We start from the raw sequence: 257,337 nt of genomic DNA on the forward strand, positions 1-257,337 counted from the left end.
TTCTTACCCAGATGACATTTCTATTCATTCCCATTTATAAAATTCCAAGTTTTTTTTCTCTTTTAGTTTGTTTCTAATTTCATTTTTATGCATGTGAGAAATGGATATTTTTAAGACATTTCAACAAAAAGCAATTTAGAAATATATTACTGACTTCAATTCATTATTTGGTATTTTTTTCACAAAATCAAATGTAAGAGAGTTCTTTTCCATACATAGTTTGACTTGCATGGATGGAAATGGCAATCAAACACTCTGCAAAAACATTAAGTCTAAAATTGACATTACAAAATATATTATTCAATATAGAAAATAAAATTTGTCCTTTATTTATAAAATTTGATTAAAACAACAACATAATATACAAAATATTTGGAGATCCTCTTTCTATCATGATTATATTAAACACATACCATTCAAATACTTAATTAATAATTCAGTGTAATGATTCTGGTAATATGTAAGATAAATAAGATTAGGAAATTAAATAACAAAAAAAAATATTAAAAAGGCTTCATTTTTGTGAAAGAATTCACTAAAAAATACATCCTTTTTATTGATCAAAGCAACATGTTTTGTTATTACTTAAAAATATATAGAATTTAATTATATATTTCAAACAAAAAAGTAAATTTAATAGAAGTTCAATGTCATAACATTGAAAATACTTTAACTTTTCTGCATCAAAAAGCAGAATATCAATATTCATTGCAGAAGGAAAAACAGTATCTCAGAGATCAAAAGTATTTTTGCAAATGTTACTCTCAATTTGTTTTCTCAAATTCACAAGCATATAAAGCTTTACAGTAAATACTCAGAATAAAACAGAATTGGTGTTTGTATTAGTGCAGTAGGATGTCAATACATTGAAGCAAAAATTAGAGAAACATAAATATTTTTTTTTCTCACTCTATTACTTTATATGCATTCAGGTTTGCTAACAAAGTTTTGTACTTATTTACCATTTATTTAATAAACAATCTATCTAGAGAATTAACTGCAAGGTTTAACAAAAACTTAATAATTTGATAATTGTAGTATTGCAAGTATTAAAATAAATTAAGTAAAAGCTCAAGATAAAACTGATATGAAAACTTTTAAAAGGCATTCTGAATTAAAATAAATGTAATACTAATAATTATGTTCCAAAGGGAACAAAATAACATCTGGTCTATTATTGTACTTACATTGTTTTTTACTTTATTTTTGGAACACCAGGCAGGGTAGAAAATGCTCCTGGGACCTTTCTATCTTGATTCTCTGTCAGGCCTTCCCAAGATTCACTTCTTTTGCTCTCTATATACTATTATATATAGAACAACTTTGTATACACTTACTCTTATATCAACAGTGGGTGAGGGGAATCAAACTATCAAATTAATTTTGGGGGAAAAATGAAACTGCATTAATTAACCTATCTTTCATTTTTTGTACTATATAAAACTAAAATATATGAAAAAATTTAGAACACATAATTGTGTACTATATATTTAGTTTGCTTAATTTTAGTATCTTTTCTTTAACCTTTAATGATTCTAAATTAAACAACAAATATTATTAACAATAAAATCTTTTATTTAAATTCTCTGAGCATACTTTCTAGTTCATTAAATATTTAGTTGGATAATTCAAAGTCATAGTTGAATCTTGCGCTGAAGGGAATATGTATAAAATTCTCACACAATAGGAAAATGAATTAGGATAGCAGACCAATACATTCTATGTTAGCCTTATTCAACAATACTATACAAGATTCTTATATCTTAAATCTTACAGTGCAGTGGAATAAACATTGAATTTTAAAAAGATTAAAAAAAGTTCAAATTGAATTTTTAACAAATGCATCAAGAATTTGAAATAATACTATTTTTTTTTTAAATTGTAACTATAGAAAAATTATAAAAGTATATAGATAGAACAGTATAATGACAGTCAGAATATGATATTTTCCTTTATTTTTAGTAAATTGACAGAATAATTGTTAGTTACTTGATGTTAGTATTTCAAACAAATTTCTGAAAGTTAACAATTTAAATATTTTCTCAAAACTGTACCAACTTTACTCAGTGTCTATCCCCAACTTTGCTTAATTTTAGTACCCCTGTGTGCATGTATGTTAAGGGTAGCCACCACTGTCTACAAAAATTTACTCTACAAGATATTTGAATAAAGTGAATTGAGTCTCTATTTGTATGTATTTCAATAAGAGGTAAGAATTTAGAGATTGTAAACTCATTATTTGCATAATGAAGTCATTGGAACTTAATTTAAATGTGACTAACATCATGCTTATTGATAAGAGAATAAGATATATGGAAAAAATTTACTAAATTTCAAAATTTTACATGCAAAAAAGTATCTTAAATGTCTTTGCTGTTCTAAGTTTCACACAAAGTAGAGAGAAATTTCGAAGATGATTAAAGTCCCTTAACAGATTATGATGTCATACAATTAGCCAATGAGAGGCCAGTATACACTGTAATTGACAAATGGTAAAATTTATGCTGGCCTCTCATTGGTTATTTTATCTTGCTTCAGGAAATCATTAAAAAAGCCTGTAAATTTTTTATTGATTCGTCCTACAGTGCAATATTTTATGTGAGATTTTATTAACTGATTCTCTAGCATATTTCTAATCTCTATTGTATTTCCCCTCATGTATGAATCTTAAATATTCTGTTCTGGTCTTTCCTTGAAATTTAAATATAAATATTGGGTACCAGCACAGTAATGGCCCTTAATTATCTATTTTTACTTTTTAAAATATTCGTAAAACAAAATAGTGAATTTTAATTGTTTGGTTTCTTTTAGCTTAGATTATCTTATACAATGATATAGTTAGACGTTTTTGTCTGCTGCTTAAGATATCGATAATTGATGAACCAATTGAGTTCTTCTTTTAGTTAGGGAAGCTTTACATAGGTCCAGGGATGGTTTTACACATTTACTGCTTGCCAGTTTTGTCTTTGTTTATTCATAAAAACTTAGTTATTTATCACAAGCGCAGCTACTCTATATATAATTAGGAGCCATTGTTCGACCGTATGACGTTAAATAATGACTTACATAATTGTTTATCTACCTATCTTTCCTCTCTCTCTATTTATCTATCCATCCTCCTCTAATTAAATATTTGAGAGAATCCTGGCTTGAAATTCATCAAACTTAGTAGTTCATGTAGCTAGGCGCGTGCACAGATTTTGCCATAGGAGTGTGCAATGTGCGACATAATGTTTATCATCAATATAATCATAAATCTTTTTTTCCCTGGGGGTGTATGCAAGTTTTTTTTTATAAAAATCAGGGCAAGTTTTCTCAAGTTTTCGTTTGTTTGTTTATTAATTTATGTCAGGTCAGATTATTGGGTTTTAGGTTTCCCAGCTGTGTTAGTGCACCGCAGGGTTTTGGCTCCCTTCAAGGATTAGGCATACGAGAAAAAACTACCCGACACTCTAATATCTAATAGACTTTAATCAGTACTCGAAAGGCACTTTGTGGGAAAGCTTCCAAGTTGGAAATTTTAGGGTTGTCTAGGGGTAAAGACAACAGACAACCACCTTATTTTTATCAATTAATGTCACCATTTCCATCTCGCACGCCCCTGAAGTCATGTCTTCACTGGAATTTGAAATTTTACTTTCCAATACTTTCAATTCCTTTCATTGTTTTTTTTCTTTATTAGAGTTTAATTCGCTCTTTGAATATTAATCAAGCACCATGTTTGTTTCAATAGTAGTCTGATTTTCAGAATTCTTCCTGAAGTACATTAAAAACATTTCAAAATTTCATCGATCTTCCGATCTTCGAACTGCCCGTTTGTCCGTTTGTCGATCTGTTAGAAATGGTTTGGTGGAAACTTGAATTTCTTTGCTGTAGAAATGTTTTGGTCAATTGGTATATCAAATATTTTATAAGAATAAATTCTTGATTTGACACCTATGCACGTCTTTTCTTTACATCACTTTAACGTCCAATTTTTTAAATATTAAAGATTCATAGTATTATTTGAGTTGTTTCTCAACTAAAAAAATAATTTACTAACAAAAACAAAGTATATAGTGGTTATTTGTAAAATAATCAAAGTATATAGAAATGTAGACCAGCCTTGTGTTTGTAGATTCTAGGATAACCAAATCAATTCTTGGAGAGTAACAAGAAATAAAATATCCAAAACAAATATTGGGTAACATGTCAATAACATTTTTAAAAAATAATTAAAGAATAGATAAAAGACAGTTTGATCTTAAAGTAGCATTAGATGATAATTTTAATTTTATTCTATTATTTAATTAATTAACGTAAAAGAAAGTAATGACGTTTTCCCGTCGAAATATACATTAATTAACCGCTTATGAAATTATTTACAGTGTTGCTTGAGGCGAGAGTATGCAAAATATACAATATATAATATATATAACAGTAGTTAAAAACAATAAAAGCCGTATCATGTTCAAAAATATAAGATATAGGCTGACGGTCCAAGTAAATTATACTGACTGATCGGTATCTGCATACAATATATTAGCAATATATCTTAGATTCCCGCTTTTCGCAAAGTCAGTGACGTACTAACGGACTGCCAGACAGACACAATGAATTATTAAGTAGCACTGCTACTAAAAAGAATGAGAAGATATTTCCGTAAACTCTTAAAAAATTTTCGCGAGTAAAGTTTTTGGAAAAGTTTGGTTTGAGGCTGAAACAATAGATCTAATGAATCATGGTAGTGGGTTCAACACTGCAAACTATAATAGCAATTAAAAACAAATTATTATGCCTAAAATGGAAAAGATTTTTACAGAACACAACAATCTCCATATAAATATTTTTAATCAAATCTAATGGGGTGAAGTTTTCTTGTGTTTGTACTTGTCAAAGTATGTTAGGTTATATTGGTATCTAATTACCCTCTTATTTTCAATCTTTTTGAAACATAAGCAGGGGAATGGATTTTTTTGTGCTCGCTATATACTTTAAGGGAAGTCGCCAATTATTAAAATTGAAACTGGACGTATAACTAAACCTTTTGACTAGAGTGTAATGTATCACATCTACTATGAATAATAGATTTAAAATTTCGACCCAGACAACATTACAAATAAAACTTTAAATTGAACTTGAAGATTTGCTCTATCAATTTTAATAAAAAAAAATAACCCAGTAATAGTGTCTGACTGATTAAGACGTAAAAAAAAATAGCCAATGAGAGGCCATTATTGACCAATTGTAAAATTTATAGTGGCCTCTCATTGGCTAATTATTTGTTTTTACGTCACAATCAGTCCGACACTTTTACTGGGTTAAAAAAAATCTTTTTTGTTGTGATATTCTCCTACCTAATGAACACATTTGCAAGGATACACTTCCTTGTCATAAACTTTTTACAATCCTGTGTAAAAATGTAAATTCATCATATAACCATCTCCACAGCTATTTTCCTTCTCATTTCAGCAAAAGCTAATTTACTTTCAAGGTAGATTGTTCTTAAACATATAAACCATTTAATGCATCTTTTTGAAAGGAAGACAAAATTATCCATAAAGATGTTATTTTTCCTTTTGAATTCACTTTAAATGAATAAAAAAAGATTTGTTAGTTGTAGACAAAAATCTTTAAACTGTCTAGAATCTGATAGGCAAATTTGAATGCCAAAATGCATTGCACTTATATTTTGCATAAAAACATGTCTAAAAATAGATGCAAAATGTAACAATTGATTTGTGCATTTATTTATTCTGACTGACCAACTGTGAGATTCAAAGATAAAAAAATTAAAGTTTTATAATTACAGCTAATTTAATAGAATTTTACCTGATTTTTATTATACACAAAAAATTAAGCAATTTCTTTTTTTTGCTTATAGAAAAACACCAAATTGAATAACATAAGTTGCTAATACAATCAAATTAAAATAAAGTATGCAATATTTTTAGATTATGTCAAATAAAAACATTGATGAAATCCTTCAAAATCATTTTTTTTACTGTGAAATAAACTTTTAAGTGAATATATCTTGGTGGAATCCTTATGAACCATGCTTGTACATCCTGCCAGATACAATTGAATTTTCATATTTTGTTGTATGCACTCTACATACATAATAACTCTATGTACATTTACATAGAAAGTAGTGATAGTGTCAAGATATTGTAGCAAATATTGCAACTCTAGCTTTATTCAATACTAGCGGCTACGTCCCTAGGGGCCTCTAAGGGCACTTGAAGAGGGAGGAGTTGACTCCCAAAAGCGAGATCCTTTGGTACAAACAAACATACATACTTTTACTTTATTACAAGGATGTGAAATTACTTCTTCTTATTCATCCTTGTAAAAGCTAGAAATTAAGTTAGATAGTTAAGTATTGAAGTGCCATTTCCAAAAATTAAAAGTTTGTTTTAATAATAATAATAAGAACTTTTATTCAATAACTCTTCAATCCTGTTATGAGTAAATCACATAGACAATTAATTATTATATTGAGATTACATGTTAATATTTCATAATATAACGATAATAATTATATGTTTTTATTGTTACTGGTAAACATAATTGCGGAATTTGATAAACTAGGTGATTTCTCTTGGCGGGCCAGGTGCAGCTGAGCCTACTTCGGGCTGGACTGTGGTTGGTGTCGGTACCACTTTCGCCGGCCGGTGACCGCCATATAAATGCGGATCAGAAAGTTATCCGCTCGTGGTTCCACCGCTTTTAACATCTACGAGCTCGCCTTCACATCAGCTTTGCCTGCAACCCCTTCTCCATAACTTCCATATGTCAACCTGTACAGCAATGTTAGTACGTGACCGGTCAACGAGTTGACCGGCTAGCGATTAGACAGATAGATGGATCCTGTGCCCAACATGTAAATATGAACCAACCTAATCATGACATATAGACATTTCGTGTGACCAAAAGAAAATTTAAGAAAATTTAGAATGAAAAAACTATAAGATTACGAGAAAAAAAAAGGATTTCTGATTAAAAATAGGAATTTGTTTAGAAATTAATAAAAATTTAATAAATTTTAATAAATTTTGTGAGAATCTCAACAGGTTTCTAGATGCGCTCCCCCGTAAAAGTAAGTTGAAAAGAAAGAAAAAATTGTAAAGTTAAACTTAAATATTGATATAAAGAATCATGTTGAAAAAATGTTGAAAAGAAAATATTGGAAAGGAATTGCTAAAAAATTTGATAAAAAACTGTAATGTAGAAATTGTTGAATGAATTTAATTTAATTGCAGGGGTTAACATCTAGTAAGAACTCTATTTTGAACGACAACTCGACGACGGGGATGTAGGTATTTAGGTCGGACTCGAAGGACACAATGTACGCCTTCCAGGAGCTCCTGGTTGTACAGACCGGGACAAGGTAGTCTAAAATAAATTAGATAATTAATTGAAAAAAAATAAAATTGAAAAATAAAATTAAGTTGAAAAATGAATCGAAATTAAATTTTGAATTTGAAAAGTTAAGATTAAAGAAGAATTTCTATGTGTATTAAGTCCTAGGTAGTTAATTTGTATTTAACGTTTCCCGGCCGTTTACAAAAAACTCCGACGTTCTTGAATTAAGTTTCAACCCTTGTTGAATTTCCATTAAATCCCTTAGTCCCTGAGACGACCATGCACAACCTCAATGAATGAAAAGAGGGAAAGAGAAAAAACATTGCTTGAAGGCATCAAAAATTTGGTTGAAATTTAGGACAGAATGATCCGACGCTATAATTAAGTATGTCAAACCGATGCGTGAAATATTTGAGAAATGTACAAAAAAAAACCCTTTAATCGTATACTCATTTTAAATATGATAGGGATAAAGATTCTAAAAAATCTAAAAATCAAAAAAGAAGAATACTTGAATCCAACTTAAATTGCTCTGGTGATTATGAGTATGAGTATGATGTTATGATATATTGTTGCCTGCATAAAGTGTAAAAATAAACTATTGATAAGTTAAATAAGGATAAAAATGCAAGAAGACTAAGACTGAAAAATAAAGAATGAGAATAAAGAATGAAACCATTATATTGAATTTAATACAAAGTAAAAAGCTTTCCGTTTGAACTCCAGGAATGTAGGTATTGTTTTTAAATTTTCAGGTAATGTGTTCCAAAGTCTTGGGAAAAAATGTAATGGTGAATTGAATATAAAATTTCTATTGGCTTGATCTACTATGAAATTATTTCTAAATCTGGTTTCATAATCATGAATTGTATCACGTGTGTTCCAGACACCATCAAAAACTCTTGGCTGCATATTGTTTTTATATTTGTACATAAATAAAAACACTTCGTATTCCATTTGCTTCCTAATTGGTAAAATTTCCAATTGTTTAAATAAAATATTTGATGGAAAACGGCGTGGTTTTTTTGCTATTAAGCGGCAGCACTCCTTTTGGAGCTTTAAGATTGGCTCCAATAAGGTGTTTGGAACAGCAGTGAATACAATTAAACAATAGTTGAGAACAGACTTTATGTAGGCAAAATAGAGCAATTTAAGATGTTGCGAGTCAAGTATATGACGCATTTGACGTAATGAGTATACGATTTTTAGAATTCTTTTGTGCATTAAATTAAAATGGACTTTGAAAGACAATTTTTCATCGATTTGAATACCCAGGTGCCTTGCGGCTTGTTCTCCAGGGTTACTATTCGAAAAAGTTATATGATCTAGTTTCTGGATTTTTTCTGGAAGGTTCTCTCCTTCATGGTTAGAATTGATAAAAACTGGAAACTGTTTTATAAGATTTTTTTCCTCTTCCGTGAAATTTTGTCTTGGCGATTGAAACAAAATAACCTTGGTTTTTTTGCTGTTTATAATAAGTTTATTACTGTTGTACCATTCAGTAATTTGAGGAAGAGTATTTTCAATCTTAATAAACAGATCCCTAATGTTGTCAGCTGTTAAAAGACAAAATGTGTCATCTGCAAAAAGAGACAGCAGTGCGTCTCTAGTGGCAGAGTCTAGATCATTAACTACGATAAGAAAGAGAAGTACACCGAGTGTACTTCCCTGGAGAACACCGATAAGGATAGATAGTACATCAGAAAACTCTCCCCCAAACGCAACCTGTTGTGACCGTCCTTCAAAGTAGCTTTCGAACCACCTCAGGACCACTCCACGGCAACCATAATGCTCGAGTTTTTTCAACAAGATGTTTCGATCCACAAGATCGAAACACTTCTTGATATCAATTAATATCCTGGCGCACACTTTCTTTTCGGAAAGTGCTGCCGTGATACGATTGACAAGATCAAGAACATTATGTGCCGTGGAGAGGCCCGGACGGAATCCGAACTGTCGTGTGGAGAAAAAGGATCTTTCATCTAAAAATTCATATAGTGATTTGTACATGATCCTCTCGAGTGGCTTCGAGAATGTGTTGATGATAGAAACGCCCCTCCAGCTATCTAAGCTGGTCAACGGCCCTGATTTATAAACGACTACATTCTTGCTCACTTTCATCCCTGAGGGAAAAATTTCAATAAATTTATAATATAAAGTAGTAAGATTTTTTTGTCTGAAGCTTAAGATCTCAAAAATTGGTGGTTCAAGAGGGTTGTACTGTTCAAGAAAGCTTTATAAATATCTTTGGATGGTTTTAGGCTACTTTTCAGACTGTCCCCGCTCTCCCCTAGAGGCTAGGGGCGAAGCAACTAGTTGAATATAAAGAGGTTCATAGTTTTTGTTTTGTTTATTACTTTAGGTCAGCTCAGGTTAGGTTCTGTTGGGATCTAATTAGCCCTACAGTGTTAGGCCCTTTAAAGGATGAGGAGTAAGAAAAAAGATTACCCCACCTTGTAATTAATCTAAACAAAATTCGTATAAGCTACACTATCCTTGCTCATAGTAAACTTTATGATAATATTTAGAAAAAAAACAAAAAAGTATTTTTTAATAAAGATTGTTTTTTAAAAAATATTAAAATAAAATTTAGCTGTAAAAATTTCACACTAAGTTTCATGGTCCATTCCGGAATACAGAATAAAATGTTCCTACAACACACTTAGTGACCAAAATTGATTTATACATATTTATTATTTTCTCACATTCATTCATACAACTTTAATTCTTGCTTTAACCAACATGTTTGGATTGCTATGTTTGGTTAAAAAACTTGCATGTCAAAGGTAAATTTTTCGCGATTCGTCGTATTTTTAAAATGGCTTTTTATAGGTTATTTTAGGTTAGGTTAGGTTATATTGTGTTAGGTGATTGCCTCACAGGGTTAGGTAATTGGCCCCGCAGGGTTGGAGCCCCCCGCAGGGGCTAGAAATAGGAGAAAAGCTACTGTGAAAAATACGAAGAATCGCCCCATAAGGTGCAATGTTACAAAAGGGAATATACCCAATTTTTCAAATAATGATTTTTATATTAATAAACTTTTTTTTCTTTTTTAACTTCCTACTTCTTTCAAGATGAAAGTTAAATTTAAACCCTATTCAATTTTATTTGCTAAATTAAGAGTTTTTTTTTTAAATCGATTATCTTATTTAACATCTTTATTTTTAGCAAATCTAAAACAAAAATCCTTAGAATGGCATAATAATATTGATTATATCATTAATAATAAAAAGCAAAAATAAAAATATTCTATTTATTATGGATTGATTTAACATTTTGAAGATTTCTCAGTGATATTGAAATTAAAAATATATACTTTTTAAAAATCAACTACTGTATTATAATTTTTTCTCCATAGGTCAGAGTAGGGCTCTGCAACAGTTTGCTGAAGGAAATCTTTTACCCAACTTAATTATCAACTTATTTTTATAATATTAGATGTCTAGTTATATGTACATAGTTCCCACATGGGTTTACCTATGTAAACCTAAAATAGATCGGCATTGTAAAATAACTAAATGAAACAGCAGAAATATATGAAAATCATGTCTTGCGCTATTTCTGATTTGGAATGATGTTATGATTTGAATGTATTGTTGTCTTAACTATTCCCTAGGGAGAGAAAGAACAGAGATAGGAGACAAGAAAATCATTTTAAAGGTACACTCCACAATCTAGTTATTCCGTTTTATTCATGTAGCCAAAGTCAGAATTGTTACCTAATAAGATAACATTATAATATTGATATAAATCAAAGTGGGATAACTTAGTCAGAAAATGGGAAAAATATGTTTGACTGTGTAGACAAATATTTTCTAATAGCTCAGCTGCGGAATATTGAGTTTGAAAATGCGATTTTTAAAAAAATAAAATAAATCATATGCAGCTTTGCTACCTGGGTTACGTGAGTTTGCAGTTTCGGCGGAGGCTGTTCTTAGCCACAACAAGCTGGTTTTTTCTACATAATAGTGCTGTTGAGCTGTGGCTAACATTCTATATAAATTGTCCAAAAAATAATAGATAGTTATATAAAAGTTAGCTTTTAATACTAAAGATTCATTCAAGATTTATATGATCCTAAAAGTATTTAAAAAAACTACACATCTTAATACAAGAGTGTCCTTTCATTTATAAAAGGGGAAATGGGCAAGATCAAAGCATTTTCATAATCATATTAAAAGACAATGTGTGCTTCTTTCAAATTTATTTTCAATTATTTTGTCAAATGTGATCAATTTTAAGTGTAGGGATATTGTATAACTAGGGTTTGTCAGCGAATGTGCGTTTTTTAATCACTGTTACACTAGCCCCGAACATACATGGTCTCTGTATCGAAGGGGACGGAAAATAGCCTAAAACTAACCTTTGACTTAAACCTAAAAATGAAATAACCATCTTGGGCCAAATGTAATAGTTATGTAAATCATAAGCTACGGCCAATCAAACCTTACTACTTTATATAAAAACCAATTTTTCTTAGAACATAACCTTGCAAGGCTACAATAAAGTTAGTGTAACCTATCCGAATCCAAAGTTAAAAAAAACCCGAAAAAATACCTCCCCCTCCCCCACACACTATATATTTAATCTATTTCAAATATACATATATGTTCTGTTTTAAGGGTATCTTGAGGGAAACCGCCGAACTACTTGTAAAACCAGCTTGTGAGTGCTGAGAATATGGGCTGCATTCTAAACATTCTAAACACCATAATATCTATATCCTAACAAAGCCGAATGGTTGGTCCATGGCTAGCTGTATACAATGGCGGGGGACAATAATCATACAATTAAATTGTGCTACGCAGACACACAAATATAACAAGGGTGTCAACATCCAAAAATAGCAATGCTCGACAAATCTGACAATAGGTCAAACAAACGTTAACAATTACAGAACAATAAAGTAGTTGAATATCAATATACGCTTAAAATACAAAAAAAAACTTTATTACGTTACTATCTAGAGACTATTCACAAAAAAAACTTTACATCTTATTATCTCAAAAATCACTATTTGATAAGGTTATCAATTAGATATGCTCATCATGTGATAATGTGGAGAAAAATAGTTTCCTTAGGTATTTACATTTTCCTACTAATTACAGAGTGAATAAGAACACTTTTAGAATAGACTGTATTATCAAAATTATATATTTGAAATCAGTAGTATGATTTGAACAAATCTACATTTAATTTTAAATTCAATGTAAAACGGACAAACGCCAAATATAGGAGAGCTTGGCTTCAAACCAGCTAACAATATTTCCCCTCTTGTTCTCATGAATTTCTTTCTCTCACATTTAATGCTTTTTTCATCCCTTTTATTTTATTTTATTTTCTTCAAACAAAACACACAATAAAATTAAAACAATTTAAGAAACAAATGTAGAAAATATTATGCGGTAATTAAAACAGTTTGTTTTAGTATAAAAACATTTTTTATTAGCAAAATTTATATAGTATTGGTTAGTTTGACTTTAGAACTGCGTTTACTAATGCTTCTCATTTCTACGTCTTAGATGAGGTTGACAAGACCACACCCAACACCTTCATTTTTAGCTTTTAAATGAAACAAACAAGAACAAAATTTGGGTGTTTTACAGAGTTTTTTCTACAGTTAAAAACTTGCTTGAGCCCTATATTAAATTACACTGTTAAGGCTAACCATTTCGGCTCAGCAGTTAGCAAGATCCTGTTGTTTTTATATAAGGATGAGTAAGTAGGCCACTGCAGCTTGAGCCAGAGGGCTAAAATCTGCCTCACTTTAAATTCTGAAGCAACCCCATAAGTGTCTTATTATGACACACTTCGCTTATAACACTATACCTTGTTGTAATAGGAATCAGTATTAAAAAATCAGATGAATAGGATAATTTTAAAATTCAAAAATTTGTTGCCAAAAAAAGTAAAAAATCACCTTGTTTTAAATGGACGTACGGTCTTTCTGGTAACGATTATAGAGTTGTTGCGCTTTCTAAGTCGTACCTTATCCAAAGTTTGAAATCGATGGGACAATTATAACCTGTTTAAACTAACGAAAAGTGCTAGCTGTAACCGACGGATGTACAGACGGGCGGACCTACCCTAATTATAGAAAAGCTTCGCTTTTAATAGCCACTTTAAGCCTCATGCACCCTCAAAATCACCCTTAAAATGAGTCTTAGCCTGTAAAAATGTTCATTTGCAATAGTCATAATTATTCGATTGTCTAGAATGCATACAAGAAGATGTAGGTCATATTACTAATTAAATGCAATGAAAGGCTTATATACATTGCCATTAGTTATATCAGTTAAATTTTAATTTACTCCAACCATTGCAATAGACTGTTATAAGACTCGAAGATATGTCTTTCTGTCTCTCTCTGTCTCTTTCTTTCTTTCTCTATCTCTTTTTTTTCTCTCTGTTTTTGCTATTTTTTTAAAATTCTTTCTCTTCGCTACTATTGAACCTTAATCGCTCTTGTTTTTTTTTAGAATAATCTATCCTTATCAAACGTAATTTATAATTTTGGTAATCAATGCTCTTCCTAAATATAACATACTGATTTTTCATGGCTGTGCATGTGATTTTTATTTCTCGCATACTTTTTGTTACTCTTTTTATAAATTTACTTCCTGTTGTATCAAAGGCAATAAAGAAGACAATACCCATTTTGTTCTTCAAATAATTCCCAGTTACAAAGTTCATTTGGAAAGTGGATAGAAAATAACGTAATTTAGGAGACCAGAGCGTTTTTTCTGATTCCATTCTTCTATTTAATTGCTAATAGATGGAGTGTATAACAAATCTAAGGATGATATTATATTCTTAAATTTATTGGTGGTTCAACTGTGCTAGGGCTCCGTAGATTTATGACCCGCAGAAAAGAAAAAATCTGCGCATTACCTCTTTAAAACTTTTTTAAAATTAGGAAGGGGTTTCTTTGCTCGCTAGCACTTTGAAGAAAACATCGAAAAATCGAGAAACCCATTTTACACAATTTTTCTTCAGCTCTCCAACTATACAGGACAGGCGGAAGGAGGGGAAATAAACATTGAGAAAACTGGGAAATAACTACGTTAATAAAATGCCCTGGGTCCGATACACAAAATTTCTTCTATTTCAACTTACACTTTAACGACAGTTCCAACAGCCAAGGATTACTAAGGAGAGCCAAATCTCTTCTTTTCTGTCCAAACACAAAAGGTATTAGGTTAAATAACACCTAACAGATAACCAACTCTTTGATTGCATGACCTTTGTCTGGAAGTCATAACTCTATAAGGTAATGATATGCGCCTATTTTTTTGGTAAATGCTTTGACGCGGTGTTGAGCCGAGATTCGAACACATAACCTCACCGACGACGAGCGAATGCACTACGTGTTAAAAGGACTCTCCACAGAAAAATCAACTTTAGATTTTTGAAAATCTAACCTGAAATTATTATTCTCTGTTCAATTTTAATTTGTGCTGCTTTAGTGATTTTTAGCTTCTATTTTTGCCGCCGTTGCCGCATTCATCGCCCTTCTCCGCCGCTACTCCGCTGTACGTCGCTTTTTAATACATGCTCCCCTCTCCCTTGTTCAGAAATTAAATGGAGGCTGGGGGTGTTGTGTATAGCTACGTACGCAATGTTTAGCGGAGTAGCGGCGGAGAAGGGCGATGAATGCGGCAACTGCGGCAAAAGATGGTTATATTTGGCGGAGGCGAACACAAAATGGAGGCGGCAGGATTGTCCAGTCAAGGAAGAGGATAAATCGTAGAGCGGCTGGTTGCAATGGAGCAAATGTTCTTTAGCGGCAAACATATATTGAGTGGAGGAAAGTGTAGTATATATTGTTATAGCGACAGTACAAATAGGCGGCGGACAAAATTTTCAAAGGGCTTCGATCGCGATGCCACAAAAACAAAAAATGCCTATAATTGAACAGAGAATAATAGTTTCAGGTTAGATTTTCAAAAATCCAAAGTTGATTTTTCTGTGGAGAGTCCTTTTAAGCCACTTTTAGTCCTTTATATTTTAGGTTACACTATTCTAAGGTTATACAAAATCTTAATTGTTGGGATAGGAATTTAAGTATTAGTCTTTTGTACATGATGTGCTTTTAAATCTTCAAATAAATTGGCTTCTTGATAGAATTAACCCAATAAGTTCACTATCATTGTTCGTTTTACACTTTATGTATATGTGTGTGTGTGTGTGTGTGTTTGTACTCAAAGAGCTCGCTAACTGCTATCTCAAAAATTATCTCCTTTACATAGTATCTTCTTATAGAAACTAGAAAGAATTTTATCTATTTTGAGAGAGGATACCAAATTTTACCCAAAAAAATCTTTCCTTTTAAAGAAATTAAATAAGGTGAGCTAAATACTTTATAAAAAACTTTGCATTGCAGACAAACTGAAGTAAACCGACAGACAAACAAAGGTTGGTGTATAATAGAATGGCAACTCTTTTATTAATATTTTGTGCAACTTTGGAGAGACATTCTTATTTAGAGTGTGTGTAAAAATGGGCAATAACAAGTGGTACAGCAATGCTATTAGTTTTTATAACCTGGCTATCTTCTTTTCTGGCATTTTTAGATGAGACAAAAAATATAATATCTAAAATGTTTTTGCCTAATTTTTAAAAATTATGCACTAAAAATCTTTTGTGTTTTTTTTCGCCTTTTTAGTAGCGAAGCTACTCTATAATTTGAAATGTCCGTCTGTCCGTCTGTCCGTCTTAGTTTGGGGGAAACGTGATTTTCTCGGCTCCTATAAAAGATAAAAGGCTGAATTTTTTTGACAACATTCCCATTATTAAGGAGCACAATTAACCATAAAACATCAATGGCGGTAGGACCGCTTTCTAGCAGGTTTTAGGCTATTTTTGTATTTTTCACATTTTTCTCCATATCTTTGGTGTTTATGGTCCGATTTCTAAAATTTTTTCATACTAGTATCAAAATTAAATTTTCTGTCGTTTCAAGAAAACAATTATGAAGGTCAGACTGCCTTTAAGCAGGTTTTAGGCTATTTTTGTGTTTTTCACATTTTTCTCCATACCTTTGGTGTTTTTGGTCCGATTTCCAAAGTTTTTCAGTTATAGATATCAAAATTAAATTTCCTGTCGTTTCAAGAAAACATCATTAGCAGTCAGACTGCCTTTTTGCGGGTTTTTGGCTATTTTTGTATTAAAAATAAAGTTGAAAAGGTTTCGTGATTTTTTCTTAATATATGTACATGCTTTTGACAACTAATATCTAAATTCTTATACATATTTTTTATGCTTCGCTACTTATGGATGTTGTCATCCTTGTTTATCTCTTCATTAGCAAAATTTATAAATTTTTTCATTTAGTTTTGAACTAAAGATTACCAATAATGCTTCTAAAGTTTTATTTTAAATTTAATGTGTTTCCCCTTATACACATTATATATCAAGTAGTAGTTTTATAATTTAAAAACTAATATATACCTAAAAAATATATAAAAACTTAGCAAATTCATTATGAACTGAAAGTTAAAGAAATATAAATCAAGCAAATGACAAATTATGATGAACTCTGACACCTCGCTCTCTCTCACTCTTTTTATCAAGGAAATATGACAAAGAGAGATCACATTTATGTAGCAATCTCGTAATCTAAATCATTTTTAAATCATTCAAAAAGAACGGATTATTGAAAGAAAAAGGAGTAGCGGCTGGCTTCGTATTTTCAAAGTAGCTTTACTCTTATTTCTAACCCTGCTGAGAAATAATTAACATTTATCTAACATAACCTAAATTATCCTATAAAAAGCTACTGTGAAAATATGACGAAACTTCTACTTCATTTCTTTCCATGATCTAAAAGTACTATACTAACAAGAACAAAATATGTTTTTTAGGGTAAAAACTTTTCTGGGGTTAATTTCTTTTAGGAGGTTGGTGGTAATCAGTTGGCTTACGAAAATGCTTGATATTTTATTTATTTGTTTTCTAAAAAAATAGATAGATAATCAAAAACTTTCTCTCAATTCATAAACTAGTGGAGAAGCATAAGAAGTCAAAATAAAAAAGCCCGTTTTATTAGAGCATTTTATCCCCAATGCCATCTTATAGAATAATCGATATATATAATTACTTAGATGTTCTAACAGATTTTCATGTACTGTAATAAAATGATACTCTTAGCTGGCTAAAATGATGATACGCCCATTTACACACCTTTTACTGAATACAGATTGACCAATAAATAGGATCCAAATTAGCAATCTAAATTGACGACAAATTTTCTCCTGTCAATATCCATTTATAGAATGAGGTAAAAAGGGGTTGGGATTTCTTCTTAATTGTTCCTTAAACCCCTTTTTACTAATTCTCCGCATGTATCAAATTCCAATATTTCAATTAACTCAAGTGAAACACTGAAGAATTTGTAAAAGTATACCCCCCACCCTTCAATAATCCAATTGTTCTTGTTTTTACTGAAACTCTGACAAACTTTGAAACTTGATCCGTCATAGACATGGAACAATAAATGTAGAATAAAAATAATAGATTAAATCATTTCAATACAAGAATAGAAGGTGTACGAGCTTTTTGTAACTCTGCCCACGGGGTGGATGCCCTGTGCCGACTTTCAATTTGGTCTTTGAATATCAGCCAACAGCGTCAGAAATATAAACACAGCCAAGTCGCTAAACAAGGAGCAGAAAACAATTTGCTAGCAGTCAAAATGTCCCTCACCACTTGGCCAGCCAAGAAGGCTAGCCAAGAAGTTTGGGTATCTAAAGCCAAATTAGCAAAAACACATTACTTTGGTTTCAACTTTCTTATAATATTTTATCCTAGCCTCTTTTTACCTTATCGTTTAAAAAATCGTTCTTAATAAAACAATTCATAAATTTAAAAAAAATACTTAAATGAAGTAATAACATGTTTTTCATATGGTTAAATAGCTAATAAATAAAAGATGCACCTGATAATTATTCTACAGACTTATTAATCTATGTTTCTTTACCAATTCTGTGATGACATTCTTGGGTTTCTGCAAAATTCCAAGCTACTAGAGGCAATAGTCACATACTTAAAAAATATTTGAAAACAAAATTTATAAAGAAGAAAGAAAATAAATGAAATTTTTTATCATACTTAAAGCAGTAACATAAATTTGTCAAATTATTTAGTAATCCTTATACTAAAGTAACAGGATGTTTGTTTGTCTGTGTCTCTGTGTATCTGTGTGTCTGTACCGAAGGATCTCGCTAACCGCTGAACCGATCGGTTTCTCCTTAACAGGGTAGATTCTCATATGTCCCGGGAAGGTTTTTAACTATTTTGGGGAGGGTACAACCACCCTCCCAAGAGAAATCGAATTTTTTTTACGTTCTCGATTTTATAAAGAGATTTCAACGCAAACATAAACGTCAAACGTTATAAATTATATTTAAAATATAAAAAAAAACATTTAAAGTGCCACTAGAGGCCTTTAGGGGCGTAGACGCTAGTCATTAATAAAGTAGCAATAGATAAAGGTTTTTGTTACAATCAGTAAATATAATGCTTAAATGCTAATTAGGGGTGGACTTTATTTCACCCATTCTTAATCAAAACAAGAATGACAACATCCATAAAAGCGACTTGTTTAGTGTCAGAACTGAAAAATCAGATTATAAATGTCGAAGCAAAATTGTAAGTAAATTTGTAGAAAAAACTGCTTAATACAGGATAATGTTTATTGACATACTTACATTTTTAGGATTCGATTAATATTTTAAAGTTGTTTCGCTTATAATATTGTACTTTGTTGTCTCAGGAATCAATGTACCAAAAATCAGATCAATCGGATATTTAGATCACATAAAAATTTGTTGTTAAAAAAGTAGAAAAATCAACATGTGTGAAAATGGACGTACGAACATTCTGGTAATGATTATAGAGCTACTACGCTTTCTAAATTGTGCCTAAACTACTACAGGAATCACCATGCAGAGTTTGAAATCGATAGGACAATTCTAACATGCCAAAATTAACTAAAAAAGCTAACGGTCTCGGACGGACGGACCGACCCTAATTATAGAAAAGCTTCGCTTTTATAAAGTAAAATATTTTATCTCTGTGGAATAGAAATTTAGAATAGCAGCGATACTTTAATAAAAAGAAAATATGGTAATACAATCTAAAGTTAGTTACCGACCGATGCGCGGATAACATTAAAGGTATATTTTCTCAAGGAACCCACAAAGTTATTCGAACTTAAGTGTGTGGTTATTTATTAAAATAAAAAGAATGAATTTGCTTGACACAGATTTGAAATTCTGTTAGAACAGTAAAAGTTTTGGGTTTGATCTCTTAGTACACAAGTGGATCACTTTGACCGCCCCCCCCCAGGACGTCCAATTTAGTTTTAAAAAAAATGTGGAGGGTGCATACTCCAACTTGAGTATCCCTGAGTATCCTTGAGTATTTATCGTACTTTACCTAATATTTTTTTTTGAAAAAATAAGAAAAGAAGGCTGTTGGGCTAGGGTGGGGGGTTGTTAATGGCAAATAAAAGGATTTTTCCAAGTTTTGATTTATTCTGAACTCAGTAAGTCTGCCAGTTCTAATTAGATTTGGGATGTGTGTGTGTGTGTGTAAAGCAAAACTTTTTACATATTAAGTTTGTATGTCTGTTGTTGATGTCATGTTCTAATTGTCTCACTGAATTAAAAGTAAGGTATAAAAGTAAGCAGATATTAAATGCCTTCCAATGTACTTAAATTATGTAGTAGATAACTAACAGGAAACTTCTAATACTAGCAAAAATCAACTGAAATTTTATATATATCATCATATTTGGATGACAAAGCTTATATTATCTTGTTTTAACGTCATAAATTTCGGGAAAGGGATAGGCAAAGGGAAAGGAGAACCTTATTTCTACCACCTCCTTTTAAGAGATTTTCTTCCCCTCTTCTCTTCTCATATCCCGAAATTTATAACGTCACAACAGGACAACATGGGCTTAGTCATTTGGATTATTTAATCAATTTCTTTATAACTATTTCTCAGGGTCCTACGACAAACACAGGAGTCCCAAACTTCGGAGTAGACATTTAATCTAACCTAACCTATTTAAGACCATCCAATAGGTTTTTTAAATGTCTAACCCCTGCAGGGGGCTTATTTGTTCATTCATATCTTAACATAACCTAATCTGTATAGACATACTTAATAAGATTAATATTTTAACACTCCTGCGTTTGTCCACTCCGAGGTTTGGGACTCCTGTGTTTGTCCTGGAACCTTTCTCAGTATAACAAGACAATTTTTTCCATATACACATATAAAAGCTTCATTTGCACAGATGTTGTCATCCTTGTTATAAGATTTGTTTGTGGTGACATGTGTTTGTTTTATCAAATTTTAAACAAATTCAAATTCAAATTAACAATTTTTAATAAAGTGTACTGTTGTTTAAAACTTAAATACTAACTAAGATTATTAAAATGGGGTGGAATTCAGTCAAATGGCTGTAAAAGGCACTGATTTTTAGAGACTGAACCTTTTTTTGTGACCTTGCACCTAGACTTTAAATTTTACTTATACTTTACAAATATACATCCCAAATAATGATAATAAAAATACCCCTTTAAATATTGAAAGTAGTTTAGAACCAACCAATCAAAGTACCTAAAGAATTTCAGCCAACAAATAAGATAACGCGGTTATAAAACTTTGGGTATTTATGTAATTTCCAGTCCAATGTCCTCTCCCTCCCTGAAACACTACACTAGATCTAAATTGTATTTGAGAAAGTGAGAAGAAGAAATAATGTTGAATGCTTTCAATTCATCAAAACTAAGTCAAGTAAACTTATACACACACACACACACTTGCAACAAAGTATATTAATCCAAGTATAGGTCATATATTTGGTTCCAGGACAAACGCAGGAGTTGACACTTAACCTTACCTAACCTATTTAAACCATATATTAGTTTTTTTTAAATGTCTAACCCCTGCGGGGGGCTTATTTGTATATTCATATCATAACCTAACCTAACATAAATTGATATTTTAACACTCCTGCGTTTGTCCACTCCAACGTTTTGGAGTCCTATGTTTGTCCTAGCACCGTATATTTGTCTTATAACCAGAGGTGTTAATAAGTGGGTGTATCCACCTCCCTGGCAAAATTTAAGAGATCGAACGACACTGTTTTTTACTGTACAGTAACTGGATAGGACGCCCTAAAATACACCCCTCTTGTTTGGGTGGCAAAATCCTCAGCACGCAAATACAACTCGTTCAGATTATTAATGAGTTTATAAAATTTTAGTTGGGTATTTGGGCCTAATCCTCAAAAATTACTTATGCTAGCCTAAAAGTTAGGGTTTTTTAAGTCTTGCTTATGTCATTTTATCGGATTTAATCTAATGTTAAATAAAGATCCTTTTAAAAATCTATAAAAAAATATAACTTTTCTTTTTTATAACTTTTTTAGTTTACGGTTGAAGTGAAAATTACAATTCAAAGACATTGAAAGACTTTCAATTTATTACATAATATAAATTCAATTTTCTTTGATGGTTGAAATTATAAAATTTATATTCTACAATCATCTCGACCAAATGTGCTCTTGTCATGAACAATTATTATCATTGGAAATCTTTAAAGAAAAAAACGGATCATATAAAGGAAATGAAGTCATTCCTAAAAAGGACAGAAATTTCCTAAATTTGTAAGATAGTAGACAGAAATCACCTTCCTTACTGAGAATTTGTAAGAAAAAGGAAATGATATAGCCTTCCTATACCCAAGGAAGGCATTTTCTGTTCTTTTTAGGAATGACTTCATTTCATTCATATGATCCAAAAAACACCTATAAAAAGCAAGTATTTGTGATATAATTTCAAAAATAATAATTTTAGCTTATTGCAATAGTGTAAAAATAAATTTAAATGAAAACGTTATCAAATATATTAACTTATGAGAAGCACATCTATAAGTCGCAACATTTGCCTTAATCACTGTCTAAAATGACTAATCTACAATCTTTACTCTTGTTCACGAGTTTCCTGAATTTTAGTCTTTTAGATATGCTATTTATCTGTTAAGTAATATCTGGTATTTTGATATTTGTAGAAATGGACATTATTGGATGCATATTGTTTTTAAAATGTTCTGTAAAAATATTATTATTCTTTTTGAAAATTTAGTCAAAGTAGAGTCTTATTTTATATTAAAGATTGTGTATATTTTACACTTACATAAACCCGTTTGTTTCTACATGTTTAAATATTTTGATATTACATATTAATATCCATATCGATCGATTAAATCACAAATGAAATTTGTTAGCAAATAATAAGTATTCTAAAAAGCACCTAATCACCTTAGTAAATAGCTTCAATACATTCAGTTTGATGTTGGAATTAATTTTAACTAGGTGAAACAAATTTTTAGCTAAAAAACCTTTTTATCTGTAGCATCCTATGTAATTCAGGGATGGATTGTACATTGGCCTATAAATTACAATGGTACCCAAAGTTTTATAACAATAATCATACTTTGGGTACTTTTATTGAGTTTTGATTGATTGATTCTTAACTATAATTGTCCAAACCTTTCAACAAACAATTTCCATACACAAGAGGGGAAATTTTATAAACATCATTGGAGTATTTATTATCCAATGTCTTATCCCTTGATATCCCTGATGAAAATATAGACTTAGTCCATGGGCAGCAATGCAGAAATTCCACTTGAAAGAGAATTAATTGTGACATGTGAAACCAAAGAGAAATTATACTGCTTCAAACAAAATAAAATACACAAATATCCACAAGTTTTAACTTTCTTAAAGCAAAACTTTTACTATGTTTATTTTGCAGCGAAGATACTCAATAAGTATGTTTGAAAGTATAATTTTTAATTAATGAAATGTTATGTTTATTAAATGATGCACTGCAATTTTAAAAATAGAAAAAAAGGAATTTCTTATTTGTCAGGTTTTAGGTAAGGTTAGGTTAGGTTATGCTAGTTTATAGATAGCCTAACAGGGTTAGGGCAACGCAAGTATGGCCACTTGAAGGTTATGGCCCATTGCACTATAATTCAAAATAGGGGGCGTTTTTTGAGATGGGTATTTTTTTAAGTATAGCAGTGCCAGCTTCTTTAAAATTAATTTAATAATTGCTATGTCTTTTTTCCTAAAATCATACTATATAGATAAGAAGATTATAACTATTCATGGGGGCGGGGGGGGGGGGGGTGCGTCCCGCAGAGGGTTTAAAGAAGTGTGTTCTAGGAGTCTCAAAACCCTTCTCTGAAATCTAAAGTTTCACTTCTTCTGATTTGATTTTCTTTACAATGGTTAAATTTTTTACCTCCTAAAAATACTTAGTCCTGCCATTTTAAAGATTTCACGCAACATATAGAATTAAACAAAAAATATGAAAATATATACCAGATCTACAACATATTAAATAACGATATAAATAAACAAATATTTTCAGCCAGAAATACTCGAGAACTCTTTACTTTTATATTTTATTTATTTTACTGTTTGTTTGATTCCCTTGGGTATACTTAATCCTAGAAATACTATTTTCTAAGACATCCTAATTTTTAGCTTTACAACTAAATATATTGTGTAATATCAAACAAATAAAAGTATATTTTACATTAAATATTTAGTTTTGTTATTTTTTTATTTTTAAGTTCAAAATTTAATGTTGAAATTTCAATTTCACATTTCACAACAAGAGTACCTAAAGGCATATAACTACGTTATCTTATTAGCTGTCTAAAAACAATTGGTAATCTCATCACATGTAAATGAACACGTGACGTAATGTAGAAAATTTTCAAACAATAATTTTGATCTACAGAAGGTGTATTTTGTTTATAATCATTTGGATTTACGTTTATTTATCATCCATTGTTTTATTCATTGAGGTTTCTCCAAGTATATGAAACGCATAATAATCTATACTTATTTAATTTCTGTAAGCTTTCAAATTTGGAGACAACGTTGCAAAATAGCTTTAAAATTGTATTACAAAATAAAAAAGATTATCTATATAATTTCAACTTCTTTATAGATATTAAAAGGTTTCGAAGATTACTTTTATCATAGGGGTCGACAGCAGATCTTTCAGTCGCACGGTTAAAACTGTAGCTGGGGCAGAGTAAATTTTTAGAATGACAGGGACAGAAAAGTTGTAACTGAAGCTTTTTGGCTTTTTGTTTATGTCCTGCAGTTTTTTTTTTATCTGTGCATGCAGCTTATTGCTGCTTCGGCTTCAGTTTTATCTGAGATGAATGCGGCTCTAGCTTCTAACAAACTTTGTTACTGATTGTAGGCTTATTTGGTGGGTTAATAAGCCACGTGCTGACATCTATGCTTTTTGGGTGGTATAATAAGCCGCGGCGCGGCTGACAAGCTACGGTAGCTGTTTGGATAGCTCTTAAAACGATGCGGAAAATTCTAAAAGGGCAGTTTTCGAAACTTTATTTTATGTCATTTCCTATACAGAGAAAAAATTTGAAATCTTAAAGATACGTTGGAAAAAAGCCTTGAAATGCAATCAAAGTTTGGCTGAGTGATTCAAATGCAAAATGGAGCATACACCTTACCAAGAGTGATGCTACGAATTCACCTGTCAGATAAAAAAGAGCTAAGTCAGCAGTAGAAAATCAAACAAAAGATTACTTTGAGCATATTATTAAAAGTAGTAAGATTTTTTTTTGTATGTAGCGATTACAAAAACTGATTTTCGGATCATGCAATTTTTCTTGTCTTCAGATTCATAGCCCATATAGTTTTGGACTGCAACCACTTGTATATCAAAAATATAACTATCCATTTTCATAACAGTCTTCAAAGATTGACTGGCAATAATATATAATTAATTTTTTTTAAATAAGATAAAAAAATATTTTTTAAAACTATTTTATTAAATTACAATAAAAAATAGGTTATTTTGTATGAACCATACTTTCAACATATGTATATATACATATGTGCACATACAAAGTTCTAATTCCTCCCAAGAAAATGTTCATTTTCAATGAATACTTGGAAAGGTTTTGATTCAGTTGGGTCCACTAAACCAACTTTAATGTTGTAGGAATATAACACCAAGTTATAGCTAAAGAAAGGCGTTATAAATGGTTTCTACTGCTGATATTTAAGGTGGTCAACATAAATAGTTACATTAGTGGGAAACAAAACAGGAGAAACTCATTACCATGCACTGTTAGAATTTCCAGCAAAGGTTGTGTTATCAAAGGGTTGTATAAAGCAAGATTTGTTCAGTGATAAACCAAAAATATGGTGTATCCTATCCTCTGTAGGCTATCCAGTATTAAAGGTAGTTTCTCGGCCCCAAACATGTAATGAACAGTAAAACTTTATTAACAATTTTGGATGTTGAACAAGACAGACAGACAGACAGACGTTTGTGTTTAGGAAACAATCTTGATTTCAGATGAAATAAGAATGACAAAATTACCAGAAGAACTGCCTTTCTATTTTTAGATATCCCTTGGAATCGTCTTGCTAGATTTACAAGCCTATTTATGATCAGAACTATTATTGAAAACAATCCTATTATATAAAGCTGTTTTTGTTTGAAGTTTTAGATTTCAATAACTAATAAACCGATTGCGTTCCTCATTTTAGAAAGCTTTACATAGGTCAAACGAAGGTTTTAAGCTATTTTTCAAACTCCTTCAATACAGAGCCCTTAATTGACCGGGGCGAAGCCTCTAGTTTTAAAATTTGATTCAGGGAAAGTTAATATTATCGTATGCAATGGTCTAATTTTTTTAAAACAACGAATATATACAAATCCATAAAAAATCTGTTATTTATTTTAAACCTAATTTTATTACAGTACATATTATTTACAAAATATTTACAAATTGGTACAATAGTAAATTTATAAACACACTTAAGAATCTGTTTAACTAAAGTGTATAAAAACCATTAATGCCGTCAGCCATATTGACAAAATAATGCCTGAAAAAAAATAAGAATTTATATAATATAGTTTATTTTAAATTTTCAAATATTTTAAAAATCACGAAACCTTTAAAAATTAAGTCTACAGACAGACGGACAAAAGATTATATGAATAGACTAAATGCGAATATACAATTGTAAATTAAGCTGGAAATAGTTTTATCATGCAGTGTCTTATCCCTTTAGATCCCTAGAGAATTTTGAATTAAAAAAATAATGTATACCTTGTGAAGAATTTGGTGCTTTGTCGCATAAATCATCAATATCCTTTTCAAACCATCCAACCTAAAACAAGTATAAACTTTTTTTTGTTGCCGATTAAAATTATTCAACATGTATTTTTGTTGCTATTTCTTCATATTAGAGTTCAAAATACAGGGGACATTGAACTGTAAATTACACTGGTACCCAAAGTTTATAACCCCGTATTTTTATTCATTGGCTCTAATATTTTGAGTAATTTTTAAAAATTTCTAATTACCAAAAGAGGTAATTGTACATTAATTGATAGTTCATTGTCTTATCTATTAGAACCATAAGTAATTTTGATACCACAGTAACTTTTTTTTTTTTTTGTTTTCAGAAAATAAAAATTATTTCTTTCTTTTTTATATATACCTTTGCTCTGTTGTCTCTGTTAATTCGTTGTAGCCACTTCTGTAAAGGTCTAAAATTTAAACATTAATTAAAACAAGTTTTGTTTTTAATACGTGAATCAAGTGTATCAGTAAGACTATCAAAAAAATATTAATTTTGAAACAGTCTAATTTTTTTATCTAAATAATTATTTTTAAATAAAGGTTATGGTATTATTATAGGAATATTTGATGAAAGTTTAAATAAGAATGTAAAATCAGCCATGACCATTCCATAAAGCAATATAAATTTGAATGTTGGACTGGGGACGTAAAACAATACTTAACCCTGCTAAATAGTAGCTGCGCTATTAAATTAAACTATAGTAACCTGAAATATTCTAGAAAAGGTTGAACACTCATATTCCTAGATCCGGTCATAATTTCTAGAACTTCTTGCCAAGGCCTGCAAATGTCGTCTTTTAGTGATTCATTTTCAGAAAAAAAAAGATTATATATCTCAATTTAGTAGTTGTAGAACTGTAGTTATATCTGGTTGTTTATAATAAGAAACAAAAATATTTTTTTCTAGAATTTTTCCCTGTCATAATATCAACGTATATTCTACATCGATTACCTAAAGACAAATTGTCGAATTATTTACTTACCTGGAAGCACCAAGTTGCAGCATTTGTTTAAATTTATCGCCTGCGTCCATGGATGAGTAGATATTACATCTGTGCAGTGGCTTCGCGGGGTTTCCTGGAGCGTATTGTCCTAAACATTATTAGTATGATGAATGTATAAGTATAGATGTATAAATCAAACATCTACCTGGGTCCAGTGGTGGTGGGGACCATTAAAATGTTTAATTTATCACATCAAATCAACTGTTATTTCTTTACAGAACCTGCTTCAATTATAATTTTTAAAAAAATCCAGAGAGGATTTATTTGTTTTTGACATAATTGTCCTTGTTTGCCTTTAAAAGAAACTCTTAACGTTAGAATATTTATTTTAATGACAGTTTGACTCTGACGTGGCGTTTGATAGATGTTTGCTTGTTCTTCTTAAAAATTTACAAATACTAGGACTAGTAGCCAAGGATGTCCAAGCTTTTTATTTTGAAGTGGGTCATCTAATGTATTTTATCCCTGCCTTGGACATCTATGTAAGTAGCTAGGTTATTGTTTATCTTTTTTTTCAAAAGTGAACTAAAACCAAATTATTAAAGACTAAGTTCTAATTGTCAACCTTGTAAGAACACTATGAGTGTGGAAGTTACAGACCATAATCAAAGAAAATCTTTGTTGTTTCAAAAATGTGTCTGGAATAGTTTAAAATATAAAAATTATTGTCTAAAACACTTGATGTCATATGCAACGATATTGTAATACTTAAACAATATTGGAATGCGAAGATCTACTACTTCACAACTTTTGTCTCCAAATTCTTGATTTATTTTATAAATTTTTGTTTATAATTATCTATATAAATGCAAAGAGTTGGCTTAATTTTATTGATTCATATACTGTTTTCTGTAAATTAAAGTGTTTATAGTTCTATAAAATATGTTCATAAAATTATGCAAAATTAGAGGCGTAAAATCTATATTGGGGGATGGAGGGGGGGGGGGGAAGGTATAAAACTAGGGGTATTAGGGTATTGAGAGGGATAATCTAATGTATTTTTTTGAAATTATAGGGGATAACATGAGGGGTTTCAAAGTTTGAGGGGGTAAACACCCTTAGAGGTTTATGCTTTGCATTCATGGATGTCGCTATTACTGCTTGATAGAATATAAATTAAACTTTACCTGCCACTGCACACAAAGATTGGAATATTTGGAACTCATAGATAAAGGCTGTAAAGTACCGAATATAACCAACATCGTTGGCTATATGAAACTGAAAAAAAAGATAAATAAAAATGAAATAAACACAATAACATCTTCATATAATTGCATGAATAGTACAATTAAATATCAGTTTATAATTTAAATACTAAATGCATTTGTTAAGATTGTTTAAAAGCAAATTGTAGCGTATAAATTCTAAAAGCTTGTATTTGTATCTACTTAAATAGGTCTGAGTGCTTAAAAACTCACTATAAATGATTAAAGTATATCAATTAACAGTCAAAAAGAACTTTATTTTGTAGCTACGCTTATTATTTGTACAGTAAAAAATCACCTTTGATCCTGCATCAAAATGTTTGTAGCTTCTTTTGTTTGGTGGAGTAATACCTTCAATTTCTTGTCTAAGTACAAAGAACGATTTATATGCAAGAGTAGCGAAGATTTTAATAATCATTCAGTTTGATAGGACAACGGATAAACCAATAAATATCTTCTCTGTTTAAAATTGGTTTCTTGTAATAGTTTGTGGGAATGAAATATATAGATCAACTGATGGGTTATGGTGGTTTGCCTATTTTAATTATTTATAAAAAGTTAAATGTTAATTTTATATCTCAAATAGGCTTAAAGTTTTTACAAGTCAACTACCAAATGATTTAAGCGCTGCTAAAAGAATATTTTGGATGTGTAGAAAGGTTTTGTTTTATATGTTTAATTAAAATAATTATTTACCTTAATTTCCACCAATGACAGTTCATATTTTCCAGAGTTGTTTTATTAGAAAATACATCCCATCTAAATTAATATTAAAGTTGTTGTTGTTATTTTGAAAAATTTGTCTAAATAACGCCCAACATGTGCAAAGCTTTTGAAATAATGAAAAATGGGGATTGGAAAACAGGGAAGTCTGAGTGAAGCTAAGATAATTGAAGAATTTATATCGAATTTTATGCACTTCTAGCTATTGTTACCGACAGACATGCAGAAGGACAGACAGATATATACAAACACCGGATCAATTGCAGTTCACGGTAACATATTCCTGGTAACGAATATTTACAAAAAATCTATGAATTTGAAAGGCTGCTAACTGCCAAACGGCTGAACGTACAGATCATACCCGCACACTGTTTTAAGCGGCATAAGAAAGCCTACAAATAATCTGTAATAGCCATAAATAAATAATGCATAATTATCTCGCAGTGCAGAGAAATTCGCGACAAAGACCTATTTACGCGTTTTTTCTTCAGTGAAGCAAAAAGTAACAATTAAAATTTTTTGTCTATAAGTAGCGTTTCTATATAGATTCACATAACTAAAGGCAAATCATAGACTAGCCACACCTTTTAAGAATAATAAAACTTTACCTAAATCTATCAACCAAATAGCTGTACGGTAGAGTAGATAACTTCTGTAAGGCCATTCCAAATAGAAAATTTATGTTTGTTTCTTCATCCTAAAAAGATTAGTTAATCAGCCTTTAGTAAAAACTTAAACATGGACAATAAAATATTAATAAATAATAGTAAATTTGTTTTTAGTTACCTGTATATCAACGTTTTCTGGCAACAAACCTTAAATAGATTAAATTTTATAATTATTTAATATTAGTTTTTTAGATTGATTTTAATAGAAGGGGGGTAATTTCTTATAAAAAGTGCTTGAAACGAACACAGTAATAGTGTCTGACTGATTATGACGTAACAAAAAAAATTAGCCAATGAGAGGCCACCATAAATTTTACCATTGGTCAATAACGACCTCTCATTGGCTAATTTTTTTTTGTTACGTCATAATCAGTCAGACACTATTACTGTGTTCCTTGAAACTATAAAAATAGTTTAAACCATGGTATAACATAAATGAGGAATTGTCTAAAAGCTTGGTACATTATTAATGTTTTAAATGTAATGTAATTTTTTTTTATAAATAAATTGTCGATATAGGACATATGGGGTATCATTTTCAAACATGATTGTTGGAAATGGGAGGGTTCTATAATTAAGAAATAATTGTTGAATATACTTAACATTCTTTTCTATTTAAATGTTTACCTATTCTTTTAAAATATTCTCCAGAGCCCATAGCCAGTGAAGCTATATCAGCCACAGCCTCGTGAAATCCAGGGTTAGCTCCGTCTCTATAATTAGGGTATTAAAGTAACAAAGACGAGAGAGTAAATATAATTATAATACCTTAAAGTAAGTCATTTTTAAAAAGAAAATGATGCTATTTGATCTCTTTATACTTGGATGTTGCACCAGATTTTTATCAACTCTAATTAAAGTGATACTTGCAGCTGGCTAAAATAACGAAATCCTTTTAACCCTTTACAGTCGGGCCCCTTGCCGCACCTTAATCAGTCGGGGGGGGGGGGGGGCGTTCAACGCCCCCCCTTATTATCTCAGTTCCTATTAGAGCTAGAGGGCTAAATTTTTTTGTGCAAGTCCCCTGTTTGATAATGAATTTCCGACCTTTTATAAGTCTAAGTAAATTTTCGCTTCCTTCACCCTTTTATTTAACAACCTTTGTTTTCAGGTCTTTTTTTACTTAAAAATTTCAAACGGCTGTAATTTTCTTATTTTTGAAGCTAGAAGAAAATTTTTTTTCCAGAAAATGTTTATTTTTATGTAAATTTTACATTAGAAATATCAAAATATAAATTTCAGCGGCCGCAGCTGTACTTGGCAGCTGCCAGCCGCCGCAGTCGGCGGTCGGCGGGAAAACGGCGGCGGATCTTCATGAAATTTTAATACGTTATGTAGACATGTAAGAATGCTTAAGTTTAAAATTTGAAGTCTCTAAGTCAAAAATTGCGGCCACAGGAGCCTTTTAAAGATTTCTGGAGACCTGGAGGATCAGGACCTGCAGGATCATACCTGGAACCTGAAAGTGACTTGAACACCTGTATTTCATATAAGGATGTACTACTAGAGGATTTTTTAGTATTTTGGTATGATAAAATGCTTTGTTTTAGTCAAAAAAATATTTTTGCTCTTTACCTGGATGACCCTGCCAGGTTTGCTGGCATCCTGTGCCCGCCAGGATGGAGATATTCAAAAAATTTCAACTCTCAGTTATGTGTCATACCCATACTTAAAAAGTCAAGCAGTTTGGGCTCTTTATCTTTCACACACAGAAAATGAGATAGAAAAAACCGGATGGGGGGCGTTCAACGCCCCCCCCCCCCCCCCGACCGTTAAGGGTTAATAAATTGTAAAACAACTTTAACTGCCCTTTGGTGTACAGACATATAAACCCCATAGACCGTCTGGATATTATTTTCTATTGCTTTAAAAAAAAATGACCAAGCTAGGCAAAATTTAACAAGGATGACACCATCCATAAGTAGCGAAGCTCAAAAATTATGAATGTATATCGGAAAAAATTACTATAAAGCAGTTTCATACAATAAACAATAATCTTGATAAAATAGGGAAATAAGGAAACCTTAAAAATCACGCAACCTTAAAAATCACGAAAATTTGAAAATCAAGGAATCGATCTATCATCGCAATTTATAGATAAATCTTAATGAAACTTGATAAAAATAAGTAGAATATGATCATATTCAATTACTGATAATTTCAGCCGTAAACCATGAATAGGAATCGAAAAAAAAACATAAAAAACATAAAAATCTAGGAATCGATCTAGCACCCCAACTAATAGAAAAACCGTAATAAAACTTAAGGAAAATATGTAGAATGTAAATTTAAGCAATCCTGAAAATTTCAGCCCATTATCTTAAAAAAGAGTTGAGAAAATCACAAAAACATGAAAATCTAGGAATCGATCTAGCACCCCAAACAACAGACAGATGGACAAAATAATGTATAGATTAAATGGGCATATGTTATAAGAATCTTCACTAAAAGTTTCAGCTGTCTATCTTGAATAGGAGCCGAGAAAATCAAGTTTCCCCCACTTTGTCTCAGACGGACAGACGGACGGACATTTTAAATTATAAAGTAGCTTTGCTACTAAAAAGAATTACAGACATTCACACATACATGTACTTTCAAAGTTACTTACATCCATTTACTACATGTAGTATTTAAAAATGTGCAACACAGTACTGGAGTGCAGACCATAGTTTTTATGGTCCTTGGGGCTATAAATCTGACAATATTTAATAAACTTAATTGGTGGAAAAGATAAAACTATGTGCATTTTTTAAAGAAATCAATAAACTAATGTTGATTGGAAATCATATGAAAAATTGGTATAAGCATAGGTTTATTAATCTATTTTAGAGGTATATCAACTTTTAGAAAGAAAGGTCTTAGTAAGTGATTTTTTTATAATTTACCTAAATAAGTATGGCTGATCTTGATACTGTAGGTAGTACTGAACATGTCCCATCTCATGTGATACTGACAGAAAATCTTCTTGGCTGATTTGTGCGCAAGTCTTTATCCTAAACATATATTTAGTCATTTTAGATAATATTGTACATTTTCTATTTTTAATGTCTCTTTAATTTTTGTAATTTAAAGACTTAATAATAGAGATGCCCAGATTATAACATTATACTAGGGTTGGGCCGGATATCCGGTGTGGCCGGATATCCGGCAATTTTCAATATCCGGCCGGATACCGGATATTGAAACTATCCGGCCGGATATCCGGCTCTATAATTTTTTATACTTTACACCAAAAATCTCTGCTTTTTAAAATCTTTAATGGCTATAATTTTCTTATTATTGAAGCTAGAAGAACATTTTTTCTGAATAAGTTTAACTTTATGTAAATTTATATAAGATTTCTGAAGAAATTTTTTTTTTACTACTTTAATATCTGGTAATTTGGCCGGTTATCCGGCCGGATATCCGGCTGATTTATAATGCCGGATATCCGGTTCCGGCCGGATATCTGGATAACGTTCGATATCCAGCAATTTACCGGATATCCGGCCGGATAACGGGATATCCGGCGTCAAAAATCAGCCGGATATCATGAAACCGGATAGTTTTAATATCTGGTATCCGGCCGGTTATTGAAAATGGCCGGATATCCAGCCGGATAACCGGCCAGACCGGATATCCGGCCCAACCCTAATCAAAACCAAGAAAATCAATGATTATATCATATGAATTGAAAACGCCAAAATTAACATGTTTAAAATGAACCCACGAACGGACAAACTTACATACTGACCCTAATTATAGAATAGCATCGCTTCAAATTTCTTCTTTTGTACCTGACATCGTCTTTGGTATAGAAATCATAGGCGCTTGGATGGCACAAAACCTCGCGATCACCTTCAATAATTTAGGTTTAATTATTGGACTGTAACTTAATAATCACGTTATCTTATCGTTGGCTGAAAAATTTTAGTGAACTTTGATTGATTAGTTCTAAACTTATAGCAGCAATCAAACTTTTTAACTAATAATTTTAATCTACAGAAGAATCACTATCATTGGAAATATGCACCAAACTATCTAATTCCTGGATTTAATAAAGTAATAGAGTAAATCATTAAGTTTTTTTTTTAAAGAAACAGTGTTTAGGTTCTTGACAAGTTTTTTTATTTATTTGACAGGTTTTATTGAACAATGTAAATTATTACGCATTCAAAGCATGAAAATGTCATAACACTGAAATCTGTATATTTTATCTTCCTATATTATTTAGTAAAGCTGTTCTTTAACAATCTTGTATTTTTTTGCTTGTATAATTGAGAAAAAAATAATATTATTAGTAGCAATAATTCTATATAAAGTAGGGTTGGGCCGGATATCCGATTTGGCAATTTTGATTATCCGGCCGGATACCGGATATTAAAACTTTTATATCATACTACAAAAATCCCTACTTTTTATATTTTAAATTGCTGTAATTTTCTTATTTTTGAAGCTATTTGAAAATTTCTTTCAGATTTTTTTTTAATTTAAAATTTTATATTAGAAATCATAAAACATAATTTTTGGTGGCGGCAGCCGATTTTTTTCTACTTCAATATTTATACCGGATATCCGGCATTTTAAATCAGTCGAATATCTGGTATCTGGCCAAAAAAATTATCCGACCAAACCCTAATATAAATGTTGACTGTAGATTGTACATCCATAAACAGAAAGGATCATAACATACATATTTCTTGTTAATTTTAAAGACAAAGACTAATTTGTGTCAAAAATGATCCATGTGACGTTATAAAAAAAGGAAGATGAGAGTAGAAGCGGGAAAGAAAACCTCTAAAAAAGAGATGATAATCCCTTATTTTATGACGTCACAAGGATAATTTTTGACACAATTTGGTCTATGTCATTTTAAACAGTCCTTAGCAGCCTCAGCTGCTGCCAATTTAAACCTTACTTAGTATAAGCTTATTTCAGAAATGCGCTGCTGCAGATGTTATGTTGTCAGCTTATTATTGCTTTGCTTCTTATGAACAAATCTCCTTGTTATAAATCTATTTTTGCTTGTTTAAAAGTTTGTGGAATGTCTGTGTAAAAAGATAAGAGATGGATATTATTAATAATATCCTTTCCTATGCACCATCTCAAGCTGTTACATGCCAGAAATATAAAGGGATAAGACAATATACAATCAATTTATGCACATTCTCAAATATGAAACACAAAATTATTTCTTCTGTAGATTACAATTGGTGGTTGAAACGTTTGGACACTTAATGAATTAAACAATCAAATTTCAAAGAAAGTCTGCAAAGTTGTTAAGTTAACGAATTAAAAATCATTATCATAAAACGTTGGGGAGTGGTGTAATAAACAGCCCATTAATATCTTTCTTCCTGGTTACATAAAGAATTGACCTGGCATTTTTACCACCGAAATGTTTATCAAAAGTGCATACACTAAAGGTTCATATAAAAGTGTTATAAGTGCTCTTTACAAATTACGATAATTTTCCTTTAAAGTCTTTTATTTGAACCTTACAATGTCAATTATGTTTATCTTTGTCAAAATTCTTCAGGTGATTTTAAAAAATGTATTTAGGAAGTTTTGCTTATAGAAATATTATTTTCCCAACGTTTTTGCAGCAAAAGATGCATATTTTGATTTGTATAAAAAAATTCTCATACCTGGCTTTTGCATTACGCTGTTTTCCCAGAACCTAAAACAAGAAATGAGATAAAACAAGGAATTTCATATTTGTAATAACTTAATTTTAGGAAAATATTAACCACTGTATTTCATAAATGACGAGGCTTCGAACGCAGAGATCTAAAGGGATAAGACAATGGACGCCAAATTGATGTACAACCCCTATGATGATACACAAAATTACCCATCCTGTAGATGACTATAAATGGTTGAAATGTTTGGACACTCAACTTAATAAACCAACCACATAAAAATTAATTAAAGTCCCCAAACTTGTTAAGCCAAAGAATAAAAAACGTAATTATAAAACTATGGTGACTATTGTAATAAATAGCCCTTTGTCCCCTCTCTCTCTGCTTCGAACGGCACACTCTTCTTTAAGACATGGCTACGGTTATAGGATGGTCTTACAATGATGGATTATATAAGCTATGCGGCTAAAGCCGGATTTAGTTTATTTTGCCGAACATTAAAATAATGGTGCACTGGTGGAAGACCAATAGACCAACACACAACAAAAACTTTCAGATAACAAATAATAAATTAGAGTAGCTATGCACTTCTAAATCTAAAAATTCCTAGAAAAGATTTTCAATGAATTGGTGGATTAGAATCTTATCTTTATGGAAAGGATTTTAATCCTATCATTTTTAGAACGTAAATCGTGGTATATAAAGCTTAGCTCAACTTACTCAGAACCTATTTATTTAACAGGGGGATAAAATAAGGGGTTTTAGAGGTTTGAGGGGGTTAATCTAATGTATTTTGGGGGGAATAAAATAAGGAATACCAAGTTTGCCACTTCATATGATACTCTTTTAAACTTTTCAACCATCCAATTTAACCTATTTAGCATCTTTTTTTTATTATACCAAGCATACATTTTCTTTTTTAATCATTATATTTTGTTTACTTTAATATTTTATCTTCTTTAACCATCCCGGGACTTATGTGAAGCTTCTTTATAATGGAGAACTTAATAAAAGTTCCAAAGGTTATTGGAATATTAAAACTCAGATAAAAAACTTATTACTTTTTATAATAACTAGCGGATACGCCCCTAGAGGCCTGTAGGAACACATTAAGTTGTTTCTTTTAAATCTATGTTTACCAAAAATATTTTTTTTTCTCGCTAGATGGTGTTAGTTATGTTTTTAGATTATTGCCAAAAATATCTGCATGGCTGCGATTTATTTAGTATTTCTGGCGATATCTCTAGGGATGGGATGGTACCCTCCTGCAAATTAGCTATTAACCTTCCTAGGACCTATGGAAAGCTATACTGTAAAGTAGCACTATATCGGTTCAACGGTTAGCGAGATCACTCGGTACAGAAAGGCAGACAAATAGACATCCTGTTATTATAAGGATACAATTTTTTTGTTGTTGAATAAAGTCGAATATTACTTAGGTCGTAGCAAAACACCATTAAAAACAGAAGAATGTGTTTGATAGAGCAATTAATATATGTTATTTTTGATAATTAAAAACAGGCAACTAAACCCTTTTATGCACTAATACATGGTTTAATTTGTCACCTTCTTTAGTACTAAAGTTTAGCTTTATGATCATTTTGTAAATCGTTTAGTAAATGAGAGTAGCTTTTTATTGACAAATTTTGAAAATTAAAAAAAAATCTTCTTCTCTTTTTAATCGATCTGTTTTTTTTTATGTTTTTGTTGCGCTGCTTATGGACAAAATTATCTGTTTGTGCTCTATCTGTATTTAAGCTTATTATATAATAACATAAAAAATCTACTTACTTCCTTGGAACTGGTTTGAGGCCCATTGACTGGAAAAAATCATCCGCCTTTTCAAACATTGTTCTAGCAGTCCAACTTTGCCTATGGTAAAATGATAAAAAAAATATTTCACTTCCATCTCCTCTGTTAGCCAAATAATTCCTATTGACACAGAAACTTTTTTTTCTGTGTTTAATTTTATAAATGCAATCCTATAATATAAAGTAGTAACGGTTTTGTCAGTATTGAAAGATCTCTGTAATTAATAATTTGAATGGTTTATACGTTTTAGGGATGCTTTATAAATGTTTTAGCAATACATTACGTGGATTTCAAACAGTCGTAGAGTAGATTTAATATTAGTAGAATGTTTTTTGTGGGTTTAAAGAAACAAATATTCAAGTTATATTTCATTTTTTGTAATAATTAGATATTGCTTTTTTAAGTAAGCTCTTTGGTAAATTTATTAATAAATTTCCATCCGCTAAATGCTTAGAGATAGAAATTCTCTATCCAAAGAAAATGCGTATATCCGTTTTGCAGAAAATAGAAATACTTATTTGACTTAAAAAAACACTTGATAGCAAAAAAAGAGAAAAGTTTTAACAAAAAAATTAAAAATTTTAAAGGAACTATTTCCCTTGAAAGATTTACGAGATTTTTTTTTGTTACAGAAAAACAGACAAACAAGATATACTCTTACTCCTATGTACCTATTGTTTATTATTACCTTAGCATTTCACTCGTCACATTGATTCGTGGTTTACTTAACAAAAAACAAAATTTTTTTAACTTTAACACAAATTCAAAAAATTACAATATATGCTTTAAAGTAAAAAAGGGGCGTGTTGCGCTTTTTACGCCGCCCTTCCCTCCCTGTTCAATTAAATAAAGCACTCATTCAATCAAACAAGTTAATATTTATTTTTATTTTGATGTGAGAAAAAAATATTACCTAGGGTAGGGAGTGAGAATACTGCCAAGATTTGTCCAAGTGTGTCCCCACATATTTCCTGAAATATTTGTTCTGTATTTATAAACCGGCTATTTGAATAAGATTTTTATTAAATTTACTGCTATATCTCTGGACGTATTCATCCTTGTATAAAAGTATCTATTATATTTATATGTGTAGCAAACTGCTGAACTAATATGGTTATCTTTTACAATGAAACTTCATATCGATCCAGGTAAGGTTTATACCTATTTTGGGGAAGTGATTTCTGTGGGACTTAGTCACTAGCTTGAAACAAAGAAGGCTGATGAACACTAAACATCTGCTCAGATAATCAAGGATTTTGACATTTTTTCTATGGTCAGTTTTAAAGAGCTAGGGAGGAAAAGTTGAAGATTTTTTTCTTTCAAATTTCATTCCATTTAAGTTTACAATAGTATATTAAGATTACCTAATAAATGAGCAGGAATTGAAGCTGTTTCATTGATGATAGATCGTCCATAAACCTCTGATAATTTAAACCTAAACATAGAAATACCTTTTACAATTTAGTATTTTATGCTAAACCATGGTTTAATTGTGCTTCGCTGTATATTGTCATCCTTGTTTATTATATATTCGTCCTTGGTCAAACATAGAAAAAATACAAAAGCATGACGTAATCTAAGGCAATGTGTCAATATCTCATTATTTGTGATATATGTATCTTGACAGACATTGACAAGACAACTAGGGAACTACAGGGATAAGACAATGGCCGAAAAAAATATTTACATCTCCAATGGTTACACTAAAGTATCCCTTCTGCAGATTACAATTAGTAGTTGAGATGTTTGGACACTCAAAGTTTCTAGGCCAACGAATAAATTTTTTTTTTACAAAACTTTGGGGACTATGTAATAAACAACCCAGTGTCCCCTCCCTTCCTGCAAGAAAACCCTTATTCATTAACACGGACAGTCATGTTAACAATCAAGAAAAAAGAAAGAATAATAACAAAAGAATAAAAGGATGACAATATCAAACAGCAGCGAAGTACCAAATTATATGAATTCGAAGGTATAAAACATCTCATTATATAAAGTATTAAGATTTTTTGTTTTGTTTGAAGCTAGATATTTAATGAATCAATTGATTTCTTTATATTATTTTTATTTTTATTGTAGTTTTAGTCTTAGGCTAATTTTAAGCTATTTTTTAGCCCATTCTTGACCCTTTGAAATTAAAGCTCTTAGATGTTAGGTGCGTAGCCGCTAGCAAATAATAAAACAAAAAGCAATTTCAAAATGGAATTGCCATTCCCATATAAACAACCCCTTAAATAGTGGATGTAAATATTCATTTATTTCCCTGGTATCTCATTTATATCCCTGGTATGATTTTAGAAGATTTTTAATTTTTTTTGGAAGATTTTAGAATTTTTATTAATTACTAAAAGAAAGAAAAATTATACCAGGGAAATAAATGAAATTTAAAAACCAAAATTAAACCACATTTTACTAGCATAAAAATGAGTTTTTGTTTAAATGAGAATGATATTCCTGTCCAGTTTTTTGTTTAGGAATGAATATTTCTTACCCCATTTTGTTTTTTAGATACAAAAATATTTTATTATTATATTTATTATCAAAAAACATAATTCCTAGAAATTTAAATCATGTTTAAAATATGACAACTTAATACCTTAAAATCCCTTATCTAGGAACGTGTATCCAACCTTTTCTAAATTTAGCAGCTATACCACTCTTTAATTAATTATGTCTGTTTGTTTGCACATATGTATATGTATAACGCAAAGTTATTTTTTACTGTTTTGTCCGTTCCTCCCTTTATCTCTCTCCTTTTCTATGGTCTTATGTAAAAATAAAGCTTTTTGCCACTATTGGAACATTAGAGTAAACCACTAGAGGGATATAGAATTAAGTAACTGTATCTGCCCATGGCAACCGCCTTGTGCAACCTTTTTATCGGGTGGTTGAAAATGAACCAATTGTACGCTTATATTAACAAAGCCAAGTAGCAGAAAATAATTTAGAACCATACGAAAGAGGTCTCTAAAAAGTTGTCTGTATATACATCTATACTATAGATCTGTTATTGGACTTATATATTTATGATTGTATTATCATAATTTTGATTGAAGAAAAAAATTATACCTGACATAAGCATGTAGTTCCTTGTATAATGGCTCCAAACCTGTCCATAACTGCTCGATATCCTAAACATTAATATTTCGATTAACAAATCTGCATAAAAATAAATAAATAAATATTGCATGTGATGAATTCAACAGCAGGAGAGCTAAGTTTCTTAATTTCCTAAGAAAGGTTAAATTTAGATAAGCTATTTTTTATTCCATAACTTTTGTCTACTACAAGTTCTATGTGAAAACCAATCTTAATGTCTTCACTCATGAGCTGTTTGGGCAAGCCAATCATATTTTTGATGTGTATTGAGTTATACAGTCCTAGCTCTTATACATTATTAATGTTATCGTTCTTGTTTCTTTAATATAATTTACCTGTTTAAAAGAAGGGCTTTCATATCTGATCAGCTTAAGTTGTGAGGCATCCTAAAACATATCATTATAACATTGTATTATTTACATCACTGGAAAGTTACAATCATCAGGTAGTTTCACAAAGAAGAACAACATACAAGAGCTCGGCAGCCGCGACTGTGCCTCAAATTTGATTTTTTTAAAAAGAGGGATTGTCAGTTATAGGTCAGGTTTAGACTTCCAGCTGAACTTAGATTTGTAAATGGTTGATTTCCCTGAGGCTGACGCGCGGCTGTCGAGCCCTGAAACATACTTTAGTCAATATTTGTTGAATAAGGGGTCAGCTCTTGTCAAAAAAGCGGGTCTTATTTCTGACCGTGGAAAAAAGCAGACGAAAGTAATATCAATATCATTACTTTTATTTCCTTCCTTAAGTTATATCTCAACTCGTTACATTGGAGCAGTATTAAACCGAAACATGGCAAGAGGAAGAATATGTTTTTACCTGTAGATCACTCATATTAGCAGCCATGTTGTAAACAATTGCATACTCTTTAAAACTATCCTAAAATAAATATTTTCAAGGTTTTTTAAAAGTTAGACCTTTTCTCAACCTATTTTTAATAAAATTCACAAAGACATGGAGATTATAGCAATTATTTTCCAATCATTTTGTCTCTAGAAGAAGTGAATCAAGCAATATTAGCTAAGTCATTTTAGAGGCCTTGTCTATTTGATGAATAAAAATCCCACTAAAAAGTGACTCAGGACATATTGGCAAAAAAAAGATCACAATTGTAGGGCAGGGATATACATTTTCCAAGGCAATAAAGGTAAAAGTTTAATTTTAACATTTATCTATGTAGACAGACAGACATTGTTCCACTACATTATATTTTACTAGCGACTATGTTTCTAGCCCCTAGAGGATATGGGTCTTTAGTAGCAATCGGTTCAGTAGTTATTGAAATCCTAAGCTTCAGACAAAAAGCTACTTTATGTAATAGGGTGTATATAAAAACATCCCATTTTATATAAAATTTAAGTTTCTACACTAGCATATGCTTTCTCTCATATTCGACAACTCAAAAAATGTTACCAGAAGGTTTTTGCCAGTGACTTCTCTCCATTGTGTCCAATAGTATTCTAATTCAGCTGGGTCACGTGACTATAAATTTAAACAATCTTTTACTGGTTAGAGTTACATATCTCCATTGTGTCCAATATAATGTTTAATTCAGTTGGGTCATGTGACTTTATATTAAGTGTGGCTTTACAAAGTGTCAAAATAAATGAGCCATAAAAAAGAGGAATTATCCTTCTCTTTTGTAGGGGTTTCCTTTCCCACTTCTCCTCTCACCCCTCACTTATATGACGTCACTTTGTAAAGATACGTTTTAGGACATTTTTTTATATTCTGGTTTCAAGTTTAAAATTTGAACTTATAGGGGATAACAGATGTTCTTTTTGAATCTTTTATTCTTTTACCAATGTAGAATGGCAAAGTGCAATATAATTGTAAAAGGCAGTAAAAATAAATTGAAAATAGTTTTATCACATTTAATGTTAGAATGTTGCTATTATCATATTCAAAATAAATGCTGTAATAAGCTTTAAAATATTTAAACACTAGTCTCTCATTGGACACAAAATGACGTCCAATAAGAAAAAGGAATAGAAATATTGGAAAGAAAATTATTTTATTTCAAAATTAATTCTTGGCATTTTGGAATAAAAAATATAGGGGAAAGAAAATTATTTATTTCAAATTTATTTCTGGTCTTGAAATAATATTCATTATTTTATTTTAATTCGAGTGTCAACCAATAAGAAATAGGCATGCTGTTTTAAAAGTTTGGTATAAAAATTATTATTTTTTGTCAATTCCTTTTTTCAGAGTATAAAATGAGAATAAATTTTCCAACATCATTATTGATTTCTAATTTAACATTTCATACAGTGGGTAATATTTATTTCAACATTTTTTGTCATTCAAAATCAAGTGTCACAAAAATAATAATATTTAACATAAAAAGAAATTTTTTAAATAATTTTGTTTTCTTTATTTGTTGAAGATTTAAGCCCAAGCTTTTTCTGAGGGGGGAGACCCCCCTCAACCCCCCCTCTCCTGAGGGGGGAAACCCCCCTCGACCCCCCCCCCTGACGCTCTCTTCTTTAAAACTTTCATTATTTTTGTAATTTATTCTAACTATCTTATAAATTTCAAAACATGAGATAAAAAGGAAATAATTTGCTGTACATTATTAAAAAATAAAAAAATTGTAAAAAAAATTCCAACATGATTTTTAATTTTAAATACAAGAATATTTTTTCCTATATGATATGTTAAATTTAAATACAGGAAGAATTTTGTACTGTAGAATTGAAGAAATAAATGCTGTACATTAGAGTGGCTTGATTTTCAATGATTTTCTAATTTTAAATGTGCTACATACACTTTCTGTCTGAACATCATATAAGAGACCAAAAAATGAAAAGAAAATATTTTGAATAATGGGGAGGCTCGCTGATGCATGTAAACTTTTAGAAAGACACTTGTGGGGAGAATTTTTTTTTTTTTTTTTTTGGGGGGGGGGCAATTATTTTTCTTTCAAAGTATAGCTTTATGCACCTTCCCAATTTTGTCTTGAAGAGTAGAATAAGAATAAAAAATCTGTTTTTAAAACTATTGATCCTAGCAAGAAAAATCCATAAATAAATTTAAAAACCAAGAGATTTTACATTTAATTTAAGATTGTTCATGCTTGGATGAATATTTTTTAAAACCAATTTGATATTCTTATATTAATCAACAAGACAAATTCAAAAAGATGCATAAAGCAACACTTTGAAAGAAAAAAAGTTGCACCTCCAGAATAAACTTCTAAAATTTTTAATGCATGGAAACACCTTCCCCCCATTTCCCCTCAAGGACAAAATCAATTTTTTATATTTAGGTTTCTTATATGATCTTTAAACTGTAGATGTTGATTACAAATTCAATGTCCAAAATTGATCCACTCTACTGTACATTGTTATAATTTAATATTTGATGTGGGTATAAACATTAGACATAGATGGTCAATCTGACCCCGTTTTTTTCTTAAAAAGAAACCTTTGTTCACTTTTTGTTATATATGAAATACAGCCCTGTAGGCAACATTATTTGCAACTAAATTTTGCAATGATATAATTTTTAGAAAGATAACTTTATTATAAGAAATTAAATTATTTATAACTAACTTATTATATGTTGTGTCATACGCTTCACATTATATGATGGAAGAAATATTTTCTTCAAATATTTCACCCAAGGAAAGTTTTGACCTAAGATATTCAACAATTTATAGCTGATACATAATGTAAACAAAATTCCCTTGTGCTGGCTCTAGGTTATCTCTATTGTATAAATGAACGTACAAAAGAGGAGGAGAGAGAGAAGGAAATAGACAGAAAAGTGAGGGAGGGGGGAGGGGGAAGAAATATAGAGAAAAATAGACAGAGATATTTATTGTTCACCCTTAGATGATGTAAATTTTTTGATAGACTTTTTTGAATTTAAGAAAAAGATAGAGAATGAGACAAAACCAAGTATCATATTTTATTAATATTGCTTATACAAGAAAGGTCATTCAAAATTATTTCACCAATATTAAGGTCAAGTGACAAAAATTTAAATTTCCACCTACTTCGCCCCCAGAGGGGGCAATAGTAGAAGGAAAATTCAAATTTTGATCACATGACCAAAATTGTTGAAATAATTTTAATATCCTTTCTAGCATTCACAATATTACGAAAATATGATAAATAACTATTATATCATATGGAGATTTCAAGGAGCGTTGATGCTCTATAGCTAAATATGTTGTCCAAGTATATTTGTAAATTTAATTTGAGCCTTATTCATGCAAGTGATAGTGCCTAATTCATTAACACACACACAAGGAAAAATGTGATACAAGACATGACTGTAAAAAAAATCAATTACTATCAATTATTAAAAATTAAATGTTAAAAAGTTAACTAAAAATAAAAAAATACTGGTTCCTTTAATGTACAATATTGTAATTTTGTCATTACTCTGCTACTATGTACTAATTGACATGATTGTTCTTGTTTATATTATACAGAGATTTTCTGAAGATAGACAGGGGATAAAGAATTTAGTTGAAAATATTGTAAGATATCGAGATGGATATATTTATTATACGCTGTCGTTTCTTGTTTTTTTAATAAAATAACAATTATTTCTTGTATTTGACCGTTGTTTGTCTTGACTAGTTGGGCACAGAGATTAATTGAAATTAAGGGGAGGGGGTACTTCTTCAAAGCTTCTTTATATCTTATTCCAAATAAGAAAGGGGGGATTCTATTCTTGCTAAGTACTTTAAGGGAAGCACCAATACGTTTATACCTGCGCCATGATTTGAACTATGTCAGGGGTTAAGCTCAGTTCAGTACTTCCAGAGTTGTAGCTGTACACCTTAAAAGTACCATAATAAAACACAATAAAAATTATACCTGTCATTAAATTAAGTTATTCAAACAATGGAAAAGTGGAGGTCGGTTTGAAGGTTATAGAATATTTACAGAAAGGAACACAGTAATAGTGTCTGACTCATTATGACGTAACAAAAAAAATTAGCCAATGAGAGGCCACTATAAATTTTACCATTGGTCAATAACGGCCTCTCATTAGCTAATTTTTTTTGATTCGTCATAATCAGTCAGACACTATTACTGTGTTCTACAGAAAGGGGTTGTTAGAGCGAAGAAATTAAAAAAAAATTTATCTGGGTTATATAAAAATACATTAAAAGTTAATTTTGTAGAAGAAAAAAAGAATTTAAATGGACAGACTCTAAAAATCGTCTAAATTGTTTTTCTTCTTCAAAATAAGCAACAATGTCAAGAATTACCAATCAATGTAACAGTTTTTGGCCATTACTTGTAGTTTTGTTTTGCGTAACAGTATAATGCATGTCTTTTCAACCCTTACTTTTATGTTACTCAGTTGTAGTTTTCGTTTTTAAAAACCACAAAAAGTTTTGTTACCTTTGCTAATGAAAAAGTTTGTCCCATATTTGCCAATAATGTGTGGAATTTTCTAAAACAAAAGTAAATAGATTCATTACACTAACTTATTTTAAAAAAATAACTGCCATTTCAGTAAACGAATTTGTACACTTTTAAACAAATTATGCGGTCAGATTATTCCTCCACCCTTATCCAGATAAGTTATTACCTTAAAATATCAGGTCTTAAAACTGCAGTTCCAATATTGGATAGAAACTGAAGTTTTCTTTTAACCGCCGGATCTTCAACCTGAAAAAAAGAAGACTGAAGGCCAAATCCTCTAACTAGGGCCATGTATCCCGCCATACGACAGAGGTTTATATGCATTGTATAGTCCTATATTAATATCTATGACGTATGGACTTATTTTAAGGGATTTGGCCTATTATCTAATTGATACTTTCTGAAAGAATTGCTCCAAAAAATAACCTAATGAAAAGATTATATTTTTTCACATTTTTATAATATATTTTTCAAAATCAAAATTTACCTCATTTATGTCGTATCTTCTGGCTCTCTTACCTATCATAAAAAAAAACAAGATTATTATCCTTTTTTTTAAACTATAGGGATGTCCATCTCTCTGAACCTATATGATAAAAATCACCTTTTATGGGTCCAGGCAAGGACGTAAAGGGGTGATTACCCCCCCTTAAAAAAATTTTACCTTCCCCCCAAATAAAAATGGTTGAACACCCCTTGGTCCAGGGAAAGTTTTTTAACTATTTTGGAAAGGGTACCAACCACCTTTCAAGAGAAATTGTCCCTAGAAATAATGACCTCCCTAGAACTTGTTTCATTTTTAAGATTAAAATCATATGTAGGGTGGCTGCCCCGCTTTCCCTCAGTGCCCCTTAAGAAAATTTATCAAATGACTTTACAATCTCCGAGAGGTACAACCCTTTTGTACGATAAAGTAAAAAAATTTCATTTCACATGAAACTTTTTAGCCTCATAAATATGTCGCAACATTTGTTTATTAAGAACGTGCTCTTATGATAATATGTAATTGTAATAGGGTATGGCAATAGAACGACTGAAATGACATTTTAGAGGATTTTTTTCCGAGAAAAAAATTTAAACATTGAAACACCTTATTGTTTTAACTAAGAGCAAGATAATTGAAACGATATTTTGTTCCTGATTTTACTCCATTTTGCTTTCTATAAATTGTGGTTATAAAACTATGTATCTTTAAAATCATATTAGAAAAATATATTGTAATTCTCAACAGCAACTAAGCACATTGAAAATAGAGGGTTAGATTAATTTATCTTCTACAGTGCTATCCCTGAATGCATAGCTTACCTATTCTTGCAAAGATTCTATCCGCGTAGCTCTAAGTTTAGTCAAAAATAAAATATTACAAACAATAAAGTTAGAGTTCTGGTGTGCAATAACTTCTGCATTTAAAAATGTTAAATGTAGTCGCCGAAACTTAAAAAGCAAGGCATCTATAAGAATCAGAACCTACAAAATTGTGCACAACAATAATCAATAAAAGCTTCTTTAGAAAATTGACGCCAATTTTAATCTGCGCAGTTGATAAAAAGGTAAAAAGGTGAAATTTATGATTCACCTTTTCATGTCATATAAAAAATATGACACATACAATTTTACTGTTATTGCTTGTTTGCAATATCACTTATACTGCATAAGCATTTTTTTTGTGAAACTCACTTACTTAGACATACAGCCGATTTCACCAAAGCATGTGTCCTAACTTGTGTGATTTTAACCCATTCGTGACGAGCAAACAAAGTTCAAAGTTTTGATTCGCCGGGCTTCAACAAAATAGATTTTTTCAATAATTACTTAACACAATTCAAAAAGTAAGTTGTCAAATTAAAGATCTTACTATTTTTGTTCATAATAGCAATTTTCTTCTTTTTTTTGTTGCGTTTTAGTACCTTAAAAACAACTTAATTTTAAATTTTTTTAAAGTACTTAAAAAAATATGTTTACAAATACTGATTGCAAATATAAATTCTATGGATTATTTCACTTACACCTACCAGATACTAAAAACAGAGACTAGCTATTTCTTTTGGAAAAAATCACAAAAGTTAGGACACGTTCTTTAGTTATTTTTGATATAATTCTATATTTTCATTTCTATTTTTGACTTTCCTGTTCATTTAATTTCGCGGCAAAGGTTTCCTCTAAAAAAAATAAAAATATAGATTAAATAAATGTCTTCAGAAGTGCAGCAAAAATTTGATAATAGTTTTTTGTATTCGAGGATCATTTCATCAGGAAGAGAAAGAACATTGGATGGTATCAAAGTTTTATATACACGTTCTCTCATTTGTTGGCTTCAAACTGTGGATACTTTTATTTTTTTTTCTTTATTAAATAAGATTGCTTTTATTTATCAGTGTCTAAAACTCTTTTCAACCTAATTTCTTAATCTACAGGTTTTAAAGGGTATTTTTGTTTTTGCGTTTTTTAAGAAATAAAAGAAAAAGATTTAAAATTACCTGTTACATTGGTATCAAAATTCCAGGAGGCTTGCATAGTTTTCTGTGCCAATTTCTAAACAACAATATAATTAAAAAGCTTTTTGCTGTCCATATTCTGTACGCCTGGCTCTCCGTTTGACCTACACTGAAAAATCTAATTTATGATTTAGGGAAGAGTTGCAAAAAACAAATGCTCTTATCAGCAAAAAATATTATATAAACCATTCAGGTCCTTACTTGTTTTCTTCTAAATTTTACATTTACTTAATATATCACAAAATCTACTGAATAATGAATTACTGTTCTTTGTAAGATTGCGGATATTGTTTTGTATAGGTATATATAAAGTTTTTTAAGTTAAATTAATTAATTAGTGACAAGATTTTGTAGAAATCCATATATAATTTTTTTATTTATTATCAGTTAATTTTTAACTATTTGCAGGGTTCAGTAGCCGCTCATTCAGCCACAGCCACCAGCAAAGAAATAATAAGCCACTCAAAGCCCAAATCAATCTCAGTTATCCTGAGCCGCAGTTGCCTTTTTTAGCAGCTGTAGCCGCTACAATACTCAATCAAATAACTGAAGAAGACAACACTGAAGCAGCAGCAGCACATATCCGTACGGATTTGGGATAGCTGGCTGGTTTGGAGGAAGAATCAGCCGCCGTCAGAAGGTGCCATCCTTATCCAATTTCAGCCATTGCAAACCTTAGCCGCAGCAAACCCCAATCATCCTCAGCTGCAGCCACATTCATCTGAAGCTGCAAAATTGCATTCAGCCACAGACATTCTCAGCCTCAGCCGCGCGGCTGCCTACCCATGATAATTTATTAAGATTATACAATCTATTGATAGTTTAGTAATCGGAACATAATAGACAAAAATTTAATTTGAAATATTTGTGATTTTCTTTTCTGTATAGAGTTAAATAAGTGTTGATTACAGACAGATTATGAGTTTCTTAAGTTATACAATTTTCTATTCTGTCTAAAACATTTTATAAGAAATTACAATAGAGATTTAATGATTGGTTTTAAAAAATTTTTGGGAAGGAAGCTGCTATGTAAGTTAATCATGTCTGTCTGTTGGTCCGTCTAACTGTCTGAAATACTACTTTATTTTTTGATGATAGGATTTGTCAAATTAATAGTAATCTATCAAATAGCTTATCAAAAAATATTGTACCTTGGCGTTAAAGGGTTAATTCTAGTAATGAAATTAGACAATGCTCAAGAATACAATTATATAAATACAGACATACACATAGAGTAAGGGAAGTTGTTCAACATGCTTTGCAAATCAAAAATACAAATATTTAGAAACTTTGCCTGGAAAATAGCCTCAACATCTGTATGTTTTAACAAGATTAATCCTGATTAATTTTCAGAACTCTTTTGCTCACTACACAAAGCCATAATTTGCACACTTGTCAAGGATGTGTGGATTAGTCAATGAACATAAACTTTAGCCCACATTATGTACTAACTATAGACTTTGAGTGTGCCGGTTTTTTGCCAATAATTGCTAGAACGACAATTAAACTGCTTCGTGGCTACTTTACAGTATACAGAAGTAATATAACTTTATTTACCATTGCTGTGCTAATCATTTTTCTTATAAAATTAAATTTTAGCTCCTTTCTTTATCCGCGTAACATATAAACTTGCTCATGTAAAATTATTGCAAACTTTGGTTGCGGAAGTCAAAACTAATGTATAGAATTTGTGGTTATAGAAAATAAAAATAATCATATTCTAATTTTATCCCTATTGTATAAATTATGCTAATTATTTTTTTTTTTTACTTATAATAATCTAGAAATTAAATATGTCATTAAGTTAATGTTACAATGTTATTATTGCTACACGCTAGTTTTAGAGTAGCAGTGGAACTAATTATTTCAATAAGATGTATACAACTTACAGAAACTTGGGTAAACAATTAAGACCAATTGTTAAGCGTTAAGCAGACCAATGAACCCTTCCTCCATTTACTATTTTACCAAAGTAACGGAAAGACTATAGTTTTAAAATAGCAGGGCAACTAAGTATCATTTAGAATTAGAGAATTATCCAACTATAGAGTTGCTTCCCATTCAAAATGAAAATACGGGTAGAACTAGAACTCCCCCCCCCCCCCTTCCCCCTTACACTAATTTTTAATTTTTAATAATCAAGGCCTGAGGGTCGCTCCTAACCTCTACTTATACTAACCTAACCTTAATAAGCATCGGTATTAATTTTTCTATTTGTTTTTTTTGTGGTCTTTTTTTAGATAAAAGGGAAATTGGCAAAACTTGAATTTGATAGATGCATCTTAATAAAAGCTAAGCTGTCATAGTTTGAACCACTAATATTAATCTGATAAGCTAAGCTTAATTAAAATGGTCTAGCACTTTAGCATAGCTTTTATACAGATATATGTAACGTTACATTTCCATGTATTATTGGCTTTAAAAAATTTACTAGTACACTAAAACCCTTTTTTATCAGTCGAATTTTCCAGGATGGAATGCACAACGAAAACAAAAACAACAATTATCTCTATAAATGTATTATGTTCTTGAATATTTATAAATCATGTTTCTATCTGTGGATGATGTAAACATTTTTTTTTTATTTAAACTATATGAAAATAGAAAATGGTTAAAATTTTGCATTAAGATGTACTTAAGTTTAAGAAAAAATTTAACTTTTATTGTTTTAATTGACTGGCTTTCTAATGATAATTATAGAGTGCCTACGCTTTCAGGATCATAACCTGTTTGATGAATCATACTTTCATCTTGTAAGATAAAGAATCCTTTGCTTAAAGAATGTATAATCAAAAAAGTTAAAAACCATGAATTTAATTGTGTTTATTTGCACTAATTAATTGCGTTTCTGTTGTCATGAAAAAAAAACAAGCTTTGAAATTTATGAAAAAAATAACAAACTAAAAATGATTTTATCATATTTTGATAAAATTCTGAAAGTTGAAAGTTTGTATACTAAAAAGAATAGAGGCGCTCGACCCCTAACATAATTGTAAAAAATATAAACCAAGGGGGGAATTGGTATACAAATTTTCAAATTGAAAAAAATTACTTTGAGGATAACGCCAAAGGGTCTCCGCCACTTGGGCCAGGTATTTAACTGGATTATACATTTATTGTTTATGTAAAAAGTATAAACTTACCAAAAGATCTTCTTCAGATTTATCCACAAACTTTTTGACATCATCTTGGGAGGTAAATAAAAATCCATAGCTTAGATCAATAATCACTGAATGAGCATGTAACAATAGTTTTTTCAATTTTAATTAGGCGCGTGTTTATGATTATTTATTGAGGGATGTGGTTGCACCCTGTCCTTACCATTAATAAATTTTACACATCTAAGTAATTACGTCAAATTTATAAAAAAGTTTAAATTTTTCTTTAAAAAGAATTATGTGCGCGAAGCACGCTAAAAATATTGTGTTACATCCCTAGAAGTAAAATTGGAAGAACAGTTTTCATTTTCAGTCTAAAATTCTGTAAGGGAAGAAAACAATAATATTATTTCTCGTATTCATTCGAATCCGGTGGATAGGAACCGGTTCTCATCCATACGAAAAAACTATGTCTAGCATCGTATTATATCCAGTTTTCTACGAATATAGAAATGTACAATCATAAGATTAAAACCAGTTTTTTTAGCCGGTGCCTCCGGCACCTCGGGGCTAAAAAAACTAGTTTTAATCTTATAATTGTACATTCTATATCCGCGGAAAGCCGTTTATAATACGATACGAGAAATAACTATTATCATGTGTACATCAATACATAGTAATTTATTTTTGTGTATATTTAGCTAGACCGTCCATAAATTTTGCTATCTTCAATGTATTTCTGCCTGTTTTTAAACCAAATCATTTCCTGTCAACCTAATGTGGTAAGCCGAACGTTTCAGCTCACGGGTTGCGAGTTTGAGTCCAACGAGCCTTAGCCTTGAATTATTCTACCAAAAAAACAAACTAGCAGGATTTAGTCATACAGAAATTATATATTTAACTGAATAATATTTACAATGAATGTTTACTATATATATACAACAGATTATAACAATGGTTAGGTTTGAAGGGGGTGTGGGACACAAGGGCTTAGCCCACGGCGGTAGACAGGCTGCGGGGGCAGCTGTGGTAAAAGGGGAGGCAGCGCCTCCCGGTTGTATAATTGCGTGAGGGGCGCGTGATAGCTGCGTGTTCGTGCCCCTCCCCATATTTAGGCAGGCCAGTTTGACCGCTGGATAGCGGGGTCACCGTCGGTCATGAGGTAAATGGTGATATAATGGGATTAGTGCAGAGGGCTTGTTATGATAAGTCACTGCGTAGCAATTCTGTAAACTGCCCGTCCGTCTGGTTGCCGTATTACCACAACCTCCCCTTCAAGGGTTGCGGGGCTCCCGAGCCACCAGGCCTTGAACCTGGGGATACGGCAACCTATGTCTGCGCAGGACAGCCTCTTCCTGGGGCACAGCTCGGTGGAGGACAGCTCTGGCTATACAGGCTCCGCGGGACACTCGCTGCTCTGTCTGGCTGTGGTTGGATATCAGCATTGTCAACTCCCGGTTGGCTTCCAGCCGTGGGTTAGTGACGGCCAAGCCCCGTCGTTGGAAATTTTGCCTCGTCTGCAGAACTAACTCTGTCTCGGCGGGTAGCTGGACACGGAGGCCTAGGCTAACTCTGGAGGCTCCCAAGGGGGGAATAACGATGGATGAAGGCGCATAAAATTCCATGGGGGCGCCTGCCTGGTCCAGGTTACTTGGCCTCCTAGCTCCCACTCGGATGGGGACGGCTGTCATCAACAGGGGACACATTGCTTCAGCTTCGTCCTCTGGGGCCGCCTCTTCCATCGCAGTGGCCGCCTCTCCTCCTACAGGCTCGCTGCTGGCCGGCAGGTTCTCCATGTCAGTATCAGGGTTCCAGATGGCATCTCTAGGTGGCTCTGGAGCTGGCGGCGGCGGCGGTGGTTCGTTGGGTTGATGCTGCAGGTTCTCTTCTACCGGGTCACGATCCTGGCCGCTAGGCTGTGGGGTGGCGGCGGCTGGCTGGTACACTGGGAACTGTCCTGGGTCACTAGCTGGCGGCGTCGCAGCTCCGGCAGGCAGCTCGGTGGCATCCTCGTCGCCATCCAGGTCGCCTTGAATGTCTGTTGGAATCTGATGGGCAGTTACATCTCCAGTGTATTTGCGCAGTCGGCCTACATGCGCGGTGACTTCCGAGATCCTGGCTGTTGGAGAGGCAGGTTTGATGACATAATGGACGTCTGTGGCTTGTCGCACTATTTTCCAAGGGCCAGTCCATCTCTTGGTAATCTTGGCTGCCTTCCCTGGCACCAGGCGGGGGGCCAGATACCAGACCAGGTCTCCAACCTCGTACTTGGCCGTGCCTTCGTAGGCGGCCGCGCTCCTCCGGATGGTTCCCTCCTCTCGCTGCTGGATGGCGTCGTACACGGCATGGTAGCGTTGCAGGAGAGCTTGGACGTTGGCTGGGACCGAGGCATACTCTGTGTCTGGCAGCCGGAGCACCATGTCCACCGGAAGTTTGGCCTCTCTCCCAAAGTAGGCCAGGAACGGGGTCACGCCCGTGGATCTGCAGGCCTTGGTGTTGTAGGCGAAGGCAATGGAAGGCAAGTGTGGCTCCCAGTTGTTGTCGTCTCTGTCTAGGAACAGACGCATGCCTGTGTTGAGCGTCCGATGGAACCTCTCCACTCGGTTGGACTGCGGGTTGTAGGGTGGTGGATGTGTCAGGCCAATCTCAAGCTTGGAGGCCAGCTCCTTGAATACCTGGCCGGTAAACTCCATCCCATTGTCGGAGTGGATCTTCAGGGGACATCCGAACGTGGCCAGGTGGCGGTGCAGAAGGGCTTCAGCCACTGTGAGGGTGCGCTTGTTGGGGATGGCGTAGAGGCTGACAAACCGGCTGAACCCATCCTGACAGGTGAGGATATAGCGGTTTCCTGCTGGGGTCTCTGGCAGCGGCCCCACCAGGTCAATAAACAGGACTTGTTGTGGATACCCCTGGCGGGAGGGCACATGTATCCCTAACTTCAACCTTTCCTTGGTAACCTTCTGGACACACTCAGGGCAAGTCTGAACCATCAGGCGGACGTCACGGGACAGGTTGGGCCACCAGAAGTGCATGGCGACGCGGGCAATAGTAGCGTCCATACCAAAGTGCCCGGCCATGGGGGTCCCATGGGCTAAAAAGAACGCGTCCTGCTGGAGGGCCGAAGGCAGCAGGTATCTTGTTCTTTCTCCTGTCAGGGTCTGATCAGTGGTGGTGAGGCAGCCATGCTCGTCAAGTCCCAGGGCTGCGAAGCGGCTGGCGTACTGCTGCTCGTCTCGTTCCTTGCCGCGCAGCTCAGCCTTAGTTGGGGCTTTGCCATCGGCCACCCACTGGCGGACACGGAGCAGGAGAGGGTCCTGTGTCTGTGCTTCTAACACTCTAGCCGGGTCCAGTCGTGCGGCAGGGGGCCGGCCAGCTGCGGACTCCCCTAGCTGGCAGAGGGTGTGGATGTACTCAGCTTGCTCTGCTAATTCTTCAGCGGTAGCTGTCGGCATGTTGTCGTCCTCCCGGCGGCTGAGGGCGTCGGCGTTGGTGTTCTGGGTGCCAGGACGGTGGCAGACAGTGAAATCTAGGGCCGCTAGCTCCTCCTGCCAGCGAGCCACCATCCCTGTGGATGTGTTCAGCGACTTCATCTGTAGCAAGGCTGAGGAATCAGTGTTGATCTGGAAGCTGCGGTAGGACAAGATGCCGTGAAATTTCCGAATTCCATACATAATGGCGGCCATCTCTCCCTTCCAGGACGGGTAGCGAGTCTCGGGGTCGGTTGTCTTGCGCCCCACGGCGGCAATCAGCCTCTCCTTGCCGTCCTGGTATTGACTAAGGATGGCAGAGATGGCGCGGCTGCTGAAGTCTGTGGTGAGCTGGAACACCGCCGGCAAGTCAAACCTGGGCGGCGCTCGGATGGGGGCTTGGCAGAACTTGTCCTTGAGCTGTAGCAGCTGGGCTTCCATCTCAGGCGTCCAGGTCAGTGTCTTGGCCGTTTTCTGCCGATTCATCTCGTAGGTGAGGTCGGCATACTCTGGGATGAACAGGCGGTAGTATCCAAAGAACCCCAGGAGTGCCAGCAAATCCTTGGGGGTGCTGGGGGCCGGCCAGTCCAGGATACGGTCAATATAATCCTCTTGCATGGCTATCCCCTCACGGCTGAGGGTGTGGCCCAGATAATCCACCTTGGTTCAAAACAACTTGGTCTTGGCTGGCTTGAGGCGGATCCCTCCCCTGCGTTGGGCTTCCAAGACTTCCCGGAGCCTAGCCAGGTGGGCCCAGGTATCCTGGTGGAAGGTCAGGACGTCATCAAGATATGACTGGAGGTTGGCCGTGCCTAATGGGTTTAGGACCCCTGCAATAAATCTGGAGTAGACAGATGGTGCCGTAGCAAGGCCAAAGGGCATCCTTTTCCATTGGTACAAGCCCCTGGGGGTGGTGAAGGCGGTGCAAGGCCGGCTGTCCTCGGACACGCGGATGGTGTAGTACGCGGCCACCGCGTCTAAGGCACTGTAGACGCGGTGTCCTCCCGCTCGTTCTACCAGCTGCTGGATCCTGGGCAAAGGGTAGCTATCCAGTTCCAGGCACTTGTTGAGGGCTCTGTAGTCGACAGCCCAGCGGGTGCTCCCGTCCTTCTTCTTGATGGGCACCAGGGGGCTACTCCAGGCGGAGTCTGAAGGCTCTATGACTCCCTCCTGTAGCCAGGTGTCCAGTTGCTTCTCCAGCTCAGCCTCCTGCCGCGGGTTCAGATCCCTAAATCTCTGGCGGATCGGCTGGGTCCCTGGTTTGAGGCGCAGCTGCAACTCTACTACGTCAGTGCAGCCGGGGGTAGAGTTGGAGAAGACGTCCCTGTACTCTGATAACATGGTCCAGACCTCCTTCTTGAGCAGGGGGTCCTTGCGCAGGAACTCATTCTCCTCCATCTCAAGGGCCTCCCACAGCTCCTGCATATCTGGGGGCTCAACAGGCTCTTGGAACGAATGGATACGAGGGGGAGGCTTATCAGAAACCTCCAAAATGTCAGGTTTGACCAGCTCCCCAGCCACGGGGAGGCCAGCGTCCAGCAGGAGGGGCGTCTCCCCTTCATTTACCACCAGCACTGGAAACACGCTGGCGGAGCCAGGCCTGTGGTCATACAGGCCTTCTGGGATGACAAGATCCTCCCCAAACCTCTGTTCTGGGGAAGCTAGTTGGATGGCATCCTTAGTACGGTGCCCCACTAATTCAACAGGGACAGCCATGACGCCGCGGCCAGGCAAGACCACCCGCTTGGCCGTACGGAGTTGGGGTGGTTGGCCATCAGTTGGAGTGACAGCGCTTAGCCTGTACGTGGCTGGCGCGGGGTCAGCTTCGGCTCCGGGACCCACCGGCCGCGACTTGACGGGCTCGGCCTCGGGAGGGGCTGACGTGTTGGAGCCAGGCGTGGCTCCGAGGGCGTCCGGCCACGATTTGACGGGCTTGGCGCTGGGAGAGGCCGGGGAGCTGGGACCAGCCTGGGCTCCGTGGGCGTCCGGCCGCGACTTGACGGGCTCGGCACTAGGAGAGGCTGAGGCAGCGGAGCCATGCGTGGCTCCGGAGGCGGCCGGCCACGACTTGACGGGCACGGCGCCGGGAGAGGCTGATTCCTGGGAGTTGAGCGTGGCTCCGGGTGCATCAGACCGCGACTTGACGGGTCTGGACTCGGACTCGGCCGGCTGAATGGCTGGGGGTCCCAGGTAGAGGGGGCCAGGTGGACATGGCTGGCCGTTGATGAAGGTGTCGGCGGAGAAGATCGGCTCTGGAGGGCTGGCAATCTCAGGAAACGTCGTTGGCAGGTTCTCCAGCGGCACCTTGGGCACTGGGGGCAACCCCATGGCTAGCAGGTTGGTCCCCCTATGGGCGTTTAGCGCAGTATCCACCCAGTGCGTGCCTTTCTCAACCACACGCGGCTGCTCTGGCAGTGGGCCTGGCAGAGGCCCCTCGTAACTCAACTCTCTCTCGGCTGTCTCCCGGTCGATGGGGACACCACGGAGTCGGATGAACTCCCCACGCACCCACAAGCAGGGGGGTTGCATGTCGAAACAGAGCCTAGTTCCGAACTCCTTGAGAAAATACCCTCCTAGGTTCAGAGGGTGTGAGAGATTCCGTACCACAGTCATGTGGTACAGATGGAGTATAAGGGTGTGTGAAACTGCCATATATAATTCTTTTAACTTTCCTATTACCTGGAGGGGCTGGCCTTCCTCGTTAGCAGTCAGGATTTGGGTGTTGTCTGGAATCAACATGCGTTGCACGCCCATTGCGTGCATGAGGTGTTCAGAAATTACAGCAGACCCTGGTACACGGTTGCCAGAATCGACCATGGCATCAACCTGTACGTGCTGGGCAGGGTCAGGAGTGGGAAACCTCACCCTGATATGGCAGGGGAAGTGGAGGTCCTGCCCTTGAGACAAGGGGGCCTCCCGTTCGGCTGGGGTTGGCAGAAACTTCGGTGGTGGCCGAACCGCAGCTATGGTAGTATCGCTTACCATGGTGGCTTAAACTGTAGCTTCGAATCACTAGAGCTTATCAATTATCACTGGGTCAACAATTTTTTTATATTTCTTTTTATCACTTGGTTGACATTTATACACACTTATGTGTTGTTATCACTAGGAGCTCTAGGTGTGATTCTGGAAGCACTGGCAGCAGGGAATGTCCGTCCTGCAAGGTTCAGAGGGATGGCGGCGGCAGGGAATGTCCCGTCCGGCAGCGCCGCTGGTTCGAATCCCGAAAGATGGCGGCAGGGAATGGCCCGTCCTGCAGCGCCTCGGGTTCGAATCCTGGGAGACAGCGGCAGGGAATGTCCCGTCCTGCCATGCCTGTGGCTCAAATTCTGCTATCCGTCGCAGTGGTAGGCCTTACTTGTGTGCTGAAGCTTCGCAGCCACACATTGCCTTCTCAGGGAGACCAGCACCTAGCTGTCCGTCTCGTAGGTTTGGCCTGGGTGTGGTAAGCCGAACGTTTCAGCTCACGGGTTGCGAGTTCGAGTCCAACGAGCCTTAGCCTTGAATTATTCTACCAAAAAAACAAACTAGCAGGATTTAGTCATACAGAAATTATATATTTAACTGAATAATATTTACAATGAATGTTTACTATATATATACAACAGATTATAACAATGGTTAGGTTTGAAGGGGGTGTGGGACACAAGGGCTTAGCCCACGGCGGTAGACAGGCTGCGGGGGCAGCTGTGGTAAAAGGGGAGGCAGCGCCTCCCGGTTGTATAATTGCGTGAGGGGCGCGTGATAGCTGCGTGTTCGTGCCCCTCCCCATATTTAGGCAGGCCAGTTTGACCGCTGGATAGCGGGGTCACCGTCGGTCATGAGGTAAATGGTGATATAATGGGATTAGTGCAGAGGGCTTGTTATGATAAGTCACTGCGTAGCAATTCTGTAAACTGCCCGTCCGTCTGGTTGCCGTATTACCACACTAACACTAGAAATTCATTTCACTTTTTTTATTTTTTAAAATAATAAGATAAGTTTAAAATAGTTTTTTTTCGTAGTATCGTATTATAAACAGCTTTCCGCGGATACTAAAATGAAAAATTATAAGATTTAATCTAGTTTTGTTAGCCCCTAATGGCCAAAGGCCCGGTCTATCAAAATTGGTATTAATTTTAGGATTTGATACGATGCTCCACATGATTTTTCAGTGTATTAGCTAAGAACCGGTTCTTATCCACCGGATATTAATCAGTTTCGAAGCCATACTAAAAAATTCTTTATATAAAAATTTTGTTTCCCTTTATTCATGCATAAACGGTGATAATTCCTTGAAAGGGTTTAATACATACATTTATAATAATATTCAGGAAATATAATATGTTTAAGCAACACATATATCAGCTTACAAAAAGGTAAATGCGGGAGAGGGAGGGGGTAGTGGGGGTTGGATATTCATTGCATATGCAAAAAAAAGTTTAAGGCTTCCTAATGTCCCAATTATAAGGAGTGAAGCTCCTCCATAGTGACAGCAAAGATGTTTAAGCTGTTATTTCAGGGAGGGCGGGGTTTGAATGTTCCCTCCCCCATCCTTTTACGTTCTTGGTATCCTAATAAAAAAATAATTTTAAAAAAAACTAATTAATTGTTTCTGTTATTTTATAATTCCAAAACCTCTCATGGTTAATGGAACAGATCTATAGTATAGATGTATGTACAAACAACTACCCCCCTTTCTTTTTCATAGACCTCTTTCGTCAGCTTCAAAATTTGTTTTGCTACTTGGCTGTGTTGATATAAGCGACACCATTGGTTGATTTTCAATGAGCCAAAAGAATGGTTGCACAAGGTGGTTGCGATGGTTATTATTGAACCCTTTCTCCCTCTAGTGTTTTACTCTAATGTTAATTGCTAATGCAGAAATTAAAAGTGGCCATAGCTGACATTTCATCGCCAAAACGATACACTAATGTTATTATGGCTTGTGCATACCAAGTTTAGTAATAAATAAGCAATTTTTAACATTTTTAATGAAAAGTTTAGAAAATTTTAGTTATTTTATTTTGCATATTTAGATTTTAAATTTTTAGATACAATCAAAGGACAACACCCAATTAATATAAAAAAATCACAGGGTAGAATTGTGTAACCTGAGTTGGATTCTTAAAAAAATCCTCCAAAATCGCATAAAAGTCTAAAAAAATTATATTAAATAAAATCATATAAGTGTTCATTTTTTGTAGATTTTGTGTGATTTAAAGGATTTTTCAAACAAAAACAATTTTGCCTCACCAGCAAGCAGCGACCCTAATTTTTTTAAAGAATCCCACTTTGAATTGTTTATAACATGAGACCAAGTAACGTTGTCAAATATAGAGCTTTAGTGCTTTTCTTATTAAAATACAAGGAAGAAAACATTCATAACAGATAACAAATAAAGCGTACATGATTTATGGTAATACCTATAGATTTGCTTTCACTTTCATAATTTGCCTATTTGGTAAGGAAATTAACTAAGCTTTTCCTAAAAAACTAATAAGTTTAGAAAATAAGATTGGTTGTTTGAAATAAAAGGTGCATGATAAGGGGGAACTTACATTTTAAGAAGTAATTGTTTCTATGTTAATCTAACATGTAGCATTGCTCCTAATCTTGAAAGTAATCAGTATTTCAATAATTTGCTAACATGACAATTACATCATTACACTAATTGGTATAAAAAAGCGAATAAAATACTTCTTTAATGGCGAAGAAAAAACTTTCTGGAAAAGAGTTACTACCCTTTTTTTTATTATACTTAATAGTTACAGAATTCTTCATTAATTTTGTTAAAATTTAAACTAAACAAAACAAAATGCCCCAAGCTACCCAACCATTAAGCGGGAAAATTGCCAGAAATATTTAGTTGTTTATCAAGTTTCGCCAGTTTTGGTCACCAAATATGAAATATTAAAGATGTTGGGAAGGAACATTGTATTGGAAATTAATTTTCCTTCCAAAACTTTGTAATTGAGGAGAGGGAGGGGGAGGATGAATTGTAAATTAATAAAACTGCAAGTGTGCCATCCTCCCTTCCAAATATGAACTTATAAAATCTTTAATTTAAGGTCTTGGATATATTGCCTATGGAAAATTTGTCGTCAATTTAGCTAACTAATATAAACCTTATTTATTGGCCAGTTCGTTCATCCAGTAGTGGGAAACATGATGAGGTAAGTAGTTGGATGGTAGGTATCGTACTTTAGCCAGCTACGAGTATTATTTTATCAAAGTACATGAAAATATGGTGCAACATCTAAATAAATAGCAACATATAGATTTAGACAGTATATTGATGGGAAAAACAGCACAATATATTGATAATATATTGACAATATATTGATAAACAGGGATAATAAAGGATAAGACAATATAGAAGATAAATTTATAACCAACCTTAATGATGATAAACTAAATTACCATAGTAGATTATACAGTGTTTTTTTTATGAGAACTTTTTTGAAAGCCTTTTTACCCCACTTATAGTTATCAGAATTTAATGATTAATGGCTTATTTTCTTCGTTTTTTAATGCAATTAATAGAACAACAAAAATATTTCAGTTTTTATTTTTAAAAAAACAGTAAAATCTAAAATTCAAAACTTAGGTGTCAACATCTAAAAATAGTTTTAGCGCATTTTTCTCATGCTCAAATATTCAACCTTTTGCATGAATGGCTGCAAAACACTTCAAAGTTTAGATATAGAGCTAAAAATGTATACAGATACTATTAGAAACATTTACTAGAACATATCAAAGTTTAAAGGACATATCTCAACCAGGGAGGGAGTACAGGCCCCCCAAAGTCAACTACAGAAAATCTAATTATTTTCTTAGAAGATTTAGGCATAAGAAAAATGCGCTAAAACCATTTTTAGATGTTGATACCTAAGTTTTAAATTTTAGATTTTTTAATGAAAACTGATATATTTATTTGGTGTTCTATTAATTGCATTAAAAAACTAAGAAAATAAGCCATTAATCATTAAATTCTGTTGACTATAAGTGGGGTAAAATTGCTTTCAAAAAAGTTCTCATAAAAAAACACACTGTAGTTATTTAATAAAAAGTTTGGACACTATAAGTTTGGAACCAACCAATCAAAATTAATTAAAAGTATACAAATTAAGAAGATAACGCGTAAAAAAACCTTTGGGTACAAGTTAAATTTACTGACCAATAATCTCCTCTTTTTTGCTAATCTCAGCTTTGGTTATCGAAACTTGCATACACAATGAATCAGCCATCCTTGGATACAGATTCATGATAGACAGACAAACAACATGCTACTTGTAAATGTAAAATTTCACTATCTTTTGAAATTATAAATTTCTTTGCAAAGAAATTAAATTTAAAAAGTTTCCCAATGGTTTATATCGGATCAAATACGAGAGATGGTATTTTTCGACAGAATTATTGAGCTGCTATCGGCCAAACGACTGTCTAATGCTAAGCCACCTTTAAAAACTCCTCTATATAGTATGAAATAGAAAAGATTCAGGAACGCACAGCTCGTGTAATTGCGCGAAATTAGATATTTTGCGCAACTAACTCCAATTGCGGGCTCCCTATGCAAATGTAAACTGCCGTTTGGCCGCTAGCTTCTTATATAAGTTGTCGAAAAAAATACCATATTATGATATTTGTATTTCCTTCCCAGTTGAATGTTGCTGATTTAAGCGACACAGGTTGACTAAAAGAAATGAAATTAGATATTACAAATCTTTCAAAATCCTCTCTTAGAGTCTTCCCATTATACAGACACCCACACACGCACGCACACACAAACACGCACAAAACGCACACACGATAAAAACTGACGCACAAAAACCCACAAACATTAAAACTATAGATTTACAGAAATTTTTGAAATAATTAAAAATATATACAGAGCTGGATCTTTAAATCATTTTAGTGGTGAGCCAGATCGATGTGAGCCAACTTTCCACCAATGGATGCACAGCATTTTATGAAATGCCGCGCTGTGATTGGCTGAAATTCGGCGCACCCCGATCTGGCTCACCACTAAATGATTTAAAGATCCAGCTCAGGATTTATATTTATTATAATCCTTCTATAAAACTAACAAAATGTCTCTGGGTCTATCTGTCTGTCTGTTTGTACCAAAGGATCTCGATAACCACTGATTTGGTTCTCCTTTCTCATTCTCGTCCTGGGGAGATTTATGACTATTTAGGGGGAGGGTACCAACCAAATTCTTTTTAGAGAAGGGATTTTTGTTTAGAGATTACTTTACCTTTAGATAGTTATAAAGCTTGTAGAAACAAGTTGATCCAGCTCTTAACAAGATCTTAACATTAAGCCAAAAACTAACTATTTCAAAATAGATTCATTACATAAAAATTTACTTTTTAAAATCCAGAGTTCAAACTGCACCAAAAAGATTCACAATTTTAAGTTAAAGAGAATGGATGTATATAAGGACAGGAAGGGAGGGGACATTGGACTGTAAAATACTCTGGTACCATTACTTTGTAAAGTACTGATACATTTATCATGGTTCCCAGAGGTTTATTAAATATTGATTGGGTTGTTCAAAACTTCAGTAACCAAGCTTTTTCGCCAATAATTTTAATACTAATAAGGGGTATTTTGTTTATTGTAATTAAAGGTTTACATAAATTTATCGTCCATTGTCTTTTCCCTCAAGTTCCTGATGTAAGGATGAAAATAAGGCTTTAGGACCAACTCAAATAATGAGGTGGGACATTTTTTGAGTACGAAAAAATTTGGAGCTTTTTTCATACGTTTTATGGGGGTTTTAAACACAACAAAAACTTAATAGCAAAACTTTAATTATTTGAAATAATTAGGTTTTAATGCGGGTTCATTTATTAAAAACAAACACGCATCGACTGTATGATTTAAGTCTGTTTTTAAATTGTTTAAATAATAGCAATAAGTACTTGAATTAGTTAGGTAATCTTATATTTTGTGTGCTTTAAATGAACATGTTGAAAGGACTTATATGAAAAATCATATTTTATTTTAAGAAATAAAAAAATATCTATAAAATAATTGTTTATAAAAGTAACACGATGTTTATAGGTCTGTCTACTAATCTAAAATTGAACATTAGGGGGGAGCAACTTTTAATCTCCCCCTCCCCATTTCAAGTGCCCCTAGAGGCCTCTTGTGGATTAATATTCTTTAACAAGTAATTAATGTAGTTTTGAACCAATAAGTTACTTTTTCTTAATTTGCTACTACAATTCTTGCAGTTTTTAAGCCATGCCAATTTTTGTGGAAACTATTTACTTCAATAGTTGGTTTTCTTTTATTGCCCCCTTATATAATTTAGGACGTACCAATAAATTAGATAATCTGATAATCCCCACTACCGCAATTTGACCAAGGCACTACCCCGGCCCTGTATGGCTATTCTAACGTTATATTGATATTTTGTCAGCTATGGTCACTTTTATTCGGTATCGCATAGAAATTTTTTAACAATGTTGACGAACAAAATTACCCCTTCTGTAGATTAAAGTGTTGGTTGAAAAGTTTGAACATTACTAATTCTGATCCAACCAATAAAATCAAAAGATTTGGTTAGTTTTTGAGCCAATGTGGTTTTAAGACTTTTGGTCACTGCTGTGTAATTTACTGTCCAATGCCCACTCCCTCTAAATTTTCTTTACTTTAGAGTCAAGTTAATGAGAAACAAAGGGTGGGGGGGATTTTACTGGTTCACGCGCCAAATAAGAGTTTCTACCTATATAATCTTAAATTCTGATTTTTGAGTAGATAACAACAAAGCTACTCAATAATATAGCATTTATACATGCTACATTACACAAATGACATTATTTTAGACTCAAGTATATTAATTATTAATTATTATTTAATATTGTATGCTTTCACTACAGTAAAAACTATCTCCTAAAATCTATTGTAGCCCTCTCCCGAAATATTTATGGAAAAAAAAACACTTGTTTCTAGCTGTCTTAACCTCTTTTCGAGGAAGCTTTGTGTTTATCAAGTGCAAAATTAATTCCTTATCATTAATCCTAAAACTAAGCGCAAATGTCGTCTTTTTTGACTTTCCTTCAGTATTAGACGCGGCATGGAATGTTTATATGCGCCCACGTTTTTCACTTTTGAATGAGACATGAGGGTGTGAAGATTTCGGAGAACAAAATTGGGCCTATCATTGGTCTCATAGTGTGTGAACGACCCTAGTATACCAGGGATTTGAAACCATAAGAGCTTCAGGTAGAATTTGTTAATTTTATAAGGAAGTATGGTGTATAGGACGATTATATGTAGTTTTAAAAAGGCTTTAGCCAGCTAAGCATGAAACTTAATTATGTTTAATATATGTTTTAGTAATTTTTATGTGCCTTTATTTTGCATTTAACAATGATTTATTAAACCAAATAATTTTCCTTTAAAGCCAAAGTTTCCAAAGATTTTTACCGTAGAGAAAAATGATTTTTAAAAAGCAAATAAGATTACGTGGTTATAAATAACTGGAATTATGAACTAATTGATATTGTAATTTCAGGTCTTTGAAATAATTTCATCAATAAATCTATATTCAAACCTGCTGTTGAAACTTGATGGTTCCTGGTATTGGGGGTTTGTATGTTCGCCAACTGATCTCGTGAACTTCCCGCTAATTCGGAAGTCAAGCTCAACCAAAGTGTCATGGTTGAGACACTAGCTTTGGAGGTTTCTAACGTGGTGGGATCTCATTCCTACTGGAGACTGTCCCTGCGGGGCTCTTTGAACCTTTACCTAATCTGTAATAAATATAAAAGCAAGTTCAGAAAGTTTGTTTGTGGTACAATTGCGATGTGCTGGAAACCTCTAATATTTTCTGCACTATTTACTGTTTTTGCTTTTGACTATATACAGTGTCCTAGTTTTATAAACCCGCGACCGTGGCTCAACACGCAGCGCATCCGTACATAGTCTAAAAGGTGATAGGTTCGAATATCGGCTTAAAACCGCATCAAAACTAAAGGCGTTAAAACTACTGCTAGTTTAGGTGCGCTACCTAAATAATTAGAATAAGGGGAATGCTTGACCCAAAACGGGTAGCTTATTACCATCCACAGTTGGGACTTGCAATCAAAGAGTTGGTTGTCTATAGGACGATTAAAGCGACACCAAGACCCCCCCACAGTGATCAACTCTAGTTTTGTAGACATGTTATGTAATAATTAATTGGTTGGGCACATGTTTGGTACATCTACGTCTTTGTTTTATTGTTTTGACCCCTTTATCACAACCCTAATTAACGGATTTTTAAAGCGAAGCTTTTTTATGAAAGAATCTTCACTGTTTATTGACACGTTGGAGATATTTGGTGTAATAGAACATTGCTTTTAAACATATCCTAATTTAAAAAGTAGTAGGTGTTTGTTGTCTGAAGATTAATATCTCAATAAATACTAAACGGATTGGGTTTGATATTTTAGATAAGATTCATATAGATCCTGAGATAATTAGGCTATTTAAAGTCTTGGGATGGTTTTTAGCTATTTTTCTAGCTACTATCTGCCCTTCGAATACATAGACGCTAGAATAATATAAACAAGAATGGCAACACCAATAAAAGCGAAACTCGAGAAATCATAATTTTATGAAATTATTGTAATAAATTGATGCGAAAAAAAATTGTATAGTAAAATCTAGAGTAGCTTAAAATGAAAAAAATACCAAAGTGTTGCACTTTACATCGGTGTGTGTCATCTTCTGCTTATTTATCACAATAGATATTCAATTCGTTGATATTTTTTACAGGGGAATTTTGTTGTCAATGTAGGTTGTTAATATATTCTTCAAATTTTGGGTCAATACGTTCCTCCATGGTCAGGGAAGAGAGTATTGGGTTTTGGGAAAGTATCTTTATATTAGCCAGCTGGGAGAAAAATTTAATAGGATATGCAAGAATCTATATATCCGTTTGTACATTTGTCACATAATCAATTCATCTCATCCAAACATTGTCGCAATAATAACTATCCTTTCGTCCTTTCGATATCCTCATCATTAAACAGAGCCTATACTTCAATATAAAGTAGTAAGTTTTTTTTATCTAAATCTAAAGATCTCAAATTGGTATAACTAGATAACAAGGGATGGTTTTAAGCTATTTCTATCTCCATTGTCCTTCCCCTACAGGGTAGGGGCCAAGCAACAAGTAATATTTATTGTATCTATTTGCAAATATGAAAATGTTTTGACATGCGGAAGTGATTGCCCACACTTTACTCCAATGCTTTCAATATCCTGCATAAAAATGGCTGTAAAATGTTTCAATATATTTTGCAAGCTTCAATCCTGATATGTCTTTCTAAAGTCAACATTTCTAACATTTTCTTAGGATGAATTATTTTTCTTCAAATTTTCCTTTTGAGTATTTACTATCATTGTTATCTTACATCAGATTTTCATGTTATCTGATAGAGTTAAACTGGTAGCGAATTAGAATAACGATACCTCCGCCCCCCCCCCCCCCCCCACCGTTCCACTCCAACCTCTACCCTTCTACTAGAGCAAAGAACTGACCAATTAATCATAATGACAGGGGAAATAGCAAGTTAAATTGACGAAAATGTTATCCCCTGTCGTCATAATATCCAAGTATAGTTTCCATCCATTTTTATTTAACTCACATTATCTCCCTGTTTATCGTTCAGCCTTTCCTTAGTGTGTTTATGTATGTCTTTATTCTGCTGATACGTTAGATAGATGACCATTTTTTGTAAAGTTTCCTTTGAAAAATAACAAGCAATATAAAATTCACTTGGTTCTATTATTTGTCAGTAATGCTCATGGGACAACAAAAAAAAGTTACGAAAAGTGGATGTACGACCTTCTTGGTTACAACTAGAGACCAAATTATGATAAATCACATAATAAAAACATATACCAAATTTCTGAGATACTACACAATCCGTTTATTGAATAGGGGTAAGATACCCCATCCCCCAAACAAGTTCTCCATTGTAGGGAAGCTTCATATAATGTTCCATAATGATTTTAGGCTATTTATTTTTTATCAAGTCATAGGCTGGTTTTTGGCTCTTAGCCCCTTAGCAATCAAAGTATATAAAGGAATAATACATGGTTGGTATTAATTGAAGTACATATCCAAGGACGATGCACAAAATTTTTGGTTGAAACGTTTGGACACTTAATGAACTTAATGTACCAAATAATAAAAATTCACAAATTCCCTAAATTTGTTAAGCCATTAGTAAATAATAGTAAAACATTATCATACTATTTTGAGAACTAGTGTAATAAACAGCCCATTATCCCCCTCCTCTATGAGCGTAATATATAATGATCATAAAAAAGCTAGGCTTTAAAAAGTGTACATACTATTCATTTAATACTTGTGAGGTCACTATTTACATAGACTATTACGTGATAATAATGATGGTCATAATATTCTATTTTTCATCATAAACAAACAATTTCTACTCAATAAAACATTATGCGGGCACAGACCATTAAGATAGTAGGGGTTGCTCAGATACAAACCATCAACACTTTGCTTATATAGTTATGGTCATAGATTTGGGATTGTTTTGGTTTATTTCTGAATATATTAAGGATGACAGTATCCACAAAAGGAGAGCTCTAAAATTAGGCAGTAGGATAAACGAACATTAACACTTGTATATAGAATGTCAGTACTTAAAAATCAGAATACCCTATTATATAAAGTACTAAAGTTTTTTGTCTGAAGCTTAAGAATTTAAAAACCTGCTAAACTAATTGAGTTCTCCGGTAATATCCTCTTAGAAATATTTCTTTCAATTTTAAAAATTTTTATACCAAAATAATAAAATTGGATGATTTTTATATTTATTATATTAATTTGATTATGAAATATTCATTAAAATAAGATTGGCACATTTTATTTGATTTAAGGAAAGCCACAATACAAGTCTACATCTTTACAATACAGTGACATTTTTTTTATAAAAAAAAAACGAATATTTACTTATAGGATGTCCCAAAATTTACTGAAAAAAAGTAAATATATGAGACAGTCTATTATGTGTTAACATACATTTTATGATAGAGAGGCAGAGAGAGGAAATTTTAATTCCTTTTTGTTGATACTAGGTGACCAAAAATAGAACTTTCAAATTCCAAATTTATACTTTGATATCTTTAATCTTTGAAAATGTTTAAAAGTAAAATTATTACTAACAAAACTTTTCATAATAAAGTAATTTAAAAAAAAATATTTGTAGGAAAGTTACTTTTTGATAGGTCACCCTGTATGAAATAGTGTTGGTTTCTTTTTGGGTTTTCTTTGGATCTGATTTACTTGATTTATGAGCTCTTAATATTACTTCTTCCTCTCACAAGATTAAACTAAAAGTAAAAAATATAGATTAGCACATGGAAGTAAATTATTAAGGTAATTTCATTCTAATTTAAAAGATCTTATCTACTTTTTGCAATTTATAGAACTTTTAGCAGATATAATTCACTTGCTTAAAACCAGGAATAAGGTATAACCAACAAGCAAATTAAATCTAAAATAGTATTTGGGGGGCAAATGGAGAGGTCGTCAATTTTACGATGTGTTGCTCCCCAACGACAGCTGAAAAACATGCATAGGTTTCGTGATTTTCTTTATATATAATTACTCACGAACAGATGAATGGACCACCTATAACCCCCGCCCCCCCCCCCTTTTTGTATTTAATATTTTGAGAACGTATTCATAGCAAACTTGTAAAACTCTTCTAGCTTATTTTTGAGATTATGATGCTTTTTAGGTTAGGTTTATAAGTAATCTCCCCCCCCCTTCCCCATCTCAAAATCTAAAATAAAGGGGATAGAAGAGGTTTCAAAGCTACGTAGTAGGTATGAGTGAAAGCACCTGAATAGACATTAATTAAAAGTTCTTATCTTAACGTTTTTGTTTTTGTTTTGAGCCAGCTCATACCAATAACGAAATTAATTCGGATTTTTATCTTATGTACTTGATGTTAACCAATAAATGTCTGATTAGCCATTACAAGACTTTTTTGCTAAACATCTTTTTAAATATACGTGGGAAACTTTTTTTGAAACATTGTACCTTAACATACAAACAATAAATTAAAGTTTTATCATAACAAGGACGAGTTCGAATATGTCTATAAAAACGAAACCTTTGGACTTGTCTTTAATCTAGATATAGAAAATACGTACTTGTCTATCGTTAATATACCTATATTCTCACACGTCTTCATTGGGGGAATGTATTTGCCCATAAACAGACACTTATAATGCACAATAATAACCTCCAGATATAGAATATACGTGGATGATATAACAGTAGAATAATTGTCGTCAATTTAGGTTGCTAACATGGATATCATTTATTGGTAAGTTCCTTTATCCAGTAGGATAGGATGAGATGGGGTAAGGAGGTTGTAGAGGGGGGGGGAGGGTCGTTATTTTAGCCAGCTAGCTACAAGATCACTTTATTAGAGTAAATAATAATCCGTCGTAACATCCAAGTATTACTAAATCCATTCTCCAAATAAAGCTAGTACAACCCAAAAAGTTAATTGTTAATTTAACTGCCGGTACTTCTACCGAAGGCGCTATAATCATCAATTAGAATATCAGACTAATCAACCAACTTAAATGCCCTATAGAGAAGCTTTGCTACTATCAGAAAAAAAGCTTACCTTCTTATGGGGATTAGAAGAGTTATTTGTGAGTTTGTATTCAGTAATTCCTCCTGAAATATTATTTTCTATTCTTATTTTTAATTGGATGATGCCAAATTTGAACATCCTGTATTCAAAAATATTTTGATTACATCCCTTCCCTTTATTTAAAAGTCTTTTATTAAAATTGATTAATAAATCATAGTAGTTCAAGTCACAAACAACAAAAAAGGTTTGGTAAGAATTTTATCAAAATAGCAAGGGTGACAATAAATCGAGGCTAAAAAATTAGTCGGATAAACGAAGATTAATAAACATAGAGCGATTGCAATGATTAGATTAAAGTAACTAAAAATTAACGCTAAGAGTTATTCGTTATAAATGCATGGACCGACCCTAATAATAGAAAAGCGTCGCTTTTAAAACTAAAATAGTATGTTTTTAACACAATAATAATTTAAAGCAAAGTACATATTGAAAACAAAAGCAAATGTATCTTGTCAATTAAACGTAATTACTCTTTTTTTGTCAATTCTATCAGATAAGAAGGGGCAAATGTATGATATGTAAACGTGAGTAAAACATGTGATAAAGTGAGCAAAAAGCAGGGAGGTAGGGGATAATGGATTTGAAATATTCTTGTACCCAAGGTTTTATTAAGAAGTTTGCTATCCTACACGTTTGCTTCTATTTGTAGGGTAATTCTTTCTTCTCGTGGTTGTTTAGGTTAAATAATGGGGATTAACAATGATAAAATTTTATTAAATAGAAATAGCAATTTTCTTTATCATCGTTATGGATTACATAAATTTTTCGACCATTTCTTAAGACCTCTGACTTTAAAGTTAAACCTTTTTTTCTAATCTCAGCTAGAAAATTTAGTATCATTTCCTCCTTTCCATTCGAAATTTACTTGTAAACATCATTAATTCTTTAAGAATAAGAAAGGTTATGGAATTCTGCAATTTTTTTTATACAAATTTAAAAGGTTTATGTCGACTATGTATCATTAAACAAAAATACATACTTTTATTTAAAGATCATAATTGGCATTAATATCATCTGTGTTATGACTTCCCTTATGTTTATGATGCAAAAACAAATTTTTGAAATGGATTATTTTTAAATGTCTGACAAAGAAGCAGTAACAACAACAACAATCATAACAATCTTTTAAGTCAATACTCGAACCTAATACCCTCTTAAAGAGATAAAAAATGATTAAAAATTCAAACAAATTACATAATTATATTCTGTCCGTGTTTTCAAAATAAGCAACAACTCATTCAATAGTAAAATGTTGTCTTATAAAACCAACAAAAATTATTGAAATGTTTTTAAAAGCGAAGCTTTTCTATGATTAGGGTCGGTCCGTTTATCAGTCCGAAAGTCCGTTTATATTTCCATCCGTTAAGGATAGCTTTTTCCGTTAAATTAGGCATGTTAGAATTGACCTATCGATTTCAAACTTTGCATGGTGATTCCTGAAGTAATTAGGTACAATTTATAAAACGTAGCAACTCTATAATCACTACAAGAATGTCCGTACGTCCATTTTAAACATGTTGATATTTTTACTTTTTTTAACAACAAATTTGTATGTGATCTAATTATCCGATTGATGTGATTTTTGGTATACTGATTCCTGAGACAACAAAGTACAATATTATAAGCAAAGCAACTCTGTAATCAAGTCCTAAAAAGTAAGTATGTCCATAAACATTATCCTGTATCAAGCTATTTTAACAAATTTACTTACAATTTTGCTTCGACTCTTATACATTTATATTATGTTTATTCAGTTCTGACACTATATAAGTGTTAATGTCCGTTAGTCATACAGTTTCAGTGCTTCGCTTTTATGGATGTTGTCATCCTTGTTTTTTTTTATTCAAATTGTATGTATTTACTGATTACTAGGGAATATAAAGAAGATAAAATTTCTAATGGAGAATGGGGTAAAAGGCGGTGTTTTTTGGGTTTCAAATAGTTTGAGGAGCTCATGTATTTCCCCTTCAAATTGGGAAATATTTTTTGGAACATTTTAAAATATTTTTTGGAATCCAAAGCTTTTAATATATGATATCATAATTACGGTTAAACTTTATAAGTTCATATATATTTTTGTTTTGTTTTGTATACTGCAATGTAGGACCACTTATAACAACCATTACACATATTAATTTTAGCGCATAACCAACACACACTGGGCAAAGAAGGACTAAAAATTGAAATATATTTTAAATTACAAATTTCAAATTACATCTTGACGTAATGTATTAAGAAATAATATATCAAAAAAGTACTAAGTTTTGATAACTTTACATATCTCTTTTTAACTCTAACATTGAGGGGGAGGGGAGGGATGGGGTGGAAGGTGTCAAAAGTTTAAAAAATTATAAAACAACTAAATCTTTTTTATCCTTATTTACCACATTGTGAATTGTAAATCATACAAGAGCTTTTTTATGAAGGGGTGTGCATACTTAAAACTAATTACATAATGTTTAGATTGACAAGGTATAAAACCACGGCAAAAAAAATTACCCCTTCCGTAGATTAAAACTTTAATGGAAAAGTTTTGACACTTCTGGTCAAGATTTGATAAAAAGTCCTCAAAATAAGAGTACATGTTTAAACTTTGGTAAACAGTATTAGTTATTTCTCGCATCGTATTATAAACGGCTTTCCGCGGATATAGAATGTACAATTATAAAATTAAAACTTGTTTTTTTTGCCCCGAGGTGCCCCGAGGTGATCTTATGATTGTACATTTTTATATTTGTAGAAAGCTGGATATAATACGATGCTAGACATAGTTTTTTCGTATGGATGAGAACCGGTTCCTATCCACCGGATTCGAATGAATACGAGAAAATACATTTTCCCTGTCTTACTGGACAGACTTAAATTTAGGTAAACGAGCGTTGTTGTTGGGAATAGATAAAATTGGATGAACGAATAAAATAACGTTTACTTATTGTATAATGTATATTTAGTATATTCCTTTTCTGATTTAAAACTGCACATCCCTCTTTTTGGACATTTAAACATTTAAGGGCATAAATGTACACTGAAATATCCTTTATTCAACATAAAAATAAATCCGTCGGACCATTCGGATATCATAAAGGTTGAGCCATCAATTCTACATGAAAAAATGTTTCGTATTTTCGCAAAAATAATAAAGAATAAAAATTATTATAATTAACAAACTTTAAATAAAAAATAAGAACGAACAGTGTTAGAAAAGAAAAATTATAAATTATTATAAATAAAAATGGTTTATTTGAATTCATATTTTTTATACATTTGAATGGTTGATACATTTATATTTTAATAAAAAAAACAAGGATGACAACATCCATAAAAGAAGCTCAACAAAATCACAAATGGGCAATGACAGATACAAACATACTTTATTATAGAGATGTTTTGCTTTTATAAAGAAATAACTATTTATAAAAAAAAACTGAAAATAGGGCAACTAAATGATATTAAACATTTGTTTAATCATATTTTTTATCGTTTTGAAATACAATTATACTTTTGTTAATAATGAAACAGTTGTTACTCTTGCAAATTTTACCTAATAATGCCAAGGAATCAATATTCAGGCTTGAATTCTAACAAGCCTAAACTAACTATCAGTTATGGTCGGACGAACCGACCCTAATTATAAAAATGCTGCGATTTTGAAAAAGCTTGTATTAGCTACAAGTACGTCTAAGCTTTTTTAAAAGGAAGGGGGTGGATGAAAATTCTTAATAGAGAGGATATATAAAGTTTGGAATAGGTTTTTTGACTACTTGAAAAGAACAACATTCTCATATACTTTTTAGAATTGATCAGCCAATCGGATTTTTGTTTGCACTGTTGACAACTTTTTATACGGAAATGATGGAACAGTAATGTTAAGTAGTGGGTAATATTTCAGCCATTTCTAGATTTTGACATATTTCAATTAGTCTTAACGATGGTTATAACACTAATTGTCCCCCTTCTTATCTTAGTAATGATACAATGTCGCCTTTAGTGCGTAGATTTTCTTCAATTTGTGTAAAGTATATTGGTTTTGTATCGAATGTTATAGGCATTAAAAAAACAGATAAGAAAGAGAATAGGGCTTCAAAAGTAATTGTAATTCCTATTAAATAAGAGTAGTGGGGGATCTAAAAAAGCTTTAATGGTCCAGCAGTTAGCAAGATACTTAGCAACATACAGACATGTAGACAACCTGTTACTTTATAATGGGATAATATTTAGATTTTAGGTTTATAAACTTCCGTTTAAGTCATTGAGGATATCTAAAATTAAAAGCGGAGGCAAACATAAAAGTTATTTCTTTTATATCTGCTACCATTTCATTGACTGCGAGGTCCTTGTTAAAGTTTTAGTTTTATGTTTAAGGTCAATCTTTTTATGTAGATAAAGTAAGATTATATGCATCTTTAAAAATCCATTAATTTTTTTAATTTGTAAAAAAATCTAAATAATCATTATATTCTTTTTTTATTTAAATAGGTTTATTATATATTTTGCTATTTATTATACTAGTCCTGAAAGTTTTATAATAACATTTTCTTATTCGTTGGCTTAACACCTTTATGGATATTGGGAAATTTGATTGGTTGAGTTTCATTAACTAAATTTATTCTATAGAAGAGGATATGTTGTATATCATCATTGGGGATGTACATCAATTTACGGGCAATTGTCTTATCCATTGAGATCCCTGTAAGTTTTTGAGCCAATGAACGATATACCTTTATCAATCTTGTAATCAAAAAGTAATTCACAGACCCTCCCTACCTACACTTTCTCGGTGCAGGTAAGTTGGTAGCAGCCTACCTTGTACACTAATATGTCTCACCTGTACTGGTACATAACAGCTCGTGGGTCACCCTTCATTCCACGCTAAAATTAAAAAATAATTTTCAATTTATTTGGCAATATGGGTGCTTTTCTGGGATTGGCATTCAGCCGCAGCTGTGGCTGCGACTAAATAAAAGGTTGCAGCAGACTATTGTTGCCTTCGGCCCAAGTTGGATAAATCAAAATGTGTAGGCTGAGTCGGGGAGTGGCTGTAACTGTTTATTCATGAAGTAAGCCAACCTTCTAATCTTATTTTTAATTTTAAAAGCGAAGCTTTTCTATAATTAGGGTCGGTCCGTCCGTACGTCCGTCCGTCCGTCACGGATAGCTTTTTTCGTTGATTTAGACATGTTAGAATTGTCCTATCGATTTCAAATTTTGCATGGTGATTCCTTTAGTAGTTAGTTACGATTTAGAAAGCGTAGCAACTCTATAATCATTACCAAAATGTCCGTACGTCCATTTTAAACATGTTGATTTTTTTTCTTTTTTAAATAGCTTTTTTCGTTAATTTAGGCATGTTAGAATTGTCCTATCGATTTCAAATTTTGCATGGTGATTCCTGTAATAGTTAGGTACGAGTTAGAAAGCGTAGCAACTCTATAATCATTACCAGAATGTCCGTACGTCCATTTTAAACATGTTGATTTTTTTGCATTTTTAACAACAAATTTGTATGTGACCTAATTATCCGATTGGTCTGATTTTTGGTATACTGATTCCTGGGACAACAAAGTACAATATTAAAAGCGAAGCAACTCTATAATCAATTCCTAAAAATGTAAGTATGTCCATAAACATTATCCTGTATCAAGCAGTTTTTCAACAAATTTACTTACAATTTTGCTTTGACTCTTATACATTCGCATTCTGATTATTCAGTTCTGACATTATACAAGTGTCCGTTTGTCCTACCGTTTCAGAGCTTCGCTTTTATGGATGTTGTCATCCTTGTTTTTTTATGAGAAAAGACAAAAAAAATTGGGGGTCTGGAATTTTTATATGTGTTTTCTCTAGGGAGGGTTAAGCTGCGCTACCTCTAAAAGGCATCCTATTACTTTAATATAAGGATAAACTGCATAATAAATAAATGTACATTTCTCAGAGTATGATATTTATTAAAATACAATTTTATACCAGATTAAAATAACTAATTTACCACAAAGCATAAGTTTTAAAGATGATAAAACATGCTTTTACAAAACAAATATGCAAAAAAAACTTACATTATTATAAGATGCTTTAAAAGCACAAAAATAATGTCTTGGTTCTTTTTTGTAATTCTTTAAAAATTAAACTAAATGTTAAGATATCTCCTTTTCAAATATTTAGTCTTCTGTGTAGAATGTATAAGAAGGGAAAAAGTTAGGGGGGCAAATTGATTAATTTGGAAACTAAGCTTGGGATAAAGTTAGTTATGTATTATTCTATAATATTATTATTTAACAAGGATGACAACATCCATAAAATCGAAGCTTAACAAACGAGAGCGAAGAGGATAAAATATTTAAGAATTTAGTCATTTTAAAAGTTTAGGCAAACAATTCAATGTCAATATGTCTTAAAATTGTTTTAATTGCTTTACGTTGGTTATATGGACTTGATGCTTTATTTGTTACTAGCAGCTACGCCCCTAGAGGACACTTGCTGAGAAGTCGATCCCACATTCAATTTTGGTTTTAAAAGAAAAAGTTGGGAAAATATTTTTTTTGGGGAGGGGGTAATTTTTTAGGGGCAATTTCTCTTGGTACCCTCCCCTAAATAGTTAAAAACCTTTCCTGGATTTATAAGAGGATTTATTGTAAAGGAAAACAATATCGATTAGACAAAAAATTCGTATTACTTAATATAATAAGATATAATGAACATACATTCCTTTTCTCAAATCGATAGTAGAGTTGCTACGTTCAAGGTTTTGGGTGTAAGGTTAAATGGACAAGCATTTCTTAACTATGGATTAACTGCGCTACATTTAATCTGAGTATTAGCAAAATAGTTATAACTTATGTACATAAATTATGAAAGTTTTAATTGAATAATTACCTTATACTTTCTTGCAAGATCATACAGATAATTCAGAATTCCTAGAAAAATATTATGATTATTCTATGTAAAGCTACTCTATATATAACCGTGTCAATCAGTCCACCGTCTTTCATTTTGCTTTTTATTGATAAATAAAAAACTGTTAAATCGGCATCCGAATTCACATTTTATCTGCGTTCTCTCATTCGTTGGCTTAATAAATACTTTTTCTTACTTTTATTACATCTTAAAGGGTTAATTCTAACTAAAAGTGTCCAAACTATTTAACATACAGGTTGATTTTGTCTCTTAGTGTCCTATCCCTAAAAGAAAAGACAATAAATGATAGATTGATTTGCATTTCCAATGCATGTAGATAAAGTTTCAAGTTTCAAGTTTGAACACTACTAAATTTGATACAACCAATCAAAATTCAATTAAGATCCCCATGGTTGTTAAGCCAACAACTAAGATAACGTACCTATAAAACTTTGGGTACCTGTGTAATTTCAAATGCCTATCCGTTATCCTTTATTCTTACCAACTTTGGGTCCTCCCGGAGCCCTTTTGTTAACACTGAGTTCTCCATTCTTCATGTTCTTCATCAAAGCAGACAGTTGGTCTAAACAAATATGTATAAGAATCTGTAATACAAAGAAGAATGGATGTCTGTCCGTCCGCTCGTCTGAAGCGATCTCGGTAACCGCTGAACCGATTGGATTCTACTCTTTAGGGAATATATTTACTGGTCCTGTGTTGGTTTTAAGCTATATTCTTGGGGGGGTGGGACACCCCCAACACCCCTAAAAAGACCTCCCCCCAATTTTTTAAAAATTATTTGAAATTATTGGTGGCAGCTCCAGGCGTACTTTTTTTAAAAATTACCTCTTGAGGCAAAGCCCCTAGAGGCTAAGGGTGAAACCGCCAGTAGATATGTAATCAGCCAGCCATCTGGCCTAAGTGGTGGATACACTTTTTGTCTGCTAGCATTGTTTTTTATTCTTTTGTGGGGACTCGGCTGTGTTGAAATTTCTAACACTATTATTTGATTTCAAATTCTTAATACAATTTAGGGTATCAATTGAAAATTGAAGAGGGATACGTTTTTTTATATTAGGTACAGTGAATACGACACTGGATTTTCAGTATGACTCAAAATTAGTTTTAATCCACGGACATTAATCGGATACAAAGTTATAATTAAAAAGAACTTACCAACTAGTGAGCGACGTCCACCTCTCTTGTCAAATGCATCCTTCCAATTAAATTGCAATCATTAAGAAGTTTTTTAAAAAGGAAAATAATAATACAATCACAATAAATTGTTTATTAGATTATTTAGATTAATTAACAGTGATTTAGATAAACAACGCATTCAAGGTCAACCTATCTACAAAATTTCGGTAACTGGAAAAAGTGTCTCAAAAATCAGCCATGAGACGTCATAAAAATTAGGGATTATCCATCTCTTTTTTAGGTGTTTTCTTTCCCATTTTTCCTCTCATCTGCCTCATTTTTATGACGTCACATGGCTGATTTTTAACCCCTTACAGTCGGGCCCCTTGCCGCACCTTAATCAGTCGGGGGGAGGGGGGGCGTTCAACGCCCCCCCTATTATCTCAGTTCCTATTAGAGCTAGAGGGCTAAAAAATTTTGTGCCCTGTGTTATGATGAATTTCCGACCTTAAGTAAGTCAAGGTCAATTTTCGCTTCCTTCACCCTTTTATTTAACAGTCGGGCCCCTTGCCGCACCTTAATCAGTCGGCGGGGAGGGGGGCGTTCAACGCCCCCCCTATTATCTCAGTTCCTATTAGAGCTAGAGGGCTAAAAAATTTTGTGCCCTGTGTTATGATGAATTTCCGACCTTAAGTAAGTCAAGGTCAATTTTCGCTTCCTTCACCCTTTTATTTAACAACTTTTGTTTTTAGGTCCTTTTTTACTTAAAAATTTCAAACGGCTGTAATTTTTTTATTTTTAAAGCTAGAATAAAATTTTTTTGCAGAAAATGTTTATCTTTATGTAAATTTTATATTTGAAATATCAAAATATAAATTTCAGCGGTCGCAGCTGTAATTGGCAGTTGCCAGCCGCCGCAGTCGGCGGTCGGCGGGAAAACGGCGGCGGATCTTTATGAAATTTTAATACATTATGTAGACATTTAATAAAAGCTTAAGTTTGAAATTTGAAGTCAAAGATTGCGGCCACAGGAGCATTTTAATTTCAACTCTCAGTTATGTCTCATACCCACACTTAAAAAGTCAAGCAGTTTGGGCTCTTTATCTTTCACACACAAAAAATGAGATAGAAAAAACCGGATGGGGGGGCGTTCAACGCCCCCCCCCCCCCCCCCGACCGTTAAGGGTTAAGACACTTTTTCCAGTTACAAATTCCGTGCAAAATACATCCCAAATTTACTTGAATAAAAAAAATAAAAAAATTTGAAAGGTCTCTTTCACTAAAAACGAATTTTCTTGGGTGATTGGAGGTATCCTCCCCAATATAGCTAGAAACCTTCCATGGAACTATAAGAAGCTTCACCATGAAAGAAAAATTGTTAAGCGATATTATTTATTTGAAATGATTGCAATGCCTGATAGTCATGGTAGTCAGCCAAATAATCCTCAAAATCCTCCAAGGCTTGGTTATGAGACTCAGACTCTAAATAAAAATTCGTTAAAAGAATATACATAATAGATTACAGAATAGTTAATTTATCGCATTTTATTTTAGACAGTAATCCGCGGACATTAATATGAAATTTTGTTTGCCCCCAGAGGCCGAAGGCCCGGACTAAGAAAACTGGTATTAATCTTATAATATTTATTTTAATATTCTTACTTTATTGTATGTAATACGATGTAATACATAAATTTTCAGTATAGCTGAGAACCGGTTCTAATTAAGTGGATATTGATCGGTTTTAAGGCCATACATGAAAGTAAAATCCATCTAATTTAAAGCTGAGTAAAACTAACACAGACTGACGGATTACAAATTGAAAAATAGTAGTTTGTAAACTTATACAGAAGTTTTGCTTAAAACAAATGTAGCAGCAGAGTACAAAATAATGAAAGACATAATATAATTGTGGTTTTTCTTATTATATGTACAGTTTGCAGCTACGCCCCTAGAGACCCCTAGAGCCACTTGGGTAAAGAAGGGGGAAAAGGTAGTCAACCCGTTACTTTTAGTTTTACTTTTTAAAAAAAGGAAAGAAAAACTTTTTTTTGGAGGGGTGGTCATTTTTGTCTAGGGTTTTTGCACAGACATATTATTATTTTCAATGAATGATGTATTGTATTATTTTTGTGTCACATTGTGTATTTCTATGAAAAATCCATGTCAATCAGCCTACTTTTGTTTATTTTTTATTTCCATAATTTGATTAGAGTACGTCTACTGTTTGTTTGTTTCTTTTGTATTAAACAGTTAGGGAGTTGAATCCATTTTTATAGAAGCAGAAATATAATCTATGATTATGGTTTGGACCCTCTAAAACTGTAATCTACCCTTCCACTTTCCCCTCTCTTGGTGAAGATATCTTCAACGCCGATACGATTTTTGAAATATAAGATTCCACTTTTGTCTCTCTTGTTGAAGATATCTTCACCAAGAGAGACAAAAGTGGAATCTTAAATTTCAAAAATTATATCGGCGTTGAAGATATCTTCACCAAGAAAGGGGAAAGTGGAATCTTAAATTTCAAAAATTATATCGGCGTTGAAGATATCTTCACCAAGAGAGGGGAAAGTGGAAAGGTAGATTACAGTTTTAGAGGGTCCAAACCATAATCATAGATTATATTTCTGCTTCTATAAAAATGGATTCAACTCCCTAACTGTTAAAGCTACTCTATAATTGACTTTGTCTGGATGATATCCCATAACAAAGTGTATCAAAAGAAATAGCCCATAGGAATACAATTGTCCACTTCCTAAATTTTAAAATTGCTTTTCTTTTTAAATATTGAAAATGGAGGGGGTGTCGACTTCCCCTCTCACATCAAGTGCCCCTTTATGTCTCCTCCATCTCTGCCTTTTCAAAGTAAGTTTTAAGTTGCAAATTAAAAGAAAATTATTTTAAACATTAAAATTGCTTTGGAGGCTTGGAGCGAAATCGTTAGTGATTTCATGTAGGGGTTTAACAAAAATGCCCCAAAATAAAGAGATAACACATAATCTTCAAGTTAGTGACGTAAGCAGTTATAGCAGGAGCCGTTGTAATACATGTACTTCAAACCTTACTAAATTGAATCAACCATCCTCCCCAATTAAGTTTAATTCTATGACATTTATGTCCTATATTTTACAACTTTATGGCTCTTTAACAAGATATTTAGTCTTTTATACAAGAAAAGTAAGTCTATTGCTAACTTAATATTTGTAGCAAAGATAATCTTTATAGCTAGAGGACTACACCACTATACACCTACTTTTTTAACACTTTTTTACTTCTGGACTTTTTCATGATTTTTAAAGCAGAGCAAAGCTTTCTTTAATTGCTGTTGTGTCTGCATGTACCATACAATTGGTCATATTAGAATAGCCCTATAAATTTAAAACTTAAAAGCAACTTAGATATAAAGAATCTTCAATCTTAAAAGGATGGAATTTCTCTTGACAATTTTATGTGTCTGAATAACATTGAGATAGAAGAATGCTATGTAAATTAAACTATTACCAGGAACTATAAATTAAATAAAACAAGGAAATTGAAATTAAATGCCTCACCTTAAGAATAAAATTGTATTTGTAAAATATCTTTATCTTTTGTTAACCTAATGCAATATTGTATGTTTTGTACCAAGGCAATCCCCTGATTCTAACAATTAATGTCGCGTAACTGACAAAAATGCAGCAGAAATTTTTTTAATGTTTTCAATTTTTATGCATAGTTAGGCCGAGGTTTGAACCATCAACTTCGCAATAATGCTCTTCTTCGCTATTTGTTTGACCACACTTAATCATTTAAAGTCTTTGATACTTTTGGATGTTGATGCTGTGAGTATTGGTGCAAAAAATATGACGTAACAAAAAAATTAGCCAATGAGAGGCCACTATAAATTTTACCATTGGTCAATAACGGCCTCTCATTGGCTATTTTTTTTGTTACGTCATATTTTTTGCACCAATACTCACAGCATCTTGGATGTTGTCATCCTTGATATGATTAAAATTAACCTGTTCCCCCAAGGGATGCTGAGTATGCTGCCTTCACAGAGAAAATGCAGAGTACAACCAACACACTTCTCAACAACATACTGCAATGCTACTTTATTTACTTCCTAAAATATAAAATTACTGTTGATCCTATATTAAACTGGTATGTTATATTTTACCACAAAACGCTTTAATCTTTAATACAAAGTAGAACGATGTCTGTTTTCTGAAGCTTAAGACCACAAAACTAATTGGGCTCTACTCTTCAGGGAATATACATACTAGTCCTGTGATGGTTTTAAGCTATTTCCTTGGGGGATGGAACACCCTAAACCCCTCCCCAGAAAATTAAAAATACCCCCAAAAAAAACTTTTTTTTACTTTTTCTTTTTAAATATAAAATACGAAAATTTAGGTTGATTAAACCTCTAGGTGCAAAGCCCCTAGAGGCAAGGACTAAACCGCTAGTATCACTTAAAGTATTTATTTTGGTACCAAGTAATTACTTTATAAAAATGAGTTTTTAATATAATTTCAAGATTCAATTTAGTTCATTACACGTCAATGTCATTTATCACAACTTTTTAAATTTCAATGAAATCCTTTTTGGACGACCTAATATGTTTTTTTACGCTATTTTTTTATCAAGTTTTACTCAAAGCCCAGAAAATATAAAATTTAATTAAATACCCTTATTTTTTAAACGAAAATATTGCCATTCCTTAATGTATGCCCTTTCCACAGAAAAATGTTTTACAGATTTATTGGCACTGAATAAAAATTTCTTCATATTTCTGTTAAATGAGTAGTTAATCCAAATATAGTCTTATATATATAATGTTTGTTTATCCTATTTTCTTATTTGTACATTCTTGTTTTAATAAATGTTTTCATCCTTGTTATTATTACTACTGACAATTTTGATGTGGTGCAATTACCATTTTAAGCTTTCAATTTTAAACATTTAAGTATGAACAAGTTTGGGCTTTATGTGCCTTTTTATTAAACTCTTTTAAAGTTTTGATAAAGTGTAAAGAAGTTTTTTTTCTCGCTATGATTTATTGCCTAGTTTTATATTTTACCAGAAAATAAAAAAAGAGCAATAATAAAAGTATGAAAAAGTCTTCAAAGCAGATGGTTTGAAAGATATATGTTTTTTTTTTTATCTAAAGAGATTACAGTTAACAGTTTAACCGCAGAGTTCAATTAGGCCTGCTTCCATTTATAAGTATTCTAATAATCATTTTCATGCGGTTTCCTAGTTATTTTGTGTAAAGACACATTTTCCTTTAAAATTTAAGCTGAACAATATTGTGCAGCAATAGAAAAAAAATGAGAAAAGAAATGGATGCAATTTTTTAGATCAAAAAATCCTTTTAAATCAGCAGATCTAATCTTGCACTTCTCATATGTTGAATTCTATTCAGGGATAAGGGATAGGAAACCTGGCCATAAATTAGGTCTCGGCCTGGTTTTGAAAGGGATCATGCAACTTTTACCATTTGCCTAATTTAATGACCTTACTGGCGGACGGCTCATATTGGCTACCGCTCTAAACCAATAGTGTTCTGTGATTTGGGCTTATTTTGTATCAACCAATCACCAATTGGCGGAGCCAATTGGTGATTGGTTGATACAAAACAAGCCCAAATCACAGATGGCGGAAATTTTAGAAGCAGACAATTCTGGAAAAAATAATGATTTCGTCTGCTACGAAAAAATAAATATAAATGGTGTTAGATCACATTAGTTTAATTATTAAATCTGCTTAGAGTTAAACATTAAAAAAGGGCCACATAGAAAAAACAAAAATAACAAGATTATTTTTTTGGAAAGAAGGTAGCTACGAATTTTCATTTGGTAGTTTATAAATTAGATGTTGTATTTTGAATTTTAAAAATTTAGTACGGAGTTGATTCAACACCTTCACCCTAATTTTTGTACAATACAACACAGTACAGATATATCATTACATTATATCCAGTATAGTATCCAAAGAACTTGATAGAATGTTATCCAAGTGCATATTTATTTATTTATTTTGAATTTTAATTAGCAATGAAATTTTCAAATAAAATTTTTACTCATTAATAAAAATGCAAATAATACAAACTAAAATCTGTCTGAGGGAAACCCAACGATAGCTTTCTGACAGTTCAAATTACCAAAGAAAAAGATAAAAAATTTTGGGAGAGAAAAAACTTCTTTTTAACAAAAGCCATTAATATATAGGTTTATAAAAAGTTATGTTTTTTACTTTAAACTAGCTACCTGAATTTGATTCTATACTTTATCTACACACACACACACACACAGCTTTTTCATTAGCATTTTATACGAACCACTGCGCTATCCCAAAACTGGTTTATTAGGCTAGAAATAGGCCTAGGCTTGAAATAGGCCTGAAATAATATTTTCCTACGTTTCCCATCCCTTATCCCTGATTCTATTAGTTTAAGGATATTCTACGCTTTGGGTTTGTCATTACATACGTCAGTTCCGGAGATCCTAAAGTATAAGACAATGTATAATCCATCCCCAATGAGGATAAACAAAATTAGCCTTTCTATAGAATAATTTTTTGGTTAAAAATTAGGACACTTCAAGATTGGAACAAAGTTTTGAGCCAAATGATAAGATAATGTTGTTTTATCACTTTGGGTACTCGTATAATTTACAGTCCCATGTCACCTTTGTCATTCCTTTGCAGTCTCATTGTGCTACAATCTAAGATGCGTAGCAACTCTATATACTATATAGTTGTCTAAGGAATGTTAAAATCTTTCAAATTAACTAATATTTTGCCCGATTCAAAAGTTAGGTCTGCTGTCTCCGAACCATTTTAGAAGTAAAACAGAAGGGAACAATACATTTGATAATAATTTTCTAATTCGTTTATTTTGGGCTACACTTACATAGGTGTCATTATCCCTAATTTGGATAAGGCTTAAATATTATATTTGAAAGCTAAATCTAAAGCAATGCACTTGGTTATTGTATAAACCACTGCGCCAAATTCAGGGATAATAAAGGATAAGACAATGGACGATAAATTAATATACGTCTCCAATAATGATACATTTGGTATATTAGAGTTATTGGTTGAGAAGTTACGACACTACAAGTTTGGAACCAACAAATCGAAATTATCTAATTTTCTTTGTTAATACCAGTGTAATTTACAGTCAAATGACAGATATAATTTACAAAGTACATTTTATATTAAACACACACTGTCTTAAAATTATCCTTTGTGAATTCAAATATAGTGTTTTACTATACATTATAAGTTGTTTATCAATTCATTATCCATCATTTCATTATTAGGATCCCTGAATAAAGTAAAAGACAAGGATCTTGGACAAAGTAGCTTTGGACAAAGTAGCTTCAGACAAAGTAGCTTCGGACAAAGTAGCTTCAGGACAAAGTAGCTTCAGGACAATGTAGCTTCAGGACAAAGTAGCTCGAGGACAAAGTAGCTTCAGGACAAAGTAGCCTCCTAAGGAAAGTAGCCTTTACTTTTAATAAAGGTCATGGCCGCAGCGCTCGGCCCCCTGGCCTGCCTATCTGAAAGCGCTCGGCCCCCTAGCCAATAACCTAACCTAACCTAACCAAAAAATTGTAAAAACATTATTAAAACTTGTAAAAACAATATTAAAAATTGTAAAAATCTATTAACCACATTTTGCAAAATCCACGATATTAAAAACCACCTATGTATTATCAGTTGAAGATATTTTTCTTAAATAAATGTTCTGAGGCTAACGTAGGTTAGGTTAGGTTAGCGGCCATATTTGAGACTATTTTTTTAGGAAGCTAATTTTCTTAAGTAAATGCCCCGAAGCTACTTTGTCCTGAAGCTACTTTGTCCTGAAGCTATGGAGATGCGATCCTCAATTTTCAAATTCTTTGAACGTACATATGAGACTTTTACAGAAATGCTTCGCATCCACAACTATCTATCTATGCTTGATATAAAATCAACACTATATAGATCATATTATGAACCTTTGATTGACACGTGCCCTGCAATTAACTAGTAGCACTCAGGGGCAAGACACAATTACTTTAGCTAGGCCCAAGGCATTATTTGTATCAATTTATGCATTCATAGGCCTGTTTCTACCTATATGACACCATATATGGGTAACGAAAGCCTATTCATGGTAATCTGTATGTGATTTGCTAATAGTATATGTTTATTAAAGATATTATGTTTATAGTTAATGTAATCATATAAACAACCAGTACATATATGTATGCCTACAACTATGCCTGATTTACGTCACATATTAACACACAGATATTTAATTGCACAGACAAACACTAAAATCCTGGTCCAGAGCTAATGTTATAGCATGTACCTCTTGAATTTATTCAGTTATTTACTAACTCTCCTACCATCAACTTCTCTTTCTGGCTTTAAAAAGGTAATGACTTAGTTGTTTGGCATGCATTGTAGTTTAAATTTAGGCCCCTTGGTACTTAGCATGAATTGAGCTCAGGCCTTATGTTAGAACTCTAACACTTAGCACAATTCACTGCTTGGGACTTAGGGCACATTTCTGTCCTACTCTACTTATAATTTTAACACTTATCCTGTAAATATTTCCATACTTAACTTATGCACTTGTGATATAAATACACTTTATAAAAACATTTTCTTTCCTTAATACTTAATATACTTATATGATTCTAATCGAATATCAAAACCAACCATTTATTCTTAGGTTAAAGCAACATAATACTTCGCGTGGGTCTTTTGTTGAGCTTCCACCAGCTCAACCAAATTCGTATTATACTTGTGGGAATAGAGGGTTAAGCATTCTAAATAAACGAACCGACGATGAGAATGTCTATGTGTATTGCATTAAAATTAGGTTTTAGTAGTACTCATAGAAGAGCGGTCTCCATACCTAAATATGGACAAACGCCCCATTCGCACACACAATGGTGCAACTTACCGGTTGTATCTTAGAAAAATTTTACTTCATAAATTTTTTTTCTTCTTTTTTTTCCTTACCGTACCCGAACCGCCTAAGGCAGGTATTTTTACCAAAATCGAATAATTGTAGCTATGGCAAAATCGGATTTACCAAAACCTGTGATACTATTTGAGAGCAAGGTTAGGACTATGAGGCGTTTGAAGAGATAGGGACTGAAAGGCACGACACAAATGCAATTGAGAGCCTCGTGTACGAGCAGTTGCACTAGCCGACACTCTAGAGGCCCTAGAGAATGCTAGCATATTTGTGGCCATTGGTCGCCGCCCTATAAGGACACTCGCACTGGTTGACACTCTAGAGGCCCTAGAGAATACCAGCACACCGGCACCTCCATGTCCGCCTCTCTTTAGTAAAACGCTTGGGTTGGAATAATCTATGATTGAGCTATGTGCAAAATTTTGATTTCTGGACTTAGTCAGAGTTTTGAAATTTAGGAGTTGTGCTAGGTGGCGGAGTATATATATAAATCTTCGGACTTAGTATGATTTTTACTTATTCGAAAATTCTCTAAGTGTTGAAATACTTGAATCTTTGATACTTAAACCAGAACTTATTAAGAATCAAGCATGGAGTAACTTTTCATTTATAAGCTATCAAAATACTATTTGTAAAGGACCATTTTGAACTGTCTTATTAAATGAAAACTTAGGAGCAAATCCTATAGAACACGGGAAACGCTGTTAGTTGGGATACATATTGTCTTTGGAGCCATGTTTCTGAAACAATATGCCGAAAGCAGTTAGTACTCTTGAGTCGTAGTAAAGGGCCAAAAGATTATTACAAACTTGTAGCATTTATACTCAAGTTAAAACTGTACTAATACTTTGGTGCCGTTAGAACCGATTTTCTGAGATTTGCACTTACTTATACATGCCTAGGACTTATATTCTTAATGCAATTCTGATTTATACGCGGATGTATCAAAATAAAACTATTGCCCCTAAAATTTTGAGTTAAACAAAATATTTCAAAGTCTCAAAGATATTCTCAACATCGATCGGTTGGAATGATATAAGTGTAGACAAATTGCTGTATGTAATCAGAGAAATAATTCCTGAGACTCTGAACAAAATATTCCACTTTTGGACTTAGCACCGTTTCTATTTCTTTTGTTACAGAGAGAATCTCGAATTTCTGGACTTATAGTAATTTTTATGAAATTGTGAACTTGGTTGGAAATTTACCAAAATTTCGGACTTGTAATAATTACGATTTTTCCAACTAGATTAACAAATTTCATTTTCCACACTTAAAAGAAAATTTTGTCTTAGAGTATTTTTGTCTTAGCCAAAATATTCCAATTATGGACTTAGAGAGATTCTACTTCTTTTGGTGAAGGATAATTCTAACACTCTAATACTTTATAATTTTAAAATCCTTAACTTAGCGAGATTTGCATTTAGTCAAAATATTCCAATAGTGGACTTAGAGTGATTCTACTTCTTTTGACTTATAGGCAATCTCTAAAGTAGCTTTGTGTATGAACTGTTAGGAAATTTCATCTCGGACAAAATATTCCACGTCTGGACTTAGAGTAATTCTATTTCTTTTGTCTCAAGAAAATTCCACTATTTTTGTACTTAGCATAATTTCATTGAAAGATTTTTGGACTTGGTCAAAATTCACAAATTCTGTACTTGGTATAATTTCAAAAAAAAAAAAATCTTTTTGACTTAGTCAAAATTTGCTAACTTTTTGTACTTAAGATAATTTTTGATTTTTTTTTCAGCCGAAATTTGTTGATTTTGTACTTAGAATAATTTCATTAAAGACTTTTTGGACTTAGTCAAAATTTTCCAACTTTGGACTTAGAATGATTCTATTTTATTTTGACTTAGAAAGTTTTTAATTCAATCTTAACTTAGAAAATTTTTTTTGTTTGTATATTCCTTACAAACACATACATAAATATAATAAGCAGTTCACTCAACAATAAGTAGGACATGAAAACTAAATTTTTACTCACTTTGCTAAGGCTAACATTTCTATTTCATGTACCACCAGGATTCAGCAGTGAAAGTGAAGACAAGTTAATTACTAGTGATAGTGACCATTAGTGATATAAAAGTATAGTCAACAATATAGGCCCTATATGTACTGAATAGCACACTTTAAGAGACAAAGTTCTATACACCAAACGCAGCAGGAGGTTGCAGCAGCCTACCTTGGGAGAGTAGGACGTCTCTAAAAGAAGTAGCAGAAGTACTACGGAAAAGTACCCTACTGTCTTTAAATATCCGGAATCATAAAATTTTATATCGAGAAACGTATGTTTACTTAGGCTTACTAGCACATAGACTATAACCAAGTAACATAAAAGTGTGTCTACATATAGCCCAGAATTTTTATAACCTAACAAATTACTTTTAGATAAGTTAGAAAAAAAAAGTGCACTAAAATCAGTCAGATTAGTTTTCAGAAAAAAAAAAGAGAATAAGTATTGCTTAATTTAAAGTTGATAGGCTCCTTTGAAGTTTGATTGACAACCTCCACATTCTAGGTTGGCCACCTAGTGTAGGATCTCACACTTCCTCAGAGTAAACTTGCACTTGAATATTGTAATACTACTAATTATAATTAGATTACATCCGGTCAGATAATTTTGAAAACAATCTTTACATATATAAATATAGGAATATCTAAATTGTATATCCCACTACAGTTATAAGAATTGAAGTCATAAGTGAAGCCCCAATTTTGCGCAAATTACGTTATAGGATTGGAAGGAAACCCCTAATACAACTATAAGTAAGAGGTGGCGAGATCTTTGACATTCAGGCAAAATTGTTGCAATATTATTAGAATATAGACGATCCTTTGGGAGTGAACCTTAGTAAGTTATATTCATAATAGCCTTACAGGAATAAGTAGATCGTAAGCTATAAACACATATCCTTGGAGTGAAGTAAGAGTTCAACAAGGATTATAAATTGCTGTTTTTTTTTTTTTTCTCGACAACCATAATTTGCTGGGAAAGTCGACTCCTGAGCAAACTAAAAGTTAATTTGTGATAGTATATAAGCATACCCAAATTAACTCCGCTGCAAACATTACTTAACTTAATAACCAATTTGAATAGCTAACTAGCTCAAATTGACTCCATAAATAAAACTGTATAAAAGTTAAGTAGGAGTGTTTCTACAGTTGAGCCAAATTAAGGATAAGGGTGCATTAGCGCACATCTTTAGAATATCAATCAAAAGCTCACACGTACATATATACGACGTAGAAACAACTATAGGTGAAGCATATATCATACCCATCTATAGCTAAACACAATTTAAAGCAAAGAATTGTTAGCTTAAACAAATTCTTGATTGTTTTAAACTATAACCATTATTTGTACTCCTCTCGAACTTCCGCTATTTTTATCATAAAAATAGTACAACATTCCACTAGCATCTAAAAGAACTTATAATTAGTTCTAAGACTTTACAACTATTATCATGTCATCTGCCCGCAAGCAAGGCCAGCAGGATGATGAAGCTGGTAAGGAAACCACTCCTTGTCGGGGACGCTCGACAACACCTGGTATGAACACCCCTTCAGCTAATACAGACATTAGAGACTCCGATGCTTATGAGGAAATACAAATATCCAACTTAGAAGAGTCAGAACAAATTGACAAAAGGAATATGAGCCCTGAGGTGAATGTGATACCTCTGGCCTCACTAGCAACAAAAGCTAACTTATCAGACTCATGGAAAACTGTTTCCCACAGGCGAACAAAAGTAGCAGAACCAGCAGAAGAACTTCTACTCTCGCAGAAACTGAACACAATACAACTTGGAAGACCTAATACGAGTGGTTCACTTGAAGTTGGAAGGCATCTCTGCACAAACTGTACAACGAGTATAGAACACAAGAGAATCCACACCACCAACACTTCGAAATCTAAAGAGAGAAGAGCTAACTATAGAGACAGACAAATTGCCAAAATAGAGGCCATCTCAAATTATCATAGAAGAAAATCCACCGTTAAAGAAATGGCTACAAAGTCACCCAATCCCAAACCTCATCACAGGGATAACAGGGACAGGCATTCTCAAAGGAATACCAAACGGGATTATCAGGCTTCTTATAGGTTATCACCTGGACGCTACTGTGTAGCATGTGGACAATATTCTCATGACATATCTGATGGATGTAGATTACTATGTGATGATACAGGGCGATTATACCCAACTGTAATGACATCAGCTTTCTGTACAAACTGTTATAAGACATATGGTAAAGAGTTATACCATTCTCGACACTTATGTCCTGGAAGGCCAGCCATGATGGAATTATACCATAGTGGTAAGGTGAGACCTAGTGGTGTCTTCAGGCAAACATATGAAGACTGGGCTAAAGCCAATGCTGAGGAATCATCTAGAGATTGTAACCTCGGTGGAATCACAGCTGACACAGCAGACATAGATCTCAATGAACCTAAAGATCAAGTAGGAGATAATACTACACCAGCAAAAGAGGAAGAAAGAAAATTGTACCTCCATTGCTCTGGCTGTATGCCAGAAGAAATAGATTGTAAATATGATTATGATGTACGCATGACAGCTTTACTTGACTCAGCAACAGATAAAAACATCATATCAGCCAGGTACTATAGCAAGTTGTTCGGTATAGTAATGAACGATGATGAAAATCAGCTGGAAGAAAGTCTTGATCTACCAGTTACACATGTAGATCACAAGATCCCCGAACCCAGAGAAGTAACCCTCATGATTCGCCCCACATCATTCTCGAGCCGTCACTACCCAATTCCCTTCTCAATTGTAGCTGAAAACCATGAGGATGTCGCACCTATGATAATTGGACTAAATGGTATTAGAAGCCTACAGCTAACATGGACGCCTGTCACAGACAAATACCGGTTAGCACCGTGTTTGTATTCCATTCTTCACCCTGAAGGACCGCTGAGCAGTATCTTCTGTTCTGAACTTGAGCTCCAGCTCTGTACAGGAGTAGTTAAAAAGATCAAAGCTAAAGAAACCCAAGTGATAGTAATGAATATCAACCACTTTTTCAACCTAGCACCTGGAACACAAGTAATCCTCAGCGACGATCATATTTCAAACGAAAATGCAGGCATCAAAATCTTACCTGGACAAACACAACTCATTATCAATGATGATGGACAACTCAGTGGCAGAGCTTTAATAATCAACAACTCCGATCACACTATCACCAACACAGTTATCACTGGTTACATAGAGTCCAGCGACCAATCTATTGTCAGAGAGGTAGTCGTTGATTTTGACTTCTCAGGATCATTCATATATGGACTACCTATGCTACCAGAAGTAGACGAATCTGATGACGAATTGGATCAACTTGCCATAGCACGAAACACGCCAGCTATTAATTAGATTACTCTAGTTACTAGTAGCCAACCCAATGACACTCTTATACCAATCTGAAACACAAAATCAATTATTACATTGATTAACTTATTAAGCTGATATATACACTTTAATTCATACAGCTGTCAAACAGGGCACTCACATATCATGAGTGATCTTAATCTGATTATCATCTTAATGCTAAATAAAACTCCAGTCTCATCTACTCCTGAATACAGTAAATTCATTTCATTGAACATATAGATGATGATGTAGAAATTAGGTTAAGGTGTATGGCCAAGATTGAAAATTTCACACAATACTTTTAAAAAAAAAGAGAGAGAGAAACTTGAATAATAATATAGCTGATATTTTATGGCATAATTCTAAAATCTTCATACATTCACGTGTAGACAAAAGAAAAGATCCTGAACAATCAACAGTGCCAAAATACCACTGGGACTTTGTCTAAAAGACTATTATTGCTTGTGAAGCAAACTTTACACTAAAACTCACCCTAAGACAGACAAGACAAAATTGTATAACAAAAACATATATTAAGGACATGACCTAGACAGTACACTCCACCCCAGGAGCCCAGTATACTTAGGGAGTATCATTAAATTGATTGAACTATTTTAAAAACGAAGTCAGAATTACTGAACGTATATTTTGAATATTCTGAAGAAAGTTGTGGAGAATACGCACATAAAAGAAAATTTAGTTTGAGAAAATTTCACTTACCTTGAAAAGCTGTAACTTTTCCTTGGTTCTAGATTTACATGTCTATTGCAGTATAAATTGAAAACAAGCATAGCAGTTTTCAAAAGATATATGGACTTACAGTTTTACAAAAAAAAAAAAAACTCTTTACGCGCATATTCACAACAATAGGCATAAATGAACCAATAGCACATTCGAGCTCACTTATACCTTCGGGTTGGATGAACTTTTGTCTCAATCCCAGCACAACGGTGAAACTTAGAGGACACTATGAAAGTTTGGCAATTGGACCAATTTTGGTAGAATTAACTAGCACATTGACATGTAAAATAACCCTATCAAATAAAGTTAGTACCACTTCTAGCTTTTATGTAATAGTCTTATTATATACTGCATTATTAGAACTCACAAACCACTTTTACCACCTGATCTAATCTTTATATAAGCATACAATACTATATCACCCCTGGTGATAAGATACCAAACTTATCATTGCATTTGCAAGCAAGGAAAAACCGTATTGAATCGCTTGAACTTTGATTATCTTGAAACCCTATGAATTATAATTCCCCAGTAACCTTGCAGTTAACATTAAGTCTAAGAAATACATCTCAGATACTTAACCCATCAGCCTTTAATAATGCCTGAAACATGTACCCAAAACTATACTGTGGCAAAAGTGCATCTAATTTGTATATAATAGTGATAAAGACAAAATTGACTAAGGTCTGTACGAACAAAACTATACTTTTCATACTTTTATTATGAAAGCACAATAACAGTATATATTGTGATATGCCACAATTTCACCCATCAATGATTTTATTTAAAGATCTAGTAATTAAGCAAAAACCATTGCCTACCCTTAAAGGAAATTTCAGTCAAAACAAAATTAAGTTTTTCTTGCATATTGTACTCAGACTTCTTTAAAACTTTAAAACTTAAAGAAAAAAAAATCCTTCAGAACTATAATAAACCAATGCATTTTGTCAACAAATGAATAACAGGTATTTTACAATTCTAACCAAAGTAGATTTGAGCTGTTATAACAACAACACAACTAATAATAATGCCATAAAATATTTAAGTTATAAACCATATGAACCAATTATAGCTCATACTATAAGAAGGGAACACTTTTGCTCTTCTTTCCATACGCAATATTATATGCTGTACGCAATTTTTGATAAAACAGGGATATTTAAAAGTTTAAATAATAAAACTCCCCTATATCTATTTTAAACGAAGCCAAAACATGTTTTAATTGCTAAATTAAAGATAAAATTACAACTAAAAATCACATAAAAAAAAAATATATATATATAAAGGTAAACTTACAGAAAATTCATGGAATTAACTAAATACCTTCCACGTGAGACCAATCCTATTATCACACATACCCTCTCACATATTAACAAATTGCAAGTGTTCAAAATAAACATGGTTGAAAGGAGATCTGATATAAATACAGACAAGTTAAATACCCTTTCAAAATTAAAGAGTTTCAAACCAATTGGCTAATATTTTGACACTTTCATAGAGAATACAAAAGAGTAATTATAAAATCTTACAATAAAGTCATGGACTAAAAGATAACTAACTAAGCGAGACGCTTCCGCTTACAAGTTTAGCCAAAGCAAAATCTGCAACAAAAAAAATAAAAATATGTGCACAAGTCATTCCTTTATGCACAAATAAGTTACATAATGACTATCATCATAACAAAACGCAAACTTAATTAATACAAAGCCTATAATTCTGCACACGTACAGAATTCATATCTATATAACATTAAACATAAATTATAATATCAAATTTCAAGACATATAAATCAAAACCAATAACAATCACTTGCATTTCCGTTTACCCTGTAAACTCGGGAACAATATAATAGCATGTTATTCTAATCTGATAACAGAGATATCATAATTTATGTAGAATTTTCCCACTCAAGGTTATATATCCAGTGGTAAAATTTACGTCTTCTCTCTTGACAGGGGGAGACCAACCATATACAATACATGTCGACTAAATAAGTCGATCCCTTCAAAAATATTTATACACAAAAATATATAATAAAAGGAAAATTGTATATGTATAAGTTTTGAATCTGTATAATCTAAACAGAGTCAAACGAGTAATACAAACTGTACAATTATACGCATGTCACTGCGTAACCCAATATATACAAAATTGAGTTAAAAGTTAAAATATCTAATACTTTTGTGTAAATCACGCAAGCATAAAAACATTATTAGACAACCTATATATAAATGCCTTGAATTGAGATGAACTTGATTAGTTATTAAGCTTATAACCAATCTACATACAAAAAAAATTATGTCAAAAACTTTAATTATAGTTAGAAACCGGAAACGCCCACTCAGGATCTAGCAGTAGCGAAAGTGGGATAATAAATAGATTTTGGAAAAATAAGTCAGTTTATCATAGAACTCCAAGCAGTGAAGACCTTAACTATTAGTGTAAGTGTACCAGTCAGAAAAATAGCTTTTGATTGTGGATATAAGCATCTAGTAAATAAACTTAACTGTTTAACAATGTACTCTAAGATAATATTAATAATACTAAGTATGTACTACTATAGTACAACAGCAGACACAATAACAGATTTGATACCCACTCATTATCAAAGTGGAGAATATATAGGCTACACAGCTGTAGCAATTCGATCCATTCAAGTTGATATATCTGTAGACAATACAGCGCCTGAAATAGCAATCTATGATGGCCTGAAGAATCAAGTAGACATTAGCTACGATGGACGCACATTCACTTCAGCACAAACTAAACTTATAGGCAAGTTATATACCAAAAAGATTAAGGACTTGCTTAATGACGTAATAAAACTTATTCGCGACATCAAGGAAGCTATTGAAACAATAACTCCTTTAATAAGTTCTAACCGCATTGAAGTGACTAATAACGTAAATAAGCTTTCTTATAAGCTAGATCATGATAAGTTTGACTTTACACAGTTATTGCTTGCGGAGATAGTACCACAAATTGTAAGTGGTATAATCCTTCATGCCAAAGCAGCTAACTTTGTGCAAACAGCAGAATACTCTTATGTTGATAGCTTGAGCAACTTAGCCATCACGAACTTAGAAGATCTTAAAGCAGACTTGAACTTCAGACTTACTCTAATTCAAGATCTTGCAAAGACAGACATCACAGACTCTATTAAAACTTTTGTAAGGCAAGAACTTAACTTGGACTATACTCATAATCTTGGATTAGAAGTCCAAAGTCGTTTAAGTGGTGGCACCACATCATTCACCACTATCCTATCCATGGAATTAAGTTCTGAGCCAATAAAAATCTACAGATACGCACCAATTCCTTTTGATGAGTGCTATATCGACTCCATTTATTACTTGGATAAAACCAAAAGAGTTTACAGACAATCTTATTATAACGCTTATCTACCGATTGAAGCTGACCAGTGCCTTAAAGGACTACTTAGCGTTAATGAAACATTGATAACCAAGCACTGCCCTTTGGCAAAACAGACTTATCCCTACACTCATGTGCAAGATGGAATTGTCTTTACTAGCTTGAGCGAAAATACTAATCGCAGTTTAGAGAATGCATCAATAACTATTACATCCACTCCTTTTATTATAACAGGAGGATCATATAATCTCACATTAGGAGATACAATAGCACAATTCGCATTAGGATATGACCGACAGACCACGGCACGAACTTTACCATTTGCGTCAGAAGCACTGTGCCCACCAAAACCTAAAGAACCATTGACCATTAGAACTATCTTCGCTCATATAGAAGAAATAGCTATATACGTATCAATAACAATTATCATGGTTATAATATTAGACAGGATCACTACATTCCTAGTCAGACTCTTGAAAAGAATATTAAGAGCATTTCAGAGGAGTTTGCGTATACGCGGTAGAACGCTTATCCCTCAACGACCAGACGCACATCATCATAACTTAACGGTAATCTACGGCCGGAGAGGTCACCCCGCCGCGCATACCGCTAGTTATCGACCTAGAAACTCAAACAGAATTGTTAGATAAATATACAAGTTAACATGTTTCCTATGATTTAACTTCTAAGGCATTCAGATGGAAAGACTAACGGACATTCCCAATGATATAAAAGACCTTGCCAAACGGAAAATATAATACTCTCGTAGTTACCTATACAATATTGTACTTGTATTCTTGTATGTTTCTCATAAAATTTCCACGTTATTATTATATGAGTTATCTAAAAGGGTAATGATAGAAATGGTAAGAAAATAAACCACATATATAGTAACTATGACACCAAAAGAACATAGTAGGTAATATTATTACTCATTTTAATTGTTATAAAATAAGCAAGCTTTAAAACTAGGCTAAACGCTTCCTAAAGGTAACAATTTAATTTAATTATTATCACTATTAACGTGACAAACAAACAAGTAACGCTTATAGAGTAAGCTACGTAATTTTATACAACATATATTAAACCAGTAATTAACAAGTTATGTATGTTACTTAAAAATCTCTATATTTATTTTAACAAAAGTAGATAATCTTTAGAAAAGGTATAAAATTTGACAAATATTTCTCTTTGGTGAAAATTATAAAGTTAAGACAATTTCGAAAACAGAATATAAACTTTCATTTAACAAAAATCGTTGGCAAACAAAATTGTGATAATAAGAAAGATTTCTGACAAGTTTTAACAAATTTAGTTAATATTTTTTTTTGGACTTAAGCTGTATATTGGCACATAAGAAAAATTCCGAGATCACTAAAAACAATTGAGCAATAAATGCAAAGACTTATATGTATAAATATAGGGACACATCTTAGCAACGACTCTACTTGAATCAGGAAATTCTATTTGGTGGAAATAAAAGTTTAGATTTAACTTTAATGACAGGCCTAAGAAAATTTTACCCCAAAACCTAAGTTTCACGGTTATTGTAGCAAGAATTAAAGGGATGTAAAGATCTATAGTTTTGAAGAGGAATGATATATATTCTAAATCTTAATAAGTTAAATAATCCTCCTTAATGAAATTACTCGATCCATGAAACTACTTTAATTGCTCAAATATTAAAATTTACAAACAGTCTTTACATATCTCTCTTATAAGTACTTGAATAAGCATATTTAAATAGCTTTGGCTAATGTCAGTCCTTCAGTCTACTTAGATATTGGTTACAAAAATATATGCTATTTACAGGTCCTCTATATATATCACAGCACAATTAAAATTCACGATTAATGCACAGGGATGGATATAAATGAAAAGATCAGAGAAAAGGTACTGAGGCGCAAGTTCGATTAAATATCTATATACATAACCCTTAAAGCTAACAAAAATGAATAAATTGTGATATAAGGCTGAAATTAAAATTGTAAGTATAATATTGAGGAAAGAAATTTAGCTCAACTAGGATGAAAGTAATTGAGATTACACGAAGTTTTAAATTAGGGGAAAGAAAATACAACCTTATACCAATATTTCCTTACATACTAGGTTCCTTACAAGCTAACACGTAATGATATAACAAAATAACAATGGTGTAAATTATTTGGTCTTGTACAGTATGAAAGTCATAACGTTTAATATTTTACTGAATAGTAATCACTATTTTGACTAGTTACATAGATTAAGAATTTTGTCACAAGTGTCTGAGCAGTCTTTGTCTAATAAAATTTACAATGTCTATGACCAAGCTAACATTCGCCACTTCAGCGCGTACGCTTAGGGCCGGCAGAACCCCGTCGCCGAGGGACACCTTCAGCATCGGACTCCTCTCTGCTGTTATCCGACGAACGCACAATTGAAGTCAGGCTAGCAGTCTCTGAGGCAGTCTCTGGTGGAAGAGATGGGGTGGGAGTCTCGACTGTAAGACGCAGCCGCTCTAAACCTCCAACCACTCTCTCTGGCAATGGGAACCGAATATCACTACCCATGGAACCGAACTGGCTGGACGGTATATCGATCTCGAACACGTTCACCAGAGGAAGGGTATTCTCCGCTTCCTAAAATAGGGAAGTAAATATTAGTGAAAATAGAAAATCTTAACAAAATAATCAGGGAGAAATATAATAATGTCTACCCATATAGATAATTGAACAGTCTTGATACTTTTAGAAAATTTTTATTAACTCTGCTAAAGTCATGATGCTAACCAATGGAACGAAAATAGCACCATGATTAAAATAACTTATTGTAAATATGCATAGCTAAAGTCACCAACTTCTTTACCTCATGTCACGTAGCTTTGGCGACTAATAATATTAAACGAATGTAGCAAACTTACCGCTGAAAGGTCCGCTGCAGATGGGGAATCAATTCGACTCAAGCATAGGGATGAACTATAGCTGGATCCTTCTGCAGACCCTCCAGAATTGGGTGGGCTAAATCTTAGCATGTTTGTATAGTGTTCCTCCAGATTAACTGAGTTGGTCGCCTAAAATATAATAAATCTTATTAGTTTAATCGCAATATTAACAATGAGTCTAGGAAAATCAGGAAATGAGAATGCCTAAAATCCTGTAAAGCTATATGATTAGGTAGCAATTCAACCCACTTTATACTAGAATTAAAATCTTAGATCGGTTCAAAAATGCTTATGCAACCATACATTTTAAGATTAATATTCTACCAATAAAAGAATTTTAGTTGCAAATACCTCTAGATACGTGTACAAATATACAGCCTCTTTCTGAAAATTAATAGAAAACTAAAGTATGGACACTTACATGTAAACGCTCTGTTTGATCCACAATCAACGGACGGAAGCCAGGACTTCCCGTCGAGGTTTCCAAGCCCACAGGCACACTTCTTCCAGTAATCCGATCCTCAGGGGCAGACAAACAGTGTACGGCAAACAGGCCAATTCTGGACCTCACTTCTGCTGGAGTCGATGGACTAGCAGAGGGAGCCTAAAACAAAAGGAAAACATTAAAGTCTTGATCTAACATTTAAACCCCAATGAGAAACGTACGGCACGAGCAAACTCTTAACTTTCCCAGAGGGAAATAATATTAGGTTGCTACTTAAGATTTTAGTAAATGTTAACTGGTATCTCAACTTAATTGCGGTAACCGAGCAGATTTCTCTGGCGACATAAAACGATGACAAACGGTGAGCGATATATATGGAAGAGCCGAAAGTCAACGTTGAGGAAGTGAGAATAGGACAGAACAACCATACACCAACATGATGCTTAATTATACAAATCGGGTGGCGAGAAAAAAAAAAAAAATTATACAAAACACAAAAAAAAGAAATATACAACAGAAGAAAACTCACCTGTGTATCCGACAGAATATCATCAATCTCAGAGGACGCGGCTTCATACATGGTGTCCGACGGCTCCGCAGTTGGCGACATAGCCCCAGCTCTAGTCCTGTTGGTCCTGTTACTGCAGTGGAGAAGCTCAATGGTCCTGACGCCTATGTTTCGGAGGCGCGTACATACATCTCTTATCCAGCGAGCCAGCGACCTGTCTGAGGTGTCGTCAATACGTGTGAGAGTCTCAAGCCCTACAGCGCCGAAGAAGACCACTATAAGAGCACATGAAAACAAGGCTAAACCCAACAACATGTTAATTAAGCCATCCATGTTGAAGGTGTCCAGACTCGTCTTCTGGTCTCTCCCCAACTCGGCAGACCCAGAATCACCTCCGGCAACATCGTCACCAATGTCACCGCAGGAGTTCTGCATCACCGAGTTGAGGAGAGACCAGATGATTTGTATCGTTCTACTAAGCATCAGTGAGAGATGCTCGTTGCCGAACATCTCCCCTTGATCCCTTTCGGACTCTACAGTACTTGTGCCCCCATAGTCATCGACATCAGCAAGGCTTGGCATCCCAGACTGATCGCTGTACACTGAACTCGAGTCGTCTAAGGAATTTTCAAGAAACGAGGAATTGGCGAGAGTGGCCGCAGCCGCCCTCATTGATTCCTCGAATCTTTCCTTAATATTCTGATGCGCGTCCAGGCTGTCAGGCACATACATTATGAGCGAATGTAAATTTAAAATAAGAGGACTAGTGATTCTGAAAGGCAATATAGTAAAGTTAATTTTATGAAAAAGACTGTACACACGAATAATTCTTTTGTATTTTAAGCAACTATGGTTGAACCTCCTAACCATTAAAACTTTGATTTATCATCTAAAAGTAAAATTCTTTAAATTAAAGAATATGTAATTAATTTTACATGATTCAATGCTTGAAAATAGCTATCGTTAAGCTATTCAAACATTAAAAACTTTATTTTATTAGATTCAATTAAGTTAAAGAATATGTAATTAATCTTACATGATTCAACGCTTAAAAATAGCTATCGTTAAGCTATTTAAACATTAAAACTTTGTTTTATTAGACTCAATTAAGTTAAAGAATATGTAATTAGTTTTACATGATTCAACGCTTAAAAATAGCTATCGCTGAGCTATCAAAAACATATTCATTATGATGTATCAAGCAGTTAAAACTTATGTACTAGCTAAATCTGAATATCTTCAATGATGTTTTAAAAACACTTTAGATAAAGCTAGCTAAATATAATTTTTGTAAGCAACCATTTTTTATATAATATGGTTGAGTTATTCGTAACGTAAATAATCTATCAATTAACGTCATTATAATTGAATTACGTAAAAAGAAAATCTTATTTTTAAAACCTATAGTAAAATTGTTTTAGAAGATTTGAATCAGGACTCAAATAAGTTTTGATTATACAAAGGGAACCCTATAATCAAAAGTTAAAACGAGTAGAATGATGGAATATATCTGTGTCATTATAAGTTTTGTTTACGATGAACGAATTTAACTTTTGCAGACGGAAAACGTAAACAAAACAAGGTACGTCAATTTACTTGCTGACTCAGATATGTCCTATCAAAACTACAAATATTATATAGAACAAAATTGTCATATATTGAAGATGTACCCATACTGCTTCAAACCCACTTTCGTTTAAAATACAGTGATAAAGGTCTTATCGACGAAGAAAAATAAGATTCTTAGGTCTTAAATAATGGCTAACGAATGCAATAATGGGCACATCAACAATCTATAACATAAAAACATTCATATAAAACAAACGGGTTACTATATTTTATCACTTTTATATAAATTCTCTTGGAATTTAGCGGTAAAATTAAACACTCGAACGCAAGCTCCGCTCGCAAGGACAATTATTATATAAATGAGCATAATTACTGGGCCGCCAGCTTTTTATAACCTCGCTCAAAGCCAACCCCTATCACTTTTGACCGCCCAAACATAAACAAAGGGTTGACAACTTATTGTTACGTAAAATTTAATTACGGACGTCGAACGATATATTTTATAGATATTAAGTTTAAAAGGTACACTTGATAGCGACGTAATGTAAGATATTAGTCTTTAAAATGATTAAAATTTATTCATGTTAAAAATAACATAAATACAGCTAATACCAACAATGGTATAAACCATATGTACATATACAAAATATACAAACAAAGGGTTACCAACTTTTGTTAGTAAAATCTTATATTTTTACATATATACGAGTAATGTAACCAAAGAAAATAATACGATATGTAAATACTAATTGTACTTATACATTTTTATATATAATATTGTTTATATTCAGGAAACAGTTATATTTAACAGAAATAGAGATAACTAACCAATCCATTATAGGTCTATCTGTAACGAAAGAATTTCTAGAATATCCCAGGGATAAAAGGATTAATAAAAGATTATTAAAACTTCTTTTGTTTAGATTACCATAGCCAGGATACCCCAAGGAACCGGTTGGAGCACGCGCACTAACTCTTTTTAGGATCTACCATGGACCAGCCTGGAGATAACCTAGATGATCATGGAGTATTGGAGCCCTACCACCACCCTACCTTGGACGGATTGCGGTTGTGTTCCTGTCAACACCTTGACACAATAGACGAGAACAACAACATCATCACCACACCTGAGTACGATGGATTCTCAGAGAACCTGTCCATCACCATCAGGAATTTCTTGTTAAATACAGCCCTGACTACCAGAGAAGATAGTAGAGTGGAGACCGATAGTAACACCAGCTCCAGCAGCACACTGTCCCTCTCTACCGATGACCTCAACCAACTCTACTATGACCTGGAAAATCACTCAATCACCTTGGACGAGAATGGAAACGAGGTAGCACAAGTGGACGCCCTTGGTTACATATCTACCTCACCCCCAACCTCAACCTACACTTCGAACGAGAGCACTTCACCACCTAGTTCATCATCAGAAGAAGCTGAACTATCCAGAACTACCAACGCAAAAACATTTATTGATGTGACAAAGTTAGATAAAACTAAACCCCTCAAGAAAAGAATGTATTCTATTTGGGAGGTTTATCATCTTGTATACCCAGCTATGAAGATACGCAAATCATACTTTCTTAATGGAAAGCGTATTTAACCTAGCTTGGAATACATTTATAGTTTATTATATATGCCTATATACTGGGACTACTAAATTTTTTCTTTTTCTCTTTTTTCTTTTTTAACAACTTACCCCCATTGGAGATGCGATCCTCAATTTTCAAATTCTTTGAACGTACATATGAGACTTTTACAGAAATGCTTCGCATCCACAACTATCTATCTATGCTTGATATAAAATCAACACTATATAGATCATATTATGAACCTTTGATTGACACGTGCCCTGCAATTAACTAGTAGCACTCAGGGGCAAGACACAATTACTTTAGCTAGGCCCAAGGCATTATTTGTATCAATTTATGCATTCATAGGCCTGTTTCTACCTATATGACACCATATATGGGTAACGAAAGCCTATTCATGGTAATCTGTATGTGATTTGCTAATAGTATATGTTTATTAAAGATATTATGTTTATAGTTAATGTAATCATATAAACAACCAGTACATATATGTATGCCTACAACTATGCCTGATTTACGTCACATATTAACACACAGATATTTAATTGCACAGACAAACACTAAAATCCTGGTCCAGAGCTAATGTTATAGCATGTACCTCTTGAATTTATTCAGTTATTTACTAACTCTCCTACCATCAACTTCTCTTTCTGGCTTTAAAAAGGTAATGACTTAGTTGTTTGGCATGCATTGTAGTTTAAATTTAGGCCCCTTGGTACTTAGCATGAATTGAGCTCAGGCCTTATGTTAGAACTCTAACACTTAGCACAATTCACTGCTTGGGACTTAGGGCACATTTCTGTCCTACTCTACTTATAATTTTAACACTTATCCTGTAAATATTTCCATACTTAACTTATGCACTTGTGATATAAATACACTTTATAAAAACATTTTCTTTCCTTAATACTTAATATACTTATATGATTCTAATCGAATATCAAAACCAACCATTTATTCTTAGGTTAAAGCAACATAATACTTCGCGTGGGTCTTTTGTTGAGCTTCCACCAGCTCAACCAAATTCGTATTATACTTGTGGGAATAGAGGGTTAAGCATTCTAAATAAACGAACCGACGATGAGAATGTCTATGTGTATTGCATTAAAATTAGGTTTTAGTAGTACTCATAGAAGAGCGGTCTCCATACCTAAATATGGACAAACGCCCCATTCGCACACACAGCTACTTTGTCCTGAACCTACTTTGTCCGAAGCTACTTTGTCTAAAACTACTTTGTCCAAGATACAAAGACAGAAATATGACATCTAGGAAGAGATATGCAGAACAAAAAAAGTTTTATGTTATTAGCTTCCCCACTAAAACAAACCTAAGACCAGTGAAAATAAAAGAAACTTATTTTGAATTTGAAAAAAAATTTAAAAAAATCATTATGGATGAAAGAAATATATGATGCATACTATTTTTCCAAGTACAAAATATGAATAATCGAATAATATCAGAAATTGCAGTTGTGTGAAATAGTGTGTAAAATTGAATTTTATATTTTAATAACATGCAAAGTTAAGTGATTTAAGAAAATAAAGTTTTTTGGTTAAACTTTATTGATAAAAATGAACCATTTTATCAAACGTAAAACAAATTTTGAAAATAACGTAATTATTTTTCTGCCCATTTTCAAAATAAACTCGGTGTAACTCTGAACCAAATTTTGCTTAATGATGGCCAAACGATCTTAATACATCCAATTCTTTGATTACACGACGTTTGTTTAGAGGTCCTAAGTTTGTATGGTAATTAGTTGTGCCTATTTTGGCATTCGTCCTACTTCGATAATATTGTGGTCCTGACATAACAGTAGTAGGAACCTTTGAGCTAAGGGTCTAGTGTCTTGCGAAGAATAAGTCAGAACGTTTTAATCATTCCGCTATTTTTTTAAAATTGAATTTATGTCGGAACAAATCATAAGTGTACTAATCAAAAACACTCTATATTCATCAAATTAACAAAATTAATTATTGTTTTTTAATAGGAATCTTGTATAAAATTGATAGCTGACAAATTTACAGTAACTTTACTAATTATAAAATCTTACTGTTAATTACTGTGTTGCTTGTATGGTTACTTGGTAACTGTAATGGTGCACTCTACGGGTCCAACAATTTATATATTACAGGCCAGTTCTCTTACAATTAGCATCAACCCACACTCCGACCAGGAGAAAGATGCTAAGAGCAAGATTTTACCGGAATAGGCCTCCGAGAGAAATTGGGTGATTCTCTGGGTAATGTTCCTCTTAGAGCACGGCGGCGGAAAGAGGAAAGAAATGGCGCATTTTTTATCGTCTAAATGTATGCTGGGATATTAAATTGTTGGGCTTCATAGAATATTATAGTTAGAATGTAAAATTATGTACATTAATATAAGTAAATAATATAGGGGGGCATATCTAACTCTCCTCACAGAGCGGGGACCCTGTGCATATTTTGTATTGAGTCCTTGAAATCAGTAATATCGTCGGAATTATAAACACAGTCGAGTCTCTACATATGAACAGAATGCAATTTGCTAACAGACGAATAAGGTCTCCACCACCAGTTAGTTGTCTTGATTGTTCATCTAACTTATACATTTATTTTGTATACTTCTTTGCGGCAATGGATTTTTTTCTGGAGTTTTAACCGGTAATAGAAATAGTTGAATAGACAATGACTTTTAAATATGACCTTTTTTTTATCTAAAATAGCAAGCTTTGTTATTACCGCGACACTTATTTACAGAATTTACATCTTTTTTGACTACATTAATACAGTTCTAACAATATTATTCTATGTCCCAAACAAAATCTAAGGCAGTGTGTGAGGCAATTGAATGACGTCATAGTTTCATATTATTTATAGCCATGCACGAAAAAACGTTCTTTATGGAAAATATTCTTTAGGTGTCTTAAGTTTTAATTTAATTAAAAAAACAAGGATGATAATATGTATCTCCTTGAATACTTAGAACAAATAAAAACAAAAAATAGAAGAATGGTGGATAATCACGAAACCTTTATAAAAATAATGTATTAGTCTGTTGTTGCTTGACCGACAGATAAAGAATTTTGTATACTGTATGTTCTTTGAAAAGGGATATCCACACAAAGAAATTCACTTTTATTCTTACATGCAAAAAGGTTGATGATAAACAAAATTGCCACTTTTGTAGATAAAACTTATTATTTCAAAAGTTTGAACAGTACAAGTTTGGAACCATCCAATCAAAATTCAATTAAAAGGAATCAAAAGAATTTTAACAAAACTTCGGGCACTAGTGTAATTTACAGTTCAATGTCCTCTCCCTTCCTTGCCATTGTATTCATATACAGATTCTGACATACTCTGCACTAAAAGTTCCTTTATTCTCAAAGTTATGAACGTAAGGACCTACCTTAGCTATAGAAAATCTTTGGTATTAAAAAACAAAATAGATGAATATGATATATTTCACCGGTTTTAGTAAAATTACACCAATACAAAACGATTAACAATCATAAAATTAATATTAATAACAAACATATTGGTAAGGCACAAACTTAAAAGACAATATGAATTCTTTGTATATTGATTTTACAAAAAATACAAAAATTAACAAATTACAAATGATTAGTTTTTGTGATTATTATTGGAAATTTAGTGGAAATATTCTTGCTGCCCAAGTTGTAAACAATCATTTATTCAAGGATAATCAAGGAAATATGATTAATAACAATTTCTTTACAATAAACTCATGGTTAAGGTACGGTAATGAACTAAAAAATCTTACCTTAAGTAATTTTATTTCAAACTTTGGCAATGTTTTAAATTATGATGAATTTTGTAGGAAATCTTCTTGTTATGTAACCCCAAATGAATTTTTAAGAATGAAACATAATCTAAGAGTATTTTTAAATAAGTGTAAAACGAAATTCTCTCAAAAATCTGCTTCAATATTGGTCTTTATTTCAAAACCCAATTTGAGAGCAAAAGATTTTAGATACTTCTTAGATATATCCAAATCTATGATAACAAATTGTCAACCCGTTAAAACTAGAAATACATGGCTCAGTAATGAAATAGATATAAATAGAGAATCAAGGTTTATGTGCATGTGGAGATCATCCTATCTTCCCATGAACATAAGAGACTTTGCTTTTAAATTATCTAACAATCTTCTTCATTTTAATGCAAATTTATCAAAATTTAGTGACACTAGTCCAGCATGTACACAATGTACAATTGCTTTAAATCTTCCCGCCCCTAGAGAAACTTCTTGTCATTTTTATCTTTATTGTTCATCAAATACAGAATTACTTTTAGAATATTTTAACAATTTTCTTTACCAATCTAATATGACATGGGTTGCAAATTTTGTTTTCTTGGGAGCACCGTCTAATATACCATTCTATAAAGCTATAATTATCAATACAGAAATTATTATTTCAGCTTGGTTTCTTTTTGAATGTAGAAATAAGAAAATTAAACCTGTATTGTCAATGTTAAAAGAGTTTTTAAAGAATTACAGATCAATTTTTATGCGTTTTCCTAAATATCAGAATGCATATAATAAGTGGATAAGTGGATAAGAGGATAAAAGAGTTGGTGTTATTACAGGGCCATTAAGAAAAACTGTTTGTTATTTTAGTATTTCTTTCTTAATATCTGTCAATATTTCTTTTAACTATGTATTTTTTCTAACTTAAACTTTCATTCTTTTTTTTTCAGTTCTAAGCTGACGGCTCAGTGTTAACAGAGAATCCGGATAATCATAGTTTTCATTCCTTTTAGTTTCAAACCTACTCTATAATTGATTGTACCTTATTTTATCCTGTCTCTAACCGCTTTGCATATTATAGACATAATTAACATATGTTTTGAGTATTTTTGCATTGATTTATGGTTGCAAGAGTTGCTTTTTCCTAAACTTTACAGTCAGTCAAAGTCATTTATGGAGATTTGATACATATTTTAAACTGTAATTGTTTTTATTAAGTTTAATTAGTGATAATGTTACTCTCCTACAATCTTAGAAAAAAGTACTTCTTATTCTATATAAAAAAGCAGTTAATTTAATTACTAATACTAGAGTCATTTTAGAGAGTGTTTAAATATTCAGTTAACAAATAAATCTTTTTAAAATTGTTCAAAAGTATTTAAGCCTTCAAAATATTTAACAAAAACTTCCAGAGTTTTGGTATTTAAACTTTATGCGTAAAAGCTTTAAATTTATTTGACTGAATATTTTTGGTACACCCTATTTGTAAGCATGGTGTATTTTTTCAGGATAAAAAACATAAGATTATAATACAATTGTTCTTTACTAGTTGATTTATATAATCTAACGTTTTGTTGATGTCAAAGTGTTTATTTTTGAGTTTTTCTTTATTAGAAATAAACATAAATAAAAATTTAAGTTGTAGATCATATAAATTCCAGAATATGGTTATTTTCAATATTTAATTTGATTTTTTGGTAATAACTTTTAATGGACACAATATCGACGTAACAATCATGAAACAAGATCTTATAACGGGAAAAAAGTTTAGGAATCATCTTTTTCATCTTTAATTTCTTCTCCAATGTAGGTGATATCAAGATGCTGATTGTTTATGTCACATTTCTCAACATCATCCTTAATATAAGAAACTTAATAAGAGCAAGGATGACCAGATCCTTGACTAGCGAAGTACAAACAATCATGGATGGACAGACGGACAAAGTGAGTTATAGAGCAAGTGTTTAGTGATTAATGTAATAAAAATAAGGATAAGCTACCAGGAAAATCAAGAACGTTTATTCAATGAATATGTTATGTTTTTTGTAGCATGACCGATAGACCAAGTAAGTTGTATACTGATTGCTCTTTGAATCTATCTAGAGTAGCCAACGAGAAAATCATATGTTATATATAGACTTTAGGACGGATGGACAGACAAAACATCATTTAAACAAGGAATAAAACATAAATGAAATTAAAGCTTAAGGGAAATTAGAAAGTCAGACTAATGTGCATTGATAATTAACATCTAACATACCTATTCTTGTCTAATTTGAACTACACAAGTTCTTGGAAAAATTATTCAGGCTAATTAGGTATAATACAACAGACCCAATGTAAAAAGGTATCAATATTTTTCCAATAACCAATTTATTTCTTACAATTATATAAAAATACTTCTTACAGGGTAAAATTATTTTAAAAAGTCCTTTTTTTCAGACAAAATGAAGAATAGAATAAGTCACATAAAAAAAATTTGAAAGGTTCGGTTTTAAAGAAAAAATAAAGCTGTTAAATATAAAGCTTACCGAAATGGCAGACTGTTGTTTTGTAAAAGGATGCTCGTCACATTCAAAGTGTGGATGTGGATTAACTCGCTTACTCAGCACAACCAGAAAATCCGCGAAAAATCGTCTAAAACAATAGGAGAATGAAATAAGTTATGTGACACCCATATGAATATTTTGTTATTTTTTATAATAGGGATGTCTTTGGGTATGTCGGTATGATAGATTTCTGTTTATTTACTGTATTTCTTTAACCATTGGGCATGTTTCAATCTATTTTTTGGGTTATGGGATAAATATTTTCATTCCAGGGAGAACTTAGTAAAAAATATTTTAAAAGCGCTTCGTGTGCAATTTTATCATTAAGAGCAAACATAACCCTGATAATAGGAGGGAAGGAATAAAAAATAATTTAAGGATAAGTGCTTATATTTAAATTTATATAATTCCAACATTTACCTGTTCATATTCCTTGACATTTGATACAGAACAAACCAATCTCCTAAACTAAAATATAAAATAGAATAATATAAATATATATGTATATTCTTATTTTCTATGTAGTATGCTAAATCTTATGAAAACAAGATAGAATGTTTGTGTGTCTGTCTGTACTAAACAGATTAGGCTCCAGTTTATGGTAAGGTTTTAATTTCGATTAAGGGCTGGTAAGCTCCCTATATAAACAAGTTTGAAGTCGACAGAACAATTCTAACATATCTTAAATAATGATAAGAGCTATCATTTATAAACTTTTGAAAGGTCTAAGAATTAAAATCTCTGAAAAATACTTGGATTGGTATGTGTGCGTAACAAAGAGAGATTTTATCATAATAAATTTGTCAATCTAGTCCATCAATTATTTAGAGGATAATAAGATTGATTAATTATTGCAAGGATGTATAGATACTTAAAATGATATAATATAAGTCATTTGTCACTTCGTGTCATAGACAGCTTTCCGCAGATATTAAAATGATAAATTAAAAGATGAAAACTAGCCCTGTTAGACCCCAGGGGCTGAAAGCATTGTCCGACAAAACTTATGATTTTTGTTTTAATATTAGTTATATATTGTCTATAATACAATACTATCTTTAGAATGTCTGAGTACTGGTTCTTTTCCAGCGGATATTAATCAGTTTCAAAGCCAAACTGAAAATGTTTCAGTATTCTAATTCCTACTTAATAAAATTTTATTTTTCTTTATTAATTAAAGAATAACAAGCCATATATTTATTTTAAAAAAAATGCTTTTGTAGATATCATAATTCTTTTTTTTTTGCAAATGGTTTATCAAAAGAAATTATTAATTTACATCTAAATAGAAAAAAGTCCATATATTCGTGATTACTGATTAATTATGTCATGTTGAGTAATGGGTAAATAGATTATTACTCTTAACAATAAACAATGTATACTGTAAAAAGGATTCATAATTACATAAAAAGCCTTTACCCTGATTGGGGATAAAATAATTAACTCTCAGTTACACTGGTGCCCAAAGTTGTATAAACTTGATCTCTCATTCGTTGCATTGAAAATTTAGGTGTGATTAAAAGTGTAATTGACTGGTGTAGTGGACAAATTGTAGCTTGTCTGTCTGAAGCTTAAAATTTCTTAACCACTGAACCTATATAGATCTACTCTACATGGAACATACCTACCGATCCTGTTGTGGTTTAAAGTTATTTTCTTGGAGAGTGGTACATTCAAACCCTCCCAAAAAAAGAGGAAAAATCTTTTTTTTTAATTTTAAATTATGAAATATTTCTAAAAGAAATAATGTGGTTAGGTAACCCAAACCGAACCCTACAACGAAGCCCCTGTAAAAAAAATATCCCTACCCCCAATTTTTTTTTTAAATTGTTGCAATTTTATATGAAAGGCTGTAGTTTTTTTTTACCTGCAATGATAGATATAATGTTTGACATGCTTCAGATTTGTGTCACTCTTGAAATATCTGTGCATTTTAGCTCTCATCATCACATATCTATAAAATAATATCTATAAAATCTTATCAATAAAAAATGGTACAGTATGATAATTATATTTTTAACTCAAGTGATAAACATAAAACCAGCACAAAGAAGTAAATTTTGAATTTTGATGGACATGGGGAAAATTGGAATGTAAAAGAATTCAAATAGACAAATGAATCAACTTAACTTTGTTTCTATTAATCTTACCTAACCCGCGAAGAGGAGACCTGGCAACCTCTGTAGAACAGTCTAATACAGCCAAGCACAGTCAGAACAATATACCAATACCATAGCACAAGAAATATCTAAAACAAGAAACAATACTTTACACAGTGTTTCTTTAATAATATCCTATGTTCACTAAGAGATATAAGTTTTCCGGAATTGTAATGTAGGGAGTAGATTTGAAATCTGCATCAAATTTTAAGGATTTTTTATAAAATTCGTTTTTTGTATAATTCTTTATCTAAAAGCGGAAATACAAATTAAGTTAATTAATTTTGGCATCTGTGATTGGTGGATTTAAAAAATCTGCGCTCTGATTGGATGTCGTACATCATTCAACCAATTAGAGCGCAGGTAGTTTAAAATCCACTTATCCTATTGGTCAAAATTAATTAACTTAAAATGTATTTTCGCTTTTAGATAAAGAATTTTACAAAAAACGAATTTTATAAAAAATCCTTAAAATTTGATGCAGATTTCAAATCTACTCCCTACATTAAAATTCCGGAAAACTTATATCTCTTAATGTTCACTCCCTTTATAACCTTATCTACTTTGACATAACCTAAAACCGACTAAAGCCTACAAAACAAAATATAGGACTGTTTAAATGTAATATAAATCATGGAAATAGAAATAAAATAATAAGGGGAACTTTACCTTATTGATTAAATTTGATATCATTAAAAATTTATTCATTCTTTATGACATATACAAACCAAAAATATAGAGTTTTTTTGTTCACAGAGACTGTTCATCAAAACAGAGAGTAAGTTGTAAATTTAACCAAATAATTGAAGTAAAGTTTCAATCACTGAAAGGCCAGGTAAGGTTAGTTTCAGGTGTGTACTCGATATCCCCGCAGTGTTAGAGCACAGCAGGTATATACTCTCAGATTTAGGGCTCTAAGTAAACACACTAATTTCAATATTTCAATTTAAAAAAAAATGGAGTTTATTTTTAGTAGTCGACCAACCGCTATGTACATTTTGATTTTTTTTAGAAAAATGTAGATTCATGTATATAATAGAATTATGCATATATACATGATATATATATGTATAATATAGATACTAATAGAATATCTTTATTATTGATAAAGGCTACTCTTAAAAACAAACTCTGTTATCGTAACTTATGTTTTTTTATCCATTTTCTAACCTTATAGTTATTAAAGTCTTGCTTACTTTTCAAAATATATAAAATTCATTGTAAAACAAAAAACAAGTTCAATTTTTTCCCAGTCCCAAAAACGTTCAGTAGCAACAATAATTTTGGTGAAATAAAAATCGAGTCCAATTAAACTGAAATTATTTATATGATTTTACTATTTGCGGAAAGCTGTCTATTGTATCATAAAAGATTTGTTGTCCTAAATGTAATAAATTTGCTATTTAAAAATAATTTTATGTTAACGGTTACTGAGTCGCTACGCTTCCTAAATTGTAACTGTTCAAGGTTTGAAATGACTAGGGCAATTCTAAAAGATAAAAGCTATCCGTTCGGACGGACATACCAGAATTATAGAAAAGCCTCGCAACTTAAAAGTGTAAAATGAGCAATATATTAACAAAGTTTTGTTACTTGCAAAGTGTGCAAACTTAGACTTTGACTAAACCACTTTCTTTTTGTTTATTACAGCAATTTTACTTTGAAAGGAAGTTCCTAAAACTTTACTTGAAACTAAGATGAAAAACACCATGCCTTTCAATTAAATAATTATACATAATAGTTAATTGAACAATGACTAAAATCTTTATTATCATGTAAAATTGTAAAATATTAGCCTAAACTAATATCCCTTTAATATACTGAGAAAAATAATATGCCTTTTCCCAATAATAGGAAGAAAATTAAAAAAGGTAATATTCTTTATCTTGAAGTATGTAACAGGAACACAATTTTCTTTTTAGCTATGGGACAAACAGGGTGTTTAAGTGTATTGAGTTAAAAGAAAGAAAAAATGTTAAATGAAAAACAGAGAGAAAGGAATATGAACTTTAAATATTTTTTCTGAAATTACAATTTGCTTGAACATGTTTACTATCTTCAGGTGTCTATTTAAAACCCGAATATGGTTTTCAATAGTGAACATATGTCTATTATCTAGATGCCCGAGCTTTTATTTTGAGGGGGGTAAATTGAGGACTTTTAAAGGTTTAAAGACGGTAATCTAATGTATTTTTTTAAAAATTGAGTAGTTAAAATGAGGAATTTTCCTAACCCTTGGACATATTTGATTATAAATTACCTCTACTAATAGCAATTATTAATAGAGCACCTTCTCTACAATTACGTCTGACCATTTTTGATGAATTTACTTCTAGATAGTGTTCATACAAATTCATAATTTTTAAATCAATATTTTTTATAACAAAAATTACTGAATATAACAAAAAAAGTTTAGTGTTATATATTTGTGTTATAAATCAAAATATGGTTTTTGCTGCTATACTTCTGAACATGGTTATCCTCGCTTTTGCAATAAATAATGTAATTTTCAATGTTATTGTTATGGTAATTGTTTATTGACCCTAGAAATGATAATCCAAAATCCGTTCAGCAATAAAGTTATTAATTCATAATATTACATGGAAACTTATTCGACAATATATTTTCTATAAGTATATCTTCAAAGAAAATCAAAATTTCGTAAATCTTATGTCCAATACTATAAATAAGCTATGACTAAATAATGTACTGGAAGTGCGCGGTTTAGGAAAATGGGCAGAGATTGGCCCTTTTGCGCATTTTCACACACTAAGCGTCTTGTTTTTAATTATTTAGTCATATTTTGTATAGTATTGTAATTTTGCATCTATTTATATTACGTTTATTGTATATAAATTGAGATACACGAATTATTACAAAGTGGCTCTCTATTTCTAATAGATTTATTGTATGTATAATTGCCAGGATTGAGATAAATGTATTTATGTTTACGACATCACACTACCATCCCACAAATATTTATTTATATACAAGAAATCACAATTCATCCAACGTAATAAAGGGTTGGATCTATATTAGGAATCTAAAGGGATAAGACAATGGACAATACATTTATGTACACACATAATCAAGAATCATTATGAAAAATAAAATCTAAACTTTCTGTACGTTAATAAAATTAGCTGAACCCTGCTATTGTACAGTCTAATTGAGAATTAATAAACGTTCATAAAATAAGAAAATGTGTTTATGATACTTTTGCGACTAGTATAATTTATAGTCCATTGCCCCCTCCTACCCTCAATACATACACATGATAATAAAAGTTCTAACATAGATATCGCCTTTAAATCAATATTTCTAGATAAGGATTGTGCACTCAACGTGTTGTTTGTTTGTTGGATGTTACTTTACTGATAAACATCCATATCCATACAGGTAAGTTTACATGTTAACTCACCTTATCATTAATCATATTAAGACCAAGTATACAGATAGCGTTCTTAGTTTACATAATAACTCACCTTATCATTAATCATATTAAGACCAAGTATACAGATAGCGTTCTTAGTTTACATTTTAACCTACCTTATCATTAATCATATTAAGACTAAGTATACAGATAGTATTCTTAGTTTACATGTTAACTCACCTTATCATTAATCATATTAAGACCAAGTATACAGATGGCATTCTTAGTTTCTTGTCCACCACCGGGGCCGAACCTAAACAATTTGGTTCTTCATTTACACAAAACCAGTGGCGTGTAGAGCATTTTGCAAGGGGGGTGCAAAGTGTAAAAAAGCGTCCCTGCAAAATCTTGGTTAAAAATCTTGGTTAAATAGTATGGATTTATGTGTAGAAATTACGCAACAAGTGCATATACCTAATATAATCACAGGCTGCTATTCTTGGAAAAACATTACACATAGGATTCATCACATTTCCAAACCGTTCCTCTTCTGGCACTGAGTAATACCTAGAAACAAAAGGGAAAGTAAAGGATGACATGATTCATAAGTAGCGAAGCACAAAAAATCAAAGATGGTAATACGGGAAAAAGCAGATGTACAGTGGTCATCAAACAAAGCAAAAATTATAAAATCATAAACCCTTATCCATTTTACCCCCCGCAGGGGCTAGAAATAGGAGAAAACTTACTGTGAAAAATACGAAGAATCGCCCCTTCTGGAGGGATGTCGTGGAAAGGACTATACCCTTATATACCTTTTATGTCATGACTGAATGACCAACGAACCAAGAATATTATATACATGATGCTTTTTGAATATGAAATCTTTGAACAAAATGGCCAGAAACAGCAGCGTACGGACTAACTGACAGATGGGCAGATAGACTGGCAAAGCAAATTACAATTATGAGAAAAGCTTCGCTACTAATAAGTTGTAGTAATATTTACGTCCTTTCGTGGATTCCAATTGTGATTTAAGCATTGTAGAATCGTCTAATCGATTTCAAACTATGTGTTATTTGTTACGTTTGTACATCCAATTTTTTTATTTGATAATTTGTTTAACTTCACTTTCATGGATATTGTCATAATTAAGGAGGTTTACCTGTAAACAAGGGGTCCGTAGTCAAGAAACTGGTGATTTAGAAAACTGTTTGTTGCAAATATCATGGCCAACACAACAATCACATTAGCCACCTGAAATATATAAATAACCATCATAATAATTAGTTATGGAATATTGATATGTCTATTAAGAATTTTTGAGAAATTCGTTCCATAATGCAACTCTTAATCTATTTCGATTTTCAAAGTGTCAGACGAATAATTTTACATACTAAGTCTGCTAAGGCTACATGTACAGAGTTTAAAACCTTGTCTTTTTAAACTAGTAATTAGGCAAAAATATATTTTCATTCTTGGTAGCAAAGCTACTCTATAATTTACTTTGTCTGTCTGGACATCCGTCCATAAAGGTAGGTGCTAGATTTTCTCAGTTGCTATTTAAGACTACTGGTTTTTTGTGAGGATAACCCTTACCAAAGAGCATCCAGTATTACACACCTTACTTGGTTCGTCAGTATATCGGTCAATCTATTTATTAATGAGCAAAGATTTCGAGATTTTCTAATTTCACCCTTTTTTAAATTTTTCCTACTAAAACACACTTTGTTTGTTTGTTCAATCATGATTTCTTCATATCATCCTTGTTTATAAATTTGTACGTATAACTAATAAAAATTATTTACCTCCATAGCAATAAATCCAGCAGCATATGCGTTGTACTTATTATGCAGATGTTCCTAAATCAATGTTCAACTTTATAGTGTTAATGATAATTAGCTTTACTGAAACTACTTTAATTCTAGACCCTTGATATGGACATATATACATTTTAATATCCTGATTATAGAGATGCTTATAATAATTTGTAATGTAATCAATTAACTCCAATTTTTTTCCTAAAAATAAAAACTAGTGTTTTTTGGAGACATTCACCAAAAACCTCAGCAACCCCACCAAAAAGAATAAAAGAAAGGGAGCAGCCGCTAATTAATAGAAAAAAAAACTGGGATACAGACATGTTATAAATCTTACCAGACATCATCAATCTTAATAAAATAATATATCAGTTAGTTCTCATTATGGTAAAGTCAAGTCATATTATTAATCTAGTTTTTTCTAGTGGCGGAATAGCTCCTCTATATTTTGCTACTGTCAGCTGTCATAAGTTGGTTTGATTTTGTCATAATATCATGTCTTAGCTGGAGACGCCAAAAAGTTTCCTGCTACTGTTGTGTTAATTGCGCGACTTTAAAAGTTAGAGTAGGGAGAATGCCTTACCAAAAAACAGACTCAACTCATTAGTTTGCACAGTTGGGGTTTTGAGTCAAAGATCGTGCAATCAAATAGTTGGTTGATTATATTTTTATAATTTTATCATCACAAGACTAGGTGTTGTAGTACTGTGGACATCTATATATATACATATATAGATGATGGATTATTAAGGCGGTGTTTTCAATTAAACAACTAAAGTATATTTTCGCCACGCTTTAAATTTTAAATTGAAATCCTCAAGAATTGAAATCAATAGCACAATTATAACAAGCCGTTACCATACTTGAGTTCAAAAGTTTTAAGTAATAAAAATATTAATTTTGAAAATTTGCCTGAAAAGTTTTTAGTAGATTTTCTCTTTTCTCACAGGATGACTCAATAATCTTTCCTCTGAAAGTAGAAATATTAAAAAAATATAACTTTTTTTTAAAAAAAGCAATAAATACAGGTACACCTTTACATTTAGGTATAAAAGCATAAATATTTTAGATTCCTAAACTTAAAATTCTTTAAATCCTATCATATGAAATATTATGGTTTTTAATCTGAACATAACGATTTCAATAACTACAGTATTAATCTCTTTTAAAGAAGCTTCACAAAGGACCCAGGATGATTTAAGACTATTTTGTCTTTGGATTTAAGCCGTAGGATTATTTTAGGCAATATTTGTCCACATCTTAAACCTTTGAAGATAGAGTCTCTAGATACTAATGGACGCAATCGACTTTTAATGAACACAAAAACGAATATAATCTAAGATAGTTTTTTTTATAGAAAGCCATTAAAACAAAATAAATAAAAAAAAATTAAAATCACGAAACCTATGACAATAATAAATTATACCTTGCTCCTTTAGCTAAAAACTTCATAAGACCACCTTCCAAAGATAACCAGATGGAGCGCGGGATGTAAAATATTACTGCCTGAAATCAATAAAAAAAATTTGGGATCTGGTGAAGTTCACGGTAAAATGTTCCTAGTAACGATTATCTCCATAAGTCTATGAACTTAAATGGCTGGTAACTGCCATGGCAAATGGCTGAATAAATGTACATGGAATTCTCGCACACCGTGTTAAGCGGTATAAGAAGTCCTATAGATTATTCGGAATACCCAAGATCCAATGATACGAAGGTAAAGCTTTACTGAAGAAAAAACGTCTTTTTCGCTTAATTTACAATCGTTCTTTCTTTTTCTTCTTCTGTTTTACCCTCTTTTTTTATAGTATGTACACTACATATACAATATACATATTTATATCAACCTACAGTACACCTTATCTAACCTCTAACATTTTAGATCACTTAGTTTTCCGCTTCAACTAACCCACTCTTTCATTTCATAAATTTCTTTTAAAATAATAATTTTCAAAAGCTTCGCTACTGTAAGAAATAATCTACCTTGTTTTTTTTACAATATTTGCGTTTTTTAAAATTCCTCAACAAAATTCCCACAATTTATTTTTTTAAATTCAGGTAAAAAGTTTGTGTAGACATGTTTTCTGTAATTGACACGAATCTTGACATCTTTAACTACCTTATCTTTTTTTTAGTAGCGAAGCTACTCTTTAATTTACTTTGTCTGATCATCTGCACGTAAAACTATAGTATAAACAGTTTACTACAAAAAGACAAATTTTAAATTTTTTTTATTATACGAGATTTTATAGTTATACTGATTAATAATCTGCTCTATAAGTCACTTTGTCTGTTTGTCCATCCATAATTTATTTGTGCTTTGCTACCTATAAATATTGTCATCCTTGTTTATATACATACAGAGATTTGACATTAGAAGAAAGAATATCTAAATCCACAAATTTAAATTATTAAATTAAACTTGTAATGCTAATAACTATGTATATAATTAGTCAAAATGATCACTATTGAGACAAAATTATTAAAAATTGTTTATATGGTTACCTTATAACAGACACATTTCTTTATATGTTAAATATTAAATGAATAAAAATACCTGAAATACTAGATAGATAGCCACCCATTGATAGTAAGTGTTGTACAGCTTTGCTCCATTAAAATCTCTTTTGGCACAAGCTCCCTTAATATGCAATATGTTTTGTTTTATTCAACAATTTTTTGTTAATTTGTCCTTATTTGAGAGTTAGAATTAAATCGAGAGATATATGTTGCTTATTGATCTATAAATCTCCTTATCAAAGATCAGTGTAATATGACAAAAACAGCACATTAAAAAATTTAAACATCCACAAAAATATGCTTTAAATCAATATAAATATGTTTGGAAATGAATATAGAATTGTTACGTTTCCTAACTTGTAACTATTTCAGGAATCAACATGCAAAATTTTCTTGCATGTTTAAATCAACGATTAATGCTATCCGTCACGGACGTAAGTGCAGGAGGATTTTACATTTAGAATGCTCCCCTTTTAAAGAATATATTGTATCACCTTAAAATCTGGAGGAATATTAAATGTTGCATACATCCAACAGTAGCTGTCCAAAACTGCCTGGTTCACACCACCGTTTCTCTGTAATACAGAAATAGAATTTAGGAATCTAAAAGTAAGACAATAAACGAAATTGTTATATATCCCCAATGATCATAAACAAAATTACTCCTTCTTCAAATTTAATTATTGGTTGATAGATTAGGACAATAACATTATGTAAACAACCAATCAAAATTGAATGACAGCACCAAAAGTTTTTTATTCAAAGAATAAGGATGACGTCGAACGTCGCGTCGTTATAATACTTTTGGTACCAGAATAATTTACTGTTAACATATAGGATGGGTTACTTTTATGTGCATTATTTTATCGTCAGTTGTCCTAACTCTTTATGGCCTGGCCCACATCAAATTAATCAAATTTTTTAAAGTATTAAGTACTATTCTAAAGTTCAACATACAATAAATAAATTATTGTTTGTTAATTTGAATATCGCTTTAAAATCAATACATCTTTTGAAATATTTTTTTAAATCCAAATAAAAATAGTTTAACTATGTATCAATCTATCTATCTATCTATTTTTCAACCTATCTATCTACCTACCACATCGCAAGTAATAGGATTTCCAAAGAACTGTTTACTAGAGCAGACCACTGATAATGTCAACAGTAACGTAGTCGAAGCCTTTTTTATTTCATATCCTTATTAAATTTTGTGTTTCCTTTTTTACTTAAAAAGCATGGTATCTATCTATCTAGCTTTTAACCATTTTTTTATTTTAAATCAAAGAACCTATTGAGTAATGACCCAACCACCCTCAAATTATAAATAAATTGAAAATAAGAAGGGGTGTAGTTTTTTACTTTGCAAGACCACTGCAGAACTTATTCCTGCTGTGCCATCACCCTGTGGGGCTACCCAGTAACCAATTTAACCTAACCCGACTTAAAGTAAGTAATAAACAACCAATTATTTTCAACTTATTTCAAAGTATGGGGGATGGTTTCTGTGCTCGACAAGGCAATTTGAGGGAAATTGCTGAAGGACGGTTAATGTAACAATTTGTATTTATCTATCTACCCACCACATCGCAGGAGATAGGATCTCCAAAGAATTGTTTGCTGGTGGACACAACAGACAGGGCTAGTAGGAGGGTTGTCGTAGCCTGTACAATGTCATATCAATGCCAGGATCTACTTCATTATCTTTTACTTAAGTAGCGTAGCTATCCTACAACTAGAAACTTGCTGTCCTTACTAGTGGACGTCGGTTCGTAGAATAAAAAGAATACATGAAAGTTAGTTCGTAATTATGGATTTTTTGTTATACACTCATTTAATCTCTTGGCTATCTCATTTCCCTAATCTTCAAGTATATTCTTTTTCATACTCTCTATTTTGTGAAAAAAAGAGACTAACGTTAAGGAATGGATTTGATTTATTATCTTATTTCAATTACATATAGATATAGTGTCTATCTACTTTGGATATGGAAAAAAATGTATTCACAAAAACTATAACAAAGTTAAAAAGTCTGACCTTTATCGGTAGGGAGTGGAGAAGGGCGCTGATATTATTCCCATTAAACAGTTATTTAAGAGCCTTCGTTATTTTATTTTACACCAAGAAAATACTGAAGCAGGGGGTGTTTATCACTCCTACTGCCCCCCCCCCCTCCCCCACAACACCTTTCAGGTTTAAGGTTAATACACCTAAAATACTAGCATTATAAGATGTAATGGAAATATTATGTATGGATACATATATTGAATAATTTGATATGACATTCCTTATAGAAGAGCTTAAATGTCCAATTGTCAATACTGATTTGGTTCACCTAAACAAAATGTATAATTATACAAGGTTGATTACGTTTCATAGAGGCAAATCAGTTTGAAATCATTGCTAAAAATCAGGGCAAAGATTTAAAAAAGTAAGGAAAGAAAAAATTAGCAATGTCCTAATAAGAAAAAGACTTTTTAATGAATATATATGTATATACATTCATGACCAGCTTAATAATAATGTAAGTAAAGAAGACAAAAGAATCAAAAGAAAAAAAAGTTCTTCTCCACTTAGCTTTGCAATAGATGTTCAACTTTAAAGCAAGAGTTATGATAGGATTATTCAAATAAAAGCCTAATAGACTTACACTTTATAATGTAATTAAGTTATATACAACTAGCTCATGTAATAAAACTTTTTTGCATCGGAAAAAATAGTATTAATATTTTGAAACAGTAACCGTAAAAAATAGATTGTACCTCTAAAAATAGTTTGGTGGCTGCGGTGGCAGCCCCTAAGATTTCCGCCATTATTTAATTTAAATGCAACTATAGTAACCACTGTTTTAAATCTTAACTTATGAATAAGATAAGTAAGAATTTGTAGTTTATTTTGTATTCATCTTCTCTGAAAAAAAAACATAATTGGATTTGGATTATTTCCATAAAATATGTTTAACAAAGGGTGAAAACATCCATAAAAGCAAAACTTGCAAATAAAATTCTTATACTGATATTGTAAAATAAAAGCGATGTGGCAGCCGTGACAGATACTCTATCAGAAAGGTCAGATTATTGAATTTCAACTTAAATAATACTTAATAATACTTAATACTTTGTCACTTTATACTTTTAATTTATATACTTAAATAATTCTAAGCTACTTATGGTATCGACAGTTCTAGTTTACTTACACTATTTCAGCCTAAAGCCTTAACAAATTAATGAATAAAAAAAGAACTTACAAAATTTTTATTCAGGAAAAGAGAAAGTATTGGAAATAAAAAATGGCTAACATTAATATAAACAAATCCGTATATTTCTAGAGATAAAGCAACCTCGCTAAACAATTAATCACACCTCTCTCTCTAGCGCTCTCTGTTTTATATATTTTGTTTATTTATTCACCTTCTTATTTTTATAACCACAACGAACGTTTAAAGCTAAAGCCTTTTATAATAATACAGATGAGAATGAAAAAAAAACAATTATGCCTGTTATTTAAATGGGATATGGGTTTAATGTTGTTGTTTTTTTTCCTAATAAAAACAACCATGTTTTACTTTTTTAAATTGCAAGTATATGACCAATAACATTTTTTAATGTACAAATACAAAGACTTTATTTGTTGATCATAATTATCTGCAAGAAGTAGTCACCAATTTAGGTTTATTTTTGGTATTCTGGAATCTTGGGTAACGATTTTCCTAGGAGAATTAAGTATGGGCAGAAAAATAGTGCTAATCATTTGTTTCATTTATTTTTTTAGGACGATTTTAACTGTCAATTCATAACTTTATACCAACAAGCATTTTTATCGCTTTTGTATAATGTATGTAATAATAGTTTATTTTTATTTCAACAAACAATGGTTAGCGGAACTGTATATCTTAATTTGAGAATATATGACTATTGAATGATAAAAAGCTAATGGGATTTCTAACATAAACATACAATCAGACTTTAACAGCTGTTTATAAATGTCAAGATTCAGAATCACATAAATAGTAGGTACTCCTATATAATGATAAAGCTTAATAGATATGCCTATTTCGGGTGTTTGTTAACCTCTATTTTAGAGATAGGAATATCCAAATATTAATTTTATTTCATCTGTTAACTAAATAATATTTTTTGGAAAATTATCACATTTAGTTTGGGTATGACTAAAGCATTACTGTTTATCCCAAGAGCTTTCTAAAGTTTTAAAATCTCCTTAAGCCTCCTTTTTTCTCCCTCCTTTGTAGATATACTATACATATTTTTACAGCGGGGCTTTTCTTTCACTTGGGGCTGAATTTTTACCTTTACTTACTTTTTGAGGTTAAATTTATGAAAAATTGATGATTTGAATAAATTAAGATAAAATAGCAAAGCAACTTCCTACATTATACAACTACACAGGTTAAAATTGTCCCTTTTTTATCTTTAATTTTCTGCTCCTCAAGCCTTAAAATGACTTTTGTATGTAAGGGAAATCGATAGAAATAACTTCTCCCCTTAAAACATTTATAGTTATTGTTTTAGATAAAAAGAAACCAAACAAATATTCTGTGGAGGGTATTGTGCTTGGCTGTTCTCAAACGGTACAGCCATTTTCAATTTTACTCGACACATAGACAAGTAACAAGCTCAATTTGTGAATGGGCTCGGATGCACAAAATTACATGTTAAGCACATAAATTCCTCCTTCATCATTTTTATATTTGTTTGTTTGTTTATTACTTTAGGTCACATTAGGTTAGGTTAGGTGATGGTATCCCACAGGGTTAGGCCTTAAGTATAGGGCCTGAGGTGTTAGAGCCCCTCGCAGAGGTTAGACAATGTGGTCGACAGGTGCTTTGAGGAACAGCACAAAAAATATTGCCCCACTAATCGCTTAGTGGGGCCAAATTTTGTGAAAAATCCACCAAAATCACATTAAAAATCTACAAAAATTAAACAAAATCATAGAAGGGTTATTAACATAAGATTTTATTTAATTTTTGTAGATTTTTTGTGTGATTTTGAAGGATTTTTTACGAAAACAATTTTGCTCACTAAGCGATTAGTGGGGCAATTTCTTTTAAGAATCCACCTCAGGCTTTTCATCTATGAATAGCATCTTTCTTGTTACATAATATTGTGCATGTACAGTGTATTTTCTGCTTGCTTCATTGCTCAGTTATTCATACATACATTCCAGGGACCTTAAGGGATAAGACAAAGGATGATAAATTAATATACTTATTGATAATTAATAAAATTACCCCTTTTGTAGAACTATTGGTTGAAAAGTGTGTACACTACTGTTTAAAAATTCAATAAAAGTACTCAAAGTTTTGAGCCAACAAATAAAGTAATAAGTCTTTAAAGCTTTGGGTATTAGTGTATTGTACAGTCTATTGTCCCCTTCCTTACTGCATACATAAATACTCAGGAAGGAATTCACTTCCGCATATGTATCATAATATCAAATCGTCATAATTAATTTATCAACAAAGCACAATCAGCATCTTTCCTTAGCTATGCACAATATAAAATCTCTCTAATCTATATTTTTTGTGTTATTGTTGCGAATATTTTAGGATTATTCGGATGTTATACTATGTGGACGTTAATGAACATCATAAACTAATACCCAAAAATGCTTTCTTGGAAATTAATATTGTAAACAAGGATGTCAATATACAAAGAAAAGAAAAAAATCTAAGACATATGAGTGATCACAATTTGCATCTCACAAACCATTTAAACTTGTTATTACAGTAATAATTGTATTCTAAGTCTTCTGTTCAGTGAAGCTTTTACAGTTCCTCTGTAAATTTTTAGTTATTATCTAGGAAGGCAAAACTTTGAGAAAATAATGCCATTCCAATTTATAAGATAGAATATCCTTACATGCTAGGAGCGAAAATATAAATATTAAGGTGATTACGTGTAGAACGTATGTTGCGTGTGGTAAAAAGGGGAATATTTTGTTGTTTAGTTAAGCAGCTTCTGTCTCATTTTCTTATTTCTTATACTAAAGTAATAGGGTGTCTTTCTTTCAATTCTATGAATATATACTCGTAATCTATAATACAAAGTAGAACGATGTCTGTCTGTTTGTTTGTAGCGAAGGATCTCGCTAACCGCTGAACCGATCGGGTTCTCCTTTACAGGGTTGCTTCTCCTAAGCCGCTAGTTCATATATAAAGTAACAAAATTAATAAAGCAAAACAAACATTTTTATTTATTTATTTCATAAATATTTAATATTTCAAAAACTATTAGAAATATAAAATACTATTGCAGTAAAGTTAATTTATTATTTTAACATTTTAAAATCAAGCAAAGAGGGTTTGTTATCTATTTGAAGCTTTAAACTTATGAGTAATATAAATTAATATAAACCCATTAGTCAATAAAGGTTTTTTTTCAATGTTATAAAAGAATTTAGCAAAAAGATTTAAATTGAGCATTTGGTTCTTTAAAAAATAGCTAATACTGAATTTCTACATGATCAATTGGCCAACAATTTTAATGTGTTTTAAAGATTTATTAGAACGTGATCTCGAAACTAAAATAATGTTTCTAAACTTTTTCATGATCATCGGTGACATCATAATATTACAAAATTAATATCTTAAATAATAAATAATACATCCAGCGATCAAAAATAAAACAGCATAAACAAAAACATCGCATTTAGACAGGCTTGTCTTTACTAGCTGAACTTCTGGCAGTTTCTTGGCCACTGCGGCAGCTCTTTTAGGGGCTACTGGCCGCTCCTCTTTTGTCATTTCATCCTCATGCTTCTCTTGTATTGTTGATTTTTCGGCACAGTTTTCCTGAAAAAAAATAGTTTGTTAAAAAACCTTTAAAACACCAAAAAAAAAAATATATTTTCACGCAGATGTTAAAACACCCATTAAATTCTTTTTTGCTAGGGGTTTGCAGTCAACATTTCACTGGAGAACCGAGGGAGAATTTACCTCTCCTAACCCCTTATCCCTATCCCCACTAAATAAAAAATCACTCCATGACTTGAAATAAGTTTTCCTTTACGACTCTTCAAATTATCTAGTTGTAAAAGAGTTCTTTTTGACAATCAGAAACACCCGTACAGATATAAGGCACCATGCATATTTTAATATAACGATATTATTTGTTAAACATTAAAACCTTATTAACATAGGAATTAAAGTCATTTGATTTATATTTCAAAATAGCATAAACCTCAAATGAATTATTTTTAAAAAGGACTATCGATTCTAGCAATTTTTCACAAAAATTTTCATAATTGTAGTATTTTAGAGCATTGACAGATGAAATATAATTATAGTAATGAGTTAGTGAAAAAACACACACAACCTAAAACATAAAACACATTTATTAGGAAACTTCCACCAAAGGGTTAAATAAAGGATATTAATCAGTTACCAATACAAATCTTCTCTTATGGCATTACCAACATAAAATCTATGTTTAAAGATCTTCTTGAATGCTCAAATCTGACAGTAGAACATCACTGTCGTAATCTTCATCACACAGAGTAAGAGTATCAGTATCTTCATCATCATTTAAAGTTTCAGAATCAGAATTATCAAATTCATCATTAATGATAAGATAACAGTTGCAGATAAAATCAGTTTGAATAGTTTTTTCTTCTTGACAATTTTTAGTTTGGACGATTTTTTCATCTTGATAATTTTCAGTTTGGACGATTTTTTCATCGTTTGCAATGATTTTTTCTTCTATTCTATCAGTTTGAATATATTTTTCTTCTAATGGTAATTTTGTATTGACTGTTTGGACTAATTTAGATTCTTTTTCTTTTATTATTTCCTCTGTTTGAGTGAGTTTTTCATCATGCCCAACAATGATAGCTTCTGTAGAGTCAGATTGAGTCAATTTGTCCTGCATTTCTATAGAAACATCAATTTCATGTACATCAGTCATAGTAGCTACTTCTATTGAATCTTTAATGTTATTTTCTTGGCTTGGTACAGTTTCATCCTTGTTAGAATTAAATACTTGATTGCTATCATTGTTTAAAGCAGAATCATCTTTATGTTGGTTATTATGTGTAACTACTTTGTTTTTATATGTAGTGGTGGAAGCAACATGTACATTATTATTGGGAGTATCAAAACAAGGGCTAACTATTTCTACTCTGTCCTGAGAAGTAGTTTGTAAGTCAGAGATATCTTCATGATGGCCTGATGAATCTGTTGTTACCTGAAATACGGTATCAAAGTCAGATTCAGCGTCCGCCATCCATTTACCAAGGGCCTATGCAAATCAATTAATTAGTAGCGGCGCGCTGCTACTCTGTAATATACTTTGTTTAGCTCTTTTTTATATTCTTAACCTTGTCTGTCTGTCCATAAAATTACAGACAATTTTATTATCTCGGTTGCTATCTAATTTAGATCTCTGATTTTTTTAAAGATACCTCACTAAAGAGCATCCAGAATATTTGTTACTTTGTTCGTCAGTCTGTCGGTCATCCTACTAACGAAATTTATAGTTTCAAGTTTATCATACTTCTCTCATCTTTGCCTTCCCTCTTTGTTTTGACGCTTGAACGTTTGCTAACTTAGTTTGTTTATCCAATCCATCCATGATATTATATTGCTTCGCTGCTTTTAATTGTTGTCATCCTTGTTTACATGAATATGCTTTATTTTGTTTTAGTAGTGCATCTTTATATTAGGTTAGTAATTTAATTGTTATTATATTGTTTTGAAATATATTTTAAGTACATACAAAAAAAGAATAGTTACGTATAGTATGCAAGAAATTTAACTGAATATATAACTCAAAGCTAGTTATGTTGTATACCCTTGAAAATCCCCAATTTAATATGACAGATACAGCCAAATGTGTTTAGGACTGCTGTTCCGTGGAGCTGACATGCATTCATTCCCTGGTTATAGAGAAGTTGTGCTATTAACAATTACCTTATCTTTAAGAGAAGCATATTCCTCTCTGATTTGAATAAGTTTGCTTTCCATAATTTCTAATTGGTCGTCTTTTTCTGTTATTTTCCTGAAGTAGAAATATTTTTTTTGACAAAGCAAAATTAATGTAAATGCAGCTTATTGGTTATGACATATCCTACAACGACACTGATGTTTACCAGTTTTCTAGGCATAAATACCTATGCTTGTATCAAGGCTTGGATATGTTTACCTAACTTGTTTGTGAGTCCAGCCTTTACCTAAAAGTGCATGACTTAGGGGGAGGTGGAGTAAGGAAAAAAGGCACTTTCTCAACTGTGACAGACAGACAGACTCATGTTTTGGAGACCACTAATTTAGAGCTTCTTGGGATAAATATCATTATTCTCTATTGTTTTCCTAAAAAGGCATAAAGGATATGGAGCTAAACCTAACCAAAATTAATTAATCTAAAAAAATAATAAGTAGATAATGTCATGTAATAAAAATAGTTTACCTTAAAAGATATTGTGTTTCTTCTCTGGATCTATCCAATTCTTCTCTTAAGCCTTCTCCATCCGTTATCTTTAATAAAATTCAAGTTAAGATTAACAAGTAACAAGTGCCCAAAGTTTTTGTTGGCTGAAAAATTAGGGACCATATTGAATTTTGATTGTTTGGTTCCAAACTAGTGGTTTATAAACCATTTGATTTAAATCAAGTCACCGTCCATTATCGTATCCCTTTATATTGCTGAATAATTCTAACCTTCTGCCTGCTTCTAAACTCCTTCATTTCTTCCCGCATTCGTAGATTTTCGTCCCTGATCATCTCAAGCTCCCGTTTAGTGGTTTCCAGTTGATAACGCACTGATAAATATGGAAATTATCAATTTAAGATTTGGATTGAATTAAATTCTAAAGTTTAAATCTAAATACCATTGGTTTAATTTATGATATTTTTAATAAAAAAAAACTTTCTTTTAAAAAATTCTTAGAGGGGCGAAGATATTTTTTTCCAGAGGGGCGAATATTCTTGGTAAGGTGTATGTAATCTCCCTGAAATTTATTATAAACCTTCCCTGAACCTATAGGAAGCTTCACTATAAATATCGGTTCAGCGGAAAACGAGATAATTCGCTACACACATAGACGTACAGACATCCTGTTACTTTTATATAAGGATTACCTAAATCTGTATCGTCTCTGCTGACTCTTGATTTGTCGAGGTTTGGTGAGTCACACAATTCTAAAATAAATAAAATGAAATAAAATAGTTATTTCTCTTAGCGTATTATAAACAACTTTCCACGAATAAAAAATGTTCAATTACAAGAATAAAAACTGTATTTAAACTCCTAGATGCCGAAGGCACGGGCTAAAAAAAGGTTTTAATCTTATGGTTATTGTATATACATTTTTGTATTAGTAGAAAACTGGATATAATACGATGCTAGACATAATTGTTTCGTATGGATGAGAACCGGTTCTAATCCACCGTATATTAATCGATTTCGAATGAATACAAAAAAACATTTAATCCTTTTTAAATTTTAGTTTTATAAAGTATAAAAGTTGGGGAAAAGGTTACCATTTGGAAATGAAATTACACTTTCCGAGAATAAAATGGAATTTTTAAGGAACATATAAAAAGCTTTCCTGTACAGTTCAGAGGTTATCGAGATCATTAACTTTAGGAAGAAAGCAACATGCACAGACAGTTTGATACCCTGTTACTTCCATATAAGGACAGCTTACCCATTGATTCATCCTGTGTCAGGAACAAAGCTGATGTTGGGGTTGATATTCCACTACTAAAATATAAAGAAAATATTTTTAAATAACTATCTAATTATCAGGGATCTAAAGGGATAAAACTAATAAATCATAAACAAAATTACCTGTAGATTAAAATCTTTGATTAAAGCGTTTTTAGCGTTTTTTTCATTATTTATTACCAATAAAGTATTATAGAGGTTAAAATTGATGATAGATAAATCTTAACACGAATGATTGTATTCTTTAAAGAAAAACTATGGATTGGGGTGGAGGATTGGTTATTTTATCGGCCAATATAATCCTCCTTTTGTATTACTATAACATAAATTATAATAATAAGAGATCTAATTTTAATTTCCTGAATTTACAAATCAGGCACCAAAAACCATTTTTCAAATATTACCTTATATTTTTTTTTAGATTTTACCTGTTTGTTTCAGGAATCTAAATGCAAATTATAAAAAGGGAGGGATTATCTTTTAAAAAATTACCTTAGACTGCTGTCCAAAGTTCTGACCGTAGTTGGTGTTGATAATACAGAACTTCTACAACTCTCAGATTCAAGGCAAAGGATTTTCTCCTCTTTAACCATAATATATATTCAATTTCATGTTATAAAGACAATTCCTTTCCATTTCATTTCATGTTATAGAGCTTAAAATCCTTGTGCTTTTTTTCAGTTTTGTTAAGAAAAGAAACAATTCTAATAGTATGAGAAGAAAAAAATATTTCAAATATTTCATATTTTAAAGCATACAAAATAGTAAGGTATTTGTTTGTTTGTACGTTACAATCTCTATAACTCAACCATTTTATAGAAGCTTCACATTTATCAATGATGGTTTTAGGTTATTTAAATTTTGAGAAGGGTGTCCTTATATCTCTTTTTACTATCCACACAGCTGTTGTAAGACATTTAAAAGTAAAAAAGAAATTGATAAATATTATACAAAATGAGAAAGCATAATCAAGGATAAAATTGATTATGAATAAAATTTCCTAATCTCATTTTTTCCTCTTGTAAATCTTTGTCGTTCCTCCAAACTCTGTCCAACTCTTCTTCAAATAACCTAAAAATATTGCAGTAAGTTTTTTTTGGTTTAGGCTAAAATAATGACTGGTCCAATTGAGTTATAGGAAAGTCTCATTTACTTACTATTGTTGTCTTAGGCTTGTTGCCAAAAAATAACTCTAGGGGCACACCCGAAAGTAATCTTAAAATTAACAAATATTTGCTTCCGTTAGCACAGAAATACACAGACCTTGTATATTATGTATGAGACGCCTATTGGTACAAGGTATCTTTACAAAAATTTAAGCTATTAATCTTAAATAATAGCTGAGAAAATTATGTTCCTTAAAGAGGGACGGACAATTTGAGGTATAGAATAGCTTCGCTACTACAAAAAAAACATACCTTCGTTCTTCTGCCATCTTGGTCTGATACTCAACTTTAATATTTTCCTGATAAAAGAAATTTAATAACATATAGAAATTATATTTAACTATTTTAAAAAAAAGGAAACCATTTTATAAAGGTTGTGTCGACATGTCCTAAAAGTCCCAATGTATAATTTTTTTTTTTTATTAGTTTGAAGACAACTAGGGTAAAAAAGCAAGGGGTCTTTAACATTTTTAAAAATAAAAGCATAACTAAAGCTGTATCTATTTAGAAAAGAAGTATCAAAATTACCTACCTTAAGACAAAAAATTGCTCTCTAAGCTTTTTAAAACTCGACAGCCGCAAACCAGCCGCGAAAAATCCGCCATTTTACAAATAGATCATTGACAAGCAGACAAACGGCCGTAAAGTTGCAGCTGGCTGGCAGCTGTCGAGCCTTCATAATTTTACCTGTGATTGTTTAACATTGACGACAACTGTTTCCAGATTTGACACATCTTGTCTTAAATAATTAAATATATTAGGGACGAAGCTACTATATAAGTTAAAGTAATGTCGTCATTTGGTCGTAGAACACTGATTTTAGTCTCGAAGAACTGTATTCCCTTTGCCGTCGGTCTGTCAGTCTCTTTTAACGCTATATACGAAATGTTATTTTCTCTGCTGCTATTTAGGTTATACTGCTGATATTTTTTGTGTAGATACTTCTTACCAAAGAACATCCAGTTTACAACTTACTTGGTCTGTCAGTCTGTCGGTCTTGCTACAAAAGACAAAATATTTATGTATTTATTAAATTTTCATGATTTTATTATTTATATCATATATTTATCAATCTTTATTGTTTTTTTATGGCCCTTGAACGTTTTTGTACAAACTAAAAACATGGCTTAAAGTCAGCAATATACAGATAGACTTAAAACGTAGCCGCTGCCTAGCCGCGTTTTACCTCAATTTATGAATAACTTGTCCTAGTGAAGAGATAACTTTGGCATCCTCAGAGATTTTTCTTTCCAAATTATTGACTTGAGCTTCCTAAATAAACAATTAAATAAAAAAAAAGCTACTTGTCCTTTCATCTATAGACATAAAATCCCTTAAACAACGTTGAATTCAATTCTGATGGTGTTACTCTTAGAAATTTTAGAAATTGGAAAATTGGACCACAAACACAAAAGATAAGTAAAAATAAGTGGATTTTTTAAACGATATGAAACGGTTGAAGCGAATATAGTGGGAATCAAAAATCGTGAGATTTTTATCATGCACGGTTGTATGAAAATATTTTAATTGCACACACATGAGTATGTGTGTGTAAGTGTGTGTATGTGTGTGTGTGTTTAGTGAGAGAGAAGGGGTGTTTTTACATTGAAATAATATGTTAGAATAGTTATTTCTCGTATCGTATTATAAACGGCTTTCCGCGGATATAGAATGTACAATTATAAGATTAAAACTAGTTTTAATCTTATGATTGTACATTTCTATATTCGTAGAAAACTGGATATAATACGATGCTAGACATAGTTTTTTTCGTATTCATGAGAACCGGTTCAAATGAATACGAGAAAATAAATTTTATATTTAAAGAAGCATTTTGAATTTAAAGATTTTTATTTTGTACAAATATGCCTTTTTTTCTTTTTTTTAAATATTACACATCTAAAAATAAATATTAGCTGAAATATGACATTTTCCTCCACTATATAATCTAAGATTGAAAAACTAAATTCAATCTATAATTCAGTAATAAATATAAAATATCAAGATTTTTTTAAGGACAAAGATCTTGAAAATTGCTTGTCTAACTTAGTAGTACTGTCCAAGTAAGATTGATGCATCTTTGAGTAGTTTTTAGCTATTTTTCTTAACTACCCCTTCCCTCCCTTTATGCTATTAGCGAGTTTCTAAAATTGTAATATTGTGTTAATACAGCCGAAAAGTCTTATTTAATATGACTTTTTTTTATAAATATTTCATAACATTACAATAATTTAGTGAGTAATTACATATTATGTAAGTGAGTAATTATTTTAGATATTATCCTAACCTAACCCCCCCCCCCCCACCATCCCTTTATGCTATTAGCGAGTTTCCAAAATTGTTATATTGTGTTAATACAGACGAAAAGTCTTATTTAATATGACTTTTTTTTATAAATATTTCATAACTTTACAATAATTTCGTGAGTAGTTATTTTTGGTCTCCCTAACCGCTGGACCGATATTGTTCGCCTTTACAGTGAAGCTTCTTATAGGTCCTGGGAAGGTTTTAAACTATTTTTGGAGAGGGTGTCTTCACCCCCCCCCCCAAAAAATATCTTTTTAACTCTTTTGAAACTCAAATTTAAAATGGGATGAGGTCGACTTTTCCCTCTTTTACCAGTACCCCTAGAGGCTTCTAGGGGCGTAGCCGTTAGTATGAATTATAAAAGATATGTCTTTTTGCAAAAACGCTTAAGAACAAGGATCTGAAGGGATAAGACAATGTATAATGATATGATGTACATTTCCCATTATGATGCATAATATTACAACTTCTCAAGATTGAAAGTATGGGTAGAAAAGTTTGGCCACTAAAGTTGTAACAATAATTCATGCAAGTACCCAAAGTTTTAACCAAGGAATTGCTTTGGTACCAGTATAATTTCCAGTCCAATGTCCACTCCCTGCCGGCTTAGAGAAATATAGAGAGAGAGGAATTCACTGCGAGTGTATGTGTGCATAAAAGTATGGTGTGCCCAAATTTCTGCAAAAATACCAGTTTAAAAAACCACCAATTAAAAAAGAAAATTATGTGGCATAGTGTCTTTCGTGTCAACGCCTCTTAAGGGGCGCTTCGTCGTATTTTCACAATGGCTTTTGATAGATTATTTAAGGTTAGCTTAGGTGATTGCCCCCAGGGCTAGCCAATTAGCCCAAAAGGGTATGAACCCCCCCCCCCCACCTTAAGGGATATAAATAGAAGAAAAGCTACTGTGAAAATACGAAGAAACGCCCCTTAAGAGGCGTTGCCATGATAGGGACTATACCCCAAATATGTTAAACTCAAAAGATACAGAAAACTCAAATTAGAAAATAATTTAATAAATGTTGATATATATTAGCCAACATTCAATCAAACACAAATTATTAATACACCAATCATTAATATTTGCTATTATTATACCCATGATAATATGCTAAATGGTATGGACACCCCTGCAGTGGTCCCTCTGCATGATGATGGTAGCCCAAGTATGTGATACTACCAGGACAACAGAACTATAGTAGAGCCACATACATTCCAAACCATATATGTGCAAGAATGCGGCATCACACACACTTACACACACACACACACACATACTCACATACTCAAACACATAAAAACTCACATATTAGTTCCTCCCCCACACACTCACACACACACTAGTGGATGATATAACATAATTCTCTTTTAGCTTAAACACACTTAAAAATAAAGTTTTAAATCTTATTTTTGTTAATTTATAAAAGTTACAATATATTTACAATGTTAAAAAAATAAGATAAGCATTTTAAAAAGAAGAAAAAATACATTTATAGTTAAAGAACAATAGTATTTTCAAATAAATAACTAATTATAAGTGTAATTAAAAAGCCTGGATTCTATTTTTTGATGTTTCATAAAACCAAAAATAATTCGCTTCTCACAAAAAAATTTTAGCTCGAGTTTTTATTTATGGCTGTAACACAATATTTAGAGGAAATGATTAGACTATTCAGAATTGTCTATCTCTTTATCCCTGGAATACCACATTCCATTTGACCTCCGAAAAGATAAAAATATTTGCTGAGAGAAAATGAGAGAGAGAAAGAGAGTGTAATTGAGAGAAAAAGAAAGAAACAGAGAGACAGAAGGAGCTTTGGTAAGTGAAAGATAATTTATATGTATTTCTAGTATGGTTTTATCAGGGATCTTAAGGACTAAGACAATAAACGATAAATTAATATACAAATGACGCTTTCTGTAGATAAATATGATTTGCAAAACAGTTTGAACTCTGATAGTCTTTTACCCAACGTCTTTAAGGCAACGAATGAGAGAACGTGTTTATATCATTGATGTCCCATGTTACCATATAAGAAAATAAGCCCAGGATTTGTAAGACTATGAAAATGAATTTACTCTTTATTTGAAAAATAATAGGATGTTACCTATATGTGTGCAGTGCATGTTCCGAAAGAACTCGCAAACCACTTGACAGAAATGGCTCTATAAGTTACAATATCCTATTTGCTATCCACTACATTAGGGTAATCTATAGTTTTACAAAGAAACCAACCTTGTGTCTTAATGTCTCTTCTAGATCAAGATTTTCTTTTCTTAGCAGGGCTTTCTCATTTCTATAACAAATATAAAATCACGAAACTTGTGGACGGACATTATGTAGAATAGATTTCAAAAAGTGGAAAAAAAACAGTAGCAAAGTGCCAAAAATCAAAGTGAGTTATAGAGAAGATGTTCAGTTGAATAAAAATTTAAAAAGAGACAAATTTGCGATAAATCATAGAAAATCAAGAGATCTTATAATAGTTTTAATGTCATTTGAAGCTTCATCGACAGACCGTTGAACTAAGTAAATTATATACTAGATGTTCATTAGTCCAGTGAATAGCAGCCAAGAAAATCACTTTTCCCCTAAATCGTTACAGACGGACAGACAGACACATTGGATTTTATAGTAGCTAATCGACTAATAAAGTTAATCATGGAGTAGCTTTATTACTAACAATGATGACAACATCGATAATAGCGAAGCGAAGATATATAGAATAAATATATTACATATTTTGGGTATAGTCCCTTTCGTGGCAACGCACCTTAAGGGGCAATTCTTCGTATTTTTCACAGTAGCTTTTCTCCTATTTCTAGCCCATGCATGGCCCATTACCTAACCTTGTGGAGCAATACCTTACCCAATATAACCTAACCTAACCTAAAATAACCTATAAAAAGCCATTTTAAAAATACGACGAATCTCCGATTTGTCAAATTATATAGACAATGTGGTAAAGAATATAAAATTGTTAGGCTTTCTAAATTGTACCTTTCTATTACATGAATATTATTATGCAAAGTTTGAAATAGAACAATTCTAACATATCTAAAACGAAAATAGCTAACCATTACATACGTACATACGGATGGACCGACCCTAATTATAGAAAAGCCTTACTATTAAAAACATTGTAAATATACATGCCTGAGATTTTCAAACTTTTTCTTGTCCTCAAGATTTGCACTCGATGATGTCAGGATTTTACTGAATTAGACACGTTTTCTTTACATTATTAGCTTTAAACTATTTCTTTAAGGATGCAACTGTCCATAGAAAAATATAATAATAGTTGTTTCTCGCATCGTATTATAAACAGCTTTCCGCGGATATAGAATGTATAATTATACGATTAAAACCAGTTTAAACTGGTTTTAATCTTATGATTGTACATTTTTTATTCGTAGAAAGCTGGATATAATGCGATGCTAGACATAGTTTTTTTCGTATGGATGAGAACCGGTACCTATCCACCGGATTCGAATGAAAAACATCTTACATACATATTTATTTATTACGAAAAAATGGATTGTCCATTTTGGACAACCAGCTTAATTTTAAAGTTATACTATGTTGATTTCCTTAGGCTTACACGCGGCAAAAGCGCGGCTGCCGAGCCCTGATTTTATTCTTCTTTTCAGAAAAATAGGTTAACCCTCCGAAGAACCCCCCCCCCCAAAAAAAAAAAAATGTGTTGAATGTGCATGGTAATGAGTTGTAATTCAATTAATGGGTGTCCCTAAAATTTGTAATTTTGAAATATTTACCTTATTTCATTTTCAATGAGGTTAAATCTCTCTGGAAAAGATTTATCCTTTATAGTATCAAATAGTCCAACTATTTGGTTCAGCTTCTCTTCCAGTACTTTTTCTCTGGCTAATGAGTCCTAAAATTATTCAATACCTTATACTAAAGTAACAGGATGTTTGTCTGTCTGTCTGTGTGTCTGTCTGTCTGTGTGTCTGTCTGTGTGTACCGAAGGATCTCGCTAACCGCTGAACCGATCGGGTTCTCCTTAACAGGGTAGCTTCTCATAAGTCCCGGGAAGGTTTTTAACTATTTTGGGGGAGGGTACCACCACCCTCCCAAGAGAAATGACAAAAAAATCGAAATTTTAAAAAACGTTTAGGAGACTTCAACGTCAAATGAAGAGGTATCGTACGTAAAAAATTATAGTAGAGACTTTATCAAACAAAAACATTTAAAGTGCCACTAGAGGCCTCTAGGGGCGTAGCCGCTAGTTATTTAATATAGTAACTAGATGTCTATATGTAAGTGAATATTAAAATCTCAAATATCTTTTTGGTTACAAACCAAGGAAAGCTTCTTATAAGTCCTTGTCAGGTTCTAGACTATTTAAATGTGAGAGGGGGGGGGGGGGGATGTTTCCAAGGAAAATAACCCTCCCGCTTTAAACCAATTGCATTTAAGGACACTATAAAAATAAAGAGCATATCTTCTTTGCATTTTCGTAATGAAGTGAAAGGGCCAACAGACTATTATCTCATATATTTTTTTTCTTTACCTGAAGATTTTTAGTTACTACTTCAACATCATCTAAGGCATCGTGTTGACGATACAGCTTTGATGTAGAAGGTCTAAATAAATAGGAAAATTAAAAGCTTATTGACAAATACATAAACGTTAAAAAAGTGATAATATAAGAGGAAAATATGAATAAAAATGATAGATGGATTGGTAGAAAATTGATAGAGAAGATATTATTAAATATAAAAGTAGTTAGAATATTTAGTTATTTAGTTGCATAGTTGTATAGCCAAATCAAAATCACAACATTTATAAAAAGAATGACATTAAAATTAGCTGGTATAGTTGTTTAAAATACGCGTTTACCTTGTGTGGTATTCCGTACCATCCTCATTAATTAATCTTAATTTTAGTATGACGCATTTCTGCGTCACATTACGGGATTTGTCCACTACGTCAGAACCAAACCTAAAAAATACAAGGATGACAACTTCCATATACAGCAAAGTACACAAAAAATAAGGATGGATTAGTTTTAATATGAATGGGTACAGGATACGTCGTAATTGGGTAATTTTGTTTCCAATTCAGATTGCTAATATAGTCCTCATATATTGGTCAATGCAATCCTTCATGGTTAGGAGTTGGCTAGGGTAAAGTCAGGAGGAGGTGGTCGTTATATTATCCAGTTAAGAGAAACATTTTATCAGGTTAAGTAAGAATCTCTTATCCACGTATAAGAATACGTCGATAAGAATCTTTTATCCACGTATTCTATATCCATTTTAATAGGGTTACCCTAAAGTGAATTATATGTATATAACTAGTGGCTTCGCCCCTAGCCTCTAGGGGATTTTCCCCAAGCGGTTTGATCAACCTTATTTTTCGTATTTTAGATTTTAAAAGAAAATAAAAAAAAATTTGGAGGGTGTCCCACCCCCAAAGAAAAAAGCTAAAAATCATCACAGGACTAGCAAATTAAAGCCCAATCGCTTCAGTGGCTACTGAGATCTTAAGCTTCAGCCAGACAGACAGATGGACAGATAGACATCGTTCTACTTTGTATTATAGATCGAATCAAAACTTAAGTTTACCTTATAATATCACCCGTATAAACTTCTGTTAGCTCACTCTCTGCTCCTGCTTTACTTAATCTAAATATTCATATATATCACACTGTGCATATTCAAGAAGGAAGTTGATAGTTGCATCTAAAATATAGAAAAAGCACGAAAATAATTTAACACAATTTTTGGATTTAACAATCCTCTTGGCCTTTTTCTGGAGATGTACTAGGATGGATGGAGAGATGTACGGGTGTTTACCCACCTTAGTTAAATTTCCAAAGGGTAGATCCCTTCTGTATAGATCTGATTTAAACCAACAATTTAAAATTTAAAAGTGCGCAATTTTGCTCAAATTCGATGTAGTTTTATTTTACACAAGGATGACATAATCCATAAGAATGAAAGATCAATATTGAAATAATTCCATACCTGACATTATTAATAAAAGATCCATTACTGCTTCCTGTATCCAGTATATAAAATAATCCTGCCTTTAGTTTTACAAAGTTTATCATTACAGAATAAGTGATATCTTGCTTGGGGGGGGGGGGGCATTGGGCTGTTTTAACACTAGTTCCCTGAATTTATTTATGTTGGCTGAAAATCTTTGGGGACTGATATTAAATTTTGATTGGTTGGTCAACTAAGGTGAGTGTTTAAAAATTTCAACCACTAATTGTAAACTACAAAAGGGGAAATTTTGTTTTTTTACCTTTAGGAATGTGCATCAATTTATCGGCAATTGTCTTATCCCTTGATTAATTTATTTCTTGTTTTTTTCCATCACTTTATCATAGGGCATAGAGAAATATTCTTTTCTTATGCCCTGGCAATTTCTTTTTGTAATAATACATATATTTTTTAAATTTTATTTGATATGCTTTGCCTGGTATAAAATCATAGCATGGGGCTTCGATAAAACCTAAAAGTAAAAACCATTCAAATAAAAATAAAGACAAAAAGTTCAGTTTTTAGCTGTATATAATCTATAATTTTATATTCTATTATAAAAGTAAGATTTTTTTGCCTGAAGCTTAAAAAGTACTTGTCTGATTAGATTCTCCTTTGTATGAAAGCTTCACATAGGTCCCGAGCTGATTTTAGTATATTTTTTTAGATTTAATCATTTATTACCCCTTTAAACACAGAGCCCCAAAATGCTAGGGGCGCAACCGCAACTTTAGTCAAAAAGAAGTTGGACTCTATCTATTATGACAAAAAAACAAATTCAACAGTATACAAATAATCGCAAACAATCAGATAGCCTGATTGACTGACAAACAGATCTACATATAGGATAGATGTTTACACAAATAACTACCCCCCTCCCTTTTTCAATTACCTTTTTCGTCTGCTAGCAAATTGTTTTCTGCTATTTGGCTGTGTTGATATAACCGACACCATTGGTTGATTTTCAATGACGTAATAAAAAGTCGGCACAAGGACACTGCGATGGGGAGATACAGTTATTTAACCCCTTCCCCCTCTAGTGTTTTACTCTAATTACTGACAGACATTATATTTGTATTTCTTAGAATGAGTTATATACCTTACAATCAAAATAGCCATTGTCTTCTGCGGGTCTATCTTCTTTGTTTGCTCTTCCTACAATAAAATATATCGAGCTATAGAGTGGCTTTAAATCAACCCTATCAATATTCGAATCACTCTATCGCCATGCGATTTTTAAGAATTATTTTGATTAAAGGGTATCAAAATTGGACATAATAGACAATTTAAAGACATGTTTTTAATTAAGCAATCCTAATGTACAAGAAAAATAATGTAAATTTGTTTGTATGAAGTCATCAAACTCTGACAATTTCTAGGGTTTATTATCTTTTTAGTTGCGATGCTACTCTACAATGCACTACGATACTAATTCACTGTGTCTATCTGTCCTTTCGGCAATCAATCCGTGACGCTATGCGGAAAATGTAGTTTCCTCTGCTGCTATTCAAGATAAACGGCTGAAATGTTCGCTGAGGCATGTGCGTGTCTAATCTGTACTAGTCTATGTTCGTCTGTCTGTCGATCATTCTTCAAAAGATATAAATGATAATTTTTCATTAAGGATTCGCGAATATCTGTAAATTTTTACGCTTGTTCTTTCTTTCTTTATCAATAACAATATCTGCTTTTTTTCACAACTTATGGATGATGTCATCCTTGTTTTAGCAATGAGGAAGTCAATGTTCTGTGTGTTTCAAATTTTAATTAATTTGAAGCTTTCTTAAAGTGATCGCGAATTTAATTTTTCAAAATGCATTTTCGTTTACCTTTTCGTATTTTTAAAGTAATTTTCAAAGTATAATGCCTTAAAAGTTCAACCAAGTTAGAAAAAAATCAGTTTAAAATGCAAAGAGTATTTCCACATGAAAATAATGTTAAAATCTGTGCAAGAATTAAATTATGAAATAATAAGCTATTTCCTCGCTCAGAGATAAAAACAAAAAAAACAATACTTAGGAAATATTTTTATAATACATCTCTAATAATATTTGTTTTCGAACTTTCTTTAAAATGTAATGAAAAAGTTTGGTTTATTTTATAAAATTATTGACCAAATTTCGGTATGCTTGAGCTGGTATAAAGACAATAGAAAAAGTGTTTAAATCTATAGAAAGAATGATATTTAAGAATTAAATTGTTTAAAAAGTAAAAATGTATTATATTTGCTATATACTTCAGCAAAAAATTCAATCATTTTATTAAAGTTTTTCCATAAAAACAAACATTATTTTTTTTGTTCCAATGAAAAGTTATTGTAATTTGTCACACACACACACACACACACACACACACCGCACACACACACACACACACATACCTTACCTATCTTGCCACACACACGCACACACACACACTATCGTAGTATAACACACACACACACTTAACGCACCACCCACGAACCCACCTGATACATAAATAACCAAGGAATTAGAGGCATAAGACAATGGCCGATAAATTAATGGATATCCAAAAGGAAAATATACACAAAATTACACATTTTGTAAACTATATTTAGTGGTTTAAAGGGCGAATATAGGTTCGATATGATATGAGCTTATATCAAAGGTGCCATTACATAGTTTTAGAATATCTATGCCAAATTTAAAAATTCAAAAAAATCCTTAAGTAGATTTTGCAATTTTCTGTTTCAATTGAACATATAATAAATCAGATGGCCTACAAAATCGTTTATTTTAGCCCTTTACAAGACTTTTTTTGACTAGTTTTCTTAAGTTTAATTGATTATTTCATTGGCATGCATCTTAAATGATAATTTAAATGTTTATTTTCTTTAATTATATACTATTTTATTCAAATTTTAAATAGCATCAAAAATTTTGCTTTATAGTACATCATAAAGATAAATATTAAGTTTTTAAATTTATTTTCTCTACTAAGATTTTAGATTGATTCATGATGAATACAATATATTTATATAAAAATAAATAATATGTAAAATATATTTACCCTATGGAGCCCACAAACATGATGCAACTTTTAGCAAACAAAAATAATATTTTAATTTTGAAATATTTTTTTTAAATTTGTTTTCAGCCCTCCCTTTTTCAATGTACTTTTACAAAATTATGTTATGAAAAATTTATTTTATCAAAAGTAAAAGTTGCAGCATCCTTTTTTTTCCCATTCCTTTCGTCTTCATTATGACTATGATTGAACAAAAGCTTTATAAAACAACCTTCCGACGAAGCCTTGTGTGATGCAGGGATGTTTGGATTTCTTAGGGAACCACTATGTTACGCGAATTGGCGTAATTATATCGACGAATCAGTTCGGTTTTAGGCTAGAAACGGACTTATACAGTTAAATATGTCAATGTCTTTAAGTTATTTATAATCTATATAATTGCACGCTTGAAATAAGCTCATATCATATCAAACCTATATTCGCCCTTTAAACATTTGGACACACAAAGTAATGAACCAACCAATAAAAATTAAATAAAAGTCCCCAGAGTTATTTATTCAACGAATAAAATGTCATTAACTTTGGGAACTAATGTAATAAACAGCTAAATATCCATTTTCTCCCTGAATACAGAATAGAAGGATGTCGAGTTTTTAATAAAAAGATTTAACAATATCCTATTTTATAAAGTGGTAAGCTTTTTTTGTCTGTAGCGAAGGTTTTAGGCTATATTATTTTTATTAAAAAAGTTGCTAGTGAATTAAATAAAATTGAATATAAAATTACAAGATTAGAATGATAATCTTTTTATACATTAAATAATATTTAATTTAAAACTAACCTAGGTAGAGTTAGGTAGTAGAGAGAGAGAGAGAGAGAGAGAGAGAGAGAGAGAGAGAGAGAGAGAGAGAGAGAGAGAGAGAGAGAGAGAGAGAGAGATATATAGAGAGAGAGAGAGAGAGAGAGAGAGAGAGAGAGAGATAGAGATAGAGATAGATAGATAGATAGAGAGAGAGAGAGAGAGAGAGAGAGAGAGAGAGAGAGAGAGATGGAGAGAGAGACAGATAGATAGAAAGAGAGGTAATAAAATGTCGTGCCGGTAAAAAACATTTTACTTTTCGAACTTCGACTAATTTTCTTTTTTGCTTTTTTTATCATTAAAATGATAATCATGTTGTGTTACTTTTAAATGACATTTAAAAAAATACACAATGCTTTATCTATTTTGAATACAATTCCCTATAAATGCACTGCAATTGTTCGTATTTAATGCATTTATTATTCAGTTTTCATAATAATGATAAGCGCGGTATCGTTCTGTTTAGAAAATTTGAAAATTGTTTTTCATCTAATTAAATATATTTCATTTTTGTAGGCAATATTTTTAAAGATTTATCTTCAATTGTTAGTTATCTACCTATATATATAACGTTATTTGCAAATTCACAGCCACTTTAAACAAGTTTTTTTTACATTCTTACGACGAAAAGAATTTGGGGTAAAATGATATTTACCAATTTTAATGCATCGAGAAAACAATTTATTTTAGTAGCAAAGCTATTCTTTAGATTTGTCTGTATAAAACATTTTAGTGCAACGTTTATTTCTGCTATATTACAATATCCTGATATAAAAAAATAACAGGATTTCGCCCTTCACAATGAAGCTTTTTATGGGCACACGGAAGGGTTGAGGAGGGCATCTTAACCCTCTAAAAAGAAATCGCCTCTGGAAAAAATCCTCCGAAATAATCTTTTTAATTAAAAAAATCTTTTTCATTTACAATTTAAAATGAAATAGCCTATACCAATCTGGAGATGCGATCCTCAATTTTCAAATTCTTTGAACGTACATATAAGACTTTTACAGAAATGCTTCGCATCCACCACTATCTATCTATGCTTGATATAAAGTCAACACTTTATAGAGCAGATTATGAATATTTGATTGACGTGTGCCCCGCAATTATCCAGTAGCAAGCAGGCGCAAGACACAATTACTTTAGCTAGGCCCAAGGCATTATTTGTATCCTTTTATGCATTCATAGGCCTATCTCTACCTATATGACACCATATATGGGTAACGCTAGCCTATTCATGGTAATTTGTATGTGATTTGCTAATAGTATATGTTTATTAAAGACATTATGTTTATTGTTAAAGTAATCATGTAAATAATCAGTACAAATATGTATGCCTACAACCATGCCTGATTTACGTCACATATTAACATACAGACATTTAATTGTACAGACAAACACTAAGATCCTGGTCCAAAGCTAATGTTATAGCATGTACCTCTTAAATTTATTTAGTTATTTATTGACTCTCCTACCATCAACTTCTCTTTCTGGCTTTAAAAGGTAATGACTTAGTTGTTTGGCATGCATTGTAGTTTAAATTTAGGCCCCTTAGTACTTAGCATGAATTGAGCTTAGGCCTTATGTTAGAATTCTAACACTTAGCACAATTCACTGCTTGGGACTTAGGGCACATTTCTGTCCTACTCTACTTATAATTTTAACACTTATCCTGTAAATATTTTCATACTTAACTTATGCACTTGTAATATAAATACACTTTATAAAAACATTTTCCTTCCTTAATACTTAATATACTTATATAATTCTGATCGAATATCAAAACCAACCATTTATTCTTAGGTTAAAGCAACATAATACTTCGCGTGGGTCTTTTGTTGAGCTGCCACCAGCTCAACCAAATTCGTATTATACTTGTGGGAATAGAGGGTTAAGCATTCTAAACAAACGAACCGACGATGAGAATGTCTATGTGTATTGCAGTAAAAGTAGGTTTTTAGTAGTACTCATAGAAGAGCGGTCTCCATACCTAAATTTGGACAAACGCCCCATTCGCACACACAATGGTGCAACTTACCGGTTGTATCTTGGAAAATTTTATTTCATAATTTTTTTCTTTTTTCCTTACCGTACCCGAACCGCCTAAGGCAGGTATTTTTACCAAAATCGAATAATTGTAGTTATGGCAAAATCGGATTTTCCAAAACCTGTAAAACTATTTGAGAGCAAGGTTAGGACTATGAGGCGTTTGAAGAGATAGGGACTGAAAGGCACGACACAAATGCAATTGAGAGCCTCGTGTACGAGCAGTTGCACTAGCTGACACTCTAGAGGCCCTAGAGAATGCTAGCATATTTGTGGCCATTGGTCGCCGCCCTATAAGGACACTCGCACTGGTTGACACTCTAGAGGCCCTAGAGAATACCAGCACACCGGCACCTCCATGTCCGCCTCTCTTTAGTAAAACACTTGGGTTGGAATAGTCTATGATCGAGCTATGTGCAAAACTTTGATTTTCGGACTTAGTCAGATTTTTGAGATTTAGGAGTTGTGCTAGGTGGCGGAGTATATATATAAATCTTCGGACTTAGTATGATTTTTACTTATTCGGAAATTCTCTAAGTGTTGAAATACTTGAATCTTTGATACTTAAACCAGAACTTACTAAGAATCAAGCATGGAGTAACTTTTCATTTATAAGCTATCAAAATACTATTTGTAAAGGACTATTTTGAGCTGCCTTATTAAATGAAAGCTTAGGAGCAAATCTTATAGAACACGGGAAAAGCTGTTAGTTGGGATACATATTGTCTTTGGAGCCATGTTTCTGAAACAATATGCCGAAAGCAGTTAGTACTCTTTAGTCGTAGTAAAGGGCCAAAAGATTATTACAAACTTGTAGCATTTAAACTCAAGTTAAATTGTACTAATACTTTGGTACCGTTAGAACCGATTTTCTGAGATTTGCACTTACTTATACATGCATAGGTCTTATATTCCTAATGTAATTCTGATTTATATGCGGATGTATCAAAATAACTATTTTCTCCAAAAATTTTGAGTTAAACAAAATATTTCAAAGTCTCAAGGATATTCTCAACATCGATCGGTTGGAATGATATAAGTGTAAACAAATTACTTCACGCAATTAGCAAAAATTCCAAAGATTTCCTGATGCTCTGAGCAAAATATTCCACTTTTTGGACTTTTGTTACAGAGAGAATTCTGAATTTCTGGACTTATAGTAATTTTTATGAAAATGTGAACTTGGTTGGAAATTTACCAAATTTGGACTTGTAATAATTGCAATTTTTCCAACTAGATTAACAAATTTCATTTTCCACACTTAAGAGAGAATTTTGTTTTAGAGTAATTCTGTCTTAGCCAAAATATTCCAATTATGGACTTAGAGAGATTCTATTTCTTTTGGTGAAGGATAATTCTAACACTCTAATACTTTATGACTTTAAAATCCTTAACTTAGCGAGATTTGCACTTAGTCAAAATACTCCAATTGTGGACTTAGAGTGATTCTATTTCTTTTGATAAAAGGGCAATCTCTAAAGTAGCCTTGTGAGGTGAACTGTTAGGAAATTTTATCTCGGACAAAATACTCCACGTCTGGACTTAGAGTGATTCTATTTCTTTTGTCTCAGGATAAATTCACTAATTTTGTACTTAGCATAATTTCATTGAAAATTTTTTGGACTTAGTCAAAATTCACTAATTTTGTACTTAGCATAATTTCATTGAAAATTTTTTTGGACTTAGTCAAAATTCACTAATTTTGTACTTAGCATAATTTCATTGACAATTTTTTGGACTTAGTCAAAATTCACTAATTTTGTACTTAGCATAATTTCATTGAAAAGTTTTTGGACTTAGTCAAAATTCACTAATTTTGTACTTTTTTTTTTGGACTTAGTCAAAATTCTATTTGACTTTTGTACTTAGAGTAATTTCATTAGAAACTTTTTGGACTTAGTCAAAATTTTCCAACTTTGGACTTGATTTTATTTTATTTTGACTTAGAAAGTTTTTAATTCAATCTCAACTTAGGAAAATTTTTTTTTGCACGCTCTTCATAAACTCATAAATAAGTACAATAAACAGTTCACTCAACAATAAGTAGGACATGAAAACTAAATTTTTACTTGCTTTGCTAATGCTAAAATTTCTATTTCATGTGCCGCCAGAATTCAACAGACAACTTGAGAAGAGTTATAAACCATCAATCATTAGTGATAGTGAATATTAGTGATTTAAAAGTATAGTCAACAACCTAAGCCCTATATGTAATTGAAAAGCACACTTATAAGAGACAAAGTTCTAGTAACCAAACGCAGCAAAAGGTTGCAGCAGCCTATCTTGGGAGCCTTGGGACGTCTCTAAAAGAAGTAGCAAAGTAATATTGGAAGTACTCTACTGTCTTTATAAAAATCCGGATTAAAACAAAGAAAAAACTTTCTTTTTATACCATTGAGAAAAAATTAATTTTACTTAGGATTATTAGCATAAAGACTATAACCAAGTAAAATAAAGTGTGTACATATAGTTCATAATCTTTATAAGCTAAAAATTGTTACCTTTTAGATAAAAATTTTAAAAAAAAGTGCACTAATTCAGCTAATTTGATTTTCAATAATATTTGACCAAGCAATAACACCAACCTTGTAGTCTACTTTAAAGAGTTTGATTGACAACTTCCAGCGTATAGATTGATCACCTTGCGTAGGATATCACACTTCAGTAAGACACATAGAATATTGTGTTCTCACTAATTAAGTGGAGCACATCTGGTCTATAATAACCTTGAAAACAAACTGATTATATTCATATATACATAGGACAATCTAAATTGAGTCACAATAATATAGTTATAAGGATTGAAATCACAAGTGAAGCCCCATAATAATTCGCGAATAATACTTAGTAGGATTGGTAGGCATACCCTAATACAACTATAAGTATTGGGTGCGAGATCTTTGATATTCAGGCGAAACTGTTGCAATACTATTAGAATATAGACGATCCTTTGGGAGTGAACCTTAGTAAGTTATATTCATAAAGCCTTACAGGAATAAGCAGATTGTAAGCTACATATCCTTAGAGTGGAGTAAGAATTCAACAAGGATTATAAATTGCTGTTTTTCTCAACAATAACATTTGCTAGGAAAAGTCGACGCCTAAGCAAATAACAGTTAATTTGTAATAGTATATTAGCATACCCAAATTAACTTCGCTGCAAACCTTAACATTCTATTTAATTTTATAGCTAATTTGAATAGCTAAACAGCCCAAATTAGTTTTATAAGCAAATATATATATAAATTTAAGTAGAAGTATTTCTACAGTTGAGCTTAATTAAGGATAAGAGTGCATTAGCGCACACTCCAGAATAAAATTTAAAGCTCACTCGCAAGCATTCACGACGTAGAAACAACTGTAGGTGAAGTAGACAAAACATACTCATCTATACTTGACAATTTTAAAAGAAAAATTTGTTATTGTAAACAATTGTTGATTGTTTTAACTTTAGGCGCATTATTTAGTTTCTTCTTGTACCTTTGCTATTTAAATCCTAAAATAGTACAACATCTCATAAGCTTCTTTAAAGAACTCATAGAAAGTTTAAAAGCTTTAAGCTAGCTGTAATGCCATTATTTGATAAAAGTAAGAAAGATGACAACGCTGAAAAGGCGAACACCCCACGTCGAGGACGCTCGACGACGCCTGGAAGAAGAACTCCGTCAGCTGATGCAGCTACTGCAGGAGATGATACACGAAGGGAGGAACCAATGCCCAACCAGGAGGAACCAGAACAGAATGGTGAGAGAACCAAGACGCCAGAACCAGACACGGAATCTGTAAGATCCATACCCATACGCGAGGACTCACCAGACGCATTGATCAGAGATCGATATGTTAGAGCAACACTATCAGATCCTCTGGGAAATTTCCTGTTCCCACAATTCCTGGATACCATAAGACTTTGTAACCCCAACATACGTGTGGACTCAGAAATGATGAGGAACTTCTGCACCAACTACACACAGAGTATGAGAGAATACAAAGAGGAACAAAGACATGAAGTTGAGTTAGAAGCACAGCGTATTGTACGAGAGGAGAATGACAAACGCACTCAACGACACTTCAGTAACTTCACTAACCAAACTGGAATTAAACCACCAAGCAGCTATGCAAGCAAGAGCACCTTAAGCAACGATCAAAAGCTTAAGCTAGCCAATGGAACCTTCCCTCTCAAGCATTGCTTCAAAGGAGACGGCAAACCACCCTACATTACTGATTATCTATCAGAAATGAACACCGCTCAAGAGCTATGTAACCTCTCAAGATCAGAATTTGAGACCTTTATGCTTAGAACCACAACTGGTGAAGCATATACTACTATCCAGCAGAGTTTCAATCTTGGACTGTCTATTGAAAGCGTCTACAATAGCCTACTGCTACAGTACGATATACTCATCAGCCCACAGGAAGCTCAAGCTAAGCTGATAGCCTTTAAGGGAACCAAAGCCATGTCATTCCCTAAGATTGTCAGTACCATTCAGAATCTTGCCAGCAGAGCCGCTGTTCATTATACAGATAAGAAGGAACGACAGAATGTATTCAACATAACTGCAGTGGAGGCACTCAAACGTAGCTTACCAACAAATAGCCGCAATATAGCATCTGAAAACCATCACAATCTCACACATGATCTTGGAAGATCCCCTACATATCATGAGTTGACCGCTTCTATGTATCCTAGAACTGAAGACCTGGATCTGGACCTACAGCAGAATGGCGTATCAGCTAGTTACAATGGAGATTTGTCACTTCATAAAAAGACAAATAACACCAACTACTCACATGACAGAGATACAAGAATGAATAGAGACAAACAGCCTGCTAAAGTTGCCGCTACGTCGAGCTATTATAAAAGACCAACAGTTAGAGAAGTTACTGCTAAACCAGCCTATCCTAAAACCTACAACAGAGAAAACAGGGATAATAGAGATAGACAACCACAGAAGAACACCAAACAAGATTATCATATCTCCTATGGATCATCCAATAAGCGCTACTGCGGTGCATGTGGTCAAAATTCCCACAAAATATCAGATGGATGCAGACTACTGTGCGATGACCAAGGAAGACAATATCAAACAGCACTAACATCCGGATACTGCCCAAGCTGTTACAAGAAGTATGGCAAAGACCTATACCACGCTCAACACCTATGTCCTGGACGACCAGCAATGATGGAATTGTACCATAGTGGTAAAGTAAGACCTGGTGGTGTGTTTAAACAGGCATATGAAGAATGGGTTGAAGCCAAAGCCAATGGACAATCCAAAGAGCGTGGCAGAACAAGTAGGGTTAACGCTATTACCGTTCGAATGGATCCTAACGACCCCAAGATTTTAGCGGTAGATAGTTCAGCAGCTATCATGGATGAAAATAGGAAAATGTACCTGAACTGCTCTGGCTGTATGACAAATGGAAACTACGATGTATATATGACAGCTTTGTTTGATTCAGCAGCAGACAGAAATATCATGTCAACCAGCTATTTTGGTATGTTGTTTGGAGTACAACAACATGAGGTCAAGAATCATCTGGAAAAGAGTGACATGGTTCTTGTCAGCTATTCTGGACACAAAATCCCAGTGGCTGGAGAGATAACTCTCATGATTCGCCTCACACAGTTCTCAGGCATCTATAGACCAGTACCGTTTATGATTGTACCTGAGGAACACAAGAATGTCACACCTATGATCATTGGAATGAATGGTATTAGAGATCTCCAATTAGGATTGACTTTCGTTGCTGACAACCACCCGCCAGCACCATATCTATACTCTATGTTCCATCCTGGCAGAGTATTAGATAGCCTGTTCTGTTCTGATTATGAGTTACAACTCTGCACAGGGACAATTGACAAAATTGACTCTAATGAAACTCAGACTATAGAGATGAACATCAACCATTTCTTCAACTTGGCTCCTGGAACCAAAGTCATTCTTAGCGATGACCACATTGCCAATGATAGAAATGGAGGAATCAAAATTCAACCTGGACAAACGCAACTGACGGTCAACAACCGAGGACAACTCAGTGGTAGAGCAATGATAACAAATGTCACTGAACATGCAATCACTAACACTGTTATCACCGGATACTTGGAACCAAGCAACCAATTTGTAGTCAAGGAGATCACCACAGACTTTGATTTTACACAATCATTCCTACACAATGTATCTGTGACAACTGAGCTAGATGAGATTGTACAAGCCCTAGAGCAACACGCGGAGAAAGCTAACACTCCAGCCATCAATCAGATCTCACTAGACACCAGAAACAACTCAGTTCAACTCTTATAGCTACCAAAATACAGCGCCATCAATCTGGTAGAACGATCTTTTCCTTTAGCTGATGGATATATACCGAATCCCACAGCTATAAACAATGACACTCCAGTACCAGGAGTAGCCTTATCTGACTACCGTTCTAATATTGATGAAATTCTAACTACACCAGATCCTGAAAAGAATAAACTCTTTGAAAATAGTGATGACGTTATCGAACTCGGATTAAAACATATAGCTGAATCTGATAACCTCATGGACTATGTCACGGAACCTACTGGCTACAGTGTGCCTAAGGAACAGTTTGTTAAACCAGAGGATCTTGTGGTGCTGTCAGACTATCCACCAGAGGTAAGACATTATATAGAAGACATATTCCTAAAATCTTACCCCGATATCATATCTACACATTCTACTGATAGAGGTAACATGAGTAAATATCTGGGCAATTATACAATTAGATTAAAACCTGGTCAAACTTTACCCCAGCATAAGAAATTATATTATTTATCACCCGTAGAGAAAATGCAAATGCAATCTATCTTAGAGTTTTTGTTAAAGAACGGAACTATTGAAAGAGCTAATTTGGATGGGGATTCTTATAACAACTATGCAAGCCCAGCTTACCTGATTCCAAAGTCAGATCAGGGGAGCTGTCCTCGTTTAATTGTAAATTTTCAACAATTAAATCCTTGTCTGCAGTCTGAACCTGCACTGCTACCCACAGCAGAAAATTTGATTCAGTCACTAAGGGATAAATTTGTGCATAGTAGTAGTGACATGGCTAACGCTTTTCATAGTATAACGCTAGAACCTTCTTGCAGAGACCTAACATTGTTTGCAACCCCGTTAGGAGCTTTTAGACACGCATCCTTACCAACTGGTATTAAGACTTCACCAGAAAGTCTATCACGCTTTATGGAAAAGATATTACACTGGGATTTAGTTTATGATGAAAATGGTAATGTTGTAATGGACGGCGATTTAGCCAAAATGGCATATTCACCTATTCCAGAAGTCCAGCACATTTACGATGATTTCATTGTCTCAACTGAACTAGCTAAAACTAGATCAGAATCATTGAATATACATTTTAAAATTTTGAAGAAAGTTATGGGGAGAATACACACGCATAAAGGAAAGATTAGCTTAAAGAAATCACAACTCTTTAAAAGTAGAGTAAACTTCTTTGGATTCTTCATTTCGCATAATTATTGCTGTGTAGATCAAAGGTGAGTACAAAAACTTTTAAATATTCCCATGCCTACTGATATTACTATAATGAGATCTTTTATGGGTGTACTACAAAGTATGCATAAACATTTAAGATTTGATATTATGGCTCCTACACATATTCTAACTTCACTTACATCTACTAGATTAGGTAAAACTTTTGTCCCAACCCCAGAACAAAGACAAGCATTCGAGGATATTAAGAAAGCTTTAGCTTCAGGACCAATTTTTAGCAAATTAGTTAACTTATCGGCACCTAAGATTATTTTGTCAGATGCAGCCGGCACTTCAACTGGCTCATATTCAGCAGTCTTAGCGCAAATAGTGACACCAGAATTACAGGCTAAAACCTTACCCCCTGGGCTAAACTTTGATGATCCTGTACACCATGTTATTTATGATAACAGATTACCAATTTTACCTCTACCTTTGCAGAATGACGGTGAAAGCATTAAGGATTATGCTAAACGTATGTCTGAAGATGGACCGCCTGAATTTGAATATTTGGCTAGTAAAACTTTGGGCTATCCTGAAGATACCGTACACAATAGTCTTGGGATATCTTTACAATTGCTTTTGGAGCTAAATAAAGTTCAAACACCTTTGACCACCATCCTGCAAAGAGCATCAAAAATCATACGTTCTACGATGTTGAGACAAAAGTATATTCAATTTGTATTTAATAATGATAGGGATAAATTCTTAGACTTTATTCGTAAACTAGAGCATGGATATGTATATCTAGATCCGCAACAACTCATATTTGAAGCTCTTAGTGTAGCTATGTACCGCCCTGTGATAGTTATCACAAACATAGAGGGTGTCAAACCTGTCACTCAACACTGTTCAGACAAAACAAAACCCCCTTTTGTATTTTTACTATATGGACACAAGGAGCAACACATAGTAAGACCCGCAATGGTTTCATCAACCAATAGCTTTAATTTAAAATCTTTAGCGTCTATGTTTGAAATCATCGCATACACCTCAAAGAAAATTACCGTTGCTGAGTCAAGATTACATATCATAGATATTGAAATCCTAGGAATTATTTATGCAGCAAACTCATTTAGAACTTTAATAGGTCCAAGTTGTGAATGCACTTTGTTAACAGACGCAAAATGTGCTTACTATCTCTTCAATCCTAAAGCATTAACATCCGTTAATAAATTGAAAAGGTGGAATACCACTTTGTTAAATCTAATACCAAAGCTAACAATGTCTTTCTTAAGAGGAGAAGACAATTTGGCAGATTTCTTAACAAGGGCATATAAGGCTACCTTACCAAGCATCAAAAAGGTAGCCCTACCTAAATTTGTTAAATCTGGGTTTGAAGATAACTTACCCCAATATAAAATTTGGACTATTGAAGAATGGACACAGTTCATTATGGATAACCCCGACTATTTGGGTTATGATGAACAACCTCCACAACCAAAGCAGCAAAAGCCCAAAATCACCATAAATTCACTTGCCGCAGAACATAGAGTTATAGGCAAAGTACTAAGACCATTGGAAATCCTAAAAGAAAGGATTAGCATAGAAAATATAATTGCAAACCAAAAAGAGGAATACTCTGATATTTACACACGTTGTTTAACCTCTAAAGCAAACACCTACACTTATAAAAGACAGAACTACGAACTTAAAGACACGATTCTGTTTACAAAGATAAAAGGAGATTTAAAGGTTTATCTCCCAACCAAACTATTACCAGTATTAGTATGCTATACTCATCTTTTGTTAGTACATAGTGGAGAAATTAAAATGCTTTTGAATATGCAAAATTTCTTCCACCCCAACCTTAAGAAATATGTTAGAAATTACACTAGATCTTGTTTAAATTGTCAGCTTCAAAATTCATCTACAAAACTAGAACAAGTAGGAACTTATAGTACAATTTCAAGACCTTTTGAATGTGTAAGTATTGACTATATACAATCCTTACCCCCCTATCGTAGTTATAATCATATCCTCACTATAGTCTGCCAATTAACAGGAATGATTCTTGCATAACCCATGAAATCACTCACATCCCGTGAATTTATAGACAAATTCATGTTTTATTTCTATCCTAACTTTTCCCCCAGACAAATATTGTGTGACAATGCAAAATCATTTCTAGAAAAGCAAAATTTGATATTCTTTGCTTCTATTGGCATCCGAGTTTTGTATTCTACTGCTTACTTTTCACCCTCTAAAGGATTGGTGGAAGCTAGCAATAAAGTGATAAAATGGCCAATCATTAAAATTTTGGCGCAAGACTCAACAACCTCATGGTTATATCTATTACCGTTAATAGTCCGACAATATAATTGCACTAAAATACCAAAAACTGGATTTTCACCCATGGAATTATTATTCGGGACACGCAGCTCCCTGTCTAAATTATTCTTTGGAGCAATAAAACCGGACGAATATCACCCTGAAATAGCTCGCACAGAAGCTTATGTTCAAGACCTCTCTGACGGTATACAAGAAAACTTGGACATTTCAGCAAAAGCTATTGAAAAGGGAAGGGAGGCAAGACTAAAGTATATTAACAAAACCCGCATACACAAACAATTTGATATAGGAGATCTTGTCTTGGTTAGAAATAACACTATTACACCTGGTGTTAACCCAAATCTTACTCCTATCTATCATATTTCACCCTATAGAGTTTTGGATGTAAGCCCTAACAGTTGCACGCTTGAAAGAATTTCTGACAAGAAGACTGAAATATTTAAATACTCTTTCAACGAAATCAAAAGATTCAAGCCAATTGACGAACATTTTGACACCCTCCCAGAGGAAATAAGGGGAATTATTACAAAGCCTTATAATAAACTCACAAATCAAGAGATAGCCACATTAGTTAAAAATGACACACTTCCGCTTATATTCCCGGTCAATTCAAAAGATCCGCAACCAGGAATACGCGCACACTCACCCTTAGAAACACGAAAACAAGCGTCACAAAATAAGAAACCATTAGATTCTGATTCGGACATAGAGGACTCAAGTGACGATGAGGACATGACACTAGACTCCGTATTTATTACCGGAGGACGACAACTTAGAAGAATAAATGATAGACATGTCAGATTTGGAAATGGCACAAGTTCACAACCATAATTTACATTTCCATTTACCCTGTAAACTTGTGAACAATATGATAATATGTTATTCTAATCTGATAACTAAGTCATCATATTCATGCAAAATTTTCCCACTCAAGGTTATATATCCAGTGGTAAAATATACGTCTTTTCTCTTAAGCGAGGGGGACCGACTATATGCAATACACGTCGACTAAAAAGTCGATCCCTTCAAAAAACACTTACATAAAATTGCATATAGAAAGTTTTGATTCTGTATAGTCTAAACAGAGTCAAACGATTGACACAGATTGTACAAATATACGAATGTTACGAATGTTAAATACGCACCCTGATATATACACAAAAACTATTTAAAACATTTAATACAAATTGTATAAAGTGTACAAACATAGCATTACTATTAGGCAACCTATATATATATGCTTTGAATTGTGATAAGTTTGATTAGTTATTAGAAACTATAACCACTCTACATACAAAAAAAAATATGTCAAAACTTTAATTATAACTTCGGACAGGAAACGCCCACTCAGAATTTTAGTAGTAGTGAACAATAATGATAACTTAAATTTTATCCTGAAATTGAGTCAGTTCACTATAACATATCCACAAGTGAGGAAATCACCAACCTTGTGAATTACTACAGTTATCACATAACACGTAAGTTTTAACAGAATATTTTATAAAATTTATAAAATGCAAACTAGATTCCGAAAGCCTATGCCTAGATCACAACGAATACTACATGAGACCTTCGCGAACCTAGTAGAATATTGTTATAACTTACTTACGATGATTAAAGAAATGTTATCGTTTAAAATTAGTTGTGGAATCAGCCAACCCAGTCATATTGTACGATATTTGCATTGTCGTCTGCTTAGAAATACTTATAGAGACGCATACAACCGTTTGGTTGTACGATACAGACAGCAAGAGTACAGAAGCCGGCAGGCTATAACAGACGAATTACGGGCAGTAGCACGCCAAATAGAGAACCTGAGAGACACAGTCCTCCTCATTTCTGGGCATTGCACCCTCCCCACTATCCACGAAGAGTAAACTAAATTAAAACCGACTCCTATAATCTGATTTCTAACAATGACTTACGGACGTACCCTAACGATATAAAAGTTTTGCATATGGAAAGTATAAAACCTCTTGTACATATATATTGATGTAAAATACTTATATTCTCATATATCTCTATGTACTTATTGTAAAATTTATCTTAAATAATAGCGATAAAACGATAGGAAATTAATCGCATAAATCCTAGCTAAGATACCAAAAAGAACATAGCAGGAAGTTTTGTTATTTATGAAAGTTATCATAAATCAAGCGAATGTAAGCTAGTTTAAGCACCTTGCAAAAATAACAATTTAACTATGTATCTAACTAAATTAAGGAACAGACAGTAACACTTATAGAGTAGCTACGTAAATGGGAGTTTTACACAAACATATATTAAATCAGTAAATAACAGTGTATATGTTACTTAAAATCTCTATATTTATTTTAACAAAAGTAGATAATCTTTAGAAAAGGTATAAACATTTTTTTTGACAAATATTTCTCTTTGGTGAAAGTATAAAATTAAAACAATTTTGAAAACAGAACATAAATTTTTATTTAACAGTATTTGAGAAACATTATGATAGTAAGAAGATTTCTGACAAGTTTAAAATTTTAGTTAATATAATTTTGGACATAAGCTGTATACTGACACATAATAAAACTTCGAGATCATTAATACTATTAGTTGAACGCTAAATGCCGAACTTGTATATATATAAAGGCACATAGCCTAACAACAAGTCAATGTGAACCAGATTAACTCTACTTGTTGGAAATAAGACTTAGGTTTAATTTTAAAAAAAGGGACATAAGAACATTTTACCTCGAAACATTAAGTTTTATGACTATTGTATTGAGATTTAAAAGGGATGTTAAGTTCTATAATTTTAAAAAGGAAACGCTATTTATTCTAAGCCTTATTAATTAAATAAATCTTCCTTAATGAGATCATCCGATCAATGATATTACTTTAATTGCTCGAATATTAAAATTACAAACAGTCTTTACATGAGATCTCTTAAAAGTACTTGAATAAGCGTATTTAAATAACTTTGTCTAATGTCAGTCTTTCAGTCTACTTAGATATTGGTTACAAAAAAAATATATATGCTATTTACAAGTCCTCTCTATATCACAGCACAATTAAAATTCACGATTAATGCACAGGGATGGATATAAATGAAATTTAGAGAAAAGGTACTGAGGTGCGAGTTCGATTAAATATCTATATATACATAACCCTTAAAAGCTAACAAGAATGAATAAATTGTGACATAAGGCTGTAATTACAGTTGTTAATATACTATTGAGAAAAGAAAAAATTAGTTCGCTTACGAAGAAAGTAATTGAGATTGAATGAAGTTTTAAGTTATGGGCATAAGAAAATACAACCTTATAATCTTTTCCTTACATACTAATATCCTTACAGACTAACATGTATATACATAACATAATGGCAAAAGTGTAAATTAACATTTAGTTTTGTACAGTATAAAAAGTCATAACGTCTAATAACAAAAGTCCTTACTACATAGTGATCACTATTTGACTAGTTACATGAAAGTTAAAAAATTTGTAAATTTAGTCACATGTTGTCTAAACTGGTCATTGTCTTAAAATTTGTATGTCATATCAACCAAGCTAACGGCGCCACTTTACGGCATACGTTTAGGAAACGTAGGACCCCGACGCCGAGGGACTCCCTCAACGCTGGAATCCTCTGCCCTGTTATCATCTGTGGAACGCGTAGCCGAATCAAAGCTATTTTCCGCCGACGTTATCTCTTCCAAAATGGCAGGAGTTGGAGTACGCATGGAGCGGCGCAGACGTTCCAAACTGAGAACTCTCAGTGGCGTAGGGTACTCGATCTCGTCACTCACCACGTTAAATCTAATGGGCGGGAGATCAACTTCCTCAAGATCATCGACCAGTGGGACTATACTCTCCACATCCTAAAATAAGAAAAGGGACATTAATAGACAAATATTTTAGTAAACATTCACGAGAAATGTATCAACGCTTATCCATATATGTTTGCAAGTCAATTTTTTTTTACAAGATTATTAAATAATTTATCCAGAATCTTAATGCTGACCATTGGGAAGGAACTACATTATAGTTAAAATAAATTATTGTTTATAAGCATAGCTAATTGCACTAAAAATCCTAGTTTAAGTTACGTAATTTTTGCAACTACGAAAATAAGAATATTATAAGAGTTTATCAAACTTACCTCAGACAAATCAGCTGCAGATGGAGACTCAATGCGACTAAGGCACATAATAGAGCTCAACGAAGAGCTGTCGCTGGATCCCTCAGCTGTCCTCTCAGTACTGGCCCGATTACACCTCCCCATGGTTGTGTAGAACCGCGTCAGGGGGATTGAATTTGTCGCCTAAAATAGAATAAATTTTTATTAGTTTAATTGCAACACTAAAACAGAAATCAGAAAAATCAGGAAATGAGAAGGCCTAAAATCCTGTACAGCTATATGATTAGGTAGCGACTCAACCCACTTTATAATAGATTTAAAATCTTAAAATGGTTCAAAAATGTTTACGCAACCATACATTTTAAGGTTAACATTCTACCAATATAAGAATTTTAGTTACAAACACTTCTAGATACGTGTACGAAGATACAGCCTCTTTCTGAAAATTAATATAAAGCATCTATACTTACATGAAGACGCTCTGATTGATCGAATATCAATGGGCGGAAGCCAGGACTTTCTGACGGGCTGTCCAATCCCGCAGGCACATTACTTCCAGTAGGTCGATCCTCGGTGGTAGAAAGGCTGTGTACAGCAAAAAGCCCAACTCTGGACCTCACCTCGGCTGGAGTTGATGGACTAACAGAGGGAGCCTAAAAACAAAAGGAAAATATTAAAGTCTTGAAATAATTTCAATAAACCCCAATGAGAAGTGTGTGGCACGAGCAGACTCTCAACAGTCCCAGAGGGAAATAATGTTAGTTTGCTAATTAAGATTATAGTAAAAGTTAACTGGTATCTCAATTTGATTGCGGTAACCGAGCGGATTTCTCTGGTGACATAAAACGATGACAAGCGGTGAGCGATATATATGGAAGAGCCGAAAGTCAACGTTGAGGAAGTGAGAATAGGACAGAACAATCCTGCAACAACATGATGCTTTACTAGACAAAACGGGTGGCTATACAAAAAAAAGAATACAAAACAGAAGAAAAAAATAGTACAAAAGAAGAAAAGCTCACCTGTGTATCTGACAGAATATCATCCATCACAGAAGACGCGGCTTCGTAAATGCCTGTATCTGACGGCTCCACGGTTGGCGACGCAACTCCAGATCTAGTCCTGTTACTGCAGGGAAGAAGCTCAATGGTCCGGACGCCTATATCACGGAGGCGCGAACATACATCTCTAATCCAGCGAGCCAGCGACCTGTCTGAGGTGTTATCTAAACGATTTAAAGTCTCAAGCCCCACAGCGCCGAAGAAGACAACTAAGAGAGCACAAGAAAATAAGCCTAAACCCAACAACATGTTGAACAAGCCATCCATGTTGAGTGCGTCCAGACTCGTCTTCTGGTCTCTCCTCGACTCGGCAGACCCAGAATCACCTCCGACAACATTGTCACCAATGTCACCGCAGGAATTCCGCATCACCGAATTGAGGAGAGACCAGATGATCTGTATCGTTCTACTAAGCATCAGTGAGAGATGCTCGTTGCCAAACATCTCCCCTTGATACCTTTCGGATTCAGAAGCATCGAAAGTACTCCCATAGTCATCAACGTCAGCAAGGCTTGGTACCTCAGACGCGTCGCTGTACACTGAACTCGAGTCGTCTAAGGAGGTTTCGAGAAGAGAGGAATTGGCGAGAGTGGCCGCAGCCGCTCTCATCGACTCCTCGAATCTCTCCTTAATATTCTGATGCGCGTCCAGGCTGTCCGGAATATACATAATGAGCGGATGTAAATTTAAAATAAAGGACTAGTGATTCTGAAAGGCAATATAGTAAAATTAATTTTATGAAAAAGACTGTACACACAAATATTTTTTTATCTAGTGTGTAAGCAACTATGGTTGAGCTACCTAAACATTAAAACTTTGATTTATCATTTAAAAGTAAACTTAATTAAGTTAAAGAATGTGTAATTAATCTTACATAATTTAACGCTTAAAAATAGCTATCGTTAAGCTATTCAACCATTAAAATTTTGTTTTGTCGTTTTAAAAGTAGATTTAATTAAGTTAAACAAAAATCTTATTTTAAAATCTATAGCAAAATTGTTTTAAAAGATTCAAGTCAATATTCAATAAACTTTGATTACAAAAAAGGGACGCTGTAATCAAAAGTTAAAACGAATAAAATGATGGAACATATCTGCGTCAATATAAGTTTTACTTACGATGGGCGAATTTAACTTTTGCAGACGGAAAACGTAAACAAAACAAGGTACGTCAATTTACCTGATGATTCAGATATGTCCTATCAAAACTACAAATATTATATAAAACAAACTCGTCGTAGATTGAAGATGTACCCATATTGTTTCTAACCCACTTTTGATCAAAATATAGTGATAAAGGCCTTATCGACGAAGAAAATAAGCTTCCTGAGTCTTAAATAGTGGCTAACGAATACAATAATGAGCATATCAACAATCTATAACATAAAAACATTTATATAAAACAAACGAATTACTATATTTTATCACTTTTATATAAATTCTCTTAAAAATTTAGCGGTAAAATTAAACACTCGAACGCAAGCTCCGCTCGCAAAGACAATTGTTGTTAAAATGAGCATAATTATTAGGCCGCCAGCTATTTATAACCTCGCTCAAATCCAACCCCTATCACTTTTGACCGCCCAAACATAAACAAAGGGTTAACAACTTATTGTTACGCAAATTTTAATTACGGACGTCGAATGAGATATTTCACAGACATTAAGTCTAATAGGTATACTTGACAGCGATGTAACGCAAGATATTAGTTTCAAATTAATTAAAATTTATTCATGTTATAAATGAAATGAAATATAGCCAATACCAATAATGGTATAAACCATATGTACATATACAAAATATACAAACAAGGGTTACCAACTATTGTCAGTAGAACCTTATACTTATACATCTATACGAGTAATTTAACCAAATAAATTAATACGATATGTAAATATTAATTGTACTTATAACTTTTTATATAAAATATTGTTTAAATTCAGGAGACAGTTATATTTAACAGAAATAGAGATAACTAATCAATCCATTATAGGTCTATCTGTAACGAAAAGAATTTCTAGAATATCCCAGGGATAAAAATAATTAATAAAAGATTATTAAAAGTCCTTTTGTTTAGATTACCATAGCCAGGATACCCCAAGGAACCGGTTGGAGCACGCGCACTAACTCTTTTTAGGATCTACCATGGACCAGCCTGGAGATAACCTAGATGATCATGGAGTATTGGAGCCCTACCACCACCCTACCTTGGACGGATTACGGTTGTGTTCCTGTCATCACCTTGATACTATAGACGAGAACAACAACATTATCACCACACCGGAGTACGATGGATTCTCAGAGAACCTGTCCATCACCATTAGGAATTTCTTGTTAAATACAGCCCTGAATACCAGAGAAGACAGTAGAGTGGAGACCGATAGTGACATTAGTTCCAGCAGCACACTATCCCTCTCTACCGATGACCTCAACCAACTCTACTATGACCTGGAAAATCACTCAATCGCGTTGGACGAGAATGGCAACGAGGTAGCACAAGTGGACGCCCTTAGCTACATATCTACCTCACCCCCAACCTCAGTCTACACTTCGAAAGAGATTACTTCACCACCCAGTTCATCATCAGAAGAAGCTGAACTATCCAGAATAACCAAAGCAAAAACATTTATTGATGTGACAATGTTAGATAAAACTAAACCCCTCAAGAAAAGAATGTATTCTATTTGGGACGTTTATCATCTTGTATACCCAGCCATGAAAATACGCAAAGCTTACTTTCTTAATGGAAAGCGTATTTAACTTAGCTTGGAATACATACTTATAGTTTATTATATATGCCTATACTGGGACTACTAAACTTTTTCTTTTTCTCTTTTTTCTTTTTTAACAACTTACCCCCATTGGAGATGCGATCCTCAATTTTCAAATTCTTTGAACGTACATATAAGACTTTTACAGAAATGCTTCGCATCCACCACTATCTATCTATGCTTGATATAAAGTCAACACTTTATAGAGCAGATTATGAATATTTGATTGACGTGTGCCCCGCAATTATCCAGTAGCAAGCAGGCGCAAGACACAATTACTTTAGCTAGGCCCAAGGCATTATTTGTATCCTTTTATGCATTCATAGGCCTATCTCTACCTATATGACACCATATATGGGTAACGCTAGCCTATTCATGGTAATTTGTATGTGATTTGCTAATAGTATATGTTTATTAAAGACATTATGTTTATTGTTAAAGTAATCATGTAAATAATCAGTACAAATATGTATGCCTACAACCATGCCTGATTTACGTCACATATTAACATACAGACATTTAATTGTACAGACAAACACTAAGATCCTGGTCCAAAGCTAATGTTATAGCATGTACCTCTTAAATTTATTTAGTTATTTATTGACTCTCCTACCATCAACTTCTCTTTCTGGCTTTAAAAGGTAATGACTTAGTTGTTTGGCATGCATTGTAGTTTAAATTTAGGCCCCTTAGTACTTAGCATGAATTGAGCTTAGGCCTTATGTTAGAATTCTAACACTTAGCACAATTCACTGCTTGGGACTTAGGGCACATTTCTGTCCTACTCTACTTATAATTTTAACACTTATCCTGTAAATATTTTCATACTTAACTTATGCACTTGTAATATAAATACACTTTATAAAAACATTTTCCTTCCTTAATACTTAATATACTTATATAATTCTGATCGAATATCAAAACCAACCATTTATTCTTAGGTTAAAGCAACATAATACTTCGCGTGGGTCTTTTGTTGAGCTGCCACCAGCTCAACCAAATTCGTATTATACTTGTGGGAATAGAGGGTTAAGCATTCTAAACAAACGAACCGACGATGAGAATGTCTATGTGTATTGCAGTAAAAGTAGGTTTTTAGTAGTACTCATAGAAGAGCGGTCTCCATACCTAAATTTGGACAAACGCCCCATTCGCACACACAAATCGAAAAATGGAAGACTCAATGGTTAATGAGATATTGTAAGACAAACAAACATGTTTTTACCAATTTATATAAAGAGTAGCTCAGTTCAACAAAGTGGGGCAAATAATTGTAGATGTTTAAAATGCAAAATAATTTGATCTTGAACTACGTGTTTAAACTTTGCATTAATGTCAATCATTCAGATACAATAGAGTTCTTTGTAGAGGGATTATTTCATTTGTGACAATCAATATCTCGAGAACCGTTTATAAATTTGCTAGAAAATTTACAATTTATTTGGGTTAATTGTTTTTTTATTGGGGGGGGGGGGGTGTATCCAAAATTTGGACAAGCTATAACCAAAGTTTCAACCTCTAGAAAGTAAAAAACAATATGAATTTATAAACAAGTGCATGATATACTCTGCACTTCAGCTGCAGACACATCGGCTGGCAGACATAAACTACAGTCAAAGCAGCAGCCACTTTGTAGCCGCATTAGTTTCTTTTTTTGACTACAGGGCGGTTAATTTTAAGTATACATTTATTTGTTGAACACTCTAAATTCCATCTAGTTTAGTCACACCCCTAGAATTACTTCAATTTAAAAATTTAAAAGTCTTATCAAATTCTAAGAAGTAGCTTTACAATATATAATTTAACAAATAATAGTGCAACATTTCTTGTAGTTCCTTTATTTCCTTATTCTAGAGTAAAGCAGTTTTAGAAATAAATTATTCTTATTAATTTTACTTTAATTTATTTGTCCAATTCTAAAATCAACTTAAAACTTAATATTTACAACAAAATATACATTCCTTAATTGGAAAAGCATTTTGATTTCAAATTAAACATAACTAGCTTATTTAGATTACACAATTTCTACTAATTTAAACTATAGAAAAGATATTGAAATAGTTGTTGAAAATAATGTAAATTAATAAGATGGGTTAATTTTCTGTTAACAAGAATATGTAAAAAAAAATATCCATAAGAATCACAGCATTGGTAGTTATAAATATCACGGATAAAATAAACTGAAAAATTTATAAAATTAATCTGTAGAATTAAGTTTTAAAAGAAGCATAATGCGTTGTGACAGAGTATGCAAATAAGATAATAAAATAAGCATGACAAAATATAGAAATTTGAATTACCTATTTTGACAGGTACTGACAGGTCCAAGGTTTTAGCGTTGAATTTACTTGAATTTGACCTTAACAGTCAAACATGTTAATTTTGCAAATATTCAAATATTTTTAATCGCGTAGGTTCTCTTTAATTTTCTTTGTCTTACGTTAGATAAACGATAACCAATGCGCATCAAATTTATTATAAAAGTATGTCCATTCGTTTATAACGTTTTTAAATAATATTTGAATTTTCCTCCATTTTGGGGCAATTAGAATATTCACTATTTTTAAATATATTCTCCTGATCAATGTTAACTTTATTACATTTATTCCATAAATTTGGTATTCTAATTTGCTTAAACTAATATTCATAATAAAAGTCATAAAAACTGAATTTAGCGCATTGAAATATGCAAACAAACAAAATTACCTAGGAGATAAAATTGCCTTGGCCGGCATTTTTGATATTCGTCTCCTGAAATGATAAAAAAAAACAATAAGATTATAACACAAATTTTGTTCAATTTTAACATTTATATCACTTTTGAATTCACTATATAAAAAAAACCGTTTTCAAAGCTTTTCTGAATGTTTTTTCTTTCTTTTGAACAGCTGTATTTACAAAATGACATTAGCAACTTGACTACAAATGCCTACCTAGGCATTTGTACAGGCATGCAGGGTCATTCCTATACCTTATCAAGGATTAATTTCTGAAAGTTTTGAGAATATAGCATTAGTTCTGATGGACAAAACTTAAAATCTCTCTAATTTTGCTTGTTTAATGTAATCACTTAATTTTCCCGCTTTTCCCTCTTCCTCCCCTGTTTTTTTAAAATGCGTTTTAGCCTATGTAAGAGGACTTGAATCACTCGGGGTCTTGGAAATGAGAGGTTCTACTAGTCATTAATCAACCTAACCTAAAATGAAAAAAACATCAAAACCGCCTTGCTTTCAATTAAAAAGAAAGTGTTACAACACATTATTTTACTTTAATAATCAATTTTCGACTTTTAAACTCATTGATCCTGTTCCTACTATCGAGGCTTGCTGGGCCTAATAAAAGCTGCCTACTCCATGGCCTAGTCTTACTAAGGTGTGCATGTACTTCCCCATAATATTATATCTTAAACACAATAGCAAAAATTTTAGATGGAGTGTTGTTTAATGATGTAGTAATCTTAACCTTATTATAAATTTTCTCAACTGTAAATCTAAAATGTAAAATGATTTAATGCTACTTTTTTCATATCTCGGTTTGGTCTAAATAGTTAAATATGTGTGTTTGGGTGTTTGTGTTTGTGTTCACATGTCGGCACTCATGACCGTCACGGCCAGGCTATAACAGCCTCTTACACACATGTACACACACACACACACACACACACACACACAACCCCACACAAAATGATACACAAACTTCAAAACTATTTCATTCAGATTCAAAAGATTGTAATAGTTATTTATCCCATCGTATTATAGACAGCTTTCCGCGGATATTAAAATGTATAATCATTTGATTAAAATCATTTTGGTTAGCCCTGATGGGCTTAAGGACCAAGCTAACGAAATTGGTATTAATTTTATGATTTTCATTATAACATTCGTGAAAAATTGTCTTTAACACGCTACTATACATGGCTTTTAGTATGGCTGAGAACCGGTTTTAATCCAGCAGATATTAATCGGTTTTAAAGCCATACTGGAAAAAGATTGATTTTCCTCTTCCTTATTTCAGTTTTTAAAGCTTACAAAAAAAAACCCGGAAATTGATAAAATAAACAGGATTTTTAAAAGAAATATAAAAAAAAATATGACAATATATAGGGAAAAAAGTTGTTTGAAATTTAAATTTGCAAGAAGAATTATATCCATAATCAGAGCATTTGTATGTAAATATAAAAACAGTTAAAATGCAATAAATCAATTTTAAAAATGTAGACTTTAAGCAATTCGTGATGTATAAATAAGTAAAGTAAATAAATGTATAAGTATAGATATATAATCCAGATAACTCGCTGGATCCATTGTTACAGACCTTTTTAGTTTATTTGCAAATTGCTTTTTGCTCTTTTGTAGCGACTTGGCAGTGCTAATATTTCCGTCGCTATTGGCTTATAGCAATTTGTGATTTTGTTTAACAATAAATAAATGTATAAGTATAGATATATAATCCAGATAACTCACTGAATCCATTGTTACAGACCTTTTTAGTTTACTTGCAAATTGCTTTTTGCTCTTTTGTAGCGACTTGGCAGTGCTAATATTTCCGACGCTATTAGCTTATAGCAATTCGTGATTTTGTTTAACAATAAATGAATGTAGAAGTATAGATATATAATCCAGATAATTCACTGGTGGCATTTTTAGGAACCTAGTTTTTTGTTTGCTAGCAATTTGTGATTTTGTTTAACAATAAATAAATGTATAAGTATAGATATATAATCCAGATAATTCACTGAATCCATTGTTACAGACCTTTTTAGTTTACTTGCAAATTCTTTTTTGCTCTTTTGTTACGACTTGGCAGTGCTAATATTTCCGGCATTATTGGCTAATATTCGATGACCTAATTGAAAGTCGGCACAGGTTCCACGAGATGGGGACACGCAGATATTTAACCCATTCCCCCTCTATTGTATACTTTAATTACTAATTGAAACAAAAGCAAATCATGAGTAAATTTAATAAAAATCTGTTTATAAGACGGAGTAAATCACGGAGTAGCTCCGCTGAAATGCATTATAAAATGAATAAAAATTATTGCTTTGTATAAAAATTTCATAATACCTTAAACAAAACAATTTTTTCGGAAACTGTATATCTACTTGATTGAATATTAACAATAAGTTTACATTTATTGGTTGAAGGATAACAATAAATAAAACAAGGCGAAGAGCTTTAATGCGTAGCGCAGCGAAAACGCCGACTAATCTGCTGCTCTTTGGAGGGGAAAGAAAAGTAAAATAGAAATGGATATTACACCAGAATTTTATGCTCTCTAATAATTTCAAACACACAGCGGACTAAAATTACCCCCTTCCATCCCCTATACTCTATTCTCCCCCTCCTACTTGAAGAATGAACTGCCCAATAAATGAGTTACATGTTAGCAAGGTAAACTGACGACAATTAAGGAAAAATGAAGGTTAATGCGCCCGTGTGTTTGAGATTTAAAAAATAAATACTCTTATTTACGCAACTACTTATATACAAACATACCCTAATAATAGAATAGCTCATTACTTACATTTATAGATTTTAGCAGTACGAAAATGAATATAAAAGTAGAATAAAGTAAAAATATAATTTTTCTGTCAATGAATAAATGTTTTCATTTTTAGAAGCGAAGCTTTCATTTAATTAGAGTCTGGACGTCGGTTATGTATAGCTCTTCTCGTTTATTTATGCATGGTAGAATTGTCCTATCGACTAGGTTTGATGATTCCTGTAACAAGTAGGTACGATTAATAAAGCGTAGCAACTTTAAGATCGTTACCAGAAAGTCAGTAAGTCAATTCAAAACATGCTTATTTTAATTTTTCGAACAACTTTTTAATATATCTAATCATTCTGTTCATTTAAATATTAAAGTAATGATCTTCCTATGAAAACAATGTATAATATTATAAGTGGAGAATCTCTATAATTCTTTCATGCTCTTAGATAGTACCCTGTAATAAAGCAATTTTGTAACTTATATTAGATTCTTAAATTTCTGACTGACAGTTTACAAGTGCTAATATTTGTTTAATCTTTTGATTTTAAAGCTTCGATTTTATGGAAGTTGTCATGTTTGTTTCTTTAAGGTTCAAAAAGTATTTATAACATAGCAAACAACTTGTTAGTTTAAGAGCCATTTCAGAAATACTTTGCTTTAAAAAAAAAGAAACCTTACATCTTTAAATTATTGGAATTTAATTGACCAATTAAAGGTATTAGAAATCAAATAAATTAAATTTCTATTTCATATTTGTTTGAAAATTGAGAATGGAAATTTGATCTAACTATCTATTCTTTTCGGTTACAAACATTACAAGCATATCATATTTAATTTTATGAAGAAAAAAAATCCTTGATTTTTCAATATCTTTTTGTTTACTAAAATTATTTTAAAAAGATAAAATGTAAGTTATTTATTTTATATTTCAAAGTTAGGGATCTCAGCGTTTAAATCCCAGTTACCAAGACCCCTTTAGCGTATCCTTAACCTTCCCACTTCCATACAACCATTGGCTACTACTCCTTTTACTGTGTTAGGGGGGGGGGGAGAGCCACCCACGACCCCAAATTGTTAAATGTTTATGGTCCGAATAGAAATCAGTGTTACAGAAAATCTCGTCATGATTAGAACTCTACTTTCTATATTATGTCTGTGTGTCCTACACGGTGAGTATTTCTTTGTCTTGTTGGAATCTTATATTTTGTGTGAATTATTTAAAATTATCCTGTTCAGTGGCGTAGATACTCTACTCATGTGTGATCAATTTAACAATCAAGGGTTTAACTGCTTATATTTTTATATCGAATCGAAATTTATCTTGTTTTTAATTAGTTTTAACCTTGAACTTAAATTTTAGTTATGATATGTTTAAATCGTTTTTCAAAGTTGATAGTTATTTTTTGCAACCTATTATAGGCAGCCTTTCGCGGATAGTAAAATGAAAATAATTTCAGTTTTAATTTTATGATATTTATTTAAAACCAGTTCTAATTCAACAGAAATTAATTGTTGTTTTTAAGCCATATAAGAAATCTTCTTCTTTAATTCCTTGTATGCGTAGTTTACATTCTATCAGCCTTGTAATCCCTTACTCTTTCTGTTTCAGTTAATTGTCAGAATCAGCAGCAGTTTGTTCAGCAGCTGCTTCAACAAGGATTTACTCAGGTATCACTTTTTTTTGGACCGCTGCTGAATTTTTATCAATTCATCTTCGTTTAGGTGCTTTAATGCAAAACTTTGGGAACCTATATATATTTACACAGTGTTTATATATGTGTACAAGAAAAAAATCAAACTAATTCTACTAGCTTCATTACCAATTATTGATTTACAACTGTTTCTGTTTGTTTGTCATGTATATTTTAATGATTTTTCTATATATCATATATTTTGATATTAAAACTTATCTCCTTGCTTTAGTCAAATTTTCATCATTTTTGATTGATATTTTAGTATGGGTTATCTAGAAATGTTCATATGTCTATGAGTAAGAAATAAAAAGCTAACAACCCCCATAGAATTACAGAAGGGCAGACGGACAAGAATACTTTTAAATAGTTTCGCTACTAGCAAAAGCTTTATAGACAACATGTAAGTATAGATGTATATTCAGATAACCTTAGTACCTCCCCCCATTTTTCGATGACCTTTTTCGTCTTCTAGCAAATTGTTTTCTACTACTTGACTGTGTTAATATTCCCTTTACCATTGGTTGATTTTCAAACGCAATAAAAACAATAATTATTATCATTAATTGTTGAATTATCTAGGACCAAATCCAGGGATTCCTGGCTCAACAACAACAGCAACAGCCTCAACAACAACAAGTACAAAGACAACCACCTCAACAACAACAACCTCAGAGATCAAAGTAAGGCATAGTAGTTCAGCTACTCTTTAGCTTAATTTCTTATTTTATTGTAATTGTAATTTCATTTATGCTTTTATATATTGAATATTGAAAAAAATCACTCGTTTTTGGATATTGTCTTTCTTGTTTGATATGATTTGAAACTAGGAGAATAAAGTTTGAGATGAGACCATATAAAAAGATATCATATTAACAATATCCTGTTACGAGACCTTATTTGCCTGAGACTTACGTCTGCATTATGTCCAGCATTACTAGAAATAAACTAACAATAAATCCAACAATCAAAAAAGATAAGATTAGGTTATATTAAGAATAGGGTATCCCGGCATGGCTTGGGCAATGCAGGTATTTATGTGCTTGGTAGGCACTTTGAGGAAAAACACCAGTTATTTATGTAAACAAGACACAAAGCCAGAAAATAAATTTACATTTCTGTTCAGGGTATACTTCAGAGTATCAGCTGATGGAGAGGATCTTGGACAAATTAACTTTGAACTTTTCGATGAGGTAAATTTTGTTTCACTTTTGTAGTTTATTCAATTATTTTGTTGGCAAAGTAACTTTTTAAGTTATTTTGTCGTTTTTTTCTGTAAATTTTTCTTTCTTCGATTTCAATCAACATTATCTTTTCGTCCTATCCATGCAATCCTGATACAAATAAAAACACTTAGTTTAAGGATTAAAACCAGTTATGTTAGCCCCGATGGCCCAGGCTAACAAAACTTGAATTAATTTTATGGTTTTTATTTTGATATTCGTAGAAATGTATAATGCGATGCAATACATGTTTCAGTATAACTGAGAACCGGTTCTAAGTTCTAATCCAGCGGACATTTATCGGTTTGGAAGCCATACTGGAAAATAAAATAAATTAGCGTGGTTTTCTAATTATATGTTTATTACCCTTAATACCAATATTAAAAAAATTCAATATTACATATTACAATGGCTATCTCTATTGAAAAACTTTCGACATTTATCTTTAATAGCAACTAGGAAAATATAGATTCCGCAACATATATTAGACATACGGACGAATATTTGTAATTATGGAGTAGCAGTATTGAGTAACTTGTACTTAGTATATCAGTTTCTAGAATTCGACATCAGGATTTTGATTTCTCTTTCTTGCTGGCATCAATTTTATGAAATGGAAACTTTCTCCACTTTATTCTCTCACAGTCATGACTTATCTAAACTCTCTATCTCTATAGGGTGTACACACACTTACGCATAGTGTTTCATATTGGCAAATACAGTCCTTATAAAAAGTAACAGGGTGTGTGTCTGTGTGTGTCCGTCGGTTGCGAAGGTTCTTGCTATCCGTAGGGCCTTTATTGTTCTCCATTACAGTCTACCTTATTAAAGGTACATGGAGGGTTTCAAACTATTTTTGGGGAGGTTACCATTACACTCCCTAGAGAAATTCTACTGGAAAAATATCCTTCCCGCCCTTAAAGTAATTTTAAAACTAAAGTTGTTAGCAAATAAGATAGCAATGATATTTGAATCAAAAGTGAATCAAAAGGGGTAATTTAACTGTTGAAGTAATATGCAGTTCTGATGATTTGATAATATTCGGAATTGGTAGCACACCATATAAATAGAATGTGTGTTAACTCAGCAGGGTTTATCAGGACTGATCATAATCTAATTGTCATCCTTTTCAGAATGACCTAGACCTTTTCTAAATAAACATTTAGTACACATAAAGACATCCTGATACTTTCTTTGAACTTCAAAGATTATTTTGTAAGGGACCCTTTAACTCTAAAACTTGTTACTACTAGTAATACTATATGCATACAACAAAATGGGATATTGACACATATTCAAAGATATAATTTGATTTGAATATTATCCTTTTAATTTATCCTCATATAACCGCTAAACCGATACGGTAGCTTCTCATAGGTCTTATATAATTATTTTCAGGATGGGTACCACAACCCTCCCAAAATAACACTCCTAGTATAGATGATACCCCAAATAATTTTCTCTACTTTATTTTATTTGGGCGGCGTTTTAATCCCCCTTAAGTGCTCCTAGAGGCCTCTATAGGGGGGGGGGGAGGGTTTAGCTGCTAGTTATGACTAAAGGAATTTGGTTAAAATAACTAGAATAACAAGCAAACTTTATATAATTAAAATCTTTAAAATACCTATATCTTCACCTGATTTGGGCAACCCATTTCTTTCTCTACTTAGTATTCAAAGAAGGTCAAGAAAACTGCCTGTTATTACTTCCGTGTACTATCATTTCCGCGAAATTGATTCTAGAAAATAGCTAGAAAACAAAATAGCACACCACCAGAAGGGGGAAGAAAAATAGCCAAGAAACATTCTAATGCTAGACAAAGGCCAAATTGTATCAAAAATGATTCATGTGACGTCAAAAAAATGAGGGATTATATATCTCCTTTTTAGGGAATTTCTTTCCCACTTCTCCTCTCGTCTCCCAAATTTTTATGTCGTCATATTTATCATTTTTGACACAATTTGGTCTTTGTCAAATGCTAGAATAATGATATAATGCCTAAAATTAACTTGGGAACTATGTAAAGCTTACCTCAAAAAGAGAACTCAATCGGTTCAGTAGCTTCAGACAATTATATTGGGATTTGTTCTTCAGTTACAATTCCAGTTTCTGATGATTTGATAATAGGATACATTTTTCGGAAGTTTAAGCACACCATGGAAAACTACGTTTGGTGAAAGTTTACTTTTTTATTGCAGATAAATTTTAAACAAAATCGTAGATTTAAAATTTAAAGCGACATTAAACAATCAATATGTAAAAAAGTTTTTGAACTTTTATATATTTTAGGGGCTTCGCTCTAAAAGTGATTGAGAATGAACTACACCTCCTTTGTATTTCTCTCCAAAATATGTGGGGGTTATTTTTCTTGGGATGGATGAAGGGTGCCCCATCCCTCAAGATAATAGCTCAAAACCACTGCAGGACCAGTATGTATATACCCTTAGCAGCACAACGTTGTCGGTCCATCGGTTACCGAGATCTTAGGGTTCATAGTGACAGATATAGTAGTAGTACTACTTTGTATTGTAGATAACATTGTTTATTGAATGGATGGTGGTTTTGAATGTCGTCAAAATTTATTAAATACAAAAAAAACTTGCAAAGATTCTTACAAAATATTAAAGATTACTTTAAGTTTTTTGCAAGTCTAACCATTTCCTTCGTCTCACTGACATGCAGCAGAATGTGTTTTATAAGGCTTAGCTTAAAGTTATTTTAGGATCTTGGACAAAGTAGCTTCGGACAAAGTAGCTTCGGACAAAGTAGCTTCAGGACAAAGTAGCTTCCGGACAAAGTAGCTTCCGGACATTTACTTAAGAAAAGTAGCTTCTAATAGTAATAAAGGTTATGGCCGCAGCGCTCGGCCCCCTGGCCTGCCTAGCCGCGGGCGCTCGGCCCCCTTGCCTATAACCTAACCTAACCTAACCTATGTATGAATGTTTAATGTACATTAACTTCTAATTTTATTAAAAGCAAACAAAACTTTAACAATTTATTTTTATAAACTGATCAAATTACAATTACAACTACAATTGTAGTTAACTATTTATGTCCAATGTTCTTTTCTTCCATTAAACATCGCCTTGGACAGTGTATCAGATTTAGATGATGAAGTAGCCACTGCCATCGAATCCGTTTGTAACTTTGTAGCCCCCTCAGCCAGCACAACTCTTGTAGAAAGGGTGGGGTATCTAGCTGCATTTTGTATCGCCTCTTTTTCAACTTATTTGACTTTTTTTCTCATAAGCTCACTGGAATGCGTGTGTGGTCCCTTAAAAAATAGTAAACATAGGTTAGGTTAGGTTAGGTTATAGGCAAGGGGGCCGAGCGCCCGCAGCTAGGCAGGCCAGGGGGCCGAGCGCTGCGGCCATGATCAATAGCAACAAAAATATAGGTAAAATATCTTAAAAATTAATTTAAAAGAGTTATTAAATACAATTGTCTAGTCCAACTGCTATACATATAAATATAAAAGCTAATAATCACCAAACCTCGCAAATAATATATATTTTTTATGACCTAAGATAGAATACTGTTAACAAAGAATGTAAAAGAAACTTACTAGAATGGATACGATGCGTTGAACACCATCTTTAACTTCTGTTGTTGCTCGAGCATAACACTTTTTTGCTTTTTCTTGGCTGTACATCCAGTAAATCTTTGTTCCCTTTACTTGCTTACGCCTGTAGGTAAACTTATGGTCGTCTTGGAGAAGCTAAGTCTTCATCTGGGAGAGCACAAATTTAGCCAAGCTTCCCTCCATTTTAAAGGTGTGAAGATGACTAATTGCTTGTAATCATAAAATTCGATGATTTTACAAAAAGTGGATCGTGGATTTTACTAAAAATGGTTCGGCGATTTTTTTTTATTTTTCTATTAGAAGCTACTTTTCTTAAGTAAATGTCCGGAAGCTACTTTGTCCGGAAGCTACTTTGTCCTGAAGCTACTTTGTCCGAAGCTACTTTGTCCGAAGCTACTTTGTCCGAAGCTACTTTGTCCAAGATCCTTATTTTAAATATACAGAAATAGAATATTAAATGTAATTCTAATTTCAATAAATATATTTTGATGTTGGATGTTATACTGTCTGTACTAAGGTATCTTAACAAAATAAAACAGTGGATGGTAGATTGATGCACATAATTATAAACAAAATTTATTGGTTGAAAAGTTTGAATACTGCTAAAATGTACATTCTTGAATATTTGATAAAGGCTAACAAATTGAATAATATGGTTAAAATACTTTTGAGACTTGTATAATTTACAAAAAAATGAATTAGTATTGATGAATAACCAAGACAACTACCTGGCCCAAGTGGTGGGGATCTATTTCGTCTGACTAGTAAACTGTTTTCTCTTTTATAGCGACTTGTCCGTGTTTTATTTCCAATACAATTGGCTGATATACAAAGACTCTAATGTGGGTAAAGTTACATATAGCTCGTGCTATATGATTATGATTGACTGCTACCAAAAGCTTTGCTTGAAAGATAATTTAAAATTTCTTGTTAAGGCTGTCCCTAGAACCGTAGCTAACTTTGTTGGACTGGCCAGCGGACAAAACCAGAAGGGATACACATACAAGAACTCAATCTTCCACAGAGTTATCCCCAACTTTATGCTTCAGGTTAATATAAAATTTATTATCCCCTTTACTGGAACCCTCTTTTTTACTTACTCTATGCTAGTTATTATTCATTTTGATTGAATTTTCAAATATTCTAATATTTTTTTAGGTTGCATTTGCTTGTGTTATATTTTGACTAACAAATAAACATACAATACTTATAGAGCAGCTAAGTTTTAAATTAAAATAGCAGCTGTTTACCTAGCCTTTTTGAGGTGTCATAGGCCTGAGGTAGAAAAATAGTCTGAGATCATTCCAAATATCCTAAACAATCTCGAAAGCTCGTGAAGTTTCAGCAAAATTTAGGAATTGAAACTCATTCGGTTCAGTGGTTAACAAGATATGTTTATATTCTAGGGAGGTGACTTCACCAACTTTGACGGTACTGGTGGCGAGAGTATCTATGGTCCTTCTTTTGAGGTACGTAATTGATTGATTCATTAATTTGAACATAATAGTTTAAACCTATGGTATCATTGAGTAGGTTGAGACCCTTTTGTATAGCCACTATGGCCAGCATAACCACTATGTTTTAGGTTTCGTGATTATTTTCTCCAATAAATGTATTTTCTTAATTTGCGCTTATTTTCATCGATGATATTTTGTGATTCGCTACTTTAGGATGTTTTCATTTTTTTCTTAGTTTTGTCTTGTCTATCTTAAACAAGGCCATATAAATTAATTCTATAATCCTTTGAAATCAATTTATGTTTCATGATGATTGAAGGCTTAGATATTAAGCAACTCATGACAATAATTGATGCTAACGTTTCACTCAATGATTTTTTAATTGTAAACTATCACTTTCCATTGAATTTTGTGTACATTTATATATAAAAGTTTATAGAAACCAACTGATTTTGTAAAACAAGATAATTTGTAAATGTAGATAAACAAGGATGAAAACATCCCAAAAACAAAGCTCAACAAATATTACAATTTGAAAAATTAACCTCTCCAAAATCTTAGTGACAGCTTGCTTTTTGGTGTTTAAAGTTATTTGATGAAGACTGTTTAATTGCAACACTAATATCATAAATATTAGGTATTTTATTACAGATTTATGGGACAGTGGAAAGTGTTATTTGTGACGTCATAAAAATACGTCTATTATCTTTCCCACTGCCCCCAGTATGATAGAGAAACAAACGTTTCTTTTCCTAGAAAAAAATCTGCCTTCAACCTTGTAATAAAAAGGCCGATTCTTACATTTATTATATCTGATTGTCAGATATTCTATAAGTTCAGACCTAAATATAAAAAAGCTTGGCTTACAAAAATGATAAAAACTTACAATCATTTATTATTTTTTTTTCTTAAGCTTCCCTTTTTAGTAAACAAGAAATGATTAATAAATCTTCTAATTTTAACCATTTAAAATTTTAGGATGAGAACTTCGTTGTGAAGCATGCTTCACCTGGACTTCTCAGTATGGCCAACTCTGGACCTGTAAGTATTTATATTAATTTATATAATGACAAGAATAATTAGGTACACTATAAGCAACACTCTTCTGGACTTCTCAGTATGGCCAACTCTCGACCTGTAAGTATTTATATTAATTTATATGATGACAAGAACAATTAGGTACACTATTAGCAATACTCTTCTAGACTTCTCAGTATGGCCAACTCTGGACCTGTAAGTATTTATATTAATTTATATGATGACAAGAATAATTAGGTACACTATTAGCAATACTCTTCTAGACTTCTCAGTATGGCCAACTCTGGACCTGTAAGTATTTATTCATTCATAGGATTACAAGGACAATTAAGTATACTAACCTTCTCAGTATGGCCAACTCTGGTCTTGTGAGTATTTACATATATATATATAATGACTATTACAATTAGGTATACTAGTAGCTTTAAGCATCGCCTAGACTTTTCAGTATGGATTGTTATTGAGTTGTAAAGTAGCTTCGCTACCTACCCAAATGTCAATTTTGACAACAAATTCAGTAAATTTTCTAACAAACCAAAGTAACTAAAATGAAATATACCACATACAAAAGAACTATACCACGTAGAATATAAAACAATTTATTACAGGACACCAACGGCTCCCAGTTCTTTGTGACCACAGTGAAGACTCCCTGGTTGGATGGAAAACACGTTGTCTTTGGTCGTGTTGATGATCAACAGAGCTTTGATATTGTCAAGAGGGTAGGTGCACTAGGAAAGTTATGTATCGCTGCGTATTTTAGACAGCTTTCCATGAAAATTAAAATAAGATTTAAACCAGTTTTGTGAGCCCCGCAGTCCATGACTAACAAAACTAGTAGTCATTATATGAGTTTTTAGAATTAATATTCGTAGAAAACTGGTTTTATATGATAAGATACATGATTTTTCAGTATGTCTTAGAACCGGTTCAATCGTGCGGATATTTATCGGTTCGAAGCCATATTTACTCCTGGTTAACAATTAGATAATGTTTACACTTCTAAATGTTTTTTTTGTACTAAGATTAGAACTTCCTGTAGACAACTAACTATTTGATTGCACGACGTTGTCTTAAAAGTCCTCATTGCTCCTGGTATTGCGTTCTGCTTATGAGATCTTTTTGTTACTTTTGAGGTTTTTGAGATGTATATTACAGACAACTATCTAGCCTAAGTGGTGGAGACCATTTACGTCTCCTGCAAATTGCTTTCTGTTCGTTTGTAGGGACTTGGTTGTGTTTATTTTTCCGACGCTATTAGCTGATTGTAAAGACCCAAAAAAAACTCAGGGCAGAGTTGCTTATAGCTAATGTCCCCTCTATTTGTTAACTTTAATGTTACTACTTTTTAGATTGAAGCTCTGGGATCTCCTAGCGGTAAAACTAGCAAACAGATTCTCATAACAGATTCTGGAATCCTCCAGGTATGATTTTTTTCAGGGGATGAGGAGACATTGGACTGGAAATTATTATTGTACTAGGTTGGTATAAAATATTATTCTCACCCTTTACCACCAACAATTTTAACCTATGTAACTATGAGAATTTTGTTGATCATCATGAATGTACATAAATTTATCGAACATTGCCATATCCCTTCAGATCCCTGCTTTCATTGCATTACAGGAAAGTTTTTTTTATACCTTATAAAAAGCCATGAACAAAAGGACAAAAGTTAAAAACATGGTAAAAACTAATGACATTAAACGTTTTAATAAAGAATATTATAAATAAGAAAAATCATTTATTCTTAAATCATTTTATTTCATAAATAATTTAGTTAAAAGGAAAAGATAGGTAACAAATAAAATTTACGGCAGCATCATATATAAGTTTGGATCTAGCAAAAAAAACAAAGTTGCGGATTTCGTCTTATTTTCACAGCAGCTTTTCTCCTATTTATAGCCCCTGCGGGAAGCTCTAACCCTGCGGGGCAATTATTTACCTAACCTAAAATAACCTATCAAAAGCTACTGTGAAAAACTGACGAAACCCGCAACTTCGTTTTCTTTCCATGATCCAAAAGTTTTACCTACTGGATTTAAGAAATAATAAGTGTTTTCATTTTTAGTTTGCTGTTATTGTTATTTTAGGTACTAGGAAAAACGCAGGAGTGACAAACGTCAGAGGGGATACCTAACCTAACATAATTCAAACCATCTTATAGTTTTTTTAATCCCTAACCCCTGCTGGAGTCTTATTTGTATATTTATATCTTAACCTGATTTAACCTGTATATAAATACTTAATTAACTTAATATTTTAGTCAATCCTGCATTTGTCCACTCTGACGTTTGTCACTCCTGCGTTTGTCCTCGAACCTTATTTTATTGTTTGTTTGTTTCAGGTTGGAAGCTGCTGCCAGTAAAACGTGAGAAGAAAGTCAATAAAATAATTATTTTATAATTTTACAGATAACATGTTAAACTTTTTAATAAAATAATAAAATGATAAATAAATCTTTTTATATATAAAATTTATAGTAAAAAAATGATTTCAATAAATGTTTGTATAATTTTATTAAAAGGTGATATTAATCATCGAATAAATAACCATTCAAATAAATTCTGAATAACTTCTTTTCATCTTATGGCCTAAAAATTAAAGAAGTAAAAATTTACATTTTGACTAAACAATAGATACAATTTTGGAATAATATTTTTGGTTATATCTTATGGCTTAAAACATATATCAACGTTTACTAAAGGGTGAGCAAAAAAAATGCGTAGATTTTTAAAATTCAAATTGCGCGGCTTGTGTTAATAGTAGAAAAATGTTACGCATACCATTAGAACCGATAAGAAGTCTATTTTTTGGAAATATAAGAACGATTCCTCTGCTACGTATAGTTAGGGAGCTACATGTTAAAATGTCCCAACTGACCTAAAACTTGACTTGCGAGTAAATTTTTGGACATTTTACCACCTAGCTCCTAGATTATTTGTAGCACAGGAACCATTATATTATATTTCCAAAAAATACATTTCATAGCGGTTCTAACGGTATGCGTAACATTTTTCTACCATTAACACAAGCCGCGCAATTTGAATTTTAAAAATCTACGCACGTCGTTTTGCAAGAATTAGTGTCTAATATTTACTAATATACTCGCAAGTCAAGTTTTAAGTCAGTTGGGACATTTTAACACGTAGCTCCCTAACTATACGTAGCAGAGGAATTGTTCTTATATTTCCAAAAAATAGACTTCTTATCGGTTCTAATGGTATGCGTAACGTTTTTCTACTATTAACACAAGCCGTGCAATTTGAATTTTAAAAATCTACGCATTTTTTTTTGCTCACCCTTTAAATTATAAAAAGAACATTCAATATACAATTTAAAATTTTAAATGACTAAGAAAAATAATCACAAATCTAGTTAATTTCTTGACATTTAGACAATTTAAATTTCAAACAAACATAGTGATGTTTATTAAAGAAGGTGTATCAACTATTTTTTTTATAGCTAGCCGGTTCTTTTAGTAAGTAGTAGATGTAAAATTTTTCATAGAATTCAGATATGCAATCGGTTTTTTTGTTGACCTCTTATTTTTTAAGTAATTTAAGTTTTAAAAAAAAAAAATTAAGTCGATTTTAAGGTACTAAAATGCAACAAAAAAAAGAAAGAAAATGGTCATTATGAACAAAAATAGTAAGATCTTTAATTTGACACCTTACTTTTTCAATTCTGTCAGGTAATTATTGAAAAAATCGATTTTTTTAAACCCACGAGAATAAAAACTTTGAACTTAATTTTATTATTTCACAAATAAAAAAATATGGGTTCATATATACCATTAGAATCAGAAAAATATTACGAATCCATTGTAAGCAAAATTGAAAAAAAAAGTTTACAATATAGTATATAAACTACAATAAAAGGAATTATATGAAAATATCATATTATGTTGTACAGGCAACGTCTTAATTCTTCAATTGAGTATAAAAATGGGAAGGGGGTAAAGAGGGGGTAAAGAGGGGGTAAAAAAGGGAAGACAATAGTGTTGTCTGAACAAAAAAAATAATTGGCCATTTCTGTAATTTTTTAATTTTTTAATTTTTTTCAATTTTGCTTACAATGGATTCGTAATATTTTTCTGATTCTAATGGTATATATGAACCCATGTTTTTTATGTCTGTTTGAGAAAATATTTAGGTCTAAAGTTTTTATTATACCGAGGTTAAAAAAATAGATTTTTTCAATAATTACTCAACAGAATTTTAAAAGTAAGGTGTCAAATTAAAGATCTTACTATTTTTGTTCTTACTGACCATTTTCTTCTTTTATTTTGTTGCGTTTTAGTACCTTAAAACCGACTTAATTATTTTTTTTAAAAACTTAAATTACTTAAAAAATAAGAGGTCTACAAAAAAACCGATTGCATATTTGAATTCTATGAAAAATTTTACATCTACTACTTACTAAAAGAACCGGCTAGCTATAAAAAAAAAAGTTGATACAACTTCTTTAGACAAAATTTTTTTGAATCATAATATCTTATGGATAAAACAATGATATCAACATCCATAAATGCAAAGCCCTAAAATGAGACGATATGACAAACGAACATAAGAATATCATAACTTATTAAGCTGAATACTAATTAAAAATGAAGGAATTGTATATTTGTTAATTTAATGAAAAATTACTAAAATACAGGGAAATAGTCCCTTTCGTAAAATCGCCTAATAAGGGGCGATTTGTCGTATTTTTAAAATGGCTTTGTATAGGTTATGTTAGGTTAGGTTATATTGGGTTAGGTGATTGCCCCACATGGTTAGAGCCCCCCGCGGAGGCTAGAAATAGGAGAAAAACTACTTTGAAAAATACGAAGAATCTCCCCAAAAGATGCGATGTCACGAAAGGGACCCAAATACCCAAATACTGGATACTGTTTAAGGACATATTACGTTTTTAGAACTTGATTATGGAGAAGCTTCACTTACTTATTGTTCTAGGAATCAATAATTGAATTATCATAAGAATAGGATAAATATGTTTCGCAAAGAAAATATTCCAAAAAAAGCAGAATGGACGCATACAGAGTTGCTAAACTTTCTAAATCGTACCTAACTGCTGCAGGAGTTATTATGCAAAGTTTAAAGTTGATGGGACAAATCTAGATTAACGATATTAGCTAACCGTTACTTAGGACGTACATACTTAACCAAATTATGCTTTAAAATAGCTAAATAAATAATATAAAAGCGTTTGTATTCACAGCACATTTATAAAAATGAATTTTAAGGGATACGACAATGAAGACGGTAAATTGATGCACATTAAATTTCTATTAAGAAATAAAATATAATACATTAGTAAACCTATGAAGAAAAAACATGTTTATATATCTAACAAACACGTTTAATCCACAAAATAGATAATTATTGGGGGAAGTATAGAAAATTAACTTCCATTGTCTTATCCCTTAAGATCCCTGGACATTAAAATATGTCTTGTATGAGGTTAAGGTTGTTTAACAAGGAAGAATAAATGCCCATTATAAATTTAAATATATTAACTCAAAAAATGTATAATGAATTCAAGGATATCCAAACATTTATTTACAATTACAGCACCAAGGTAAAGACCAACAACCTAGATGTCCTTGAATGCTATTAATACAAAGGTTTACGAACATGAGCAAAGAAGATAAATTTCATTTTTTTTGTTTTTACGATTAAGTTAAGCTATTAAATGTTTCTTTTCCATCATGGAAAGATTTATTGTTTAACAAGTAAACTAAGTAATATTTACACTGTATATTTTTACTTGGATAACGTATCCAAATATATCATATATCCATTGCACTGTTTGTCGTTGTATCAACATTTGTATTTGTTGAATATGACAGATGATTTCCACTGAATCGCCTTTTTGCAAATGTAATATCTGGAATATAACAATTTATAACAATTAACTGCATTTTTTTGTATTGTTTAAATAAAATCTTTGGATCATCTGCAGTTCACGGTAAAATATTGCTGGTAACGAATATTTTAAAAAATCTATGAATTTTAAAGGTTGCTAGCTGCTTAACGGCTGAACGTACAGATCATACCCGCACACCATTCTAAGCGGTATTAGAAGGACTACAAATAATCTGGAATAGCCAAGATCAAATGATGCACAGTGAAAGCTTCAAAGAAGAAAAACGCGTAACATAAGTCTTTATTGCGCATTTCTCTGCACTGCGAGATAATTGAGCATTATTGATTTATGACTATTCCAGATTATTTGTCGGCCTTCTCAAGCCACTTAAAACAGTGTGCTAGCCTGATCTGTACGTTCAGCCGCTTGGCAGCTAGCAGCCTTTAAAATTCATACATTTTTGGAAATATTCGTTACCAAGAATATTTTACCGTGAACTGCAGTAGATCCGAATCTTTTTATCCAAACTATTTGTAGAAGAAAAGATGTAAGTTTTGCTTTGTTAATTTGTATTTTCAGTGACAGGATAGGGGGGGAGGAGGGTAACAACCCACTAGAAAATCCCAAAAAGCGTCCTTGTTAAATTAAAGCAAACGTTTGTGTAGAAGAGGTGTGTGTATTTTCTACCCTGACACCCCCCTTGGCAGTATTATTGGGTGTATTAGGGGGGTGTAGACTCTCGCTTGTATTATGAGATTGAATCATATTTGACAAAATACAATAAAGAATGTTCGTATACTAAAAATTCCTTGAATGCCAGATAAATGTGTCTGATTATATCCAGGGTAATAAAACTATTTATTTTTACCTTTTACGGTTGCCAAGGTCGTCCCTAACACATTCTGAATACATATGGCACCTCAATACCTCACAGCCTAAATATAAAAGAGGGATCAGGTTCAGTTACGCTTTACGGTGTAATGCTTCGGGTAGCTGTCTATAGTGCCCTAGCAAAGTGGGGATGATGTCACTGCCTTTGCCTACCTATTCTCTTGACGTCAGGAAATACCCTATACCCCATCTCTTTATTAACGGTTTCTTTCCCTCTTCCCTTCCCTTTCTCTTTCCTTCAACTATGACGTCAAAAGAATTGTTAGGCCAAAAGTTGTACATATTAATTATGTTCGCACAAAATTATAACAAAAATGAACTAATCTGCACAAGCAATTACTCAATAATGCACAGTTTTTTGATCGCAGCTCACTTAATTGCGAGAAAAACTTTTAGCCGTTTGGCAGCTGGCAGCTAGCAATCTTTAAAGTTCATTATTTTTAAAGGTGATCGATGTTAGGAGCTTTTTGATGGAAACCGGTTCGATTCCAAAAGAAATTCTATTCAAATTTTTCAAAGCAAGAGAATTTTACCTTTTCTACACGGATTTCTCCTGGGATTATGTCTGAAATATTAAAAACAAATTATTAGAACGAAAATTTAATATAAAGCTAACTCTTTTGTTTTTGATTTAGAAAGAAAATGAAAATTTTGATAATTTATCTAATTTTAGAAAACAAAAAAATGTTTACAAGAAAATTTTGCCTTATAGCTGAGAAATATCCTAATATATAATGTAATAAGTTTTTTTTCTCTGTAACGAAGGATATTGCTAACCACTGAACCGATATGATTCGCCGGCGTTATCCTCTTAAAAATATTTTTTTCAATTTTTATACCCAAATCCCCCCTCCTCCCTGACTGTGACTCTGGCAGAGAACAACTATTTTAGATTAGGTTAGGTTATAGGCTAGGGGGCCGAGCACCCACAGCTAGGCAGGCTAGAGAAGGGTATCTTATCTTCTAATTTTTCTTTTTAAACTGGGAGTAAAGCGCCCCTAGAGGCTTTTAGGGGCGTAGCCGCTAGTTATACACATAGTTTAATTGCAAAAAAATGATCACTTATATTAAGAAGACAAAACTTTTTTTCATATTTTAATATTTGCCAATAGAAAAATAACCTACACTGCTGGTGATGGAGATGAAGGAAGTATATCTGGAGGTTCTTCTACCGTACTTGAGTTGTCCACCACGATTATAATATCATACTTACTCAAAGTGTTATTATTAACATCGATGTGCTCTGAGTCTGCATTTTTCTTTTGTAAATCTGATATTCCATATCCAATGATGATAGGAAGAGAAATTATACATAAACCAACAAATATCACTTTGAGTATTTTTGAATAACTACAGTCTGTTTTCTCTTCTTTTGTGGCCAGTCTGAAAAGATTCAAAGATGTGGTATGCTATTTTTTAGCATTTAATATATTGAAAATAACGGCTGAGCCCCTTGAGAAATCTAGAAGTACCATCTTAAAATAGCTATGAACCTTTCCATAACCTAAGCTATAAAGGAGAAACGTATCAGTTCAGCCGTTAGCGAGATCCTTTGGTACAGAAAGACACACACAGATCCTGTTACTGTTATATAAGGATTATAAACTGGAAAACAAATTAGAATGAAAAAAATAACCTTTGGTCTGTGATGTCCTCGTTAAGACCTGCCAGGTCTTTCATGACGTGCTCTGTTTCCATGGCACTATGAGTATTCTGAACTTCACTTTGTGAATCTACATCGTTCCTGTTTAGTAATGGATGTAACCCCAACATTTCTTGGTCTGAAAGGGATGAAGTTAAAAGATATACTTATTATAAAATTATAAGCTATCTTTATTAGCGCCACTACTCTATACATTTAGTACTAGCGGATGCGCCAAAGAAGATAAAGTATAGAATAGAATCCAGGTAGAAGATTCTGCCTGGCTAGCCTGAAGTAAAATTGGAACTTTTGAAAGATCAAAACGGCTATAAGGCTGTTAGTAAATAACATGATTTCAGTAATTATTCAGAAAAAATATTCAAAATAAATTCCTTTTGCAATAATTTACTAACAGCCATGTAGCCAAGAATCCATCTTTCTCTTCCCTAGTCACAATGGATTAAAATGAAATTTTATTTTAAGACTTTAAAAAATTTAATTAAGGAAGAAAATTATTTTTATAAAATGTACCAAAAATATTGGTCTTAGTATTTTTATTATAGGTTGCGCTCCTATGTTTGATTTCAAACAGCTGATTATACATACTAGCAACTACATCCATACATGAACTTGAGGTAGGGGGGGGGGGGGAGGGTTTGACCCATTAAGCTGACCCTTAAAAATTATAAATGTGGTCAATCAAAATCAAAACAATAGTATGTACATTTACATGTAACATTTTATCTTTAAAACGACCAAGCATTATCTGCTGCTTTCACCCTCAAATGGTGTGTATCAGACGTGGAACTCTCTTAGTTAGACACTATTTTTTAAGGGTCATTGATTACCTTCCACTCATTGAAACTCGATTCAATATTTTCTAAATATAAACACATCACAAAATTTAAAAGCATGAAAATAAAACAAACATTTAACAGTATATATTAGAATTTAAAACAAAATAAATAATTCTAGTTTTGTCCAACTAGTCATTGTGATTTTTACTTTAGCCTTATTGTCTTTACTGCGCAAGTCAAAGATTCCTTCAAATTTCCCAAAAATATATAGGGTTTTCATTTCTATTCCTCCTTATTCTATGGGATGCGCCCTCATTAAATAGGTGCCATGCAATATAAGGATAAGAAAGGGGTGGAAAAGAGCCAAGAACCAACTAAAAAAAATTCTGAATCCATTGAAAATAAATTAGCCTTATATCCTCCCAGGACCTTTTTGAATCTTCTCTAAAAAAGGCAACTCATGCAGTTATAGTAGCTTAAACAAAACAAAAAAACGTCATTGTTTTTTATAATAGGATGTGTTTAGATGTCATAATAATAAAATTATCATAGATGCACAGTTTAAAAAGGTGTTTTCAGGAATTTTTTTACTTTTAAAATATATCGAAAGAAAATATGTATTGCTTATTGAATTCAAAAATAAATTATTACCATTTAATTCATTGTCTATATATTTTCACAAGTAACTATTATTCACATATGATAACAAAGCAATTGTGGATAATTAAATCAAGAAATGCATTATATTCATTTTAATAGTTTTAGAATTACAAAATGTGATGAAATTTTAGATGTAAACTATTTTTGAAATTCTTATATTTTGGGTCTCAACAACTGTTGAAATTCATATGTTTCTACAATCTTGCGATTCTTTGTTTATTTTAAATGCAAAATTTCCAATAATAAGAACTATACGTCATAACAATTAGTTCTTTGACATATGCTTAGACATGATATATTTATGAAACTTTTGAGTTTTGAGGCAGGCATTTTTTTATGCAATTATGACTCTATAAAATCTTGATATTTTGGTGAAATTTAATTTATGTGAGATCGTAAGTGATAAGATAATGGATGATAAAATGATGCACATGGTAAACATTTGGTACTGCCAATTAAAACTTTTTAACAAACTGAATTGATTATAAAACATTGGTTACTTTTAAATTAACAGTACCCTTCCTTCCTGGAATTTATAGAAACAATTATTAGAGAATAGCTACTCTATAGTTTTAAGTAAAATGTTCGAACAGCTTGTCAATATGCCTTCTTTAGCTCTCAATGATGTCATCCTTCTTATATTCATTAAGAATACAAATATTAAGCTGCAATTAATTTTCAACATCCAAAATACACAATTTCGTTTTCTTACATATCCAGAAATTTACATGGAATTTCATTAAAATTCGAAATTCTTTTTCTTACTTAACCCATAAAAAAACATTTTAAAATAATTTTAACATAGTAAAAAAGACAAATAATGAAGAATAAAAACTATTTAAAATGTAAAATAATAGAATAAAAGAGTTTTTTAAATATCAGCATGTTTTAAATAAGTTGGGTGGAGAGAGTTGACTTTGCACCCCCCCCCCTTCTCTCCCCATTTTCAATTTAATTTAAAAATGAAAAGTATATTTTTTTTCTCGTATTCATTCGAATCCGGTGGATAGGAACCGGTTCTCATCCATACGAAAAAAACTATGTCTAGCATCGTATTATATTCAGCTTTCTACGAATATAAAAATGTACAATCATAAGATTAAAACCAGTTTTTGTAGCCTGTGCCTACGGAACTAGGGGCTAAAAAAAGCTGGTTTTAATCTTATAATTGTACATTCTATATATCCACGGAAAGCCGTTTATAATACGATGCGAGAAATAACTATTCTGTGATTTCGATTGGGGTGGTAATGGTACCCTCCGCCAAAATAGTTATTGACCTTTTCTTGACCTCTGAGAAGCCACATTGTGAAGAAGAACCTTATCAGTACAGTGGTTAAAAAGATCCTTTAGTTGACATCACATGGACAACCATTTACTTTTATGTAAATGTATAAATGTATAGGATTATTTCCCCAGATAGAGGAAAATAAAAATGATATTTTTAAAAGCTTTTCCAATATGACTTCAAAACCAATTAATATCCGCTGGATTAGAAACGGTTCTCAGCAATACTGAAAAACTAAAAGTCATGTATAGCATCCTGTTAAAGACATTTTTCCACGAATATCAAAACATTAAAATAGTCTAGAGAAAGCTATCTATAATACGATGCGATATATTAAGGAGTAAAAATCCATACTTAACTTGTAACTTCTGTTATCAATATAATCTTTTGAATTCACTTGAATTAATGCAAAAAAGTGACGAAAAGTATGATAGCAATTCACTATTCCTCATGTTATTATTAACATTACTAAGTATTATTATTTGGGTGTGAAAGGTTGCGAGATTTTTTATATTTTTCAACATTATGTCGCAATAATTTAGGGATATAGGGAAAGGACAATGGATGTGAAATTTGTGCACCATTTAATTAGGATTCAATCTATGGCAACGAATGACAGAATGAGTTTATTAATGGGGGTGGGGAAGGGGAGTTGTAGAGACGTGCAGTATCATTTACAGTCAATTGTCTCCATTATCTCTGTAATAATCAGAATGAATCATTCTCTAATATATTTAATGTGTTTATGCATCCCCCCATAGTATCTATGGGTTCTGTATTCAAAGGGAAGGGAGAGGGGCTAAATCATCGCCTAAAACCATTCTGGGACCTATGCAGGGACAAGGGAATATTCTGACAAACAACTCTAAAGGAAAATTTCCCCACAACCCCCTTTTCCTCCCCTTCTTTCCCACCTTTCTCCACTTATATGACAAAAACAAAATATACCACTAGATACTTTATAAGGTTTCGTGATTTTTGTAGAATGGTTGGTTAGAATAGCTACCCCTGGACCTATGTAAAGCTTCTCTAAATGAACAGCTCAATCGTTTTAATGGGCAGCAAGATTTTAACGGACAAACAAAAAAACCTACCCTTATAATTAACAAGCATTTTCTTTAAGCGAAAGCAATGAAAACCAATGATTTTTTTTATATTTTGTTTCTGTTTACAATTAAGTATTAAATTTTGTAACCCTATTTCAGGAGTGGGGTTTGTAAAACACCACTCTAAAGTTTTTGCTTCTACTTTTAATTGTGTGAAAGATAGAGTTAAATAAATTTCTTGCCTTTCAAATGGCTTAAATATTCAAATGAGTGTGTTTTGATATGTCTTATAGTTTCCAAGAAATAAGGATAATGATTGGTACAATTATACACATGTGTCACTATAAATCACTTTATCGTCTTTTCACTGTAGAATGTTATGAATAACTGAAAGAAACCCATTAATATGATGCAATACTTTAAATGTACATATTAACACTATTATATGAGTATAAAAATATTATAAGATTTTAGTAACAGTCTGTTGCAATACACAGTGGAATAGAATGATACAAATCGGAGATTTAAAACAAAAACATTTTTGGTGCTTCACAAAAAATCATCTTATTATGAAACATCGTTTACTAAACCACCCGGCAACTTTCTTTAATCTTGGGTAAAAGTTGTTTATCAGTTGTTTAACTTAATATTCACTTAAAATTTAATTTCTTCTTTTCAAAAAAGAAAAGATTTTGTTAGAGGCATAAGCGTACAGAAGAGGGGTTTCCAACTCCCCCTTAATGAGGCAATTTTGTAGATTCCTACAAGGCTTACAATACCCCCCCCCCCCGCCCCCCTTCCTTTAAAACGCCCTGTGTACGAAATTGTATTTTAAACATATGCCAAGTTTAAAATTAATAGGACATTTAAATTTAAGATATGAAGACCTTAAACATTTAAAGGCCACTCTAACAACCAGAAGAAAAAAAATTGGTGCTAATAAATAGACTTTTTAAAAAAATAATGTTTTAAACTGAAAATATTTGTTAAGTAAAGATTAGCAAAAAATGAAATAAGAAATTATGTGTTGTCTCATAGTTTCCGCAAAGAAATACAAGATTTGAATTAGCTAAAACACACAATAACATTACAAGAATCGCAACATTAATAAGTAGCGAAGTGGATGGACTGATGGCACTTGATGCATTGAAGCAGGCCGTTTTATAAAAATTATGTATAAGATCCTATTTTATAAAGTAGTAAGGTTATTTTTGTCTGAATCTTAAGATCTGTATAACCACTAAACCGATTGAACTCTCCCTTTAAGGGAATCTCCACTTAGGTCCTGTGATGGTTTTAGGCCATTATATTTCAGATTTTAGTCTGCGATTGTTTTCAGTTATTTCTAAACCCCTTCTGACTTTTCGAATACAGGGCCCTATAGTCTAGGGGCGTAGCAGCTAATAAAATTTAAAAAGAACTAAATTAAGAACTTGATGACATGAGACTTTATGTGGTAATGAATGTACACTGAAATGATGAAATGTTTTATACTTAAAAGTTGGATATAGATCAACACACTAAGTTTGGAAAAATATACTTTCTCTGATTAGATTCTATACAACAAGGAACATTATATCCATACTAGAATTACAATGTCAGTGTGGCTTTTTTTAAACCTTTCCTTCCATCTAGCAAAGTGTTTTTGGCCACTACCCCCCCCCCCCCCCATCCAATTCTTGTTTTTAATTTTTGAGAGAAAAAAATATTTCTAGTCCCTTTAGTAGGATCTATCCTTGCTAGGCGCTAGCTCTACGAGACATTATCCCTGCGGGGAGTTTCTAACCATTATTAACCTAAACCTACTTAGATAACATACAAAAGAAATGTTGTTTATTGGTCCAAATGTGATATGATGATATGAGAAAACCGCAACTTTTATTTATTTCTGAATGAAATCTTGCTGTTTTTTTTTTCATCTAAAATAATGGTAGTTTAACTACTTACTAAAATATTTTGTTATAGATTTATTATATGAAAGAAAATATTTAAAGCTTGTTTTGCCTGCACAGACAGAAAGAACAAGAATACTCAATCATTTAATGCTCTCGTGTCTGCATGTTTATATGGTTGGGGATATGACTTTACCTTACTGTACTAAAGCAGATTGTGAATTTTATTTGGAAGCGAAGCTATTCTGTAATCTATAAACGTCCATAAAACCCATACGTCTGCAAGTCCGTCACTACGTGTGTATTAGTAATTTAGATGGAAAAATCTCAATTCTAATAAATATACATATATGTACCTTATTATGGCGTCTTTTCCGTTTAAATCCCCACCCTATTTTTCGGTAAAATGGCCACATTTATGTTGCGAAGCCTAACCACCCCTAAGTTGTGTATGTTTTTTTAGGCATAAGATCTTCTAAACCGACATTTATCTAAAAGAATAGAATAGATTATACAGCTAAAAATAACAGTAATTCACACAAATTCTTTTCTGTTATATTCTGATTACTGCTATATTCTTTCTCGGTATGCCTCAAATTACGTACAAATAAAAAATTGCGCATTTTATTTATATAACAGCGGATGTGCCCCTATCATCTAAAGGCTCTCTATCAGAAATGGTCACAAGGCAGAAAAACAGCCTAACACCATCCAAAGACTTAAATCTAAAAATAAAACCGCCGAAAACTGAATTGGTTATTAAAATCTTAAGCTACAGACAACAGAAACCTTAAACTTTATATTTTTTTTAGCGTAAATCAAGGTACACCTTTTTTTCCCATAAATGTAAATGAAGTTATGTAATGTTATATGCTTCCATTAATAATAATCTATATTGATCTAGTTTACTTAATAAATGACCAAACTTATTGATAAAGGCACTCATCAGATAATAATCTATTTTCAGTGTGGATTCGATTAATATCCAGTGGATTAGAACTGGTTCAGCATTACTGAAAAATCCTGTATAGCATCGAACTACAGACAATTTTCCACGAATATTAAATCAAAATATTTTAACAGCCCTCCTTCTACAATTTGAATGTTAAATGCTAGGCTGCTAAATTATTCTTGTTTATTATCATTTTTAATAGCGAAGCTACTCTATAATTCACTCTTTAGTATCAATAAAGCTTTGTCTGCCCGTCAGTCAGTAAGTAACGTCATGTGGGAAATGCGATTATCTAAGATAAATGCTGACATTTTCAGTGAATATTTTATGACATATGCGCATCTATTTTTTGTCCGTCTGTCAGTCGGTCATGCTTAAAAAGACATGACCCAAATTTCGTGATTTTCTTTAAGTTTTTGCATTTTCCCTCTCTATCTCTCTCTCTCTCTCTCTCTCTTTATCTTTCTTTAATATTACAACTGATCATCTACTATATAACTCAATATGTCCGTTTGTCCATTCCTTTTTTTGTGCTACTTAAGGTTGTTGTCAATCTTGTTATGCGTGTTGTTTAATAAAAAGTTTTTCAATATTGAATGTGGATATGGATATGCACAATTTTGCATAAACAAATCATAAATCCTCGAAATTAAATACGCTACAAAACTGAGAGTGAACCTAATCCTCTACAAATTAAGTTTGTACGTGAATTATATTCACAAAGAATTATGTTTTTAGCTTATGTTATAATCTAAACCCAAAAAACACCTATTATGTAAAACAGTCTAAAGCTTAAGATTTCAATTACTACTGAGCTGATTGAGTTCTTCTTTTTTTGGGAACCTTCTCATAGTTCCTAGGATGGTTACATGCTATTTATGCCCCTTTTTTATCATTACAAAGGCAGTAGGTATTAGAGGCGCAACCGCTAGTGATTTCTTAAAAGCACAACGGTCATTAAATGCATAGATGTTTTGATATTTACTCCAAAAAGGGTATACAACATCTCTTAGTTAGTCATTCAGTGAGTGAAGCGAATAATTCACACTTAAAACAAGAGAAAAGCGAATAACTAACTTGTTTAAAAATTCTTTGGTCCAATCGGGATATGGTAGGTCTATACGAATGATGATGGGATTTAATTGAGGGCTGGGGAGATAAGAGATTTGGAAGTGAACACAATTTTTAATCGGGTAAGGCTACCATAACCGGCCGTCAGACAATAAATAACACCAATAGAGCTGCTAAGATTGACTTTCAAAAGAGCAATTATCGTTGGAGAAGTCTTCGTAGAAGATTTAGAATCTACAGAAAAATGCCCCAGTCAAAAATTTAAATTCCATTAAACTGTATCTTAAAATAAATATTATTTTGATATCTCATTCTATGAATTTTACTATTCTTGTTTAAATAGAAATAGAAACAAAAAAGTGTAGTATCTGCTTGTGTGTGTGTGTGCGTGTATGGGTATTTGTGTGTGAGTGAAGAATGATAAATTATATGCTAGAAATTCATCAATCCTTTTTAAACTTATAGATTACAGGCTTTTTATATACTTTTGATTTAATATTTTTTTATTTCCTTGGGCGATTTTATTGAAAGGATAGGTAACATTCCTGATGAAATATCAAGAAAAAAATCTTCCGTGGGTTCTAATAACTTTACTTTAGGTGTTAGTGAATCTTTCAAAAAAAAGACAGACATATATTATGCAGGTAAATTTTATAACGAAAAAATTGAAGTGCTGTGTTTGCCTTAGCAGGAAAATACCTTCAAATTAAAACAATGTTTTTACTATAAAAATAGAACAGCTTAAAATTATTTCAGGACCAATATGAAGCTTTGCTTGTTAGTAATCAGTTAAATAGTTGTTTAAATTTTATTCCTGCGATATATATGTATGTATAAAAAAAACTTACATCTTTACAATCTTTACAATGCTAGACAGTCGCAAGTGTAAGTAGCAACAAGCCTCAAATTTAGACCGTTTGGATGCTTTGAATTTTTAAAAAAGGGTGATTGCCATATTTGAACAAGGTTTAGACTTCCAGCTGAGTTTTAACAATGTAAAATGTTGTTTTCCACGAGGCTTATGCACGGCTGCCAACATCAATATATAAAACACCAAGATTTTTGTATGTCTGTACCAAAGGATCTCGCCAACCATGGAACCGATATGGTGCTCTTTTACAATGCAGCTTTTCATAGTTCCTGGAAAGGTTTTTAACTATTTTTTGGGAGAATACAACCACCATCTCAAGATAAATCGTCCATAGAAAAGAAATACAAAAAAATACTGGACTTCTCTTCTCTCCCACCACTCCAAGAGCTCCCTCAGGCCTCTAGGGGCGTAACCGCTATTAATAAGATAAAAGAAAACAAAGAAAATGAATAATTGTGTTATAGTTTTGAGACGTGGTATAAGTGTGTATAAGAAAGAAGTGACACTTTTCCCAATAATCAATAGGTCAGCCAATAAGAAAACTAGGATGACAATATCCAAAGTTAGCGCAGCCATTCCTAAACAGATAAAAAGGACCAAGCAATATTACAACTTTCTTTACACTATTCTATAGAAACAAAAGGGTTTAAACTAGTGGCATGTACAGGAGTTCTATACTCCACTCATGCACGTCTCTTTTTTATAAACATAAATTTCAACGATATATTAACCTATTGTACTTGGTAAATGTTGTTGTTGTAGCCCTGATTCTCTGAAGTTAGGACTAAGATGCACATGGAGACTGGAAGTGAGAATCCTTTAGCCAATCTTAGATTGGTAAGCTCCGCGCACAGCTGACTGTATTCTATGTTACATTACAAGCTGGCCCGCAATTCTCGTGGAAGCTACTAAATCATTACATCACCCTGGCCTAGAGTTTTGGCAGGTGTTCCATATTAAGCCACTCTAATTAATGGCACTCTTGGTAGATAGATACATCCAATTCAAAGATAGAATAACCTATGGTACTTGGTAAATGGATACATCCAATTCAAAGAAAATTATACTATGGTACTTGGTAGATAGATACATCCACTTCAAAGATAGATTAACCTATGATGCTTGGTAGATAGATACGTCCATCATTTCAAAGATAGATTACCCTATGGTACTTGGTAGATAGATACACCCATTTAATAGATTTTTTAAACGAGATAAAAAAGCTTTGAAAATTGAAGAGAGGCCACGCGCCATGATGAATAAAATAAATTTGATTACTTGTTTTGTAAGTTATATTTATGCCTTTCCAAGTATCGATGTTCAAATTTATAACAATTCTGACTGGCTATAATTTTGGAGCAAAGCTTTTCCCATATTTATTGCTTTTGTTTGCACACCTAGCATCTAGGTGATTCAAATTAGCCTAAAAATATCCCAGTGTTTAAATCCAAATCAAAAAAAGCCTAAAACATGCGCGCAAGCTATGTGAACTTTCCCAAAATAGAGAACTCAATCGGTTCTGTAGTTATTTAAATCTTAAGCAGCTTGAGACAAAAAGAAACTAAACTAAAATTAATTGTTTTGTTTTTTTAGATCTTCCAATAATAAATTAAAAATCAACAAATTTGAATCTAAATTGCATTTATAGTTAAGATTCATTACATCATTAATATTGTTTTTTATAAAATATTCATTTAATACAATAATAGTCAAAATTGCATGGAATTAATTTAGTACTTTTTGCATGAAAAAAGTTAGTTGTATTGATTTTTTATCTTCCTTTATATATCCCTTTTCTTTTTGTCTAATCCGTTTGAGGGATCTGTGGAAACAAATTTATGATCTCTAATTCTTTAGGTTAGGTTAATTTTGGTACAGGGTTGTCAAGTAAGGGGTTGCAATTTTTTTAGTTGAAAAGCTTTTTCTCACTGAAACATGAATTTAAAAAAATGAATCTTATTCCAGTATACAGATAAATATCCGCTGAATTAGAACTAGTACTAAGCCTTACAGAAATATCATATATCTGGCGTATTATAGACAATGCGCTACATATGAGCCACATTGTTTTTGTAATTGAAAGAAGAAATAATTGTTAAATTTGGTTTAGCCTAAGTAGTGCAAAGTTAGCCTTCTATCGACTCTGTACAGAGAGAAAAATGTTATACATTCTTTTAAATCAAATGTTATTATGAGTCAACCTGCTTAAAATCAGCCCCAAATTATATAGTGAATAGTTTATTCTTTTTTTCTTTTTTTTCATGAGAAAATTATCTTATTATCATAAAATTTATTACATTACCTTTAAGGCCATAAGAATACCGCATAATGCGTACAAATTTGCGTACAATTGTTTGCGTAAAAGTGTGTATTTAAGTTATTATACCACCTTTCTCGTTGCTAACCTTTGTAATGTTAGGGAGTGGTCTCTCTAGTCTCCGTTAAGATTTAGTTTTTTTCCCGCATTTTCTCCGTGAGCCACCATTTTGCATGTCTCTACTACAGAACCAGAGTAACGGAGGAGGTAAAAATGCGGGGAAAGAGGGGAGGGTGAATAAAGTTGTAAAAAAAACTAGTGGAGTACACTAAACCACTGTTGCTAATATTTTCTGTGTTGTTGCTTCAGTATATATACTGTGCTTTTTACGAAGGGTGATGGTTCTCGAAATAAAGACTTATTATTCTTAAAACTTCATTTTTTTCTATTGATATTTTTTTAACACTTTTTAAAGCATCTGTATTGTTATGCATTTTGCCTTTTAAGTATTAGTCAGATTATTTACACACATGCAACGATTGCATGGTAAAAATATTCAGTTTTGCTAGTGGTTTAAGAGATTTTTTTTGAAAGGGTAAGGGTTGGAATATTAGCCTAACAAAAATTTTAAAAGTTGTTATGGTAAGGGGGATTGTAATGTATTAGATTTAGAATTTTGAAATATTATCACCTCCCCCCCCCCCACCCCCCCCCCCATACTGTACGTCATTGGCTGTGCATAATCAATAGAATTTGAATTATTTAGCAATAAAAGTACATATATTATTCTTTACATTATTGATTACATGAATAATTTTCACTAGTAAAATAAAAAAACAGAAATGTCAGTTATTATTGGCTCGTTAAACTTCATCAATACATTTGAATTGAGCATTTAAAATTAATTTTGTATTAAGAGGGTAAAATTAAATACATTTCAAGAGCAGAATTATAAATATAAATAGAAAGGGCTCAAGAAATATGAAGATGATTAAAGTCCCTCAACAGATTATAGATATACGATAGAATAACCAATGAGAGGCCAGTATACACCGCACTGTTAATGACCAATGTTAAAATTTATGCTGGCCTCTAAGTGGTTATTTTTTTCGTATGACGTCATAATTTGTTGAGGGACTTTAATCATCTTAAAGAAATATTATTGAAACTGACAAAGAGAATTACGACCAAAAAAGAAATAGTTGCTTTTCTAGACAAAGTTAACACTGATCTTTAACAAAGCTCCTTATATTGCCTAAAACAAAAACGTCATACAATACAAATGACCAATAATAGGATAATACACAGACTAAAATACCAATGGCAATTGGCCGATGGTAGGTCAGTATGACGCTTAACTTTATATTTTCTTATAAAAAAAATTTGTATAATCTCTAAATAATTTCGACTATTTTGTGTTTCATGATTTTATTTAGATTGTTGAGTCTTTTATAAAATGTTATAACTTAGATTTGTAGTCCGTTTGACCCTGAAGTCTATTTTGGAAAATAATTTCTTTCTCAGACATTTTATGTTCTGTAAATTTTAATATTTAAGTTTAAATTCATGTAAAACTAAGGCTAAACAATAGACTTACAAAACAGAGTAATAATTCAAACAAGGTTGACAATAATCCTACATAGCGAAGCTTTATGCCCTAATACAGGGAAAGGCCTAAAAAAATCAATATTACGGGGGGTGTTGAATGACACCTCCCCCCCCCTTTCCTATCTCGAAAAGTATAAATGATATCAAGATACACTCAAGTTGTCCATTTTTAAATTTAGGAAGATTTAAATTGATTTCACCGCCGTTTCGCCAATATATGTATATTGTTAAAAACGATGATAACGGTATGAAATAAGAACAGACATCTGTTGATAGACAAAAGTGAGTTAAAGATTAATTGCTTATTGTTCATCTTTACACAAAAATACGAACCATCTATCTTTAATAGCAACTGAGAACAACAACAAACATGTTTCTCAAACAGTACATCAAACTTTAATACAGCATAACATACAGACAGACGGATTATAGATGTAGTTAGTAATCTTCACATACAATTTTATTGGTCTTTTATTACAGCTAGCTCAGAAAAACGTATTTTTTTCCTTAAAAAGATATGATTTCCAGAGCAGTACAGCCAGACGGAACTTTTATGCTCAATTTTATTTTACCTAACATTCCTATACATTTTTAATAAAAATTTTAACATTTACTTTAATGCAAAAATGTGTTAAATATTGAAAATAGGATTTTGTTTGTGATAAAATCAATTGTTTGTGAATATTTGAGCAAAGGCAAACAAAGGAAGTTTTTATATTGATTTTAGCAAGAAAAAAAAAAGATTTATACACTTTCACAATATTAGGGGGACTAACCCGCGATTGTTGTTTAAACATAGCGCAGCCGCTCGTCGTCGGGGAAGTGATGAGTTCGAATCTCGTCATAACAAAAGACGTTAAAAATGGGTCCTGCTTAAAACAGGCGCAACTTACTATTATGCATGTTTGGGACTAAGTCGTGCAATCAAACAGTTGGATGTCTTTTGCGTGTTACTTAAACTAATACCCCAGGTATTTTGACAGAAAATTAGGGCTCCCCTTAGCTATCTAAGCTTGTTGGACTTTAAAGTGTCATGGATGTAATTGATGGTAGGTAACAGGGGAACAAACATTGAAACTATAAAAAGGAAAAGTCAAATTAAACTTACTGAAAAATACTTCCGATTTCATAGGTTATCCTAGGCTTCCTTAGCCTTCCATAGAAAGGTTAAAGGAATGTCCAATACTATAAAAGCCCTAAATTCGAGGCTAGCATAATAAAATGCCAGTATGACCTCGAAACCGATTAAAATCCGCTGGGTTAGAACTACAACCATTTTTCTATGATATTAATACCAGTTTTGTTGGCAGGTGCTTTCGGCCCCTCGGGTCTAACGAAGCTGGTTTTAATCTTCTTATCCTCTTAAGAATTATAATGCGATTGATAATCACTATAAGATTTTGATTTTCTCTACTTTTATCAACTCATTTAGTAATTTGAATGTTATGCCATACAAGTACGATGAAACCCAATAAAGCTTAAAAGTTCTTAAATTTTATTGCACTTACGATTCCTTAAATTAAAATCACATTAATTATTTCGTATTTTCCATTTTATATGAATCTTAAAAATAATTTTCATTAGTAAATAGAATAATTAAATATAATATCTAACATAACATGATAAATATGCATAACATCTTAAGTGACTTTTTATTGGTAATTGGTGTTTATTTACAATTTCTTGAGGTTAATGCTACTAATATATGTAATTGTATATACAAAAAAATTTTCGTCAATTAAGGTTGTTATTTCCTCTGTGGTTTATTAGACAGTTTGTTTAACCAGTAAGAGAGGGTTTGGATGGGGTGGATCGTTATTTTAGTCCGCTACAACGTTTACTTTATTAGAGTACATGACAATCTGGTGTAAAATCCAAGTAATAATAAATCCATGTGTAATAATAATGTTTTACAAAAAGATAATTTCTATATTCCAAGGTTGATATAAACTATAGTTATGCAGCTATAGTATATTACTTAATTTTCATTCCTTTTTTCTAAAAACATTAAAAAGTAAAAAAATAAAAATGTTAGTGTAAATATTATATTTTTATCAGTAAATGCAAAATTAAATTTTAAGATTACATTCTTTAGATTTGTTTTTCAGTGTCTATTTTAAAAATTTTATTCACTATTATATTTGTAAAAAATAGATATTGATACCCTCTAACAAACATACATTAGAACTAATACAGTCATGGAGGGAGGGGACACTGGACTTTAAATTATAGTGGTACACAAAGTTTTATAAACATATTCTGAGATTTGTTGCTTAGTAAACTGTGGATACTTTTAAAAATCAGATTGGTTGGCTCAAACTTAAAGTGTGTAAATCTATAGTTTTACACATTTTGTTTTATCATCATTTGGGATGTACAATGTACATCAATTTCATTTTCCATTGTGTTATCCCTTCGGATCCCTGAATATATATTACATGATAAGTGCATCATTCATTTATTTATATGTTTATGGAGAGATATTAAGATAAGATAATCTTTAGCTATCCCGAGTCCTCAAATTATTCAATACTGAATGCAGTCATGTCATGCAGGGATTAAAGGGATCAGCATAATTATTTATCGCATGGTATATAGACAGCTTTCTTCATATAGTAAAACGATGATTTAAAAGATTTATTCCCCTTTTTAGTCTCTAAAGGACCTGGCTAACAAAAATGGTATTAATATTATGTTTTTTTATTATACTGTTTATTGAAAATTGGTTTTAATAAAATATGATACATGGTTTTTCAGTATTGATGAGAATGTTCTATTCCAGTGGATATAAATCGGTTTTGATGCCATATTTGAAATCAATTATTATTTATCAGGTCATTTTTATGACATTTTCTCTCACACTTTTAATTGTAACTCATTGGAATTAATTCTTTTTAGACGAATGAGTTTTTTTTAGAAATGGGGGTTATCATTTTTCTAGGATTAATTTATTGTCGATGGAGAGAAACTTTCTCAACAACCTAGAGAATCTCAACATTAAAGAAGAGGTAGATATGTCCTGCAGTTAGCCAGATGGTTTAGTACAAACATTAATAACTACTTTAAATATATATGTAAACACTTTTGATTTGGCATATTTAATTATGCTTATTTGTTTACTAATAAATGTGGTAAATAAATAAGCAAGCACGTGGAAAAACACACTTTGGTAAATGAAGAACAACCACGTCCAAATACTAACGCAACTATATGAAGAATTAGTAAAACACAAAGTTGTTTTGAAAATATAGCCGATCTACCTCACCACTAAAATGATTTAAAGATCCAGCTCAAGTAAGGTAATGTGTAAAGCAATGCTTTATACAGTAAAAAAAACCTAATAGAAAGGACCATTACAGTCGGAAATACAGACGGAAGGTCAGAAGATTGGGCAACATCTCTTATAGAGTAGATTCTCTACTAGAAAAGTCAAAAGGCGTGAAAATGTTGATCATGTTGTATACATATCTGCATAAATAAATATGTTTATGTATATTAAGAAAATTGTATGCTACATAGTTGGAAGGATAGTAATATGTATGCTCTCTTAAAATTGATATAAGAGAAGGACGAGAAACATTGTTCTTCCTTGTAATATCCTATTATATAAAGAAGTAAGTTTTTTTGTCTATAGCGAAGGATCTCGCACTATTTTGAGGAGGTATCTTCACCCTCTCAATAAAAAATGTCCCCGTCAAAAAAAAATTAAATACTTTTTTTTATTTTTTTCTCTTTTACACTTAAATTGAAAATGGTGGGGGTGTCGACTTTTCCCCCTTCCATCTTAAGTGCTCCTAGAGGCTTCTTGGGCGTAGCCTCTAGTAGACAGAGAATTGTGTTTAAGAGTGGAAAGATATTTCAACCTACCAACTTTTATGCTTTATAGATCAACATAGAGTGCTCACTCATTCATGTCGTTTATATTTATATTTTTTATTCATATATGATAAGTATAATCCCAGTGGACTTATACAAAACACAAGGATAACAATATTCATCAATGCGAAGCTCAACAAATCAGGCGGACAAACACTTAGTGATAAATAAACATAGAGTCACTGAAATTTTAACATAAATAAAGAAATGCAATAATAATTTGAAATATGATCAGCATATGGTTTTATTTCTAGTTGGATCAATTCCTTTGTGAAAGTTATTGGCGCTAATAAGACATTTTAAATTCTGTAGTTTTAGAGGTCTTAATAAACATGTTCAAAACATAAAAACTGTAAATATTTTATATGTTAATACATAATCCATTGGCGATATTAAGTTTGGTGTAATGTTTATCTAGTATATATTATGGATGCTTTATTTCTTTACTTACCTTATATCTTTAGTAGAGCAGCTATTACACAACTGGGGTATGTCAACGTGTCTGTTCAACCGTTTTATTATCCCAAACTGTTATTTAACTCTTGTTTATGATTGGATTGCATTTAAAAAAAAAAATTGCAGAGAAAAGTTTTTTTTGTATTGCAAACGTTGTTAACATAATTATCCCACTTAACCAGCGAATATTTAGCAATGGAAAATACTTCTTTTACCGAATGTAAATTAAAATTTTAATTGAATAAAAATGGCATAATAACATAATTTATTAGAATAATAAGGAAAATTTTAAAAGGCAAAAATAACAGCAAAGAGACATGGAGGGGGTAGTTTTTTTGTTTTATGACTAACCCATGCGGGGAAGGGAGATACGCCTAAGTTGACCTAATCCTGCTGAGATACCCAAAATAATCTTACTTAATTGACCAAAAGAAAAAGTACACAGGGAAAACTCTCCCCCCCCCCCTCCAATCATTACTTTTCAAAATAAGGAGGGAGTGTTTTATTGCTTGACTACGCACTGATTTAGGTTGTTATGTAAATAAGCTGAAACTATTAGTAAACAATAATTTTGTGTCCTAAATAAGTCTACATTGTTGTTGCAATTTGGTTAGGTATAATTATGAAAACTAGAGACCTTGACTTTACAGGTTTAAGTACTGTAAGGTTTAAAAGTTGGACAATATGGTTGAAATACTACAGTTTACCCAATCAAATATTCATATTTTCAGGCAGTAATATAGATATTAAACCCTTTGACTGCACAATCTTCTCATAGGAAAGCTCAAATATGCCTAGTAGTAGTGAATCAAATGAACATTTTTACACGCAGCACAAGAATTAAGATTAGCATTAACATTTTAAAGATTTTTTTATCACTGTTTTTTAGATCGAATATTTTTTTCTCAATTATTTAAAAATATTGAAAAGACATTAAAAAAAAACATTACCTCTGTGTTTTATATAAAGTTAATTCTTCTTGATTGGCTTCTTATCCTCAAAGGATATCAATTGTTACTTTCAATGGATATTTTTGCAGCACTTCAAGGTTTTTAAAATTTAAGCTTCAAGCCCTGTCTAGAAGGCATAATCTTTGTAGAAGGCCAAATACAGCCATAAGGTTAATGGGATTTCAAAACCTTTATTTTCCAACCTTTAATTAGTTTGATCTTGTTAGCTTCCAGACATTTGCAATAAAAACTTTCCATTTCATTGCAGTTCTAATTTTATAAACTAACAAGGACAGATATATGTATAATAAACTTATAGTATAGATGTACTAGCGGCTTCGCCCCTAGCCTCTAGGGGCTTTGCCCCAAGAGATGATAAAAAAAAGTTAAGGTGAAATTCGTAAAAAAAAAATAATAAGAAGGACCAAGGAAATCTTCTACAAAAAAAGGACCAAGGATATCTCCTCTAAAAAAAATGGGGGAGGGATTTTTTTGTTTTTGGGGAGGTTGGGGGTGTCCCACCCCCCAAGAAAATAGCCTAAAACCACCACAGGACCAGTAGGTATATTCCCTGAAGAATAGAATCCGATCGGTTCAGCGGTTACCGTGATCTTAAGCTTCAGACGGACGGACGGACGGACAGACGGACAGACATCAAGCTACTTTGTATTATAGATAACCAAACAACTAGATCCACCTGTGAGAGACCTTTTTCGTCTGGTAGCAAATTGGTTTCTGCTTCTTGGCTGTGTTAATATTCCCAACACTATTGGTAAATTTTTAAAGACCCAATTGAGAGTCGGCACAAGGTCCTTGGGATGGGGACATACAATTATTTAACATCAGTGTTTTAGTCTAATATGTTCATAAAAGCACGTCAAAAAATCTCATTTTAAAATTTGAAAATCTTTTTAAAAAATTTTAAACAATAACCGAATGTGAAAAATAAGCAATGAAATGTTAAGCACAGATTTAGGTATAAATATAAAGGAACGTACAGAAGGAAATACAGACATATCATAATTATAGAGTAACAGCGCTACTTACTAACTTACATAATTTTAATTTTACGAAAAATCAAGTTATTATTCAGATCTAATTACCAAATTTCATGTTTTCTGTTTAAGAAAAGAATTATCATTAATCTTAACTTATAATTATAGTCACTTGGCGAGTCCAAACTTTGACTAACACTTCAAAGAGTGTTTGAGGGGGTGAGGTATTAGCTTTCCCTCAATCTTCTCTAATCTTTGCACACCCTTAAAGGCTAAAGCCACTTTTAATATACATTAAGGCCATTAATACAAAAAAAGAAAATTATTAAGATAAATTCTTTTAATGTACCCGAATATTAGGATTGTGTAAAGAGGTAAAGTAAAACAAATGATTTCTCTAATGCTACCCTACAGTTATAATACACAAATATGTATCTTTATACAAGAATATTGAACCAGGAAGAAAAATTAAGTATTTGTCATGGGTTTTTAAAAGCGAAGCTTTCAATAATTTGCGTCGGTCCGTCCGTAGCTTTTTTCATTTAGGCACGTTAAAATTGTCTTATCTATTTCAAATTTTGCGTGGTGATCCCTGTTGTAGTTAGGTACAATTTAGAAAGCGTAGCAACTCTATAATCGTTACCAGAATGTCCGTACGTCCATTTTCAACAAGTTGATTTTTTTTCACTTTTTTAAAAACAAATTTTTATATGATCTATTTATCCGATTATTCTGATTTTTGGTATACTGATTCCTGAGACAACAAAGTACAATATCATAAGCGAAGCAACTCTATAATCAAGTCCTAAATTTGTAAGTATGTCCTTAAACATTATCCTGCTTCAAGCAATTTTTCAACAAATTTACTTACAATTTTGCTTCGATTCTTATACATTTATATTCTGATTATTAATTTCTGACACTATTTGTTGTTTTAAGACAATTTTCAAACACTATTATTTAGTTACAACTGCCAGACAACCTACTTTTTAGTTGCATTATTTCTAAACTGGGATTATAATATATTTATAACGAATAGTTTGGCAAGTCCTTAAAGTACATAATAATGATTACATGTTAGATTGTTGATATGTTTCAATAACCTTGGTGTATATTACAGAGTTTTTACAGATATCTGAGTTACAAGTCGTAAAAAAGGGATAAAAAATGTGGTTAAAATTTGTCTACTACTTATTTAACCTTAGATTTACATGACCAAACCTTGCAAAAGTATTTTGCTTAACAACCTTGGATAAAAACATCTTTACTTTTGACAGCTGATTGCCAGACCTTTGTCTGAGGGTCCTTATTTAGCATTGTTAACATCTCATAAATTTTGTTATCACAGTCAATTTTTTGGCTAATTTTCTCTTTCCCTTTTCTGTTATTTTACATGTATAAGTACTTTTATCCCATTAGTAAATTAGATCAAAAAGCAATATACCTTTCTACTCGTTTTTAGTGTTTATATCTTCTTACAAAGTAACAGGTGACCTAAGCAATGATCTTTGGGGGGAAGGGGGTTATATGAATTACCCCTGAGGTAATTTAGGGTGTAAATTAGGAGGCTCAAATAAGTTTTTTTTATCTTTCATCAAATACACATTAATTGAAACAGTCTATATAGTTTAATATTTAAGGTTAATCATTAAGCAGAGAATCTCTCTTTTTGTGTTTTAATAATCATAAAGAAAAATATTTTACTGTACATAAACATACAAAAACGTCATATTCACACACACAAACAAATAGTAAAAATGTAACACTAAAAGGTTTACATTTTTATGATGTACAAAATCTTATTGGTTATAATTTTTCATTACATTTACAAAATGCTCAAATCTTATAAAACTTTAGATGTTTTATTAAGCTCTCCTTTTAATCTGAAAGTTAGTAACGACATTAGAGCAACTTATTATTACTCTTAAGTAAAAGATGTTCGAGACAATAGAGTAACTATGAATAACTCTAAGAGTGATCACAATATATGAGATAATCCTTAATCATGTAATACCCCGTATTTAGAGACAAGATATCTCATTTAGTTTCCTCTATGAAGTAGGATAACCATCAAGTCTAATAGACAATAGAGTAACTAAGTTGTACTCTAAGAGTGTCTCTATATAAGTCTATTCTAGATTTTGGAGCCAATAGAGTAACTAAGCTTTACTGCTATAGTATCCTCTATGAAGTTGATAACTATCAAGTCTACTCTAGTTATTAAAGACAATAGAGTAACTAAGTATTACTTTAAGAGTATCCTCTATGTAAAAAGATAACCCTCAAGACTAGTCTAGTAATTAGAGACAATAGAGTAACAAGTTTTACTCTAAGAGTGTCCTTTATGTAAGAGGATAACACTCAAGACTAGACTATTGATTAGAGCTAATAAAGTAAGAGTGTAAGTTTACTTTAAGAGTGTCCTCTATGTAATAAGGGGAATCATAAATTCTAGTCTAGTAGTTGGAGACAATTGTACATAAGTAAAACTCTAAGAGTGTCCTCTACGTAAGAGGATGAGCCTCAAGTCTAGTCTAGTGGTTAAAGATAATAGAGTTACAATAACATGATAGAGTATAAGCCTCCAAAAGCCTCAAACATCGTATCCAACTCCTAAAAATTCAGAACATCCCAGGATCAATTTGAATGTTCACTGCAAATCATAAAACGATCTTATATCTTATGGAACAATGAATGTAGAATAAACGTGAGGGGGTCGTTATTTAAGCCAGCTACAAGTTACACTTTATTAAAGTACATGATAATCTGGTGTAAGATCGAAGTAATAATAAATCCATTTAACCAGGGAACATACATATAGACATCATTTTCTTTTTTTTGTATATTAAGTAATTTTTTTTACTAATGTACATAGATATTGCAAGAAACATACCTATTCGTGAACAATCTGATATAATCATTTATCTACTTTTGACAGGTTTAGACTGTTGTTCTAATTTGCATTTTGATTAGATAATTTAATAAACTCAGGATTAACCAGCTAATCTTAAACAAGTTTGTAACCTCCCAGTATATTTAATATCTATCATATTAATTTTATGTCTGTAGCAAGAGCAACCACTTGACCAATTGAGTTCTACTTTTTATGAAGGAATCATTTTATTGGTTTTATAAAAACTTTTTATTTCAAATTTCAATTCTTTTGGTATAAAATTAATTGAAAAATCATTGATGGGGGTTTACTATTTTTTTCCAAAAACAAAAATAAGGGAAAATGCCATAAAATTAAATATTAATATTATTCACAGACAATTGAAATAAGATATCCTAATATAATTCATAATATATTCATAATATGTTTTTAGTGTAGTAAAATCAATAAATTTTAAGTATTTTATTTCTGTGACTAAAAGTGTTAGACCACTAGAGTAAGTGGATATAAAAGAATTAACCTTTTTTTATATTTTCAGACATAAAACGAAACAATCAAAATGAAAGCTCTAATCTTGGATTTACACAAAAACTTGAAAGAGTAAGTACTTTCATTGGCTGGGGGTCTATTCTATGTTTTTATTTGTTGGTCTGTCTTATATACTAAAAGATTTAAACATTTTTGTGCTTTCATCAAAGTTCCTTGCAAGCACAAAAAAAACCACGATCCTCTTATTAAAAAAAAATTTGAACGGATAATTTTTTTAAGAAATCGGGTGTCCATAACCATGCAGGAATCCCCTGTAACCCATATACCCTAACTGTCTTAAAGGACAAATAAACACGAAAAAACACTCCGCTCCCTTATTGTTAAAGCATAAGAAGGGGAAGGGGGGTTCTGTGAAGGAAACCGCCGAGGATTGATACTCCAAGGGAGGAGACAAGTTTTAAAAAGACCAAAACAATAAAATGAAAGTTCTTAAATTAGAGACTATTAAATGGAAAGATGTTTAGCAAAACAGCATCTCTATAACTATAAGTCCATACTTCAACTGTTTTTTATTTGAAAACTACTCCAATTTAATTTGTTGACGGATTTCCAATACATTAATTGCGTGGTAGTGATTGTTTTGACAAAAGAAATATGTAATGGTTTTAATAAAAAAAAATCTCCCGAAACATTCCCCTTTTTACACGTTTAAAAGCTACGATAATTGATTGTATTTAGATTTGTAAACAAATACAAAATAATAATTTTATATCAAGTCTATATTTACATATTTACTAACTTAGGCAAACATCAAAAATTAATTTTTAGATGTAAAAGTAGGATAGTAGACTATGAGTTCTATGACATCAGACTGTTAAATTTCGGTGTTTGAACAACATTTGCAATAAAAAGTATATCAATTTTGAATTTTTCATGATTGCAAATGTTTTGCAGTCTTACGTTTACATTTCTTATTGGTTTTTGACAGCAGAGCTTTTTTAAAGAATATTTTGCATATCCATCTAATTTTTTTATCTATTCATCCTTCTATCTATCCATATTCGTATCTTACAATCTATTTCTTATTCCATTTTGAATCTCTGCATCTCGTTTAATGAAATAAAAAGCTTGTCTCCTTTCATTCACCCTTTTGCTAGACCTGTAGAAATGCTTTAAAATATAAAAAAAAATTGTTCGAGGATTTTCTAGATGATGTTTGGAAGATTTCTGTTTTGGTTGTTTTATATTGGCACCAATATTTGATCTTCTGTATAGTAAATTCCTCCGGCAAATTGACTTCTCAATGGTGTGGCTAAAATATAGCAAAAAAACATTACAACGGATTATTATCCTTTTTTACCACCACACTACTATTTTTTGAAGAAAATCAAATCAAACCTTAAAAATAAATTTTTTACCTTTACCGTTTAAATATTTTGTAATCATTTAAAATCCAATTGATTTAATTTTGTTTTATTTTTTAATTGAATTCCATCTCAGAAAACTGGAATGTACATCTTACTTTTGCTGTAGTAGATTAAGCAAAGCCCTCCAAGAAAATTATGGACGCAATCACACAAAGTGCTGGTTGAGCACTTATACTTGCCCCCTTATTTTTAAATAAGAGTAGGTAGTTTTATTTTCCTGTGCTTAACCCGCCTCGTGGTACTTAAACCAGCGGGGATATCCAATATAACTTATCCTTACCTGACCTAAAGTAATAAACTTATTTAGTTTGTGAAAACGTTAACATTTTTTACACAATTCTTCAAATGAAACTTCGTACAACAAATTTAAAAAAGTTTATAGGAGAAGTATCAATGTCATCATCCATTTTTTATGATAAGATCATTTATATGGTTAGAATGGTGCTAAGACATTGAAGGTTCAAAATTTATAATAGGTAAAGCGCTGATTTTAGCATGGTTTTCTTTCTAGCAGAATATGATTGTACTTTAAACCACGTAATGACCTAAAGACTTTGCTAGACTTTTGTCTGAACGTTCTAACTGTGTACATGGTAATAAACATCTGTTTATTGGTGGAAGCATACCCTCACTCTTACTTTTGATGTCATATTATAGGATTATGGGAGATCAGATGGATTCTGAGGAGTACAAAAGTTATCAAGCAGCATTTGATGCTTTTGATTGGGGACACAGTGGGAAAATAAAATACTCTTCTTTACAGGTTATTATAATTTATTTAAAGTCACAGTGGAAATTTTCAATATTTACAATTTATTTGCTATATTTTTAACAGCAATTTTACTAATTACAAAAATAATAGTGTACATCAAGATGCAGAAAAGATGAAAATTATACTGGTACCCAAAATTTTATAAACAAATGTAATTACTTTGGGTACTTAAATATATCTGAATTGGTTGGATCAAATTAGCAGTAACAAACTTCTTTATTTGATCATTAATAGTGGGTAATTTTGTTTATAATCATTTGAGCTGTAAATATGAATACCGTTCATTGCCGTATCCCTTAAGATCTCTGTAAAGGTGCCAATAAATACGATATTTCTAGGCTGCTATGCGAAGGGCAGGGCAGAATCCTACAGATATTGAAGTTCTGGATATCATCAACAAAATTGATGATGAATCTGGTTACCTGGATTTTCAGGTAAAAAATTGCTCATAAAAGGAAGCCTGCAGGAAATACACAGCTCTAATTTCCGAAAGAATGCTACAATTCGATCCAATACCCCAACTTTAAAGCCTCTTGCGTCAATAAGAAAACATTATAGCCATCTTAAAATGACATTTAAGGGATTAAAAAAATATTTAGAAATTGCCCAGCCCTAATATCAGAAATTTCAATATTAAATTACGCCAGCTAGAAGCATTATTGTTTTTAAAGCTGGGGTAGTACAAATTTGGGGTAATATGTCTACTTTAAGTCTTTCAGAAGTTAGAGCGGTGTATTTCCTGCAAGCTTCCTAAGTTTAAACATTCATTGCTTTACACTGAATTGTTTTAAAGTAACAATATCCATTTAAGCAAAGCTCAAGAGTGAGAAAAAATATCTAATTAGAAAGGTATTTTTTTATTCAAAACCTAGTTGCATACAAAAACATGTACGGGGAAAGGGAAGTAGATCCTAAACATTGAATTTCAGTTTTAAAAAGAAAAAGAAAAAAAATGAGGGGGGATTAAAAATAGTTTTAAATCGTCCCTGAAACTAAACCAGAACCATTTTGGATCAGTGGTTAGGATATCCCTCGCTACACACAAACACACACACAGAGATAGACAGATCATATATTTTTACAAAGCAAAGCAATTCTAATAAATAAACATGTTAGGATAGTCCTATTGGTTTTAAACTATAGGTGATGATTAGGTATAACAGTTAAATTAGTTACGATTTAGAAAACGAACCAACTCTATAATAGTTACCAGAATGTACTTACGTTAATTTTAAAAAATGTTGGTTTTTAACAACAATTTTTTATGCATTTATCTAATCAAGTCACAAAAAATGTAGGTATATCCTTAAAACAGTATCCTGTATTTAATAGTTTTGCAACAAGTTTACTTACAATTTTGTTAAAACTTATAAATTGTATTTTGATTAATAAGTTCTCGCACTCTATAAGAGTTAATGTTCGTTTGTCCTACCGTTTCAGAGCTTCGTTTTTATGGATGTTGCCATCCTGGTTTATATAAAACCTTGTGGTAGATAAACAAAACGAAATCCAATTAAAGATGCTGAATTGTCAAAATATTTCATTTATCAGCAAAAATTTGACTGGGAAAATATTGGAGGAATTTTATAATTTAATCAATATCTACAATATGGAAATAGAATAACCAAACATCTAGAACAATTACTTTCATATGTATCGCACCAACCTAGCTTTAGTAAAGTTTATAAAAAAAATAACTAATATTTTTGCAGGTATTATAGGACACGTTAAAGTTTACTCATTATGTAAAAGATTAAAACTAGGTAAACTTTACTCCGGATTTTTCCTTCTCAAATTAAAATTCATAGTATTTACTCTTGGAAAAAGGGATCATGCAAAAAGTAGAAAATATGACAAAAACAATTTATTTATGACAAAAACTTTGACATCTATTATAAGCCGGACATCCAAATTAGGTGTGGGTTATGATGTAGAAAAGTGATGGGGTCGGGGTGTTATTTGCCCCCCCCCCCCCTCCAAACAATATTTTTGGAAATATCTTGGATTTTAATACAGTACAACCAACAAGCGAGAAAAATCTTAAATAATATAATGGAGAGGTCGTCAATTTTATGATGTGTTGCCCCTTAATGACAGCTGAAAAATACGTAGAGGTTTCGTGATTTTTTACGAATTAAAAACAATGAAACCTATTTAACTATCCCCCTATCCAAAGTTTACATTGAAAGTTTGTTGTGGTGTTTCAAAACCATTTTTAAGTTAGAAACAGTCTCAACTTTATCATCAAGTTTTAGCATAATTCTAATCTATTCATCTATTCTGTTTATTCATGACAGATTGCTAACTTTGTCCATGACCCTGTTTTATTATCTGTTCTCTACATTAAGTAGTTCCTTTGTCCGACTAGGCTGTTACAAATTAATGGAATTTAAGGATGTTAAAAGTGTTCCATCCATTTCCAACTTATCATAATGATTTCTGTAACAGTTAGATTAAAGAAGGTGTATTAACTTTTTTGCTTTTTATTTAAGATAGCTAGCCGGTGCTTTTAGTAAGTAGTAGATGTAAAATTTTTCATAGAATTCAGATATGTAATCGTTTTTTTTGTAGACCTCTTATTTTTTAAGAAATTTAAGTTTTTAAAAAAAATAATTAAGTCGGTTTTAAGGTACTAAAACGCAACAAAATAAAAGAAGAAAATGGCCAGTATGAACAAAAATAGTAATATCTTTAATTTGACACCTTACTTTTAAAATTCTGTTGAGTAATTATTGACAAAATCTATTTTTTTAACCTCGGTTTAATAAAAACTTTAAACCTAAATATTTTCTCAAACAGACATAAAAAATATGGGTTCATATATACCTTTAGAATTAGAAAAATATTACAAATCTATTCTAAGCAAAATTGAAAAAGTTTTATAAAACTATAATAAAAAAATAAGTTTATTTTAAGAATCATAATTTTCGGCTTTAAAGGGTTGACCTGAACAAAACCTAAACAAATGTACATACACTGTAACAAATATTTTTTAAACACAAGAAACAATAATGCATTTTTAACTGCATTGTTTTGAAGTTTATAAACAGACTAAAGCATACTTGTTCATAATTTTTCATTCTTTACATGTTATGTAAGTATCACTATTTTTATTGTAGTATCTATTGTATATATTGTTTAAAAATTATCCTTTTTTTGGTCAATTCTATTGGTTAAGTGTTGAGGAAAAGCTTCTTGATTCGTCAATTTTAGAGATTTTTGATTGGCTAATATAATAGTTACAATTAAGTGTTGCCTGAAAAAAAATATAATATTTTAGGCCATTTTTATTTTTTTAAGTTTTTACTTTTTTTCAATTTTGCTTAGAATGGATTTGTAATATTTTTCTCATTCTAAAGGTATATATGAACCTATGTTTTTATGTCTGTTTGAGAAAATATTAAGGTTTAAAGTTTTTATTAAACCGAGGTTAAAAAAATAGATTTTTTCAATAATTACTCAACAGAATTTTAAAAGTAAGGTGTCAAATTAAAGATCTTACTATTTTTGTTCATACTGGCCATTTTCTTCTTTCATTTTGTTGCGTTTTAGTACCTTAAAACCGACTTAATTATTTTTTTTTAAAAACTTAAATTACTTTAAAAATAAGAGGTCTACAAAAAAAACCGATTGCATATCTGAATTCTATGAAAAATTTTACATCTACTACTTACTAAAAGCACCGGCTAGCTATCTTAAATAAAAAGCAAAAAAGTTAATACACCTTTTTTAGAAAGCGTAGCAAATAAATAATGCTTTAAAATTTTTTTTGGAAAGAGGGATTGCCCTATTTAGCTCAGGATTCAACTTCCAGCTGTTTTTTTTTTTTAATGTAAAAGGTTGATTTCCATAACATTTCAGATGGCTGACGCGAGGCTGCCGACCCTTTCAACTATCAAATTTTTCGCGCTGCGTTTTAATGGGTGTCTTTTATCCATTTTTTATGAGTTCATACACTTATACATGTACAAATATATCAATAAGTACTGTAAGTACCTCTCAATAACATTTCTTTATATTATGTAATAGTCCATAATAATTACACTTGAAATAATTGAAAAAAATAACCAGGGAGGGAGGGAACTATAAGTTATTAAAAAGTGTCATAATCTCATTCATCAACTCAAATCTTTAGGTTCTTAGAGGTTACTTTGTTGGTTTAAACTACCAGTGCTCAAACTTTTCGAACAATAGTTTTGTTCATCTTCATAAATGTATCGTCCATTTTCTTATCCTTTCTTTTCACTGCAAATCGACACAGTTAGTTTCTTCGTCTCAAAATGTATTTTTAAAAACATCATTATTAAGTAAAAAATATCTTTCGTTTTGTGAAAAAATAACCCAACAAATAAAGTTAACAATGAAAAATAACGATATAGTTACTTTTTTCCTACTTACTCGAGGGTCCACTCATAACCCAAATAAAATGTCTTCCTTATTAGTAGGACTAGTAGATAAACTGCATCCCTAAAGACGGAAAAATCTGACTATATTGGATATCCAAAATTTTATACAAGGGCAATTTTCTATTTCCCTTCTCTCATATGCCTAAAGGGTGCTGTGGAAAAATACACCTTGAAATACAAATTATTGAGAAATTGTATTTTTATAACAATCGAGATTTCTTGCGCTTTATTAATTACTTTAAGTTAGGGGCGATTCTCGAGGTTGGTGATACCCTCCCCCAAAATAGTTATAATCCTTCCCAGGAAATAAAAACTAGTAAAGTTAAGAATCAATTCAATGCCATTTTGGATAGCAATGTAATCAACTTTATAACAAAGCATACTAAACAATGAAATGATGCTTTTTTACAATAGGATTGAAATGAGCAAAAAGTAGTTTTAGAATGGACGCTGTAAAAGGCAATTATGTGGATGCAAACTAAATTAATTCTTAGGCATAGTACAGTTTATTGTAAGTGGAGCGCACATAATCCCCCTCCCCACACCAGAGATGTGTAATTGAAATACAATTCGTCAAAATCAGGTATCTAAAAGGAAAAGACAATGGCTGATAAATTTATGTACTTCTATAATGATGATACACAAAATTACCCCTTCTGTAGATTAAAATTAGTGATTTAAACTTTTGGACACTCCACTTAATAAACCAACGAAACAAAATTCAATCAACGTCACAAAAGGTGTTAAGTAAACGAATAAGGACTATTGTAATAAACAGCTAATGTCAAACGTGGAAGGTAGACAGTTAGGCAGATAGCCAGTGAATAAGGAAGAAGATTATGTGTAGGGATGTGACGCATCTAAAATTTTTCAGCTTTTGTGAAACTCTGCAACGCACTTGTAAATTGTTTGATTATCGTAATTTTTGTGATGCATGCAGGCAATACTGTGCAACAATCCAACACAGTTAACTCACTGAATTTTAATTGGACGATTCAACAGGATCTAAGAAAAGTTTTTTATGAAAAAATAAGGGTGGGCAATCTAGTCCTCACGCATTTATCTTTTTTAACGAAGATAATCTATGATAGCATCAATTAAAGAGCTGTTCTACTTATAAATGTTGACATCCTTGTTAGCACTGCATATTCTAAAAGTTATGCATTAAGTACACAAAAGTATTTTTTACTTCAACTTATAATTTTCAGAATTTTACAGATTTTTCTTCTCAAATTTCTATTGAACCCATTTTTTCTTTACGAGAAATGCAATCTTCTTATTGAAGATTTTTATGTACATATATGTTTATTTCACATTTCATTTTAATTGAATTTTTTAAATTGTTTCTTTTCAATAAATGTATGAGAATAGATGTATAACCCAGACAATTACCTTATTCCAGTGGTGGGGACCTTTTACGTCTGCTAGAATATTCCTTTTTTTGTAGCAAATTGGTTGTTTCTGACACTATTTGCTGATATTCAAAGACACAAATGAAGTCTGCACAGAGTCCCCACCCCATAGATAACTCCTGACCCCTCTTTCTTTTACTTTTTACGAAAGCTTTTATTTTACGTACTTTCTATGATACAGTATATTAATTCAGTGATTTGTTGACAAAATCTGCAACTATGCAAAAAAAATTATCAAATCTATGGTTTATTTTAATTATAGTTTAGCTATGCTCTACTGGTGCCGGAAAGGGATCGTAGGGGATAAGACAATAGATTATATATCGATGCACAACCCTAAAAATGGTAAAAAAAACTAGCAACTTTTGCAGATTGGGATTATTGGTTAAAAAGGTTAGGACACTTAGTGTTTTGACCAACCAATCAAAATATTTTTTAAAATACTCAAAGTTATTAAGCTAACCGAAGAAAATGTGGTTATAAAACTTTGGGTACTAGTGTAATTTTCAGTTCAAACGTTACATCCCTCCCTGGCATAATATAGTCTTTATGTATTCAGGGATAAAGTACCTGTAAAAACAACACAAAATATATATCTATAAATTATCTGAATTGATGGGTTTAAAATAAGGAATAAACCCACTTAAATTTTTTTTCTTCATATATTTAAGTTCATATTTTTTTTAACTAATTACTCTATTCTAAAACATTTTAAACTTTTTGGGAGATGAGAAGGGGGGGTTTCGAAATTTCCAATGGATGGTGCTTTTTTATTATTTTAATTTACATATGCTGTTTTATTATTGATTTTATAATGATATTGCTCTGAAGAGTATTAGTCTGCATACCTACCATACCTAATATACTACAGCATACATACATTATATATAGTTCTGTTCAATATTGAATACCATAACTAAATATTGGTCATGGCGTTACAGCAATATTCTCTAAGTGTTTGGGATCCAAAATATCCTTTCAACAAGTAAATAATAGAATGATTAAATAATGTATTATTAAATGCTTTAAAGAAGTCAAACCTACATCAATTGCATACAAAATTAAAAATATGTATAAAAAATCCGTGTAAGTGGATGTTTAACCCAAATTATGATTAATAAATATATATATACATAATAAGTTTATTCAAGAAACTATCCTATTGTATAAATCAGTTAGTGGGGTGTTTTTGTGTGAAGCATAAGGTCTCCATAACTACTTAAACGATCAAGTTTTCTAATTTTCACACAGGCCTTGTGATGGTGTTATTTTGAGATTTCAATCTTGGGAAGGTTTTAAACTATTTAAACAATTATTTATCCCATTTTTGCCCCTTAAATAGATCCACTAGATGCTAGGGGTGTAGCTAATAATAATGCTAGTAATAATATAAAGCATACACTAATAACTAATACAATTGACGTCTAGTATGTTATATTGTTTGGTTAATAAAACAATAATATCATCACAAAACAGGGATCTTAAGGGATAAGATAATGGGCTATAAATTGCTATACAATTGATAAATAAAATTGCCTCTTTTGTAGATTATACTATTAGTTAAAAGATGTGAAGTGTTCTTATTCTTACTTTGTTTCATTGATAAATCATAGATAAAATGTTGGTTCGAGTTTAGACTGTGTCATACTAAATTTGGTAAAAAATGTACTTACTGCTACTTTGTTATCAGTAGTGATAGTGGAGGGAACGACTTGACATCTTAACAGGCGCAAATCTCATTACTAAGCAGAGTTAATTTCCCAGATGAAGTTTATGCAATCGAATGGTTAGTTGTCCGTTAAGTGTTACTTTTGCCAATACTTTATGCGCTTTAATATGTACCTAAATGATTAAGGAATTAAAATAGAAAGCTTTAAGTAAATAGAAAATTTTTAATATCCTTAGAGTAAAGAATAAAACTATTTGTTAAGGTTTGATCATAATTGTTGAAAAGCTTCGTTTAATAAAATGAATATAAAAACTGAGTTTTAAAGATAAAACATTGTTTTTGATTTAATCTTATTTTGTTAAGGAATTCTGTTATATCATGTCTGAACAAAGTAAACAGTTAGATCAAGGTAGTATTTTTTCATAATAGCACAGCTACTCTATAATTATATTATATCTGTACATAGTATATAGTTAGATCAAGGTAGTATTTCTTCAGAATAGCACAGCTACTCTATAATTATATTATATCTGTACATAGTGTATAGTTAGATCAAGGTAGTATTTTTTCAGAATAGCACAGCTACTCTATAATTATATTATATCTGTTCATAGTATATAGTTAGATCAAGGTAGTATTTCTTCAGAATAGCACAGCTACTCTATAATTATATTATATCTGTTCATAGTATATAGTTAGATCAAGGTAGTATTTCTTCAGAATAGCACAGCTACTCTATAATTATATTATATCTGTACTGTACATATTATATAGTTAGATCAATGTAGTATTTCTTGAGAATAGCACAGCTACTCTATAATTATATTATATCTGTATATAGTATATAGTTAGATCAAGGTAGTATTTTTTCAGAATAGCACAGCTACTCTATAATTATATTATATCTGTACTGTACATATTATATAGTTAGATCAATGTAGTATTTCTTGAGAATAGCACAGCTACTCTATAATTATATTATATCTGTATATAGTATATAGTTAGATCAAGGTAGTATTTTTTCAGAATAGCACAGCTACTCTATAATTATATTATATCTGTACTGTACATAGTATATAGTTAGATCAAGGTAGTATTTCTTCAGAATAGCACAGCTACTCTATAATTATATTATATCTGTACATAGTATATAGTTAGACTAAGGTAGTATTTCTTCAGAATAGCACAGCTACTCTATAATTATATTATATCTGAACATAGTATATAGTTAGATCAAGGTAGTATTTTTTCAGAATAGCACAGCTACTCTATAATTATATTATATCTGTTCATAGTATATAGTTAGATCAAGGTATTATTTCTTTAGAATAGCACAGCTTCTCTATAATTATGTTATATCATGTCTAAAGGCTCGACATCATTGTAGATTTGCATTTTATACGTCTTCAGCTATAAAGTAATGCTTTGTATAGCAGTATTTACATTTTCCACTTTATATAATAGCATTGTAAAAATCTTCTTGGTGAAAAAATTGCTTGGTTTTATTAAAATTCTTCAAATGCTTAAAATTCGTCTTGAAATACTTCAAAAGAATAGAAAAATTACAATCTATTTAAACGGATTGTTTTCTACATTCCTGGAAGCAGTTTATAGTGTCTTCAAAAAAGTAGACAAATGTTACATCATTTGGCCAAAATATTCCGATTGAAGTTATTTTAGAATGAAATAAGAAGCCACTAGGCATAACTCGGCCAAAACTTGGAGCATTTTACCATTTATTTTGGTAAAACTATAAGCTGCTTTGCATTTTTGTGGTATTTTGTGTTATTTTTTTCAATTATAAATATAGTATAGTCTAAGATAGTGTATTTAGCTTTAACAATTTTATTTGTAAGGTTTTTAATAGGAAAGCTATTACATAATTTACTTTGTCTGTCCGTCCATTCTCGGGAAAATTTTCTCGGTTGGTTTTTTTCTTGTTGAAAAGATACGCTTATCTAAAGAACATTTACTGTACAACTGACTTGCTCCGTTGGTCTATCGGGCATGATACAAATGTTAAATATAAGTTTAGTGATTTTCTAATACCTTTTATTTCCTAACCATTTATAACCGCTGAACACCCGCTCTATTTTGTCACTTTATCTGTTTGTCCATCCATTTTTATGTTGCTACTTATGGTTTTTTCATCCTTGTTATGTTAATAAATTTTACTTTTTTTTGGGGGGGTGGGGTTCTAATTGTAATTTCCAAGAGTGGTATTGTTTGGTATCTTTAATGAAGAAACCATGTAAGATTTTCTGGTTAATAGATGTTTCTTTCCTCTGATCATTAACATAATTAGGAGTGTAATTTGGTTGTAATTCAGTTACATCTTTTATTTTGTCTTCATTAATGGTTTTTTGTTGTTGGTCTAGCTACTCTTTGAATAATTCTACGTTGTGTATTAAGAAGTATCAAATTTTCTGTTCAACCATAACTTTATAAATGATAATACGGTCTTTCTTTATAATAAAAAAAGAATTATTTCTTTTAAAAGTGCAACATGGTGATTTTGAAAAAAAAATATTTCTTAATTAACTCTTTAATTTTCACCAGAAAGCAACATCTGTTTTTTAGAACAATGATTCCTAGGACAACAAAGTACAGAAGTTTAAGCAAAGCATCTCCATTAGTAGTGGGACAAATTGACTCAAAAATGAGCCATGTGACGTCATAAAAATGAGGGAGATGAGAGGAGAAGTGGGGAAGGTAACCCGTAAAAGATTGAAGGATAATCCCTAATTTTTATGACTTCACATGGCTGATTTTTGTGTCACTTTGTCCCACTACTTCTATAATCAAATAATAGAAATGTTAGTATGTCTTTAAACAGAATTCTGTATTTAAGCAGTTTTGCAACAAGTTTAAATAATGATTTGAAACTCTTTTAGATTGGTATTCAACTTAAAAATGAAGTATGCATTATATAAGGAGACGTTTTTTAAGATGACCCTATTTTTACACACTCTTTAAGTGTTGATGTTCGTCAGTTGAATTTAGATTCATGGATGTTGTCATTATTGTTTATTTACAATTTAATGAAATAAAGAAGTCCTATTGCTATAATCTAATTTCACATACATGTACTGTATATTGTATGTACTACTTTTCTAAATGAAAATAAATAGTTGTTTGTTGAAGAAATAAGGAAAAAAGAGTAATTGTTGGAAATGTGATAAGGTTTCTTTTCATTTGAATATCTCTAATATCTTAGTTTGAAGATTATAAGACCTGGTAAAACCTGGCCTAACGATAATCTAAAATGGCCAGAATACTCTACATGAAGTACACACATACAGAAAAAGCGTGTAAAATATGGGTTTTTTATCATGTAAATTTTCGTTACATACTGTCTTTGAACTGTTGACTCTTGTAAAGATTAGTTTTGGCAAGGTTTTCGCGATTATAATTATATTTTGTTCGGCTTGCCGTTTCCTAAGTAAGCAGTCTGTAAAGCCTATAAGTAATTGCATACAGACTTTGCATATAATATAAGTTTGACATAAAAAAATGTATGTAAATATCAAAAATTTAATATTTCATGTAATTATGTTAAAAATTCAAGGACTTTTTATACATTTTAATGAATAGGCGACTGTAAAACATATTCTAAGTTTACTGAGTGCTATTAATGTTTGTCATAAATTTTAAACTTTTAATTAGGGTTAGGCAGCCGCACAATTTTTGTGCTGCGAATTTATAAGATATTCAGAATATTTAAAGATCGTTGATTTCAATTGGGGAGATCATTTATACTGCAAATGATTTTATATAGTATTATAAAATATAATTTAGATTATATAGAATCAGTTTGACATAGCTGCAGAATGAACACAGTAATAGTGTCTGGCTGATTATGACGTAACAAAAAAAATTAGCCAATGAGAGGCCACTATAAATTTTACCATTGGTCAATAACGGCCTCTCATTGGCTAATTTTTTTTTGTTACGTCATAATCAGTCAGACACTATTACTGTGTTCCTGCAGAATGTTGCACTACTACATGTTGCTTTTGATACGGATTGCAGTTGCAACTCTTAGCAGCGTCTTCATACAATTGCGGTTGCAGAGCCCTGTTTTTTTGTGTGATAAAATTAATTGTTGTAATAATTGTTGAACATATTCAAGCTGTCTACAACAATATTTATTATGTCAATTAAAATAAAAACTTGTTATGAATTTATAAAATATTTCTTTAGTTTAGTTACTTTAACATTAATACTGATAATTAATTCCATTAGTTACGCTAAAAATTCTTTATAAATACATAATAAAAATCGATCGTGGTAATGCATTGTTTTTTCAGAAATATAGATATGATGAAAAAGTAAATCTAAAATAACTTCTATACAATTTATATATGCCTGTAATAACCTCTTAACTCAAATTGAAGTAAATTCAATGAAGCTTGAAAAAATGTGGAGTACCATTAATTAAAAGAGTTAAATCTAAAAAAGTTACACTGACACTTAAAGTTTAAAGCCTTGATGATTGGTCCGTACAAGGAATCAGTGTCAAAACTTCTGTAAGAAATGATTTTGTAATTTGTTTATAATAATTTGGGGGAACATTAATCAATTTCCATTGCCCCTTTAGATCCCTAGAAAACATCTTAGAGTAAAACACTAGAGAGAGAAAGGGTTAAATAACTGTATCTCCCCCATCGCAACCGCCTTGTGCAACCTTTTTATTGGGTCATTCAAAATCAACCAATGCAATGGTGCGCTAAAATTAACACAGCCAAGTAGCAGAAAATAATTTAGAAGCAGACGAAAAAGGTCTTTGAAAAATGAAGGGGGGTAGTTGTCTGTATATACATCTATACTATAGATTTGTTGAAAACATAAAAGTTACAATTCTACAATAATTTATCTATTGCTATTTTAAAGTCAAACTGACCATATATAAGATAATTTGTTTTGATAAAAAGATATAACGTGGAAGGCTAGTTAAAGTCTGTTGTAAAGCTCTAAATCTTTCTCGTCTGCTTTTTATGATACAAACTTTAGATAGATAATTTAGTTTTATAACAAATCTCTACGATTTACAAACACAATTATCTTCATAAATAGCGGAGAAAAAATACAGCAAACGGCTTGCAAAAAGGGGTATAGAATGTTGCATAATGGTATCCTTCGTAAAGTATAAAGCAGCTATTTAAAATTTAAATTATATCAATTTATCTTATAAAAAAAGCAATAGATAACAAGAATGTTTAATATTGTAGTTATTAGTTTAGCCCAATAGGAAACAATTTCCGCCGCCCCCCCCCCCTCCTCTCAACTTCAAATCTATTTTTCTCGGGGGTAAAATTTACATGCATGGAGTACTTGCCCTTTTGAGGGGTAGAAACACCGAAAATTTACCTGAGCTGGATCTTTAAATCATTTTAGTGGTCAGCCAGATCGGGATGAGCCAACTTTCCACCAATGAGAGCACAGCATTTTATTAAATGCCGCGCTATGATTTGCTAAAATTCGGCTCACCCTGATCTGGCGCACCACTAAAATTATTTAAAGATCTAGCTCTGATAATCATACTAAAATCTAAATAATTTTGTGATTGTCTGAGCTTTGAATTAATGTACCTAGCCATCCTTGTATAATTAAATGTGCTTAATTCATACTTGTTTTTGTTTTTACCGTTTTGTCTACAAAATTGGAAATTATTAAAAATAATAAGAATTATTGTCTGTTTTATGAATATCCGATAACTAAATGACACTATATTGATAGGTTGAAAATTTGTGTCAAATTTTCCAAACATTTTCCAAATGACAATTGGCTAAGTGACAGATTTAATCCTTGAAATTTAACTTTTAGTTTAAAATTTTCAAAAGTTTATTTTCAACAAACGTCAGAAAAGTAAAGAATCTGAATTCAACCATATTTAGTTAAAATAGTTTATCTACAGAAGTCTTTTAAGTAATAAATAAGTTTGAAAATTCGTATATATTATTTGATTTGATATTCTATAACCAAGTAGTGTCTCTTTTTGGTAATAGCCTCTTAGAAATTTTTTTTTTCAATTTGAAAATTTGAGTACCAACCCCCCCCCCCCCTCCCCGACAGAACTATGAACTCCCAACCTGCCTAGCCGCAGCGCTCGGCCCCCTTGCCTGCCTAGCCGCAGCGCTCGGCTCCATAGCCTATAACCTAACCTAACCTAAAATAGTTGTTCTCTGTCGGGGGGGGGGGGGGGGGGGGTACTCAAGTTTTTAAAATTGAAAAAAAAATTTCATAGAGGATAGCGCCCTCTTTTTCTACGTTTAAATATGAACGATCTCAGTGTATTTAATTTTTAAATCTTCAAGGCATAAACTAAAATTGGGGAGTTTCGCCTTCTATATTAAATAGGAGCTGATAAAATCATGTTTCAGACATACAGATAGAGTTACAGAATTGCATTGTTACTAAAAAGCAGAGCAAAACAATGTAAGTCTTACAGCAAAATTGGGATATTCTTGTAGAAAATAAAAGTAACTGCTACTGCAAACATTATACTTTGTTGGTTTTAAACTTAAGTTTGTTTAACATATTTAATGTTACAGTTTACCTAACCTTTCTTTTTCAAATCTCATAAAAACAAGGATGATGACTTTTATAGTAGCGGAAGATTATAAATATGAAAGAGAGTATAACAGCCAAGACTATGGAAGAAAAAATAAATCATATCAGACATTAAAACTGACAATATGTCATTGTAGAGGACCATGTAATTATGATAAATGTATCGGTCAGCATAATCGTCATGGACATAATCAACTATCTATATTGAATAGAATTGAAAAACTCAAAATAGGTTTGTTGCCCGCTAGTGAAAATGCAGCCTTTTTCTTTAAATAGCAACCGAGAAAATCACGCTTCCCTGTTAACAACAGACGATCAATTGGATTTAGAAAGTAGCCTTGCTGACAAATGTTATTCTTTTTCTTTCGTGAATATTGATAATCTATAATACAAAGTAGAACGATGTCTATCTGTCTGTCTGTCTGTCCGTCCGTCCCTTAAGATCTCGGTAACCACTGAACTGATCGGATTCTACTCTTCAGGGTATATACCTACTGGTCCTGTGGTGGTTTTAGGCTATTTTCTTGGGGGATGGGACATCCCCAACCCACCAAGAACAAAAAAAAACCCTCATTTTTTTAAAATAGAAAGTAGTGGGGGCACCTGAGTGGGGGTACTTAATTTTTTTTTTTAATTACCTCTTGGGGCAAAGCCCCTAGAGGCTAGGGGCGAAGCCGCTAGTTTATCAAAAAGGAAAATTGTCCGGAGCAATAATAATATCTTGTAGTAGCAAAGTTAATCTATACTTTACCTTGTACGTCCATCCGTCAGTATCTCTATATTTCTTTAACAATTCCCTTTCCAAAGAGAATTCAATACACTTACTTGGTTTGTCAGTTTGTCGGTTATGCTTCCAAAGTTTTTTTTTATAATGTTATGCAAAGGTTTTGTGATTGTCTTTGATATCTTATCTTTTTCTTTTCTATCTTTCTTGTTTGTTGTACCAGAATTCTGTTATTTTAGAGCATGTTATAATTCTGAGATAGCTTCCTTTTTAGAAACTGGATACAAGGAAACTTTCCGAGTGTTCAGCAAGGATGAGGAAGGTTGCATACCAGCGGAGGAAATCAAGTAAGTGGACATCTTGAATCAGTAGCGCAGCTGCTGTATAACTATGGTGGTCAGTCCGCTATCCGAGAAAGTGAGGCTGTTCAAAGTATCCGAAAAAAAAGCCGTGTGACGTCATTAGATCCTTCTCTGTTTAATGGGTTTTCTTTCCCACTTCTCATCTCATCCCTCATTTTTATGACGTCACACGGCTAATTTTTTCGGCCACTTTGTAGAGCTCAGCTTCTTATATTTTCTTGATTTTGAATTAAATTAACGTGCATTGTCTTATCCCTTTAGATCCTGTTGGTACTAATTGTAATTCTAGGGTATTATCAGTTAGCTTTGATAAATTAATAAAGTTATCACTTTCCTAATGTCATAAAAAAAGTCTTCGATTAACCGTTTTTCTATGTTTTTATTCATATTTTTTGGAACCCATTGACATACCCTTCTACAAACGCATTCGACAAGGCTCCCAGGCGCACCCGATGATGGGACAAGGGGATAGTTCCCACTCCGAAAATAGCGATTAAAGATATTCTTCGGGACAAATAGACAGACACAGATCCCGTTACTTTAATGTTAGGTAATACCCTAAGATCAACAAAATATTGGAGATTATGAGCCCAATTCAGGGTTAATGAGAAAGTGGTTACCAAAAGTTGGTAGTGTGTGTGTTGTATAAAATATTGAGAAAAGCTGGGATTAACAACAAAGATTTCCAGATAGTGTCAACTTTGAGTAAACATCTGGGAGGGAGGGGACATTGGGCTGTTTATTACACTAGTCCTTAAAGTTTTATAATAACGTTTTCTCATGTGTTAGCTCAACATCTTTAAGGACACTTATTGAATTTTGATGCCTCTAAGCCTCTAACTATAATCTACAGAAGGGGTAATTCTGTGTATCACAATTGGGGATGTACATGAATTTATCGACCATTGTCTTATCCCTGAGGTAACATGCACATACACACAAATACTCAGAAGGAATTCTTGGTTATCTTCGTTGTCTAATTTTAAATCGACATGATAATAAATCCTCCATTGGGGTGGGAGGGGGGACTATTGTACCCAGTACCCACGTTTACAATCACGTTTTCTTGAACACAAAACTTTGGGTACTTTTTTGTATTTTGATTAACCGGTCCAACACAAGAAGCGTCTAAAATTTTAAACCAATATTTTTTCTGCCAAAGGATAATTTTTTTTACATAATTGGGGATGTATAAAAATTTATTATCCATTGGAATAAAGGATTGGAATAATACCTTGGGCAAAAAATATTTATTCCTTTCTATGGTAGTGATTAGAAATAATGGCCGTACAGACTTACGGAAAAAGTCAGTAATATAGTATCTTCGTTGTTAATAATTTCTGTGGTTTATCAAAAGAGTTTTATACATTCAAATCTGCTATAATTTGATGTATGCATGCACTTGCACTAGAGAGCTAAAGTTATTTAAAACAAAAATGTCATTTCGCCTTGGCCAGTTCAGTTCCAGTTCTGACCAAAATTGTTTCAGTTTGAGACAAAATTGAGTTTGCGGACATCAAAGATGGGAAAATCATTGACTTTGTGTGTATTAGGTACATTAAGCTATATAAGTTGGAAAGAATTTTAATGTATATAATAGATTTGAAATCTGCATAAAATTTTAAGGATTTTTTATAAAATTCGTTTTTTTGTATAATTCTTTATCTAAAAGCGCAAATACAATTTAAGTTAATTAATTTTGACATCTGTGATTGGTGGGTTAAAAACAATCGGCGCTCTGATTGGAGAAGCTTAAGTTTCGTACATCATTTAACCAATTAGAGCTCAGTTAGTTCCCAATCCACTTCTCCTATTGGTCAAAATTAATTAACTTAAATTGTATTTGCGCTTTTAAATAAAGAATCATATAAAAAACGAATTTTATAAAAAAAAAAGCCTAAAAATTTTATGCAGATTTCAAATCTATTATATAAAAATTAAAATTCTTTCAAACTTATATAGCTTAAGGTACATATCTAGACTTCAAAGTCAGGGACACAAATCACAACAAAATATTAAGTTAAATATCAGAGGGGCAGGAGACAAATGAATGTAAAAAAAAACTGGTACCTTTTAGATTTATTTCACCTCTATTTTATTCTTTTGGTTAAAAGCCTTAGGTACTTTTATTTGATTATGATTTAGCAGTTCAAAACTGGAAGTGTCTGAACTTTACAACCAAATATTTTTATTTAGTCTTTATGAATTATATCTATTTATATTGTCTTATCCCTTTAGATCCCTGATTAGATATACATTAACAAAATGATTATTATATCATAAAAAAAAACAATTATTAAATAGAAGACCTTTTATTCTAAGTTCATAATCATACGCTAATTTTTTCTATAAATTAATTTTAATTACTTTCACTTTACTTAACTTTTTCATGCAGTAAAAAAAGGCCTTAGTAAATCTTTTAGAATTAACAACATAGAATTTATGAAAAACCATTCTACTTGTGAATTTCCTTTTTAGTAGCGAAGCTACTCTACATACATTTAACTTTTTCTGTCCGTCTGTCAGTCATTCATCCCCCAGTCTTTAAGTTGTCCATAGTGATGTTCTCAACATTTGTTCATCGGTCTGAGAGACAAGCTACAAAATACTGTTAAAATATCCTAGTCCGTATTCCTATCCATAATTTTTAGGCTTCGCTACTTTAGTATGTTGTCATCCTTGTCAAAAAATTCTTTGCATGTCTGTATATATGTTTCACTTTTTATACCGGTCTGTATTACTTTAACTATTCTAGTTAAACTTTTTATTATTTTACTTGTCACAATGTTTTCTTTGTCTCACTCTCAGGGTTTAAAACAGAAATATAATAACAATTGAGTACAAAAGATAAAACTTCAACTTATTTTTAAATGTAAACAATTTGAGGGAAACCGCCGTGGTTACTTTTACCTGAATTCCAAAAAATACAAAAATTTCTATTATTTTTTATCTAGTATACAATTTATTTGGTCTATCGGTCTATCTATCATGCCAGAAAAGACATATGCATAAAGTATTTAAAATGCTTTTTTTTAAATACTTCTTTCTTCAATATTATTTCTTGTGCTCTGCTTCTTGTTAGAGCATAGGTGTAATTTGTGTAAGCACCCAGGAGTAAGCACCCATGCAATTGTCTAATTAATCCTTAGAGGTATGGTAATTAAACATTGTTACACTATAAAAATTGGTTCAGAAAAACTTTACTGGTTTGGAAAAAATAATAAAAAAATTACTATATTTTTTTTACAAATTCACTAAATATAATCTTTAAAAACAAGTATTCAAATGGTGTATACAATGTTTCTGAACTTATTCGTTAATAATTATGAGGCATTAAAACACAGGGACCTAAAGGGATAAGACAATGGCCGATAAATTTATGTAAATTCCCAAAGAGGATACTCACAATTACACCTTCTGTAGATTTAAGTTAGTGGTTGAATCGTTTGAACACTCAAATCTAGGATAAAACATCGGATAAAAATTTGATGAAAGTCCCCAAAGTTGTTAAGTCAACCAATAACAAAACGTTATTATATAACTTTTGGGTCAAATGTAATAAACAGCCCATTGTCCCCTTTCTCTCTCTGATTTAAACCAATATAAACATTTCCGCTTAAAAGGCCGTTGTATGACTCAACAAAAATATAAAGAGAAATAAGAATTCTAGGCCATCTCGTCTTTTAAAAATTGTTATTTTTTAGAGTGCTTTAGTAAGGAGGTAATTAAACATTACTAATGGTGTAAAACAACGTAAAAACAATGAGAATAATTATATGAAAGAGACAAACATACATTAATTTGAAAGTAGCGAAGCTATACTACATTTAGGATTTCTCTGTCATTTCGTAACCGATTTTGTAATGATTGTAGAATCTTCCTACTCTCTTAAAACCAAGTAAAAATATTTCCAACGCTTAATATCCGCAGAATTAGAACAGGTTCTCAGTTATACTGAAAAATCAAGTGTAGTATCGTATTACAGACATTGTTCAAGGAATGTTAAAATAAAAGTTATAAAGTTGATTTCAGTTTGACTAGCCTTTGGTCCCTTGAGGTTATCAAAACTGGTTGAAATCTTATATTTTTTTTTTCATTTAATATCCGAGGAAAGCTGATAACTGAATAATCATTTTAAGAAAGTTCTTTTTTAATACATCCATTTTATTGTTTTCTTATTTGTCTTATCTGTTAAATTTAAGTTTATGCTAAAAAACAAAGAACAATGACTGAAATATAACTTTAGATGTTATTTACATATAAATGAAACTTTAAGTTTATGACAAATATTTTTGTTTTAAACTTCATCAACAGAAAGTCCTTTGAGCAGGACAAAATTTAATTTCAAAGAATAAGGACGATTCAGTTCAACTTATAGCGAAGTTTTTATTGTAAAAGAGACAGAAAGAGTTTTTAGGTGAAAGGATAAGCGAAATAGACAGATTTATACTTTACAATACGTTACAAGCAGGTATACAATAACCTTATGTATAGTATGTAACTTTGAAATCAGAGGGGTTGACAATGATTTATGTGGACTAGATTATTAAATCGAGAACAGTTTTACATAAAAAAAAGGAAGGTCGAAAAGACATACAGGGAACAAACGGGAAAAAAACATAAAACAAGGATGAGAACATTCATAAATAGCGATGGACAAGCTGACAAAGAAAAAGAATACAGTTTCACGTCCCATATTTTTATGCTTTTTTGTGTTTTAGGTTTGTTTTGATGCATCTTCCTGGTAAAATAACATACAGGTAATGGTTGGATATTTATGTAGAATATGCGGATACTGTGACAGGTGTTTTATTTTCGTATATTTAGGTAACATTCGGAGCGGGGTGGGGAGGGGTGTCGTTATATTTGCCAGCTGTGAGAAACATTTCATCAAAGTATGCGAGAATCTCTCACACAACCCACGTGTTCTTTATCCATTCTATACCTAAATGAGTGACCACTTTTTCTATTTTCTACCTTATAAAATATTGTAAACAGATTTTTTATATCTATATAAAACTTAGAAAAAAATTTTAACTTCTAGACATGACTAGGTAATTTTTTAGGATTTACCTTATTATTTATTAATATTAGTGAAGAATATGAGGTTCCATTAAACAGTGGAAGTAACCTGCCATTAGCATGCCAAGCAAGCAAATTATTTGCCAATCACAGCCGGAAAAAGAAGGCTTGTTTCAAAAAAAAACAGTTAATCCCAGCTTCCATTTATAAGCTAGCAGCGTTTATTAACCTAGGGGATAAGAAAGGGGTGAAGGGGGTGGATGAACGGCATTGTTATTTTAGCCAGCTACATGAAAATCTCGTGCAACATCCATATAATGATATATCAATTTTTAATGAAATGCTTAATTTCAAAATTATGTTATAAAATTTTAGAGAAATTGATGACATGATAAAAACTGTGGATAAGAATGAAGATGGAAAAATCAGCTATTCAGAGTTTAGGGTAAGATATTTGGGTATAGTCCTTTCCATGACATCGCTCCATATGGGGCGATGATTTTAATTGATCGCCTCTTATGACATGGGGCGATGTAATGGCTCCTTGAAAGGAGCGATTTAATAGCCCCTTATAACAAGAGGCGATGTTATGACTCCTTGAAAGGAGCGATTTAATAGCCCCTTGCCCTAAGAGGCGATTAAATGATCCTTTATCGCTCCTTTATCGCCCCTTCTAAAGAGGAGATGATATGTCCTCTTATCCCAAGGGGCTATTTAATTAAATATCGCCTCTTCATGGCCCCTTCACTATTATATATATCTTAGTCCCTTGATGGCCCCTACATCGCTCCTACATCGCCCCTTCATCGCTCCTCCATCGCTCCTTCTCCAAATTTATATTACATTGTACTTTGATGGCCCCTACATCGCCCCTCCATCGCTCCTACATCACCCCTTCATCGCTCCTTCTTCAAATTTATATTACATTGTACTTTGATGGCCCCTACATCGCCCCTCCATCGCTCCTACATCGCCCCTTCATCGCTCCTTCTTCAAATTTATATTACATTGTACTGTGATGGCCCCTACATCGCTCCTACATCGCTCCTTCATCGCTCCTACATCGCCCCTTCTCCAAATTTATATTACATTGCAACTTGATGGCCCCTACATCGCTCCTACATCGCTCCTCCATCGCCCCTTCATCGCTCCTTCTCCAAATTTATATAACATTGCAACTTGATGGCCCCTACATCGCTCCTCCATCGCTCCTCCATCGCTCCTACATCGCCCCTTCATCGCTCCTTCCACAAATTTATATTACATTGTACTTTGATGGCCCCTACATCTCTCCTCCATCGCTCCTCCATCGCCCCATCGCCCCTTAATAGCCCCTTACCTTAATTTATATAAAAAAGCCCCTACATAGCCTCTCCATCGCCCCTTAATAGCTCCTTACCTTAATTTTTATAACATAGCCCCTACATAGCCTCTCCATCGCCCCTTAATAGCCCCTTATCTTAATTTATATAACAAAGCCCCTACATAGCCTCTCCATCGCCCCTAATAGCCCCTTACCTTTATTTATATAACAAAGCTCCTACATAGCCTCTCCATTGCCCCTTAATAGTCCCTTACCTTAATTTATATAACATAGCTCCTACATAGCCTCTCCATCGCCCCTTAAAAGCCCATTACCTTAATTTATATTACATAGCCCCTACATAGCCTCTCCATCGCCCCTTACCTTAATTTATATAACATAGCCCCTACATAGCCTCTCCATCGCCCCTTACCTTAATTTATATAACATAGCCCCTACATCGCCCCTCCATCGCTCCTACATCGCCCCTTCATCGCTCCTTCTTCAAATTTATATTAAATTGTACTGTGATGGCCCCTACATCGCTCCTACATCGCTCCTTCATTGCTCCTACATCGCTCCTTCATCGCTCCTACATCGCCCCTTCATCGCTCCTTCTCCAAATTTATATTACATTGCAACTTGATGGCCCCTACATCGCTCCTACATAGCTCCTCCATCGCTCCTCCATCGCTCCTTCATCGCTCCTACATCGCCCCTTCATCGCTCCTTCTCCAAATTTATATTACATTGCAACTTGATGGCCCCTACATCGCTCCTCCATCGCCCCTTAATAGCCCCTTACCTTAATTTATATAACAAAGCTCCTATATGGCCTCTCTATCGCCCCTTAATAGCCACTTAATTTAATTATATAACATTGCCCCTACATAGCCTCTCCATCGCCCCTTAATAGCCCCTTACCTAAATTTATATAACAAAGCTCCTATATAGCCTCTCCATCGCCCCTTAATAGCCCCTTACCTTAATTATGTAACATAGCCCCTACATAGCCTCTCAATCGCCCCTTAATAGCCTCTTACCTTAATTTATATAACATAGCCCCTATATAGCCTCTCCATCGCCCCTTAATAGCCCCTTACCCTAATCTATATAACATAGCCCCTACAAAGCCTCTCCATCGCCCCTTAATAGCCCCTTACCTTAATCTATATAACAAAGCTCCTACATAGCCTCTCCATCGCCCCATAATAGCCTCTTACCTTAATTATGTAACATAGCCCCTACATAGCCTCTCCATCGCCCCTAAATAGCCCCTTACCCTAATTTATATAACATAGCCCCTACATAGCCTCTCCATCGCCCCTTAATAGCTCCTTACCTTAATTTATATAACATAGCCCCTACATAGCCTCTCCATCGCCCCTTAATAGCCCCTTACCTTAATTTATATAACATAGCCCTACATAGCCTCTCCATCGCCCCTTAATAGCCCCTTACCTTAATTTATATAGCATAGCCCCTACATAGCCTCTCCATCGCCCCTTAATAGCCTCTTACCTTAATTTATATAATCCTTACCTTAATATATATAACATAGCCCCTACATAGCCTCTCCATCGCCCCTGAATAGCCCCTTACCCTAATTTATATAACATAGCCCCTACATAGCCTCTCCATCGCCCCTTACCTTAATTTATATAACATAGCCCCTACATCGCCCCTCCATCGCTCCTACATCGCCCCTTCATCGCTCCTTCTTCAAATTTATATTAAATTGTACTGTGATGGCCCCTACATCGCTCCTACATCGCTCCTTCATTGCTCCTACATCGCCCCTTCATCGCTCCTTCTCCAAATTTATATTACATTGCAACTTGATGGCCCCTACATCGCTCCTACATAGCTCCTCCATCGCTCCTCCATCGCTCCTTCATCGCTCCTACATCGCCCCTTCATCGCTCCTTCTCCAAATTTATATTACATTGCAACTTGATGGCCCCTACATCGCTCCTCCATCGCCCCTTAATAGCCCCTTACCTTAATTTATATAACAAAGCTCCTATATGGCCTCTCTATCGCCCCTTAATAGCCACTTAATTTAATTATATAACATTGCCCCTACATAGCCTCTCCATCGCCCCTTAATAGCCCCTTACCTAAATTTATATAACAAAGCTCCTATATAGCCTCTCCATCGCCCCTTAATAGCCCCTTACCTTAATTATGTAACATAGCCCCTACATAGCCTCTCAATCGCCCCTTAATAGCCTCTTACCTTAATTTATATAACATAGCCCCTATATAGCCTCTCCATCGCCCCTTAATAGCCCCTTACCCTAATCTATATAACATAGCCCCTACAAAGCCTCTCCATCGCCCCTTAATAGCCCCTTACCTTAATCTATATAACAAAGCTCCTACATAGCCTCTCCATCGCCCCATAATAGCCTCTTACCTTAATTATGTAACATAGCCCCTACATAGCCTCTCCATCGCCCCTAAATAGCCCCTTACCCTAATTTATATAACATAGCCCCTACATAGCCTCTCCATCGCCCCTTAATAGCTCCTTACCTTAATTTATATAACATAGCCCCTACATAGCCTCTCCATCGCCCCTTAATAGCCCCTTACCTTAATTTATATAACATAGCCCTACATAGCCTCTCCATCGCCCCTTAATAGCCCCTTACCTTAATTTATATAGCATAGCCCCTACATAGCCTCTCCATCGCCCCTTAATAGCCTCTTACCTTAATTTATATAATCCTTACCTTAATATATATAACATAGCCCCTACATAGCCTCTCCATCGCCCCTAAATAGCCCCTTACCCTAATTTATATAACATAGCCCCTACATAGCCTCTCCATCGCCCCTTAATAGCCCCTTACCTTAATTTATATAACATAGCCTCTACATAGCCTCTCCATCGCCCCTTAATAGCCCCTTACCTTAATTTATATAACATAGCCCTACATAGCCTCTCCATCGCCCCTTAATAGCCCCTTACCTTAATTTATATAGCATAGCCCCTACATAGCCTCTCCATCGCCCCTTAATAGCCTCTTACCTTAATTTATATAATCCTTACCTTAATATATATAACATAGCCCCTACATAGCCTCTCCATCGCCCCTGAATAGCCCCTTACCCTAATTTATATAACATAGCCCCTACATAGCCTCTCCATCGCCCCTTAATAGCTCCTTACTTTAATTTATATAACATAGCCCCTACATAGCCTCTCCATCGCCCCTTAATAGCCCCTTACCTTAATTTATATAACATAGCCTCTACATAGCCTCTCCATCGCCCCTTAATAGCCCCTTACCTTAATTATGTAACATAGCCCCTACAGAGCCTCTCAATCGCCCCTTAATAGCCCCTTACCTTAATTTATATAGCATAGCCCCTACATAGCCTCTCCATCGCCCCTTAATAGCCTCTTACCTTAATTTATATAATCCTTACCTTAATATATATAACATAGCCCCTACATAGCCTCTCCATCGCCCCTAAATAGCCCCTTACCCTAATTTATATAACATAGCCCCTACATAGCCTCTCCATCGCCCCTTAATAGCCTCTTACCTTAATTTATATAACATAGGCCCTACAAAGCATCTCCATCGCCCCTTAATAGCCCCTTACCTTAATTATATAACATAGCCCCTACATAGCCTCTCCATCGCCCCTTAATAGCCTCTTACCTTAATTTATATAACATAGCCCCTTCATAGCCTCTTCATCGCCCCTTACCTTAATTTATATAACATAGGCCCTTTATGGCTCCTGTACAGCCTCTGTAATTGTATTGCCCCTTCATTATAGAAGGTAGGGCATTAAGGTAAGGAAGGAATGTGACCCTCTACAGTTTTAAATTTAAGTTTTAAAAGGATGACAAGGATGACAACATTTATAAAAGCAAAGCTCTGAAACGGTAGAAAAAAGTTTAAAGGAAGCCTGCAAGAAATACCACGCTTTAACTGCTGAAAGACTGCCACAAGTAGACCAAATACCCCAAATTTGAAGCCTTCAGCTTCTATAACAAAAAAGTTCTAGGCATTTTAAAATGACATTTTATTTACAATGGAAATTTTGAAAGAATTGCAATGCTCATGTTGAAAACTTTAAAATTAAACTACGTGGCCTAGAAACAAAATTATAAGCTTATTTTTGTCATAAAGGGAGAGGTCATTTTCTAGTAAATCCCGTAAAGGTGTGTGTTATAAGGCCTAAAAATAGTAGTAGAACGATAAGGTGCTCTAGATATATGTATTCCCTATTGAATAGAACAATAGGGAAATTTTTTTTTTTTTTTTGATAACCGTACCTGGATTATCTAAAAAAAATACGAAATTTCTATCAAACGCTTTGTTTGGCTCAAACTGACAAAAATTTAAAAAAAATATAATTATAATAATAATGTTTTCTATAGGTACAAGGTAAAAGTTAAGAACAATCTATACCATTAAACAAAGGAAGAAGTCATTCTTTACAGGTTGATTTATTATAATTATATTTTTTTTTATTTGTGTCAGTTTGAGCCAAACAAAGCGTTTGATAGAAATTTCAGATATTCCAGGTACGGTTATCAAAAAAAAAAAAAAAATTTCTTCCCTATTGTTCTATTCAATAGGAAATACAAATATATAGAGCACCTTATCGTTCTACTACTATTTTTAGGCCTTATAACACACACCTTTACGGGATTTACTAGAAAATGACCTCTCCCTTTAGGTTTCCAGTAACTAATTATATTTTTACAATAAAAATACCCATTTTTATAGTCAAAATCATTAAAAAAAAATAAGTTTTACTTGCGTTGTACCGAATGTACTGTAGCCAATCAGAAGGCTGAATCAGCTTAACAACCAATCACAGCTAAGCTTGTATTAGTTTACCCCTTTGTTTCCGCTATGATTTTCGTTTAAAAATGCAATTTAAATCGATTTTTTTTCATAGATTTTGACTATGAAATGTGGTGTTTTTATTGTAAAAATGTAATCAGTTACAGGCAATCTAAGTTTCTGACAAAGATAAGGTTATAATTTTATGTCTAGGCAACGTAATTTAATATTGTTTTTTCTTTTATGAGCATTGGAAATCTTTCAAAAATTCCATTGTACATAAAATGCTATTTTGAAATGCCTAGAACTTTTTTGTTATTGAAGCTGAAGGCTTATAATTTGGGGTATTGGGTCTTCTTGTGGCAGTCTTTTAGCAGTTAAAGCGTGTTATTTCTTGCAGGCGTCCTTTAATGAACATTAATAATGTAGAGTGTCAGAACTGAATAGTCAGAACATAAATTTAAAATTCGAAACAAAATTGTAAGTAAATTTATTGAGAAATTGCTAACATGCAGGAAAATGCTTAAGGACGTACTCACATTTTTTGGACTTGATTATAGATATGATTCGCTTATAACATTCTATTTTGTTGTCCTAGGAATCAGTATCCCAGAAATCAGATTAATCGGATAATTTTGATACATAAAAATTTGTTGTAAGTTAATAATTAGTATGCTTAAAATGGACGTATGGATATTCTGATAATGATTATAGACTTTCTAAATCGTACCTTTCTACTACAGGAATCACATGCCTAAATTAACGAAAATAGCTAACCGTTACGGACGTACGGACTGATCCTTAATATAGAAAAGCTTTGCTTTTAAAAAGTTAAAAAGATTTTTTGAGGGGATGGGGTAATATTTTTCTTGGGGTGAATTTTCTGGGAGGGTGGAGATACCCTCCCTCGAAATAATTATAAACCCTCTATGAACTTAAAAGAAGCTTCACTGTAAAGGAGAACCATATAGGTTCAGCGGTTAGCTTTTCTACAGACAAAAAAAAGATTACTACTTTATATAATAGGTTATGAAAAAGGAAAAAAAAGCAAGATAACAAGGATAACAACATTCACAAAAGCAAAGCTCTAAAATCAGGAGGTCAAACATAAATTTTGTTAAAATTAGCGTAAATCTATAATACAAAGTAGAATGATGTCTGTCCATCCGTCTGTCTGTCTGTCCGTCTGTCTGTCCGTCTGTCTGTCCGTCTGTCTGTCCGTCTGTCAGTCCCTTAAGATCTCGGTAACCACTGGACCGATTATATTCTACTATTCAGGGAATATACCTACTGGTCCTGTGGTGGTTTTAGGCTATTTTCTTGGGGGGTGGGATACCCCCAACCCCCCCCAAAAACAAAAAAATCCCCCCCCATTTTTTTTTTTGCTGAAGATTTTCTTGGTCCTATTACGAATTTCGCCAAAAAAAAATTTTATCACCTCTTGGGGCAAAGCCCCTGAGGCTAGGGGCGAATCTGCTAGTATAGAATATAGTAAAAGGGCATAATTTTATTTTTAGTATTTGATTATAATACTAAACCTTGTTGTCCTAAGAAACATTACTCCAAAACCCAGATGAATGGGACAATGATATTATACAAAAAAATGGACGTACATACTTTCTAGTAATGAATATAGTATTGTACCAAACTGTTATAGAAATCATTCTGCAAAGTTTGAAATCGATAGGATATTTATAACATGTCTAAATTAAAGAAAATGTCGTCTAACCGTTTGGACGTACGGACAAACCAATCCTTACTATAGAAAAGTTTCGCATTTAAAAAGGAAAATTATAATGAAAATATAATGAATTAATAAAATAAATATAAATAATATAATAACATAATGAAATAAAGAAAAAAAATAAACTAAGAGAATGAAATTTTTTAGTTAAATAGAATATTGAATAAGGATCATATAATGGACAAACAGACAAAGTAAGTTATAGAGCAGACTTTAAGAGAATATGCTATTACTCAAAGATTATCACGAAACCTAAGTCTTTTGAAGCATAATTGAGAGACAGACAAAATAATTTATAGACTGGATATACATATGTCATGGGAATATTCACTAAAAATCTCAACAGTCTATCTTTAACAATAGCAGAGAAAACCACATGCTTAACTTAATGAGAAGAGCAATGACGAAAGGACTAGCCCTAATTGTAGAAAAGTCTCTCTTTTAACAAAAAAAGTATTTTTTTTGGTCTGAAGCTTAAAAATTTCATAAACTGACTAAATTCTCCATTTAAGGGAAGCTTCACATAGGTCATGGGATGTTTTTTTGCTTTTTCATTTTCAGATTTAAGCCCCTAATTGGTTTAGGCTATTTTTCTGCCTCCTTACATTAAAAAGAGCGCAGCTGCAAGTGAATAAGAAAAGAGAAATATAAAAGAAGAATACATATTATCCTATTATATAAAGTAGTAAAACATAAACAAACGTTGGAGTGGACAAACCTAGGAATGGGACAATCGTCGGAGTGGACATTGCTTATGTAAAACGCAGGAGTGTCTTTTATTTTATTTATAAGATAAAAATCTTTCAAAACAAAAAAAAATCTTGAATATCTTTTCTCACAGACTGAAATTTTAAAATCAGTCTAACAGTTTTCCAAAGTAGGTAAGTTCTATCGAAAGGCAAAGGTTTGAAACAGATAGAACATTTCATTAAACTAAAACATATTTTTTTCTCACATTGTTTACAACTGTCAAATAGGTTTTTTTATATGCCTAACCCCTGCAGGGGGCTTATTTGTATATTTATATCTTAACCTAACCTAACCTGTGTAGAAATAACTAAACAAATGTTGTTGAAACCTAATTTTTAAGATATTATAGACACTTCTGCGTTTTACTTATATAATGTCCACTCCGACATTTGTCCGAAATATCCTGTGTTTGTCCACGTTAGTAAGGCTTTCTGTTCTGAAACTTAAGATCTCAATAACTACTAAACAGATTGGGCTTTCTATTTCAGGTAAGCTTAATATTTGTCTTGTAATGGCTTTAGGCTATTTTATTTTAAGTCGAGGGATGGTTTTAGGCTATTCTATTTTAAGTCCTGGGGAGGCTTTAGGCTTTTATTCATTCCCCTTTGAATACAGAGCCAATAGATGCTGGGGGCGTAGCCGCTAGTCGATATACAAAGTTTTTTTTTGTCTGTAGCAAAGGATCTCGTTTGCTGCTAAACCGATATGATGTATGTCTGTCTGTCTATACCGTAGGATCTTGCTAACCGCTGAGTACTGAGATGATTTTAAGATAGTTTATTTTTTTTCCTTATAATAAAATAACAGGATATTTGTCCATAAAAAGCGAAGCAATATCTTAATTTTTGTTGTTGGAACTGTTATTCAGTTGATTATACCAAGGATCTAAAGGAATAAGACAATGGCCGATAAATTTTTATCCATCCCTAATAACGATACACAAAATTGCAACACTACAACCAAAATATGACAAAAGTCCCCAAAGTTTTGAGCCAACGAATAAGAAAACTTCATTATAAAACTTTGGAGACTATTGTAAAAATTGCCTAATGTTTCCTTTATCCCTGAGATTATACAGACTATCCTTAAACTAATATTTACATTAAAGTAACAGGATGTTTATCAGTATCAACTGAACCGATATGCTTCTCCTTTACATTGAAGCTTATTTTACTCGCAGGAAAAGTTTTCATTTTGGGGAGGGGACTAACACTTTCAGCCCCCGGAAGGTATACTTCCCTTAAATTCTTAACCTTCCCCCTCCCCCCCCTCTCCACCACATCTATTCATTAAAGTACTCCTAGGGTCATCTATGGGATTAGCCGTTAGTGACTTAAAAATAATTCAAGTGCAATGATATATTTACCAAATTAATACGATAATTTTGTATACATTTTTTATGAAAAAAAATTATTTTGCCAAAGGCAGCCAAAAAATAAGCAGCAAATATTTCAAAAATGCTCTGATAATCAGAGATCTACAGGGATAAGACGATTGTCGATAAAATGATATATATACATATATACAGTGTGTTTTTTTATGAGAACTTTTTTGAAAGCAATTTTACCTTACTTATAGTTATTAGAATTTAATGATTAATGGCTTATTCTCTTCTTTTTTATAACCTTTAATAGAAAAGCAAAAAATATTTCAGTTTTTATTCAAAAAGTACAGTAAATTAAAAAATTTAAAACTTAGGTGTCAACATCTAAAAATGGTTTTAGTGCATTTTTCTTATAATCTACCTTTGCAAGAATGGCTGCAAAACGCTTCAAAGTTGAGATATTGAGCTAAAAATTTATATAGATACTACTTGTGACATGTACTAGAACATTTTGAAATTTGAAGGCCATATCTCAACCAGGGAGGGAATACTGGCCCCCCAATGTACTCCCTCCATTCTTGGAAAGGGTAGAAGATTTGAGCATAAGAAAAATGCGCTAAAACCATTTCTCGTATTCATTTGAATCCGGTGGATAGGAACCGGTTCTCATCCATACGAAAAAACTATGTCTAGCATCGTATTATATCCAGCTTTCTACGAATATAGATATGTACAATCATAAGATTAAACCCAGTTTTTTTAGCCGGTGCCTTCTGCACCTCGGGGCTAAAAAAACTAGTTTTAATCTCATAATTGTACTTTCTATATCCGCGGAAAGCCGTTTATAATACGATGCGAGAAATAACTATTTTAGATGTTGACACCCATGTTTTGAAATTTTGAATTTACTGTACTTTTTAAATAAAAACTGAAATATTTTTTTGCTTTTCTGTTAATGGTTATAAAAAACGAAGAGAATAAGCCATTAATCATTAAATTCTGATAACTATAAGTAGGGTAAAATTGCTTTCAAAAATGCTCTCATAAAAAAAAACACTGTATATACAGCATGACCCTCGAAAAAGTATTTTTAAGCATCTGCAGCCTATATTTCCCAATAAAATATTAAAAGATTCATATGTACTTGTTCTCTATAATTTTCTACATCAAAGGATATCAAAATGTTTTTTTTACATCAATTAACAGCCGAGATTTTTAAAGCCAAAGTTTGGAAAAAGTGCTTGAGAAACTGGATATTGCTAAATATTTCTTAGTTTTTTATTAGTATAATACTTTTTATCAACCAGTTAAAAAACAAATAAGAAAGAAGAGCAAGTTTACAATTGATACATTTTTTATTGCATTAAAAAACGTTACTTTTACATATAAAAAACTACTTTTCAAATTTTACTGAATACATTTTTCTTATAACCATTTTCCCTCAAATCTTATAATATCTCCCACTTATTAATATGACCTTAAATAAACCCCTCCCCAATTTATGCTCATTACCGAAAGGATTAGCGCAACCTTTACCAATAAATTCACGCCCACTTATCCAATTAATCTAAGAAACATAAAAATCATTTAAATTATTAAATGTTTAATAAAAGTTTGTAGCTGTAACTTTTTGGTTTTTTAACTTATTTTGATAAAATAAAAAGTGTTTGATTTCTGTTTATGTAAACTTTCAATTTGCTACTATTTTTTATAGGATTTCTTTCTGTAAGGGTGTTTTTGCAATTTACACTAATCAAAAAATGCCTTTTAGAGCAAGTGAAAAAAGTGCTTTCAGCATGAAATAAATTTCTTGGAAAAATCTTTATATAAGTTTTATAAAAAGTATTGAAATTATGAGGAAAACACGTCATTTCCCTTTAAAAAATCATTTTTCCTGAAAAGTTACTTTTTCCTCAGCCACTTTTTCAAAACTTTGGCTCCAAAAATCTCAGCTGTTAATTGATGTAAAAAAAATATTTTTAAATCTACTTATGTGGAAATCTACAGAGAACAAGAACATATACAGTTTTTGATAATTCATTGAGAAATATGGGCTGCAGATGCTTAAAAATACTTTTTCGGGGGTCATGCTGTATATGTATGTTTATATAATATTTATTCCCATTGATGATTCACAAAATTACCCCTTCTTTAGTTTAGAATTAGTGGTTGAAACATTTAGACACTCAACTTAATGAACTAAACAATCACAAAACAATAAAAAGTCCCCAAGGTTGTTAATCTAACGAATAAGAAAACGGTATTATAAAACTTTGGAGACTAGACAGCACTCTTGGATAAGCCAACTTATAACACTTTGGGAACTATCCTAATCCTCCCTGGCGAAATGACAATGAGATTTTTTGGTAAATTTGTGGCAAACTTTATTCTTAATAAATTAGCACTTGGCAAAATTATACTGGAGAGATATTTCATTGAAGAATAAATTTTTTTTTTGCCCAAACTTTTCGTCAGCCAATAATAACAGATAAGTTAAACATTGTAAAAATAATATAGTAACTTAACTCGAGTTGTCAACGGCAGAAATTAGGTCCTGAGATGGTTTTAGGCCTGGAAAGGTTTATAACAATTTTATCTGTATTTCTTAAAATAAATTAACAGAATCTTTGTCTGTATGTATGAATGTCTGTCTGTACCGAAGGATCTTGCTAACCGATGAACCAATATGGTTCTCCTTTACAGTGAAGATTCCTATAGGTCCTGAGATCGTTCTCCTTAATAGGGTAGCTTCTCATAGGTCCTGGGGAGGTTAATAACTATTTTATTTTAATCCTTATAATAAAGTAACAGGATCTTTGTCTGTATGTATGTCTGTCTGTACCTTGCTAACCACTAAACCGACATGGTTCTCCTTTACAGTGAAGCTTCCTATGGGTAATGAGATGGCTTTAGGCCATTTTATTTTTAATCCTTATAAAAAGTAACAGGATCATTGTCTGTATGTATCAAAAAAGATCGCTAACTGCAGAACCAATATGGTTCTCCTTTATAGGGTAGCTTCCAATAGATCCTGGGAAGGTGTATAACTGTTTTGAAGGAGGATATAAGGGGCTATTAAGGGGCGATGGAGAGGCTATGTAGAGGCTATGTTATATAAATTAAGGTAAGGGGCTTTTAAGTGGCGATGGAGGGCTATTAAGGGGCGATGGAGAGGCTATGTTATATAAATTAAGGTAAGGAGCTATTAAGGGGCGATGGAGAGGCTATGTAGCGGCTATGTTATATAAATTGGCTATTAAGGGGCGATAGAGAGGCTATATAGGGGCTATTTTATATAAATTAAGGTAAAGGACTATTAAGGGGCGATGGAGAGGCTATGTAGGGGCTATGTTATATAAATTAAGGTAAGGGGCTATTAAGGGGCGATTGAGAGGCTATGTAGGGGCTATGTTACATAATTAAGGTAAGGGGCTATTAAGGGGCGATGGAGAGGCTATGTAGAGGCTATGTTATATAAATTAAGGTAAGGGGCTATTAAGGGGCGATGGAGAGGCTATGTAGGGGCTATGTTATATAAATTAAGGTAAGGAGCTATTAAGGGGCGATGGAGAGGCTATGTAGGGGCTATGTTATATAAATTAGGGTAAGGGGCTATTCAGGGGCGATGGAGAGGCTATGTAGGGGCTATGTTATATATATTAAGGTAAGGATTATATAAATTAAGGTAAGAGGCTATTAAGGGGCGATGGAGAGGCTATGTAGGGGCTATGCTATATAAATTAAGGTAAGGGGCTATTAAGGGGCGATGGAGAGGCTATGTAGGGCTATGTTATATAAATTAAGGTAAGGGGCTATTAAGGGGCGATGGAGAGGCTATGTAGAGGCTATGTTATATAAATTAAGGTAAGGGGCTATTAAGGGGCGATGGAGAGGCTATGTAGGGGCTATGTTATATAAATTAGGGTAAGGGGCTATTTAGGGGCGATGGAGAGGCTATGTAGGGGCTATGTTATATATATTAAGGTAAGGATTATATAAATTAAGGTAAGAGGCTATTAAGGGGCGATGGAGAGGCTATGTAGGGGCTATGCTATATAAATTAAGGTAAGGGGCTATTAAGGGGCGATGGAGAGGCTATGTAGGGCTATGTTATATAAATTAAGGTAAGGGGCTATTAAGGGGCGATGGAGAGGCTATGTAGGGGCTATGTTATATAAATTAAGGTAAGGAGCTATTAAGGGGCGATGGAGAGGCTATGTAGGGGCTATGTTATATAAATTAGGGTAAGGGGCTATTTAGGGGCGATGGAGAGGCTATGTAGGGGCTATGTTACATAATTAAGGTAAGAGGCTATTATGGGGCGATGGAGAGGCTATGTAGGAGCTTTGTTATATAGATTAAGGTAAGGGGCTATTAAGGGGCGATGGAGAGGCTTTGTAGGGGCTATGTTATATAGATTAGGGTAAGGGGCTATTAAGGGGCGATGGAGAGGCTATATAGGGGCTATGTTATATAAATTAAGGTAAGAGGCTATTAAGGGGCGATTGAGAGGCTATGTAGGGGCTATGTTACATAATTAAGGTAAGGGGCTATTAAGGGGCGATGGAGAGGCTATATAGGAGCTTTGTTATATAAATTTAGGTAAGGGGCTATTAAGGGGCGATGGAGAGGCTATGTAGGGGCAATGTTATATAATTAAATTAAGTGGCTATTAAGGGGCGATAGAGAGGCCATATAGGAGCTTTGTTATATAAATTAAGGTAAGGGGCTATTAAGGGGCGATGGAGGAGCGATGTAGGGGCCATCAAGTTGCAATGTAATATAAATTTGGAGAAGGAGCGATGAAGGGGCGATGTAGGAGCGATGAAGGAGCGATGGAGGAGCGATGGAGGAGCTATGTAGGAGCGATGTAGGGGCCATCAAGTTGCAATGTAATATAAATTTGGAGAAGGAGCGATGAAGGGGCGATGTAGGAGCAATGAAGGAGCGATGTAGGAGCGATGTAGGAGCGATGTAGGGGCCATCACAGTACAATTTAATATAAATTTGAAGAAGGAGCGATGAAGGGGCGATGTAGGAGCGATGGAGGGGCGATGTAGGGGCTATGTTATATAAATTAAGGTAAGGGGCGATGGAGAGGCTATGTAGGGGCTATGTTATATAAATTAGGGTAAGGGGCTATTCAGGGGCGATGGAGAGGCTATGTAGGGGCTATGTTATATATATTAAGGTAAGGATTATATAAATTAAGGTAAGAGGCTATTAAGGGGCGATGGAGAGGCTATGTAGGGGCTATGCTATATAAATTAAGGTAAGGGGCTATTAAGGGGCGATGGAGAGGCTATGTAGGGCTATGTTATATAAATTAAGGTAAGGGGCTATTAAGGGGCGATGGAGAGGCTATGTAGGGGCTATGTTATATAAATTAAGGTAAGGAGCTATTAAGGGGCGATGGAGAGGCTATGTAGGAGCTATGTTATATAATTAAGGTAAGGGGATATTAAGGGGCGATGGAGAGGCTATGTAGGGGCTATGTTACATAATTAAGGTAAGAGGCTATTATGGGGCGATGGAGAGGCTATGTAGGAGCTTTGTTATATAGATTAAGGTAAGGGGCTATTAAGGGGCGATGGAGAGGCTTTGTAGGGGCTATGTTATATAGATTAGGGTAAGGGGCTATTAAGGGGCGATGGAGAGGCTATATAGGGGCTATGTTATATAAATTAAGGTAAGAGGCTATTAAGGGGCGATTGAGAGGCTATGTAGGGGCTATGTTACATAATTAAGGTAAGGGGCTATTAAGGGGCGATGGAGAGGCTATATAGGAGCTTTGTTATATAAATTTAGGTAAGGGGCTATTAAGGGGCGATGGAGAGGCTATGTAGGGGCAATGTTATATAATTAAATTAAGTGGCTATTAAGGGGCGATAGAGAGGCCATATAGGAGCTTTGTTATATAAATTAAGGTAAGGGGCTATTAAGGGGCGATGGAGGAGCGATGTAGGGGCCATCAAGTTGCAATGTAATATAAATTTGGAGAAGGAGCGATGAAGGGGCGATGTAGGAGCGATGAAGGAGCGATGGAGGAGCGATGGAGGAGCTATGTAGGAGCGATGTAGGGGCCATCAAGTTGCAATGTAATATAAATTTGGAGAAGGAGCGATGAAGGGGCGATGTAGGAGCAATGAAGGAGCGATGTAGGAGCAATGTAGGGGCCATCACAGTACAATTTAATATAAATTTGGAGAAGGAGCGATGAAGGAGCGATGTAGGAGCGATGGAGGGGCGATGTAGGGGCCATCAAAGTACAATGTAATATAAATTTGGAGAAGGAGCGATGAAGGGGCGATGTAGGAGCGATGAAGGAGCGATGTAGGAGCGATGTAGGAGTGATGTAGGAGCGATGTAGGGGCCATCACAGTACAATTTAATATAAATTTGGAGAAGGAGCGATGTAGGAGCGATGGAAGGGCGATGTAGGAGCGATGGAGGGGCGATGTAGGAGCCATCAAAGTACAATGTAATATAAATTTGGAGAAGGAGCGATGAAGGAGCAATGGAGGGGCGATGTAGGAGCGATGGAGGGGCAATGGAGGGGCGATGTAGGGGCCATCAAAGTACAATGTAATATAAATTTGGAGAAGGAGCGATGAAGGGGCGATGTAGGAGCGATGAAGGAGCGATGTAGGAGCGATGTAGGGGCCATCACAGTACAATTTAATATAAATTTGGAGAAGGAGCGATGTAGGAGCGATGGAGGGGCGATGTAGGAGCGATGAAGGAGCGATGTAGCAGCGATGTAGGGGCCATCAAGTTGCAATGTAATATAAATTTGGAGAAGGAGCGATGAAGGGGCGATGTAGGAGCGATGATGGAGCGATGTAGGAGCGATGTAGGGGCCATCACAGTACAATTTAATATAAATTTGGAGAAGGAGCGATGTAGGAGCGATGTAGGGGCCATCACAGTACAATTTAATATAAATTTGGAGAAGGAGCGATGAAGGAGCGATGTAGGAGCGATGTAGGGGCGATGTAGGAGCGATGTAGGGGCCATCAAAGTACAATGTAATATAAATTTGGAGAAGGGGCGATGGAGGAGCGATGTAGGGGCCATCAAGTGGGTTGTTATATAAATTAAGGTAAGGGACTACGGAGGGGCGATGGAGAGGCTATGAAGGAGCCATCATGGGGCTATAGCATAGCCTCTTATCATAAGAGGCGATATTAACGCCCCTTCAAAGGAGCTATTAAGAGGCCATGAAGGAGCTATAGCATAGCCTCTTATCATAAGAGGCGATATGAACGCTCCTTAAAAGGGGCTATCACATCGCTCCATATGATAAGAGGCTATGCTATAGCTCCTTGAAGGAGCTATAGAAAATCATCGCCCCATATGGAGCGATGTCATGGAAAGGACTATACCCAGATATTTTCCAGTATGGCTTCGAAACCGATTAAAATCCCCTGAATTATAAACAGTTCTCAGACATACTGAGAAATCATGTATACATCGTATTACACACAATTTTTCACGAGTCTTAAAATAAAAACTATAAAATGAATACCAATTTTGTTAGTTCAGGTCTTTCGTCTCATGATTTTTTATTTTAATATCCGCAAGAAGCTATCTATAATACGATGTTATAAATAACTTTTCTAATATGCCAATATGCTTCATTCATTATTTTTTTAATAAAATAAAAAAGAAGGGGATTGGTTATTTTGTCATGTGTTTTTTTCCTCATGCTAGGTTAGTTCATATTGGGTACATTGTAGCCCAGGAGGTATATGGGAACGCACACATATCCTCAGTGGTTAGAAAAAGAAAAACGATCAAACTCCTCATTATCTAAAAAATATGTATGTGGCACTTTGAGGAAAGCACATAATATTCATAATAAATATTTTTATTAGGTAATGTTGGGTGCAATACCTCTGATTATTCCAAACTTTCCAACAGCACCGAAGAAACGAGAAGAAGATTTGAAATTAGACCCCCTGCCTTAAACATAATCTATTATTTTTTTAGTATCGCTTCAAAACCGATTAATATCCGGTGGATAAGTGGTTCTCAGCCATGCTGAAAAATTATGTATGGCATCGTATTGTGTCGCATTTTTCCTACTAATATAAAATGCACAGTTGTAAGATTAAAACCAGCTTTTTTAGCCTTGCTGTTTTAACTGTACATTTTTATATCCGCAGAAAACTGTTTATAATACGATGCGATAAATAACAATTATTGTATCTGCAAGTAATGGAATCTTTTTACTAGTGAATCTACTCTTTAGTTAGGCTTTGTCTATCCTTGGATGAAATATGTTATGTTCAGTGATATATTTTTTTTTTAAATTAGTCTATAATTATCTGTAAACACAATCAGAAAAAAAGATTGTTCCTTTTTTCCTATATGCTTTACTTGTTACAGCTGCGCTACTTTTGAACACAATTATCATAGTTTTAACCCTTACAGATCGGGCCCCAATTCCCACCTTAATAGATCGGGGGGGGGGGGGGCTTATTTGACCCCCCCCCTCCCTCTATCTCGGCTCCTGTTACAGTTAGAGACATAAAAAATTTTCTGGTGGTTCATGTGCATATTTAGAGAAAATTACTTTTTCTAGTCACCAAAAAAATTATACACAAAAGTCATAATGAAGAAATTAAGATTTATTTAGAATTTTTTCTAAATTTGGTGCCACCTAACTGACTTTGACCGGACGCCACGACCGACACAGACCAGATATCCTTATAAGATCAACTCTTGCCGACGTATAATTACTAAACTTAAAAAGTCATGAAGTCACAACTCTCTATCTTACCTACAAAAAATGACATTTAAAAAACTGGAGGGGGGGTCAACATGACCCCCTCCCCCCCCTCGATCTGTAAGGGTTAAGCTATTCAATTTAAGTTTAAATACATAAATCAAACATAAAATCCCCCACTTTTCTGAGCTAAAATCATATTTTTGAGAAACTTTTTATGATAATGTAATTTTATAGCATTTAATTCAACTTTCTCTAGAAAAGTTCAATGTTTACATAAAAAATAAAACAGGGATAATGCGATTAGGCATTTATATTTATCATAACTGTACCAAATATTTATACTGGGTTGCTGGTTTTAATGCCCTTGGAAAATGGAGATATATGTCACAGCTTTTGGCTTACCTATTCTTTTGACGTCATAGTAGATCTACTATAAAAGAGAAATGGAAGGAGAAAATAATTCCCCTAAAAAAACGACGTCAATAGAATAGGTAGGCAAAAAAGAAGTGAAATATATCCCCATTTTGCTAGGGCACTAAAGACAGCTACATATATTGGTTATTATCATGGATAGGAGAATAATATGAATTGATTTTCACAGACTAATTTGAACATAGATAACAGCTATAGGCCTATAATCAATAACGGTAGCATTTTACGGACATTTTTGTAATATTCTTGTATATTTTTTAATATCCTAAATTGTACAATGTATGATCTTATTTTTTTTTCTATACTAAAAAAATATGTATAGCATCGTATTATATCCAGTTGCTTACGATTATAGAAATATTCTTTAATAAGAATAAAACCAGTATAGTTTATAATACGATGCGATAAATAACTATTCCATGCCAATACTAATAATCCCTTGTAACTCTTGATATGTAAGATGTACAAATATGCAAAATAAAGTATTCTTATTCATGTGTACATATTTTACTAAATGCATATTTTTATTCAATTTTTTTAGTAGCAAAGCTGCTCTATAATGCATTTTGTCTGTCTGGCCCTAAATCTATAGGGACAATACGTTTACTCATTTAAAAAAGATGGCGGTTGAATTTATTTTATAACTCTCTTGAGGTCTAAACTCATTGAATATACCTTTGTTCCTAAGAAACACCAGGCCTGTGACATCATTAGTAAGAGTATAGAAGTGGACGTAGCATACAGGGATATCAAGTTATCAATATAGCTTGCTTCTTCCCCTGTCATTTTTTGGTCTGTTTTTTTTATCCATTTGGAGGGATTGGGAAGTAGTACACGCCGGGCTACAAATGAATCAAGACAAAAGTAAGTGCCGAGCTCTGGGACCTATGCATGGTGAAATTAGACATAAAACCATGATGATTCCAGGTAAAACCAAAATATTTCAGCGGAATCTTTTTGAGAAAATTAGATCTGGAAATTTAAGGTTCAATTTTCACCCCCTAGGAGTTGCCGTATAATCATGACAAGAAAAGCTAACATTATTTATTTAAAATTTTGAACAACTTTGCTTTAATAAAGTCTTTTATAAAACCTCTCTATATATAAGAGCAAAAGCAACTGATAAAAATGGCCATTAATTAACTCCCTTCAGGAGTGGTTTTATAAAGAACTTTATAAAAGCAAACTTGTTCATGATTATGCGACAACTCCTAGGGGGTGAAAATTGAACTTAAAATTTTCAAATCTAATTTTTTCAAAAAGATCCCGCTGAAATATTTTGGTTCTTATGTCTAATTTCACCATACATAGGTCCCAGAGCTCGGCACTTACTTTTATCTTGATTAAATTGTAGCCTGGTGTGAGTAAAGACAGGTGGGGAGGAGTCGTTTTTCTAGCCCCCTACGTGTTTCGCTTTATTAGAAAACAATTAAATCTGGTTTAAGATCCAAGTAACAATAAATCCATTAGTATAGGGAAATGATTTTACAGAAATAGGGGAACACAATGCAAATTTTGGACTTCGTTACAAAGGTTTTGCAATCAACGAGCTTGTTGTCTTACTTTACGTTACACCTCTGGTGTCTGGACTAAAAAGTCAACACTGCTCCTCTTTGTTATCCTTTGCTGTCACCAAACCTTATTATACAGTGTCATGGACAGCATCCTTGCCCAGACCAAAGGTGGATTCTTGAAATACCTTTATCTCCCTAAAAATGCTTTGCCTTACTAAAATTAGTTTTTTAAGAATTCACCTCAGGTTGTTTATATCAGAGTGAGAGAACACAGGGTTGTTTATCACACTAGTCCCCAAAGTTTTGGAATAATGTTTCTTATTCGTTGGTTTAATAACTTCGCGGATTTTCTTTAAATATGGATTTTTTGGTTTATTTAGTTGGCTTTCCAAACGTTTTAACCAATAATTGTAATCTACAGAAGAGGTAATTTTGTGTATCATTATTGGGGATGTACATCGATGTTTTAACCATTATCCCTTTAAATCCCTGTATTAATACACAGATTAATATTTGATTCCCACAAAAAATTCCTGACAAATTTTGAAAAATTAACATATATGTATGTTACATACAAAGAAATATTACAAAATCCATTTTTGTGTTCATTTGTCTTCTGTAATGAAAATATTCAATTAATTTTCAACAATGAATATCATTTATCATAAAATTACATTTACTAAAGAAATTCCAGGGATCTGAAGGGATGTCCATAGACACAATCTTCCTCCAAATTATATTTGTAAAATTCTGCCATCCGTAGGCTGTAAACCTTAGAAGGAAAGCAAGACTGCAAGTTCATAGCAATTAAACAGAAATTGTCCACGCCCTGAAAAAATTAATGATATTAGTTCTGCAATAAGGTTTTACAACAAAAATCGATAAGTAAGAAATATGTAAAGCTGTAGAATGATATATAATATTCTACTTATGAGCGAAACTACTCTTTCAATGCCATGTTTGTCTGTCCTATTTCTATCTCTACAGAACGTTTCTTGCAATCCATGTAACAATGTATGTTCATTTTAAGTCATGACTAAACTTTTAGGCATTTTTGACAAAACGTAAAATTCAATTTTGCGAAATAAAAAAATAATATTAATATTATTATTCATTACATTTTTTGGATCTACTGCAGTTCACGGTAAAATATTGCTGGTAACGAATATTGCTAAAAATCTTTGAATTATAAAGGCTGCTAGCTGCCAAACGGCTGAACGTACAGATCATACTCGCACACCATTTTAAGCGGTATAAGAAGGCCTACAAATAATCTGGAATAACCAAGATCCAATGATGCACAGGGAAAGCTTCACTGAAGAAAAAACGCGTAAAATAGGCCTTTTTCGCGCATTTCTCTGCACTGCGAGATAATTATGCATTATTAATTTATGGCTACTCCAGATTATTTGTAGGCCTTCTTATGCCGCTTAAAACAGTGTGCGGGCATGATCTAAACGTTTAGCCGTTTGGCAGCTAGCAGCCTTTAAAATTCATAGATTTTTGGCAATATTCGTTACCAGCAATATTTTACCGTGAACTGCAGTAGATCCCATTTTTTAATAACATGTTACAGAAGTCTTGTCTTGGTATTAAATTAGTATAAACTTTTGTGGTTAGATTGTTGGGAAGTTTTTTTTTATCATTCAAAAAAAAAGTTTTTCCTCCATCTCCCTGGCTTATTCATGGAGGGAGGGGACATTAGTTTTACTATAATGTTTTCTTCTTCGTTGGTTTAACAACTTTGGGGACTTTTATTGAACTTTGATTGATTGGTTCATTAAGTTGAGTTTTCATACGTTTCAACCACTTATTGTAATCTACAGAAGGGTTAATTTTGTGCATCATCTTTTGGGATGTACATCAATTTATCGGCCATTGTCTTATCCCTTAGATCCTTGAGCTTATTGGACAATATTTGTGTGCCTAAATTGAATTGTCTTGCATAGAAAATCTGGGACTATTCATCATTTCTTTTGATGGCATTTCCTTTACAACAAGGATAAGAACATTAAAATGTTATCCAGTAATAATGAAGTAAAAATAAAGAAGGCTTTAGATGTTTGATTATAAAATCTAATATTAAAAATCCTACCAATTCCAACCGCTAAATTTGTTTTGAATATCCCCTACACCAAAATCCAGTGTATAATGTCCAATATAGCTTCGAAGCCGATTAATATTCGTTGGATTAGAACCGGTTCTCAGCAACACTAAAATCCGCAGGAAAGTTGTCTATAATACGACGTTATTTATAACTATTACTGACTATGTCCGTCGGTCTCTCTTTGCCTGATTTTTGGTGGAGATTCTGTTGAATAATAATCAATCTATAATACAAAGCAGTACGGTGTCTGTCTGTCTGGAGCTTAAGATCTCAGTAACCACTGAACACATTGGGAATATACCTACTTGTCCTGTGATGGTTTTAAGCTATTTTCTTAGTGGGTGAGACACCCCTAACCCTCCCAAAAAATGTAAAATAAACCACCCTTTTTTAAAACTATAACTAAAACAAGGGGGGTCGACTAACCCCCTCCCCCTCAAAAAGTGTTTTTATTTACTTTTTTTTTAAATTCTAAGTAATACAAAAAAAAGGTTGATTAAACCTCATTGGGCAAAGCCTCTAGAGACTAGGGACGAAGCCGCTAGTAAACATATATATTGTACAACCTATTTGTTCTGCGTCGATTTGTCAACAATGCTCATGTCGACATTAAACTTCAATAGGAAATTATTTTCTCTTCTGCTATTACGGATAGATGACTGTTTTTTGATAAAATTTTGCTTACTATCGTGTATATACCTTATAAATTATGTTCATTCGGTTTGCTTCTAGAATACACAATTTTAGTTTTTATCAGTTGATATCAGATTCACATGACCAATACAAATGTTAGTTTTATTTTTCCTAGACGAGATTCGTTACATGTGGTTGTTGCTTGTTTTTGTTTATTTAATTATTTCTATACACTTATTTATACTGTGGAAAAATAATTTATAACCATTTCAATAACATTAACCATAATAAAAGTCAATTCTTGATTAGAATTATATGAATATGTGCAGAAAGTATGTGTGAAAAGAAGTTATAATGTATAAATTTTATGTACTTTTGAATTTTATATTCCGACCTTTTTCTATTATATTTGACTATGCATCATAAATTTTCATTGTCGCACTATATACATACAGAATACCACGGCTAGGGAGCCGCGATTTAGCCGCAACTAAGCCTAACATTTAAAACAGTTAATATACTTTCTCGTATTCATTCGAATCCGGTGGATAGGAACCGGTTCTCATCCATACGAAAAAACCATGTCTAGCATCCTATTATATCCAGCTTTCTACGAATATAAAAATGTACAATCATAAGATTAAAACCAGTTTTTTTAGCCGGTGCCTTTGGCACCTCGGGGCTAAAAAAACTGGTTTTTTAATACGATGTGAGAAATAACTATTCTCGTATTCATTGGTATCCGGTGGATAGGAACCGGTTCTCATCTAACGAAAAAAACTATGTCTAGCATCGTATTATATCCAGTTTTCAAAGAATTAAAAATGTACAATCATAAGATTACAACCATTTTTTTTAGCCCCGAGGTGCCGAGGCACCGGCTAAAAAACTATATCCGCGGAAAGCTGTATATAATACGATGCGAGAAATAACTATTAAAATGTTTTTGAAAAAATGGATTGTAATTTTTGGGACAGGTTTAGACAAACAAGAACAAAATTAAATTTTGGCGGCTTAGATTTTTTAAATCTAACTTCAGAATAGAGCAGCGTACAACATGGAATAAACTTTTCTATAGTTATATCTGCTTTGAAGCAACTGAAAACAAGCAAGCTACTGCGGTTGACAACACAAAGGCTTATAGAAGCTGCGACTAAGGCAAGCTGCAGCTTCTTCAAGGCCACTGAAAGTAGTGCGGCTGCGGCTGAGTCAAAATGCGCCTTCTTCAAGGTCACTGGAAGTAGTGCAGATGCGGCTGTTGAGCTCCTTTTGCAAAATATGAAGTCAAATTGGGTATATTTTTCTTATAAAAAAAGGCAGCGGAAGCTTTTCCATAATTTACTCCCAAATAAAAGCAGTAGATTTCTTGTAGAAAGCAAAATTTTTTTCAGTATTGCTTCGAAACCGATTGATATCCACTGTATTAGAACCGGATCTCAGCCATACTGAAAAATTACTTATAACATCGTATTATAGACAATTTTCCACGAATATTAAATAAAAGTATTACTAGCTTTTAATTATTAATTCTTATTTAAAATAGGGTAATTTTTAAAGAAATTTTAAACATTAAACAAGAAAATAAATTTGAACAAAAAAAAGTTTTGTATAGGACGAAAAAAACTTTATTGTTTGTAATTGTATCTATAAGTTTTCAGGGAATACTGCTACTAGTCATGAATGGTTTTAAGCTATTTTCTTATTTTTTGATTTTCAAATTTTTTCTCCTAGCGAAGCTACTAGTAAACTATTAACTAAAAGCTTCGCCACATGTTTTGCAATATTCGATACACTAATCACAAAAATGTCTGCAGTAAAAAAGAAATTCTAAAAATGTAAAATGTAATTTTAAGGCGGTGTTTACTTTCTTAAAACTTTTCTTAACCATCCATGGTTTAAATATTTTGTCTTAATGGATTTAAAATATATGTGGATATTATGACAGGGGAAAAATTATTGTCAATTTAGCTTGCCAATATGGAACTCGCTCATTGGTCAGTTCTTTCATCCAGTAAGAGGAGAGGCTGTTGGGTAAAAGGGGGAATAGTTATTTTAGCCCACTTTTATAAGAAAAATGAAATATGGTGTAAGATCCAAGTAACATAAAATTACCCCTTCTTTAGATTACAATTAGTGATTGAACACCCAATTTAATGAACCAATAAATCTAAATAATAGAAGTCCCCAAAGTTGTTAAGCTAACGGATAAGAAAATTCTATTATAAAACTTTAGGGACTAGTGCATTAA

General features: G+C 32.5%; 7 protein-coding genes across 9 annotated transcripts; 2 read left to right on the plus strand and 5 right to left on the minus strand.

Annotated features, from left to right (window-relative positions):
• Positions 1 to 26,150: 26,150 nt before the first annotated feature.
• Positions 26,151 to 55,147, minus strand: LOC145324428 (angiotensin-converting enzyme-like). The gene is made up of 32 exons (XM_080167017.1): positions 54,984 to 55,147; positions 53,640 to 53,743; positions 51,741 to 51,826; positions 48,580 to 48,634; positions 48,230 to 48,261; positions 47,408 to 47,438; positions 46,590 to 46,621; positions 46,269 to 46,348; positions 46,079 to 46,130; positions 45,438 to 45,506; positions 42,123 to 42,191; positions 41,529 to 41,588; positions 41,045 to 41,095; positions 40,680 to 40,741; positions 38,975 to 39,045; positions 38,524 to 38,581; positions 38,299 to 38,334; positions 37,590 to 37,670; positions 35,805 to 35,836; positions 33,954 to 34,014; positions 33,063 to 33,170; positions 30,805 to 30,890; positions 30,296 to 30,324; positions 30,118 to 30,206; positions 29,483 to 29,545; positions 29,085 to 29,151; positions 28,709 to 28,799; positions 27,561 to 27,669; positions 27,284 to 27,358; positions 26,936 to 26,984; positions 26,542 to 26,602; positions 26,151 to 26,314 (listed from the first exon to the last, which is right to left on the minus strand). Exons 1-32 carry the CDS (start codon positions 55,145 to 55,147, stop codon positions 26,259 to 26,261), a joined length of 2,169 nt encoding a protein of 722 aa, XP_080023143.1. The 3' UTR covers positions 26,151 to 26,258.
• Positions 55,148 to 69,029: 13,882 nt separating this feature from the next.
• LOC145324990 (uncharacterized) lies at positions 69,030 to 106,667 on the minus strand. The gene is made up of 9 exons (XM_080167766.1): positions 106,444 to 106,667; positions 82,887 to 82,990; positions 80,297 to 80,364; positions 78,922 to 78,961; positions 78,248 to 78,328; positions 77,725 to 77,765; positions 75,680 to 75,723; positions 70,825 to 70,877; positions 69,030 to 69,511 (listed from the first exon to the last, which is right to left on the minus strand). Exons 2-8 carry the CDS (start codon positions 82,963 to 82,965, stop codon positions 70,865 to 70,867), a joined length of 366 nt encoding a protein of 121 aa, XP_080023892.1. The 5' UTR covers positions 82,966 to 82,990; positions 106,444 to 106,667; the 3' UTR covers positions 69,030 to 69,511; positions 70,825 to 70,864.
• A 2,471-nt stretch (positions 106,668 to 109,138) lies between these two features.
• On the minus strand, positions 109,139 to 122,224 carry LOC145324992 (innexin inx2-like). The gene is made up of 14 exons (XM_080167767.1): positions 122,148 to 122,224; positions 121,059 to 121,139; positions 120,602 to 120,685; positions 119,471 to 119,550; positions 118,957 to 119,014; positions 118,033 to 118,086; positions 117,390 to 117,481; positions 116,699 to 116,791; positions 116,465 to 116,537; positions 112,843 to 112,940; positions 112,560 to 112,646; positions 111,113 to 111,160; positions 110,675 to 110,780; positions 109,139 to 110,000 (listed from the first exon to the last, which is right to left on the minus strand). Exons 2-14 carry the CDS (start codon positions 121,092 to 121,094, stop codon positions 109,911 to 109,913), a joined length of 999 nt encoding a protein of 332 aa, XP_080023893.1. The 5' UTR covers positions 121,095 to 121,139; positions 122,148 to 122,224; the 3' UTR covers positions 109,139 to 109,910.
• Positions 122,225 to 126,757: 4,533 nt separating this feature from the next.
• On the minus strand, positions 126,758 to 167,132 carry LOC145325000 (uncharacterized). 2 transcript variants are annotated; one of them, XM_080167779.1, is made up of 23 exons: positions 167,078 to 167,132; positions 166,672 to 166,730; positions 141,837 to 141,892; positions 141,174 to 141,209; positions 140,717 to 140,778; positions 140,315 to 140,374; positions 139,587 to 139,688; positions 139,258 to 139,330; positions 138,500 to 138,618; positions 137,880 to 137,939; positions 136,959 to 137,019; positions 133,602 to 133,687; positions 133,103 to 133,154; positions 132,668 to 132,714; positions 132,250 to 132,320; positions 131,742 to 131,832; positions 131,230 to 131,285; positions 130,661 to 130,720; positions 130,241 to 130,341; positions 129,990 to 130,057; positions 129,494 to 129,581; positions 128,769 to 128,822; positions 126,758 to 127,378 (listed from the first exon to the last, which is right to left on the minus strand). In XM_080167779.1, exons 1-23 carry the CDS (start codon positions 167,104 to 167,106, stop codon positions 127,166 to 127,168), a joined length of 1,704 nt encoding a protein of 567 aa, XP_080023905.1. In that variant the 5' UTR covers positions 167,107 to 167,132; the 3' UTR covers positions 126,758 to 127,165. The 2 variants fall into 2 exon arrangements, with proteins under 2 accessions (XP_080023905.1, XP_080023906.1); XM_080167780.1 differs by lacking the exon at positions 128,769 to 128,822 and having other exon boundaries at positions 126,776 to 127,378.
• A 3,769-nt stretch (positions 167,133 to 170,901) lies between these two features.
• Positions 170,902 to 181,318, plus strand: LOC145324993 (uncharacterized). The gene is made up of 10 exons (XM_080167768.1): positions 170,902 to 171,036; positions 171,477 to 171,535; positions 172,141 to 172,241; positions 172,685 to 172,751; positions 177,300 to 177,413; positions 177,771 to 177,833; positions 178,800 to 178,862; positions 179,468 to 179,581; positions 180,212 to 180,283; positions 181,207 to 181,318. The coding sequence occupies exons 1-10, from the start codon at positions 170,946 to 170,948 to the stop codon at positions 181,225 to 181,227; spliced, it is 765 nt and encodes a 254-aa protein (XP_080023894.1). The 5' UTR covers positions 170,902 to 170,945; the 3' UTR covers positions 181,228 to 181,318.
• A 1,015-nt stretch (positions 181,319 to 182,333) lies between these two features.
• LOC145324994 (uncharacterized) lies at positions 182,334 to 187,398 on the minus strand. The gene is made up of 5 exons (XM_080167769.1): positions 187,258 to 187,398; positions 186,747 to 187,004; positions 186,155 to 186,186; positions 185,599 to 185,665; positions 182,334 to 184,751 (listed from the first exon to the last, which is right to left on the minus strand). The coding sequence occupies exons 1-5, from the start codon at positions 187,392 to 187,394 to the stop codon at positions 184,685 to 184,687; spliced, it is 561 nt and encodes a 186-aa protein (XP_080023895.1). The 5' UTR covers positions 187,395 to 187,398; the 3' UTR covers positions 182,334 to 184,684.
• Positions 187,399 to 209,411: 22,013 nt separating this feature from the next.
• LOC145325003 (calmodulin-alpha-like) lies at positions 209,412 to 250,117 on the plus strand. Of its 2 annotated transcripts, none has more exons than XM_080167783.1 (8): positions 209,412 to 209,475; positions 211,449 to 211,554; positions 211,902 to 211,997; positions 219,414 to 219,459; positions 226,610 to 226,694; positions 231,431 to 231,469; positions 232,107 to 232,176; positions 249,547 to 250,117. In XM_080167783.1, exons 1-8 carry the CDS (start codon positions 209,435 to 209,437, stop codon positions 249,637 to 249,639), a joined length of 576 nt encoding a protein of 191 aa, XP_080023909.1. In that variant the 5' UTR covers positions 209,412 to 209,434; the 3' UTR covers positions 249,640 to 250,117. The 2 variants fall into 2 exon arrangements, with proteins under 2 accessions (XP_080023909.1, XP_080023910.1); XM_080167784.1 differs by having other exon boundaries at positions 226,622 to 226,694.
• The last annotated feature ends 7,220 nt before the right edge of the window (positions 250,118 to 257,337 follow it).

This window comes from Acartia tonsa, chromosome 7 (genome assembly GCF_053477335.1).
Source record: "Acartia tonsa isolate MP-2025a chromosome 7, ASM5347733v1, whole genome shotgun sequence".
In the NCBI taxonomy this organism is placed as follows: Eukaryota; Metazoa; Arthropoda; class Copepoda; order Calanoida; family Acartiidae; genus Acartia; species Acartia tonsa.

Coding starts and splice junctions, on each gene's coding strand:
- LOC145324428 (XM_080167017.1), bottom strand. CDS start 55,147: ATGCCGACAGCTACCGCTGAAGAATTAGCAGAGCAAGCTGAGTACATC. Junction 39,046..40,679: donor GAACTACATGCTTATGTCAG/GTATAATTTTTT, acceptor TTCTATGTTTAG/GTTTAAATTATCAGAGGTTT. Junction 26,315..26,541: donor AGCACCAAATTCTTCACAAG/GTATACATTATT, acceptor ATTTTTTTTCAG/GCATTATTTTGTCAATATGG.
- LOC145324990 (XM_080167766.1), bottom strand. CDS start 82,965: ATGTTGTTGAGAAGTGTGTTGGTTGTACTCTGCATTTTCTCTGTGAAG. Junction 78,329..78,921: donor TGGACGTCGCTCACTAGTTG/GTAAGTTCTTTT, acceptor ATATTTGTTTAG/ACCAACTGTCTGCTTTGATG. Junction 75,724..77,724: donor ATCTTGCAAGAAAGTATAAG/GTAATTATTCAA, acceptor TTTTAATTTTAG/CGTGGAATGAAGGGTGACCC.
- LOC145324992 (XM_080167767.1), bottom strand. CDS start 121,094: ATGTATGCAACATTTAATATTCCTCCAGATTTTAAG. Junction 118,087..118,956: donor ATCTACTAAAAACTTTTCAG/GCAAATTTTCAA, acceptor ACATTGATTTAG/GAACATCTGCATAATAAGTA. Junction 110,001..110,674: donor AACAACAGTCTGCCATTTCG/GTAAGCTTTATA, acceptor TCTTATATTAAG/GATGATGTTGAGAAATGTGA.
- LOC145325000 (XM_080167779.1), bottom strand. CDS start 167,106: ATGCCGGCCAAGGCAATTTTATCTCCTAG. Junction 140,779..141,173: donor ATGCTATGATTTTATACCAG/GCAAAGCATATC, acceptor GTAAAACTAAAG/GCAGGATTATTTTATATACT. Junction 133,155..133,601: donor CAAGTTATTCATAAATTGAG/GTAAAACGCGGC, acceptor TAATTATTTAAG/ACAAGATGTGTCAAATCTGG.
- LOC145324993 (XM_080167768.1), top strand. CDS start 170,946: ATGTTTATGGTCCGAATAGAAATCAGTGTTACAGAAAATCTCGTCATG. Junction 172,752..177,299: donor ACTTTGAACTTTTCGATGAG/GTAAATTTTGTT, acceptor TTTCTTGTTAAG/GCTGTCCCTAGAACCGTAGC. Junction 177,834..178,799: donor TCTATGGTCCTTCTTTTGAG/GTACGTAATTGA, acceptor TTAAAATTTTAG/GATGAGAACTTCGTTGTGAA.
- LOC145324994 (XM_080167769.1), bottom strand. CDS start 187,394: ATGTTGGGGTTACATCCATTACTAAACAGGAACGATGTAGATTCACAA. Junction 187,005..187,257: donor GAGGACATCACAGACCAAAG/GTTATTTTTTTC, acceptor GAATCTTTTCAG/ACTGGCCACAAAAGAAGAGA. Junction 185,666..186,154: donor GAGAAATCCGTGTAGAAAAG/GTAAAATTCTCT, acceptor TTTTATATTTAG/GCTGTGAGGTATTGAGGTGC.
- LOC145325003 (XM_080167783.1), top strand. CDS start 209,435: ATGAAAGCTCTAATCTTGGATTTACACAAAAACTTGAAAGA. Junction 209,476..211,448: donor TTACACAAAAACTTGAAAGA/GTAAGTACTTTC, acceptor GTCATATTATAG/GATTATGGGAGATCAGATGG. Junction 211,998..219,413: donor CTGGTTACCTGGATTTTCAG/GTAAAAAATTGC, acceptor TATTTTGTTAAG/GAATTCTGTTATATCATGTC.